This window comes from Haemaphysalis longicornis, unplaced genomic scaffold (assembly GCF_048455015.1).
Source record: "Haemaphysalis longicornis isolate Haplotype H1 unplaced genomic scaffold, Haemaphysalis longicornis Haplotype H1 scaffold_26, whole genome shotgun sequence".
Classification (NCBI taxonomy): domain Eukaryota; kingdom Metazoa; phylum Arthropoda; class Arachnida; order Ixodida; family Ixodidae; genus Haemaphysalis; species Haemaphysalis longicornis.
In genome coordinates, this window is record NW_027526319.1 from 1 (window position 1) to 248,478 (window position 248,478).

Consider the following 248,478-nt stretch of genomic DNA (forward strand, 5'->3'; position numbering starts at 1 on the left):
TGGAAGAGTCACTTTTTCAACAGTTTTCTTGGTTTCACCACAAGTTTCACACAATTACAAATAGGGGTAGCGTTTGCTCTTGCGCACCCGCGAATTTTTTTCTAAGTCCCTCCCCCCCCCCTTCTTCCTTCATTCCGAGCCGCGGGGCTAGCCCGAGGGGCTCTAGCCATTAAATAACGACAGAGCCGTCTCGCGGAAGTGGGCAGAAAAAGAAAAAAAAAAAGTCTGACAGGCCAGACAGCGCCGTCTACCCCCCCATGGGAACCATAGGAACGGGGAACTTAGAAAAAAATTTGCGGTTATGCCAGAGCAAACGCTACCAAAATATGTGCGTCGCTGGTAGTGGCAATTTCCATCAGGTCTTAATCGTAAAGGAGACACTTCTCAAACATCCTGCGGCGATGTCTTGCGATGAACTTGCTTGAGATTTCTTCTGGTTGAATAACCATGCTTTGGTGGACATGGATCAGCAGGAGACCCGCTAGCCGTTCATCTGTCATTGTTGATCGTGTGAAAGTCATAGTGTGGCGCAACGCAGAAAAGCTTCTCTCCGCCTCGACGCTTGTACAGAGTAGGGTCCCGCCAATTCGTAAGAGGGTCTTAATGTTCGGAAATACATCTTCATCAGTGGACTTGATCAAACTGCTGATGTTGTGCTGCCGGTCAGTGCATTCGTCTTGCGTCCAAAAGTGGTGCCATTCCTTCAGCTCCAACTTGAGCGACGATGCTGACGGCAGATCTATTTCCCAAAAGAGCAAGTCCTCTCTCAGCTTCTCTAAGTTGGCTGAACCAACAGCAGAGGGCAAGCGCCGGAGCAGCGCCAACCCCACTCGGTCTAATGATAAATGTTCTTCATTGTTATATGCACTTAAAAAAGATCTTCTTGCATCTGTTCTACAGTGAACCACATACGCATGCTTTTTTTTAAATAAGCAACTGCCTTTCCCCCGTTACCCCTGGCTGTGTATTAATTTCGTTGATTTACTTGCCCATGTTCTGTGAATGCTTCAAATAAAATTGTTTATGTCATTACTTACAGGAAATCCCCTTTCAGCCCTTGGTTCTGGGACCTCCTACAGTGCGAACACGAAATAGTGAACAAGAACACACGAATGGGGCGATTTTTTTTCTGTGCAAGTGAAATTTTCGCGTGGCTTTATTACAGCAAGAAATATTCAAAATGTGTCTTTCCGAATACTATACCACTAGCGAGCTATTATTTTATTCCACTATCTATATTGCCACGAACCATGTTTCGGGTTTGTTTGTTTGTTTTGTTTTTGCCAACCAGCTGCACCGGGCTGTGTTATTTGTGTTATCCGCAGGACAAGTGAAGTGCATGCCGCAAGTGTTATCTCCTTCGATAAGGAGAGTGTACTCGCTACTTGCTTTTCCTTCGATTACGATTCACCGACACTCGCCTGCGCACGTCACTTTGTTGACTGCTGCTTCATCGCCTGTGTATTCTTTGAGTTGTTAGGGGAGCAGAAGTTCGCTCCAATAAACTTGTTTTTTTTTTCAAGACAACAGCGTCGTCTTTGGCTTTGTGACAATATTCGTTACTTTTGCGTGTTCAAGTTAATATTTTCCTCTTCTCATTTCATTTGTCTGTGACTGTACATTTCATCACTGAAGAAAAAAAAAGAATAATGTTCTGATTCTGGTTCACCAAATCTGGGTTGTGCTGAGAACACACCATACGTGTCTGTAGAGAGATGACACGCCACATGTGGGGAACAGGTAGAACAAGCACTAAACGGGGTCGTTTTATTGCGTGGTGGCTGCTGTGCTGTGCTAAACTAGAGAGACGAGTCGGAAGGTCTGCCCCTGGGGCTCTGGTATGACGTGGAAGTACTTCTTGTAGAGCGCCTCCGTGTCTCTTCCTTCGTAGAAGCGCTGCACCCGCGGGTGGGACCAGTCCAGGTTGACCTTCTCGCGGGTCAGCATCACACGACCCTCGACCGTTGCCACCAGCGTCTGCCGGCTGTGACCAAACACCACCTGCGCCCAGATGACCTCACATGACCCCTGACCTCTTGACAGCTTGTCTTGATAAAATAGCGTTGCCCACAGGTAATATAGCAAGAGAGAGGGCAGTGTTACAAGTTTAAAAAGAACACCAGTTGTCGATCAGAGAACTTTGGATTCATTTGGACAACTGCAGGATACTTTGATGTAAAAAAATAAAAAAATGAACTTGTAAACGTGGTCATACTGGAATAATACCTTTAATTGCCTGATCTGTAGCGATTTCACTCAGGAGAGTCATAAGTCATTTTTATGCAGGTTGATTAGACCTGTTTGAACAGTAATTTGATTCGAATAGTTTCGAATGAATATTTTCAAAATGAAACAAATGGTTTGCTATCACCTATGCAAGAACTGAAATTTGCAATTGCTTAAAAATGCATCAATGACTGGCACAAAAACAAAATGGACCGGCTAAAAGTTTCATAAAAACTAAGCAAACAGCGCAACAAACAAATCTTTAGCCCAGCTGATTGTTTGGCGGAAACTTCCACCTCGCAACTACAAGGGCTGACAATTAGCTGAGGCATTACTGTTCTTGTTACTGAGTCATACTGTTTTTGTTATTATCCTTTAGTAATACTGTAACGCTACAGAACTTGTTGAATGTTGTGCACGGTAGATGGCATTACTATGTCACAGGCCAATCCCGCCGGCGGAAACACCAGGGCGACGAAGAGGAGAACGAGGTGCTTTTTGAGTATCCAGGGCTCGGACACCACGCTCAGCGACGGTCCTCACCCAGACTTTCTAAATAAACCCTCAGCTCACCCCACAACGCCTGAACGTCATCGTAACAATACTTTTCTTATATTACCATATTCCATTATTAGTATTACTTTTATTACTATCCTGGCAAGCCAGTCCAACCACACTTCCCTTGAGCTAGTACAAAGAATAAAGAAGTCGGTACCATAAACTTTCATTTAGTTTCCAGGAAGAAAACATTTGTCATGGCAGATGCATGCAAGGCACAGAAAATTTCACCAGGCTTTTAAATCTGCATAGGTTCTCCCTCAAGTCAAACCTACTGGCACTGCAAGAGGACTTTGCCTTTGCATCCCTTTCTGCATCCGTTTTACATTTTGAACATGTCTGGCACAAATACCTGCACGGTGCACAAAAAAGTTTAGGATGGGATGTGCTAAGGCCATGAACCCACGCCGAACATTTTGTTGCTAACCCTTGACATCCAACATTTCCGGCCTAAAATTTTCATGACTGGTCCTGACAAGAGTGAGGCATGCGTACATTTGAACACAGGCTCGAGTAAGAGTGTGCATCACGTAACGACAAATGTTTAAGACCCCTATACGCCTTGAGCTTCGCGATCGCTGCGCTGCCTGCCGCCGCTTCTCCGCGGCGTTGACGGGATTTGCGCTGCGTGACTGATAGGGGCTCGTGCAGTGTTTTGGTTCTATTTTGCTTCTTTTCGCCTTTCCGCGCCCTAAAAAAACTTGTTATGGTGACGACTATAGGCAAAGAGTACGTTTAGGTCACTTAAAAAGCAGCTGCGTCTTCGTAGAGTACGCGATCGCCTGCAAGAGCTACCCGCGCACGCGGTTCTGCGCGCTTCGTCGCCGCTCGTCCGGGCGTCGGCGACGGCAGCAACATATCACCCATGTCACCTCCAAAACTCAGGCACAAATGAATTCTACTGACGCCTCGTTTAGACCTGATACTGGCACAATGAGAGGTTGGCTTCATTTTGCAGCGTGGACAACGAATGCGGCTTCGTTTCGCATATATACGCCGCAGAAAAATGTGTTTCGGGGATGTGATTACCCAATCACGGACAATACCTTATGCCTTTTATAAGAATATAAACGTTGCGAAAATGTAAAGTATATTCCAAGCCTGTGCGTCGTTAAATATGTGCCCACACATGCCATATAGCAAGAACCAAGGCAAGTTAATGAAACCACGGAAAAATAAATTCTGTGCAAGTGCGGAATTAAGAAACATAATAGCTCTAACGAAAATGAACAAAAAACAGTGCAGCTTCTGGCATGCTAAAGACGTTCGTCGAAACTTAAGTCAGGTAGGTTTCACTAGACCTACCACTAGATACGCTAGATGCACTGCTATTTCGTGAGAAATCGGTGTGGGGGGGGGGAGGGGGACGCCGTGTACAAATGCGGAGCGGAATCAAGCAATGGACGTTTCCCACACATGAATCTCGCGTTCACTTTCCTTTTGTTTTTCTACTTCTACGAAGAGCTGATCGTACGGCGGACGCATTTTTGGAAGTATACAGGGTAGGCTGTTCAACAAGCGATGAAATGTGTCGTTGGAAGAGTGTGGTGTGTGATAAGGCCATCTGATTTCAGTTTCTGGTTTATTCTGCAGGCTCCCTGTGCCATATGACGATATTTCGAAGAAGCATTTAGTCGCGGACGCGAATTATATTCTAAGCCCGTCTCCGCGCTGCTCGCAGAGGATATATGTAGCAGATGAAGGTCTGCGGGCGCGCACCTCACGACAAGACGACTCTGTCGTGTGCTGATCCCGGCATTGTCCATCGTACTTTTGTTGAATATTCCCGAAATTAACACAGACTGGCTTGTAAATTGTGGTGATCAAATATTGGCAAACGTAACTGGTGTGCTGTCAGGTATGAGTGCTCCGCTGATTATGTAAGCTCACAAAACCGATTTAAATCGTAGTGTATAGCCGTAGCATGAACATCTGAGGAACCGGTGGTTACGGAGACACGGCTAGTAAATTCAGGTCAGTGTAACTACAATCGGCTCCATCATACGCCGGTTCCGCGACGCTGGCCTGTGACACACATTTGGCGCTTATACAGACCGAAAATACCACACTAAGATCGCGCCGGAAACATTTACACTCTCGTAAACACACCCCATTTGCGAACAGAGTGACTGCTCCACACAAACATGAATTTCAAACGCCCACAAACGGTAAATCTCAGTCGTGAACGTGCCGCAAAAGCAGCGGCGGCACTGGGGAGCGGGGCGCGGACTCCCGCGCCTGCTTTCGAAACGGGCCGCTAGGGGGATTTCAGTGGCGCCCCTACAGGCCGCGCTCGAGGCGTATAACTTGTGCAGCCTTTGTCGTCAGCACATCTGTGTCATGTGCAAAGGTTAAAAGAATGATGAATTGATACGTGGGCACAGTGATGAAAAAAAAATTTTTTTGACAAGTTAGTTGTTCGTAGAAGTGTTTTAAATACAGAAACAAGGAATTATTACTAAGGTGTTGTGAAAATTTTTCATTATATGAAAAAAAAAAAGTGGTTCTGCAGAGCAGTGCATAGACTCTCCAATCTAGAAGGTGTTGACCAAGTCTTCTTGGGCCCAACCACATATCAACAACCGTTGCTGATGGCCCAAAGCCAAGAGATAAGGCTGCCCTAAAGACCCCTTGCAGTCATCAGCTTTGTAAACCGCAGTGAAGCTGCGTGTGTCAGCGCACGCACATTGCAGAGAAGCTTGTCGCCACTGCCAAACGCTGCCTTACATTTTGACGGCAATTGTAGCACCTCAGCTGAGACCTAGTTCCCTGCGAAGGAAGCAGGCTTCTGGAATTCCCATTAGCCTTGGTACAGCTGTTGTGCCACTGTCAACGCCCTGAGCACTGGCGCCTCCATCGGCAAGCGAGCGAAATGTTAAGACCACAGAGTTTCACACTAACATTCACTAGAGGAAAATCTATCGCTGCAATCGCGTGCTGTTGTGGGCGCTACAATGACAGCTAGCAACGTTCCTCTCCCACTCAGCTTGGCTTGCCACGTGGCTTCGTTCGGAAAACCCAAAAAGAAAAGATATCATTTTTCTCTTCTTTGTCCCGCATGATCCTTCTAAATAGTATGCGACAAATGAATCTTCCGTAGCTCCACTTTTCTGTTGATAAAACAGCCCTAGATATATTCCTTTTAGCAATAATACTGTCGCTTTTTTTTGAAGCCACAGGCAACTTTTAAGCCAGTATGTGAGCCATGCCAAGCACCACTGGAACACTTTCCTTAGAAGGGAAAAGGTTTGGGCGTGTTGGTTCATTATCACACAGGAAACAAGCGCTATTTAAAAACAAAGGACAAGGCGTGAACAGGACAAGCGCCTGTCCCATCCACGCCTCGTCCTTTGTTTTTAAATAGCGCTTGTTTTCTGTGTTATCACAAACACTGCCCTACCCGGCACATGACGGCATGTTCGCTGAAGTGTGGCTCGTCTAGACACTAGCACTGTGTTTCCCTCTGAAACTCTATGGCTGAGACTCACGTTGAGGCCCGGGTGAAACTTGAGCTTGTTCTGCTTCACAATGACGTCCCCCTTGTGGGCCACCTTGCCCTCCATAATGCGAACGCCCAGTCTTTGGCCACGGGCTGTTGGACCCTGGCGGCAGGCCCGGTTGCCCTTGGCTGCTCCTCGGACACACTGGTGCTGCACTGCACTGGGGCAGGGCAACCCTGGGTGAGAAGGGAGAACGACGTTTTGCACAATGCATTTAATGGCATCTTGGAAAAAGTTCCACCAGCCACAAATTGGACACTGCAGGAAGAGAGCAGTTGGGAGCTTACTACAAAAAGGGCCTTTGCTTGATATTGATGTGCAAATAGAATGAAGCTGATCTAATTTGTTAGTAAGGTTTCCTGCTAACAATAGTGTGTATTGTTGGAGTTTTTACATAGACGCGGCACAAGTCCATCAATGGACTTATACCAGGTCCACTACGATTGGCTCACGCAACTGGTTGAGCTGTACATGATGTGTCGTGTAACTTGAACCAGGCCTTTAAACTACGAAGGCCGGGTTTTCAAGTCACAAAGTAAGAAATAACCCTTCCAACTGGTGTGTGAAAAATTTTACCAGTAATTAGCTAGCCAGCAATGAAAAGAAAAAAAACTTTTGTTTTAATAAGTGCGGCCATAATTTGCCTAACCCATGACGAACAGCACACAAAAATTACTTGGTTTTGTACGAAAAATTCCTTAAGAAAGAGAAAACTTCTGCAGCTGAAAAAATTAGGCGTTCCATCGGCTGGTGACTTGAATTGGGCGCATGTTCTTTAAAGTAATAGAAAATCTAATCAACATCAAGCAAACTTTCACAGAAACTGCTGCATTTGGCGCCCCTTTTGGTGTCCTATAACTCGTTCACTTACAAACTTTGTGGTCGTCGTATTGTTAAAAAATTATCTCTATTCAGCTAATTAACTAATCAAGATGTAAAATTAGGGTCCCAGGGCACATCTTTCTGCAAAAGATAATTGCTTCGTTTGTGGAGCATTTTGAGTGTGTGTTCCTGATTCGCACCATTTGAGACACACATAATGGTTACCAAGTGAGCCGCAGTTGGAGAACATAGATACATTAACTTTGATTTTGTTGTTTTCCGTACAAGCAGCAGCCAAGTGGGGCGTCAGGTAATTACCGCATGGTGGTGCTCTCACGTTACAGGAGGCCGATCCTTTCCTGCCCACAAGTTACACATTAAACAACAACCCAACAAGAACCGGTAAAAGAACTTAACACATACTGCAATTACGTTTGTGTGAAGCCAGCTGCATGGCAATATTTACACAAGTAAATGTACATGCGCAACATCAACTGCGCTCGTTATATAGAAATGCATGCTTTGGTTCCATTTATGATTGCGAAGAGCTGTATGAGATTTTTTTTTTACATTTTGTGAATGTCCACCACTGCCCACAATCAAGGTTGATAATGGATTGCTCATTTTTATCAGGGGGATGCCTGATTCACACAAGGAATTTATTTAATGCTTTGCTTATTTGTATATTCTTAAGTTTTACAGAAACAATCACAGGTGCTCCAAAATTTACAAGACTGATTAAAAAAACGTAGTGTAGCGTTATGAAATTCTTAGCTACCACACATAAAAAAACCATAGCATTACTGAAAAATGCGCGAGGTACTTGCTGTAAAAGCTCGTTTTTTTTTTTAAAGTAAGAACTAGCTCATGCTTACAGATAGGAACAATAAACCAATAGAGAGAAAGACAAGCTGCAAAAGCTAATTTAAAAGTTTTTAATGGAATTACCAATGCAAACAATTTCAGACAGCCTTGTGAAATGAGGCATGCGTGTTTATACCGCTTTTTGATCAAATTTCTCACAAAGGAAACAGCCAAGTTTGCTACGGATCACAATTACCCGTACAAAGTTGTCAACTCCAGACACTATTTTAAAATGCGCAATTCGCCACCCAAATAGTGCATCACGAATTTCCTCATCTTCATAGCTCCAATAGATCAAACGTACCTAGAGAGGAGAGAATGATGACGGCACTGATTGAAAACACTTGTGGCAATCTCCACTGGAATATCGGGAGCGTTGGGCCTTTTTTATAATTCATGGTTGGTTATCGAAGTTTCAATGATCACCTCAGATCAACTTGCTCTGCTGTGGAATGTTTGCCTTACTCTGATGAGAAATTTGAATACAACCAGAAGTGACTGTGACTGGCCACTCTCTTTGAATTCTCCCGACCTGCATCAGACTTAGCTGATCTTTGGCTGCTTTTAGTCACTGCTATATGAGCTCGCGCCACATGCATGAGGAGAAAGCTGGCTGAAGAGAACACGCACAAAAGAGGGCAAAAATGATGATGATGGTAATGTCACAGACACAGCTGTCCTGTCCTGAGAAGGTACATGAAAACAGCTTTTGCCACGCACAGCCCACATTCGGGGCCGGCCTTCCAGGGTTTAACACACATCTCAGCTTTGGTCTCTGGGCCTGTGGCAAGTGTAAACATGCTGCGATGTTTTTGCGACATTTGCAGAGAAGGTGCAGAATGGCGACGTTCCAAAAGGAAGTATCTTGAGTCTGTGCATTCAGTCATACACGGGGTAGTGTTCCCCCCTCAGCACCCTTGTCAAACCTGCACTCTGGTCGGGCTTTTTCTCCTGTTGGGAACATGAAGCCAACTATCTGCCAAGTGCATCATTATCAACCTAGGCTCGGTGGATGGCGGTCAATCACCAGGGCACCCACTTCTTAACTCTACCAGTTGCATTTTATCGAGGCTAAAATGCAAGAGTTCAAGGACTACCCCTCGGAGAGCAGTGCAACTGACAGCTGCTAGTGCTCAACAGATTGATTGATTGATTGTGGGGTTTAATGTGCCTAACATGCACCTGGGCTATAAGGCGCGCCATAGTGGAGGGCTCCGGATTAATTTTTGAACACCTGGGGACCTTTGACGCGCGCCAAAATATTGAAACACGGACGTTTTCACTTTTTGCCTCCACCACCATCATCATCATCATCATTATTATTATTATTATCAGCAAGGCAGCCACCGGGGGTCGGGTATCAAAACTGAGGTCCTGTGCTTAGCAGAAGCATATGCGTGTGGTTTAGGGGGAAAGGGGGGGGGGGGCACATTTAATTAATTTGTGAATATGGTGTTACGATATGTGCCACCAGATGCATTTACGAATGAGTTTCTGCCTAATGTTCTACTCGATGATGATGCAGCCATAAGAGAGAGAGGAAGAGAGAGATAGGTAATCTAGAGCCTGAAGAATACAACCCGTGCAACTTCTTCAACAATCCCAAGTTGATGAAGATGATAAAAACAATCCCTTTTTGCTCACATGCTCCGCTGGGTTTCACCAAAACGGAATTTAGGCTACAGGTGTGAAATTCCTCGCATTTACTGTAAATGTGAGTGACCTTAATACGAAGCAATCAGTTTATATGCCCAGAACACTCAACCAATATTTTTACAACTTTTACACTGAACGTGATTTAAATTGTACCTCTCCGTAGTCCATGAACATGGAAGTATCCAACAATGCCACTACTTCAACTCCAGCTTTGGAAGGGATTTAAATATGTTCACAGCATTCCCACACACACAAGCCATCTCTGTTTCAATAGACTTTACATTAAACTATCAACCTCATCAGTGGTCCCCTACATTTGGCCTGTGCAAACAATTACAAAAACACTGCCAATCACAGGTTTTGGGATATTGGGGCTGACTTTGCTCTCGGAAGAAAGGCGGGCAAGCCTGAAAATAGCCTTCCAACTCTTAAAAAAAAAAACTGACATGAAATTTTCGATTTATGTTAGTCTTTTTTGTGACTATGGGTGCCTCCCGTCCCACTAACCATAGAAAGGCACATTCAATGGTGTACCACTGAGTGAATAATTATTTAGAGGCTCGTTTAATCGTGTCAGTTTAGCTTTCGATGACACAAACACCGAGGCAGCCGCCACGACAAGACGGCGCTCTTGATGTCACTGTTCTCATCGCATGCAACCGGGCAGCATGACGTCAGTCCTAAAACTAAGACGTGATACACAAGATAGAGCCACCACGCGCCACCTTGGCTATGTCACGAGAGCCCTGACGTCACTGTGTTTGGTGAGGCACATGACGAGGCACTCCACGCATCACGCTGATGTTGATGGGGTATCCGTTCTGAGCTTTCTCGTGCGTGCCAAGAGTAAAATTGGTTTAAATTACGTTATACCAAATGGTTGTTGCTGAAACTTCGCGGGCGATATCCCCATATACAAAGGAGGCCTTTCAAATAGCTACATCAGCTTTGAAATTTCGTGTCAGCATTGTTTGAATTGTTTGGTTACTCTGCCCCTTGCTTTTAGAATTACTTAACATTTCATTACTTGTTTCTGGTTTTTGCTAGAATTTCAAATCACGGTTTTGCACACTAGAGCTACACGTTAACTATAGAGGCGGCCATGGTGGAAGGTTGTAGAGTATTTCATTTCACTCCATTAAGCCGCGGCCAAAATTTCTCACTCAAAACAAAGCCTTTGATTTTATGGTTTAAAGCATCAAAGAGCTGCAAAAATGAGCATACCATGAAAACGTCAAGACGTGTGGAGCAAAATACGGCAAAAACTTTATTTAAAATTCCAACGAGGCACCACGTTTGTACAAAAACAAACAAAATGTCACTCAAAAAAGAAGGCGACAGCTTAAAAGCTGACTCCCAGAACTGAACTAAATTGTGCAATGGATGACGTGATGTTTCGCTATTTGTTTTCATAGCTGAATCAACCCCAGCTTAGTTTTTCTGCATCGTGAAACACATTTCCTCTGATCAGCTAACTGCTCTCGAACAGGTCACCCTTCCAAAACTAACAAGCACAGGCTCAGGTAGGATATTGCACAGGGACGCAATGCGGTTCTCAACAAAAATACGTCGAAGGGATACCAGTGCACAGCAGGATCTTATAACACAACTAATGTGTCACTGGAGCACGCATTGCGCGCATGGCTTGTGCCCGGCAGAGCTATGTAAAAAATCCAATGTAAAGACATATGTGCTGCACAAAAGTGTTTGACTTGCAACAACACGAACTCTCTACAGAGTTACTGTAATTTAACAGAGTACCTACATTTGTCGATGCATGCCGAGTGATTCGGCTTCCCGAGACTTAATTCGCAAAATTTTTCGAGGTCTATCGCGGCACAAAGCATGCATTCCAAGTGAAGCTAACTTTTGTCCGATCTAAAATATTAGTGGTACCGTCGACAGCTGAAGTCATGAGCGTCAACATGCTTGTCCCGGCAAATAAAAAAAGAAAGCCCAGTGCTTCCCAGATATTACAAAATGATCAGTGTTGAGCAAATACCCTCATTCGCAAATTGAACAAGCGCTGCTTTGAGCTAGCGTTGGAATTTGTTCTGTTGACTAGTTTCCTTGCATCCATAAGGTATGATGGATGAGAAAAGTTTCCATTTCACAAAGCAAAGCTCTTCAACATATCTGTGCATTACATCGTGGCTGTCAACATGGTTTAAGCACTACACTCAGTGAGAAGTTAAAAATTACAGCAGCCGTACAACTGAATATGTTTCTATCGCTCCATAAACAAATTGCTGAAGAAGGAGCAAATTTCGAGCCATGGTTCATCACTGTATAATTAACACCTAGAGCTTCAAATGTTTCATCGTATCACCTTACACTGTTTTGCAATGTCCACCATAAACGCATGAGCAAAAGAGGGCAAAAGACCTGTTTGCACCTCATTCGTGATCGCAAATTGAGCCCACATTGATAGCCCTATTCTGCTATTTTTTGTCCCGTAGTACCAGTTTTAGCACACCGTTCTCGTCGAAAACTCACCGGGCATCGCAATGTTTGGGAGAGACAGTGACAGTGATAGCAATCGGCCATGCTAAAAAGGCTGCCTGCGGTGTTGAATGGAGGATACAAATGTAAAGTTCAAATTATTTCTAATATGTAAAGAAATACTGTTCAAAGCAATGACAAAGTTTAAAAACCCAAATCTGGAATACCTGGCATCCCATTATGCCAGTCACTTCATCTTTGCTCGTAATAAGTCTACTACTACAAGCCTGCTTGACTGCACATCCTTCAAGCAGAGCACCAACCAGCTCAGTTACAAATCGTTATCACAGACTGTGACCTGGCTGCACCAAACATCTGGTGAACAAAACCAAATCCTGTCGCCAGAACTAAACCTACAACCCACTGTAGTGGTGGACACGTTACAAGGCTATCAAAAGAAGCACTGAAGTCCTTGTTAAGGTGTTGCGCTATCATGCACGACTTTGCAGGTTCAACCCCTGCCTATAGATGCACCATTCCCAAAGCCTTTCACTTTGCCCCCCCCCCCCCCCAATCATTATCATTAGCAGTGTCCTCTGCATCACAAGTAGGCCATTGCCTCAAGGATGTGATGCATAGGTATATCCTGATGGATGTAGCCTCACTGACATGGGGAACATCGAAATAGCAACCATTGGAAAGACATTCATGTACAGCCTGAAGTCAGAAAGCTATTCCTCTTTCTTTCTTGATGAAGAATAAAATAAACATTCGACTCGTTGATTGGCTGATAACTGGGGTTTCATGAAGACAGTGAACACACATCCGCAATAGTGCAAGTGTGCCGAGTAACATGAGGACCTGTGCTTCTGTTCTAAAGAAAAGTGTGGGGAGAGCGTAGATAATGTGCACCTGCAGATATTTACGTGCATTTGCATGTGTGTGTGTAAGTGCGTGCCCATTGCAAGCCCCATTCTCAAGTCCAACGTCATCCTGATTAATTGATTGTAGGGTTTAACGCGCCAACGCAACGCAGGCGATGAGGCGCGCCGTAGTGGAGGGCTCCGGATTAATTTTGACCACCTGGGGATTTTTAACGCGTGCCGAAATCTCATACGCATGGGTGGTTTTGCTTTTCGCCTCCATCAGAAAAGCGGCCACCGTGGCTGGGAATCGAACCCGCGTCGTTGCGCTCAGCAGCACAACGCCTTAGCCACTGAGCCACTGCGGCGGGTTCCAACGTCATCCTGTTGCGGCGTTTTTTTTCAGACCACATTTCTACCAATGTGCCTCACTTGGTGACAAGAGGGAGAAAATGACACAAGCCCAAGATGGATGTTGCCCTTCCTAAACAATTTTAGTGCTGCAATTTTGAATGTCTAAAAAATCACAAAAATTGCCACGCCTTGTTAGAAGACCCCTGAAATAAGAACAATGAGACACAGGCAAGAAGTGTATCTAGAAGGATTCTACACAACAGCTTCTCTAACATATGGCATTGCTGCCTTTCTCATTTGCTAGATTTACTCCGCAAAACAAACAAACAAAAAATTATGAAGTTTATTGATTGTGGGGTTCAATGCTCCGAAGCTACTCTTGGGCTATGGGGTGTGCTGTAGTGGAGGGCTCCAGATTTATTTTGACAACCTGGGGATCTTTAACGTGCACCAGAAATCTCAACACACTGGCATTCCCATTTCCATCAGAAGGGCAGCCACCGCAACTGGCATCGAACCTGCATCCTTGCGCTCAGCAGCACAACACCGTAGCCACTGAGCCGCCGTGACGGGTAAATTTTGAAGTCACCTAAGCACTCTTTATGATGCAGTGAATGTGAAGCATTAGTTTTCAACTGACAAACGGTCTCTTAACGGTCTCTTCACTATCATCAACACCCTCTCCCATCCACCTCTTTCTTTCCTCGCACCTAGACACCATTTTATCCCACCTTCCTTCCTTTCACTTTTGTCATGGGTCATTTTCTTTTTCTGTAAGAAGTCAACCCAATTCAATTTTTCCATGCTTACACTGCTTGCATGTTATCTGGAGTGCCACAGCTCTTTTAGTGCTTCATTTTTGCTTGGAGCTGCTCGAGCAGACATCTGTTGTTTTTTGATGCGAAAGCATTAGTCAACTATGCAGGTCAAAAATTAGCACGCAAACTGGCCTCCAGCTCAAAAGAATAAAACATGTCTTAGTGGATGCTCAGAAAGATGCCAATTTTCCAGCGAAGGGACAATCTGAAAACTGGGTAAATTTGGATTCCAAACAGGCACCTCCAGAAATCCGAGACAATCACAGAACCCCTTGATTGCCACAGTTCGATGATTCTAACCGACCAATGCCTATGCTTCACGGCAGCTTTCGAGTGACAGTTGAACACTCGCTTGCAGGTTTGCCTTATGTATTTTTACAATGGGCCACTCGATAGACAATTGATTCTGGTGGCGAATCAATTCGCTGCCAGATGGCCCTTGAAACAGCTGTGTAGCAGAAGCATAAAATGGACATTGTGAATGAGCTATGGCTTTAAACTTAACCCTTTCGGCCCTGGCGTCGTCATTTGACGACACAACACATAATATCCTCTAGCGCCTAACCAACGATACCAAAAGTGCTGGTTTTCAGGCTGAGGGTTGTTCATGTATGCCTCTTGCGATCGACACCACCATTGTTGAGATTTCGCGAGGCTGGACGGTATGAAAAAGACGAAGCTTCAGTGGACACAGGATATGACGACCGTGCGGGTAAGGAAACGGAAATTCCGGTTCGTCAAAATGTTTATAAATCCGCAACTACTTGGATTACCAGCTTGATATTTTTTCTGTAAGATCAGGGTGTCATGGGGTTTCCGTCAAAAAGAAAAAAAACTTTTTTTACAAAAAAGAAAATTTTTAATTGCCTAATGACCTAATTAATTAACGTGCCTGCAAATTAATAAATACTTGCACTATTGGCGTAATTTTTCATTTCTGTGCTTCTGATGTCCAAAGCTGTAAGAAAAAATGCGTAAAAACAATTTGCGCTTGAAATAAAAAATCCAGGGCTGAAAGGGTTAAAAAGGTGTGCTTGGGACACATCTTGGCGTGGTAATTATGACAGTAGGAATGAGGCGACGGTGAAGGCCTGTATTCGCTAATAGTGATAACAAGGGTGACGGGACAAGCCTCTCAGCTGGAGGAACAGAGTGAGGGAGACAAACATTCCGCAGGAAAAGATGGACGAGTGTAATAAGGGGAGGAGTCGCACCACTGCGCATGTGCAATCCAAGCCGCCTAGAAGAAGGCAGTGCAACTTCAGGCACCCCTGTACATAAAATGACCGCGGCATCTTTTATGAGACAGTAGTTCCGATTTCGCTGCAGTACAGTAAAAGCTGGTTAATTAGAACTCGGTTAATTCGAACTTCCCGTTAATTCAAACTTACGCCCTTGTCCCGGCACAGCCCTGTAAATTTCAATGGGGGGAAAACTCCCGATAATTCGAACGCGTCGGTATCGAGAACGGTTAATTCGAACTATGATCCCCTGGTTTCCATCGCTCCTCACAGAAGTCGGCCCAGAGTGATTACAATGTGTTGCAAATCCAAACCAAACCAAGTTTACTAGAGATGCAAAACAACGAAACAAAAAAACATCATCGTGGCACGCACACTACGCTCCTGCAACACCTTATTTCGCTTCTACAGAGGGCGTTCTTGGGCGCATGCCATTGTTATTTACGAAACATTATTTACGAAATCACCTGCTACAAACGTGCAGTAGTGCCTAATTCGCGATAAGGATTTCAGAGGTGGTTTCTTTGTGTTCTGCCCGCGCAGTGGGGCGCATTTCCATTCATTCTAGCACCCGTCTGCTAATTTGAACTCCGCTTAATTCGAACAATTTTATGGCCCTCTTCGAGTTCGAATTAACGAGCTTCTACTGTAATACGGCGACGGACTCGCATCAACTACAGCTACGAAACGTGCCATCCACGGCAATGCGGTTCTGAAGTGAGAGTTGTGAAACGCACATAAAAAGGCCAACCGAGGGGTCAACCCAGGGACAAGGGACAAGAAACCGCCCACTGCAAAAAAAATTTGCAGCGCAGCGAAGAGAAGGAAGAAGGAGGAGGTGCGACAGCAAAGACGCTGAAGTTACTGGGATGAACCACAAGCCGTCTACCTCGACAGTAGCCACGAACTACTGTGATCCTACAGTGGTGCCCCAACAAATGTCACTCAAGCAGTACCGTGTACAAGGCGAATGGAACATGCCTTCATGTCACCACCAATACAACAGACCCGCACACACAATACCAGCACATCCGTTTGACAATTCAACACTAATGCTTTTGCACTCACTACATTACCTGGGCATGCATGGTCATGCCAGCAAGTTTTAGTAATTTGGAACGGTCTCGTCTATAAATATGCTTTGTGTTTAAACATTCTTTCAGCTGCTTTCTATTCTTTGAGCCATTGGCCATTTGTGTGCCAGAGATGCATGATTTTCTGCCTACTAAGATAACCCTGGTGGTGTCAGTTGATGCCATCACGTAAAAGTTCCTCTAGGGCATACAGAACGAAACCAAAACTGCTAGTTTTCTGGGAAATTGTCCTTCGATGATGACTATTGCGACAGATATCACTGTTGCTTCATTCTAGTGGAGAAGGACGCTATCAAGAAGCAGCAGCTCCAATGAAGACAAAATTGCGAAATTGAGGTTGAAAAAAATGGCAATCCCAGTTCTATTTCCAAGCTTGAAAATCTATACATTTGTGGACTACAAAGCTCATTTTGTGTTCGTAGGTTCATGTAGTCATAAGGTTTAGAAAAATATGCAGAATTGATGTCTCCACTCAACATAACATATTTAATTGCTAGGTGTCCTAATTAATTTCCTCATTAATAAATCTGTTAATATTTGCACTTCCAGCTCTTAATTTTCGTTTGTGGGCTTATGGGACCCTAAAATTTAGGAAAACAAACACAAAACATTCTTTTGCTTGAAATATAGAAAAATCAGAGTTGAAAGGGGTTTACGAAAAATTTCCGCATTGAAAAAAAAATTCTGAATGCCGACGGCGATTTGGCCGCCTTCTGTAGTGAGGCAAATGTTGGTGCAGATGTACAAGGTGTTTCTGCACCATAATAAAAGACCAACTTCCTTTTAGTGTTCTCCTAAGAATGCTGTGGTCCAAACTCCACACGCAAGTGGCACGAGGCCAGTACACGCTGCCCAATTACTTGGCGACCTCTACAAAAACATCATTTTAAACGCTGTGCACATACAAAGCAATACATTTCCATTATACCCGGGCTACACGAGTGTTTCGAAGTCATTTGAGTAGAATGTCATTTGACTCAAACGATACCTTAGCGCTGCTACACGATGTTTTCAAAGGCCTTCGGTTGAAATGCCATTTCAGTTAAAGGAGCACCACCTTTGAGGTTCTCAAAGGCCTTTGATACACGAACAGTCGTACCTGATTATAGGGTTTAATGCACAGAAGTGTCTAGCATTCCGTCCAGACGGAACGCTAAAAACTGCTTAAGTTCCATCCAGACTGAACGCCAAATCAAAACCAGCCGATTAGCCGCCATTTCTCGTCCTGGGATTTGGTGTAGCGGTTCCGCCGCTCTCTACGGACGCTGTAGTCCCTGGTTCGATTCTTGGAACTTTTTTTTTTTTGCCGTCGTGGTTAGCGTTTTGTAATAGATATACTTCACGCCCGCTTTGCAATTCACGCGATGAGAGCAGTCGGTCTTGGTTTTTTACTCAAGCGGCCGAACCGTTCCCGCTTACTGGAGCCAAGGCTGACGTAGCTATCGCCAGTTACGCCCGATCTCCTGTAATTATTACCAGTGATTAATAATTAACAGTGACTCTGGCTAGTCAGTGAGCGGAAGCGGTTTGGCCGGTTGGGTAAAAATCAAGACCGACTGCTCTCACTTAATTATTGTGAAGCGGGCGTCTGGTGGCGGCTTTGAGATCCGTCCGGATCTGTATCATCTGTACTTATTAAAAATTATCAGTGATTCTGGCTAGTCAGTGAGCGGTAGCGGTTTGGCCGGTTAGGTAAAAATCAAGAAAGACTGCTCTCAACGCGAGTTGTGTTTCCTCTGGACGGAACTTTAGTCACAGTTGCTGTTCCGTCTGGACGGAACGCTAGACACAGGCTTAATGCACCGACGCAACGCAAGCGATGAGGCACGCCGTAGTGGAAGGCTCCGGATTGATTTTGACCACTTGGGAATCTTTAACGTGCGTTGAAATATTGAATACACGAGCGTTTTCGCTTTTCGCCTCCATCAGAAAAGCGGCCGCCGCAGCCGGGAATCGAACCCGCGTTCTCGTGCTCAGCAGCCCACAACACTGTAGCCACCGCGGCAGGTGCAAACAGTCGTACTCTCTAGCGCAGTTTTTTGCATGCCGTAATTCTAAAACAATTATTTGAGTAAATCTTACCAATTAAGAGGCACAAGCTTCATTATTTTTCACTTGTTATTGTTCTTTACCCCCCTCTACAATTACAAGCTAACTTGGCACTCTCAACACTGGCAGTGCGAAAAAAAAAAAAAAAAAAAAAAAAACTGGCTGTCTTGTGCACACTTATATATTGTTATCAATTTAATCACTCTCGAACATTTTAACTCTAAAGTTAGATTTCGTCAAGAACGAAACGGGGCAGTCGTGGCGAACGCGGAAACATGGCGGGCGAACATGGCAGGCGAACGCGGAAACTTTCAACTGCCTTTGACAATCATCGTGCAGATCGGAGGAATTCCTTCCAGTTCGAATGGCTTTGAAATTTTGAAGACCATTTGACTGAAATGGCCTTTGAAATGCTCGTGTAAAGTTCCCTTTCGGAGCATACTTTTCAGCGTAAATTATATAGGAGCGCTACCATAAAATCGACGTGGGTTGCTTAGAGAATGGGTGCTTGGTAGTGCAAACCAGTGAACGATTAGAGCCACTCAACTGCGATCTCTGTGAAACCTGCAACCATTGTGCAACACTGTGGCCCCTGTGCAAAACTGAAGAGCCCTTGTCAGCTCAACAATTACGCGGTTTTGCTTAATTACTCAACCCCCCTAGCTCCTAACACAGGCGTGCGGATGTTCCCCATTAAGCAATGCTTGACATCTTCGCGTAGTTAGCGGTATTGCATTGGTTAATGACGACTGAGATCACCCGGCACAAGTACATAGTTCCAAGGCTCTATGACCACTGGGTCAGCTAGTTAAATCTTGTAGCAACCGTAATGTGGTGGCAAGAACCTGTACATAGCCATCACACGTAGTCTTCAAAGATGTACTTAGACAAGTCTGTGCAGTTCAAGTGGCCTCGACAGCCATTGTTACTGCCTTTTATGAGAAATCTCAACAAGTGAACACATCTTAGATGGAGCGACACCAACGTGTGACAAAGGGCGCCGCTGTTTTGAACTTGCCAATAAAACATGAAGTTGACGTAGACTGTTTGAAGCGCTGCAACGTGTCCCTGTGACACCCAGGATACGTCGCCACTGGCTCTATCATTTACACGACGATATCGGACGCCCCCACACACGGATAGCACCAAGTTGACGCTCCAACGCGAGCGAAGCAGCCCCGATGACGACACACTGACCTCGAGAAGTCTAGCCGACCCATTACTGCGACGCAAAACATCCGCACGCGCAAATGGTCTTAAACAGTGTTTTAAGTCGTGACGCTGCTACCGTTCACCGCACGTAGGAGACAAAAAATTACAGCAAAACTTTGAAGTCAGAACCGGGCACAATTCTCCATCGACGCACCGCTCGCTAAACTTAGGCGTCGACCTGTTCAGTCTGCCTTGTCTCTCTTTCGCTTGTGCTTTTTCTTTGATTTCTTTTTCTTTTTGGACTTCCCCGACGAGTGGTCCTTGTCGTTGAAATCCCGGGCGCTCGAAGACGGCTCGTCGGACGGCTTTTCGCGGGTCCTGCTCCGGTGCTTGCGCCGCTTCTTGCGCTTAGAGTGCTCCGAGTCCCGACCCCTCTCGGACGACGTCGACGATGACGAACCACTGCTGCTGCTCGACGACGAGGATGAAGACGAGGACGACGAAGAAGAAGACCTGCGACGCCGCTTCTTCGGTTTGCTTACCGCGTCACCAGACGAGGACGCGGCCCGCTCGGCCATAACGCGCTCGCGGTTTTTGCGCAGTTGTTCCTGAAACTTGCGGTTCATGTGTTCTTCCCAGGCGGCCAGCGTGCTCGATCCCTCCTTCTTTTTTTCGATGATGCGCTTGACTTCCTCCCAGGTCGGCCTGTCCCGGTTGAGGTAGTCCTTGATCGTGGGCCCGCTGGAACCCACGGGTCCCCGCTGCCGCGCCATCGCGATGGGGTTCATGAAAGCGTACCGCGTGTCTCGCTTGCCCATCGTGCAGTCGACCCAGAGCCTGACCCTTCGCGAAGCAACGGCGCAGCTCGGCGCCGAGTCTCCCCAAGTTCACTGGGAGCACAGGCGGGTTAAAAAGTGCAGAAAGAAACAGTGTCAATAGTTACCCGGAACGGACGCCCTCGCAGGCAGCGAGGATAGAATGCGCCGCAGTGCCGCCGCCATCTTGAAGGTCACAGGTACTCAAACGTGAAACAGAAAAACCGATTCGAATAAAACAAGTTGCGAGTTTATGTAAAATATGTAAATAACTATAATTAAAGTAAAAATTGCTTTAAAACTATGTTTTTATTTTTATATTTTTTGTACTTTTTAAAAGTTATCGTTTCTCCTTTTCGCCTTCCGTATGGCTGTCCTCCATGGCGGGCTGCTTAGATCGGTAAACATGAGTAATTTCTGCCGATGATTGGGAGAAATCGTTGCTGATTGCTTGTAACATGGCCAGCGCGTGCATTATTCTGGATTCGGACGATGAAGACGAAGTTCCCCGGGCCTCCCCGAAGGTGGCGATGGCTTCTCCACGGAACAGATCACGATCAAACGACGGCGTGCAGTTCGTGGACCTATGCAGCGACGCCGAAGAGAACGGCGTGTACGATGATTACCTGTTGACCGAGGGTGTACCGCTGCCGGCCAGGTCGCTACAGAAATCTTGGGAAGCGTCCGCACCGCTAGCGACCGGCAGCCAGCTGTTAACGTCGACGCCAGACGGTCGGCGACAAACAAGGTGCTTCTACGATCCTTTCGTCTCAGAGCCGCAGGACACGTCCATGATGGTTATCGTGCAGCGATGCATGTCATGGTTTCTGTTTGGTCACGTGTCTCATCACTGGGCTTTTGCACCGCCGTCTGACGCTAAAATTATTGCAACTTCTATACTTTTTGTTTTCCAGAATTGCATATGTGTGGCATTGCTTGCGACCTATGGGTGTCGGTGTAAAATTATTCGATCCTGTGTAAGGCGAGATCTACCTTTTTTGCGTCTGTTTTGAAATCATTTCATTTTAATTCGTATGAAACTAAAGAAAACTGGTGTTTCTCCCCCGCAATTCATGCATTGCAGGTGAAGTATTTGCGTTGTGAATAGGTGAGCAGTATACCATCGATTTCCCGGAGGTCATACCAATTTCTTGCTGCGATAATTTATCATCGCAGTACCTGCGGAGGTTCCGATGCAAGATGCTTTAAATTTCATCTCCGAAATATCAGTACCTCGTAGGACAGGGAGTAATGAAACCTGGAACAGAAAACAAGTAAGTCATGTCCTGTGCTGCCAGAAAGAGCGCGTGAATGTGAACTTTTTCTTCAGTAATGAGGCTACCAAGTTTTGCAGCAGCGAAAGTGAAGTATTAAGCGTTGAAAAGTGTTTTTCGGTAGTCGCTTAGGTGAGTTAAGTCGTGATGTATGGTTTTCGTTTTTGTAGGGATCTCAGGTCCCAATTGAGATAGGCAGCAGACAAACCACTGCGTTTTGCGTATCCAAATTTGAGGAGCGTTTGTGAGCCAAATCCTGCTGCTAAAGTTCCTAATCTGAATGGAGTTCTAAACTTGCAAACGGCAGGCTTTGTTCTCAAGCAAACTCTGCCTTGCAGAACTGGGAGACAAGGAGCATATTTCTCTTTCTTACCTTTTTCCAGGTAAATAGAAGTTTTCATCGTATTCGTCAAAAAATCGGTCTCATTTTTTGACAGACTGATGTTGCTAAGTGTAGATGTATGGGGAATAGTTTGCTTTCGGTGTGCAAGATGTTTGTTAATTTTAGCGAGATTTAAGTTCGTGCAGCATAACGTTACATTGTTCAGAATAGAAGAGGGCAGTTCGTCTTGTGAAATCCAGCACAACTTGTTGGAAAGAGCTGCAGAGGTTCTTGAATACGTTGGGTGTCAAAAAAAGAGGCAGATAGAATAAAGCAAGCATCTTTTTCATTGGCTTGCAAGGTGTTGCACTTGGCGGGATGGCAAATACACACACATGTAGACACTAAAAGATTGTTTCTGTTTTTGAAACTGGCTCAGCAAAAGGGAAGTGGTTGGAAGTTGGCAAACGGTCGTTGCAGTCAAGCCACAGCCTCAGTGGTTCAAATTTTGTGGAAGTGGAGTAGACCCAGGCTCACACTTTTTTCTTATGGCGAGTTTTTGTACACTTCTCGTCGTAGGTGCAACTGTTTTAATACACGCTGTGGTAATTTGATGATGATTGTTTTTTTATGGTACAAGGCCAACTTCGAGTTAAGAGTGCCGAGAAAAAATTATTTAATGACAGTGTGTAAAGGTCTGTCAGTCAGAACAAAAGTGAAATGAATTAAAAGGCAATGAAGTTAACTGATGTAAAGGGCTAAATTGTGACTGTGCGTGATAAGAAATAAGGTGTACTAATATGATCTCAGTTAAAAACTTAAAAATGTGCTTTAGAGGAGTCATGGAGTCAGCGAATAAAAAGAATGATGGGTGGAGTGGAATATGTTGTCTGCAGAGTTCTGGGAAGCCTTTTGCCGACACAAGACGCAAAACTGAATGCAAAGCACTCAACACAACATGATCATGTTGTGTTGAGTGCTTTGCATTCAGTTAGGGTGTGGATTTTTAGGCTAGGCCCTCCACACCTGCTACATGGGGATCTTGGAGATTCAGTGAGTATGTGTGAGTGTATACGAGGGCTGTTGCTTTTCAGATTATTATGACTCTTAAAGGAGTACTGACACGAAAACTTTTTGTTGCACTTTTATTGCTTTTATCGATGCCTAATGGTCTGGCGAACCTGAAACAGCACTTCAAATACTTCAATGCGCGATAGTTAGTTACACTGAACGGCCTGAAAATCGTTTGTTTCAAATTCCCGCGCTTTCATCCCGAACGGCGCATATGACAGAATCCCGGCCTGACCTCACCGCTTTGTGTGGACATCACCGGCGCCCACTTGAGAGGGTGTTGCTCCCGCTCGCCGCTCGTGGGGCCGCGTGCGTGAAGTGACGTCACGAGTTCTTGACGAGCGCTGGCGCGTCACTTCTTTTGGCTTCACGGGGTGATGTCACGCCGATGTCCATTTGCTGAGTGCTGCTCCGTCGGCGCAATAAATGAGATCCAATTGAAGTATGTTCTTTGCGTCGCAGGCCGCTCATATTTCAGCCAGGGTATTCTGTTGAGTGAAGGAAGCGAACTGTGCAGTAATATTAATGCCGAAAATTGGTGTCAGTGCTCCTTTAATGCAACCAGGCTTGTCACCGTTGTCTATGTTGCATAGATGTGGGGGGGAATGTGTGACTGAATGGCGGGCCCACTATGTCAGGAAGGGCGACTGGTGGGGCGGCAAAGGTTGCAGCGATGAAATATGAACACTGAAGTACTCAGGGCCAAAGCAGCAGTAAAAGCATCAAAGGGCTGACACAATCTCTATGTTTAGAGGGTACCTGGTTCGACGTTTTGATTGTTAATGCCGTGACTTTAAAAAAAAAATGAAGGTGTAAAAAACGCAAAGGAGTAGAGAAACAAGAATGAAAGAGGGTTCCACTTCCTATTGAATTTTATTTTATGAAATGCCTGCATTTATAGCCTAAGGCAGGCTGCTGCTACAATGACAGAAGGCATGAACAGCAAGAGCAATGCTTAGAGGCACACGGTCAAACAAGTGCTGTACAATGTTGGAGCAAACCATGTTCTTCACTTGGCCAGCAGTAAGTTAAAGAAGGGAAATTCGAGAGGCGGATTTTATTGAAAAGGCAGGTGATGAGTACATCAGCAAAGTTCCTGTTGCCCTATTAGACAAAGAAGCTGAGGTTCTCGAAAGGAGTCAGAGCCTGACGGTTTGTAGGCCATACATAAACACGTTTCTTAAAAGTTAAGTTCAGTTGGATTTGTCGGTTCGGTTTGTGTCTTGTTTTATCTGTGCTTTTTTTTTGCACTTTTTTTTTCCATGTACGTGGAACCAACCTGCCCCCACTAATCTTCTGCCAGTGATGTGACCCTTTCTGATTCTGTTCGACAGCGGCAGTTGCAACGGCGGCAGCAACAACACCACCTCCTCTGGGCCCGGTGTTCGTGTCAGTGGCAGCAGCCTGTGGGACAGCGATGAAGAAGAGCTGCCCCCTCTGTCGGCTAGGCTGCAGCTGGTGATGGGGGGAAGCACCAACAACAGGTGTGTGTAGTAGTGCATGGCATGGGCCTGGGCCTACCTGAAAGCCCGGCCCGTGGGTGGTGTTCGAGCCGGGTAACACGCATTTTCTCAGCAATTGTTCGGGCCGTGCTGGCTCGGACAGTGCCTGACGCCGGGCAGTCATGTGCCCCGCAAATCCTCAATTGTTTGCAAGAAAAAGTTTGCCCATTGATCTTTTAACTTTTAAAAAAGCAGTCTGGCGGGCTCGGGCTTGTTTTATTAAATTCTGTTAGGCTCAGGCCAGACTTTCCGCCCCCCGATGCCTACCCCCGTGCCCCACCTAGACATGCACATGCCTCGGGTGAAATGAAACAAACAGCCCCTCGAACGCCACTTTCTTGGTTTGTCCTGACAGCAAAGCTTTGCACTGCTGCAAAGACAGATGGAGAAAGGGAAGCGGATGAGGGGGAGAGTCCTCAGCCATCTGTTAATTCAACATCAAAAGCAGTCCTGGCTGCTTTTAGTGCAGTCGGTGTGTGGTTACTGCGTGTTTGCTTTTTTTTAACGACAGTGGATAGCGCAGGTATGGTGTACTAGAATGTAGAGGTGTGTAGTCCGGGGATAAAACCAATGGAACGCGAGGGTCCTTTTTGCGATGAAAAATTGTAGGTGGCACTGGCTGCAACAGGAGTTCCCAAGCGACGGCCCGCCGGCGCCGTGCTGCTTGGTGTGCCTGCTTGCTCCGCGGGTTGGTAGCAGACGACACACGGACTCCTTTTCACTTTGATTGTTCCGAAGAGTGCTCTTCCCCGTTGTTTGACATGTTTTACAAAACGCGATGCAATAAAATGGAGAAATAAGACTATTTAGTGTTATAAATGAATAAAAATAGTCACAGGCGATGTAACAGACGATACTTGTCGAGCTGAACTGTCACATTTGCTTATTGTCGTCTGCGGCTGCGTATCTGCGTCGTCGTTCTGATGCAAGGAACTTACAGCCGTTTCGCGCATCGTTTTATCGTTGGACATTCAACATAGTGTGTGAAAAAAGTCTCGGGAATGTGATTTGTGCATGCAATGATGGAGAGGCGTCAGGATAAGAGGGACAACTTTTGCTTTGTGCCGTAACAGCGGACTGCGATCATGCAACGAGAAAAGGTCGCTTTTTCGGGTGCCTGTGGAGCCCGATTGCCGTGAATTGTGGTCCAGGAATATGCGATTTTTCGAGCCTTGGCTGGCGCCTTGCAGGTGTCGTGAAATTCCCCCGCCTCCCCCCCCCCTCCCCCTACCCCCTCCCAAGACCAGCAACCAACCGTGCAATGCGCCACAGCTACCGCACATGTGAATTCGTCGTGATATCCATGCCATACTCTTGAAACGCAACAACAAAAATAAGGCGCGCAAAAATTGCCGCGCGCGCTCTCCGGCGCGCGCCCCCCGTCTTGCGCCGCCCCGAACTCTCGCTCTCTCCCTCACGGTTCTAAGTTTCATCAGAGTCCTTCAATGCTTTGAAGGACTCTGGTTTCATCCTGCCACCGCTTCCTGCCTTTGCATATTATTTTCTCTCCCCATTCCACTTTTAACTTTCCTCATGCGTCCTCCTCTAGCTCTTCCCTACTTTTCCGCGCTAATCAAGCACTCCGCCAGCACCCGGTCGACGCGTACGCTATCGGCGCGCGTTGGCGATCGAGTACGGCAATTTCACGACGCCTCACTTCGTTGCCGGGCTCGCGTACTCACAACGCCCGTAGTCGGGCCGCGAGGCGGTTATCCCTACATTGAAACTCAGTCAAAGCAATCTTCCAGGCAAGTCACTCAAGGTAAGTGCATATTTCGCGAAATGCAAAGAAAATGGTTCAGAAAGCACGGCACTGCATTTTAACGGCACCCACCAGAACGCTCGATCAGAGCTCGTGCAGCGAGCAGCGAGCAACCAGCGACCGCTGCCGCCGCCGCTGCCGCCAGGGGCGCTGCTTACAACAGGAGTTCCTCAGCAGGAATTTTCATCGCAAAAGGGACCCCCCTCCCCGGCCCCGAACGACACACCTTTCCCTTCTAGTACACTGTAGCGCAGGCTTGTCCACGGCGGCTGTAGTGCGGGTTTTCCTTCTGCTACGTATTATTCACGCTGCCCATGTGCTTCTGAAGAAGTGCCTCATCGTGGTCCGTGATTATGGTTGTGCCATGTTTTCGCGTCCTATTGTTCATGCCTGCAAAGTGCTCGCTTCTGAGTTATAGTCATTGCCCACGATTACAGTACAGCAACCCCAGTGCAAGATTTTCTTTTTTATTTCTCTCTCTCAAATGCCTATCGCGCCCGGTTCGGATTCCTAAAGTACCACTGATGCAAGTTGAAAAGTGCGTTCATCGGGTTGAAAAAGAACGTCATGTCTCCTGAACACGTGAAGTAGCTTCTGCTTTTGCACAAGAACCTGTGAAAAATTGAGGCCAGTAAAAAAAAAATTGGGCCCATCTCCCCGCGAGGGAGACTCGAGTAAATGCGTCGCATAGGGGGTGGGTGTATTGCGTTAACGTTTAGTGTTTGGGGAGTTGGTGGTAGTGAATGCATTGTATCAGCAGCTTCTTGACGTAGTTTGGATGAGTCAAGTATATAAGGCGCGTTCGTAGCCTCCCATTCTGTGTCGGCTTTGTGGCGCAGTGGGTAGAGCACCATGTACATTGCGTTCCGCCCGCAGGGTCGAGGGATCGAAACCAGGCGCCGGATAGTATTTTTTTTTATATAGTGTAGGGGGAGGGGTGCGGACAACGACGGTGCGGACTACGATGGACGTCAACGCGGGTGACATCGTGAGTTACTGAAATGCTCTGCATTTAAAAAAGATATTCGGTATTCGATTCGATATTCAATTCGAAAGCTACTATTTGGCATTTGCACACCCCTAATTTTCGGTAATGATACTCCCTCTGTAGATAGATGGTCATGCTTCACTGCAGAACTGGCAATGTGGGAAAGCCAGGTTATAAAGACAAAGCTTACTATGATAATTCTACGATAATTCCCAGGGCAGTGCTTTGCTTTTTGAGGCTAGAGCAGGTTGCTTGCGAACTAAGAGCTTTGTGGGGAAGTATTCACAAAATGATGGGGTATGTGTGGTCTGCGGAAAAGAAACAGAAACTATGCGGCACATGGTGTTACAATGTGAGGGTATCCATCCAAATCTACATGAGGGAAATATTCGGCTTCCAGAAGCCCTAGGATTTAAGGGTATCACAGAGGGGGTTAACTTCAAGGCTGTCGAGGGGACGAAAAGAAGATTAGAATGCTGGCGGATGAAAAGCAGAGAAGGGAATATTGCCTAGTACAGTTACCACATGTAACAGGAAAAAAAAAAGGTATTTTGTGCTTGCCCTAAGCACCGCTAGTATTAAACCAAGAGTATAAAACATAGGTATATTAGTCCTTTTTGGTAAGATGACATGTCATCACTCCACTACAAAGGGGAAACCAATAGCAATCGTCATCACCATCATCAGCTTACACTGACCTCCCTAAACTCAACTTCGCCTCTAAACAGAAATGCGTAGCCAGAAAGACATTTTGCCAGGGGCAATATAAGCCGTCTTATATCAAAATATGAAAGGCCTGGGACTTTTGTTTATTTTTTTATGATTTTATTTGGTACTGGGAACCGGATTTTGCAGGTGTAAGAACCTGCTCTGGAGGTAGCGTGACACAATACATGCAGTTATCTCTTTTTGTTTTCTTTTTTTTGTCTCTCTTTGTGAGTGCCTTTTCCATGTGAGTGGAAGTGGTATCAGCTTATTTTTTCTACCAGTCATGTAAACGTACCTCTTTGTTAAGAATAAGCGGTACCATACGGATTAGGTCTTATTTCAGCTCATCCCTATTGTTCTGACTGAAAAACTATCACTTTCTTTTTTGAACCTTTTTGCTGTGTGAGCTACACTGGCCAAGGTTGAGCAGTTTCACGTGGCTCCTGGAGAGCCGTGCTGCGCATGCGTGAGGAGCAGTGACATCACACGGCGCATAGCTGGCGCTCCGACCCCGCGCGCGCCTCACCGGTCTGCGCATTCCAGAGGAGTGACGACGTAGTCGCAGCAGACGCACTGGTGCCGGCGCGTGCCCAGCTGTGCGCCTCCATTGCGCAGTATCCAAGTCTGATGCTGCGTCGGAGCTGCTTGATAGCGCCTCTCATTTTGTGCGCATGCGTCGCTTTCTTTGAAATCACACTGAGCGGATACTGAGCGTTGTCTTTCAACATCTTAGTTGGGGACTTGTCATAAGTATAGCAGAGTCCATCAATGCTTTACTGGTCATGAAACTTCTCCGTAACTCAATGGGAGAGCTTCATATGCTGCGTTTAGCCGCCGCGCGGTGGTGCCACCATCTCACTGAGGTCACTCCTCAGGCGGCGCTGCGCTGGCTCGAGCGGCGGGGACGCGGAGAGTTGTGTTTGTTGTGCGGGAAAAAAATGTAACCTGCATCTCGCGCTGTTGTGATGCGACTTAAGTACTACAAGGACAATTCCGAACACGTGTTGCGTCCCGGGACGTCGTTCCTTCTACAACGATACAACAGAAAATGTTTCCTTGTTCTGTTTACCGAGCGATGGGGAGCTGCGCGAGAAATAGAGGCGCACCATTCCAAGGCAAGAATCGGAAGATTTCAGCTTTGATTATAAGTATGTGACAGTGTGTGGGAATGCACTGTGTGTGAGAATGAAAAAAGCAATGTACCTTTTTGAGAGCATCCTGGACCTAGAATTGTACAAGGCTAACTTATAGCCGGATTTTTCTCAGATTGATCAGGCAGTAGCGGTGCTTCATTACCTGTTTGCAAACTTGTATTACCTTGCGCTGAGGCTCGCATGTAAAAAAAAGCTTTGGGATGTCCTTGTGCTTTTACTTTTCATATTTCCGCGAATTATTCCTTAGGGTTCGTTTTGTTTGTTTTGTAACCGCACGTGGCCGCTTGCAGTTTTCTTATCTGGCGTTTGAACTGGAGCGCCCGTTTGCTCCTTTTGTCGTACATCCCTTCGGGCAATATTGTTTGATATGGAAAGGGTGTCACCTTGTCGCCAACTTGATTTTTTGTTTCTTCGAGAATGCTCTTGATCCTATTTCCATGGATATGAAATTAGCAACGTTGCGAGAGTAATGCATGCATAGCAAACGCCGTGCAATTCACTTTATTGGCGTTCATCTGTGCACGTCACACTGCGGACTGCTTCTTCGACGTTTCTGTTTCATTCTAGTCTTTTGTAGAGCAGGAGGTCGGTTTAATAAACTTCGTTCAGGAAAGCTTTGCGTCGTTCTACCTGGCAATATTCTGTTGCCACCGTTTGCTGCACATCGAAGCGCAAAAAAATTAATTTTTGTACGCTGGACCACGCTCTTTTGTCTCCCTTCGTAATATTGAATTTTTTTTTTGTTGTGTGTGATAAAATCACTTTTATTGTTCTTTTTCGCTTCCTTTTTTTTGCAAGTATTGCAAAGCGTGGAAGCGGAAAGACACACGGTGCAACATACATCTCTTCTTGTTTTGATCCTTCGCATTTCTGCAGCATTTTTATATGTTCTCAAGTATGTACCCACTCATTGAAACGACAATACTATTGGGCTATCTCTTTTAGTGTTTGTGCATTCTAGAGCAATCAACGGATTCATTAAGCGTAGTCGGAACGACGCGAACTTGGTTTCTTTCAGTTTTTTTATTGTAATATCGATAGGCCCGCAGCAGTCTGTGGCTACGGAGCTACCGTATGTGTGGTATTTACAACTTTTGCTTTAAGAAAGAAGCAATAGATATTTCAAAATCTGTAAACATGACGGCGCAGCGCTTGTTCCAGAGGACGCAGAAGCCGTCGCCGCTCGCGGCCGAAGTCTACGGTAATTTACTACGAAAAATAAAACCCCATTGAAGGCAGGTGATGACTTGACTATTCATTGCTAACTACTACGAAAAAAAGCACACTTAATCAGCGCGCAGACACCAAAAGCTGCGAGCGTTTGCATGCCAAGAGCTGGCCAATGTGCCGCGCGCGTGACGGCTGGATGCCCTTTGTGCGGTGGTGGCGCCTATAGTGGCGGCCGCGATCCCTATAGGAAACGAGCGCCGAAGTTTCATGACCAGTACAGCATTGAAGGACTCTGGTATTAGGCATACCGCTATGTCTTGTTACTCCCTTTTGCATACCATCACATGGTTGTCTTTTTAAATAATTGCAAATCATGCAAGAATTGACTGCCCAGTGACTCCTAAGAGTATAACAATATCTTGGCCTGAGAACTCTTCCTTTGGTCTGAAGCCTGAGGAGGAGGAGGAGGAAAAACTTCATTGTGTGCCTGGTGATGGGGGAATGGCTCCTCAGTCCAGGAGACCAAGGGACGACCGTGCTGTCTCAGCCCTGGACACCAGGAGTTGCTGTGCGTCCAAGCTGGCACTGGTCGTCAGGTTCTCCCACAGCTCAGGGGGGGAAAGGGAAGTGGGTAAAGGTGGGAGGGCTGGGTTGTGTGCGCACCCCAAGATCATGTGTATGAGGGTACATGGGTTAGGGTGTCAGGGTATTGGGTGGGGTACATCCGATGTAGCCAAGTTGGGTGAGGAAAGTTGTTTGTTTGAAGCCTCCGGAGTATTACGTCTTCTGTTTTAGTAAGCCGAGGGTGATGAGGGGGAAAATGCTGCCTTGATGTGCGGTAATGTTGGGTGATGTCTTGAAATGTGAGCAGGGGAACCTTTAAAAGAGCCGCACAGACAGATCAGAAGTTAAGTTCATTAAAAAGGCTGCCTCGTCCCAATAACAGTGATAGCACTCTTATCGGGAAATTCAAACAAATATTGTAGATATTAAGGAAAACATATGAAGCAGCGGCGACTCCCCGAGCACTTTCTGGCAAGGTCTTTGATGTCACAGAATCGTGTTTGTGCAATTGGGGGCCGCCATTTTAAGGAACACGACTGAATGATTCTACTAGTGCATCTAGGTTTGTTTGGTCATATCTCTTGAACGCTAGCCTGCAGCTAGCACATTGTGCTTTTCAGTGCTTGCCCATTATACATCACTTGTGCCCGTACGACTGTAGCATGAAATCTAAATGTTTTTTCAATATTTCTTGCAATTTCTTGGTTAAAAAAAACATCTTTCGTGACTTCATCAGAGTTGAGTGAGTTTCCCTCAAATTGTACTACGTCGTATTTTGTCTTCAAGGCCCCTTTAATGCTTGCATGAAGGTGCTGGTGTGGCAGCTTGCTGCTGCCGAGTGCATGTTTTGCAGTTGGAGCGCATTGAGCCAGCCTTGTGTGAATGATGCGGCAGATTGGCAATGTGCTAGTACAATGAAAACAGTCCTGGGGCGGTATTCTCGTAACTATCCCTTTTGAGTCCCTTTCATCGTGACGTACTTCCAGTTAAGCAGTAGGCGTTGGCAGTAGGTTTGTTGCGCTTGCGTTACGTCACTTCCGGTTGTTTGCTTTTAGCCAGTCAGGGCTCGCCAAAAGGGACACTTTTGAAAGGGACGCAAACGCCCCCACCAAGAGCTTCTGCCCGTCTTAACCACAGTCACCCAATCTCTAGAATCAAGTGCCGTACATTATCAATGAATAGTTCTTTCTTTCCTCACGCAATAGCAATTTGGAATTCCCTACCCAATGACATAGCTTCATGCCCTAACCGAAAAATATTTCGCAAAAAACTTAAAACGGCGAACCTTTCAGCCTTCACGCGATACCCCTGCCAAATCGATTGTGAAAATTTGGTTGTTGCGTTCTCTTTTTTTTTTCTCTCTCTCTCTCTTTCTCTCCAGTAATTATGTTTACAAGAGTTTCGCTATTCCTAACTGATGTTGCTTTTTATTTTAGTCTTGTTGTTGTTGTTTTCGCTGTATGTATTCTTATACCTTGGCGCAAGCCCCCCCTTATGTAATGCCTTCGGGCCTTTAAGGATCAAATAAATGAAATGAAAAGGGACAAAACTCGAGAATACCGCCCCTGTTCGCTGAAATTTGCACATGGGTAGCTAGGGACAAGAGTTAAGGAAAACACAACATCGCAAATGTACAGGTGCCATCAAACGTAATTGGGACACGGTCTTGTAAATTTGCAGGAATTTATTCTTCTGGAAACTCCCTGGCTGCATTGGTGTGGGTTTAAAGGAGACCTTCCTAACAGAAAAAGCTTCCCGTAAACCGATAATGGCTGTCATAAAGCCAGTAAGACAAATATTTTGTGATATTCACCAATCCTTGTTCCAATTACTTGTGACAGCACCTGTACTTTACCCCTGCAATGTATCAGTATTAGCAATAGGTGAACTCCGGGGCCGCACTTGGTTAGTCTGCGTACCGAAAAAAAAAAAGAGTTCTGTTGTGTACTAGGAGGGCATAAACCGTATCCACTGTGTGAATTAGGCGCCACTTGTTAATAAAGTACCTAAATACCATTTCCGGAGATGGTGCCCTTCCAGGCTGATATTCATTTTCAATCCACCTGAAAAAATTTGTGCAAAGAAGTGAGCACTTTGAGCAAAATATTTGCACTTTTTTTTTTTTTTAAACAATGACATTCAAGCAAACCCTCGGCATTCCTGCCAGTTACCAGGCAGAGCTGCATGTCTCGCGCTCATTGGATGAAAGGGCAGCGTTTCATGAGAGTCTGCGTTAACATTTTCCTGAGCAGTGACATCATTTTTTCCTCTCTAGCCTGGAAAAAGGGACAAAGAGGGTCAAGGAAGACGTGCATAAGATATCGGAGAGCGAAGAAGACAATGACGACGACGACGGCCTTCCAGATATCATGGGCCTTTCCCAGGTTCTACGCAGGCTCTCCCCTCCACCGCCAAGCTCCAGCATCCAGCCTGTTACGGCATCCCGCACGTGCTCTTCGGTAAGTAACTTCTGTACTTGCCATTCTGTGTGGCACGGTAGAAAGCAAACTGTATGGGAACGTGATTCAAAGGGACCTTAAATGTGAACTACAACTGCAGTTGAGAGAGGACACTGGTGTTGAGGACGTTCTTGTTATTTTTTAACCCATGTGCCTGAGATTTGCACATTAAGTGTATTTTAACATCCTGTGTGCAAATATGCAGTCAGTATCTGTTATAAATTCAGAGTTGTGCAACACATTACGTCGTTTCATTTTGGGCAATTTTTTTCATTATCTACCTATAATATACTGAAATACTTTTTATCCCTTTGTGCTCTAGATGGACCAGGGAGTGCAACTATGCCACTGCAGCAATTCTATCAGTGTTTCTACAATTGCTGTAAGCTTATTAAACGCCATGTCATCAATTACCAAAGTTTTCATAAAACAAACTGTATGAAAAATTGTGTGAGCAAAAAAGATATTCTATATATTTGTGGTTTTATTGCACTGCTCAGTTCATAAGCTTTCGAATGCAGCAAAAATGATACAAATCTGACCAGTACAGCCCGAGATACTGTACCCGACAGTCGACCTCGTGGAAAAAAGGTTGGTCCTGAAAAAACAAGGCACGAAGTTTGAAAACATGGGCAAAAATGGCTATTTCGGCGACTTAAAAGGGCGACAGCTTTGTGAATACTTATGGTACAGTATGATATTTTGCAGGTGCATTTTTCCGGACCTGCACACTGCAAATAAAATTGATGCAGAAAATGGATTTTTTGGCAAATTTTCGGTCCTCAAGGCCAGATGCCCCCTTTAGCAGAAAAGCTGAGGATTGAGGGACACTGGGAGGTTCTGGAAGAGCTCCCGTGCCTCTGTTTAGGATCTGCGGTTGAAATGGTGGGAAGCAAGTCATTGGTTGGCAACTTACTATTTGCTGAGTGGCGCCTCCTCCTGAATGCAGGGAGCAGAGGAGCGGGAAGAGGTCTTTCCAGTGGCGATGGAAGAGGAGGAACCAGCGGAGGAGGCCCCGTTCACCCACGTGAAGCCAAAGCGGGCGCGCCTCACCCCCGAGGAGCGAGAGGCTCGGCGACTGGCCAAGGAGCAGGAGAAGCAGCGCAAGGCAGCCGCCACTGAGCTGGGCCGGGCCACCAAGCCGGCTCACTGCCTCAAGGTGAACGAGAGAGTCACTACTCATGCAATGTATATAGCTAGATGTACAGTGAACCCTCATTATACCAAAGTCTTCAAGGTAGAAAACTGACTTCGTTCATAAGCAGGGATGATTTGGACTCACTGCTCTGAAGTTGGGACTGTAAAATACTCTGAACAAAGCGGGGCTTCCTGTGATGTGACTTCATTATACTAACAAGGTTTATTATGTGTGTGTGTGTGCACATGTGCAGTTCAGGCCACTTGTGAGGAACAGGATATTTACATGTACAGTCGTTCATCGTCTTAGCTGGAGCAACACTTTACCCGCTTATCGTCTCCTCCTGCTTTACTGTGAGGTAATTTAGTTACAGCTGCTGCATTTCCTTCAAGTTTAAGGGAGCTCCTAAGTCCTCCATTCATTTGACAGTTTTTCTTGGGAACTTCTGAGATAGTATTCCACACTAAAGTCAAATGTGATGTTCAAACTAAGCCTGTAGGCGACTGTACATCTGTACGTACAGGCGTACCATATTTACTCGAATCTAAGTCAGCCTTCTTGGTTCTAAGCTGAACCCTGAAATTCGGAAGACCAGAAAATGAAACTTTGCCTTAATGCAAGACGGCCAATGTAGGCAGGGACAACAGTGGCCACGAAACCGGGACAGCATTTTCAAGGCCATGGAACAACACACACAATGACTCTGAACAAAGCAGAAGGTGCACGGTGCATTGCGTGGGTTGTACCAAATACCCCAGGTTACAACACTGCTCCGAGGCTGTCCAAGATGGCTGCTATCTCTCCCACAGGCGAAAATCATTCTGATTTTTTTTTCATGAATGAATAGGCAAACGCTGTCTCTGTCGTTGGTGTTCTACAAAATAGGTCACAAAGAAAGCAAAATGTGATTTTCTTGCAAAGTTTGACCACGAAGAGGAGGGATTTACTGAAAAGAAAATTTTAAGGACGCCTATTTATCATCCTAACATCTTGTATACTCAAACTTGTTGGTGTCAAAACTTAGATGCTCCTAAATATTGCTTATATTGAACATTCCAAGCATCCCCTCAAAATTTTTTTCTTTTTGTATACGTTTTATATTTTGTGCGTTTGCTTATCAATTAAAGTGGACTATTTTTTTGAGCACCTTGCAGCTTGATGCACCTTGATCTAACCATTATTTACACATATGGTTCATATCTTGCGAAGTGTAAATACGGCGAGGCGTGACAACTGTTTCTTCCTGTCCTGTGCAAACGCTGCAGTACGTGACAGTGGTGCTGGACTTCCGGTTGCTGGAGGACGCATCATCCATGGAGGTGGTGTCGGACACTCTCCGCCAGGCGGAAATACGCTCGGAGGTGCAGACGCTTCCTGTGGAGCGCGCCGTCTCCTGGAACCGCACAGCTCTTTCCCTAGACCAGGTGGGGGAGTGCTGGAACTTGTCTTTTCGAACAGTCTAGTGCTGTAGTGTGCGATTCCTGGTTTGGAGAGTAGTGCGATACTTCATCTCCTTTTCCATCGCCTCCTAATTTTAAAAGCAACTAATGATTTTTGGCACTGAGTGGGATTTCAGGTTGTGAGTTCAAACCGTGTGCCTCCTCCTCCATCTTACTGAATATCGGGTGTAACGAGGGCTTTGGGGAAACACTTCTTCCTCCTTTCTGGCTTCTATTCAACATCAAATTTGTACCACATGGAGACGTGAATGAATGAAAAGCAGTTGTGGCTGGCCCATTTAGATAACTGCACAAAAAGAAGTTTGAAATGATGAGGTTTAATGCGCCGAAGTTTCGCCTAGGTTATGAGCCATAATGTAGTGGAGGGCTTGGATTAGTTTACAACTCCTGGGGATCTTTAACATGCACCCAAATATCGAAACATCGGTGTTTTTCCTTTTCCCCTCCATCTAAATAGTGGCCACTGAGGCAAGGAACGAACCCATGTCCATGGGTTCAGCAGTACAATGCCTTAGCTGCTGAGCCACCGGACCATGCAAATAGTTGTTGCTTATAAAGCTTTTGCAAGAGTATTACAAGCACTAACCCAGATGACCTATTTGCTCGGCTCTTACAGGTATAGCTAGTGATCAGTACAGGGGGGTTTAAAAGAAGCTGCATTGCCCCAGTTGAAAAGAATCGGAGTCAGTGTGCCTCCTTTGCCTTCGTGCCCCCTGGCAGGAAGACTGCACTCTGGCCAGGGAACAGGTGGAAGAGAGCGACGTGCTGGTGGTGCTGCCCTGGGACCAGTTCCTGTGCCTGGTAGCCTCCCAGAAGCAGGCAGGTCCATTATTAATTGCTGTTTTCCTTATACTTAGGACATTGGCGTTCATAAAGTGCACGATGGGGGCTCTGTGAACGCATTGTGAAGTCGCCTGTGGCCAAGGACAGTACCCAGTCTGCTTCACAGATGGCGCACCTCTTTGACAATGCCATAGGTGCTACATTATTTTTGTGCACACATGGAAGCAAGCACCATCACTTGCTGGAGCTGTGTTCTGGAAGCTTACCACAAAACTGGAGCCAATGTGGACTTTGTGCTGCTTGCTTCAAAGGGAGCATACAGGCAAAATATAAGTTTCTCTGCCAAGGAGGCTGACTTGGACTTTTGATTTTTCACCAATGATATGAGAAACATCTTTAGATGCTCGAGCGGCCAGTCTGCCTGCATACTCCGGCGTCCCAGGCCTTATCGAGCCAGCTGCAAGCATGTAGGGCTGCGGCGAAGCCGCTTTTGAGGCAAGAAGCGCCGTTTCGAATATCAAGTGCAGCGTCCTGGGCTTCCGGCTGGTGCCTTTACATCACCTCTTCTGGCAATGACAGCCATCTCATATCATCTTCTCTTGTGCAGCGCGAACCTAGCGTAAAATAAATCCTCTTCACGGCACCCGTGTCCAGCAGTTGTTGCGAGCGCAGAGCGACGCACTCTTTATGGATTATCAGCGGCAGCTCGAGGGGAATGAGTGGATCGGTCAGCCAACCACTCACAGTAAGTTCATTTCACTGGTGATTTTGTTCAAACCGGGTGCAGTTTACTGATAGCAACATTTTAAATAAAGTGTTCCTCCTCCGCCCACTACTACACCTCCACACGCGGAGAACGAGAGATTGGAAGCTGGGGTGGCTCACTTAATCACCTGCAGTGCATCCTGTTCCTTTTTTCTGATTCTAATCAAGGGACTTTAGCTGCTTCCTACCGGGCTTATTGCTTGCAGAAGCTGGGGCGGGTCACCGTCATAGGTTATTGCCTTCGCTAATTGTGCACCCCTGCTTTTCGAAAACGAAACTGAATGCATGATGGCTGACCATACATGAATAGCGAGGGAAGCAGCCTGCCTCGCAGTGTATAAAAGCTGGAGTCTGTGTTTTTCAGATACGATGGACTCATGGAAAGCTTTGATTTACGTTTATTTCCCATGCTCAGGGGTGAGACAGCAGCGCATATTGCGTATTTTTGGTACAGCGCCATTTTCCTGCACCAAGCGGCTCCAAAAGCATGAAAATTGCGAAAATTGCACCAAACTGCTCCAAAACAACCTGCAAGGCGTGGATTTTGATGCTCATGTCAATTTCGGCTGGGCGGAAAGCCTCCCGCAGCCCGGTCACCACTTTCATCGCCGGTCAATCGCAAACGGCAGAAATGGCACAAATAAAAATACTGAAACGAAGCAAACGATAGCGTCTAAAACGCGATTGGCTTTACGTCCGGGTTCGGTGAAATGGCCTTCCCATTGGGCGTCGCAGTGGCAACAAACATGGCCGCCGCCTGATCCAGCTGCTACTGCGTCTTCAGTGCGCATCGCCGATATTTTCCATGGTTTATTTTACGCTGTCAGCTGGGTTCCAGTCCATTCATTCAATCTGTTGTGGCTCTGAACAGTGACGTTAATGCAGGGACAAGGTTTGAGATTGGTGCCAGATTACGGGAAGTTTCGCAGCTCGAAGACGTTCATTGGAGTGTGGGGCCTACGACTTCAGCGTGGTTTGTCCTTGAGTGTGAAACGCGGTGCGTGCGTGCGTGCGTCTATAATCGGGGTTTGTGAAGTGAACGTTTTGGCTCGTTGCAGGGTTATAAAAACGCAGAGTTGTTGCTGTGTTTCGAAGCGAGATCGGGAGCCTCGGGAATGGAACGGTCAACACGAAAGTTAAAGGGCTGTGCTGCGGCGCCGCGACCTGTTCAGGCAGCGCCCAATAGCCGCAGTACTGCATGGCTACCATAGCACGCGAGTAATTACACTTGATGTATGCAAAGTGAAATTTAATGCCCAAATCTAGGTGGCTAAACACGGTAACACAACTCAAATGACTATGGGGTGAACGTGTGCCTCAGTGATTGAAATGGGTAGGCTGGTGGGGCTACGCAACTGTTAGCTCGAAGTTGCTCGACTGTTGCCGTGACTACACTCGTTCGTACAACGCAGCCTGGGATTATAAAAAATATTAATTTGAGCATTCAAATGGTAAAAAACATGCTAAAATTACAGAGCGCTAAATTTGATAATGGTAGCGGCAGTTTTGTTGTCGATGTGGTGTACAGCCGCAACACAGTATCACCAGTTAGTAAAAAGGTAGTGCAGTTAGTACTTTAATGTGTCTTAAAAAACATTCACGTAAGGCTGTTAAGTGTTCTGTGTACTATTCGAAACTGATTGAAAAGTGTACTTGACCCCCGAAATTGCTGAAAATATGTTTTTTTAAGCTCATAGGATGATCTATTAGATCTCATTAACTGCTCCAAATCTTGATTCTTCTTCTCCAAAATCGACATTTTGCTGCTCCAAAAACTGCTCCCAAATCCGTTTGGGCTGTCTCACTCCTGCATGCTCAATCACTTCGGAACTCGCGATTTCAGGAAAACATCTATAGAGGCTTCTCCAATGAGTTCTAGCTGCTCACCACTTTTGTGACATCGCAAACTGTAGTACCTGGCATTTTCTGTCTTATTAAACAACTGCTAGTTGCGAGAATGGTGTATTTGGATCCTCGGCACCGTAATCCATCGATACAAGCCAACTTGTTTTCACCGTTTAGTGTCCCTTCAAGTGTTGCTGCCACCACTCACCTGACCTTCACTTCTCTCTTTTTTTATGTAACCACCTTCATTCGAACGAGTTGACTCTTTTTCAGAAACAATTGCTCTATTCCTTGATTTGCCAGAGCAAATGACAAGCCAAAACTTTGCTCTAATAGTTCACCTAACAAGGAGGGCATGACAACTCTTTTGCAGGACCCAGGAGTGCGAACGCAGCCCTCCCTTGGCGAGCACCTGCTGAGCATACAGGGTGTCTACCCCGGGAAGCAGCTGTCGTACGTCGTCTACGGTCTGGAGAAGTACTTCAAGTGAGCACGTTAGAGTTTTCTTGCTTGTGGGGTGCACAATGTCGCCCAGGTGCACTGTCACGGTCGCGTCCACACTGATCATTTCTTGCCCTGCAAAGGGCTATGTTAACATTTGTCTGAAATGCAGCCATACAGCTACAAAAGAAAGCTGTGGAGCTTTCGGTGTCCCTATTTTTCTCCCACTCCAAGCTGTTGATCAGCTTACTCTTGCGCTACAAGCGGTTGGCCTCATGGTTTTGGTAGAGAAACTGCCCCTACAGTTGGTAGAGCGTGGTAGAGCAAGTGCCCTAGGTAGGTGTTTATCCCAAGTTCAAATCATAAACCCAGAAAAATGTTTTTTGAATTGCGAAGTTTCTGAGAGAGCTGTTAGGTTTCCTCTGTGTAGTCGTAGGTCTGCATTACAGGTAGATGTCAAAATTTCTCTTCGCAGAAACTTACTCCACCTTGGGGATTTCCCCTAAATTGTTTGTAATTGTCGAATTGTCTAATTTCTTGTCTCTGTGAGAAACAACCTGCCGTGCACTGGAAGCCTCCCTTCGAGGCAAAAAAGTTCCATTGCACATTTCTGTTTCAGAGCCTTTTTCCATGATCTCGCTGCTCTCTAAGGCTGCGTTTATTTTGATGCCATGTGTTGGTTACATGCCGTAAAGGCGGCGTATAACATTTGCTGCATTACCTTCAGCCATTCTGTTGTTGTTAATTCATGAGCTAAAATCTGGGCCTGATTGAGTATGGAAAAAATAAAAGTGGGTGGGTTTTCAATCAGTTGCAAAATTGACTGCCTGACTGTCTGCCTGCAGGTCTTGTGTACGAAAAGCATCCTAGTTGATAACTGATCTATTCTTACTTGACCAGGGGGTAGTAAAAATGACCTCATAATCAAGGAGCCTATAAATATTGAGTCCGAAAGAAAAATAAAAGGCACCCGTATGTGTCTGACAGTCTTAGCGAAAACCTCTGAATGGCCGAACGATCTGAAATATTGAGGTGTGAATAATAGGCGTGTGACTGTAACTGTAGAATGCTTTTGCTGCAACAAAATTTTTCTGCTTTTTAGAACGGATAGTTCTGTATCCTGGAACTCTACACTAGGAGTGGGTTGGGGTTCTTCTCTTGCGACTAGCCAAGCAAGACAAAGCAGAACTTTGCCGGAGGCATGGTCGAATAAGGTCAATTTGTTTGGTTATTAGAACAGCAGCAAAGAATGACCCCTGGCCATATTTCACTGCAATAGAGTGGTTCATGTCACACCTCTTTGTAGTGGTTTGCCTTGTGCAGGAAAAAGCTCTTTCTATTAGCAAGTTTGATTTACGTAACCAGGCAATGCTGTAGCCTAGAAGTTTGACAACAACATTTATGTGGTAATGGATCAATTTTTGTGGCTTCTGGCATTTTTTTTTTCTACTTTTTTGCAATTCCCACTTTTGACATAGGCATTCACATACCTACTTTGGGCCTGGTATGTTCAGACGCCGTTTTGCGCACCGTAAAGAGGAGTTGGGGGTGTTTTTAATATATGTACCAAAAAGCTTTTAGGTAAAAAATTAAAGCAGAAAAAATTGGCGCATCTTGCAGTAATGGTGCAAGGCTGCAGAAACAGCAGAGGCGGCGGCCCCTCTTCCTTCGTCGGAGACCCGGCTGTTGCACCTCTCATGAATTTCTGAATTCTTGCCGCTCTCCATGACTGGCCGGCCCGGTTCTCCATGACTGGCCGGCCCGGAGCGTTCCGTCCACAGCCTTCCACATCTCTCCCGAAGTGGAGCGCGTCAGCACGCAGTAGACCATGAGGCAACCGGCTTTGCGAACTCGACGTCTGTGCTCCCCACTTCAGGCGTGGACACGCATGAACTGGCGGGGAGAAGAGCACGCGAAATATCACGCCATGAACACAGGGCAGAGTGTTCTCAAAGGGCAAGCTGGCCGACACCAGGCGCTCCTCACGAGGCGCACACTCACGTGCACTCGGTTTTTTTTTTTCCTTCTGGGAACGCTCAACAGCAGAACTAAAAGCCTTAAACCGTAAAAACCCGCGTATAGTTCGGACCCGCATATAGTCCGAGGTGTAATTCAGGGATAGCAAACGCGAGAAAAAACGTTTTCACGCGAATATAGTTCGAGGAAAACAGAAAACTGCATTTATTTACACACTTGATTATTATTCGTCGTCCTCGTCTGACGCACTCTCTTCCGAAGCTCCCTTGTCGGAAATGTCCTCCCACAGCACCTCATCCTCCGTGCCATCAAGCGCGTTTGAGATGGAGGCCACAAAAAGGCCTGAAAGGCCACAAGCAGCTCTTCGTAGCTTTCTGGCAGCTTATGACGTAGGGAGAACCCAGCACGGCGCATGAAGCGAGACACCCAATGCTTGCTTGCCTCGAAGTCCGCCCGCTGAATGCCTTTGTCTCGAGCAATCTCCCTTGCCTTTGCTTGCAGCAGCTCTATGTTCACAGTGAGATGTGCAGTTCGTTGCTCCCGAACAAAGCCCGTCAGTTCTCGTTCCACGTCAGGAAACGCTCCATTTTTTGGTCCTAAGAAACTTTTTCCCTGGCCGCTGCATGCAAAAAGGGCTTCCTTCTGCTTCCTCCAACTGCGAATGCTCCGCTCATTCACGCCGAACTCCTGTTCCGCAGCACGGTTGTTGATGGTTTTGGCAGCAGAAATAACTTTTCTTTTAATAAAGGCAGCCCAGTACTGCCTGCGGGGTCCTCACATGGCGTAAAATCACAGAAGTAAAATCGGGGCCGTCGTGATGTGCGCCAAGTGGTTGCAATGGCCACTGTTGCACGCCGGTACTGGTAGGTCTCTAGGACTAACGCATTAGCGCACAGACACCTGATGATGATGATAGCACCGCCCAATGCGAAAACCGAAACCAAAACTGTGAATTCGGGCCGAAAATTTGGGGCCGAAATTTCGCATCCTAATATTTAGAAAGAAACCCCAGGCTATACGCTGGTTTTTACAATACTGACACAAAATTTTGAACACGAGATAAATTGGGCGATAGATTGATGTGAACACACATACATCATCTGCAAGATATCAGCGGCAAATGCAGCGTAGAACATATTTAAAATCAATTCCAAAGTGTGCGTAACGCAACCAAGCAGCCAGCGGAGGTGCTCACGAGATCAACACCTACTTGGATGTGGAGTAAATAACCAAAATGCAAATACGTCACGAGTTTGTGTTGGCCGCTTCCACACTGCCAGCATTTCTTGCCGGCTTGCCGCTTCGGAGGTAATATCGTCTGCCTTTTCTCACGTAGTTTGTTTGTCATCGCTGGAGTAGTTTATAAGCACATTAATATCCCTGTCACACAGGAACTTTCAGTCTGGATTGAAGTGAAGCGCGACTGACTTTTCGAGCACGCTTGACACATCGCCGCTGCTACACAGCACGTTTCAGTTCCGATGGAGAATTTGCACCGGTTGCACTCGCGTACGCCAGATGGTGCCAAAAATGTGTTCCATGGCTGGCGCCTGGTAATTTTGCATTGTTGTAGTTTTACGTAAATATAGAAATGCTATCACCCGTTTAGTTTAGTCAAGTTATTTTGATACATTTTGTGGCGTTAGTTAAAGTTGTGACCTTCAGTGCCATTACCCACGGGGGACGAGAGAATCACCACTTTCGTCCAATCGCGCTTGGAAGCCTCAATCGCGCTTGGGAAGCCAGGATTGAGTTCGAGTGGGATTGGGCTCAATCGCGATTGATACTGTCCATGTAGCAGCGCTCGATCCAGATTGAGCTCGATCTGGATCGACTCAATCATGATTGAGGTGCCCATGTGACAGGGGTAAAAGTCTGAAACATTACGGTAACAGCTTGTGTCATGTTCAAAATATTCCCAGTAACACACTACTTGCGCCGCGCAGAGTAACATCCGGCTTGGGTCATAAAACGCAGCGGCAACTTCTGTAGCTGTTCTTACGTTGTACGCGAGTATAGTGGTCTGCCATAAGTTTTAACTCCTTTGGCTCATGACTCGAGAATGCAGTGAGGAAGCTCACCCTTTGAGTCATCAGTACAACTTGGACAGCATTTCCTGTGATGCCATGGGGTTTTTTGGAGCAGTGTAGTTGGTCTTTGGTGTAGAGAGTCATGGAAATTACTGGCATTCTGCTGGTTTTTCGTTGGAGCATTTGTGTGATGATTGCAGCCCTTATCACCTAAGACAAATGTAGTTTCTCAGACCCATTTCGTCTGTTTGATCCAGTCCATTGCCCAGCTTTTTTCGGCAATGCCCCCTTCCATCTCCTCCCGCCCTGTGGTGCTGTGCCGTGTGGAAGAGGAAATATCTGTGCGGTTTGTTGGACTTGACCGTCTTTCCCAACGTCTGTGCTGGGGCGTGCAGGAAGGAGAAGTCCAGGGTGAACGCCCAGTACCGTGCCCTTGTCCTGGGCTCGCAGCAGGCCACTGCCCGCAAGACCAAGAAGCCCGGGGGTGCCTACGAAGGACCCTCGCTCACCCGCAAGGACATCCAAGAGGTGTGGACAATGCACCCCTTCTGCCCATTATAAGGAATGAATGAGTGAGCAGGAAAGTGGGAGTGAACGTGATTGAGTGGGAGCGGCTGAGCACATGGTTGAGTGGGCTGGGCAATGCTTAGCAACAGGCCTTGTGAACTGACGTTCCTAATGCTCTCGTTACATCGGGAAATGAAGGGACTTGTAGCACCTGCTCTCATGCAGTTGGAGCTGTAGACATCAGTGGCTCTTAGAAGACAAAACTCAGTTGGCATGCGTTGTAAGTTGCTGAAGTGCAAATAAAAATTATTAAACTATCTTGCAAGGCAAAGATTTGTGCAGTGAAAGAAATTTTCCAGCTCAGCAGGTGTGTGGGATCACATACCCAAGCAAAGATCACATACTCACAATTTGCCAGGCTTTCATGGGGAGGATAAACATGTTCAAGTAACCATGCTTGCAATCCCTAAAAATTCCCTATTAGCCGTGCATTCATGCACACTGATTCACAAGGGAACAACCACGTTAGCAAAATTTGGGGCAATGCAAAATTAGAAAATTGTCCAAAATTACCGGGTAAGTTGTCATTGAAGACGCAGCAGCATTGCACTTTTTTGTAGCTCAGACCTTGCGAGAATTACTGTGTCTTAGGAATAGGCTCCGAGAAGAACACTTTTTATCTGAGGGCGTTCCCTAAATAATTACTTCCGGAGAAGAGCTACTCGTTCATGGTGGCTTCCACCCGCAGTGGTCACAACAAATTCTTGATGTTGGATGGGATGTCATATGATAAGTGGTAGCCTGCTCAGAGGTTTCCTACATTTGTACTTCTTCATGCCATCTGGAAGAAATCTTTAACCTGATCCCGTTCTTAAAAAAGGGCTCTTCACATTTAAAAAGAGGAAGACCATAGACCTCAAGCATTGACATGTTTCTCTCTCTCTCTTGCAAGATGAAGATGTATATGCAGTGTATCTGGTGTGTTCCACTGTACTGATGGCAGTGAACTGTACTGATGGCCCTCATCCGCAGTGCTGTGGGTGAAGCAACGGCTGCAGTTCATGCATTACAGCAATATGTGTTTTTGAGGCTGTTCGAAGGCTATTAAGAATAATAATGGGTGGCTTACGATGGCCACTGTGGTACCCAGTGCAACCACAGTAGCTTTGAAGGAGCCACTGTAGTCTGCATAGAAGAGAGAGAGAGAAAACATCATTCTAGTGAAACAAGTTGGCGCTAGGGCTGCATAATAAACCTACTGATAAGAAAAAAAAACACTGGATGGTGCAGGCATTCACGGAGTAACAGTACCAAAGCTGGTGGTAGTGCGAGTACATTGTGGTGGGATGCCAAGATTCAAGCTGTTATGTTTACATTGCTGTTGTCTTGTTGCCACTGGCATCTTTTCCCAGCTCGCGTAAGCATCCACTTTTTAAAATTGTCGGCTGTGGTGAGCCATCTTGTGGTGTTGCTCGGGGATCTGCTTTCCTAGCCTAATACAGTCTAGCCCACTTACCTAAAACAGCCATAGCTGTAACAAATGCAGCACTACCATCACAGTATGCACTAAGGCAACGGCATTATGTTTCAAATTTAACGAACACATGCAACGGTGCAGCTTGGCCCGACTGTAACAGGCAGTCTCAGTCACCACTGCAATTGGCTTCCGGCGCACATGAAGTATCATGAAGTCCAGGGGTTCTTATGTCTTCTCAACAGAACTGATAGCAACGAGCAAAACAACAACAACAAAAAAAAACTTCCCACCTCCCCTCGCGGGAACCCCTGTGTAGATGCGACACATAGGGGGTTCATGTTGCAGCGTTGGACAGCGGAGGAACGGCGCTGGAACGATGGAGCGGAGCGGCGCAGGCACCGCGTTTTATAGCGCGCATAGCGGTGAGGGGACGCGCCGGCGCCAGTGCGTCTGCCGCGGCTATGACGCAACACAATCCAACCCAATCCACTTTAATCCAATCCATTCCAAATCCAAGCCAAGCCAATCCAATGCCCCTCGCGAGAGAGTGTTCGCTATCGGAGAGGAGAGGGGGTGAGCGGCGGAGAGCGCAGCTGGCGCGGTGAGGAGAATGGGGGAGGGGCGGACGCCGACGACGCCGGATGCAGGGACAAGGCGAGTGAATGAGATGCGCTCGCATCTAAAAAACGTCAGGAGAGCTGGGAGCGCAGGAGAGGGGAGCTGATAGGTGAGGTACGGAAAAATTGCTATTGACACGCTGCCAACAAATTCGGACTGCACAGCTCTCCCCTCCAGACCAAAAGTGTGCATTGAAAGCAGTATAATGATTTCAGGAGAGCACTAAATGACCTACACTTGAGTTTCTGCATTGGAAAGGGGAAAAGAAAGCCGAAACTTACAGCAGGAAGCTGCGTCTTCGCGTCATAGAGAGAAAAAAAAAAGTATCTGTTTCTCTTTAGCAGTGCGCTCCCCTACGGTGTCATTAGCTGTGCTTTGCAGACATCAGTGTGACATTTTAACAGCAGACCTGTTTAATTAAGGGGGGACACTGGTCTTGAGGACATTTTTGTTATTTTTTAACCTATGTGTTTGAGATTTACACATTGAGTGTATTTCAACATCCTGAGCACAAATATGCTGTCAGTTTTCGTCTATGGGGTGTAAGTTTGGAGTTGTGCAACATGTTATGCCCCTCCATTTCGGGCAATTTTTTCATTATGTACCTATGAAATACCGGAATAATTTTTATCCCTTTGTACTCTAGAAGGACCAGGGAGTGCAACTATACCACTGCACTAATTTTAGCATGGTTTCTGCGATCGCTGTAAAATTTGTAAATGTCGGTTCATCAATAGCCAATGTTTTTGTAAAACTAACCGCATAAAATCTTGTGCCAGGAAAAAAACATTCTATATTATTGTGGTTTTAATGCACTGTTCAGTTCATAAGCTTTCGAATGCAGCAAAAATGATGTAAATCGAACCAGTACATCCCAAGATATTGCACCCGACAGCTGACCATGTGGGAAAAAAATTGGTTCTGAGAAAACAGGGCACGAAGTTTGCAAACATAGGCAAAAACGGTCATTTAGGCGACTTCAAAGGGCGACAGCTTTGTGAATACTTATGGTACAGCTATGATATTTTGCAGGTACATTCTTTGGGTCCTGTAGACTGGAAATAAAATTAATACAGAAAATTGATTTTTTGGCACATTTTCGGTCCTCAAGACCAGTGTCCCCCCTTAAGTTTTTAATTCCACCGTATAGCATTACCATAAAACTCCGCCCAGCTGAGCACGCATGAGCCTTGTGAAAAGGACGCAGCATCGGCCAGCTCGACCTCCAAGAGAACACTGTGCCCATCGTTCATGGTGTGATCTCTCGCGCACGGTTCTCCTCGCCAGTTCACGTGCATTCGTGCCTCAAGTGGGGTGCACAGACGCTGAATTCGCACTACAGATGCGAGTTCGCAAAGCCTATTGCTGCTGGCTCTAGCACCTGCTATTGCGGTCCAGTTTGGGAGAGGTGTGAAAGGCTGCGAACAGAACGACCCGGGCCTGCCAGTCATGGAGAACTCTCGACGACAAGTTTGGAAATCCATGTGAAATGCGAACGCTGGGTTTCTGACGAAGAGAGAAGAGCCAGCAGCTCTGTATTTCTCCAGCCCTGCACCACTAGCGCAAGCTGGGCCAATTTTTTCACACTTGGCATGGAAAATGTGCTATTATGTGCACGTTTATGCCGAAGTGAGGCATCGGTGACCTTTTGAAGCTTTGACCATGTTGCGGTGCACGCCAGGTTGTTCTGTTTTGAAGAGGAAAGCACTCTACATGGCAACAAGGTTAGCCATTGTCAACGAGCTTTGCCAGGGAGCGAAAAGCTGCTACTTGATTCTGGTGGCAGTGTCCATCTCGAGTAGATTATGACACACAACTCGCACGCTTTGTGAGTGGTTCCTGATTCTGTATGTGGGACCAGACTGCTTGCTGCAGTGATGGTTTTGATGCACATGGAGCAGTGAACTTACCAGTGAAGCTGATATTTCAATATCAATGAAGCTGATATTTCATGGCTGCTTTTACTAGCAGCATGGATGAGAATGGCTAACAGATTTTTCACCCACATTATGCGCCATTTTACAGCATGTGCAACTAGGTATTTTTGGGCCAGGAATTTCATTCTGCCAGGCAAGAGGTAAACTCGCCTGCGTAGCTTAGGTAAGCGATGTGGAAAAGAAGGGTGGAAAAGAATAGCAAACCCCCTCACTCCTTACCTCTCACCTACCTGTCATGCGCTTTATGTCTCTCTCGCCCGGTCCTCCACAAAGCCTCCGTACCACAACGTCTGCAGGTGCTCCGTTGTAGCGGTGTTTCTATTGTTGGGATGGAGGGTGCAGTCACACTTTGCATCGCCAACGTGTAGTGAAAACAGTTGTGTGTGCCCTGCTGTCTGTGCAGGCAGTGGTGCCATTGCAGTTGGACCACGGGGTGACCGTTGCAACAAAGGAGACCCCTCAGGAACTGGCTGAGTACCTGGTCAAGTTCACACGCGCACTGGCCGAACGACCACACAGGTCTCTCTCCTCCCCCTCTCTCTCACCCTGGAATGGATTGTTAGAAGTAAAAAGGGACTGCAGTGTGTTGCCTTCAACGTATCAATGTCACAGTTCTTTTTTTTACAGCAAAGCTCTCCTGCACTGCGTTGTGACCAGAATTGAGCGCATGTTAAGGGTCGTGCCAACAAAGAATTGCGTGCGCTCACTCCGTAGCTGGGGTAAAATGTTCTGCGACTGTCCATCTAATGTAGGCACCTTATAAAAAATCACACTAGAATTGGCCGCCAAGATGATTTTATTAGTACGCGGAGTTTTATTTACTTACCTCGAGGGTCGAAGCAAGTAAAACGACTTTTTTTTTTATTCATGGACCCAGTTGAATCAAATTAGGAGCATTTATGTAACTAACCATTGTAATAACAAAACTGAAATCGGTTTAAGGATACCTTCTATACTTGTTAAGTTAGAAGGCTAATTAATTACCGGACAGTTGCATTCAGCTTATTTTACTAATTAGGCAGGAAGTCAACAAGATTTTTACGTCAGTGTGATCAGGAATGTTTGTTCTGTGTGGGGAAGCGATTAGATTATTGCATTACACATACCTTTTAGGCATAAAGAAAGAAGAAGAAAAGTTTCATCTTCCTGTCGAAATCAGAAATAGTAAGTCAAAAAGAAAGTTAAGCTTGTGCCTTTTTTTTGCAGTGCCTAAGAGCAATGGAGCAATAATATGACAGCTTCCTTGCACAGAATAGACCTTCCTGATCATGCTGACTTAAAAATCTTGTTGAGACCTTGCCTAATTAGTTAGTTATTCTTGAGGTGACATTGAAGTTGCTCGGGTAACTCAATGTGTCTGGTAACTCAATAAGCATAGAACATATTTTTAAACGGATTTAAGTTTTGTTATTAGGTTAGTTAACTACATAAATTCTCCTAATTTGATTGAATTTGGTCCATAAATAACAAAATAGTTTTACTCGCCACATCCCCCCTTAATGGCTATTCCACAGTGAAGTCGTAAACGCTCCAGAATCCCCATCTGCTGTCCATACATTGCCGTCTATGGAGGGATTATGGCTACAGGAAATGGCTGTAACTCTTGTTCTATTGAAACCAATTATGAAAAGAAGAATTATGTGAGAATTAATTTTGAAAGAACTACTATAAGGAAGTTTTTTGTGTATGCATCTTCTTTCGATCAATACAATAAGTCACCACACACAACTCAATATAGTTATGCACTAATACAGTTTCCCCAGTCTTCCATCGTTGCAGTAGTGGAAGAGTGCTACTAACTTTCTTTTTTGCCACTTAATTCGATATATGTGGTGTTTGTGCAGACAAGAAATTTATGGTCTAGGTATGCCTGTTTCGAAGCAGTTGGTACGGTTTCAAATCGTGTTCGTAAACGTGTGTGTTTGCGAACATCGTGCACTCATAAGAAACTTGTGTGGCACACAGCGGATAAACCGTTGCTCAGTTTTAAAGGGTTTTCCTTGTCAGGTTGGATATGCCAAATCTATTATTCTGCATAATTTCAGCCTGTTTGTCAGGGAGAGGGCAGTGCTGTGTGCCGGAGAGGCCTTGTGGGTCTTTGGCAAAACTTATTTTTTGATAGGTGAACTTCCGTTGTGAAAACTGATATATGTGCGTTGTAGTATGCTGATCACACAGATGAAATAAATTTTGACTTGGAGGAGACAGGTTTAGGATATGTGAAAGCTTTTAACTCAGTTTCGTCAACAAAAAAATATAAGCTGCAAAATTTGGGGGGAGGGGGAGGGGGGGGGGGGGGTTAAGTTCGTACAATTTTTACACTACAGCTGTTATGAAGAGTAATGACTGTGAGGGTTGTCTTGCACTTCTAGCTCCCTTACTTCAAATTTTAGGCTACTCAAAAGTTCATGGTGTGCAGCAACAGACCTATTTTTTCAACAGCGAACTTTGGGCGTGTGTAACTTCCGGAGCAGTGGAGCTAGAAGTGGGAAGTACTTCTGACGGTCATGATGAAAGCAGTCAGCGAAGCAGCATAAGCTTGCTAGATAGTGTGCGACGGAAAAAATATTCACCAATATTTTTTATTTGTAAGAAGGCTAATGCTCCCCCGCTAACTAATCCTCCCCCACTTTTTTCTCCTCGTCATTCCCACGAACCAAAATTTTTCTCTGGGGGAGGAAGGTAAGGGGAGGGTTGGTGCACATGTTATTGCCACAATGTACTAGTTAAAGCAAGAGAACATAGTAGATTCCATTTACCCACTGTGCTTCTACGGAACAGGTCACTGATTTTGTCCTCTGTAGTGAGCGGTAACATGTTATGCAAGTAGTGGAAAATTGCAGTCGAGTGGGAAGAGGGGTATTTCATTACGCCTTCTTGGAATTGCATAATGCGTTCTCAGGGAATTGACCAGTAGCACAAATTGACCTTTCTGGGGGAGAGTTCAACGGCCGTTAGAGACTCAAAAGACCAGGAAAGCTTGTAAATGCGCTGCCACGGGACTGGCAAGCAAAGCAAAGCACCTGGGCTGGGTTCAAAGCTCTCTGTCTTCGCGAGCCCCTACAGTCTCGCTAATAGCAAAATACTGGGGTGTAACACCACATTCTATTCTGCCACTGATGGAATATGATGGAGCGTTAAGAAGATGGCTCCAAAAAAAATTTGTTTTTTCAATTGTGCGACGACCAACAAAGTGCTAAATTTTGGTGTTCAAGAAATTAGCCTGTGAAAAGCAATGCTTGTGTGAAACTCGAGAAGTGAGTTGTTTGCTCAGCAAATATTTTTTTTAGTTTCTGCAATAATGTCGCAATACCCTCCATCCAAAACACACATTTCCTGTCTTGTGTAGGCTCCAATCCTGGGCTTTTACATTGAGCAGCAGTGCTGTGGTTGTGATGCATCCCTGCCGGTGTCTCGCAGGGAAGCCAAGCAAAGCCGCCCCTTCCACCGGCTGGCTCCTGGATCGCTGTCCAAGCACGACAGCCTCCGGCGGACGTGGCAGGCCCAGTTGGAACAGTTTGCCAGCGTCAGCCGAGACGTAGCCGAAGCCATCGTGAGCCATTACCCAGCACCCAGGCTCCTACTGCAGGTGCCTGCTCTTTTCAGTCTTGGCAGAGAAAGAGGAGGGGAGGGGGGAGACTTAAAAGCTAAATTGAGGAGAGGAAAACTGTGCATAAAATGAAGACACGAGAAGACAACTAGACACAGAGGGTGTCTAGTGTGTCTAGTTGTCTGTGTGTCTAGTCTTCTCTTGTGTCCTCATTTTACCTGCAGTTTTCCTCTTCCTAATGTACCAACAAGCCCAAGTTTGCATTCTACTTAAGCTAAATTGTCAGTGTGTTTATCCTCTTCAGTCCCAAGAATGCGCAAATACAAAAAAATTTTGTAACACACTTTTATTCGGTTCATTATCCATAGAAATAAATGCAAAAAAATTACAGTAGCAAAAAAGCAAACGAAAGTAATAGAATTTGACGGTATAGTTATGCCAGTACCCTCCTCTGTTGAGACTAACTACTACTGCCAAAGATGCATAGGATTCATCAAGACTGCAATCAAGCTTAGTAGGAGGTCTTTACAGTAGGGGCATTTTTTTAACCTGAACTGGTGCAAATTAGTGCAGTGTCGTGCAGAACAGTGCAGAGTGCTACTGAGGATATCAATTAGTAAAAAAAATGAACATATGCAGCACTGCTTGCACCAGTGCAGCCAGTTCAGGTAAAAAAAATGTCTCTAGTATCACCACTAGGACATGAAAACGCGGAGGAATGTACAGAAGGCAGGAGGCTGGAGCTTACAAACTTTGGAAAGGCTCTCAGCCGTTCTAGTTGGCAGTTACAACCTGTCTTTTTCCTAAGCTTGTTCCATGCTTTGCCCCTGACATTTCTTACTCTTTCCTTCCACATAGTTCTTAGCCTTTCCGTACCTTTTGTGTCATGTGCCTCTCACCAGCATACTTTTTTCCTGCCTCACATTATCAGTTACGCTGTTATCCATTGCATTGTTGGTGTTACCTTTTGTCAGTCTTCTAAAATTAAGGGATGCTGGTCACAACTCTATGAGTAGCCTGTGTTTGGAGGTCATGGTGCTGGTTCTTGTGACACACTTGCTTTTGCTGAAAAGTGGTGAAAAAGGGAAGGGAAAACTACACGTATGTTCATCTCGGTGTAGAGCAAGGCAGAATGACGATGGACAAAGAAAAGTTGCACAGGAGGAGTGCTGACTCACAACCGGTATTTTATTCAAAGCAACAGAATATATAACACACACGTGCCCTCGGCCAGAGTGCATTTCTGCTCTGTCCGTTGTCATTCTGCACTGTTCTACATCAAGAAGAATGTTAACCAACTTGCCCAACCTTCCGTTTTGTTACACGCATGTCTCCTGTCCAAACTATTTGCTTCAATCTCACAAACGAGCCTGCTAGCTGAGCAACTTGGCTTGGTTAGCCAGGTATTTTGAAGGGAAAGATAACATTCCTGACAATACGAACTTCACCATCCACCCAGACGAATCCTCATAAAAATGAAGTTTTCCAAGGTTCAAGAATCTGTCCTTACCCTGGGTGTGTGCTCGGACCACTAGCTGTCTAGGAGGGCCACTTTGCCAGTCCGTAAGATTCGTAGAGAAAGGCTGGTGATAGATTACCTTCTCAGTATTTCCATTGTTACACTTAGCCACCTTTGGTTGTGATATAATTGAACATTTCAGCTCCAGGGCTTTCTATGCCATGTACAGTAATTCTGCAATTTAGAATAACACTATGGGCACGTTATAAGTGCCTCTGAAAAGAAATATATTTTGCATTTATGGATTGTAGTGCAATGTTTGACTCAGGACAAACTTGCTTAGGCAAAATTGTGCTAGCCCATAGAGCACTGATTGATATGCCTGATTGCAGAGTAGCCAGCTCAGTGGTGTGTGACTTCTGGCCTAACATGCCCTGCAGAACATTGATGATGATGTTGGTTGTCTTGACACATCGGGAACTGGACATAGAGCACTTAAATCTCAATGTGGCAAAATGTATTCAAACAGAAACAGCCTCTTCAATCCGTCCCCAAATGTGGTAGTGCACCTATATTATCTGGGTAGGCAATACAGTTGTTTCTGTAATGGATCCATTGTGGTCTTGATTTTGAAATAATAAAAATACACTTGTCAGGCCTGCTGGGTGCTCTAACCTGGGAATTTCATGAAAATGCCTTTGAAAAACATTGGACTTGTGAATGTTACTACAAAATTATTTTTGTTCCTTTGGTGTGTTCTGAGATCAGGATCGTTCCCTTGAAGCCTAATAGAAACGCAGTGCTCCCACTCCTGCGCCAAATGCGCCAATTTGCGCAAAATGAGGTATCCTGCGCCATCCTGATAAAAAAAACCACGATTTTGCAAGCAAGTGCGCCAAACGTGTGCCAAAATTTGTGTCGCGCAAATCGCGTGCAGCTTGTTACAAGCACTACTTCACAGTGGTCTCTAGACATGTGTAACTAATTCGGCTTGATAACTCAAACTCCCTAGCACCCACCATCGCGTTTGCCGCGGCGAGTTTTGTTAGTGCCATCGCTGTACCGCCGATACAGTTTTCATGTAGCAAGTCATTGCAGCACTGGCGCACTGCAGTTAAAAACTTTCCTTCTTGCCGTAGTTTCCAATGGTTTCTGCTGTAAACAATAGATAGTTTTAGCTGGCGTTTATTGCTGGCCCTCTCCGCTCCGAGAGCCAGCAGGAGCGCCCTGTCGCGGCATGTGTGACGCGCTCGGCTGCAAGCTCCTGCTTCGCTTGCCGGGCTCACTGAGTGGACCGTCGCAAGTGGAGCAAGCCGTGAAAAGCTGTAACCGCGTGGAGCTTTTTTTGCTTGCGAAAACGCGACGTGCATGCCATAGGCGCGCTGCCGCTGTCGCGGAACCACCCGCACGCTGCGCGCAGTGCGGCAACATGGCGGCCGCTTCGGCCGCGAAGTGGTTTGGGGAGCTTGAGCGACCGCTTTTAAGAGCTCTCTAAAATGCTGCCCAAGGCACACACGAAGTTTCTTGTGCGGTAAAGTGAAAGCGAAAGTGAAAGTCGCTAGTGAAAGCGCCCATAAGCGCCCATGCAGTACCTGCCGGGGTGGTAAGCCTAAACATCTTCGGCGGAGGCAGCCGGCTGTCTCAAGCGCTTCGAAACCACCGCCATGAGGCGCGCGCCTCCCCATTTGTGCAAGTCGCCAGGCTCCTCCCACCTGCGCGTGCGACGCGCATCCAGATCTAGCCAAGGCAGATGCTGCAGAAGGCGCGGAATCGTCGACACGGGCGTGAAAAAATCGCACGCGCAACGCCGACGCGCACAAATTGCGTGCAAAAACGCTCCATGCGCATTTCTCGTGCGATCCAGCTGGCATGGAAATGCGCGCAAGGACTGATTGCAAGTGCCTGCATCAAATAAAATCAAAAAGTAAAACACGAGGGCTTGCCTCTACAATAAACTGGAAAGGAGGCGCGAGAGACGCGTTTTTTTTTTTATACGCAGGTTGGTCGAAGCCTTTCAATATTCATTATCGTGTTGCATTTTGCCTTTTATCTGCACCAGTAAGGAAAAAAATACCTTGCAAATTATGTTTTGTGGCATTTTTTGCTATTGCGTGGATACTTAGGGGATTTAATTGCATCAAACTTCTCGCGACTTCTAGCGACTGTTTCAAAATAAGTGGGAAAAAAATCCCATTGCCCTAGGGATGCCAGGTTGGGGCTATAAATAGCCAAATATGGCTACTTTTTCTTGTGCTTGGCAGAATTTTTTATTGCCTGTTTGTCTATTCTTGGGCTATTGGGTGAGCTGACTGAAAGCTATTTTCAATGCATGTTCGAGCCTGGCAACTGTGAAGCATTTTCAGTGACTCCTTGAAAAAGTCTTCCCCTAGTAAGGACAGGAAGACCATTATTCCTCAGCTGTGCCGTCCATTTGTGATCGCATGTGTGAAAAGCACCTTGAAGCACATTCCATGGCGACCTCCACATCAATTACCGTATTTACTCGCATAATCCTCGCACTTTTTTTTCGGAAAAGTCAATGCAAAGTTAAGGGTGCGATAATTATGCGGGAAAAAAAAAATCCGGTGCACAGTGTTGCCAATTTGCCTCATGCCAATCCCGCTAAATGTAGCGGTCGTTTTTTTTATATGTAAGCTCAGTGTTGCCAACAGCAGCTATTTCTTTTTATTTTATTATTTACAACGTAAACAGTCTCCCGTCGATCAGCGATCATGAAATTGCCGCCTTTGCTTCCTGGCGCACGCCTTATCTCGTCGTCGTATGTGCGTGCCCTACTCCAGTAACGCACGCTGAAGTCGGTGACGCCGAAGTGCCTGCCTGCGGCACGGTTGCCGTGTTCGATCGCGTACTCTTTCGCTTTCAATTTGAAAGCGGCAGTGTAGCTGGCGTTCCTCCCCATGGCGAAGCGGCACCAAGCACGAAACAAAGAGATCAAAAAGTTCTCAAAATGGCAGCGAGCTATCCACCACTGACGCGAGTGACTCACTGACTGCTGCCACTCAACGACGGGACCACGACGGCGACACGACAGCGGGCTGCGCGAACACCGTCTAGTTGCGCGCACGCGAAACATGCGCGAAACCGGCTCAAGGACAGTGTGAGTAGCGTGTTAGGGCGCCTGTTAGGGAGTAGCCATGCAGGTTGTTAGGGCGCCTGGATGGCTTTGGATACTCAGCGCTCTCCGCCGAACGGAGAGGCGGCGGGGGAGGGCGCGCGTTGGAGAGCGCGTGCACCATGCGGGTTTCGCGAGCAGGCAACTTTCGCCACTGCAAAGTTGGGGGTGCGAGGATTATGCGAGGAACAAAAAAATCAAAGTTTTGGTGGCTCACATTAGGGGTGCGAGGATTACGCGAGTGCGAGGATTACGCGAGTAAATACGGTACTGGACGATACTGGTCAAGTTTTAGTGTTGAGAGATGCTTTAGACACGTGTAGCAGTTGATGTTTAGTTGCTCCAAAGTGCTCCAAAACTGGCATTTAGGTGCTCCAAATTGCTCCAAAATTAATAATTTTCTGATATGAAAATTGCTCCAAATCACCATTCATCAGTGGCACCACTGGAACCGGCTAACTTCATTAACTTCTTCAGCAACAAACACTACCTTTTAAGGGGCTCCTTTTTGTTGTTTTCCAAGCTCAAAGAAAAGAAAAGATGATAGTCAGTTCTCTGTCATGCACTAGAAACAGAAGTGACTACGAGTCTGGTGAAGGCGGCTTGGACGGCGGCGGCAGCATTTGCAGTGCATTGGGGCGCGAGCTTGCTGGTGTTTGTTGTGTGATATAGCTTTCTAAACTCATCACGAAGGGAAAACTATGTGAACTACCATGCCTCTGACGTGCTGTGTACCTGGTTGCTGCTCTGGCTATCGGAGTACAACGGAAAAGGCTTTGCTATTCTGCCTCCCAAGCGACCGCGAACAACGCGACAGGTGGAAGCGAGCCATTCCACGACAGGAGACGGACGCTTTCAGCTTCGAGTCGAAGGCCGTTCGTGTGTTGGAGAAACATTTCGACCCCACGGACATTATTCGAGCCGATGAGTTCAAAATAAGTGGGCAATCTGTGCTTCTGCAGCGCGAGAAGCTCAAGCTCTCCGTCGCGCCAGACATTCGAAAACCTGCCGGCGTATCTTACGAAGCCCAAGCCACAATCGCGCTCACAACGAGAAAATCCGTCTGCTAAACATTGTCCCGTTTCGTCGCCGCACGAAGATCGGACGGCAGCTACTGTGATTTTGGTTATCCAACCAGATATTTTGAATTTGGAAAGCAGAGCATGGCTATCTTTGCCTGCATATATTTTTTTTCACTTGCCCGCCGCGCTTGCCCAGGGGCTAAGGCGTTGTGCTTTGATAAGCCCAAGGACGCGGGTTCCCAGCCGCTTTTCTGATGGAGGCGAAAAGAGAAAACGCTTGTGTGTTCGAGATTTCGGCGCAAGTTAAAGATACCTGAGTGGTTAAAATTAATCCGGAGCGCTACACTACGGCGCGCGCCCTATTGCCTGTGTAGCGTCGGCACGTTAAACCTCATAATCAATCAATCAATGTTTTTCAACTTGCCGTTTGGGTGGGAGGGGCGTGACAGGCACTGAACGGGCGAGTTTTTATCTGTTGACACCCTATGCCTATGAGAACAGCCGAGAAAGTAGCTCAAGGCTGTATAATTTACTCCTACCCTGGCCCCTCCGCGCGCCCATTATTCTGCTTCCATTTCGTGAGCGTTTTTTCCCCTGCTGTCCACGCTAACTTTCCGAATCTCGATTTTTTTTTTACACTATTAGCGCGCTATAAAATAGCGCAAACACAGCGCTAACCCAACGTGCTGTATGTTTGCACACCTATTTGCTCAGCGCAGCATGTCGCGCCCAGGGCTGAATACAGATTTGATTCTGGCGCTAGTTCACTCAAACCATGCAGGCGGCTGCAAAGGCTAGTCAAAAATTGAAAACGCCAGATGTCCGCCTTCTCAAAGCGAGAACGTAGCGGTGCTTGCCGCAACGAACGAACACTGCAACATATGCGCCTCAGTAACACCCGTGGTCTTGCCTCAATTTCACAGCTGAGCTATGCGACAACAACTGACTTAAAAACAACAACTGACTGACCCAAAAACTGACTCAAAAACTTCTCTCGCATTTTTACTGGTGGAAATGAAGAGCAGGTGAACGTAGGCGCGTTGCCGACGGAGAAACAGCCGGCCAGCAAGCGTCGTCGCCCGCCGGCGAAGCCTTCACGTTAACAGGGGCGATCTAGCGTCACTAAATAAAGGCTTTAGAGTATCGGCACTCTTTTCTCTCATTGTTATGTGCCGCCGGGATCTCCATTGGTCGGTCGGCACCACGTGATGTTTGTTTACATATGGGCGCAGCCATTTTGTTTTTGGGCGCCTCTCCTCTCTCTCTCAGCTGCGCGGGCGCTAGAGCGGCCGGTCGCACTCTGCCCGTCACAACCGGCGGCGGTTTCGTTCGGAGAGATGGCAACACTGCAAGCCAGAAACAAAATGGCCCCCAGATGCCTCCGGGTGCGCGAAGTGGCGGTACTCTTAAGCGTAGCTTATTTAGTGACACTAGGGCGATCCTAGCGGCAGCTTTTGTCCCTGAATGAAACTTCGGCCGGAGTTTCGTGACCAGAAAAGCATTGAAGGACTCTGCTAATATGCTTACTCGTACTGCAAAACTGTGTAATTTGGCAAGCATGGTGTCTAAAGGTACCTATTTTATTTTGCGCAACATTACGGTACATTGCATAGAAAGACAGAATAAATGAACATAGCAGTTTAACGAGGACAGAATGAAGTCTATAAAAAATTGCCATGTAGTAAAATTTCAAGTTTGGCAGTTACTTGTAGTTTGATTTAAAAAAGTGCCTAACATTCTACAAGGTAGCTTCTCTATATGTCGTAGAATGCAAAACGAAATGCTCTCCCAAAATGAGATTTTGTGGTAACTTCCCCGTTTCAGCAGCCATTTTCTCAGTTGGTGGTTGGCCTGACGCCAACCACTGAACGGCTAGGACGAACAACGGTGTCTGTCCAAGCAGCTCAACTGTGTTGCCGTGTTGCCAACTCTCGTACTCACGTGACTCGTGTTCTGCTCAGATATGTCTTAGGCTTTGGTTTGCCTCTACCATGGCTCAAATGTCATTTTGGCTTGTCTCGCAGATGTCAACCGACACTCTTGTTTCTTCTTTCTCTTTACCAGGCCTATCAGGCGTGCGAGCATAAAGCTGCTGGCGAGGCGTTGCTTGCAGATATTCAGGTAAGCACACGCAAACGGGCCATTCCAAAATGATTGCAACGTCAATATAGACACCTTTGATGATTTTTTTTTTTTCGAAGGTACCACACTGCAGTTTGTGCTAAATTTTTACTTGAGGGCCACATTTTATGATATGCCTTATAAACCAATCTAAGGTTGCACTTCTTCATTGTAATTTGAAGGTTAATTTCCTAGGCATGGACCGTATGCAAATTAGAAATAAATTTTATTTGCCGCAAGAAGAAAACGCCCTTTTCGCAGATATTGCAAGTCAAATTCTTCCCGCGTTGAATGCGGATCTGAGCGACTTTGTGCTCATTTTCTATTGGCCACATATGACCTTTGTTACTTTTGTTCCCGGATTGGTTTTGCTCACTCTGAGCAACACCCACAACTGCCGAGTCTTGACAAGGAAACTATGAAAAAAAAAATAATAATAATGCATGGAGATGGTTGTTTTTACCCTCCATGACACTCCACTGCCTTAGCTGCACTTTTGTTTCTGGATTATTGGTCTCCAGCTTCAACTGTGTTGTGCTGGAGGGTATATGGGAGTATTTTTAACGTGAAAGTGTGAAGTGCCCCATTCTACGAAAAAGTGCTGTTGTTTGTCCGGCCGAAAAAATGCAAACCCCGCAAAAAAGCAAAAAAAAAAAAAAAAAAAAAAGAACTCCGATTTTGGGGAAGTTGTGATGTGTGCTAGTCTGCTTGGTGACGTTATTTGCACCTCAAGACGAAGGAACAAAAGTGAGAAAAATGGCTGCGGCTTAGCCCAGCCATCCCTGGATACGTAGAGCAAAACCTTGGCTTAGCCTGGTTATGTCCTGGTTTCACTTGGTTAACCTTTCATCTAGCTGCAAATACTGTACTATTACATCGTCCAAAGCCTGCCTTTGGCTACGGTTGCGGTCTTGCGTCCGGCGTTTTCTGAGCCCAACGGCTTGCTCTTCCTCGGTCTCTGACGCCAGCTTTGCGTGCTTGGCATTCTTCCAGTGAAGCAGCTTGCTCAGCAATATCTGAGGGGTGGTCAGACGCCACTTTCCGCCAATCGCTCCTGCGCAATGCTCAGAAAAGACGGCCCCAGTCACCCTCTCATCCATGGCCAAGCTCGCATCACTCGCATGCACGTGGCGAGTCACGTGGCCAGGCGGCGAAGCAACTGCAGAGAGTCATGCGCCAGGCCTGCACTGGTGGCAGCGCCGGGGCTGAGCCCAAGCACGAGGGTTCGATTCCCGGCTGCAGTGGCCGCTTTTCTGATGGAAGCGAAAAGCAAAAACGGCCGTGTGTACAAGATTTCGGCGCACGTTAAAGATCCCCTGCAGGTGGTCAAAATTAATTCAGAGCCCTCCACTATGGCGCGCCTCATCGCATTGTGTGGGGGCTTTAAACCCTACAATCAATCAATGGCAGTGCCGGGCGGCTCGCGAACACAGTTGATGGCAGACCTCGGCCTGGCGAGTCACGTGTGACACAGTTGTGGTAGAATGAAGGTCAAATCCTCTGCGAAACCGCTTAATGAGATTAGTAAAGCTTTGCTTTTAGACACAAATGTTATGCGGCTGCAAAGCAGTTGTCAATTCGTATCGCCAGGTTTTCACATTCAAACCACCTACCGTAAAGTTCCGAGAAAAATCTCTCCCCCGGAACGTCGCCCACCGCCTTTTGTGGGTGAAATATTCAATTTAGTTGCTAAAAGAACCCAAAGATTGCCCACCCCCTAAAATCGATGGCTTTAGCGGCGATGAGTGAACAAAATAAATGCAGATCATCTATTCATGTGTAAATGTGGTCACTTATTTGCTCTTTCCGCACTTGACCCGGTAGTGCACCCATCTCGTACGTTTTCTTGACATTTCCGCAGCTTTGGTTGGTGGTACGGCCACTTTTTTTGTAATTTTTCGCGCCTGTTTCGAAAGTTTGCCCTTCTCATATTTTGCACTTGATATCTCTGTACTTTGGGTGGGTGTTCTTTCGGAACTTTACTAGGTATAAGCGGACTTGAGTGCCCGGAGGATCTTTTTTTTTAACCCTTCGAAATTCCTCACTCTTATCACACAGTGTTTTTATGCCATCTGGTCACAGCCGTATCGAGGAACCTTGACAGCCCTCACTTCTGGGGTTATTGTGCGAGTACTCATTTTTGGTTTTGAAGCCACTACAAAGCAGATAAAGATGTTATTCAAATACTTGTAAACCGAAAGAAATTTTTTGGAATCAAAGCAAATATTTAACAATTGCCGGTGAGAAAGCTAAAATTTACAATTTCCCAAGCATGCTTCCATAACTAGCTCGTACAAAAGTGGTAGGCTCGCTTAAAAGGATTTGCAAAATTTTTCTGTGGCATGAAGTAAACATACAGAAGCTGTGCTGTTGTTTTCGCCTTTCATCATCATCATCATCATCAACAGCCTCTCTCCACTGCAGGACGAAGGCCTCCCTCATTGACTTCGGTCCTGTGCTGCCCGAGTCTATTCCTTGCCTCCGAATTTTCTTATTTCATCTCTCCATCGAGTTAATGGCCGTCCTCGTCCTCTAGTCCCGTCTCTCAGTGTTGTATGTTCGTCGCACCACATGGCCAGCCCAAGTCCATTTCTTTTTGTTAACCTGGACTATGATATCATCTATCCGTGTTTGTTCCCTAACCCAGGTAGCTCGTTTTATATCCCTAAGCATTACTCCTAACATTACTCTCTCCATGGCACGTTGGGCGGACCTAAGTTTGCTTTCTAATTGTTAGTAAGGCGCCATGTTTTCACTCCATGTGTCATCACCGGCAGGATGCGTTGGGTGAATACCTTTCTTTTTAGGGATAGAGGTCTTGCTTTTCATTATTTGCGAGTGCTTGCCGAATGCACCCCATCCAGTCCTATTCTGGGCCGGATTTATTTCTCCGGATTTGGGTCAGCACTGATCACTTCTCCAAGGTAGTTATATTCTTGTGCCTGTTCCAGTGTTTCGTCCCCTATGCTGAAAAAGGCGTGTTCAGCACGTTTATTTAGCATTACTTAAGTTTTATTCATATTTACCCTTAGCCCCACTGTGAAGCTCCCTGATTGTGGTTCCTCAATCGTTTTTTGGAGTTGTTCTGCAGATTTGCTGTGCAAGACTATGTCGTCTGCAAACCTTAAGTTTGAAAACCTGCCTGGTATTGATAGAATGTTGACTAAAAGCCAATTGAATTTTTGTTTGTGTGTTTACCAGAAATGAAAAATTGGTAGTAACTTATGTATGACTCTAGAAATCTGCTCCCAAACAGGCTTGCACTGCTCCTAAATTTGCCTTCTGGTGCTGCAAAGCTGCTGCAAAACTACACTTTTACTGCTTCAAAACTGCTCCAAAACAGCATCATTCTTGCTCCCTGAGCTGCTCCAAAAGGCTCAAGCCCACTTCCACCCGTGCTATATACTGTATTTACTCGCGTAATGATCACACTTTTTTTCCCCAAAATATGATGCAGATTTAAGGGTGCCTTCATTACGCGGACACGCCGCCAATGGAATCTGAACCTGGCAACGCTTAACGCGCGAACCTTATCTAGCGAAGCAAGTCTCGAGGTGTTGTTCAAGGAACTAGAGGGCATTAAATGGGATGTAATAGGGCTTAGCGAGGTTAGGAGGGCAGGCGAGGCATTTACGGTGCTGAGAAATGGACACGTCCTATGTTACCGGGGTCTAGAGGACAGAAGAGAGCTGGGAGTGAGATTTCTAGTCAATAAAAGCATAGCTGGCAACGTAGACGAATACTATAGCATTAACGAAAGGGCAGCAGGTCTTGTAATTAGGCTCAATAAGAGGTACAAGCTCGAGGTGGTGCAGGGCTACGCGCCCACATCCAGCCACGACAACCAAGTAGTGGAACGCTTCTATGAAGATGTGGAATCGGCAATGGCTAAAGTAAAAATGCAGTATACCGTAGTTATGGGGGACTTCAATGCTAAAGTAGGCAAGAATCAGGCTGGAGACAAGGCAGTTGGGAACTATGGTCTGGGCTGTAGAAATAGCAGTGGGGACCTACTAGTTGAGTTTGCAGAACGGAATAACCTACGCATAATGAATACCTTCTTCTGTAAACGGGAGAGTCGGAAGTGGACCTGGAGGAGCCCGAATGGGGAGCACAAAAATGAAATAGACCTCATATTATGCGATAACCCTGGCATCGTGCAGGATGTGGAAGTGCTCGGAAGGGTAAGGTGTAGTGACCACCGCATGGTAAGATCTCAAATTAGGCTAGATCTGAGGAGGGACCGCAACAAGCTAGTACGAAAGAAGCCGATAAATGAGCTAACAGTAAGACGTAAAGTAGAAGAATTCAGGATCGTGCTGCAGAACCGATATTCCGCCCTTAACGAGGAAGCCGAGCTTACGACACAGGAAGCCAGCGACAACCTTACACGCATTATCACGGAGTGTGCAGTAGAAGTAGGGGGCACTATGGCTAGACAGGATACTGGCAAACTTTCACAGGAGACGAAAGATCTAATCAGGAAACGGCAAACCATGAGAATCTCTACCGCAGCTGACAGAATAGAACTAACGGAGCTTTCGAAGTTAATCAATAGGCGTAAGACAGCTGACATACGGAAGTATAATATGGAGAGGATCGAATACGCTGTAAAGAACGAGGTAGCCTGAAAGCAGTGAAGAGACATCTTGGCGTGGGGAAAAATCAGATGTATGCACTTAACTCTTTCGCTACCGCGCCTATCAAAATCGATCAATTTGATCGATACTTTTGGGAGCGCCTTTTCATAGCGTTCCAGGCGTTTCTCGAACAAGTAAAGCTGTTCGGAGTTAGATCAGAAAATGGCCTTTCAAAATCAGTTTTGTTTTCATTTTTGCAACGGAAACGTGATTTTTGACACGCTTTTGAATGACCTGGTTGTGGAAAAGGGGCGTGGTCATCGCGCCTCAAGGCTACCAACGAAGAATGCGTGCAACTCGTAATTACTCTGCACCAGCGCTTGTTTTTTGCTATCAGGGCGTGAATGGGGAACTAGCAAACAATTTTCAATCGTCAGGTTCACGCTCTGACAGTAATAATCCCAGAAATCGGCTGAAAATGTCAAGCAGTGCCTGGTTGCAAAGCTACTTTATGATTTTAGGCAGTTTTATTGCCTTTGCGCAAGTTGTCCTAAGTACTCTGGTAGTTCTACTTACCCCAGGACCATTCCCATACAGTTTACAACAGTTTCGGTTTTGTTTCTGCATCGCGAAATTCATATTTAGCGCAACTACGCAGTTACCCAACTTCAAGGCTAACTGCCATGGCGCCTGAAGCGTCCGCGACTGATCCTCGAACAAAGCACGCCGCTCCTCATTTCCCCCCACCCTAACCCGATTTCTGCGATAAGAACTTCAGATGCAAGTCAAAAGGTCACACCCAGTCGCCAGATATCTGTTCCGCCGAGGACAGCGCTTCAAACCGGCCTTACACTGCCAGCTGTTCGCCTTCCAGTTTCGTTTTCATGCGAGGGTATATCCGGGTGTCTAATGTTGCTGCTTAGTTGAACTGTCTATTCGGACGGAGTCTCTGATAAGTTTTTGTACTGTTTCATTTGAAAAATGTTAGGTGGCGCTGCAATAGAGGAGGCTCGTTGTGCTGATCTTTTTTAGCGCGCGACTGCTACTCGGCCAAAGATCGCAGGGGACGATTCTAGCTCATCGTACCTCATTTTTGCGAGCAAGGCTACAATTGTGAGTAAGAAGATGATAATAAAGCTCAGCTTTATGTTTTGAGAGATAACTGACCGTGAACGACAACAAACATCAGCCACGGCGTTCCGTTTTCAACTTCATGCATGTTTTTTTCTGCATCGCGTGCTTGTCCCAAATATTGTGCTCGCTGTAAATGCAAAGTCAGCCATTGACAAGATGTTTTTACGTTATGTGGGGGCAAATTGGTGCCTCTGATAACGTCAAACCGCCAGATTTATTCCAAGGAACCACCCAAAATTGCGCAGTTTGAATTAGAGGTTGGGCTTCACCGCATGACACGAGCACCGTGCGTGCTAACATTTTTTTTTTATATCTGAAAAACTGTTCCGCGCAAGTCGACATTCTTTTTAGGGTGTGTTTTTGAAATGTTTCCCTGCAAAATGTATATTCTAATTTTTTTCTACTACCGGTGGTTTGATATACACAACTCCTTTTTTATCATTTTTTTCGACAACTTGACAAAACTTTTGATTTTGATATTTTTTTTTCACAACTATGATATATGAAAACCTTTAAAAAACTGGTGTTATTAGAAAGGCCGTTAAATAATCTGCATTTTGTGCTCCTGCAATTAGTGCCTAAATAATTTTTTAGCAGAAAAAAAAATGTTTTCTTGGACCCCCCAAAATTGGTCAATTTTCTGCGGTAGCGAAAGAGTTAAGGATAAGCAAGGCAATGTTATCACAAATAGGGAGAAAATAGTCACAGTGGCCGAGGAGTTCTATAGGGATCTGTACAGTAGCCGGGACATACAGGATAAGGCCGAACGAGGCAGTAGTTCAGAGGAGATAGACATTCCACCAGTAACGACCGAAGAAGTAAGGAAGGCTTTGAAAGAAATGAAAGGGGGCAAAGCACCTGGTGAGGATCAGATAACAGCAGACCTCTTGAAGGATGGCGGAGAAATTGTACTTGAAAAACTGGCAAACCTGTATACGTAATGCCTAATGACCGCAATGGTACCGGAATCTTGGAAGAACGCAAACATCATCCTAATCCATAAGAAAGGCGACATGAAGGACTTGAAAAATTATAAGCCGATCAGCTTACTGTCAGTCGTCTACAAGGTATTTACCAAGGTAATCGCTAACCGAATCTCTGCAACCTTAGATTTCAGTCAACCTAAAGAACAAGCAGGGTTCCGTAAAGGTTATTCAACAATGGACCATAATCACACGATCAATCAGGTGATAGAAAAGTGCGCTGAGTATACTGAACCCCTATATACAGTCGAACCCCGCTACAACGAACGCCGCTTCAACGAAATTTCCGCTTCAACGAAATATTTCCAATTCCCCGTCAGCCAGCCATAGAAGTCCATGCAACAAAGTCCTCGCCACAACGAACCATTTGTCAGGCTTGCTTTCGCTTCAACGAAATATTCGACGATTTGGGCTGGGTTTGAACAATTATTTTACAATAAAATTAGCATAGCGCCAGCTATCTGTAAATTTTTATACATTCAGGACGCTTAGTTTCACCGAAAACATGCGGTGCGCCCACACCGCCACAAAAAAAAAACTCATAGGCGGACGCCATTGTTTGATGGTGATAACGATGTGGCTGGCCGTCTTTACATGAGGCGCAGGCCCGGTTCGCCAAGCCGGAGCTACAGCCAATCCGTATCCAGTTGAAATTGCATGAATGTGCTCCGCTGCTGGCGCGGCGCCGTCATGTATGCATTGCGAGCAGCTGTCCTTGCCGTTTTCCTTCTACCATTGTTCATAGCCAAGAGCAAAAATCATGTTTGCGTGTTTGGTCTTGAAGCCAAGTCATCCTATCTTAGTCATGAGCGCGCAGTTGTGTTAAATGCAAACGCGCTCGTCTTGCCTGCCAAGGTCAGTAGCTGCCGCGCCGTGTCAGATGATAAGATAACGGCACTGCTCCTGCTACAAGTGAGAGGGGGGCTTCCGACGGCCTAGCAGCTATCTGCAAGTAATCAGCTCGGTGGACACGCCTTGTTGTACAGCAATACGTTTTGCGCCTGCATTTCTTCACCCCACTCCGCAATGCGTTCTTCGCGTGCAGTGAAAGAACAGATAACCATTGGTATGTTTGTTATCCGAATAAACATGACGTTATTGCACGTCACTCCTTTTTCTAAACATTGTATTATGCTGCCAATGATGCGGAAGCATACGGGGCTATTTTTCTGGCCTTTCCGTGGTGTGTTGCGGCAGATTTCGCCTCAACGAATTTTCGCTTCAACGAAATTTTTCGCACGTCCCGTCAATTTCGTTGTAGCGGGATTCGACTGTATAGCCTTCATAGATTATGAGAAAGCATTGGACTCGGTCGAAACCCTAGCAGTCATTCAGGCATTACGGAACCAGGGGGTAGATGAGCATTATGTAAGAATACTAGAGGATATCTACAATGGGTCTACAGCTACCATCATCCTCCATAGGGAGAGCAGTAAAATACCTATAAGGAAGGGTGTCCGACAAGGAGACACAATCTCTCCAATGTTATTCACAGCATGCTTACAAGAAGTATTCAGAACGTTGGATTGAGAACAGGTGGGAGTAAGGGTTAATGGAGAATACCTCAGTAACCTCAGATTTGCTGATGACGTTGCCTTGCTAAGTAACTCGGGGGACGAATTGCAAAGCATGCTTTCGTCACTGGGCGAACAGAGTAGAACCGTGCATGGGCGTCCGGAAGGGGGGGCAAGGGGGGGCAACTGCCCCCCCTTGGAAATTCGGATATTTTTATGCACTACAAAAAAGCTGCACAGCTTGGCTGGCCCATATTTAAAATAACTTTGCCCTGAAGGACGGAAGAGAGGAGAGAACGACACCAACGTTCTCTCCTTTGTCCCGTCCTTTAGCGAAAAGTTTTTTTAATTATGTACGTGAACCAACTAGCGCAACAATCCACGCTACTAAAATGATTAGCACACTCAGGTCCTGTGTATCCGTATGAAACGCCCTTCAGGACTGCGGTAAACATTTCACTTTAGACACTGACTAACATTGCCGGTCATGTGATGGCAGTGAAACAGACTGCCTGTGCTGGCTATTGAAGATAGCGAACAATTCTGAAAGGTTTGACTTTTTTTTTTTTTTTTCTAAACTCTAGATTTATGCAGTCTTACCGCAAGAACTTCAGTTTTCGGACAAAGTTGCAGCTATATCTAGCAAAAAATCTTCACCGCTACACCTAGTAGGGAGAGTGTAACATACTCCCGTGCCGTCCAATCACCTTGTACACCCTTTCCTTCGAAATTGCGAAATGTCGGCACCACCCAAGCCCCGAAACAAAACCTATAAATCAGCCCCTCAAAACGCTTGTACGCCTGTACTGCATTGAAAGCCAGGGAGGCGAGTAGTATCTTTATTGCGTGAACCATTTCAACAGACTTCATCACTCATGTCATCTCGCAATTTGCCCACAAAAACCCGAGGTGTCTGCAGCTGCTATTCAAGGAAGATTGACGGAGTGCAGTTCTATGTATGTGAATGTATTGTACTGTGTGCTGGTGATCAGCTGGCGTGAGTCGAGAACCCTCACGCAGAGAGACTGGCCACTCTTACAAAGTGACAGTAACTCTTCGCATTTTCTTTATTAACTTTACTTCTTTGTTCGGTAATAAAATCCAATGTATATCCCCCAAGTCTGGTTCTAATTCGCTGTTTGTACTTTTTGTAACCACAAATAGCGCCTTTTTGGTGCTTCCAACCGTACCCCCTCCCCCCTCCCCCCGCTAATGGATGCCCCCCCTTGCAAAAAGTTCTGCGGACGCCCTAGGAACCGTGGGCCTGAAAATTAATATGCAGAAAACTAAAGTAATGATCAATAACCTCGGGACAGCACAGGAGTTTGAGATAGGTGGCGAGGCAGTGGAAGTGGTAAGCGAATATATCTACTTAGGCCAAGCTGTGACCCCAGATCCCAACCATGAGGCAGAGATAATTAGAAGAATAAAAATGGGGTGGGGTGCATATGGCAGACATTCTCAGATAATGAATAGCAGCCTACCATTGTCGCTGAAGAAGAAAGTGTATGACAGCTGCATCTTACCGGTACTCACCTACGGGGCAGAAACCTGGAGGCTCACTAAGAGGGTTCAACTTAAATTGAGAACGACTCAGCGGGCAATGGAGCGGAAAATGATAGGTGTAACATTAAGGGACAAGAAGAGAGCGGAGTGGGTCAGGGAGCAAACTGGTGTTAAAGACATATTAGTAGAAATTAAGAAGAAGAAATGGACGTGGGCAGGGCATGTAATGCGAAGGCAAGATAACCGCTGGTCATTAAGGGTAACCGAGTGGATCCCTAGAGAAGGCAAGCGTTGCAGGGGGCGGCGGAAAGTTAGATGGGCAGATGAGATCAAGAAGTTTGCGGGGATAAATTGGTCACAGTTGGCACAGGACCGAGATAATTGGAGAATAATGGGAGAGGCCTTTGCCCTGCAGTGGGCGTAGATAGGCTGGTGATGGTGATGATGATGATGATGATTATGCGAGGTAAATTTTTCGCTAGAAAAGTTTCAGCGCAGAAAACGGAAGCAAGTTGCAGCTCAGAATTTTTGCGATAGGTCTTATGAACATAGTAAATATAATAAATAAAAACATAATTGAAGCCCCACAGACCACCGCCAGCTGCATTGCAAAGTGACGCAAAATGCGATGTTTTAATGAATTACGGAATGCGCTGGAATGAGTTTGCTGCGTGGTGAGTAAAGGTTGACCAATAGCGGCTGCTGCTGTCACAGTGCGGGACATCAAAACAGGGACACGGCTACTGACACAGCAAGTTGAGCGCGTTTTTTTTTTCTTTGTCTGTGAACACATTATGTGCATTTGGTGAGAGCTTCTACCTTATCAATATTGAACGCGCGCTTGCTGATATCACTAATATCGGCAAGTCTGCAGGAATAAGTAGCCACGTCTGCGTTGAAAGAGGAGGAAACATAGGTAAGCACGGCCATCATCAGCTAGAATTGGCACACATACGACATAATGCCGCGGCAAGTTCAGGGTGCGATCATTGCGCGAGAAATAAAAAAAAGTCGTATTTTGACGACGAACTTCAGGGGTGCGATCATTACACAAGTGCGATCATTATGCGAGTAAATACGATGTGACAAAGCGCTAGAAATAGAGTTTCTCAACCAAGCAGAAACGAGCACCGCTTTAAAGGCCCCGGTGTACCCCTTTGATGAATGGGAAAGCGTAGATCACGGTTTGGTGGCCAAAAGTTTGAGGCCATTTTTTGCCCCTCCATTCAGTCAATTGTCATGACCCAGTGTACTGCTCTACATAGTGTAATCCAACGATGCATGCGCAGGTTCGGCGAGGTGCGGGAGTGCTGGAGTCGACGCGCCGCGTGGGGCCAGCCATATCAGGCCGCATCTACCGCTTCTTCGTCGCCTCTGACCAAGAAGCATACTTTGATTGACCCCCACTCGTCATTTCTCTTGTACATTTCGCAGTCACTATGAGGCTTGCGTCTGTTACCACAAAAACCAGTACCTCGCACTAGAACCTCAAGCCATCGTCCGTGATCATCGCAGGCTGGCCTCACATGAATGCATGCTGTATATACTTTTCTACTAAGCACCACGTAGTAAGGGAAGGCTGAACTTTTATAGAAATTTTTGTTTGTGGACTGTCTTGGAATGGGCTTTTATCTGGGACATTTGACAAATGTGCGGCTCTGTAGCTGCGATTTGATGAACCGTTTTGGAAATTTTATTGCTTGATATTGTTACGGTGAGTGGCTTTTTACTTTTGAATGTTTTTTTTAATATTGTTTAGTGCTTTATGCAGATGAGTTTGGGTTTTTTAGTGTGCACAAGCAAAATTAATTGTTGCAAGAAGAGGCAGTGTTGGTTGCTATGTTTTATGTATCGGCGATCGATTCTTTTTACTGTTTTATGATTGTTCCATCTTTGTACAGTGCCTTACTTATTTTTATTTCTATTTTTATTGTGAAGAAATAAAAGGTGGAGATTTGCCCTATTTCAACAGAGAATTTTTGAAGACAAAACTCAGTGTTTAGTATATATGTCAAGTAAATCGAAAGCAAACTAGGGACCACATTTTCTGGGATAGTCACGACAGTTTTATTTAGCTGAGGTGTTAAATTTAATGGCATTTGGATTAAAGATCCTTTACCATAGTTAGCATATTTGATATTCCCAAGTGCTTTTTGCTTTCACACTAACGTGACTTATGTCTTCCAATGTAAATAAACGGTTTATCACACTTCTGTGGCCAAGTACTTTGTCATCAACAGGCTTTTTTTGGTACATGAAAAAATATAACAAAGTCCTGATATTATACAATCAAATGCTGCCTTACAATTATACGTATATGCAAAGTTGTGGTGTGGTAAGAGGCTCTTTTTTCGTCTTTCTTTTAACAGCTCAACATAACATTGTCACTATGTAACTGCTGATTGAGAGAACAGGACACTGCTTTTATTCAGAAAAACTTATGCCTGGCACCTAAGTGCAGTGCAGAAGAAGGTTTACCCAAAGAACATGCTGTAACGAAGGCTGTCCATCATTGTCTTCGTGGCTAGATATTGATGATACTTGTCATCTTGATGACAAGATGTACTTTTACACGAATGATGCATACCAGGACCCTACTCAGAGTGGTTGCTGCCAAACAGACTATTTGGCATTAGCATTGTCTTTGGGCTCCTACACTGATTATACGCGTGACAATGTAATTGTGTATGTGTTGCATTCATTTTGTGTTTTGCATGCCGGGTGTTTCAGAAGAACAAAAAGCGTAATATAACAAACTGCTAGTACAATAGAACGTCGTTACAGGAGACGCTGATACAAGAGGTATTCGGGTATAAGAGACATTTCAAAATGGTTTGGTTGGTTTTCCTATGTTTGCCTCATTGGCAACATTGCATACGAAAGACATGGTTACCAGAAGCACTCTGTTACTAAGGACAACTTTTTCAAGTTCCCTTGAGTAACGCTCATGATTTAGAAGAGGCACGATTTAAGAGGGGCCTAATGTGGAAGATCCTGTGGAAAACTGCCCTGAATATGAAGCTTGCGCCTGCAACCAAGAGACCGCAGAGGTTCCATAGCCTTTTGAGGCGCTTGTGTCTGCAGATGTAGACACAAACTTCTTGATCGCACCTGCCCATCTAAGTTTCTGCGGCCCCCTGCCACGCTTGCCTTCTCTAGGGATCCACTCTGTTACCCGTAATGGCCAACGGTTATCTTGCCTTCGCATTGCGTGCCCTGCCCACGTCCATTTCTTCTTCTTAATTTCAGCAAATATGTCCTTAACACGCGTTTGTTCCCTGACCTTCTCTTCTTGTCCCTTAATGTTACACCTATCATCTTCCGCTCCATTGCCCGCTGACTCGACTTCAATTTAAGTTAAACCCTCTTCGTGAGCCTCTAAGTTTCTGGCCCGTAGGTGAGTACCGGTAAGATGCAGCTGTCATACACTTTCTTCTTCAGGTACAATGATCTTATTTGTAAACGAAGCCAAAACACCCATAAGGTAACCGTTCGGAGTGCTGCTACATATTCAATGCCAAAATTTGGCTCTTGGAGGGAAATTCATCGCAAACGAGGATGCGGATTCCGAGAACCACTCTGAGGCGAAGGGCAGGTGAAATGTTTTTTTTTTTTTAATTTTTTCGCCTGCCGGGAGAGGAGGTCAACACTGTCTGTCTAGTTCGCTCCCTAACACGTTTATGTGAGAAATTCAATGCTAAACCTTTAGCTGTATTAGCAAAAAAGGCAGTATATCATGGTAGCTCACCGTGTCATTGGAGCGTAGGAGGTGCACATCCAGGGATGGCCGCTCTTGCATCCGGAGCGGCGTTCCCGGGCGTGCCTCTGCCAACGCCGTGGTAGCATGGTTGACGAGCGGTAATGTAATAGAGTTCTCCTCGGAGACGACCACCAGAGAGCCGAGCGCAACAAAACGTAACTGATTTACTTCATGGCGAGAAATAAACGACGATACAGGTACAGCAGCCCGTAGGCGTGCTTACAGCATGCAGAGTGACAGCATGATTTGATGTGTAAGAAGACCGAATGAGCGGCGCTTGAAGCGAGCAAGCGTTTATAACCGCAGCCTCAACAGTCAGTCATCTTTCACAGCGCTTTGCACGCGGCACAACACAATATACACTCTCTTCCGATCCCGTGGAAGCAAGCATGCCAAATCTGAGAGAAAGAAGAAGGGGAGATACGAATCACTGCAAACCAGATTTAGCCTGTTCAAGAGCGTCAGGGTCTAGAGCTCGCAATGACCAGTCCGCTGCGCGGAAAGAGTTGGCTTCGCCGCGCAACACAGCTGTTCAACGGTGCAGCCATCTTGCGGTCACGCCCGCACAGGGTACGACCGCGGAGACACGGGCATAGCAGTTGTGAGTGTGACCAGGGATCTTCAACTGAAGTATCCTAGTGTGACGTACTAAGCTCGATCACGTGATTCCACCTTGCTCCACGGAGCCTCGCTCTGACGCGTAGAGTTATTTACTCGAGAGGCTGGGCGGCCAGCCCGTATCCAGCGGCCGTGCCCGTGCATAGGCACTGGGCAGCGCCCAGAGAGCGACATGGAGCGCGCGACACCCAGTCAACCCAGTGGCACTTCCGGCAGATATATGTGCAACACTCCTCCTTGGTACAGTGTACATTCTAGTACACCATATCCTTGGTCTCCGCACGCCAGCGCACGTATAAGCACCTGTCTGGGGCGCGGTCCTTTCTAGCAGCACCGCGGGTGATGCATAGAAGTAGCCCCTTTAAACTGTGCGATTTTACAGTGATTCTGGCACACAGTGCAGGTGAACAACGACAGATTTACTCGGTTGAAGTCGGTGTAGGAAGGCGCATCGAGATAACTTCGCATGACGCCCGTGGAAGAGGATATGTCTTACACGGAGGTCGCTGGAAGGCCAAGGGGGGCGCGAACCACCATTTTTCATAGAGGCGATTCCTTCTTTTTTCCCCGTTCTTCGGGCGCCGGCACTGTTTCCGCCGCGCGTCATCAATCAAAACATTGCCACTGTACGACTGTCGAATGGCACCCACAACCACCGACAGCAATGGGTGAAGAGTTTTAGTGTTCGGTGCGGCATATTTGAATTCGGGCGATCGGCAGTGCGATGTACGTATATCCTTTTCGGTGTGAGCGCAGGTTTCGTCTCATTTTGGCCCCATGTTCTCTCAGTTTTTTTTTCCTTTTCAAAGCCCCCACACTGAAACGGCTTTCAGTGGGGGGAAAGGGGGGGGGGCATGCCCTGTGCGGGCAGTGGACTGCCGCCACCGCCACTGCCCGCACAGTTCCGGGGCCTCTGATGCTATCATGTGTCCGCGACGGCGGTAATCTGCCGCGCAAGGTTTAGTTGCAGACTCATGCGTGCTATTTAACGTTGTTATATATTGCGTATATTTACTGAATTTTGTTATTTCCGAGAGCTTCGCGCCTGACCATCCACTTCTCTAGGACATAATTTTTTAGGAATGCCAACGCAGGCCAGGGTATCCTGGACTAGAGGAAACATTGCACCGGCGGGTGCCCAGACATCGGCACCCAGGGCTCAGTTTACTCCACCTCCTCCTCCTCCCCCCTTTTAGAAATCTTAGGAAAAAAGTTGAGAAAACGCGCTCGCTGGTTGTGGTTCGAATTCCTCTCAACCTTCCCAGTATGCGTACTATGCTCTACTAATTCATACATGAACGCGTCTCATTTCCTCCAGTTACACCTGGAAGGTTTCTCGGCCCTCTTGCGAGCGCTTTCTCAGTTATCCGCCACACCTGTGCGGTACCCCTTGCGACGTTGCTGCAGATACCCATGCAACTTCAACCAGTTGTCGCCTCAGGCGGAGGGAGACATGGAGACATCCTTTGCAGGGTCCCTCGCCGCCTCGACCGGTTTTCGGAGCCACCGACCGCCGTTCCGATCCCCGCTCCTGCGGCGCAACCGCCGAATTGTACAGCGGGCGACGTGCTGTAGCTGTCTGGCCGCGATTAGCGGCTCAAAATGCCTGGTTGCTGCGTGCCTCTGTGCACAAACCACTGCAGGAATGGTTGGCGAATGTTTAAGTTTCCAACAGAGCCGAAAAGGAGACTGCAGTGGACCGTAAACGTGAGACGCGACAAGTGGACGCCTACGAAGGCGTCGTGCGTGTGCAGTGTGAGTATTGCGAGCCGCATTTCGCTCTCTTTTACTTCGTTCGCATGCATGTAGTGACAACTATTGCATTGTAGTAACACGTGTTACACGTTTGCGTTGTACAACAATGGACGAGGCTGGGATGTCTCTGTTTGCCCCGGAGTAGTAAACGCATTATACTCGGTTACAACATAAGAACGGTACCACTTCATGTAGTGTATCACTCCGCCAAAGCGCCGGACTCGTGATGTCAATGCGCGCGCGTTTTGAAAGGGGTTTGCTATGAATGCGTAATATCGTCTGCCTTGTCTCACGCAGTTTGTTGCCGTCACTGGAGTCGTTTATAAGCATATTAAGTCCAAAAAATCACGGGAACGGCTCACACCATGTTCAAAATATTCCCAGTAACGCCCTACTTGCGCCGCTTGGAGGAACATCCGGCTACGGTGACAAGGCACAGCGGCAACTTCTGGGGCGGTATTCTCGAGTTTTGTCCCTTTCAAAAGTGTCCCTTTTGGCGAGCCCTGATTGGCTAAAAGCAAACAACCGGAAGTGACGTAACGCAAGCGCGACAAACCTACTGCCAACGCCCACTGCTTAACCGGAAGTACGTCACGTTGAAAGGGACTCAAAAGGGACGTTTTCAAAAGGGACAGTTACGAGAATACCGCCCCTGGTGCCTCTTAAAAATCCAACTGCGCGCAAATTAACGAGGACGTGAACACACTGAAGACGTCCTCGTTAATTTGCGCGCAGTTGGATTTTTAAGATGCGTCAATACCAACTTGCCCAACTTTCGACCCTTTTACAACTACTTTCTGGTGCCGTTCTTAAGTTGTCATTGTGAGCGAGAAAGCCATGTGCTTGCATTATGGGGCTGTAGAAAGCCATCATTGTGCTTGGGCCATAGCTGAATATTTTAGAATTGAGCTAGGCATGAAAGGAATCATACGTTGAGGTTCGCTTTACGTCTATGTTATAGGCTTCACGCATTTTTTTTTTTTTTTTGTTCTAACATTTCCCACAGGCTCATTTCGAGGAGAATTGTTTCGAACAAAATCGTGCAGACGGCTGGAAGAAGTTAAAGCCAAATGCTGTGCCGACAGTGTTTCCGTTCTGAGGTAAGTCGTTGTAATATTTGGCACTGTAATTACGCAGCTAAACTTGCTGTCCTCAATTCTTATATTTTGTTTTATTCATAAGGCGTTGGTACTTTCGGTCACCATTCTAAGTATTTCGTACTGCGCACGCACTGAAATCGATACAAATATAAAAAGTTCCAAGCAGTGAAAACTGTCTGGTAGACCTCGTTAATAACGCAATGAATGACAAAAAATTAGCAAGCACTCAAAGTGGTTTTTTGAACATTAAACAGTGATTACACCATCACAAACATTTAACAATAGCTATCAAACAAAATTCACTAAATGCATACGAAAAAATATTCAGCAGCAGTGATACAAAGGAAAACGGGATTAAGGAGTTAGTGCAATATTTCGTGTTAAATTCGGGCATATTTTAAATATTTATTTCATGAAGTGAATGAACCGCAGAATTTGACTTCGTTTCACCGGGCATAGAGCTCCACGCCGGCACACCAAGTTATTGTGCAGTCAGTTTGCCATTGCTAGTGCTTGCCTTATCCAGAATTACAAAAGTGAAGCGAGCAGAGAATTAGGTGTGATTGATTGTTAAGATGCTCCCGTGAAGACCCCTTATAGATAGGTTGTTCTGAACAAATCAACACATAAATACACAGATCTTTACACTGAATAGTTTGTTTTCGTAGAGCACACTTAAATTAAAGTACAGGGGCATAAAATTAGATAGAAAGGAGAAAATGTTATGAGCCAGAGTGCCTCATTTTAAAAAAAAAAAGCAGGTTCTCGATGGGTAGCGTATGTATTTACCCATGATGAAACGCAGTAGGCAAGGCGACTATGAATAGTTGCATAGTAGAATAATAGAATAATGCATAGTTGTTAATAAAGACATGCTTTGAATAGGACTTAAATTCATGAACTTTCAGACAATCGAGAAACTTGAACACCTTGTTACTGATTCGACAGGAATTAGCGATAGTTCCTTACATACGAAGCTTATTTTACTCGAATGACATAGTCTAGATTCGGTTGTTTTAGTGTATGTGATTGCATGATAATAGTAATTAATAATGCAGAACAATATCACTGCCATATGTTATTTTCTGTATCTTCGGTATCGTTATCTTATTTATTTTGGTTTACATTGTTTTAGCTTCTCCGAAGCCGAGGAAGCCACCTAAGGGAAGAACAAGACCTGTGCAATCTGTCGCCTGTGAAGGAGCGTTGCCGACTCATGACGAAACATCTACAACTGGTGTCTCATCCCTTACGTGCGGGGAAACGTCAGGATCGCTGACAAGAAGCAGCGGAATGCCTCCATAACAAGTTTGCAGTCCATCAGCATCGAGCCTAAGCAACACACTGGGGGACAATTTAAGCTTTGCGGAAAGTTCGTCCCCTGCCCCGCTGTGCATTGATGTACGCGACGTACAATCGGCTCACAGCTCATGCGCAGAACTTAATAAGCAGCTCGCAGTCGTGACGAGAAAATACGGCCAGAGAACACGGGAAAGCGAATGAAGTTTCTGAACGAGGACCAAGTAGAATCACTTTCTCGAAAAGGCAACCAGGGGAACACTTGGTCGCCGCAAACGTCGTGTGGAACGACTGGTTAAGAAACCCTAAGGAAGCTTGGATACCCCCTTCCATCCAATAGGGCCCTCACAAGGCGCAACCCCGGACTGGAGTTTATGCCAGGAATCCTAACTGATGTAGTAAACCTGCTGAAGTAAAAAGCTGAAACCATGGAAGATGTGGAGAAGGACTGCGCTTTGTTTTTTGGATGAGATGGAGATTGCAGAGGGGTACGAGTTAGATCGATCTGCAGACGTCGTGTTTGGCGGTACAACTTCGAACCCGCACAACATGCGCTGGTGTTGATGGTGGGCGGCCCCACGCAGAGGTGGAAGCAGGTAATTGCGTACCATTTCACTGGGAGCCACGTCGATGGCAACACCCTCAAGAAGTACGTTCTCCAAATTGTTCGTCCTTGTCACGACATTTCACTGAGAATTCGGGTTGTGACCTGCGATATGAGAGCGTCCAACCGCGCGATGTGGCGAGAGTCTGGCTTTTCGAGTCAGAGACTCTCGCGCTGTCTGTTCTATTGCACACCCTTGCCTTGAAGATAACAAACTTTATTTTAGTGCGGACACTGCACATGTACTTAAGAATATCAGGGGCCAACTTCTGAATTCGGAAGTCTTCACTCTGAGTAAATCGGCTGTAAAGGAACATAGTTTGCCCTCCAAAAAAGTAAAAATTAAGCATGTACGCTCTATCATAGAACATGACAGCGACAAAGAACTGAAAGTGGCACCGAAGCTGTCAGAAGTTCATGTTAGTAAGGGCCACTTCTCAAAAATGAAAATGGGAGTAGCTGTGCATTTTTTCCGAGACGCTCCTGCTGCGATCAGATACCTGATAAAGCAGAAAGTTTTGAAACCAAAAGCGGAGACTACGGCATGGTTCTTGGAGCTCGTGTCGAAATGGTACACCATTATGTCCTCACGACATCCGTCTACCGCTCTAAGTCTCTAAAATATGGACAAGTACTACTCGGCTATCGACACTCTGAAACTGTCGATTGAAACCATGCAAGGGATGAAGGCAGGAGGTTCAGCTCAGTGGAAGCCGTCTCAAGCAGGCTTATTGATAGCCACTACAGTCTTCCTTCAGCTTCAGGACATTCTTTTGAAGAGTGAAGGCTACGAGTACTTTTTAACCGGTAGAATACTCCAGGACTGCCTCGAAAACTTGTTCTCGGTCATACGCCTAAGGAAACCAGTGCCGAATGCTTATGACATGAAGTGTGCCGTGAAGCTTGTTTGCGTTAGCCAGTTTCTGTACACGTAACACGCCAACGACAACAAGCTACGATGTCGACGATGGCCAATTTCTGGTTGACTTGCTCTCAAGGGTCTGGAAGAGCACGCCGAAGCTGAAGCAGAAGCCATTGACGACAATGAAATCCTTTTCATCGAGGAGCTGTCGTCAGTGGACTGTGGCATCCTGTTTCACATCGGCGGGTTTCTTCTGAAAGACATCATAAAGGCGGTTAGCGCATGCGAACATTGATGATGATGATGATGATGGCTTGGTGGCTGCCCCTTTGCATCGGGGGGACACTCCTGAGGGCATATAATCCCCCGGCGCCCTAGCCTCAAGAGTTTTGTTCGTCGCCTCCTTTCCTCATGCTAACGGGCGCAACGGGCTCGTCTTCTCCATTCCTCCAGTCGGCGCCTCGTAGTGCTGACCGGATTCGGCACCACGTCACCAGTCACGAGCCCCGGTGGCGCTGCACTCGCATCCGTGGTGTCGCCCGTGCCCAGTGTGTCCCCTGGCGGGGGATGCACAACGAAGCCAAGCGCCTCCGCCATGGTGGTATCACTAAGGTGGTGGGGAGTCAATTGTTCGCACCGCAACACAATGTGTTCTGCAGTCTCCTCTTCCTCACCACACACCGCACACATCACCTCCTCCGCATCGTCCCATTTCCGCCTCCACACCCGCGTCCTTAGCACCCCAGCCCGCGCTTCGAACAGCATCGCACTTCCTGGCAAGTTGTCGTAAAAGTGCTCCTGGGAAATGCTGACTGCAGTGTTGCAAGACTGCAGTGTTGGGGACTTGCATCAGCGAGCATTCCTATCTGACCGTGCTGAAGGAGTACGTTCGCGATGGCAACAACCTCCACTATTCAAGCGATGCTGTTATGCGCTCGCTGAAGTATTGTGAGGAGCTTTTCAGGGGCATCATCACGTGGACGGACAGCGTGCTCACAGTGAAGTCACCACTACAGGCCGTGACCACATATCTCAGCAAAATGTCGCGATGCAATCTGCAAACATGTGAGCAACACAAAGAAACCGTAGAGCTTTGCAAGACTCCGGCTGCGCATACACCTTCGTCAATTTGCCAAAAGAGTAGTGGATGGCAATGCAAGCAAGACGTGCGCAGGAGTGAACTTGCCCTGAACTTTCTAGACTTCTAGCTTGATATTGTAAATAGAAAACTGTAAAGTTGTGTGTTGTACAGTTTTGCGTATATATATGTTCCCTTGAAGTATTTCACAGTCTCTTTGATTTCCTTTTAATTATTGTGTTGGTGTCTTATTTCTTGCATTGACTGCATTCAACAATTCATGCTACAAACCATGGTTCTGCTGTCAGGCTGCGACACAGAGCCCACGCGCTGGTAATAAACGTGTTCACAAGCTCGTTTTGCTTCGTCGGAATGGTTGTTTTGGTTTTGTATATCACATGCTGCACTGCCCACAACTGGGCACTGTATACTTGCCGCTGAATTCATTGTTTAACAAACCCCATGTTTGTGGTGGTATCTTGTGCAATACTTTTATTAGATCAAGTGAAGGTGCTGAACCAGACACCTTTTGGGATTTCATTGCATCATTTTGAGCATTATAACGAGACGTGGCTGTGTGTAGCAAACTGGGAGACTTACTGTCGTAATCAGTTCCCCGTGAATTATATTTCATGACTTCTAGCTTTGTTTGGTTGTGTTTGTTTTTAACCTTTTACCAAATGATCCCCAATTCTTTTACTTTTAATTATGAATCGATTGTGAATCGATTTTCCTTTTTTATGATAGTTTTCTTTCAAGTTCCCCCTCCATTTTTGGAGGTATGTCCACCCCCTCACCCAAAATTAACTTCTGCATGCTGCGCATCTATTTACTGTACCTATTAAATGCCTTCGCCGATTAGGCATTTTTGTTCAGTTACAAAGCGTTGTACATTAATGGGGCTTCTTGGCAGATTTCTCTTTTTTCTTCTTTATGCGTTAACCGCAGTGCTTTAGATAAGCCTCTGCTATTTCGTTCATTCACTTTTAGCTTTTGTTTTCCCCTTGGAGAGACAACTACATACACTATTACAACAACTGAGTGTCCTCGCTTCGCCATTTGCGCATTATCTTTCATATAGAAGGTATTATGCTTTTTCCGTCTGTGATTTTCGGCAAAGAACGCTCATGAATAATATCAGTTAACTGCGAAATCAGACAGACTTATTGAAAGAACAGAGTGATTCATGTAACATGCCTCTCCCGCGAAGTCTTTGCCTGTCGAACGCACTTATAAGACGCAACTTTTTCGCAGATGAGATTTAACACCAAAACTAACGATCAAGAAGCGAGCCTCATTGATGCATTAATATGCGTGTTACATTTAAAAGTGTAGAGACATTTCGCTTACTTAAGTTTACAAAACAAAAAAGTGGGAGACGCACGTACGCGGTAGCGCACGGATGCGCTTCTATAGTGCCGTGTTTCTCCCGCTATTTCGTCTTGTCGACTTAGCTAGCGCAGCGTTTTCGCTGTTAAGACGTACAAACAAGCCCACTAATAAGTTCTCCTTCACTCTGGAAGGGGTTTGTGGCCACGGAATGCGTGTGCATATAAGAATCCGATAGCACATCCCCGTGCTTGCAGCGCGCTGCCCCAGCGGCGGGACTCAACATGGCGGCTTCCGTAGCAGGTCTCCACCCGTCACCCTACCCGCATTAACTTCCATGCCGCCTGACGGCCGCCGTGAATCCAGCCTAAGTTGCTTTGTGTCACCATTCGGCGCTAAACCAGTGCCACTGCCATCTAAACAATAAAAATTCCACGCAGTATCCACTTCTACAACCACCTGCCGGGCACGACGAACTCGGCTGCATGCCATCCGCCCACTGCACAGCATATTCACTCCGGCATATGGGACGGCGTCTGCACAGACGCAGCTTTCATGCTGGCGGATCCGAATGCCTGCTTGTCATTCCGCGGCACCTGCGCTTGTGATAAGGGGTCATTTCCATAGCGAGGCTCGCTAAGCTTACGCCGGCGTGCTTATAACATGTACAGACGTGTCCGTTACTACTCGTGTGGTATGTACAGCTTCGTTCGTTCGCTATTGTCTTCATTGCACGATATATTATACTGTAAAGAGGCAGGAGAGTCCGCACAAGTAGGCAGCTTGAACGGTCGCTCCGTTTATTCATCCAGGTGGTGACTCAACAGAACCCCAGGGCTCACGATGGTGATGGTGTTCAAATGGTGATTATGATCGATGTGTACAGGTGAGGAACTTGTCCCACCAATGATGGTGATTAGCCCACTTCACGAGTGCCTCGTGTGTAGCAATCAGCCGTGCGTTGCACAAATAGGCGCCCACAATATATTGTGTTGGGTAGAAGCAGAAAAGACAGAGAGAGAGAGAGAGAGAGAGCGATCTTTAATGAAGTCTGGCGATGTTAGCTGGGCTAAAATGCCTAACTTGCTACGCCAGTTGATGACGTGATGAAGATGATGGCGATGATGTCCAAGAAGTTGATGCGTACAGATACGGCGAGTTATTCACAGCGACTGGTCTAGACCTGTGTGTTGCAGGTACTCTATCAGAGCTTTGGTAGCCCGTAAAGCACGTTTGGGACAAGCCCAGGGTCCTAAAACGTCCTTTAGCTGCATGTCCACGGAAAGCGGCAGTCCCAAAGTCACTGCGAGGGATACTCTTTGAGCACTGAATCGAGCACATTCACAGAGCAGGTGCTGCAGGGTTTCTCGCACATCACAGTGTGGGCAGAGTGGCGACGTAGCCTGTTTTATCTTGAAGAGGAAGTTGCGCGTGTATGCGACATTCAACCGCATGCGATGTAGGATTGCTTGTACCCGCTTGGAGAGTCCTGGTGGCATTTTAAATTTGCAGTTGGGATCTATGAAATATAACGGCGCGTAATGACGTGATACGTCATCCCAGGCTGCACGCTGCATGTTCCATGCCACGCTGGATGCAAGTATAGATGCATCTTTCCTGGAGAATGGTATAGCTATTGCCGATCCATTATGCTTATGCGCAACGGATGCAGCAATGTCCGCCTTCACATTGCCAGTTATCCCACAATGGGCTGGAATCCACTGAAGTGCAATGTGATGGTGCGCTTGGAGAGCTTGGAGATGTAAAGCGTGTATGTCACACACAAGCTGGTCTTTTGGAAAAGATGCTAGACATTGAAGGGCAGCCCTTGAGTCTGTGAAGATGGCCCACTCTCGAGCGGGTTGCTTGACGATATGAGCGAAAGCCACCCTCAGAGCTGCAAGTTCGGTAGCCGTAGTTGACGTTCTGTGGCTGAGCATGACACTGATGGTAGTACGGGATGACGGTATCCACACCCCGATAGTGGATGATGTTGACGACACCGACCCATCAGTGTACACATGAGTGTGGTCTCTGTATATCCGCGACATGTAGTCCAGGGCGAGGAACTTTAGTGCGGGAGCCGGAATATACTCCTTCCTCGTGATAACGGGCACAGTAGTCGTGACTGGTATGGGCAGGAACATCCAGGGCGGGTGCTCAGGAGGAGAAGGCTCTTGATACTCCTTCGGCAGAAATTCACGCACTTCTTTGGCCCAGCTTGTCGCTAGAGGATGGCCCCGCTGTCTTGCCACAATCCGCAGACGCGCACGAAGCAACTCCTGCGTGCTTAGAGCGAGTGGTGAGAGCTGCCTGCATTCTGTCAGCGTTCCGATGGTAGAGGTTGTCTTTGGAACGCCAATGCAGACCCGCAGGACTTGTGCTTGCATGCTCTCTAGCGCTTTGACAGTTCCTTTTGATAGAGGGACCAAAGCAGGGATGCTGTAACTCAGCAGGCCAACGCAAAGCGCTTTGTATACCCGTAGAAGAGAATTGACTGAACAACCGCCAGTCTTGGTGGAGAGCATGCGGAATATGCGGGCGAAGGAAGTAATCTTGTCCTTGAGGTGGCGAACATGTGGCGACCAGGTGAGATTACTATCAAATGTCACTCCCAAGAACTTGTGGGTCCGGACGTATGGAATTGCGGTCCCTCCAACACTGAGGCCGTAGCGCGTAAGGTCACGCTTTGTGAAGGCCATCGCAGCACACTTATTCCCTGAAATCACTAATCCTCTAGTTGCCAGAAATGCCGCAATAGAGTCAATTGCCCGCTGCAGTCTTGAACGTAACACTCGCCTATTGCGCCCAGAACTCCATATACAGATGTCGTCGGCGTACAGGGAGATTTCTACCGACTTTGGCACGCATTTCTCCAGGCCAACTATAGCAATGTTGAAGAGTGTAGGGCTCAGCACCCCACCCTGTGGAACACCTCGGGTCACCTGATGTAGCGATGAGTCGCCCATGTCGGTAGACATGTACACATACCTATCGGAGAGGTAGTCCGATAGCCATGCGTACATGCGGCCCCTGATGCCTAAAGACTTCAGCGCAGAGCGGATGGCTTCATGCTCGACGCAGTCATACGCTGACTTGATGTCGAGGAACACAGCGACAGCAATGTTCCGCCGACACTTTGCTTCTCTTATGCTATTTACAAGGGCGATGACGTTGTCGAGGCTGCTACGACCCTTGCGGAAACCAGACATCTGTGCCGGGTATATATTTCGGATGGTCAAATCCCAGTCCAAGCGGAGCAGCACCATTTTTTCCATCAGTTTCCCGACACAACTCAGGAGCGCTATGGGTCGGTAAGACTCGATGGCGGTTGGAACTTTACCTGGCTTTAGGACTGGGACAAGGCGAGCGTGTTTCCACCTTGGCTCTAGATGACCAGTTTCCCACGAAAGATTGAAGGCATGCAGGAGGCAACTTCTTCCCTTTTCACCTAGATGCGAGATGGTTGTGTAGGTGATGTCATCCGGGCCTGGGCAGCTGGATTTCTTGACAGAAGCCAGTGAAGCGAGCAACTCTGCCATGGAGAATGGCTCGTCCATTGGGGACACCGGGCCTGAGCATCCCTCGTTGGGGGGAGAGTGTGGCGGAAGAAGAGCTGCTGGCGCTGCAGTAATTCTCCTGCAGAAGGCGTCAGCGACTTGGAGGTCACTGGTGTTCGTGCTCAGTGAGATGGATTTGAACGGGTGCAGTTGAATTTGCGGGGTCCGCAAACTTCGGAGCAAGAGCCATATTCTGGAGAGCGGCTTCCGGGGGTCCAGCTTGGAGCAGAAGGATTCCCATTCACGCTTGGCGAGCTTAATCATATGCCTTCGAATTGCCTTCTGGGCTCGTCTTGACGCACGGATATCTTCAGGCGCTTGTGTCCGGCGCGCTCGTCTTTCTGCTCTTCGACGCACTGCGCGAAGCCTCTCATACTCCGAGTCGGCGGCGGTGTATCCATGCGGAAGCCGCAGTACTTTGCTGCTTGACTTTCGAGCTCTTGACATCGTGTCCACGAAGGCTTCATATGAGCTCACCGAGTCCACGGCTTCCTCCACCACAGTTCTAAATGCCTCCCAGTCAGAGGAGCGAATCACACGCTGTGGACGAGAGCCCGAGAGACCATCTACTGCAATATAAGTCGGCGCATGATCGCTGCCATGCAGTTCAATGTCCACTGCCCAGCTCGTCCTAGGGAGGAGTTGTGACGAAACAAACGTGACGTCGAGGGCGCTGGACATCTTTCCCCGGTAGAAGGTGGGCTCTCCAGAATTGACAACGCACATACCCTGCCGGTGAGCAATGTCCAGAAGGTGCCTCCCTTTAGCCGTCGTTTTCCTACTTCCCCAGATTGGATGATGGGCGTTGAAGTCACCGGTCAAGATGTGCGGGGCTGGTGTAGTATTGATGATGCCTTCTAAGCGATTTAAGTCCAGTGCTACACGAGGTGGAATATAGGCGGCGATTATGATGAAGGACAACCCAGTGCCGCGAACTGTGGCTGCCACGTATTCGTTTCGTGCATCCGGTGATAGACCATGCTCTATTATGGTGAGGTCATTTCTAACGGCCATTAAAACTCTTGACATTTCTACGCCAGCCAGCGACCGCAGAACTGTATATCCCGAAAGGCGTATGTCTTCCATCAGCCGTGATTCAGAAATAGCGATCACGGGAAAACGATGTTTGCGTATGAATTGGCGTAGGTCCGAAAGGCGCTGCTTGAGTCCGCAGGCGTTCCACTGTAAGATTGTAGCTTTATCTCGAATTTCTTGTACTCTGGGAACTGTGATTGCACCAGCAGTTGCAGTTAACGCCATTGCATAAGTAGAGGTGAAACATAGTCCAGGAGTGTCAGGATAGCCACGGCTACCGGTGATGAAAGGGGGGCGAGGAAGAGGCGCACCGCCTCCACTACAGCTGATATCACAGAACGCAAGCCCCCGGAGCTCTGGTGATCCTTTGGCTCACGCTGCTCCCTCAGAGATGTTCGACGAGCAGGCTTCGAAGTTCGTACAGCTGGAGTTGGAGTCTCGTCTGATGGCCGAGCAGGCGCAGCTGTCGATGCAGGCGGGGCGGCATCTTTTGAGGGGGAGTCAACCATTGCTGCGGTAGCTCGTACTGGCAGAGCTGCAGTAGGGGGATGCTTCTGCTGCGATGCGCGATGGAGGACAGAAGAAGCTTTAGGCCTTATTGAAGCTAACGGAAAATTTTACACATGGGCTTAGATATTTTAGAATTGTACCTAGAAAGCTGTTTTACGAACTTAGAAGGCATAGTTCTTAGCGATAGTTAACGCGTTACTCAAGTTACAACGCTGTATCGAATGCACGGCGTCCAGCAGTTTTCGTCGTCCCCGGATAAGAGATGCGGAAGACGTGTGTCAGTGGACGGGAAAAAATTCGGGCTGTGTGACGTGAAGGAACTGTCTTTCGCAGATGCCAAAACAATGGTGATCAGTGTTCACGATAAGGAGCTTTCTTTTGTAATTTTAGTAGTCAATAGGTATCCCGCAAGGACTTGTGTCAAACGAAGAAAAACAGCGCCGAAGACTGGACAAAGTAAGGAACCACAAAACAAAGGCGTGGTTCCTTACTTTGTCCAGTCTTTTGCATTGCTTTTCTTCATAGTACAATGCACCAACTGGCCCTTAAGCAAACCCTCCTGAAACGCATGTCAAAGTTTTTCCTAATGAACCTGATATGTGTCGCACTGAAACTTGACAGACATGATAACGCAATTTCAGTGGGAACCCTAAGTTGATGCAGTTTAACCAGACAAATTTTGCATCCGCCGTCATCTGGGTATGACTTTGACCACAAAATGTTAAGGGTCTCTCAAGACGAATCTTATGAAACCGGATTTTCGCGCCCTTTTTTATAGCGTTAATGTAGGTATTGCAGACACGACTGTGATTTCTTGCATTCACAAGAATGAGAGTCACGGTTGTTGCGGCTCCCTCGAGGTGGCTTAAAAGCTCAAAATGGGGTTCGGTCGGCACCAGAATCCCGGGACGCTCGCCGCCGAGTCTGTACACAAAGCAGCCGCGTCGGCGGATTGCCTGGAAAGCGCGTCATCCTTATTTCATATTTGCCGCGCTTTCGAGGCGCTTTTTCAAAGAAAGTGCTACGAGTTGTGCCGCGCCTCCGCCAGATGGCGCCACGGGTCCCGCGACCGAGAGAAGACGCAGTGAAACATCCCCCTCGCGAGGTCGCGAGGGGCACGATCAAATGCAGAGCATTTCCGGGGGCGGACAACGTTAAGTAGTTTGCGTTACGTTAATGTTGTCGCACTTGTGGCAACTGCTGACGAGAGAGCGCTCGTCAGCAGTAATTTGAATGAGTCAACGATATAAGGCGCGTTCGTAGCGTCCCAGTCTGTGTCGGCTTTGTGGCGCAGTGGGTAGAGCACCATGTACATTGCGTTCCGCCCGCAGGGTCGAGGGATCGAAACCGGGCGCCGGATAGTATTTTTTATTATATAGTAGGGAGGGGTGCGGTGCGGACTACGGACGTCAACGCGGGTGACATCGTGAGTTACTGAAATGCTCTGCATTTAAAATGGTAAATTTGGGTATTGCAGCCCACCTTTGGCAATGAACCTTTGCCACGAACTTTATCTGCGCATACGCATGCAGGCTCCGCCATTACTTTTGGTGGCTTAGAGCTATTGCCGCATTTTACGGATGCCGTGGGGGCGCCGGGGCGAACTTCAAACACATTCTCGTTGGCATTCGGTGGCCACTGCGAAAGCGCTAAGTCATTGCACGGCCAATCATGGGCATTGCCAAACGTGCTAAACTTCGTCGAGAGCGCGCCCAAAGAGCGACAGACATCTGCGCATGAAGCGCTATGTTCGTGCAAAGAGAGCCTCTTAGGTATCACTACGGACGCGCCCCGCGATTAGCAATATAGGACAAGAGCATCACCGGCATTCGTGGCCGAAAGCCACACCACTTGTGATTTCTATATTCGTCGCTACCAGCGCTGTTCTTGGGGTGGAAATGGTCCATTCCTGCAATGAGAGCCGTATTTATATTCGGCATATCCTCTTGAGCATACTGCCCGCGTACCGAGGCGACGGAAAATTTGTGAAAGAACATTCCGTTTTCGCACGGCTACTAGCAGCTGTATTGATGCCCGACCGAGCAATCCGGTTTCCGAGGCGGCGCGGCAAAATATCAGCAGGTTGGATGCGCGCGGGAGCGTTGGACGCGGCTGGTCATCCGGCTGCCAAACCGGTGCTTACGTCAAACCGGTGCCAAACCGGTGCTTACGTCAAACCGGTGCCAAACCGGTGCTCACGTGTGCTCACCGGCTGCCAAACCGGTGCTCACATGTTCGACCCTGGGTCGAAAACGTGAGCGGAAAGGGCGCGAGGGAGCCAGGTCCGATTCCGGCCACGGGAAGCGTTTTTTAGGGGCGAAGCACCAATTATGACTTCGCATTGTCCAGGGCTTGGCGTCCGTGTTGCGGTTGCGCATGCGCGAGGAGCATTTGATTGGATTTGGATTGGATTGGATAGAACATATGCAAGGACATATTAGTAGAAATTAAGAAGAAATGGACGTGGGCAGGGCATGTAATGCGAAGGCAAGATAACCGTTAGTCATTAAGGGTAACAGAGTGGATCCCTAGAGAAGGCAAGCGTTGCAGGGGACTGCTGAAAGTTAGATGGGCAGATGAGATCAAGAAGTTTATGGGGATAAATTGGTCACAGTTAGCACAGGACCGGGGTAATTGGAGAATAATGCGAGAGACCTTTGCCCTGCAGTGGGCGTAGATAGGCTGATGATGATGATGATGATGGATATGACAAACGGCCACAGTTAGACTACTCGCGCCAGACCACTCTTAAAGGGGTCCTGAAATGCCTTCCGCCGATGCATGGATGTACATGTAACCAAATAAAGCAATGTATTAGCAATCTCCTCCTGCAAGAATTTTGTTAAAGCGATGAGTATTAGCTGAGAAATCGTAAATCAAAAACAGCGAATTATCGTCGCGCCGTATTTCCTCCTCCTTTCAACTGTTTCTTCGCTGTTGGCCTCCCCTCCCATGATGCTCCGCTCCTCAGCGGTGACGTACTTCCGCTATTGCGCTCCCACAGACTGCCGTCTGCTACGGGCCAGCTCTTTCGGCTTTTTCTTCTCTGTAGACACCATGGAGACAGGCTGGAAAAGCGAACGAATGACCTGGCCGCATGTGTGCGGCCTGGCCTTGCCCTTTCGCGGTGTACGTAGCTGCAGGGCTGCAGTTGGTATCGGCGGCGAACTCGCAGCCGCGTGGGGAGACTCGTGCGCTCGTTCCGCACCGCGCACTGTTTATCCAAAAAGCGCGGTCTCAAATGTGGCCCCGCTGGTGCCGGGTGTTATTTTGCGGTGGTTGTAATTCCTACTACCGGCGGCATGTGAAAAGACATTTTCAACCGACACAGAACCCGTGCACAAAACGCGCCGGATCGGATCGCTTTATCAGCGGCGATGAACGTGAAGGCGAAGAGCAAACCAACGCTGCACTCGATCAGCGAGAACCCGTGTTCTGACAAGCTGCACCCATGTGTTGCATTCAACACTGACGGGAAAGCGTTTGTTTGCACTTGTTTGGATAGTCGTAAAATGTCCAAACACTCCGGCACTCCGCTAGCAGATCAGCCGGCGAGACATTTCGGAAAACATTTGACAGATGGCGCCGTATGCATTAGTGTGTCGCTACGCAAAACTGATGAGACGCTCTACTAAAACTCCCATCGCGGTGTCACGTAGCGGGACGCAAAAATTTAGCGTTTAGCGTATGCAAAGGCCACAAACGCTGTACTAAAACTCTATTAGCAGCAAAATAGCGTGCGTATGTGAAACCGCTTGCGTTTACAAAGCTGCACGCCGAGCGCGTACGTTTCAAACCTAGTGACATCGTTTAAATACACTGGCAAGCACAGTGTAACGTAGTCAGATATCAACCGTATGCTCAGGCGACAAGCAAGAGCTTGTTTTTATGTGGGGCGGAGATTGCGCATAAATGCCCGTTCGCACTTGCGACGAAAGCGAGTGAGAGCGGCAGGAATTCCGTCGCTTTGTCGCGCGACGATCGTTTTTGTCGAATGGTCGGGACAAATTTTGGTTGCGCGACAGAATTCCCGTCGCTTTCGCTCGCTTTCGTCGCAAGCGGGAATGGAAAGTTCTGCCGCTGCCGTCTGCTACGCAGCTCGGAGGTAACCGCGCGATCTGCTCGGGCCGGATGAACGCGCACACTCCCGCACGGCAGCGCCCCAAGCGGCAGACGGCCGCGTACATCGCTCCCGGCGCCCGCCTGGAGCCCACCCTCGGCACACTAGCCAGTATATTTCAGGCACTATAATGGAGGAAAGATTTTTTGCTTCCGATGAACCTAGTTCTTTGCCCCTGTGTTTTTAAATACGTGAAGTGGTTAGCACGTCGTCCTCACGCAGCTCTGTATCGTCGTAGCATCGCTGATTGTCCGAACGAAGCTTGCAGCTAAGCCAATGCAGCGACCGAAGCTGTGTGTGTGTGTGCATCGCCTCCTGTGTGTTGTGGACGCGTTCGTTTCGCGATGAAATGCGACATTGTACTTCTGCGGGTGGATAGTGCTTCCCATGGTCTGGATTATCTTTCTCGAACGACGTACCACTCAACCTCGCATGGGGTATGTGCAGTGTGCCTGGCTAAAAGCCTTCTCGCTTGCGCGCCAGAGTTGTGACTTGCTGCTCGTCCCCGCAAACCGGGTGTGAGGTGAGTGCCGTATTTACGACGGGCAGGAGGAGGCAACTCATCGTCTGTCAATCGCGGTTCAGACTTGCAACGCATGTTGTGACGTTGCGTTCGTTCGAAACGCATCTCTGGATTGTTTTGAAGTTGAATAAAATGTACGCGTCAAACCCGGGCATTGGGCTCAGGGCGTTCTCTGCGATTGCACCAAAGAAGTGCCACGGGACTTTCTTTATGGTACGTACTCACGTAAGATAAAATCCACGTCGTGTTATGGCCGTGTTGCATTCAATACAAACGGTTAAGCGTTTGTTTACACTTGTTTCGTTTGTCGTAAAATGTCAAAGCACTCCGGCACTCCGCTGGCAGATCAGCCGGCGAGCCGACGCTGAGCAGACGACTCATCTCTTTGCCGGAAGTGCGTGAAAAAGCCGCCCAATAGCAGGATGTCTAGCTCATGACGAACATCTGGGAATAGATGATGTAGACATGTGAAGATGGCGGCGTCCAAAAACACGAAGGAAAGGGTGAGAAAAAAGCGACAAACTTTGCAACGAAAGTGTGAGCTTTCCGCTGCGCGTAAAAGAGTAATACTTGGCACAGGTGACGTTGGCGACCCAATCTAGCGATTGCGCTAGTTCATTTAGTGTGCTCAAAATGCCTTTCAGGGCCGCGAGGTGGGATGTCGCGAGGTGGGACCCCGAGCTGAACCAGGATCATGCAACACTAACTGACTTCTGTAGTGGTTTGTGCCTTGTTGCCAAGGCAACCGATGTTTGAGATTTTCAAAGAAATGGCGCTCAATCTGTGGTGTAGGTCAACGTTTATAGAACCAAGGTCGGTTCTATAAACGTTGGTGTAGGTAGTGGCGCCCTCTAGTGGAGCGCCCGCTCACTGTGTGCGCTTGGTTGTATTAATTGTAACTAGATGTCGTTGCTGTGGACGCACGTGACGGGTCACGTGCGTACAACGTTTTTAGATTAGGTCAGTTTGCAAACTGCGCCTCGAGAGGCGGCACCATTTTGTCGCCATTCCGAGAGGTGGCGCTGGCGTTGCGTTGAGATCTAGTTTGGGGAGCGAGGCTCGCCCCGGCCATGTATTTTCGCTGTGGTGTTGGTGCTCGCCTGTTCGTCACGTCTGTATTAACGTATTAGATCTGTGCTGTCATCGTGCATACATATTTTAGTGGATCTCTGAAGTGCCGGTGCGGTTTGTTGACGTGCTGCGCGCCGGGCTGCCGTTCGGGGTATGCTTCGGAAGCGGCAAAGTCCGTGCAGCGGCATTTCTTCAAAGCGCCGAAGGGTCGTTACGGATTGAAGGCGTGGGAAAGCGCGATTCCGCAGAAAAAATTCAAGGTTACGCCATAAACATACGTTTGTGACATTCATTGTGAGCCCTCAGACATCGTCAACTGTTACGAACACGTCGTGAACGGTCAAACTGTAAGGATACCGTAAGGCAGGTGGACTCGGAGGGACGGTGCGGCACCCCGTATTTTCCCTACATACCTCAGCATCTGTCGGCAACCAAAGACGTCAAATTCATGCCGAAAACAACCCAAATGGATGACAGTGGTTCCCACCTATGTTGCGTCCTGCCAAAATGATGGACCTTTGCGCGATGAAACTGGCGTAAGTGGCGGTATGAGTGGTGTAGAAAGCGCCGAAGTCAGCACGTACGTTGGGAACTGAGCTGTGGTTTGCGGTTATGCAGGAATTCAGCAAATGTCCGACATTTCAATCGTAGAATGTGAAGGCTTCACCTACCCAGGTTATCTTCTACAAGCTCGAAGATTCTGGGTGTGATTGAGAAGGCTGCAGTAGTCGGGCAAAACTTGTCGGTTGAAGTTAATTCAAGAGGTTTGCTTGTCCCGCCGTGTAGCTACAGCGATAAAAATGGGAATACTCAGCCCCAGCTGGCAAGGCGGAAGAATGTAGCATCATCCCTTAAAGATCATCCCATTTGTTCCAAGATCAGCCCTTGGAACAAATGTTACCTGTTTCCAGACGTTTCATCCGCAACAACTGCCGTGAAAGGGCATGCAGTGTGTGTGGCACAACATTCCCGGTGCTGTCAGATGAGATCCCTAGCCGGCGCGGTGGCTAAGGCGCCGTGCTGCTGGACGCAAGGACTCGGGTTCGATTCCCGGCCGCTATTCTGATAGAGGCGGAAAGCGAAAACACCCGTGTGTTCGAGATTTCAGCGCATGTTAAAGATCCCCTACGTGGTCAAAATTAATCCGGAGCCCTCCACTACGGCGCGCCTCATCGCCTGTGAAGTGTCGGTGCGTTAAACCTCTTATAAATCAATCTGACTAGTCAAAACTGAGAAGTGTTGCCTATCTGTAGATTGCAAAAAGAGACGAGCAGGAAAAATCAACGCAGAAGATAGCATAAGCGATGGCTCAACGGAAAAACTACCGGGCTAAACGCTCTAAAAAATCGGCACATCAGGGCTACAATTGAAGATAAATTAAGGCTAAACGCTTTAAAAAATCGGCATATCAGGGCTACAAGAAGGTAAATGAAAGTTTCTGTCCGTCAGATTTACAAACCAACAAAAAAGAATAGCAGTACGACAAACATTCTGATCCGAAAAAAACGTTTATTTCTTTTAAGAAACGACATTTATACCTGTCAAAGAAATAAAAAACATTGGTTTAATAATTGGTTCAATTTTCTTTGTTAACAGCGAAGCTGTTTAACAAATCGTAATTTTTCGTTTCCGCACTTAAAATACCAAGAATTTGCTGAGCTCGCACGTCAGCATTTGGTTTCCAATCGGCTCACTTTATCAGTTTTGTTGGGGTTGTAAATATGTTGTTGTGAAAACGTGCCTACTGTATTTGCTTCCACAGCATAAATAAAAATTTCGAGGCGTCTTTTCTTGATTCCAAGTAGATGGCTGACTATTGTAGGCTTCCCCGCAGTTTCAGTATCGTAAGACGCGTTCGGATATGCTTTAAACATTATTGAGCTATAAGAGATCCCGTACTGGGGGAAAATAAATATACGGAACGGGAAGCAGCCGAAGACAAGCGGACTGTGCAGTGTTTGCCTTTCCTTTTTTTTTTCTTAAGTACAGCTTGTTTCTCGTCATCCTGTATCGCCTCTCTTGTCGTCTGCATCTGCCAGCGCCGAGCCGGCGGAAATCAGCTGATAGGCAGGTAGAAGGCCGTTTTGCAGCGCGTGACCGTGAACCTAAATGCGCGGTTACACTGTTACACGTCTTCAGTGTCTTCAGTGTGGCCGCAGCAGGTTTGCGAAGCGGCTCGCTCTAACAATGCCGCAATGCTCGGTGCCAGGCTGCAAGTCGCGATCGGTACCCAAGGAATTGGGCGTCACTTTCCACCGGTTAGTGCATCATTCCGCTGACAAGTATTGCTGTACATCGGTGTGCATTCATCCTTTGTTTGCAATCGCCGCCGTTTATAGGTTCCCAAGCGATGGAGAACGCCGCAAACAGTGGGCGAACGCTGTGCGGCTACCGGACTGGAAAGTGCCCAAGTTTGCGTTGCAGTTTCACTGGCAATCCCAGAGATGACTAGTCAATTAAACGGCCGTTCTATATATATAGGTAAGCAGTACTTCATGCAGATTTCACGCTAAAAAATTGTGGAATGTTTTTACCGTTGTTCGCGTGCCTTCGATAGAATTTTTTGCGAAGGAGGAGGAGGAGGAGGAGGCAAAACGTTTTATTGAGTAAAAAAAAAATGAGAGGGTGGGTGGCGTCAATAAACTTTTTTTCGCCAAGTTTCAACTTGTCTCAGTGTCAATAAATTCAAGGTAATATCAGTTGAAAACGTTCATACACTAACCTCGCAGTATGAAGCGTTGAAAAGCGAAATCCAGAGCGAGACCACAAAAAGATCCAGATTCCAGATCCAGCACTCTTCCAGTCAACAGACGGACACCTACTAAGGTAATAGGACGATGGAATTTATCAACTGGGAATCTACCTTGTAACAGTTGCAAAGGCACTGCCGCGCATTGCCGGCCTAGCAAACTATATATTGCAGCGGCGATAACCAAAAAATTGAGTTGCGAATCGTTCGGTTGCAAGTCGCCTACGTACTGCACACCGTGTATCACTTCCCGAAAATCTACCTGACGGGTGTCCGCGCGTACGACGGGACGGCGCGTTCACGATATCTGCACTTCAATAGGCGCGTCGTGATCGCGCCCGGAGCAAAAGCTTGACGCGGTACAAGGTGCACTTGCAAGTAGAAATTAAATGACATATTCACATCGGCGCAGCTGTCGCAACTCGCAGCATCCTTTTCGAGTTCCGCAAGACCACAGCGCAGCAAAGCGAAGCAGCAATCTTCGCAATCGGACGACAAGGCAGGCGCTGCCTTTCCTCCATGACTGGCGAACGGCGGGCGGGCTGTTGCTAGGACGCCGTTGCTAACGCGACTTCAAATGGCCGCCGAAAACACGTGACTTCGTCCACACTTTTGCCAATGCGCGGGGATAGCTGGGGGCCTCTCCTAAGCTTTTTTTTCCTCCATGCGTCTCGGTGTCGTCTTGTTGAACAATAAACGTTCTCTTTGGGTTTGGTCTTGGTACGAGCAGGCCGCACTCCTTCTTCTTGGGCTTGTGCGTGGGCCCGGCGCGCTGAGCCTTCGCTCCCGTCGCTGCCGAGGCCGCTCGCCGTCGCCCACGACACAACATCTTTTTGGCGACGAGGATGGGATGCTTTTCTTCTGCTGCGACGACATCGTCGACGGGTCCGGCAGAATGAAAACGTGAGTGCGTTTGACCTCGCTCGAGTGTGACTGTCCGGCGCGTCTGGCGTCGCGAGGCCTAGCGTTCTTTGTGCTGACGCTTGTCGAACCGTCGTTTAGGCCTCGCCCTACTTCGTTCTTCTGCTTCTGCTCCTGCGTCTCTCTCCTTCCTGCTTGGCAGCATGGGCCTCTTCGATAACCTGCCCGTTTTCCTCGAATTGCCGGGGCCGCCTCCGATTCCGTGGCATAACTGGAAAAAATTGTTTCAGGCCCATCTCGAGGCGGCTGGCGGCAGCGACTGGAATGACGGACGACGCGCGTCGGCGCTCGTCAGCGTTTTGGGTAGGGAGGGGCAACGAAGGTATTTTGCTGAGGCGGAGCAGGACGAAGCAAGGAGGGACGCCGCCAGTAACGTGACCGACGCTAATGTAACCAGCCCTATCGTGACCGACTCCGCGACCGACTGTAGTGTGACCGCATCCTCGGCTCCGGCCATTTCGAAATTCGACCAACTTTTGGAGCAGCTGGACCGGCTCTTCGCTGCGTCCACAAATACGCTTGTTGAACGACATGAGTTCACAAGCCGTCGTCAATTTCGGGGGGAAAGTTTTTTAGAATACGTGACCGCTCTAAAGGAGAAAGCCGTACGTTGCAAGTTCGGGCTGACGTACGCGGAGCGCGTCCGAGACCAAATCATACATGGAACGTCTAACCCCCAGGTTAGAGAAAAGCTGCTCGCACATGGCGAAAAGTTGTCTTTGGAGAAAGCTGAAGAGATTGGTCGGAGTTTTGAATCTTTGTCGTTGGCGAACCAAGCCTTCGGTTCGCATCATCAAGTACAAGCAGTAGGTCGACGAGGAGAAGGTGGCGTCGCGGAAGATGACAGTCGGGGAAGCCGCCGCGCTCAAGATGGCGGCGTGGAGAATCAAGATGGCATGGGCCGCCGGGGAGGCCGGCGCGCTCAAAATGGCGGCACAGGAATTCAAGATGGCCTGGCCAGCCGGGGAGGCCGTGACGTCATTTCACCGGGTTCGGGAAGGCAAGATGGTGGCCCCCAAGATGGACGTTTCCATTCGCAGTCAGCTGCAGAGTTTCGCGGTACAGTTCAGGCGAAGAAGTTTGCAGGCAAGCTTCAGTTGTGCGAACGATGCGGAAATAAATGGCATAATTCAGCATTTCCAAATTGTCCAGCCAGAAATCGGCGCTGCAACTCTTGTAATAAGTGGGGACATTTCGCATCGATGTGCCGTAAGCCGGCACCAGTGCATCGAGTTTCTTCGGAGGAAGCTACGGGCTTCGCTCCGGCACCGGAACCTGTCCAGCATCCACGGAGATCAACGCAACCGCAAGATCTTCCGTCTTAACAGTCAGCACTTCTTCTAGAAAGGACTTAGTCGTCCAAGCTGAAGTCAGCGTCAACAATCCTCCAAGAAAGGACTTAGTCGTTCAAGCCGAAGTCAGCGGAGTGACCATGCAACTCTTAGTCGATACCGGAGCATCCGTGTCGTTGATGACTGTCGAAGATTTCAAGCGTCACTTCAGTAAACAGCATGCGCTGTCCAATGCTTCCGTCAACTTGTGGAATTTTTCCAAACAACGTATCGGCATCCGCGGCTCATTTCAAGCTCCTGTTCAAGTCTTGCAACGGTCTTGCTCCGTCACATTCTACGTCACCGACAAAGGGACATCTCTTTTGGGGCTCGACGCCATCCAGCAACTGGGCATTCAGATCGACGGTGCGTCTCTTACGTGTCGACTAGCATCGGTGTGTGCAGTGCAGTGTCCCGTGAACGTGCCCCCGGGTTTCGAACATCTCTTCAACGGCGAGTTGGGTCTTGTCAAGGACGTCTCGCATAAGATCCAACGGCGGCCAGGTGCGACTCCAGTTGCATCTAAGCTACGAAGATTGCCTCTTGCTCTCCGTGATCCAGTGTCCAGCGAGCTGCGACGCCTCGAGGACAATGATGTCATTGAGCGTGTCGACGCCTCGGAGTGGGTTTCGCCACTCGTCGTCGTCCGGAAAAAGAACGGGGACATTCGGCTGTGTGTGGGCCTCCGGGAACCGAATAAGGCAATTATCATTGATGGGTATCCTTTACCGCATGTTGAAGAGCTGTTGCAGATGTTTCATGGTGCTGTTTGTTTTTCTAAGCTTGACTTGGCGTCGGCTTATCATCAGTTGTTGCTGGAAGAGGGCAGTAGGGACTTAACTACTTTCGTGACTCATGAAGGTTTATTCAGGTTTAAGAGGGTGTGTTTTGGTCTGGCGTCGGCGCCTGCGGTTTTTCAAAAAATGATGTCTCAGATCTTAAAGAATTGCAAAAATGTCGTTTGCTATCTTGATGATATTCTTGTGTGGGGAAAGACTCAGTCTGAGCATGACGCGAGCTTGGTTGAAGTCTTAACATGTATAGCAAACAGTGGCATGAAGTTGAACGACAAATGTCTGTTTTCGGTCAAAGAACTTGATTTTTTGGGTCACAAGATTTCGGCTGAGGGCATCTCACCTTTGGAGAGCAAAGTAAAAGCTATAGTTCATGCTCCCGCTCCTACGGACATAAAGTCACTACAATCATTTTTAGGTCTTGCAGGATACTATGCCAAGTTCATAAAGAACTATGCAGAGATAGTTGAACCACTGCGCCTCATGCTCAGGAAGGGTCAGACGTTTTGTTGGTCTGATGATGCTCAGCGCAGTTTTGATCAGTTGAAAGCGTACCTCACTTGTTCTCCTGTCGTGAAGGTCTTTAATCCTGACTTGCCTGTAGTAGTTACTACCGACGCATCTGATGTGGGAATTGGCGCGGTACTACAGCAGCGGTATGGTTCTCGGCTTGAAACCATAGCCTTTGCATCTAGAACTTTGTCGGAGACTGAGAGAAAATACTCTGTGGGAGAGCGCGAAGCGCTGGCTTGTTTGTTCGCGTGCGAAAAGTGGCACATTTTTCTTTGGGGCAGACGGTTCACACTTAGAACTGACCATCAGGCTGTAGTTGCTTTGTTAGCCGCAGGAGACTCAGGTCGGAGACCTTTAAGGATTTCACGGTGGTCAGCTCGTCTGCTGTACTACAATTTTGACATCGAGTATTGCAAAGGGTCAGAAAATCTGGTGGCTGACGCTCTATCGAGATTACCCATTCAGACCGGTCAAGAACTTGTTAAGGAGAAAGAGATAGTGTCATTAGTAACATCAGTAGTCGATAAAGAAACCGTGCAGCTGGCAACGAAGGCCGATGTGACGTTGCAGAAGGTAGCAGAGTATGTGTCAAAGGGTTGGCCTGATAAGAAAAAGGTACACAGTGATTTAACTGCTTACTTTCATGTAAGGGATGAACTTTCTGTTGTGGACGGATTACTCATGCGTGATGACCGTGTAGTCATTCCTTGTGTACTGGTACCTACGTTTCTCGAGTTAGCACATGAAAATCATGAAGGAATAGTACGAACGAAGCAACTTCTCCGGGAACGTTACTGGTGGCCTCAAATGGATCGCGATGTTGAAGAACATGTAAAGCATTGTCACGTTTGTCAGCTGGCAGACAAGTCTGCTAAGCCTCATGTAGCTCCGTTGCAGCCAGTGGAATGGCCTGAAGGGCCTTGGCAAAAGTTGGGAATGGACATCGTCGGTCCGTTAGATGTGTCGTACCCCCGATTTCTTGTTACACTAGTCGATTACTACTCTAAGTGGCCTGAGGTTCTGGGCACAAATTCCATTTCAACTGAGGATGTCATTAAGTTGTTGGACTGGTCTTTCAGTCGGGAAGGGCTCCCTGAGGTTTTAGTGACGGATAATGGACCCCAGTTTGTCTCCAAACAAATGCAAGAGTATCTAAAGGAGAAAGGTATCCGCCACGTGTTCTCGTCGAATTATTACCCTCAGGCTAACGGCCAGATTGAACGGTTTAACAGAGTTCTCAAAGAACATTTACAGGTAGCCAGACTTGAAGGCAAGGATGCTTCGAAGAGCATTACACAATTTCTTGGGTCGTATCGGGTCACACCACATTCAGTGACAGGTCTTTCTCCAGCTTTTTTGCTGCATGGACGTCAGCCTCGTTCCAAAGTGGATATTAGCAACTTCAGGATACGTAAAAGGGCAGCAGAATCGGACAATTTCCTGCCTCATGTTCGGAATCAGGTCTTCACGAAGCAGCATAAAGCTAAACAGTACTTTGACAGAAGGAAAGGTGCGCAGCAGACCCGCATAAAGGTGGGAGATGTCGTGAAAGTAAAATTCCGTAAGCAAGGATTTCTGAAGTATAGTAAGCCGTTGACAGTGCAAGCTCAGGTTGCACCTTTCACCTTTAGGCTCAGTGATGGAAAGATCTGGAACGCTTCAAAACTCACAGTCGTTCCGAAGGGAATCGAGGTTGGCTCAGCACCGTATTCCTTTGACAATGTTGAACTCTCGTCGAGGCATAAAGAGTTTTTGTACTCTTTGTCTAACTTGGACATTTGTGACAGTCAGTACCCTAGTCTACAGTTGTCAGAAGGGACAAGCCCCAGGGTTCAGACAGACCCTGATCTGTCGGAGGTTTCTACCAGTGCAAGGTCTGAATCCGTTGCCCCTCGGGAACCATTAGAATGTCAGGAAGAAAATAGTGAACAAATAGATCCAAATAACCATGTAGACAAAACAAGGGAAAATGAGGGGGCGTCTGGATCGTCAAATAATGCAAGTTCAACGTCTACGCGTCCGCGCCGTAAGACTAAGCAGCCTCAGTGGCTTCGCGAATATGTGCAGTAAGGGGTATACGTACGGTTCATGCTTTGCGTCATGTTGAAGGTGTCATGTCTGTGTTGAATCGTATATCATCATTGAAAGTGTTTTGGACGGGTTTTTTTTTGGGACTTACAGAACTGTCGTGAGCGACTGATAGCCTGTTGTGTGAGTCAAGTGAAAGGAAGATGCAGACATTCTTCAAAGCACGGGAGAATGATGTGGAGTGTGCATTTAAGATGCTGTATGTATTTCGCAGAGTGTGCGAACTTCTTTTTGCACGGGGAGATGATGTGGTGTAGTGCATTTAAGATGCTGTAGGTATTTCGCAGAGTGTGCGAACTTCTTTTGCACGGGAAGATGATGTGGTGTAGGTAGTGGCGCCCTCTAGTGGAGCGCCCGCTCACTGTGTGCGCTTGGTTGTATTAATTGTAACTAGATGTCGTTGCTGTGGACGCACGTGACGGGTCACGTGCGTATGCGTCTCGGTGTCGTCTTGTTGAACAATAAACGTTCTCTTTGGGTTTGGTCTTGGTACGAGCAGGCCGCACTCCTTCTTGGGCTTGTGCGTGGGCCCGGCGCGCTGAGCCTTCGCTCCCGTCGCTGCCGAGGCCGCTCGCCGTCGCCCACGACACAACACAATCCAGCGCTAGAAAGCTCAGAGCCGCGGCGGAGCATGTTTTGCCAACCTTGCCGCTCTCCACCACGCGTCGCCCCAGGTTGAACTGGTCACAGGATTGAAGCGTTTTGTGCACGGGTTCTGTATCGGTTTTAAATGTCTTTTTCACACGCCGCCGGCAGGAATTACGACCGCCGCAAAATAAGACCCAGCACCAGTGGGGCCACATCTGATACGGCGCTTTTTGGATAAACATTGCGCGGTGCATCAAAGGGAACGAGCGCACGATCCTCCCCGTGCGGCTGAGAGTTCGCCGCCGATAAAAAGTCACGTGCCGCCGATAGCAACGGCAGCAATGTACACCGCGAAAGGGCAAGGCCAGGCCGCCGCACACATGCGGCCAGATTTTTCGTTCGCTCTTCCAGACTTGAGCGGAGTGCGGGATTCATGGTGTCAACAAAGCTTGCCCGTAGCAGACGGCAGTCTTAGGAGCGCAATAGCGGAAGTACTTTACTGACAACTGTTTTGACCGAACGGGCGCACGAACTCGGCTAGAGCCTGACGCCGTGCCCACGTTGTTTTCTTTCTAGCATAAATCCCTAGCATAAGTTTCTAGCATAAATCCCGTTAGAGCTGCGTCGTCTTCTCTCAAACCAAGACCCAAGTGACATTTTCGTTCTCCTTTGCAATTAAATTCTCCTTCATATTAACGCCCCATATTTCGGTATAGCATAAGTTGTGATCTCAACGCGATGTGTACAGCCAAAATGCAATAAAGTGAGAACAAAATGCCAAAATGCACCAATGGGGACGCTTATCAGCGGGTGAGAAGCGTAGCAGACGCCTGACTTCCGGGACGAGCCGTTGAACTTCCGGTGGCCGTGCGCGCGCCCGGCCGCGACAGCGGGTTGACGTGTCTTTGGCTACTCGCCCCTGTTCTCTGCTTCCCCTTGCGGGTTTTGGCCAAGTTTTTTAGATTTCAGATTGCTTTTTCATTTCGTTTAGAGAGCACTTTCTAACGCTGGAGCATTTCCTAAATTGTAGGTTCGGGAAGCAGGTGAGCTGATGTCGTTCAGCTCTCCCGGCCAGGGGCCATCGCCCTGGTCGGCTTCCCTTTCTGCGCAGGAGCTGCCTCTGAATTTATTCTCCAGTGGTGGCGTGAACAGGGTTCCTGTGGCTCTGGTTCCGGCTAATGGGGCGTCCATTCGTCTCAACCATCCCGGGGCAGTCCAGTCGGCCCTGCAGGGTGCCACGCAGCACTACCAGTCGGTGACCGAGGTCCGGCAATTCGGCAAGGGTGGCCTAGTGTGTAGTCCTCAGATCTGTCCTGCATTTCTGACCTGCTAAACTGTCGCATGTTCGGCTCCATTCCGGTGAGTGCGTTCATCCCTCACCATCTTGCGTGCTCAAAGGGCATCATACGGGGTGTTAGCGCAGAGTTGAGCGCCACGGACGTGCTCCACAAATTTGCAGATGCTGGGGTGATTGCAGTGTATCGCTGCAGCCGAGAGGCCAATAACACCAGGGTCCCCACTGAATCAGTCATCGCCACATTTGCAGGTCTCACTTGCCCCTCTGAAATTAAGGTCTGGCCACTCGTTTTCAGAGTTGATCGTTTAAATCCACGTCCTCTGCAGTGCAAACGGTGCTGGCGATTTGGGCACTCTTTGGGGGGTTGTAAATCGTCCCTTCGTTGCTGCTCGTGTGGGAGCGCGCACTCAGCTTCCGAATGCAACGCAGATGAGGTAAAGTGCTGCCCCTGTCAACAAGGACACCCAGCGGACTACTCCAACTGTCCTGCACGAGCTCAGGAAGTCAGTCTGCTCGAAGTTCTAGAGAAACGTCGATGTTCGCGGGCGGAAGCCGCAGCCATTGTCAGAGAGCGGGCTTTCGGATACGCGGGTGTTGCCTCTCGTCAGGTGGCTACAACGCACCCTTCCTTGCCTTCGCTGGTAGATGCTGCTATCGCAAAAGCCATGCCTGCAGCGGTAGACCGTATGTCAGGTATATTTTCAGAAGGCTTTCAGCAAATGCAAGCGCAAATGCAGATGATGTCGTCGCAGTTCTCTCAACTGCTCCAAGCATTCCAGGGCATACTCGCTTTCATGCAGCAGCTGAACTCCAACTCTACAAATCCATCGTTCAGTCTTCCTGAGGCCGTCACTGCTCCTCCTCAGAGCTCTCCAATAGCCCCACTAATGACAGCTTCCGTGGTAAACCCACTCTGCACCAACACCTTGGCAAGTAATGCAACAGTGCTTGCACCAGCGCAGTCTCAAAGCGCTGCATCTGTACCTGCTGTTTTTCCTTCCTCTACCAGCCAAATCACACTGAACAATCCATGTCATGAGACGCGACCTTCGCCTACAGCTTCCCAGTCCACTTGTCACCCACCTATGGATTGCTCCACAGTCCCGCTACCTCTAGATTCGTGTGAAGAAACATCGCCTGAAGACATGATTGTTACCTTTTCCAACAAGAGAGGCACGTCCCCTCCACCCGGTCCCTCTGCGAAAACAAAAAATAGGAACGCCCAGTTACGCAGCACCACGCCAGAGGATATCCTAACCAAAGCGGTGACTGAGGCTAACATATAACTAGTCATGGCGTCTCTTAAAGTGTTACAATGGAATTGCCGCTCGATTCGATCCTCTTCTTCCGACCTTTACTCTTTAACTGCTAAATTTTCCCCTGAAATTATCTTCTTACAAGAAACTTGGTTGGACTCCGGCACTTGTTTTACGTTTCATAACTATAAAACTTTCCGACTGGACCGTCAAGGTCGCGGTGGGGGTTTACTAATATTAATATCTAATAATTTCTGCCGTAATGCCTTTAAGACTTTTGACTTCTTGTCCTCTCAATGTGAGATTCTCGGTATTGATTTGCTTCTGCCGGGTTGCAAGCCTTTTTCATTGGTAAACGTGTATTTCCCCCACGGAGTTTTCGAAGTCAGACCTTTAGATTCGGCTATCGCGGTGTGCCAGAAAGCTGTGGTAGTGGCGGGAGACTTCAACTCCCATCATGTATCTTGGGGATTTAGGACAGACACCTCAGGGAAACGTCTGTGGGAATGGGCAGGCGATAATGACCTTCACTGTAGAAATATGGGCAATGCCACTTTTATTAGTGGTCAGTCGCGGTCTGTCCTTGACCTCACTTTTGCAACGTCAGGGCTGGTATCCTCGTGGTCAACAGTTGATTGCGAGACGAACAGTGATCATATCCCTATTCTTTTCGAAATAGTTTGCACCGCGAAAATACCTAGCCACAGAGTACATTCATTCATCAATATAACTAAATTTTCCTCGGCGTTGGGCAATGCACTCTCTACTTTTCCACCTATGGAACAAACCTGCAGGGCTGAAAGTGTGATCGCAGCTATTAACGATTCCATACGTAAAGCAAAATTTTCTGTTGCATCAGTCCACAACAACTCGTGTGGTCCTTGGTGGAATGAAGAATGTACCAGAGATTTCCGACGTAGGAAAGCCGCTTGGAAGCAGTTTCTTCACAATCAGAGTCCGGCTAACTGGGTTAATTTTAAATTTTACCGCGCAACTTTCAAGCGAACTGTACTACGTGCAAAGGAGTCCTTTAACATTGGCCGATTTTCAGCCCTATCAGAACCACATCGTAAAAAAGCTTTATTCAAGTTTATGAGGTCTAGGAAATCATGTGCCCCCCCTCTGAACGCACCCTCCCTGGTTCGTACGCCGGAAGAAATCGCAGACTTCCTAGAGAATATTGCTAGTGACCTACAGCTGCGATTTGCGTCGAGGATTCCTCCTACAAGCCGTCGTACTCTAGGCTCAGCTGATTTTGAAGAGGTCACTATAGGCGAACTGGGTAAAGTGATTTCTTCCCTCCCAGAGTCTGCGCCAGGGCCGGATGGTATTACCACCGCAATGATAAAATTGTTGTATAATGAAGCTCCGGCAGATTTGCTAAATGTAGTTAACGTTTCACTTAGAAACGCATGGATTCTACCTGAATGGCGTTTGGCCAAAATTCTGCCTTTCCCCAAGAAGCCGGAGCTCGGTTATTCAATTGATAACATTAGGCCGATAGCTCTAACATCTACTCTAGTTAAAGTGATTGAGCGCGTTTTGCTTCCCCGGATTAACAAGTTTCTGTATGATAAGAATATCCTAAACTGCAGACAAATTGGCTTTAGAGAAGGATGCTCCATTTGGTGGGCACATATAGACTTAGAAAGTCGCATTCAGTGGGCACGACGGAATAAGCAGGTTGCAGCATTGGTCACTCTGGATATTTCAAAAGCTTACGACAGCGTGGAATATGGCATCCTCCTAGATCTCCTGGCTTATTATTCATTCCCGGAGTACATCACTGCGTGGATAGCGGCTTTTCTAGAAAGCAGAGAGTTCTTTTGTTACCAACATGGCTACGCCTCTTCTCGTTATAAGCAGACGCGTGGAGTCCCCCAGGGGTCTGTCATCTCCCCAGTGCTATTTAATGTGCTCTTGAGCTCCATACCTAGTCAGCCAGATGTACAAACATACGTTTATGCAGATGACATTGCCTTTTTCTCTTCTTCGCAGGATATTCATTCCCTGTTTCATTCCCTTCAGTCGTATCTGAATGCTCTAGAATTATGGCTGGACACTCTGAAATTTTCGTTAAATATTAATAAGTGTGCCATTCTCGTGTTCCCCCTTACGGACCCAATATCTATTTCGTTATCCTATCGTCAACAATCCATTCGGCAGGTTGATTCACTGAAATACCTTGGAGTCATATATGACAGTAAATTGAATTGGCGTCTCCACATTGAGCACATTGCAGTGAAAGGCTCCCGCGCTGTCGCTCTTTTGAGGGGCCTTAGCCACAAGCGTTCAGGTCTGAGAGCAGATACACTCTTGATGATCTACCGCATGTATGTTCGCCCAGTCTTAGAATTTGGGTGCGTTTTGTTCTCTGGCTCTGCGGCCTATAAGCTCTTGCCTTTGGTGAAGCTTGAACGTCAAGCATTGCGCTGCTGCTTAGGCCTGCCCGCTTACGTCCCGATTAGAGTGTTGTACTTAGAAGCCGGAGTCCTAACGCTGAACTCCAGGTTCAAATACCTAACCGTTAATGCATTCGCAAAGTTCTTTGAGTCCCCGCTGGCCAGACCACAGGCTGTTTTCCTCCAGCATGCAAGGTCCTTTTTTGGTATATATTGGTCTCGTCTCCGGCGTCCACAGGTCATTTTTGCCAATTCGTTGCTTACTCCATTAAACACCACCCTCCTGTCAGTTCCCGCCTTGCAGATACCATCCACAGTAGTAAGGATTTCGTTTGATAATATTTTCCCTAAAAACGCTAAGCTTCTCCCGCCTAACATACTAAATAACATTCTCCTGGCTCACCAGTCCGAATACCCATCCCACGTAGTCATTGCAACTGACGCTTCAAAAAAAGACGAAAAGGTTGGGGTGGGCATTTTCTCTCCGACGTTGAACTGGTCTTTTTCATTGCGATTACCAGATTTTATCCCCATTTTTCATGCAGAATTTCTTGCTCTACTCCTTGCAATCCTGAAACTTGATCCGGCGAATTCTTCCGTGATGCTACTCACCGACTCCTTGTCCGTGTGCATGGCTCTCTCCTCAGAAATGTTACATCCTATTGCCAAAACTTTTTATTCCTGCGTCCCCACTCATGTGCGGGAGATTCGGCTCGTTTGGCTGCCCGGCCATTGTGGGTTAACCCTCAATGAAACCGCTGATATATTAGCTAAAACAGCTCTGGCTTTGCCGATCGTCGAGGTTCTTCCCCCGTTTCCTTGCGTGTTGTTGGCACGCTATCGCCAATACCTGCTCAATCAAGATGCCTCCGACCATGGTCTGAACACTTCTCCTGAACTTGAACACCTCAGGTACCGCTGGGAGAGAAGTTTATGCCAAACTCGCTTGTGTGAAGTATTGATAACTTCTTTTCGTTGTGGTGTGCCACCACTTAATCGGTATTTATTCAGGGCAAATCTGATAACCACCCCTTTGTGCCACTTTTGCCAAGAAATTGAATCCGAAGAGCATTTCTTTCTTTTTTGCCGCCGATTTTCCAACCATCGGAGAAGGCTGCTGGAGATTCCCCTGCTACGTCTTGGACTGCCTTTAACTGTACCTGTGCTTTTGTCGTTTGGGGGGACTAGTCTGGGCCGATGCCATAGGGACGTGTGCAACGCCATCCACTCCTTCATTTCGGAGACAGCTCGTCTGCAGTGTTAAAAACATTCCGATTAGGCTGATTTTTACTAAAGTTTTCCTATTCTTCTCTCTGTGTTTTTTTTTCTCGTGTTTCCTCTCTCTCTCTTTCATTAACCTAGACCAAATTCTTTCTTCTGCTCCATTATTTTGCCTCGCTTGATTTACTCTAATGAAAACATAACTCTTCTTGGCCAATCCCGCTAAGTGGGTATGCGCCATTTTTCGGGCCACCACCACCACCACCAGTGGAGATTAGTGGGCGCAAATTGTAGTCCGGAGTCCCCAGGCCATGTTTCGACCACTCTGGGCGCGTTTACGCGATTTTATTTAGTAGAAAAATTAATTCGAAAATGCTGTCCTCCTCTCTTTACGCTCGCCCATTCTCTGTGGCGTTTTCGTGTGACGTCGGGAGGAGCCGAGCTCGCAATTGGCTGCGCTACTGCACGGCTCCCCGGCCTTCAGACAGAGTCAGTCGGCCCAGCGTTTCGTCCTCCGGCCGCCGACGGGTCGTCGCAATTCGTTCGCTCAGTTGAAACGAAGCCAGGACACGTTTGTGAATGGAAGAATGTGCCTTTCTTTACTTGGTTAGTTTGTACACTGTATCTAGCTCCAAGTCAGGGTCGCTTCACACAAGCGCTGCACAAGCGCACATGCGACGCTTCTCTGACTGGTACGCCAGTAGGAAAATATAAGGCCTCTTGAAGGCGGGAGAAGAGCCAGCGAAGTCAATATAGGTACTAAGGAAATAAAATCAACTGATATTTTTACCGTACAGCGTAAAACTAGGGCGCGGGAAGCACTTTTTTGCGCTGGGCGAACAAGCACAGCGGCCAGCAGCATGACTACGCATCTGCGAACGCTTTTCCGTCTAAGAAATGCAATTGCTAGACGTGAGATATTGTGGAAACTTGGGGGATGCTTACTGCACGAGCTCAAAACAACGAATAGTAACCGAAGCTGCTTGGAATTGTAAAACTAATTAAAAGTGTAAACTGGTTCTACATTATATACCTTATATTTCCAAGGTCGGCAGCGCTCGCCCATGGCCGAGTGGTTTGGAGCGCCAGGTATGTCAGTGGATGTGTTTTACAAGTCACAAGTGCGAATTTCCGCGGGTACGTGCTTTTTTATATAAGTTAACTTTTTCGTTTTCCGCCGATGTTTTCTATACTGAGTTCACCTTTTTTCGGGCCGAAACATTCATTGCTCCACGAACTAGTTCACAGAACGCGCGCAGGCTGGCACTGGCGCGCTAGCGAGTTCTCGTTGGCGTGCTGTTGCCATAAGCACCGACTGCTTGCGGGCAGTGGGCACAGGCCAGAATCAACAGACCCTTGGCCTGGAGCGAACACGCTTTTTACGATACAGGCATGAATGAGGTAACCTCCAAATATAGGGGAAAAGCGCATGGCATTTGAGCGTCTTCGGGGACGCGGAGGGCGTTCATGCACTGCGTAGGCCTCGGCTAGTTAATGCTACGATTCCAAGCCGTCCTGGGAGGCTTGTCTATGCATTTTACAGCCGACAACATGGCAGAAGCGCGGTACGATGATTACTGAAATATTGAGAATGCCCATCTAACAACGCCATTGGTTGTGTTTTACAGAACCGAAACCGAAACTGAAACTTGTTTGATTGCTAACGTTGGGCATCGTCCAATCACGGTGCCCCCTCCTCCCAACGTCACCGCCTTAGTTGGTGCGGCCGCCGCAAACCGCGCATGGTAGGTTTTCTTCTTTCGCGCTTTGTAAAATAATTACCGATTTGTCAACCGGATAAACGATGAAAAGTGTGCTAATTTGAGCCAGTCATCCCCAGGATTGAGGGACACGCGCCGCGGAAACCTGACTGCGCCCCTCTCCCGGCGCTTCGCCCGTCCGGGGCGTAACTGAATGGGGCAGAAAAAAGAAACGGCCGCCGTTTAATAACGAAGACAGCTAGAAAAATCGACTCCGGGATATCCGTAGCATGGCTCTAGCGGCATGCCGTGGCAAAATATTGGGCTTGTACGACTAACTCACGAGGTTCCCGGGCAGTCTAAAATTTTTCTGCTGCGGCCTATGAGAACAGGCTGGATTTCAGGTCGTTCCGCACTAGTTAACACAAAATTGTGGCGCTCAGAAAACAGATAGAAAAAACGACTCCCGGGTTTGAGTACTTCAGGTTGTGGGCTACAAACCTGTTATTGTAGATTTTTTGCAACGTTGTTTGTGTAGGTTCCCTGCAACACTTTTCATGCCCGGGGTGAGGCGTATCGCCACAAACTTCGAAAAACTGACGCTACGTGGCGCCCCCGTCCCCCTCCTTTTTCCTGGAAGGAGTGGAGAGGAGGACCGTCTCCACCCAACACAACACTCGCCTCTCCTCAGCGGAACCAGGGAGGGTTCCCATCTGTTGTCGCTGAGAGTAACAAAGAGGCAGTCGGTAGTGTGCACGAGGACGAACAAGGCCTGCTCCTCTGGTTTATCCCAAGGAGGTGGGGGAGATAATTGCTGCCACTGAAAAGGTTTGGCTGACTTGACTGTCCCCCCTCCTCATTTTTAGATTGCGCAGAGCAAACAAAGCGTGCTCCCCTGGTTTTTTCGCTCGGGGTGAGGGGGGGGGGGGGGAAGACTTTCCAGCACAAGAACTGTGCCTGAAGGACCTACGACGTGTCCACACGCGCTACTGTGTACAGTTTTTACTTCTTCGTTTTCTTTCTTTTTTCTGAGGTGGCAAATAACGCTATGTTAGTACGGTGTCAAATGTGAAAATAAGTTATCCGCACGGTTTCCTGCAGTGATGCGTTAAATGGTGTAAAACGTATATGTTTGCGCGCAGGTATGCCATTTTGTCTTTTTTTACATACGGATTAGTATGAATGTATTTGTAATCTGTTTAGCGTTTTCTCTTCTTTTGCTGTATTGTGTTTTTCTTATGTATACAGGTAATCATGCCGTCCTTGTTACTGTATATATCTATTCCCACACATGCCTAAGGCCTGGCGCTCAGGCTGGAAGTATGAAATAAATAGTAAATAAATAAAAATAAAGCACTATCTTCAAGTTTCTGAGACTGAAATTATGGCGCAAGGGGGGTTGCCAAGAGCTGAACGAGCGCCGCTTTTTTAACGCTATTATATCGAAGCGGCGTCCGTTTTATCAAAAATCGTTTTCTCGAATGCCGGTTTATAGATTCACCAATGTTCGTTGGTTTTTTTCATTTAAATTGTTATTTTATTCAATTTATGTACCATTCATCCCAATGCTATTTAAACGCTTTTTACCAGAGGGAATATATTAATTAGAGGTGTGTTCAAGTTTAATTAATTGTTTTTCATCCTTTTGAAAAATTCCCAGTATATTGCCGTAGTTTCGCAGTTTTTTTCCCGCAGCTTTTTGTTCAATATTTGTTGCCTTTAAGCTTTGCGAATTTTCTCATTCTTGTGTGCGCTCTAGAGAATGTGTTTGATATTTTGTTAATTGTAAATATTAAAATTGTGGCCGCGCTCCACTGCTTCCAAGGCGCTTCCATCAGAACAGCACCAGTTAAAAACTGATATGCGTTAAAAACGGTTATAAAAAGTATAAACGACGCCGTAAGAAGCATGCATATACGTGAAAAAGTCAATGGCGCTTAACCGAAATGGAAGCAATTATACATTTACAGCACACTGTTACAGTTAAAGTGTCGTGAATTATACGAACGCAATGGTAGTGCTGCACCTGAAATTAACCCCAATGTTGAGCATTGATGTTTGGGATTCCAAGTTACTACTATTTAGACGCCTATGAACGGCCCTAGGACATTTCGATGTACTGGAACATTTCAATGCGGGATGTTACGGTGCAAGCATTCCGGTGCACCGACATTTTCGTACGCCAACTTTTCTGCGAACGGATTTGTGTGCTTATTTGTGTGAAACTTTCGGCAACTTATTATTTGCGTAGGTATTAGGTTATGGATGACTGTCTACGCACTGATTGCATCGTTTGTGTTTATGCTTTGAAAGTTTTCGGTCAGAATTTGAGATTTTTTAGAGCTTTATTTAATAACTCCTTTAGGCAATACCAATTATTATGTATCTTATTTTTTTCTAGGGGCGCGGGCGAGGGTTAAGAAAGTCACAAAAAGAGCAGCTTCTTGCCGCCTTGTGTGGCGCCTTGCATCTGCGCAAAAAGAGATATTTAACGATGTTACGGCACATATAATGTTACACTGACGTCGAAAGGGACAAATTATGCAGCTCTTAAAGCTTTATGCTGTCGTTCATGAAACTTTGTGTAAATGAGCTGAAGAAACGGTTTTCATTAAGACTTGTAACAAATAAAACTTGCTCAAACGTAGGCACTTCCAAAAAAAGACGTCTATTGCTAAGCTTGCGCACCAAGCTTCTGAACTGTGCCTTTTCTGTGCACCCTTCGGTGTCACACACAATAATTGCAGCTCTTTTTCCTAGGTGTAAATTCCGAGGACACCTAAGCACTTTTTTATGATACAGTGATTGAGAAAGCATTAGTGTCCAGTTGCCGAACGTGCACTCTCAATCGTCCTTTTTTCTTTCCTGTCTGTCTATCTGTCCGTCTGTCACTCGATTCAGCCGCTGGGCCAAACATGAAACAATGCTGGAACAAGGAGTATATATAGGCAAAACCGTCCCAAGCTACTGAACCTGGCGGAGTGCATATATTTCTACGTGTCAATATTGTTCAGAAGAAAAACTTGGCCGCGTATCTGCTCGCTTCGCTGCAAATGTCGTCGAAAGGCGATAGTCTTCTGCAGCCCCTGCCGTCTCATACATTCTCCTCCCCCCTCTCTCACTCCTCGCGCGTCTGACGCGATGGAGGGTAGCTAAATTAAATCCACTTTTCCCGCGCTGCAGAGCTCGCACGCCATCTGTTGGAACCTTTGCTACTGTTCGGCTTAGGGTTGCGCTCGAGCTCGAGGCTCGGGCGCCAGCTTCTTTTCGTATTTTTTGGTCAAACCATTGTTTTAACGCCTCTTTTTTAAATTGCTATCGTGAAAACCAAGGCCATGTCTATGCTTATTTAAAAGAACGCGCGTAATCCCGGTTATGTGCTTACATTTTGCCTCAAATGTACCTGGGGTTTCCTTCGCGCCATATTATTGGGACATGTATGACAAATCTTGGCAGTTTTAGAAGTTTGGAACGGTTTTGCGTATATAAGCGTCTTGTTTAATAATATTTATAACTTTTGAACCGGTGGCTGAATCGGTGCCGTCCACCGGGCGGGCGCCCTAACATCTGCGCTTCATGCTCGCCAAATAAAGATATATCAATCAATCAATCGCGTTTAAGTAGCCCAAGAAAGACTATCGTCTTTAAAAAAGCATTAGGCATAATTGAGGCAAAACATTAGTGCATAACTGGCCGCAGCAGCGTTCTTTTATTCAAAAATAGACGTGCGATTGGTTTTAATAAAAATGCGGTAAAAGACGGTGTCAAAAACAGGCCAGATAAAAGTAAATATAATAAAAGAAAGATGTCTCCTCAAGAGTGAGAGAGAGAAACCTTTATTTGGGGCAAGGCTGGCCCTAGGCCTGTTGGGGGAATAGGATCAAAGGAATGGGTAAGGAAGGGGAGCAGACCGGCCGTTCTATACAGCTCGTGCTAGACCGCTTGTGACTGCGAATACAGCAATCTTGTGAAGGATGGGAGTGCCCACGGAGTGAGGGTCTATGGCTATCGCGGGATCGTTGGTGGGGGCAGAGAAATTTCTATAGCGAGTTAATTTGGGGCAAAACCAAATGAGGTGGTGCAGATCAGCTTTGGTTAGGGAGTGGCACTTGTTCACGAATACCTCAGCAGCTCTTGGAAGCGTAGGTAGAGAAGCCAGGAACCCAGGCGGGGTGAGGTTTTTTTTTGAGGCGCTGTTCCAAGAACAATTGAAAGAAAAGGTCCCAACAGGTGGCGCGCGAACCAAGAAAACGAGGGAAAAATGAATCTAATTCGTCAAACTTCAATTGCATTAATTATGGGGCAGGCAGGGGGAGAAGAACAGCGTGAGGGGGAGAGGGGAGGATGTTACGAGGCGGGGGCGGCCGAAGGCTATGGTATACATTTGCAGCAAAGCAACCAGATACGCAGCCAATTTCTTATCTTCTCCTCGTGACTATGACTCGGCACATACCCGGGGAACGTACTGTAAATAAAAATACTACTTACAGTACGGTAGCATACCCCATTTCAGGTAGTATGACGGACAGGGCGTTTCACGTAAGAGCGCTAGTCCAAGAATATTGTTCACTGATCATGTCGCACACTAGCCGGTGGTTGGGGCGGGGAGTATTAAAATATTTTAGTGTACGTCTAAAAGAAAAGAAGAACCTACCCGCAATCAGTAGCACCTTTCTCTTCTTGAGCAAAGCTGCCTCAGGGGCTAGCGCGTGCAAGTCGATCCAGCACGTGCTCTTTTCAGAAGCGTTCTCGTCGGGCCGGCGTGCGTCTTTTTTAGCTTTGGAGGCACCGGAAAGCCCGTTGAGCGGACGCGTCCCACGCAATAGAAAACATTCATAACGTGTTTTTCTTTTACTTGCCGAAGACTTGCATATGCTCATCTGCTTGTTTTGGCACTGTCGCGTTAATTGCGTATTTCTTTGTTTTCCGTTACTCATAATGTTAGTATACTTGCACCTCAACCTTAACGCAAAGTAGGTAAGGGTTGAGGCATTTGATTTTTGGTTTTTTATGAACCCCGAAATAATAGATTATGATCTTGCTCTACCGCTTGTGCTTTGCAACAATAACGCAAAATGTTTTTGTGCTGCAAATTATTTGTCAATGCAGATATTAGCATAGGAAAAATAATTTTCCTGAATTCGGGTGTGAATGTTCGCGCGTAGAAATTAAAAGCGAGCAGAAAAAGAAAAGCTCGTTTCGTTTAATTGCATGCGTCTTCAAAAGACGCCCACATATCAGACACCTGATTAATTCTAATGTACGAATCAATGTACCAACGCAATTTGTGCAAGTTGTTCAACAGCAAAAAAAAAAAAAAGTTGGGGTTGTGCCAAGTGCGAACAAGTATCATGCAAGCGGAAGGAAATAAAAATGCCCTGTGACAAATTGAACAGATGACCCCTTAATGTCGAAAAGGCGACCCATGGGACCTGAAAGGCTTTCGGAACCGACGTCCCCCAACAACACGTTTCATTCCGTGAAATAGCCAGGACACCGGGCTGGTCGAGCGGCGCGGTGAGCAGACGATGCGTCCGTAGCAGACGACAAGACGACACTGGCAAAAGTTAACTCATTAGCGACGCTGCAGTTGACCCGAGCCTGCTCGATACGTACTAACGCACATTGTTTCACAAGTCGAAAGAAAATTGTACCCGGGTCTTTCCTTCGAGTGAGAAATGCGGCACGAGCGCCACGAAAAAAGCAGGCGCCCGAGCGGGGCGAGCCCTCCCCGTCCACACGGGTAGGGTGCCTCGATGCGCGCCCGCAGAGCGGGGGCGCATCGAGGCACCAACCGCAGCCCATGCGGGGTCGTTTTGTGAGGGCTCCCCTCTTGTTTTTTTTTTTTTTCCTTCCTGGTTCGGCGAATTACAAAGGCGAAAAGCTGGCCTGTTTGGGAAACCGTCGCGAGCGGCTAGACCCTGTGTGAAGGCCCTGCTTCTCGCACCGCAGGGGAGAGAACAAGAGAGAAGGAATTGTGTCTTCAGGTCGCGACGCCACGTGGTGTCAGTTTTTCGAAACTCGACGCCGTGTCCCGAAATCCTGGCCATGTCTACGTAGTGCAAGCAAAAACGGGAGCTTGACAAATGCACTTCAGTGTCCCTTTGATTAGAGGCATTTTCAATACGGCCAATCGTGAAACGCGCGTTTGGTGTAAACAAAGCTGACCGCGTGACCGTCGGACGGATATCACAGAGCAGAGATGCCGTAGCACTGTCGAATCCGCGTCGTCGGCAGTTTCTGCGAATGTCCCCACGTACTAATCTCGCGAGCCGCATAATTAAGAGGCGATCGTGGACGTGACACAGGCGCCGCAAGGGGGAATTGCTGCCGCGGCTAGAGAACGACGCGCGACGCTCGAGACAGTGGGTGGGAAGGCGCGCGCTAGGAGCAGCCGCCCGGTCGGCCTACAGGTCCGCCTACAGACGTGTTCGGCTTAGCACTGCAGCGGATATCCGATTGCCGCTCTCGTAAGCGGTGCAGATGACTATTTTTAATGCATCATTATTCATTTCTCATATAAGCTGTTATGTTTGGGGCTTGGATCCAGTTTCGTGCAGCGGTAACAAGCTATCGCTCGAGCTACCTGCGCCGGCCTGCGCCACTTCGCGGCCGCAGCCGCCGCCTGCACAGCGACCGTGTGGCTCGCTCAGTGCACTTTTCGTGTCCCTGGCGCGTTTTAGCGTCCAGTGTAATAAAAAGCAATAAAGATGGAGTGCCTGGAATCGCCGTAGAACTTAGGTCGCGGCCAGCTGCCCGATGAGCCTACGAAATCACGGCGCCTCCGATGCCAACGATGGGGTCGTTCGTTGCTCGAGAGCAGAAGCTCCTACCTCCGATTGGAGCGCCGCGCCGGCGGAAAACAACGGCAGTGCGGGAGCGGCCAACTCACTCGTGACGTGTTTGGATGTTGTTCATTTACAAAATGTCCAAGGGATGTCGATTGCACGAGGTCCTCCGCTGGCTGCTTGGTTGCGTTTCGCGCACTTTAAAATTAATTTAAATATGTTCTAGGCTGCATCTGCCGCTGATATTTTGCAGATGATGTATGTGTGTTCACACCAATCTATCGCCGAAGTTATCTCGCCTTCAAAATTTTCTGTCAGTACCCCTTTAACGCGCGCCGAAATCTCGTACACACGGGCGTTTCTGTTTTTCGCCTCCATCAGAAAAGCGGCCGCCGCGGCCGGGAATCGAACCCACGTCCTCGTGCTCAGCTGCACAACGCCTTAGCCACGGAGCCACCGCGGCCGGTAAGCCACTACAACTTCCCAGTGGCAATGACTGGCAGACGTTTAATTTCGGTTTGCCACTCCACTTTGCTTAAAAGGGACATGCAGACAAAATACAGGTTTCTTTCGTTCGAAAGATTTCGTGTTTTATAGTGCTCCCAGCGCTTGTTTGGCAGCAAACGATGCCGTATTCACTGGTAAACTAATGAATTTTGGTTAAAGTTGTGATTCTGCCGCCAAATCGTGTATTTTCGGGACGTATTTCATGAAGTCATGAAGGCGGGTACTCAAACGAACTTCCAGTGCGTCATTAGGCTCTGCAACGGCCGGGCTAGAGCGGCGGCGCGAGCGCGAGCGCGCGCCCCGCACAAGCCCGGCAGTGGCTCTGCACCTTGCTTACCGCCAGTCCTCCCAGATGGCGCTACCATAGTCAGCCGCGGAGCGTTGTCCGCCATTCCTTTGTTTTTGACGGTATTTGCACCTGGCTTTTTTTGTTACGGTAGAAAGTAATCGTTTCGTGATACACGGGGTTTGCTTGACAAACAGTGTCACGTAAGACAAGGTCGCTTGCGCTAATCGGCCAGTGTCGTGTGAGACAACCTCAAGCGGCGGACTGCTGTGCAGCTAAAAGAAGAATAGTGCGCCTATACTCGGTGACAACTTACGAACGGCACCGGAAAGTCCCGCTGTGCCTTATCACCGCAGCCGGATGTTTCTCCGAGCGGCGCGAGTAGGGCGTTACTTGGAATATTTTGAACATGGCGTGAGCCGTTCCCGCGATTTTTTGGACTTAATATGCTTATAAACGACTCCAGTGACGACAAACAAACTGCGTGAGACAAGGCAGACGATATCACGCGCACTGACGTCAAGGGTCCGGCGGTTTGGCGGAGTGATACACTACATGAGGTGGTGCCGTTCTTGAGTTGTAACCGAGTATAGTACAACAGCAGTGCGCATAGGTGCTTCTATGTTTTCGGGTACTCTCGTAACTTTCATTGTTTACCCCACCATTTTTACTCCCGTAAAATGAATACGCATAATGCATTACATTTAAGCGCAAATAGCTCGTTCGGCAAGCTTATCAGCCCTGCCTAATTTGAGTCTGCTTTTGACGGCCTCAGGCAATCGCACAGCTGGGCATATATGACGCCATGGGTTCTTTTGCGAAAAATGAGCTAGTTGGTCGCACGACCATTTCCTTTTTTTCCTAATCATGTAGCTCATTTGGGCAAAGTTTGCGTTAAAAGTGGTGGCAGTATGATTCTAACGAGGCAATCTTTCGAATTAATCAAACTCGTCTACATGGCCCTTTTAAAGCACTTGGAAACGGCCGACAGGTAGGCGCTAGGGCTGCCACCGAGAAATTTATCTGCCACTAAAACAACCATGCGTGTCACCTGAGGCGGCTTCGTAAACTGCGCCGGGCTGCAGGCGGAAAGGAAAGGGGGCGGGGCGTGTTCCTCCATAATCCTTCAAGTGAGGTTCGTGCGGGCGCCACTAAAGGGCGCCCGCACGAAGGAAAATTGGCTCCAATCCACGCTGTGAAGTTTGTCGGAAAGCAAAGCTTTAAACGAAAGCTACAATTGCCCACAAGACGTCACTTGAATCCACACACGCTCTAGAAAGAGTGAAACCAGAGATTCTGCCAGCTGTTACCTGGAATCCGCGGGGGCGGCGTCCCGAATTCAGGAGCGTCTGCCACGGCCGGGCGAGAGCGGCGGACGACTCCGCCGCTATAGCCCATCCGTGCGTCGGCAGAAAACGAAGAGGAGCGTCTTTCGAAGGGTGAGACAGCCGAACCTAGCCATCCTGATGTGCTAGCTAGGGGCTACACCACCGCACGACACAAGCGCAGACACCGAAAAGATTCGGCATGTGAGCTTAGTGATTCCCATTTATACCGATTTAAACTAGTTACTTTAGTAAGTTTGATAATAGCGAGAAAGCTGAGGGAATTTGTATAATCGCTATTTATCAGATCCAGTTGCTCCTTTAGTCTTTTGTAATACCTGTCAAAACACAACCGAATTGGTATTCACCAGTTTAGAAAACGGAGTGCCATTCGTGGCAAGCAGTGCGCAAAAGGTAGCGCTTGTTGGGCGGCCAGATGTCTCTAGGTGGTCTCTACATTTTCTTTTCCCGCCCTGCAAACCAATCTTTAACGTATCTTTACCGTACGACCACTTAATACCGTCGAGTCCGGGTTGCCCAGGAGGTGCTGTCGAACAAGTTAATCAAGCCGTGCGAAGGAAGCGCTCAATGGATGCGAAGCAAGCCAAAACAGGTCAAAAACAACCGTCGCTAAAGCAGACGACGACGACGCCACCCCTCCAACGCGCCCGCGGGGCGAGCAGGCAGCTGGGCGCGAAGGACGCTGGGTAATAGCGCCCTATCGCCGCGCCACCTACACTGTGCTCCCCCCATCCCCCCATCCGCGTTCGGAGTTTGTCCCGCACGCCACGAAGGAATCGTTGGGTGGTAGAGGTAGAAAGCTTTGCTTTAAGGACGTGTCTACACTAGCCATGCCTGCAGCCATCAGCTAGAGTGCCGTCGGACGGCACTCTAGACACTGGGTTTAAAGCAACCTAGAGTGCCGTCCGACGGCACTCTAGCTGATGGCTGCAGGCATGGCTAGTGTGCCGTCCGACGACATTCTTATATTTAAGACTAAGCTAGCACCGGCCGAAGCGCCTGGCGCGGTATAGAGGATCCGTCTTAGCTTCTTGATCCCAAAGGTGGTGGTTCGAGACCGGCTTTTGCCTTAAAGGAGCAATGAAGAGAAAATGCAAGTTGGTTTTATTCGAAAGATTTCGTGTTTTATAGTGCCCCCAGCGCTTGTCCGGATACAAACGGTGCTTTATTCACTGAGAAATTAAACAATTTAGGTTAAAATTTTGATTTTCCCGCTCAATCGTGCGTTTTCGTGGTCCCAAGTGACATCAATGAAACCGACCGCTCTGCAGCCTAGAGTACCTTCAGTCACGCATCGGCCGTACAGGGTAGAGACACGTATACGCTGGCGCCGCCATTTTTGGTTGCTCGCTCGCCGCCGAAGCAAGTCATTGTGTCAAAACCGCGCTAAAATTATCGCCGCAACGCGGTTTACTGAGGAAGTTTGAATCATATTGTCTGTTTCGCGTTGCTAGGTCTCGTGGGAAACGAAAATAATAACGCGCTGAGCCCGTTGGCCCAATTGCGGCGGCACGGGACCGTTCGAAGGTTGTCTCCACCCTGTACAGCGGTGTTGGTTTGTTCCCGCGTTTCTTTACGTTCCGTAGCCTAGATGGCGCCACCATACCGTGCAAGCGTTTGGTTTGTTTTTGCCCGCATTTAAACCTGGCTTGTTTTTGTTCTGGGAGAAAATATTCGTTCCCTGAAACAGTGCTCGCTCGACAAATGGGGTCACGTAAGACACCGTTGCTTGCGTCAATCGGCCAGTGTCGTCTGAGACAACCCCAAGCCCCGTAGTGCTGTGCAGCGAAACCAGGCATGCTGTGGGCAGTACGAAGAGCAGAACGCATCAGTACTTCTATGTTTACATGTGCTTTCGTAACTTCCACTGTTTGTCCCATCATTCTTATTGCTTTGTAAAGAATGTGCCCTAAATTTAAGCGCAAATCGCTCGTTCGTCTAGTTTGTAAGTTCTACCTAATTTGCGTCTGCTTCTGCCAGCCTCCGCCAATCGCAGAGCTTAGCTCATGTGACGACATAGGTTCTGTTGCGGGAAATGAGCTGGTGGGTCGCATGACCATTCCCGTTTTTCCTAATTATGTAGCTTATTTGAGCGAAGTTTACGTTAAAAGTGGTGTCAGTATGATTCTAACGAGACAATCTTTTGAATGAACCAAACTTGTGTTTTCTCTTCATGGCTCCTTTAATAATTGTTTTTTTTTTCATCTTTACCTAAAGTATAATTTTTATGGCTTGGGGTAGTTTGGGTGTTTTAAATGCTTTCCTTGTGTGCGTTAGGTCATGCTTAGATTAGGTTTGCTTGCTTTGCGTTATCTAGAGCGATGTAGTGCCAGCCGCAGGCTATTTTGTTAGAAAACACTGGTGGACATCGATATAGTGGATTGCTTATAATACCGTCGGACGGCACTCTAGACACGGCCTGCTTTAAAAGGTCCAGTCCATTGTTGTTTCATCTTGGCACGGTACACGGTTAGGGCTGTAGTTTCCACGCTTGGCTGCTGCTTTAGCGACCAGGGTTTAAATTCCATTCGAAGCTAAAAAGTTTGTATGTGTATTTTGTTTGGTTATTTTCTTTTTACAAACACCTAATTTGGTTTTGTTCGTGGAGTAGCCAGCAACTATACGGTCACTTCTTGAGTTTGGTGAGACATCTAAGGCTTTAGCTCTAAGAAGTGTGTCGAGCGTTTTATAGATCGGTGCGGAATCCTCTTTTTTCCATTTTTGATATATTTTCAGAATAAACATGAAAAATATATGTTGTTTTACGCCGCTCAAATTTTTGCGCAACTTACATGTCGACTTCTAACTGTCCCTAGTCGTATCCCCTGGCTGCTACGCGTTAACATCTGTGACAGCATCATCACCACAATAATCATCATCAACAACAGCAGCAACAAATACAACACAATCCTGAAACCACTATCATACTGCATATGCAGCAAACCGGCCGACGTAAATAATGAAGTCTATCCGCTCTCTCTCAAAATATAACGATTGATTTCATTCCACTCAGCTGTGGCGTCTGAAACAGGCTCGGTTGGGGCGTACATGCCAGACATTTTCACGAGTAGAAAACCTATAGCAGAGTCCTTCAATAGTCACACGCCTGGGATTCCGGGGGTGGGGGGGGGGGACGCGCGTTTCCAAACGCTTCGCTGCACAGCGCACCCACGTGACGTATGTCTGTTCGCAAGATGAAGAACGATAATTAAACGTGGTCATTGGCTGCGCCCCAAGCCTAAAGCGATCGAAAACGTACCAAATCATCATTACTAACAAAAACAACGCGTAGATTGGAGGTTAGTAAAAAAATAAATCAGAAAAAATTAGCCAATGAAAAAAAAAAAAACTAAGAAGAAGCCCTGCTGTGGCTCAAACTCAAGCCGTCAGCGCCAATACTCAGTGCTCTACTACGAGGCTACAAAGCCCGAATGGTGGGCTCGTTTTACCAGGCGCTTAAAAGAATAGCGCGCACAATAACATCACACAAGTCACGTGCGTGCTCTGTGGAGCGAAGCGTTTGGAAACACGCTCCGGGATTGCGGCCAATTTTGTATTTTTGCCCTACCTCATCGAGCGCAGGAAATGGCCTCATTGCAACTTGTGGAATTCTCGTATTTTTTTGCGTGCGATTTTTGCGGGACGGCGGCATTTCGGAAGGCGTGGTTCAATGCTTATTTATTTTAACTGCATTTTATCGCCGAAGCGCCATGCCTTTATGTTCCTGTGTCACAGGTGCGCCGGAATAGTTCGCTGCCCTATCTGCCGTGCGGAATGTTCCGCAATGAGTGCGGTCCCCTGAGTCCTGCCGGCATCGTTCCGAGTCACCTGCGACCATGGCGAGCCCTAACATCTCTACTGGTATGAGTGGCCTTTCATATTCTCTAAGCTAGCCATGGACGTTTTTTTTTCTGCTGCTATTTGGAGAATATACTCGTGACGTACCGTATTTTCGCTCGTATAACCCCGACCAAAAAAAGAGAAAATGTATTTTCTTTACTGCAGCTTCACGGCAATGCGCGTTGTGCCGTGAAGGCCATACGCAGTAACACTGACTAAGCCTTCCATGGCAGCGATTGCGCAAAACATACAAGGACAAGGAAGAAAAAATAAGGACGAGCGCTCTCTTACAACTAAATTTTATTAGTGAATTGGGACTTTCGCCTCGCACTCAGTGTATTGTACTTGATAAATACAGTGCGCTTTTTCTGTCTACATAGTACACGATGTGTTGCTTGGGCAGTAGCTTTGGTGCAGCCTTTCCTGTACCAAATGTGTGTGCGAGGATTTTTTAGATGCAGAGCATCTGATTCACTCGCCTTGTCCCTCCGGCGTCGTCGTCGGCGTTGTCCGCCCCTCCCCCATTCTCCTCGCCGCGCCAGCTGCGCTCTCCGCCGCTAACCCCCTCTCCTCTCCGATAGCGAACACTCTCTTGCGAGGGGCATTGGATTGGATTGGCTTGGATTGGATTGGATTGGATTGGATTTGGATTGGATTGGATTAAAGTTGATTGTGTTGGATTGTGTTGCGTGATAGCCGCGGCAGATGCGCTGGGGCCGGCGCATGTGCAGTACTCTCTCTTCCGCGGTTTCCTCTCCTTCGGGCGCGCTGCGCATATAACCGGTGTGCCGTTCTCCGGCGAAGCAACATCCACGCTTGGCTCAAACACCTAGAGTCCACGCCGCTTTACAAGTACGCCAACGTCGTCATCGACTGGGACCGGCTTACGCAGTCCCCTCAACGTTATGCGCGCTATAAAACGCGGTCCCTTCGCCGCTCCGCCTATGCGTCGCATCTACACAGGGGTTCCCGCAAGGGGAGGTGGGAGTGTTTTTTTTATTTTCGACGGGCTGGTAGGGGGGGGGGGGGTGAGGATTATATGCAGGGGTGGGTTATACGCACGAAAATGCGGTATACGTCATTCCCTGCTTTCTCTATTCTTTTTCTCTTCCCCAAAAAGGCAATTCGCGGGACTTGGAAAGGGTAGAAGTTTATTTTTATGAAACACCGGCTTATTTGGCTGTACGAACGCTCATTGTTTTCGCTGTGTATATCGCGGTACTGTCGGAAAAGTGGTAACGGTTTTAAGGCCCTACAGCGAAAGTTCTAAAACCGCTAGCGGGACACTTCATAGTCGCAACCTGGCCGTACACTCTAAATTTTTTTACGCTTAACAAGCATGAGTTTCGACGATTTTCTGCACGCTTCTTACAAGCGTGATGTGCTTTCAAGCTTAAAAAATCATTCTTTCTAAGCATGACTTGCGGGATGCGTAACACTTTTGAAGCGTGAGTACAAGATATTTTTTGCACGCTTGTTTTAGGTGTGATGAATGATTACGCTAAGCGCTCACGCTTGCCATCCGTGACTGGCGACCTTCTTAAGGCTTAGTGAAGGTGAAAAAGAGGACTTGTCCTTACCTGCTGGCTGCTACGGCATTCTGCAGCTGTGTATAAGACGCCTCTCTGACCGTCAGAAATCTATAAGGAAGAAAGCTGAAAGAAGACAATAGTTGCTGCGCCGTAATTACGGTCTGGGTAGATTGCAGCACCCATCATGCACGTAAATACAAAAATTACATTATTTCAGCTCTCCTTTGAAATGATTTCTGACGGTCAGAGAGGCGTCTTATAGACAGCTGGAGAATGCCGCAGCACGTAAGGACAAGTCCTCTTTTTCATCTTCCCTAAGCCTTAAGAAGGTCGCCTGTCACGGATCGACAAGCCTCACGTCGCGATTACGGCGTTAATTCTTCGTTCTACACGGCCCTAAACTTAGTAGTGTTTGCAGGATGAGGGGGTCTAGCATTGCCGCTTAATTTCGGTTGTGATAAACCCAAGCGCCGTTGAAGGCAGTGCAAAACAAACGTTCATGAAGCATCTTGAACAAGTGCACCTTGCGAATCCCATGCAATTAGGCCTGTGATGTGCATTCTTTTGGCACCTATACCCATGCATACGTTTGCGAAGAAAATTAAGTGAGGCAGTCTGGTGAGGATTGCTGCGAAGGTTGAGATTTTGAGTCAAAGTTGAGGAACAACACAGAACAGGAAATTTAAAAAATTTCAAATTTGAGTAAAACGTTTATTCGCAATATCTTACAGAAATGCTTCCAAATAAAGAAACCCGAGAAAGAAAGACATAAATATAAAATAGGCTCCAGATGAAATCTTGATGCACTGATGGTAATGCGGCTCCTCGTTCGAGAATGGCCACCGACGCGAACCGCGAGCGCGGCCGCTATAGGTTTACCGCAAAACGAGCAAAGATGCCGAGCGCCAGAGGCCGAGACCGACGGAAATCGGCTGGCGAACGAGAGAAACGGCTCCTAGCCACAACAACGAGAAACGCAATTATTCCTTCTTAATCACATCTTTCCCGGTTGAATGCGTGATCCGTGTCAAACAGAAGTTACATAGAGTACTAGGCCTGACACTAACTAAAGCGAAGTTCCCAGTAAATACGAAGATCTACGCAATAAACGTCGTCATTCGGAAAATAGTTCTACAATATATAATAAGCAAAGACGTTAGGAAATTATTTGTCACCTGAATATTTCAAGCGACCGTGCCATCCGGCCGGAAAGGTGCAGTTCGTAGTAAACGGTGCCGTGTCGCGCGAGAACTCCCAGCAGTCGACATCCAGTGTTCTCGCACCTACCGCGCGGCACACCACTCCGCCCAGTCAGTCAAATCACTCATCAGGTTGTTCCTTCTTCGTCGCTTTATGCCACAAGAAAGCGAACACTCCGCACAGTACACACTTAAATGGCAGAAATGAACGACACAAAGCGCCTGCCTCACCCGATGCCTCCAACGGCTCTAACTCTGTTTTCCCGCCGAAATCGCTGCAGCGAGCGCCACCTTTCAACCTCATCTCATGACAAAATAAAGAAAAGATGTGGTTGATCCCTCTTTCATAGGAATCGGTAAAACACGAAAGTGAGACGTGCCTTCACAGGATCAGTTGATTGTTTATTCTGCATCGATATGAACTTGCACATCGCCATTTATATTTCGTCGGTATGGTACCGTCAGACTTATGAACATTAGACACTGGATTGCACGCGGCGGAGCACTGCGTAAACCCGAATGAAAGCATACGCGCTCGCAAACCATGCGAACGAAACCGAACGGGTTGCCAGCGAACCGTTTGGTCAACCATGCGAGCGAAACCGAACCGGTTGCCAGCGAACCGTTTGGTCAACCATGCGAGCGAAACCGAACCGGTTGCCAGCAAACCGTTTGGTCCACCATGCGAGCGAAACCGAACCGGTTGCCAGCGAACCGTTTGGTCAACCATGCGAGCGAAACCGAACCGGTTGCCAGCGAACCGTTTGGTCAACTCACGGTCCGCTCCAGCGAAAGAGCATGATTTGCGGGGCTGTCTTGTGGGTGTGCTTTGCGAGCGACAACCTGCTGGCGCGTCGCTTTCGCAAATGTGCGACCACTGCGTGCATTGTCCGTCTTCGCAAGGGCCACTGTCTGCAACCTGTTTTTTCTGGCGAAGTGTGGTTCGTGGGGCAAGCTATTCACTGTTCCCGTGTTCATGTGAATGTATTTTTGCTGTTTTTATTTGGAATTCAACATGGGAACGCACCAAAATGAATGAATGAATTTATTGTAAACAAGGAAAGGAAAGACCACCAGCAGGCGTAGTTTGTCTCACCTAAGGGTGGACACCGGAACGCCTGCTGGTGTGGAGGGTGTGGGGAATGGGGAAAACAGTTGTACAGGGAAGGGAGGATAGAGAGAAGGAGAGGTTACATTTATACAAATATACAGGTCTAACAGGGCATATATGTACAATATATACAAGGTAAACACTAAAACACGAAGACAAAAAAAAAACACAAGAAAAAAAACGAAGCACCCACACACACACCGTTTAGTTTATGTGGGGAGAAAGCGGAGAGCCGGGAGGAGTCCTGAGGCATCCAGGTACGACCCCAGGGCCTCATGGACTCCGTCCCGCTCTCTGGCACTGCCTGGCGGCCACAGAAATTCTTCGAGGGGCCGAGCCCCTCCCCCGAAGGCGGCCAACAGTTCGGTCCTCCCTGCCACAAACTGGGGGCACTCCAGGACCAGATGTGGCAGGGTCTGGACAGCCGCCCGGCAGTGCTGGCACGACGGGTCATTGATGAGTGCTAGGCGGTGTTTTCGCTCGGCTGTCCACACGCACCCCACGCGTAGGCGCAGGACAGCCGAGCGTTGATGTCTCGGCATCCGTGTGGCCCGGACGGGTGGTGGGGCCTCTCCAGCGGCCAACCTCGGGTCCGGGTGCTGGGCCCGTACATGTCGCTGTATCAGCAGGCGGGCGTCATCCGCAGCTGCGTGGGCTGCCGTGGGCGAAGGGGGCAGCTCGTGGGCGTCGGCGGCCAGTTCGTCTGCCCTCTCATTGCCCTCCAGCCCAATGTGGCCTGGCACCCACTGCAGCCGCAGGCGAGTCCCCCGCTGGGCCAGCCGTGCCACCTTGTCCCGCACGGCCCGCACCAGGAGGGAGCGCGGGTCGCCCTCCTGGATCCGGAGTAGGGCCACTCGAGAATCACACAGCAGGGCGCAGCGCTCGGGGGGCGGCTCCAGCTCCAGTAGAAGGTCCAGGCCAAGGCTTACGCCCACCATTTCGGCCGTGGCGGATAATGCGGTGTAGTGCAGCCACGCCTGCCTGGTGGCCTCCCCCAGCACTGCCGCCGCCGTGGCCGAACTCTGCTGCTGCCGCACGGAACCATCCGTGTATACCAGGGTGTGGTCCTCCAGGTCGCCCCACACGACGCCCCGAGCCAGCTGCAGCTGCCCGCAGTGCGACGTCCGCCGCTTGCTACGCAGGCCCGGGATGACCGTGTGCAGTTCGGCCTCCAGGGCAAGGGGGCGGCTGGAGGGAGGGCCTGCTTCCACGGGGGCCACCACCTCCTCGTACAGGGCCAACATGCTCCCCATGCGCGAGTGGCGGTGTGTGCGCAGCCGCTGCAGCAGGGGGCTGCCTCCCTCAGCCCGCCGCAGCCGATCAATTAGGCCCAGGGCGCGCTGGTCCACCGTCATTTGGAGCGTCCATGCCCCCGCTTCAGCCAGCGTCTTCGCACACTGGGAGTCTCGAGGCAGGCCAAGGCAGGTGCGGACGCCCCTGCGGTGGTCGCCCTCCACCTGCTGCCAGCTGGGCTTGCGTAGGGTGACCAATGGTAGCCCGTACATGAGCAGACCCACAGCCACAGCATTGTAGAGTCGCAGGGCCGTTCGCTGCGAGCAGCCGCGGTCCCGGGCAGCCATCTTTCGCACGGCCGTGGTGGCCATCTGTGCCCTGGCTCGGAGCTCCCTGGTGGCCTGCCGGAAGTTGACGCAGAGGTCCAGTGTGAGCCCCAGGTAGCGCACACTGGACTTCCAGCTGAGCTCCTCGCCATCGATGTGCAGGCACCTGGCCCTGCGACGAGACTGGGCATCCGGGTGGACCAGCATCGCCTCTGTCTTGCTTGCTGACAGCTGCAGGCCAACATTGACTAGCTTGGCCCGCACCACATCCAGGGCCGCCTGCAGCTGCAGCACGATGCTTCGGCAGCTCCCCTTGGGGCCCAGCACCCACAGGGCCACGTCGTCGGCATACACAGACATGTACACCCTGTGTGCCCCTCCTCTCGGCAGGCAGTCTGGTAGTGCCGCCATGACCAGGTTGACTAGGAAGGGGCTGACGACTGAGCCCTCCGGGGTGCCCACGTTCACTGGCCGGGGCGCCGACAGGGCGCTGCCCACCTGCACCCGCGCTGTGCGGCCCGTCAAGAACGCCTCGACGAAACCCTGCAGCTTGCCCGCGGTACCTGCCTCCTCCATGGCCAGGGAGATGGCAGGGCGCTGCAGGTTGTCGAAGGCACCCTTGACGTCTAGCAGCACCAGGGCTTCTACCTGCCTGGTGGCCCGGGCATGCTCCAGTGCTGCCACCACGTCGGCAATGGAGTCCGTCGCAGCCCTATGCCTCCGGAAGCCTGTGAGCTGCTCCGGGATGAACTCCTCCTCCGACGTGATGGCCTTCATCCTGCGCAGGGCCACCCGCTCCAGCAGCTTGCAGCCACAGGAGGTGAGGGCAACGGGGCGGTAGGCCGTAACTGCCCCAAAACCACGGCCTGGCTAGGGGAGGGGCCGCAGGATGGCCAGCAGCCAATCGGGAGGCAGCTGCCCTGTCGCCCAGATGCGGTTGTAGGCAGCCAGAAGCCTCACGAACCCGACCTCGTCCAGGTTGCGCAGCATCTGGTAGGTGAGGCCGTCGGCCCCTGGTGCTGACTTCCGCTGCAGGAGCGCAGCGAACCACGGAGTTCGGCCTCCGTGATGGGGGCGTCATTGAGGGGATGTCGTCCCTCTGACTCTTCCGGCGCTGCAACCACCTGCCCAGCCGCTACCTGGTGTGGCGGCAGGAAGTGCTCCGCGAAGAGCTCGGCCAGCTCCTCGTAGCTGGCGTTCCTCCTGATTGCCAGGGCTGCCAGGGGGTTGCGGTTACCACGGGGCTTGAGGACCGACTGGAAAATGCCCCAGAGGCGGCGGCAGCGTGGGTCGGCCTCCGAGCTAACGCATAGCTCGGCCCAACGCTGCCTGCTGAGGCGGTTGGAGTGCCGTCGACAGGCCGCGTCCACACGGCGGTATGCCGTCCAGGCAGTCCTGGCTCCGGTGCGCTGCGCCTTCCTCTCAGCCCGGTTCCGCTCCGCTCGCAGCTGCAGCAGCTCTAGGTCTGGCGTGGTGGCATCCTTGGCAATGGAGCAGCTCCGCGTGGCTCGCTTGGCGCAGCGAACCAGGCCCGCGAACAGCTCCTCTCCCTCCCCTCGGTCCTCCTCAGCAAGGCAGCGCCGGGAGTGGTCCCAGTGGGTGCCGTGTGGGTCGCCTGTCCGGCTTGCCGGTTGGTGCGATGTGCAGCGGGTAGTGGTCTGAGCCCCAGGTGCTGGGCTCCCGCCTCCAGGTGGCCTCGACCCCGGCTGACACCAGGCTGAGGTCAATGACCGTGGCAGTGGTTTTGCCTCGCCTAAAGGTGCACTCACCGATGTTCAGCACAGTCAGGTTGAGGCGCAGCATGGTGTCCCACAGGTGTTCTCCGCGTGTGTCAGTCCGGCCATCTCCCCACATAGTGTGATGTGCGTTGAAGTCACCACAGAGGAGATGCCGGGCTGCGCAGAGGGACATCAGCCGATCCAGGAGGCTCGAGTCCCAGTGTTGGTTGGGGCGCACGTACACACTGCACACAGTCACGTCACCACCCGGCACAAGCCGTAGCGTCACTGCCACACACTCCTGCACAGTCGTTGTCACCGCACTGGTGTCCAGCACCGGGTGCTGCACGTCGCTGCGCACAAACAGTGAAGCCCGCGAGGATCCTGGGGGGTGGGAGGGGTCGGCGCACACCACAGGCGAGCACTGCCTGCTGTCACACGCCGTGGGACTATGGTAACCCGTGTATCCCGGCAGCGTGAACCCCGAGCCATCACCCACACGCACCAGCCGAAGTAATCTTTTTCGAAGAATGAAGCTGGGAGGGCTCGGGCCATCGCATATATACGTAAGGCAGACTGGTAATCGTTTTATGCTCCTCAGGAATTGAAGCGGCCCTTTCTTGCGTAGTTTTTTCCAAGTTGCACCTGCCAATGCTTTACCGAAGTTCATCGTTTCTTCGTGCAACGAGGAATGGCCTACAATTAGAGGATATCTGAAAGAAGTAGTTGACGCATTTCGATTCCTTTCTGTGTGGTTTTCTTTTGAGTATGTCTCGCATGTTTCCAGGATGGGTCTGAAAAAAGATCTGAAGGAAATTCTTTTCCCTGTGCCTCTGTACCGAGCAGTGTACTCTGCAGGCCGAGGACAGGATGCTTTGTCCAGGGTGAAAGCTATGGCAATCCCAGCCTCCGTGAAAACCTTCTTTTTTAAAGTGCACATCAACACACTTGCTGTGAAAACATGGATGGAAGAGCGAGGTCTTTTTGTTGTTTGAAACTACTTGTGCGTCCCCTGTCAAAAACCTGAAACTACAGAACATGTGTTGATAGAGTGTTTGGACGCCATTTTATTTTGGGACGTCCTGATGAGAACCCTAATGAAGGAGTATCCGGTGACACCCCATGGAATCAGGTTCCTCAGTGTAAAAACGAAGACGGTGTGCCGCATGATATGATTATGCTTTAGGATTGTATAGCATCTGGAGCTCCCGAATGGCGGTGCGTCATGCGGATGTCAATGCGCAAACCGCGAGCGCATATTTCAGGGAAAAAGTGAACTATTCCTGTGAATTGTACAAAGTGGAAAAACCCGACGCTCAAATCTTTCCAGTACTTCAAAAAGTGACATCATTTGACGTTTTTAGTAGTTTCCGCCAACCAAAGCATGGTAGGCGCTTTTTATTACATAGTTGACTTGTAAAAATGTAAAAAAAAGGAAATTATCACAAAGAAAAAGCTCGTAGCGGAGTCGGTAAAGCACCTGGCACCTTCCGTTGCGGCGACGGAACACCCGGCTCGAATCTTGGCGCAGCCGCGTTTTTCTGGCGATGTCATTTCCGTGACGGTAATGACGTCAGTCAGATCTTGGTGGATCCTGGCATAAAACACTTTCGTGTTAAAAAAGCGCGAGTCGCAGCAACACGCAGCAGCGCGCCCCACGGCTCCATTGTGGATGTGTATCAGGGTGTGTATATGCGTGATTTTGAAAGGCGCGACCGCTGGCGCGAGATTTTTCTTAGCGTGATTTTTATGGTTTACACGCATGTAATCTTGCATGACGCGTAAAAGAAAGCGACTGTGGGTTTTGCCGACTCGCTTCACACTTGTATGGAAGAAAACCACGCGTATTTTGAGTCACGTGGTGTTCAAAATCAAGTTTACGGCGCCAAGGAGTGTGTTTCACGCTTACTATGCGTGAAAAATTTGAGTGTAGTGAAGGATTCCGCGTACGACGTTTAGAAACTTAAAACGCCCAGAGTTGATCATACCTTCACATGCTAAATTAATATACATATCTCAGTATCAGGTCATACCCGTTTTAAATCTCGCACATTATATGTTCACGAAGCTCAGTTCTGTAACGGTCTGTTTCTGAAGCCGAATACTACTGCTTCTGATGGTATAATTGAGTAGGGCCTGTAGCGACTAGAATTCCTTCAGATAACAGTATGTCCATCTTAAACTAACCCAAGTACGCCCCATACGTCCACTCCTCAAGCAGGCAAAGTGGGATGAGAGCAGGCATCGCTGATTGGTGCATTGAGCAAAGCCGTTTGCGGCCAATCATGGTTTAAGATTCCGCGTCCACCGTGGCATGCCGTTGTGCCCTGGTGGCGTGAGGATGTGTCACTCTTACATGCAGCGTGTACGTATAAAATAGTATGGGATGAACGCGATCGCGTTGGGTTTCGTGGCAACCAATTGAAGCTTGTTCCAAAACTCTGGCAACAAGGGTAAGTTTTAGTTCGTGTCTAATTTTAACCTGAAGCGTGGTTAGGTGAATGATTTTGTGATCACAAATTGTCGATCCGAAGTTTTGTGAAGCACAAGAAAGGAAAATGCGGAGAGGAGGTTAGCAGGTGAAGGAGATGACTGGCCGCTGATTGGCTGATAGGTTGGTTAGGAGGTTAAAACGTGCAGCTGAGGAAGATGGCCTTTTGAACGGCTGAGTTGGATGGAAGGTGGTGGCGAGCAAAGAGGTAGTGACGTTGATTGGTCAACTCGGGTTATAGAAAGTCCTGAAAGAGCAGCGCGGAGAGGGGGTTGACTGATGAGGAAATACTCTATGCTGATTCATCAACAAGGGTTTTCAAAGGTTCTGGAAGAACGCCAAGTTTCTGAACCGATTATGGGTACTAGCGTCAAGAGATGTGATGAGAGTACGTTTCCCTTACGCTGCACAAATGCGCCGAAATTTGCCGCACATTTTATTACTGAGGTAAAAAAGTAGGACTGGAAAGTTAGAAGAGATTCATTCGGTATATTTTCCAAGAATGGGAAGCGTACTTAGTAAGTCCACCACGTAAAACTAGTATCAGTGGTCGCTTGCCTCGTTTGACATAAAGGGGTCTGTATGATACGAATATAGGGCAAGGGTTTTGCCGCAACGCTCAAATTACGTTTGCGAATTTCTACCCTGACAAAAAGTATTAGATGAGCAGGAGATGAGTAGCAGATCGACAAGGAGGATCGACAAGGAGGACGTCGACCATTTTCACAGCAGTGGAAAGGCTCTGAATTTTTTAGATACAGTTTCTCTTAACGTAGCCACGATGCTTATATTCTCGTCAGTTAAATTCCAATCCAGTAACTATTATTCGTCACCGGAACACTACTAATGTTCTGATTATGTAATGTGCTTGTGTTCTATTCAAATATTGTCACAATAAATCATCTGCGGTATACAATGTTGACATGCAAGAAGGGTACATGACACCTCTTCTAGTTGCTGGGAAAGTTCTTACAGGGTACACATCTACTTTGTGGCACAGCTGGGGCAGAAGGGTTGTTTTGCGTAAGGGTAACTTCCACATCAGCAGAAATACAATGGGAAAAAACTACGCCAACAGAATGACAGAAAAACCGGCCTGGGTTTGTCAAGGTATCTTCCAAACACAGAGAAAAATGAAAAATACTCCGTTCTCACAGTAGGCAGAAGTTAGTGTCAGGAAATCACGCTCGGGCATTGTGCTCGACATGACCAGGGTCATATCTCGACCAGGTCATTGAAATCATCAAGTCATATTCGACCAGGGTCATATCGAGACATTAATAGGGGTAACGCATGAACTACATGATGCATCAATTACGATCGTTTGTGAATGGACGCGTATAGGTACGCCGATAGTATAATTGCGCCATAAATGTGTTGGTGGATGTGTAGCCATATACTCACTGCAAAATAAAGAAAGCATGGAGTACTTCTAAAAAGCAAATTGTCATTACAGCTCGTTTTATCACCACTTCGTTTCGAGTGGCGTGTGGTCGCGGGCCATTTGGTGTCCTGCGATTCGTTTCAGAAGTGCTACTACCTACTATACGTTAAAATAATGAGGTTAAACTCTTTTATAGAACTTTCCTTGTTGGCAAACATAGCATAAGACGTTGTAATTTGGAATACTTTACTGGTGACCTCTCCGGGTTTTTTGTGCCAATTTTTTAGTGTAACCGAAATGGGTTCGTGCCCTCTCCTTTGAAGCCAGTTCAGCGCATGTTCCAAAATTACTGTGCCATTACGAACACCGTGAACACGAAATACATATAGGCCACATTTTCCAGACGACCAAGACGGGTGGCATGGTCAATGCATGGCACTACAGTTTTGCGCAAAGGAAACCTTAGACATATTTTTAGCAAAACATATACACGTAACCGAAAGTACCAGCCTTCGTGTAAATAACAGTACTCTTTGGACAGCTTTTACTAGAAAAATAACAAACGGTTTAATGACGACGTCGTTTAATTAGAGATAAAAGCAAAACAGCACACGTGCTCTCAAGCTACCGATCATAAAAATTCAAAATTATAAAAAGAAAAACGACGGCTGGTGGCATTGGCTCGACGTATGCCTGACAACTCAACTCACGCTGTTCAAGCTACGTCACTCTCATCAAGTTTTGTGTGAGGTAGCCTAAACAATGCGGCTCAGGTGTTGTTGCTGGTGGCCATGTTTTACTGCTTGGTGGTTAGTATAACGGTGGCCGTTGCCCCGTTAGAGTTTCCAGACAAAAACCTTAATCGCTTCATTCTGCGAAAAAAAGCGCCGTCGTTGTAATCCGGTCAACAAAATGGCCGCCGCTATTCGGTGAGATTTGAATCTGGGTTCCAACAACAGCATCCTGATGCTCAACCGAATGCGCTATCCCACCGTTTTCCCCCCTTTGTTTTCTTGATTACTTCTGTGCTACCCAGCACGTTGTGAGCGGTAGAAGCGGTGTTGTAGTTCCTTTCTTCGTGAACATGCCCACTTGAGGGATTGTTGACCTGGAATCGGGAGCTTTGAGGTAGTAATTTGCCCGCTTCACACAATTAAAGAAACTGTAAATTGGAAACGCAAAAGTTATAGCATAGTGCGTGCCGCGTGACACCTGAATTGATGGCACGTGAGTAGTGCGGTTGCCCACCAACCACGCGGATCCATGATCCTAGGAGGCTCCGGCGTGTGCCAGTATTCTTTCTTTCGTAATTCGTGCAGTAAGACGTAGAAACGAAAGCGAAGAAAGGGAGTGTAACCGGCATAGCAGAAAAGAACTAAGTTGGTGTAAGTAATTTATGCCAAAAGAAAAAGAAACGAAAGGGAAAAAAGAGACCCGAATACTATGTAGCAGTACAAAAGTTATTAATGGGTACTGCAAGGTTTTCCCCTCCAAACCACGTGAGCGCACTCAGGTGCCCCGAGGAATTTTTTTATTATAGCGTAGTCACAGATGGAGCATTTCGGCGAAAAGCTGCGCTATGGGCCTGTGGATACAGCGTTAAAAGAACAGAGCATGACAGAACACTAGCGGAGAGGGGTGGCGCCAAGTCGAGCCGGCGGCGTCCTGCAGTGACGCTGCGTTTGTTGCCTGTCGCGTTTGTCGTCTTGCTTCCCGTCACCGCTTGTAGGCGGTGTGACATCGAGTGCGAAGGCAGTGCAGCGCAGAGTAGGTGCAAAAAAGTACGAAATAGAAGTGACGGCTACAGAATGTTGATACTCGTGAAAAACGGAAGGGGCGATGTGGCCAATGCCGCTGCTGCAGCGAGGAAACGGGACCACTCTAGCGGTTAGAACGCAGTGCACTGTTGGCACGGTGCACGATTGGTCTGCCGGGAAACTTCGAGTTGAAGAGTTCTAAAGCTGGAGCAAGGCGGGCGCATCGAGCCGAGCCGAGCCGAGCCGAGCCTGAAATGAGGTGCCCACACATTCTTCAAGATTCAGCAATGGATCTGCGAGTTTCCGCAGCCCATGTGTATTCGGCTACTTTTCCGTACCTTTTTCGCAGTGTGTCGAACCGAAAGAAATACGGGTTCAGTTAGAGTTCAAGTTCGGGTAAATTCATTACGTTCCGGTTCAGTTGCGGTTCGGCGTAAATCTCGCAAATCCGCAGTGCATCCTTACCAGTTAATAAAGCAGTAAACAACGGCAGTAGCGAAAGGGAATGAGCAGCGGCGCAACTCGTAGGAGACAGATCGAAGCCATTCGAAGGCGTAAAGGGGGAGCGAATCGCGAAGCAGAGTGTGTCAAGCCAAGAGGTGACGAAGTCCTTCGAGAGCAGGGGCGCAAGTAGAGTGTCTCAGGCGTTCAATGGGCTAATAAACACTTTGCAGTCAGAGCCGTTAAGAATTGCTTCGGTGTCTTCAGGCCATGGTTAGTTGCGATGACACTATCCCTGTGGTCGTAGTGGGTGATTTCAGCGCAGATACGTCGGGACCGAAGAGGGAGTGCTTTACACATTTCGTGTTGGAGACATTTGGCTTGTGATGCCACACTCACCTGGCCTAACCGACCACTCCGCGGCGTACGTGTGTCGGTTGGACATTGGCCAAGAGTGTGTCCACAGTTGCGAGCGGGTCAATCAGTGCAATCATAGCGACAACAAAGCCGTTAGACCATCGCTACTAAGTGGCAATCACTTTAAAGCTCCACAGGACATCCGCATTCGCTGGGCGGAATGGCCTTGAATTTTTGTTCTTGAGCATGTATCCTGATTCGCTTCGACGAAGTATGCCTTGCTGTGAGTTGAAGCCCGCGGAAACAAACTCATTATAGCTGTATATACAGACTTGTCAGGACTGCTGATTCCCGATGGCAGGTGTATTTACGCAACTGATAATGCTTCGTGTACCCTGAGAATAGCTTGATGACGGGGTTCCCACACGTTTGTCTCCTGAACGAGAAGCTGGGCTCCTTTGCTCAGGCGTTGCGCATGCTGACCAGCAGCTCAGGAGGCGGTTCTGTTGGGCCCCTCCTACGACTTTACACAGCACTCTGCGAAGCCCTGCTCCGATACAGCTCCGATACAGCCTCCTTCAAGACCAAGGCTGTTAGAAAGTATGCAGGCCGGATCTCTGCAGTATTGTCTTGGCCTTTATAAGACAACTTCTACGCTGGGGACCATACGACAGTCTAGGCACTTTTCACCCAGCGTGCTGGTCAAGGAGAAACAGTTTCGCACAATTCTACGGCTGGCGACTAGGGTTCCTGTACATCCGTTGAGTACGAGACACTCTACGAGACACTCTACGAGAGGTACGAGACAATCTACACCCTTGTGTCAGAAGTATCCCGCGCCGCTTCATCTCCCGCCCTGGATGTATTCCCCTTGGCGAATTGTCACCACAATACTGGACATCAGCAGTACCAGGTTGCCGATTCCAGCTCCAAAGTTGTTTACTCTAGAGCACATTTGGAATTGCTACCTTAACCACAAGCATATTTAAACCGATGTATCGGTGACGGCCACCTCATCTACGGTCGGAATATGCGTCCCATTGCCGCGGACCACAATTTCGGCCAGGTTAAGCCGCAAAACAACATTGACGACCTCAGAGCTTGCTGATTTGCGCTCTGCTTTGCAGTACATTGTTGGAAAAAGCTTCTGTGTGGGTAATGTTTCAGATTCACGGCAGGCGCTTCACAAATATCATAATTTCCACGGGAAGTGGCCCACGAAATACACACCATACATACACAGGCTCCCCGCTTGCTTCAAGGCGTAATGCTACAACGGGTACCTGGACAGTGGGGTGAATAGGAATGTGGTAGCCGACGAAACAGCTTGCCCGGCCCACAACCAGTCGTGTCATCATCCCGATTCCTATCAGTCGACGTGACGCCGCGACGCTTGCGTACTCTGCAGCGCGGCAGTTACAACTCTCCATATGAACGTGTGGATCAAAAAATTATCAGCCATTCTACAGAGTTGATCCCGCCTGCACTTTCCGAATGCCGCGTGGCCTGGGAAAGTGCGGCGAAGCAATTGTTCACCGCATTCACCTCAGCGTTGCTTTTACCAGCCACTACTTGCACAAGGCGCGCCGAGTTGCCTACACTCGCTGTCACGCTTGCAGTGTTCGTGAGGAAATAGAACATGTACTGTGTGTGTGTTCCAGTTATGACACCCCGCGAAAAACCTTGAAGGCAACTTTGGGACTGCGTGCTGACCCACCACTTAAACTTTGCGACGTCATAGGTCCACAGCACTCAACTGCTGTGGCAACACGGAGTACGAGGGCCTTGGGTGTTATTTCTCTGCGACTCCGGCCTGAACGAAACCCTGTGAACGTTTTCCTTAACTTTACTGCTGTGCGTGTGCTGTGTGCGTGTTCCTGCGTCTGCCAGTTTCTGCGTGCTTATTTGCGTTTGTTAGTGTTTGTATGAATTTTTGTGTCTTCTTGTCCTTTTATTTTCGCACTTCTCATGTTCATGTGGAGTAGCAAGCCAAACTCGGCTGAATTCTCTTCATCACTAAAGCATATCCATCCTCCCTCCCTGCTGGAAGGGATCTCCTAATTTATTTACTACACATATGTTAAAGCAATCATGAAAGTTCATGGTTGTGCGATGCAGTTCACAGGAAACGCGCACTACAATTTCTGAACGTGTTAACCCTGCCACTGGGAACAATGATTGGAAATGCGGAAAGCTCGTCACGCTTACGGAATTGTTTCACCGGTCGAGCAGAATATATTTTGTATCTAGGGAAGATTTTGCCCAGTTTGGGTGGGTAGGGCCAGGGGCGTAGCTAGGGAGGGGGGCACACCGGACCCGTGCCCCCCCCCCCCTCTTCCCCGAAATGTTTCGTGCCAGGCTGGGGTGCGGTTTAAGTAGCCTGAACAACCACCTGAAGTCGCCTCCAGGCGCGGAACCTGCAGTTTTAAGTACATTCTTGTTCATATGAAGCTGAAAAAAGGGGCTACGTCAACGTCTGATCCCTGTACCCGCTCCAGACGCTGTACATATCAGCATATACAACCGGGGGACGTGCCCGTCTCCGAATAGCTCCTAGTGAATTTCGCGTCGGATACACCGAGTTGCGCCGGGAACCTGCCGCGAGACGATCGAGGCATGCAGTCCCGCTGTTTCGCTGGTGGAACAGCACGGCCGGGAAATGGCGAAATAGCAGGATAAGCCTCATATAGGCATACATGTGGTCTATTCCTTGTCTTTACATTCCTTGGTCATTCCTTGTCTTTACACTGGTACAAAGTGTAATAACATGACAGACCGCATGTCACTGCGTTTCATTCCTTGTCTTTACACTGGTACAAAGTGTAATAACATGACAGACCGCATGTCACTGCATTTCGTTCATTCAACTATCAATCCTTGATATGTTTATTTTTCTACCGACATCACATTTCATTGACTATTGCAGTTCCATAATTTCTGCTGTATGAAAAGCATTGCACTGCCCATCTTGTATTTCCTCCACATAAAAAAAACTGTGCAGTGCTCTTTATTGCGGAGCTTTGTCTTTGTGGCACTATTCCATTGTTTCCTTGACCTCCCTCTTGGTTAAAATCAGCATTCTGTATTTTGTTAACCGGAATTTTACTGAAGACACGACTGTTCGATTTAGCGGCTAGAAATAGAATGAGATTTAAAAAACGTGCAACAAGCTGAACATTCAACAAGGCATTTAAAGCTGTGCTGACATTTCTGCGCAGCAGCGGCCTCTCAGAGATATTGTAGTTGAGGCAGTATCGGTATAGGCATCTTCTATACATAGCCATTTATTTATTTCTCCGCCATCTTCATCCCTCTCGTCCTCTATCCACGCTCTTTCATCCCCTTTCCCTTCCCACACACAGAATAGCTGGCCAGATATACTACCATCAGGCCGACCTTTCTGTGTTTTTTCATTTCAATAAAATTCCTCTCTCTCTCTTCAACCGCAGCGCAATAAGGTGTTTCGCTCAGCGTGAGTTTACTATTCACGTTACTAGCACAAAAAATAACAAAAATTTCCCCGCATTTCCCCGAGGGGAAGAATGTGAAAGTGCGAATGCAGGAGTTGAATTTGCGCGGTTCGGTAATGTTCGCGAAAGAGAGATCACACACACACACACAACTACAAAGAAACAAAGATGCATTTATTCACAGACACCTATTTGTGTTGTCGTTGTACTTGATTGCTAGAGCGGATCTCAGCTTTGAAATTTCGTGTCAGTACTCCTTTAAGCAGGTGCATTAGCCCTTCTCACGCCCGATTCTTGGCCAATCGCCCTAAGTGGGTATGTGGTGCAGACGGACGGACGGCGGTGGACGCGTGATTCAGATTACTTGGCCAATCGCCCTAAGTGGGTATGTGCTAAAGAAATTAGGAACTCTTCTTGGCCAATCGCCCTAAGTGGGTATGTGGTGCGGACGGACGGACGGCGGTGGACGCGTGATTCAGGGTCGCTTAAGAAGTGCATTCGCACTTAAAAAAGGCGGTTACTTAGGGACGAAGATGCACGTTTGCTAGCTTCCCCGCCATAATATACCAATGTGCCGCACGTACAGTCCAGTGCGATTCGAAGGTTATCGCGGGAAAGCTACTCTTTCAAATGAAGCAGACAGAACTCCAGCTTTAGGAAATCTTCCTGCCAGTTTCGTTATCGTCGATGTAGACAAAAGGCAACCAAGTCTATGCTTCATAACAACGAATGTAAAGCCTGACGCCCATAGGGTGGAAAGTCAGTCATGCCAGCTATCGTTGTAGTATGGAACAGCCAAGAAGGGAGATAAGAGTGCGAAATCTTGATTTTCATGGTTCCGAAACGAAACCGTAGGACAGTGGCACGCTTGGCCGCTTGATGCTGGCGCGATAACCTTCAAATCGTGCTCGACTGTACTTCATAGCTGATAAAAAAGCTTAGTCCTTTTCCTAAAGGAAAATCTAAAACATGCGAATCTTGATAGTAAACACCCGGTGTTGGCCTCCACCTCCGCCTGACGACCTTCGGGGACTGCGCTCCACTCACGAGCACACTCATGGTTACGCTCACGAGCGCTTGCCCGCATAACCGCCTGATCTAAGGACGAACAAATCACCCGTGGCCTACTTATAGACCGGCGAACGGGAATTCAGGTCACCATCATCACCCTCATCATCATACAAACTCCTTGAGGTGGGCGTTAGCGTTCAGCATACACAAATCGCATGTTGAAGTCAGTTATTTCAAGCTTCGTTTGAAAAACAACGCGCAAGAAGCCTTGCCTACATATTTCCCCCTCCCATATTTTCGTCGACCGCGCCCCTCCCTCCCCCCCGAAAAAAATTCCTGGCTACGCTCCTGGGTAGGGCAGAGGGAAAGAAGCTGCGTGCGCAGCTTGACGGGTCCCCAGTCCTTACAGTGCAAGGCGGCAGCAGGGGCAAGTGACAATACTGGCATAACTGCTGAAGTCCAAAATACAAAAGGGAGACGCATGCACCCCGAGCATTGACATCAATGCAGTAATTACTGCGTGCAACAACAACAACCAAAGACGGTAACGACGAACAACACTGCACAAAAGTATTTTCGTGGAAGGTAAAAAAGAAACACAATAGGAACACAAAATAAAGAAACACAATAGAAAAGCTCCCAAACTGCTTCACAAATTAGACAAGGTGGCTTGTTATTCAGCCCAGATACATCAACGAGCACAGTGGAACTCTAAATGAATGAAGCTTCCTACAACTTGGGTAATAGCTACCTTCAAGGGCCATGCTAATAGAAATGCATGTAGGAAATTTCAAGTCGCGAGAATTTTTCAAAACTATATTCTTCAGGTAATCATGAGTACATGAAACTCGGCTGCGCTGGAGAGTAATTTTCTAAAAGGTCCATGGTCTACAACGCGTAGCGGAATCGCTTTAAAAGAATTAATGCTTTTTAGGCGGCGATAAACGAAGGACAAGTCAGCCGTCAGTGTCGGCGTCGTGCATACAGCGGTCCCTGTAAAATACCCTGTGTACTGGAGGGGCGATACCGAAATGGTTTTGCGGCAAAACCGGTTATCTGGTTATTCGATTCACCGATTACTGGAATTTAAATCCCGGATAACCGGATAAGCGGATCGGATAACCGGATAACAAGGTACGCTAACCGGGTCGGTTAGCGTACCTTGTTGACTGGTCTTGTATCCGGATATTCGGATATCGGGATTTCTGTTTTATACATATCTTCGCTAACCCGAGCAGGCTGCTAGCTGCCGATTTTATGGCGCCACCGTTTTGAAGCCGATTCTTTTCCATGGCTACTCCACTGCAGAATATATTTCACACACAGCCGTCCGAATATTCAAATGTCCGGTTAAGAGGCTATTGAAACCGGCTGTACTGATTATATGTTGGTGAAAATCTGGTTGTCCAAATAACCGCATTTCGAGGCCGGAGTCACTCCGAGGCGGGTTTAACCGGATAACTAAGCACTACTTTGTACAAGAGTTTTACACCGCTTAAGCATACCGAGATGGTTTAGAGAAAAATACTGATTAAATAGTCATGCTTGCTCAAACCTCATTATGCTAAATTATTTCCGAAGTTTTATGTAATGTACCCAACATAGTTTAGGTGGAACGCAAACGGCAGTTTACATCCAATTCAAAATTCTACGTCTCAGATGGGTCATAAAATTTAAGTAACATAGTAATTTTTCCCACGAGTGCACCTGCGACTGCACAATCAACTATTTGCTGATAACAATGATGAGCAGATGATAAGCGCTGCATGCCTTAAAATTTTACACCAACTAGTGGCTACTGTGCCTCGTAACAGCTACTCTACTTTTGGAAACGTCCGCATTTGAAGGGCCGTAAAGGTAAAATAGAAGTTCTTTTAGTTAAAAAGGCTGCTTAACCCCTATCACAATGGCGCGAACTTTAGCGCAATCTTCAAACAAACGGTGGAGGTACTGAGGAAAACGTATGTAGTAGTGGCGACCCCCTTGCCAGTGGTTTTTCTATGACGTCACCGAACCTTACCTGTGTGAATAGCGGCCACCGATCTGAGCCTCCGCCCAGAAATATGACTGGGCTATTCTAGCGGGGCCTCTAGCACCATTTGATAGCATCACTTAAATGCTAACGTGGAGTCAGCACAGCGGTAACTACGTTTTTAATACTTGCACAAAATATGTCACTCCTGTCCACATCACGTCACCGTGGGGCAAAAGTTGAAGCTTTTTTTCTATTTATTGCGTTTTTTTTTCGGTTAAAAGAACTCCTTTTGTGACTGGGATGGAGTTGAGTGCGATAGCAGAGGCTACTTATTTCAAACTGACGATGATGGTGGTTGCATATTTATGGCGCGAGGCCAGCTGGGGCAAAGAGCGCCAAACAGAACTTCTTTCAAAAGTTGTGTTTGGACATTTTCTGCGGCTGTAGAAAGTTGTAGTTTGTTTTATGGCCCCTTTAAAAAAAGAGCCTTTCTCCGTTCAGTGCGGCCCTCATAATTTGCGGAAGGCCAATGGGGCAGGAAAGGAAGTAAGTTGGGAACCAGATAAGGCTAGCCAAAACACGGGAGCCGACATACCCCATAGGGTAAGGCAGCTCCCTGCGGCATCACTTCTGCAGAAGTGATGCCACAGGTTTCCTATTATTAAAAACCAATTCGCTCGCTCGTTTCTTTTTTCTTTTTTTTTTTTCAGAAGAACCGCCCTCGACTGCGCTAACCCTCAACTGCGCCGGTCTTCAGGTTCCTACGAAGGGCAGTATTCACCGCTGCAAGCCTGAACGCGCTGTCCCGCCAGCACCCTTCGATGTGGACAAAGAGTGGGTTCTTGCCGTGGCCATGAGTGGCGCTGTGGTGTTCACGCAGAGCATGTTAGTGACGGCCGGCCTTCTGTACGTCTACTTCATGGAGGACTTCGGCGCCAGCCGCGAAACTGCGGCCTGGCCAACGAATCTCAAGGCTGCCGTGATGGCTATTGCAGGTATCAGCAGTGCGACTCTTGATGACGCCTCCTGGCTGGTGACGTCAGCTTGGGGACTCATTTTCTTTGTTGTCTGCTACACTCCGGCAGAGTAGGGCTGCAGTTGATGCACTTGAACTGTATCATTTGATACTCAACTGCTTCGAAAAGCGCTTTTGCAGGAGCTTTACAGCATTAAGCTGCGGAAGACTGGAAATATAACTCGGGCTATATCTCTTAGACCAGGAATCGGCAACCTTTTGAGGTGGAGGGCGTAGTTGCATGAAGCCGATACGGAGGAGGCGGGACAGCAAATTGGGGGGGGGGGGGGGGCTTTTCAGGCAAAGGGAAGACTTTTGGTGAATTAGCAATATTATTTGCAATAATTGACAATGATCTGGCTAAGTGTGCTCATATGGGGCCATTTCAACAGGGAGCGATCCCTCTTTATTACTGTCTAAAGCCATTTGAGCTCAAAACTGTCATGTCGGCTTTCTGATTGGAACGGACAAGGTGAGGGAAGGGGGTTCTGACGTCGGGCCGGGGGCCGCTTACTACTCCTCCAGGGACCGCATGTTGCCAACCCCTGCCTTAGACTGTTTAATTTTGAACAGGTGAGGTAGAGTTCTCTGTGCTGAGAAAACATTAAAGTCTACAAATCAGTTATAATACCTGAATGTACAATTAACCTGTTAAAGGAGCACTGACACAAAATTTTCGTGTCAAATTTTTTTAACTGTTATGGATACCTACCAGCCGACTAATATCATAGAATGACACATTATATGGTCGACAGCAGCGTAAATAATAATTTACAGCTTCATTTACGCGTGTCATTTATGGTTTCGAATATGCAAACACCGAGGCGGCCGCCATGACAGGAGGGTGCTCGTGACGTCACCGTTCTCGTCGTACCACTGCCGGTGTGGACGCGCGCGAGCGTCCGGACCGCCGTGGTATCCCCACCTCCACGCGCCGGGCACCATGACGTCAGTCCCAAAACCGTGACGTGGTACACACGGAGGAGCATCGCGCGCCAATCACAGGAAGGGCGTTGGCCACGTCACGGAAGCCCTCGTCGGCAGTTTAGGGCCAAGAGGAGCAGATGGCGTCATGCTGATGCAGATTGCGAAAGGGTATCCGTTGGGTGCTTTCTTGTGCGCGAAAATAATAAACAGATATTAAAATGTATTTGAAACATGTTATACTGGACGGTTACTGTTGAAGCTGGCTGGGAGATATCGCCATATACAAAGGAAGCCTTTTACATAGTTATCCCAGGTTTGAAATTTTGTGTCCGCACTCCTTTAAAGAGAAAGCCTTAAGCGGACTTTTCAGAATGAAAGCAGGCGTCCGTCGTACGCGACAAAAATTTCTTTTTAGTTATTATTTATTTCAACATACTGCAGGCCCTTCAGGGCCCATGCAGGAGTGGTTACAATGAATTCAAGTTTTCATGGTAAGGATAATATAGGTATTCAAAAGGCAAGAAACAAGAACAATATAGAGTACACATGGACAGAAGCGTGCTATACAGTGTAAACGTTTAGTTCACAAAAAGAAGTTATATAACACTAAATATGCAATTTTTCCTTTTATCACGAGTTTAAATTCTAGATAATTTAGGGCTCTTAGAAAACACTGTAGATGTGCTGTTGACGGCGTCCGCCGGTAATCTGTTCCACAGTTCGATGGCTGATGGAAATAAAGAGTACTTATTTGTGTTTATGTTGCTATGAGGTTGCCTGATAGTCTTATTTTGATTTGTGCGTGAAGAATGCCTGAAGGGAGCTTGGAGGTAGTTAGTTCGGGGTATTTTATAATGATAGTGGAACAAAAGATAAAGGAAGGTGCTCGTGACGTCACCATTCTCATCGCACCACTGCCGGTGTGGACGCGCGCGAGCGATCGAATAGACAAGCGGATGAATTCAGTACCGTCGTCAGCTATCCCATTTCACGGCGGCGGGAACCGGAAGCTGTGCAAATTCATCCTTCGGAAGTGCTCCAAACCTCGAGGTACGAGGTATTTCATACTATCCAGTAGCAAAGACCCCGCACGGGGCACCTTGAGCAATCTTGGTGACGGTACTGGCGATACCGCGGACCCCGAGCCCCCAAACATACGCTGGATCCAACCGTGGCATTGTGTTTATAGGTGGAGGGTTAGAAACCACGAACGGTGGCCGTCGGAGCCTTGTTCAAGCTCCGGCCGATGGGCTCCCTGCCTGTCTACCAGGCAGGGAGCTCCGGGACCTCTTTGACTACCAGGGTAAGGTCAAAGGAGAAAGTACCCCCGTCTCCCTGCTTTCCAATGTATCGTATGGCATTTTCCAACCCCCCCCCCCCCCAGACGTGATCGGCCCCCGAAAAGGGGCCACACCGAAGCATCTTTTCCTCCGTTGCAATCAATCTCGCTCCAAAAGCCCGATAATTTCTCGCGCTTTCTGATCATGGAGTCTCTTGACAAGACAAAACCAATCACTTCCCAGTCCGTGTTTCTAATCTCCAAGTATCTTGAAAGCCTTGTCGGAAAGTCGTACAAGGCTAAGAAACTGAAAACGGGAGAACTTTTGATTGAGGTAGACAACAAACAGCAGTCCGCAAACCTTCTTTCACAAACGCGCATGGTCAATGTTGACATCAAGATCACACCTCATCGCAGCCTTAATAGCTGCCAAGGCGTGATCTCTGATCCAGATCTTATAAGTGAAACTGAAGCCAATCTGCTCGAGGGCCTCCATGATCAGGGCGTGACGGCAGTGAGGCGAATAACCATACGCAGAAACGATCAAATCATACCTACCAAACACACCATCTTGACGTTTGACCGCTCAACACTTCCTGAGTCGGTCAACGCAGGCTTCATTAGATGTCCGGTACGACCCTACGTGCCGAATCCACGCCGCTGCTATAAGTGTCAGCGGTTTGGCCACGGCACAAACTCTTGTCGTGGGAAACTGACGTGCGCCAAATGTGCAGCACAAGATCATCCAACCGATAATTGTGAATCTGAGCACTTCACATGTCCGAACTGCCAGGGACCGCACGCTGCTTATTCCAGAAGTTGTGAGAAGTTCAAACAGGAGAAACAGATCATTGCCTTGAAAGTAAACGAGAACATCACCTTCCCCGAAGCGCGAAAGAGGTTCGCCTCCTTCCCTCTGGGCAGGTACGCCGACGCAGCTCGCCGGGGGGCGGAGCGGCGTCTGGTTTCGGCGGGGACCCAGTACCGCGAGTCAGACTTGGTCCCGCCCCCGCCCCCCCCCCCTGGGTTGCCTCTGGCAGCCCAACCCGCCTCCGCACCGCTCGCTGAGCCAGCAGTGGTTGTGGTGGCAACCTCTTCCGTCGGGACCGGTGCCGCTCCCGTCCGTGCCTCCCCATCGTCCAGTGCGTTGGAGGGTGCCATGGACACCACGAGCCATGGTGCCTCCGACACCACCGGCGGTGGCGGCTCAAACGAAGGGCCCCCCGAAGGGGGGCCAAGTCCGGGGGGCCCGTTTCGACGGGCACACCCAGGACATCGGACGACGAGATGGACGTCGTGCCGTTCTTGCCTGCAACGCAGCGCAAGGAGCGGCCTCCGACGTCCAAGCCTTCAGATAGGCCGCCCAAAAAGCCCAATCCAAGAGTCACAGCCCCGAAAGACGACACATAAACATACACACTCCAGTAGCTCTCACACTAAATAATGGGAAGAGAAAATATTGTTCAATGGAACTGCAGAGGCCTTCTGAATAATCTTGACGACGTGTATGAGATTCTGCATACCAATCAGCCAAGTGTAATGTGTGTTCAGGAAACACATTTGAATTCTAAACACACAAATTTCTTGAATAGTTACCTGGTATACAGGAAAGACAGGGATGGCTGCACAAACTCTTCTGGCGGTGTGGCCATAATCGTCCGGAAATCTGTTAGCATGCCACCCTGTCACCTTGAACACTATCCTTGAGGCTGTAGCAATACGCTTAATAATATTTAATAGGTTGATAACGGTATGCTCCATATACATTCCTCCTGATGTTTCACTTACGAGCTCCGACTTCGAGGCGCTGGTTGACCAGCTGCCCGAACCATACATCCTTACAGGCGACCTTAATGCTCACAACTCTGTTTGGGGCTCTTCCAGAACGGATGCCCGAGGTCGCCTGATAGAAAAAGTCCTTACATCTTCTGGAGCATGCCTTTTCAACAATAAACAGCCTACATACCATAACATAGGTCACAACACATACTCATGTCTTGACTTGGCTATTGGCTCCGCAGTTCTCTTTCCTCTTGTCGAGTGGGGAGTGGGAACTGACCCATATGGCAGCGACCACTTCCCCACCTCACTCACTACATAGGTAAAGGCCCAAGCAGTCCATCTTCCCATAATAGGTTCAATGAAGCACGAGCTAACTGGAATACATTTACCGAGACATCCAAACTACACCACACATCCATAGGACACCTACACGTTGAAGAAGCTACCCAACTCCTCACGGCGCACATCCTCGACGCCGCCGAAAAGTCCATTCCCCACGCCTCTGGAGCCCCGCGCAACCAGCGGAGGCCGTGGTGGAATGAGGACTGTAGGCGGGCGCGAGAGGCCCAGAACAAGGCGTGGGGTATCCTCCGTCGGTACCCCACGTCGGGAAACCTCCTCTTGTTCAAACGGGCCAAGGCATTCGGAAAACGTTTGCGCCGTGACGCAAAAAGAGATAGTTGGCGCTCATTCATAACATCTATAAACTCGTACACAGACACACGCAAGGTATGGACACGTATACGCAAACTCAAAGGACAACAGACACACAGCCTGCCCCTGGTCAGTACAACAGGGGACACACTGGAAGACCAGGCTGACACACTCGCACAACACTTCCAACACGTGTCCAGTTCAGCGCACTACACGAACACTTTCCTGAAACATAAAGCCTCTTGTGAAAAGAAGTCCCTACACGACAACAACAAATCACAGACTTCTTATAACTCCCTGTTTTCACTACATGAGCTGAGGGCTGCTCTGAGCACGTGTAAACCCTCAGCTCCAGGCCCAGACAACATCACATATACAATGATACAACATCTACACGCAGACACACTTGAAGCACTTCTACATCTATACAATAAAATATGGCTTTCGGGGCACATTCCACACTCTTGGAGGGAGGCCATTGTAGTGGCTTTCTTGAAGGAGGGAAAGGACCCGTCGTCCCCCTCAAGTTACCGTCCAATAGCCCTGACGAGCTGCCTGTGCAAGCTCTTCGAGAAGATGATAAATCGCAGGCTCGTGTACTTCCTCGAGTACAACGGTCTTCTTGAGAGCTGCCAGGCAGGCTTCAGGGTGGGGCGATCCACGAATGATCAACTGGTTGCAATTGACTCATACATCAAGGATGCCTTCGTACATAAGCAGTACTGTTTAACTGTCTTTTTCGACCTCGAGAAGGCCTGCGACACCGCTTGGCGTTATGGGATCCTTAGTGACCTCAGGTCATTCGGCGTTTCGGGTAATATGTTGAACACCCTTGTTAGTTATTTGTCAGAGAGAACGTTCAGAGTAAGAGTTGGTTGTGCACTTTCAAAGGTTCACGTCCAAGAAAATGGCGTGCCGCAAGGTGGCGTGTTGAGTTGCACTCTCGTCATAGTAAAGATGAACTCTCCTGGAAAGGCACTGCCACCAACAATCTCTTATTCTATGTATGTAGACGACGTGCAAATATCTTTCAAATCATGTAATATGTCAATATGCGAACGTCAAGTCCAGCTTGGTGTCAAGAAGCTTGCCGGCTGGGCAGACAAGAATGGGTTTAAATTGAATCCTGCAAAAAGCTCCTGCGTTGTGTTCTCCAGGAAGCGCGGGGTCCATCCGGACCCAGACATTACTCTTAATGGCGTGTCGCTTCCTGTGAATAAGGAGCACAAGTTCTTAGGTGTGGTGTTTGATCACAAACTCACATTCATTCCCCACATCAAGGAACTTAAAAATAAATGTCTCAAAACAATGAATATACTTAAGGTTCTTTCCCACCAATCCTATGGTTCCGACAAAGAACTCTTGCTTCGCTTGTATACTGCTTTGGTTGGGTCTCGTTTGGACTATGGCAGTGTGGTGTATGGGTCGGCGACTAAGACAGCCTTGCGAATTCTTGACCCAGTTCTACACCTGGGCCTTCGTCTTTCGTCGGGTGCTTTCCGCACTAGCCCTGCTGAGAGTCTTTATGTTGAGTGTAATAAGTGGAGCCTTGAGAACCAACGAACATACATGGGCTTGCTTTATGCTTTTAAAATTTCATCGCTGAATAATCATCCTTTTTATCCTGTCTTTAACGACACATCCACATCTCTGCTCTTTGTAAATCGCCCATCCGTTCCTCTGCCCTTTTCACTTAGAGTGAAAGAGCGAGCCTCGGATCTCAGTGCTTCGTTTTTAGATGTGTACAGGTCATCCTTTTGAAACAGTTTACCGCCTTGGCAAGTTCGTCCTGTGTCGCGCGACCTATCTTTTATGAAACTTGACAAAAATCGGGTACCGCGAGCTGCAATACTGTAGCACTTTCTGTCTCTGCAGTTTAAATACCCACTTGCAGAATTTTACAGTGACGCGTCTAAAACCTCCACCATGGTCTCCTGCGCTGCTCATGGTCCGGATTTCAGTGCAGCCAGAACCATGAGCGTCCACACAACAATTTTTTCAGCAGAAGCATATGGAATTTTACTGATTGTACGACACATACTTGAAAATCATATCCCAAAGTCTATCATCTACACACATTCCTTGAGTATTGTTCGCGCACTGTCATCGCATACACCCCCCAAAAACCACATAGCTAATCTTGTATTTAACACTATCATGTCTGTGTATGCGCAGAAGCATCAGCTGCTCCTCTGCTGGGTCCCAGGAAACGCTGGGATCGCTGGAAACGAGTTGGCAGACGAGAGGGCAGCTGCTGCTGCACTCAGGAACACCGTAGACATAACAATCGTACCATATACAGACCTCAAGCCACACATAAGACAACACTTGCGTAGAACATGGCAAACACACTGGAGTGAACAGACAGACAACAAGTTACACGCTATAAAACTACGCTTGGGACCATACACCACTGACACACGCAACAGACACACGGAAGTGGCCTTGGGTAGGCTGCGGATAGGGCACACCCATGCAACGCACTCGTATCTGCTGACGGGATCTTCTAGACCCCAGTGCAGCAGGTGCGGAGAGGCCCTATCCGTAGTGCACATACTAATCACATGCAAGGCACTTCACACAACACGACACAAACACTTAAGAGAACTCTACAGACAACATATTCCCCTACATCCATCGTTTTTCCTAGGTGATGATGCCATTGTTTCCGTGAAACGTGTGTTTGAGTATTTGTCCGACGTCAAGTTTTTAAACCTCATTTCCTATCACGCATCATGAAATCTGGCCCTATACACCAGCCATGCTCATTGTCGTGTTGTGATTTTACTTTTGTTTTCGCTGATTTTACTTAGTGTTTAAGGTTTCACTCCTATTATCGACTATTGTTTTGGCGCTCTTTGCCCCAGTTGGCCTTGCGCCATAAACATCCAACGATCATCATCATCATCATCCAGTAGCAAAGATTAGCCCCTTCGGAAACGTGGATAGTCCGAGACCTTCCACACTGCCACCTTTGCCTCAGCAGTACAGAAAAGGTTTTGACCAGACCAGTAATTGCCCTTTCCACTTTGTGGCCATTCATTAATAAAAGTATTCCACTCCGCTTCGCGCCAGTACACTACAGAGGAAGAAGAGGAAGAACGCAGCCGAACGATCGAATAGAAAAGCGGATGAATTCAGTACCGTCGTCAGCTATCCCATTACGCGGCGGCGGAAACCGGAAGCTGTGCACCACACGAGAAACATATCGAAGCCATTGGAAAGAGTTAAGAAGGATCGCAAAGCATAGTGCCTCCAACCGTATAACACTAGAACTCCCTTGCACAAAGGCAGGCGAAGCAAGGCATGCCAAGCGCTCAACGGGAAATTTATGTTTTCGCATTCACAAGTGCTTTGGTGTCCTTGGGATTTTTTACTGGCAGCCATCTTTGCTTCATTTCCCAGTGCGTCTACTGACCAATGCCGAAAATGAATGGCGTTGGAAGCAATACCTGACATAATAGCTTCAAGATACGTAAAAGTAAGCAATTATATTGGGCGGAAATACATACCAAAAGCGCAAGGTGCGAACAGAAGGGTGCGGTTCAAGGACACGGCGATTCCCCCATCTGCCATTCCCTTCTACACGCTCCCCGTCTTTCCTGCTGTTACTAAGGACAGTTGTGAATTTTAACCAAGTCACCCAACTTTTCATAGTTTTGAAAGCAACACAAATGTCATTCGAATAAAGTGCTTTCATATCACTTGCGGATACAAATTTACATATAATTTTTTATGCAGACTCAACACAGTCGCTTTCGCTTGTGCCTCCCATTCTAACTGTTTCTTAGTTGCCTACTAGCACTGCTGTCCTTAGTTGAACTCAGCACGTTTTTGGCGTCAGGATAAGAGACAAACAGGAGGTTATTCTTCTCTTTCCGGATGCTTTTATCCTTGTTAGGGAAGGCTTCTCCGGACAGTTTTATGATGTACACAAGTTTTTTTTATTTCGCCTGATTTATTATCATACCATAGCGCTTTCCACTGTACAGTGGTGCGCGGCATGTATTTCCGCCTACCAGCTGTTGCACGGCATCGCAATGACCTTACCTGTTGTCTGACCTGCAGTGAGAATGCATGGCAACAAATTTTTACGGCTAGAGACGGAGGTTAACGTTGTGTCTCGTGCAAGAGCAGCTGCCACGACTCGCGGCTATCCGGACTGGGAAGGCCACCCACATGAGCATTTTCCGCTCCAGTGAACGCTTCTTTCCTCCTCCTCTAATCCACGAAATCCTCGGGGAAAAATTCCAGATTTTTCGGTATTGTAAGCACAAAATGACGAATACGACTCAGATGACGAATATGACCGAGACGCCTACCTTCTTGGGAAATTATTTGTTGTATAATCCATTTTTTATATTCTCTGTCCTTTTCCCCTCAGGTCGCGTGCAGTTCCCCGAAACGCTTTATAACACATATACATAAACGCGCAACTTCGGGAGCTTTTATGCGGCCTGTGATTAGACTTCGAAAGAAATTTCTTTACTTGAGCACCGCATATTCTAGCCCACGCCGACCCTTAAAAAGCCACCCGTTTGCACAATGAGACTTTGTCAAATTGAAAGGGTAATATTAAAGCCAGGCAACAATCACTCATCGTGAACAGCCGAGTCACTAATTTTGAGACATTCGTCGCGCGCCTCGAAGTAAAATAATCGACAGAACTAGGGGAAGGAACATACAAGAAACAGGTATTATTTGCAAAATGCGAAGAAATACTACACGTCGATGAATACAGAGTTTCGTTGCAGCGAAAAGAACGCTATATTTTGAGACATCGACGATCTTCTTTAAAGTGTTGCGAAGGCGGTTTTTCTGGTTGTTCACTCCTAATTCACACCACAGTACCTTTGTGTCACCATCGAGGAATTGTGCCTGTATACCGGACGTTTCTTTCCACAGCACATGCACATAAACACCTACGCTTGAGATACGACAGAGTATTGAAAGGTGTTCAACACATGCAGGAAAACAAAGGTGTGCACCGGTCAAAGGACTTACAGTTGTCATCAGTTGATTTAGGTGGCCTTGAAAAATCGAACGCGAATTACAGCTTCAAAATTTACAGAGTGCAAAAACCCTGTGCAGTGAATGTTTCCATTTGCTGTGACAAACTCGACAACAGCCCAGTTTGTTAAATTCCCGTTTTTTTAAATACCGAGAACATCGCGCAAGTTAAAATGATACCGTATTGCGTTGTAAGGGGCAGTGAAGAAGAACAAGACAGTACCGGATAGGCGGGGAGGTTAACCGGAGAAGAGTCCGTTTGGCTACCCTACACATGGGGGGTGGGAGAATCGAAAGCGAAAGGAAGGATACATGAAAACGTGGGGAGTAGAGATTGAGGATATAGAAAAGAACGGAGGTAATAGACATACACACGGCAAAAATGTAATTTGAACATATAAACTAGTGCTTCAGCTTATCCAGTATCCAGCAGAATGCAAATATTTCCAACAACCAAGTACACTCAGACATGTTATCCTAGAATGCAGAAAAAAAAACAAGCAACTACCACCCCTTTCCCGCATATCCCAAACCCTCATAACCAGTGGGAGACACTGCTGTTCAGTCCGTGCTTCTCGAACCAGATCCTGCAAATCGAGAAAGCAGCCGGTGCTAAGGCAGTTCATGAATTCTCGTGAACAGGGAACCACTCCTGCAACACCACAAATTCTCTCGCAATGAGCGTTTCTTTCTTCGTCTCCTCCTCTCTGTCCAGACTCCAAACGCAGATCGCTTTAGTATTTACGATTACATGCTCATCACTAAAATTACAGCGCCGCCTCAAATTATTCCAAAAGATTGGGCAAGTTTAACAGGCGGCTCCAACAATATCAGTAAAAAAAAAAAACACGCGTGAGGTCAACATTAGCAACAGTGAGAGAAACGTTGATGCTATCATCTTTTTTGGAAGGACGTACGTACGTTGTTGTCATGTAACAATGTTTCTTTCTGGTGAGCTTTTACAGTTTCGCAATGCGGGGATACCTGACCAGCTGGTAAGATGCACGGAAATAATTCAATCACCGATCCGAAACACTATATTTAAAACTGTGCGTCTAGAGAAGGTAGAATATTTAAAAACTTTCTGGCTTTGGCGGCTTTGGAACACAATGATTTGAGTAAACTCAACAAAGAAATAAATTCTACCACTGGTAAAAACGTTACTTTTGCTTGTACGGTTGGCTGTTCATATTATTGGGATAGACCTTAACCGCATTGTTGAAGAAAAATATACCGGGGGGATTTTATTTGTTACTTGTATACAGTGTTTCTTGTAGCCAGAAGTATTTCCTCTGGCGTACTAAAATGCGTTTAATTGTTCTAAAGGTGTAATTATTCTATGGTCCACTTGAATGTTACTATACCCAAATGATGCTACTGCTAACCATGCGGCACGCTGCCACTAACCATCAGTGAAGTTTTTCTGGCATCTCAGTTTTCGATTCAATGGTGGTTTATTTAACACAAAGAAACAACATACAATGGGTATATACAGGAGGAAGTCCCGAAGTCAATGACTGCAGGGGGACCTCGTATAAAACAAGCATCAACAAGTAAAAGTTTTAACAAACAGTGGTTACAGTATTATGTTGAAACCGACAAAACATATATTACAAAACTGAGATTGCACAATCAAAGTAAAAAGCAAACAAAACATGTGATAAACGCAAACAAAATGAACTCAAATTGACTGAAGATGAGCACGTAAGCTATTTTTGAAAGAAAAAAATATTTGAAGCACTTTTTGTCAAGTGAGGCAAACAGTTTCATTTGTAAGCAGCAGAAAAATGAACAGCTTGTTTACCATAATTAGTTTGAGCTTTAGGAAGTAAAACATTGTTATGAAGGGCAAAACGGGTGCAGCTCTGAAGTGGAAACTGGTTAGCAGGGATAATTTCGATAGGAAGCCTAGCGCTGAAGTATTTAAAAGTTTTATGTAGACTAATTACTTTCACTGCTTTCACGGCCACACAGACAATTTGTGATAATTGCAGCATTGTGGGACATTGAAATAATATAAATAATAATTGCCCTAATATTCATACTGCGGGACAATTGGATCTCACAACGTTAAGTGTAACAGCTTCTCGTGCTTCAGACACGATTCTGGTACTGCAGCAATTGAAACGTACGTCAAGAAGCAGCAGTCTGACAAACTAGGCAAAACTAATTGGAAAGTTTTTTTTGACTAATTTACCCTTGAAAGTAAAAGCTTAAGGCATCGAACAGAGTCGTTGGAAATTGTTCTACTAGGTTATGGTTCGAAGCACCCAGTGTGAAAAGGGCTGAGAGGCAACACTACATGAAAAATGGTTCAATACTTTGGGTGCTAAGTGCGGTGTTTTCTTATCTCTTGCGGTTGAGAGCACCTCACTTTATTTAAAGCTGAGCCACCCTCCAGGTGTAATGGTGGCATCGGCGGGAAGCGGGGATAAGGGAAGAAAAAAGAACAGACGAAACGCCTCGTGTATGTTTTTGTTTTCTTCGCTTGTCCCCGTGTCAATCCACGCTCCCCGCCGATGCAATGTATTACCAAGTCGGCGAAGCTTTCGCTGTAAGGGTTGGTCTTTGGCGATTACGTCCTGTCCTGCAGGCCTCCAGTGAGGCGACTGTGCGCTCTTATTATTATCGTCGTCGTTCTTTTTTTCTTGCGTCGTTTTGGTCTTGCTTTTATCCTTTACGGTATTGGCGCGTACCCACTAAGGGGGATTGTAATCTTCCGTTTTGTGTTCTTCTTCGCCTTTGTATGCCCTACACATTCGCCGTTAACGTTAAGGTGGTTTGTTGCTTCTGTAATTATAAATGCGCATATTACTCCTGTAGGCCTCCATACATGTCTCCGACACATATTTTCGCATCGTCATTTTCACTTTTTCTTACCGTCATCATGGTTTAGATTATGGGCCTTCTAAATTATATATTACCCCTTTTTATGCTCCTCACCTTCATCAAACCGTTATCTCGCTTATGCCAATTTCAAGTTTTGCGACGTTCGGCTTCGCAGAGACAGAAAGTATCGTGGATTTACCACGCAAGCAAAGGTCGGTTTGGAAGGGAGGCACAAATAACTGAATAAAAAAAAACCCACACATAGGTATTATGACGTGAAGTATGAGTGATATAGTTAGTCATGAAGATAGTAGAGTATGAACAGAGGAAGTAAATAACTGAAAAGCGGTAAAACCGAAAATTGGGTTATTATAGCGGGTGTGGGAAGGTGGGAAAATCGGTAAAAGGTCGAAAACGACCAGCCACAAAAAGTGACCGCCACCGCGCTGGTGATCCCCTTCTAAGTTCCTGAATTTTCGCAGCCGCCCCATAGGGCGATTTCCCATGCAAGCCGGGTGAACTTCCCAAGCGTTGTAGTCCCACACAAGGGCCGAGCGCCAGGCCGGCGAGCCGCTTGTACCTGTTTTACCGGTGGGTGCCCGGCGCCACCAAAGCACACGAATGCACATGGTGCCTTCCACAGCCACGGTGGACGCTGAACTCGCTACCGCCTGTGGCAGGACATGCCGCCAGACTCTTTCAGCCCCGGCAATGCGGCAAGGCGGCATGATGACCGGTGGCCCCGCCAGATGGACAAGGGTCAGGGGCAACTCGCAAGGGTAAAGGCAGCTTTCCAGGCGTGGACTCCCCTTTCAAGGGTCCGCACTCGACCAGGGACGCCTGTAACCATTAAAGAAACCGGTGGGTGCCCGGCGGTACCATGATGAGGGCCCTATACACCCGAATGCGACAATCTTAAAAAAAAAAAAAACCATGAAAGAACCAGGTTTCAGTACCTCACCCAGTTTAATTTCAGCTACGAAAGGCATTTTTTAACCTAAAAAAGCAAGCATGGCAAAGTTTTCAAACTTCGCGTTACAGTGACGAAGTGATCTCATTGTAACGCGACGTCAGGAGTGACGTCATAAGGGCCGGAACTAAAGAAGTAATTATTAGTGTGTTAAGAGCACGTTAGCGTTCAAGTGGTGCGATCAAACGGAACTGCAGGCCCGACTACAGTCGCCCAGTCATGTGTTTTAGCAATGGGGCAGTTTGCGGGCCGGTAACCGCACGAAAAAGATTCTGTGACGTCATAGAAAAGTTGCCTGAAAGGGACTTGGGAGTCCCCACTGTTTCACATGATGTCTTTAATATACATATTCATTATGTTTTCGAAGTTTGCGACAAATTTTGTAATGTTGTTATTGGGACAAATTAGTCTTTACTTGTATTTTGTCTCGATGACACCTTTAAAGGGACACTGAAGTGATTTGTAAAGATTGCGGGATTACTAGCGCAAATTGTAGTCCGGAGTCCACACGCCATGTTTCGACCACTCTGAGTGCGTTTCCGCGAATTTATTTAGTCTAAAAATCAATTCGAAACTTCTGTCCTCCTCTCTGAATCCTCGCCCATTTTCTGTGGCGTTTTCGTGTGGCGTCAGGAGGAGATGACTTGGCTTGACTGCGCTACTGTACGGCTCGCCGACCTTCCGACACAGTCAGTCGGCGGCCGCCGGCGGGTCGTCGCAATTCGTTCGCTCAGTTGAAAGTAAGCCACGATACGTTTGCGAATGGACGAATGTGCCTTTCTTCAGTTTCTTAGTCTATACACTGTATAAAGCTCCAAGTCCGGGTCGCTCCACACAAGCGCCTCACAAGCGCACATACGACGCTTCGCTGACTGGTACGCTAGTAGGAAAATATTAGGCCACATGAAGGCGGGAGAAGTCAGCCAAGTCAATATAGGTATACTGAAGAAATAAAATTAACTGAAAGTTTTACCGTACAGCGTAAAACTAGGGAGCAGGAAGCACTTTTTTGCGCTGGGTGAACAAGCACAGCGGTCAGCAGCATGACTACGCATGTGTACGAACGCTTTTCCGTCTAAGAAATGCAATTGCTGGACGTGAGATATTGTGGAAATTTGGGGGACGCTTACTGCACGGGCGCTACACAACAAATAGTCACCTAAGCTGCTTGAAATGCTAAAAATAAATGAAAGTGTACACTGGTTATACATTATATACCTCATATTTCCAGGGCCGTCAGAGCCGTGGCCGAGTGGTCCGGAGCACTAAGCATGTTATTTTGCAAGTTGAAAGTTCGAATCCCCGAGGATACATTTTTTTTTGTAAGTTGATTTTTTCGTTTCGAACTTTCAACTTGCAAAATAACATGCTTAGTTCTCCGGACCACTCGGCCACGGCTCTGACAGCCCTGGAAATATGAGGTATATAATGTATAACCAGTGTACACTTTCATTTATTTTTAGCATTTCAAGCAGCTTAGGTGACTATTTGTTGTATAGCGCCCGTGCAGTAAGCGTCCCCCAAATTTCCACAATATCTCACGTCCAGCAAATGCATTTCTTAGACGGAAAAGCGTTCGTACACATGCGTAGTCATGCTGCTGACCGCTGTGCTTGTTCACCCAGCGCAGAAAAGTGCTTCCTGCTCCCTAGTTTTACGCTGTACGGTAAAACTTTCAGTTAATTTTATTTCTTCAGTGTACCTATATTGACTTGGCTGACTTCTCCCGCCTTCATGTGGCCTAAGATTTTCCTACGAGCGTACCAGTCAGCGAAGCGTCGTATGTGCGCTTGTGAGGCGCTTGTGTGGAGCGACCCGGACTTGGAGCTTTATACAGTGTATAGACTAAGAAACTGAAGAAAGGCACATTCTTTTGGGCCGTTACGGCCCAAAAATGGTGAACTCAGTTAAGAAAACATCGGCTGAAAACGAAAGTGTACACTGGTTATACATTATATACCTCATATTTCCAGGGCCGTCAGAGCCGTGGCCGAGTGGTCCGGAGCACTAAGCATGTTATTTTGCAAGTTGAAAGTTCGAATCCCCGAGGATACCTTTTTTTTGTAAGTTGATTTTTTCGTTTTCAGCCGATGTTTTCTTAACTGAGTTCACCATTTTTGGGCCGTAATGTTCACTGCTCCACGAACGAGTTCGCAGAACGCGCGCAGACTGACACTGACGTGCTAGCGAGTTCTCGTTGGCGTGATGTTGCCATAAGCACGGACTGCTTGCGGGCAGAGGGCACAGGCTAGAATCAGCAGACCCTTGGCCTGGTGCGAACATGCTTTTTACGATACAGGCATGAGTGAGGCAAGCTCCAAATATGGGGGAAAAGCGCATGGACCTTGAGCGTCTGCGGTGACGCGGAGGGCGTTCATCCATTGCGTAGGCCTCGGCTAGTGAATGCTACGATTCCAAGCCGTCCTGGGAGGCATTTTACATCTTAGGCATTTTACAGCCGACAACATGGCAGAATCGCGGGTGGTATGACGATTACCGAGATATCGAGAATGCCCATCCAACGATAACATCGGATGTCAAGCATGTTGTTTGACAGAACCGAAACCGAAACTTGTTTGAATGGTAATCTTGGACATCGTCCAATCACGGTGCACTTCCTCCTGTCGTCACAGCGTTTAGTTGGTGCGGCCGCCGCAAATCGCGCATGGTAGTTTTTCTTCTTTCGCGCTTTGTAAAATAATTACCGACTTGTCAACCGGGTAAACGATTTAAAGTGTGTTAATTTTGTGCCAGTCTACGCAGTGCAAGCAAAAATGGGAGCTTGACAAATTCACTTCAGTGTCCCTTCAAGACGTGGTCCTCATATCCCAAGCGTCTTAATTGACTAATATCAACATGCAAAGACCACAAATTATTTGCTTTGGCGCTCTTCCACCTCAAATGCCATTGCACAAATAAAATACAGGTATTCCTACAACTAACACACGTTTCTTAGTCGAAAACAACAACACAATCACTAGGTCTAACTTTTGTTTCCTGGTGACAATGCTCCGTGATGGCGCAGGACATGCGTGTTGGACTTGGATTCAAATCTTGGACGGGCACAGAACTTTCTGTACGTTATGTTTACGCATTTGGACATTTTTCGGAGCACATTTAGAGACGCGGATGCCGAACGCCACGTTTGCGTTTATTTTCATTTAAAAATATAGCTAATTTCGGCTTTACGCGGCCACCACTATCAATTTGGGTGGATTTATTTTAAAATACATGCTTCATTTATAACCAAGCGACCACCTTGTCGGCTGATCTTCTAGAAAACTATTTTAAAGGACCTAATTGATACCCGGAGAGTAGGTTGATATAGATAAAACTTTGTTGGGAAACGGCTGGCAGAGAAGCCGATAAGGGTGGCGGGGAGGGGAGGGAGGTGGTCCAATTATGTCCGTCTCACAATATCCACTTCGAATGCAAAATCCCACAGAGAACGCAGGACACGAACGAAATTGGTGTGCTGTGGTGGCGTTATTCAGTACTCGTACGTGGACACTGGGCCACGGCGAGGCGCGCGAGCACCCTCAAGATCGGGACGGACGCTCAAGTCACATGCTCGGCAGGTGACGTCACGATGGGAGGTCTCAACGTCGTCAGATTGCTGGCGTCCACGTAGTAGGTTAAAAGACGCGTACCTGCCTGTACACCCAACTGGCTGGGGCACCCCCGCGGTCATCGGCCGGTGTCGTCCCCTAAGCGGCGAAAAGGGTACCGTTTTCGACATGTACAACGGTTGGGGCACCCATGCGGGCTGAAAACTTGTACTGGACTCAACAAATACAACCGTTTTAAAGACGATAGTCTTTCTTGGGCTACTTAAACGCAAAAATTTTGGTCTGTCTGTATGTCTGTCTCTCTGCATGAAAGGATAAATTTATTATCAAGAAATCCCGGTATCAATGATACAACGTAACAACCAGAAACAAATAAACAAGTACAGCGCCTTTTGCTACAAGACTAATAGAGCCCGAAGGCTGCCAGTCACAGACACTTACAGAAACGCATAAACAGCTTCAAGTTGATTGTAGACAAAATATTAACATACAAACAATTTAGAGTTGTTACAACCAAAAGATTAACATGCGAGGGAAACAAGGATACAAAAACATTCGCTTCAAAAAAGCAGCAATATACAGAACAGGGTTGGTGTTATGTTGCAACGGGTACTGTAGCGCACTAACACACAGTTCTAACACCAAAATTAATTGTTACAACAAAAATACCAAAGGACACAGGTCTGGAAAACTGCCATGCATAATAACCCTCTTGTTTGAAACCTTAATAAACCGGGTAGACCAATGTCGCAGAAACTCTTCCTCACCCAAAAGGGCTGACTAGCCTTCCAGAAAGGTCCTGAGGTGTTGTCTGAAAAATGAAAGCAAGGGCCACTGCATATGTAGCCTGCGATTCTGTGCAACGGCCCTGCAGCGATTACGACATAGTATATAATCGCCAATTACTATGAATAGTTTGCCTAGGGGAGTGCCAGGGCACTGTTCTCTCAGTTGATACCGTGCAAGCCCCAAACTTGGAGCGGCACGGTGTATGATGCGCCAAAAGCAACGCGCAACAGTGCAGCTTGAGAAAGTGTGTGCCGTGGATTCTGGTTGGCCGCAGTTGGGTCAGGAAGAGTTCTGTGTTACTCCCCAGCGAAATAATCTGTTTTTTTTTGGTAAGAATTCGCCACGCTTTTTGCCACTGTGTTTTTGGCGTCCTCTGGCAGCCTACCTGAAGTCAACCGTAACCAGGGGAAATCTGGCCCTACCTCGCTGTAACTATTTTTTCACACAGCCTAGCAGGTTGTTCATTCACAAAATCGAGATCACCATCCAGTGCACGAATTTTCTTAGCTAAAGTAATGACGGCCTTGAGGAGTCTCGACGGGATAGCTGCACTGGGGTGTAGGTTGGTGGCCATAGTTGGGCAAAGAACCCGTCTAGAAAGACCGAGAAAGTAGAGGATCAAAGGTCTGCCCGGAGCTTCTACGTCACTGAGAAGTGAAGAGACGACTCTAAGAGCCGACAACTGGCTCACGAGGTCGATGCAAGGGAGACCATAACCTCCAGAGCGGCGTGGGAGGCGCAGGGCATCTCTCGCTAAACGCTCCGTGCTTCCATCCCAAAAGAAAGAAAAAAATGTCGCGGGACACTTTGCGCGTAACAGAATTGGGAGGCAGCATAATCCTGGAGACAAAAAATAATTTAGAAAGAAAAACGCATTTAATCAGATATGATTTCTCCGAAGAAGAGAAGTTGAAAGACCTAGCCCGGGCAACATTCTTTTGAATATCATCAACTAACACGGGCCACATGTCTGGAGAAACACCTTCTTCGGTAAATTTGACGCCGAGAATCTTTAGGTCTCGAACTATTTTTAAATTATGAATGGGGGCAAGTGTAGCGTTTCCCGGAGGGAGGACAGCACTTTTTGTGACATTTAACTCGGCACCTGAAAGTCGAGCATAAGACTCGAAGTCCCCTAAAACAGCCGTGAGGCTATCAGTGTCCCGGATAAAAATAGTGACGTCATCTGCCTCCGCCGACACTTTAACCGAGCCTTGTCCGGGCAAGGGGAGACCCCTAAATTTGTGGTTGTCAACGAGTTTGCTGTGAAGGGGTCTAGACCTACGACAAAAACAAGCGGCGACAAGGGGCATCCTTGTCTGACACCTCTAAGAATTGCAATTTCACCCTGTACCACGCCATTAATGACCAGGTCACTGGATAAATTATCATGCAATTCTCGGAGAAGCTGAACAAATTCAGAGGGAAACCAATATGCCTGAAATATGGCAAGCAGGTATGAATGGTTGACCCTATCAAATGACTGTTTTTGGTCTAAAGAGACACACAAGGTGGCACTACCAGTTTGGTGCATATGGGCTAGTATGTCTCGAGTTAGGCTAAGTGCCGAAAAAAATATTTCTGTATGTGACCGAGCCAATTTGTTGGAGTGATAGGAGGTCCGGCCAAAGAGCTTTAATTCTTGACACCAAAAGGGAAGTTAAAATCTTGTAGTCCGCATTTAAAACGGTTATTGGTCTGTAAGAACTCGGGAGAGAGGGGTCTTTTCCTTCTTTCAAGAGTAAGATTAGACGGCCTCTCTTAAACGAGTTTGGAAGCCGCTGATCTGCTAGGATTGAATTTATAAGTTGCACTAAGGAAGAGCCTAATTCTGACCAGCAGCGCTTGTAGAATTCGGTTGGCAAACCGTCCGTACCAGGCGCCGATCGGGTTTTCATTTCTCTTAAAATGTCGTATAGCTTGGAACAGGTAACGTATTTCAGTATTTGGGAGTGTATGCTTTCTGGAACCTGAGGTAGAGAATTTGAAGCAGAACATAGTTGTGCTATCATGTGTCTTTCATCTATCTCGAGCGAATCTCTTGCAAAGACCTCAGAAAAGAAATAAACCCTGATTTTATAGCTGATGGGTCTGTGGAGAAGGTGTTATCCGGGCAGCGCACACACTCTATAATGTTTGGAGTTTGACGCGTCGCCAAAAATCTTTGAATTTCTAAACTACCGTTGCAAGGACCATGAATATTCTAAGCAGTGGATGGCTGCATTATTTCATCTAGTTGGCGTTTGTACCGCTCCGTAAGGATGCCAAGATATTCACTCATTAAAGGCGTTAGTTCTTTATCTTATCTAAGTATCCGGATACGCTTGAGCGTGTTGTTAAGCTAAGCTGTGTCAGGAACCTTTTTTTGTTGGCCAGCTGTTTGATCTTGTCGCCTCCATATGGATTTTAAACTGTCCCACTGTTGTATGGTGCCTACGACTGGTGGGGAAGAAGAAATATTCGTTTTTAATGACAATAACGCAACGTCATCTTGCAGTATTCTAGTATCAAGCTTCCAGTGTCGGGCGCCATCAAGTCTACGGTGACCTGTAAATAGGGACAGGAGCACTGGGCAATGGTCGGAAATGTAACCGGCCATACAAGGGAATTGATTTACTTCTATGTTTGACAAAGCGGTGATTTGGTCTGGAGTTAGATAAAACCTGTCTAGTCGGGACACGATTCAGCCACCCGAACAAAGTGAAACACAAGCTGCGTAATAGTTTCATATACCCACAGCCAAATCTAAGTGTGTGAGTCCGGTTGAAACGTTCATACTATTCAACCTTGTAGAACAAGAACTATAAATTGCACAAATATAAGGCAAAAAAGCAATACATGAGTGATATTTGCAGTATTCGTTTATTAAAAAAATTATAGATGCTTTGGTTTTGCTACAGCAAATGAAATTCTACAAAAAAAATCATTGCGTCTCCAGCTGTTGCCCGCGCCACGATAGCTCCTGGCGGCAGTTTAAGAAATTGAACGGCAATGCAGTAGGAAAGGTTCCACTAAATAGCTTCCACGTTCTCTTTGGAACGCACATGGAGTAGCGCAACGTGGTTTATAAACATTTCAGTACGGTGTTTCGATTCACGCGCGTCTCCGCCGTGCGGCAGCGCTGGCATCGAGGCACCCGGACTGGAGCACTGGAACGCGGTAAATTTAAATTGACTTCAGCAAACCTCTTGCATGTTGTCTTGGGAGGAACGAGACGGGAGAGGAACAGCATGAGAGGTGAGCGGAAAGAGAAGGGAGGCATTTACTTGGCAGGGGCACCAGCCGACTATTGTCGTTTTTCGACATTTACAACGAAAGGAGCAGATACACGGCCATTTTTTTGTCCTACGTTTCACCATGTGTAGAGTCTCGGGCACTAAAGGTCATTTCATCCCCGCCTTGTAGAATTGGCCTCCACTGATAGCAGGGAGAGAAAATGAAAATATGGCTGATTGCTGTCTCAAACGAAATACCTAACGCCAAAATGTTTTCGCAGTGCATTCGGTTGCCGATACGCTGTTTCACCCCTTTTCCCCCGCCTCTCGCCTAACAGTTGATAATTTGCTCCTACCATCGTTTCTGCTAGTACTACTGCGTTTCTTTTCTTCTGTTCAACTGATTCGTCCTCTTCGAAACTGTATAAAACGTTTACTTCGATCCCCCAACTCCATCAATGTAATGTTTGCTTTGGCCCATACGGTACAAAGGTAAATGAAGAAATAGAGGAAAAAATGGACTTCCGCAACGCCACGGAAAATCGCGGCCCATAACGAGCCTACTGGAAGCAACAGTTTCAAGAGAGCTTGCACGCCACTTTCAGGTGTCTATACCCGTACGTTTAAGAACAACGTGTAGTCGCATTCATTGTTTAGAGCATTGCAGCGTGGTGCATGTTGATTTCTTCGTCAAACTTTCGGCGAGTCCTTGCTTTAGGAGAATACCCTAGTATAATTTTAGGTTCTGAAATGGCGTCTACTTTTCCAGGGTTGCTGGTACCGCTACTTCAAACGTATCTTAGCCTATTCCAAATCGCCATGGTCGGAAGCTTTCTCGTTTGGATAAGTCCTATGATCTGCGTCTTTGCTACAGACATGACACTTATCATCGTGTTCTTGGGTGCATTCCAGGGTGAGTCTATTAATTATACTAAATTACAGATCTTTGACTAGATATGTATGACTTCCAGTGTAATACTTCATATTGTTTCTGTACTTTGACTGACAGAACCTGTGTAGCATCAGCGACCTGTACAAATAGCTTCTTTGATGGAAACTGCAGTTTTTATTGTGAACATTATCAAAATTGTACTTATTTTAATCAAATACACGAAATGAGCCCCGCGTAAATGGTTGCCATAACTTTTTGCAGCACATGCTCATCATTGTCATTGGTCGCACAAAAGGGGGCAACGTTTAGTACCGTTATCATTGTTGGATGCTGTGGCAAATGTTACCATGCTAGACGGATATTTTTAAACATTTCGGTCGTTTTATAGCTCTAAAGGCATCGGCCAGCATGATTTTTCAGGTCACTAACCTGCCTTCCGGTGGTTGTTTCAGTCCCATTAGGCCCAGGGCAATTATAGTTTTTTTTTACATCGAACACTAATACTGACCTCCGCTGCGACTATAAAGCTGCGTTGAACATAGCAATGCGTTAAAGCCGAGAAGTCACCTGGAAGGCAGAATTCCACATATTTCAAGAAACTAATTTGTGCACTTAAAATGGTGGCTGGCACTTATGTGCCAATAATACGAATTAAGGGTTGCAATCACGTTTACAGCCAGGAAAGGTTTGGTTTTCTCGATGTCGAGGAGCTAATTGTGCCAAGCGGAGCAATACAGAGTAGAGGAAACCTTGGCACGCTGTCATAATTTCTACTTTTCAATAAGCACCAAACACTAATCCAAACTATTCATGAAGTCTTGCAATACAGATACACGTGATTTACTCACTATACACCACGAGTGATGCGTGGAATCTTTACAAAATGATAGGCTGTTATTTACTGTGTTTTCTTGGCGGGAAATAACGTGAGAATGGCTATAGCGAGTTTCTGAATAGGAGCAGGCACAAAAAATCTCTCAAATAAACTGCACCACAGCACTACAACAGTATACTTCCGACGAGCATACGAAAAGCTGTAGGCCCAATGGTTCGGTTGTAAACATGTTAGTGCATTCAGAATTTCCCCCCCAGAAAAACGCAGGCACCAGATACATAAAAATAGTTTTCTTTAAACCCGGTATGATCAACAAAAATTTGAGGTCTAAGATTACACACATCGTCATTTCCCTGTCTTCCTCCTTCCGCACAAGGCGAGACAGCTTTAACTCTTGTCCGTTTTACCTTTCAGGTGCTGGAATGGGCATAGTGGAAACTGTGGTAGCCGTCGCCATCGGCACTTGCTTCCAGAAGTACCGCAGCATCGCCATGGGCTTAAAAGAAGGCGGGCACACGATCTCCGGTCTCATCTTCCCCAAGATTCTTTCCTCCCTTACAGCAGAGTACGGCCTGCGTGGAGCGCTCGGCGTGTGTGGGGCTCTGTGCTTGCACGTCACTGCGTTCATGCTGACACTTCGAAGAGAACCCTTCACCAGTCGAAGGCAATGCCACTTCAAAGAAGCCGATAAAGTTCAGTTAGGGCCGCCAAAGGAAGATGTAAGAACACCCATCACTGACATCGTCTCATCTTCTTCGAAGCAATCAATTTCAAGTTCTGAGAACATAACCATGAGAAGAGTCCTAAACGGGAGTGCAGTTTTTACTAATGTAAGCAACGCCTCAGGTGAAAAAGTTCAGGCAGCCACCTCTAATCAACCTCGAAGTAAACAACAAAGCCGGGACACCGTCGCTGGAACTGGCGGGGGTCTATTCCAGCGCAACCGAAGTCTTGATGATTACAAGGGAGGTATCGGGAAAGACCAGCGGAAAATACTTCTGAGCCCTGGATTTTATACAAAAATACTCATGTTTGCGATCGCCCAGTACGGCGTTGTAGCTATAAAGGCAGTGGTTGTTGACTACGGTTTGGACAAGGGTACCGATCGTTCGAAAGCTGAGCTGATGGTGACGTACTCCGCAGCAAGCGACTTCATTGGCCGCATAGCCATCATGGCGTTTGCAGATCACGGCTGCATGAGCCGCATGCTAGTGACCGTAGTGGCGCTGCTTTTACACTCCGTGACGACACTTGTGCTACCATTGACATCAGGCTTTGAAGCCTATTTAGGTGTGTATCTGTTATCATCAATGATGCAGTCCAGCCTTTCACCGTTGATAACAGTGATTGTAGCGGATTACCATGGAGCTCATCGAATTCCACTTGTGTGGGGACTGAGTGGATTAATGGCGATACCTCTCCAGTTCGCTACGCCATCGATAACAGGTAAGGGCGAAAGATAGCTGCAAGATCCTTGAACTACGGTTCTTTTCTACCTAGCGCGTGTTCAGGAGATTACTGTTTTAGTGAAGTTGGGCTCTAGGGTAACGATAAATAAATCACAAGTGCTTTCGGCAGGGCTTAAGGGTTTGGATGTGCAGTCCAGGATTTTTAACAAAATATTTATATTTCAACCTGCGTTGCAAATGACGGTAACGAAACTCCTGGCAGCTACTTTGGAAACCTATTCACATCAAGAACGCTTCTAGGAAAATGCGAAAGGCAGGCGAATTACAACTTATTTTATCGCAGCTGGGGGGGGGGGGATGGTAAAATAAGGTTGGATACCAGAAATGCCGAAGCGAATTCTCGAAATTAGTTTTAATAAGTTATCACACAATATTTTATTGGCCTAACCTAACGAATTCTGAAACAAATCCTCTAATGTATAGGTATTCCATGGAGTGCCGCAATAAGGTGAATCAAGCTGCCACTGTAATTTTCCCATCTATATTCAGTGAAAACTGAGTGGGAGTAATGTACGTGCTGTAGCGTACAGGAAATGATGTTTCTGGTAGCCGTGGGCTTTAATGAAGGTCCTAAAAAGCAAGAGAAGCGGTGGAGGGGAATAGACCAGAAAGCGCTTGAGCAGCGAGTTCCAGCCACCAGCTCGCGATGAGATGCCGAGGATCCGTTTTGCGCCAAGCGCTCTTCGTCGGCGTCTTTTATTGGAAGCCCCAGCATAAGGCTGTCCTCACTTAAAAAGCACGTGACAATACAATCGCAATATCAATTTTTTCTGACGCCCCTTCCTCACCATCTATTATTTTCCTGGTTGAGTTCCCTCTTATCCCTCAAATATCGCCGGGAATTTTGCTGTGAGCATTGAAGAAATTTTGTGAGCGCTTGATAAAAAAAATTTTCTTCCAGTAACCAATTCAGTAGCTATAAAGTACTTTCGCGTTAATTTAAAGTTTTAAGATTAAGTTTAGGGGGCATTATCTGTAGTTGTTGTGTGTCTAATCATTCATATTTAGGTCAGAAACTCTAAAAAAGCATGGCTGTGTGTCTTGTACTTGGATGCAGTCTCATATGTCCTTTCTTGGACGTGGCGTGACAGTCGCGGCAAATGCGACCTCAAAGTTTGGAAAGTTCTTTTTCTCCACCACGCAAGAGCCCGGAAAAGCTCAAATATTCCCTCCGGCCTACATCCATAGGGGGTCCACTGAAGTTTTCTAGAATATCGAGCTCTCTGATTAGGCAAGTGTGCAGAATGGAGGCTGAGGCTGAAATAACAGGCTCATAGCAATCCAATGCAGTTTGTTTTGGTCCTGTCACCAAGAAACAAGGTCTAAATAGCGGACCCAATAAGAACTACCGATAGGACTTTGTTTTTGGCTAAAATCGTACAGTTCTCAATATTCGCCTGCCTTTAACAAACGACGAGTAGACGACGTGCTTAAAATATATTTTTGCTGCAAATTAAGAAGAACATTTTCTGCCATAACACACACTTTTGCCACGACATAACTTTTCTAGCATGACGATAACAAACTCCAGGCGTAAAAAAAGTCCCAGTTGATCCTGGTAAAGGCTGAAACCGTCGCCTTTTGTGGAGGTTCTCATCGTGAAAAAAATTTGCTTGCTCTGTTGATGACCTACGAACCTTTTTTTGAACTGCGGTTCCGTTGTGCATGGCCTAACAATTGTGGAAACTCCAACAGGAAATTGCTAGACGCCCTCTCGACAGCCTATAGGGAATTTACCTCGGACGTATAGATATAAATAGACGGAGTTAACTGTCGTGGCATACCGTATGTAAGTAGTGCGAAGCACACGGGGAGTTGTGCTAGTGCAACAACTTTATTTGACGCAATTTATAGTTCTTCCGTGTGCCGGCCACTCCGGAAGCGTCTTGAAAAGAAACACCTTGACCAATGAAGTTTGCCCTGTCTAAAATGTGGAGGTGTTGACAAAATCCCGGGCCATCTCCACTAACGTGAAACCTGGGGAGGGGTGAAGCATGCAGTGTACAACTGTATTCTTGGCGCCTTGGTGTTTTTGCCAACGGAGATGAAACCGTTTGGATGGTAGAGCTATACAGCTTTGCTCTAAAAGTATTGTGGTTTTGAAGAACGAAGCGGTCTAGCGCGAGGCGTAGACGAGTGTGCCGGTGTTTATCTTAATAAGTACGCGTTACGAAGCATTCCAACGCGACCCGTACACATGTGCCCGGTGTTTTATTACCGTGACTACATGAGACGACGGTTATGACGACGACATAAAACGCCGACAGCCCGAGCCCCTAAGGGGCCTCACCCTTAAAACATCTTTATTGAGCAACCGAGGGATGTAGTCAGCCTCCTGTGTCCAGAAGGCCGCAAGCCTGCGCCGACTCCAGGGCTCGTTGCACCAGGGCACGTTGATGCTCCGGCACCGAGCTGGTCAGAGCAGACTCCCACTTCTCAAGGGAGGGGCAGTGGATGAGGGGGAGGGGGCACATGAATACACAACCTGGTATGTTATGAGAGGGGTGCTACATTGTGGGCCGTTGTGGGGAAAAAGTATACTATGGTTGTAGAAAGTTTCTCTTTGTACACGCCGATAAAACAAATTAAAAAAATTGTCGAAGGCGTGGTATAAAAACCTGATTTCTCTGCTATTCGCAAATGCAGAATTACACTTTATTTTTTCTCGCGAAATTTAAACCAGCGGAATACCCAAATGAGAAAGCCGGCACGTTAAGCTAACATTTCTGGCTCTTTTCGCAGATGAAAGGATGCACTGCACCCACATTTGAGATGAAAGCCTTGTTTTTTTTATGATGTAACTATACCGCCAATTCAAAACATGTCCCACGAAGCTGGATTTTGAGACGCGGAACAAGACAAAAATTTGATGAGTGTGCAAAAAAAGTTAGCCCAGCTTCACTGATGCACCGTCGCGTACGCTGATGATAACAGCGAAGCTGTTTGGTGTTTTTCCATAATCGCAAAGCTAACCTTCATTGAACGTCAAAGCCAGCAGATCGATTCGCGTTCGTGGTGTTCGCGCGCGCCAACTTTTGCTGGCGCTCTCGGCGGGCGGCTTCATCTTCCGGGGAGCGCGCTACTTTACCCGTTTCTGGAACATTCGAAAAATGGCGCCCAATTGCACTCGTTTATATATGCGCGCTCCTGCGAACCTTCTGTTGGTAGCGCTCTCAAATTGGCCGTGTCCTCTTCTCCACTCCTTGACTGCGCCCACCTGCGCTGGGTGCGCGCTCCCTCAATATGCTGCGCCTGGGCTTGGCCTTTGGTCTCCTTCCCCACACTGCGCTGCACGTGTTCTTAATGCTCGCTCGCCCCCTCGCTAGGCCATGCCCTCTCCACATCTCTGCAGGGGCCGGCGTTACCACGCCTCGTCCCATGAAAGGTTTGACCAAGAACAGCTGCGCTATTAAAACATATTAGTTCTCATAAAAAAGGGGTTCACATCGATGTGAGCACGGTGAACTGACTCAACCACGACGCCGTGTTCACGCCAGTCTGCACGTGCCTTTTTCTGGGTTAGGCTATGGTGAACGCATGAGGTAGCTTTTCTGAAAATATGTTTCATGGCATAGAATGTGCTTCTGAAGGATAGGGTGGCGAAAACGTAAAAGGTGTAGTGTTTTTTGAGCTTGTATGAATGCATACAGCACCTGCTATTCTGCCCGTTGTTCTTGCTATTTTCGAGGATCAAATTTTGGTATTGCGTTTACAGAAGGCTGGAAAAAGAATGCGCTGTCGTGACGGTACGTATTGCCAAAGCAGCATAAAGAGTTTAGTCGTACGAAGTGTCAGCACACCGTCGACACTACATTAAAAGGAACAAAATATTTAGCGTTGTTTGCGATAAAATGAATAAAGGAATTTAAAGGCGCATTAAAACTGAAAAAAAAAAGAAGTGTAAACTGGTAGGTCGAAACAATATAATGCAGGATCGACGCTCAAGTTGCATTAATTTTCAAACTTCACGGAAACGATAATTTGTATCTCACTCGTTCCATAAACATGGAGGTCTAAGGCTTCCGCCCTTGAAAATGCAGTGCCCTTCTACTCTGTGAAGAAGGATGGGGAGAAGAGGTGGGCGCAGTACAAGGGCACGGAACAAACACGTTGTTTGTAATTTGTGGTCGAGTATACTTTGTAGTTAATTAGGTGAAAGAAACTTGGGAAGGATAAAGTTTTGTACTATCAGACAGACATGGGGCGGTCTGTTTTCCTCTCATAGGAGCCCAAGTATTTACAGCAGACGGGAATTTCATTGCATTTACAACATCCATGTGGACTACTTACCCAAGAAAAGTAGGCGAAAGTAAGTTAGAGTCGTCTTAGGGGCTGTTTTTTTGTAATATTTGCTCCGGAACAGTTTGATAAAAATACCGGGCCATCTCCACTAACGTGAAACCTGAGGAGAAGCGAATCATGCAGTGTATATAGGTATATTCTTGGCGCCTTGGTATTTTTGCCTACGGAGATGAAACCATTCGGGTGGTTAGAGGTATAGAGCTTTGGTGTTAACGTCTAGTGTGCTTGGAGCACGAAGCGTTCTAGCGAGAGGCGTTGGGAAAAGAGTGTCCAGATGTGTTCTTTTAGTACGCGTTACGTTCTAACGCGAGGCATTCGAAAACGAGTGTCCCGGTTTTAGTACGCGTTACGTTATAGCGCTATGCGTTGGAAAACGAGTGCCCCGATGTTTTAGTGGCGTGCTTACATGATACTACGACGACATGGGACGCCGAATCCCGAGCCCCTAATGGGCCTCGCCTATAAAATAAAGAGTTACAGCCATTTTGTGTAGCCACACCTCCTCCGTAGACTGCCCCGCATGACAGGAACCGGAACATCTGTGACATTTACATTTCACCGTGAACTACTTCTGACACGAAAATGAAAGTCGGCAGAATGGTGGAGTCGTCCTAGCGGCCAATTTTAGTGGGACGGTCTTCCGGTATCGGCATTATATGAAAAACTACGGGTTATTGACCAGAAAGTTGGCTTTGCCGGAAGATCAAATGCTGCCGACGCGACTTTTTTTGACGCACCCGGTCGACGCACACAGTTTGGATCAGATCTATCCTCTATAAACGCTCCTCTTTAAAAAGACATTTGAGTTCTTACAGTAATCGAACGCGGGTCTGCAGACTTAGAGCAGAGGCTTTTATCCCCGCTCCACCTCAGCAAATTGTCAACGGCGGGAGATGAGTTAACGTTATGCGTGCAGCGGGACAGGTGAACGGACGGCACCAAAGCAGAACAGGCGCGTGTCCGCCGCGGAGAACGGTACTTCCGCGAAAGCCGCGGCGGAAATTGCCCTCAGCTTGTGTATTAAAGTTCTTATCACAGGATGGAAAAATAAAAGCCAAGAGTTGCAACACGATGCGGCAGCAATGATATTTACTAGGAATCGCCGGCGGTATCCATATTGCTTTCGCTTTCAAAGCACGCAAAAAGAGCTATGCGTCCGAGCGGTTTCTTTCTTTAGGTATATTCACGTACCCACGGGGGATTTGGAAGACCTTTGCGATTTGATTGGTTCATTTTGATGTTGGTATTTTTTACCTGGTGGTTTTTATTTTGTTGCGGTGGGCGATGGTTACTACATTGGATTATGAATAATCAAACTTCCGGTTAGGTATATTAGAAGCTGAAATCTGGAAATTTCGGTTTGTTTTCATTGCTTTTAGTTCCTTTTTTGAATTGCTGTTTAAGTTTACATTTTGAATGGTAGCTTCACCAATCATATATATTCTTGCACTATTACAAAGAAATGAGAGCTTTCGGGTTCGTGTATCACGTAAAAATTGCTCAGGCATTAAAACTAAGCCCCAACCAGAGTGATACGCTTTGGGATAACGTATATAATTTAGCGACTACATTTTGCTTTAATAACAATAAGCATGTAATATAAATTATTTCAGTGACCAATGCTCGCTTCCGTTACATTTCTGTGTGAAAAACAAGCACGATATCCAATACTAAAAATGCACTCGGCTGTTCCGCATTTCGGTAGTGTCCCACTGCAACAAACGTTCAGTATGCACACGACATGCTCACCCTACCATCGTCATTTCTTTCAGGTTTCTTCAGGGACACAATGGGATCCTACGACTACATGATGTTTTTAGTTGGAGGCATGTCAGCCTTCGCTGGAGTCTTGGGACTGTGTCTCTGGATTAGCGGGAAAAAGGAAAAGTGATGGTTTCTCAAGTCCTGTGGGGTGAAAGGATAGCTCAGCGTACATGACATTTGAAGATGTCAGTGAACGTTGTCTGCGAAGATGTGAGTGAAGATGTCATTGAGCCATCGCCCACTCACAAACTTGACTCAAGTGCGGTTTCACGGTGCGAGAACCAACAGCCTTCTTGGGAAGTATCTTTTCCCAGCGTGATTTTTGAACTGTGACTTGATTATTCTGCCTGTATTCTGTCACAACGGGGTGATGATGAACTGCCCGCTTTGTGCACCAGCGATCAGCAACTTCTTGAAGAATATGTACAAAAATGTTTCTTGCAATACGTGGTTCTTGAAATGCTTTTGAAGCGCGCCTATACAATGAAGATTTACCGGTTTCTTAATATTTATCGCCAGAAGTCATGTGTTACAGCCAGTCAGGTCCTTGAGGCTTGAACTATGACCAGAACGGATGCCATCACACCAATACGGAAGCGACAGCAGCACCATTTCTTCACCACAGGGTAGAGGTTAGGCCGGGTGTTTCTCTTCCAGGTCCGACGTCCTGAGCCGGTACCAGCAGCTTGAAGTACAATAGATTTGATGTTGCTTGGTACGTCTTAATGCTTAGGGTTAATGCTACCAAACGTTAAGCCTAAACATTCGGACAAACAAGGTGATTGGGTTAGCCTTTAACTAATAGCGCCACATGACGGCCACGATAGGGATGACCCCCACCGTCCATGAAGATGTTACGTGTCGGCACAAGAGATGAGACGAATGATGGTTCAGCATGACGAGTGATCTATTTCGAACATTTGCAAAGCGGCCATGAGAACGTCCGCTCCGGCTGCACGCCAATCCCTCCCTCGTCGTCGTCGATGGCGAGCTATGGCGCAATGGGGAATTGTCGCCTATGTCCCGAGACAACAGTAACGGTGGTAAGGAAAAGGCACAAATTATGTAAAAGCAAAACCGGCCCGCTCAGCAGGAACATAGGCATTACGGTATACGTCCTCGTAGTGATTAATAGCGACAGAAGAAGAGGACACAGGTGGAAATGATGATAATGAGGCTTTTGCTGCCACATTTTAAGCCACACCAGCGGAGAAAGAGAGCGAATAAACTACCTTACAAGCATAGTAATGGGGGGTGTGGTCCTACGTTCGAGGACTCCATTAGGGACTCCTTCTGCAACTGCCCTTTCCATATACTTCATTTTTTAATATATTGTTTGGATAAAGGGAACAGAATCCTCTTTGCACCGCCAGCTTAATAAATGTTGCAGTGCAAGTGTGACCTATTGGAATTGACGAGCTTGTATGGAAGTCGACAACCCTTCTCTAATTGACATCCACCACGGGGTCCAGTAATGAAAGCGATGTTCTGATGCGTGCTCGATTCCCAGCCGCAACGAGTGATTTCTATCGAATGAAATGAAAAGCGTCCAAGTATACAAGATTTAAACGCCGGGTAACGATCCCCAGTTTGTTAGAAATTATTTAGAGATATTCCTTTTGGGCAAACGCAGAGCCAAGATAAATACACTTTTTGAACCGCATGGTAAAGATGCTGCCGCATTGCCCTTATGCAACGCTGTTCCCAAAACTGTGAACTATGATGTAGCATTCTCCCCACGGATGTTTGTTTAAAGTTTTTTTTCTGTTTTTAACTCTTAAGTGCTCTCCAAAATGCATGTAACATACACTGATTAGTGCAAAAATAAAACATTACGCAGCCTTGTACTTGTGGTGCAAGGCTAGAGAAACAGCAGAGGTGGCGATCTTTCATCGCTCTTCACGAGGCGCACGATCACGGGAGTTTGTTATTGGTATTTTCCAGCTCCTCACATGGCGCAAACACACGCGCAAGCCTGGACGCCGCCGCTGTACACCAGCTTTTATATCATGTGTTGTCACGGTTTGACGGGCGCCAGCGGGACTTTGCAAAGCCATGCCTCTATGCACAGCTGCGCCAGGGGTTGCTAGGCAACGCGAGGTGACGTCATCGCTCCACAAGGGTTTTTGTTGCGATGGGGGGATAACGCTGGGCATAAACAGCTCTGCTGGTGAAAGATTCTTTCTACGTTTTAGTGAAAGATGATTTAGGATGTGAGAGTGTGAAATGAGATAGTGTGATACCGCTCATTGTTAGTCTGATAAGTGGTTTTGTCAAGTTCTGCACGCAGTTCTTCTGCGCATTACTCTCCTACCCAAGTTATTGCACTTTAAAGTAAGAAACCAGTTGTTACTAGCGGTTGTCCTTCCAACTTTTATGTGTGCGTCTTTTTTAACGCTTTGACCATGTCACCAAGGGTCCACCAACCCGCCCAGAAACAATTTCTTATCAAGTCTTTAGGTCCGGGTGTTTGGTTTGGTGTTGGTATGTGACGTTTGCAGCCGTTTTAGATTCATCAGGGGGGTTGATGTTGGGAAACGTTTGTTGGGGCAGAAGGTGGTGCCTGGGAGGCGTTGGTAGTCTCTATACCGGCCAGCCTTATTGCGCGGTAGTGGTTAGTTTCAAAAATCCTGCTTTTCCTATTACATGCTTGCAAGAACAAAATTACGGAGGATCCTTAAAAATATTTCAGAATGTAAAGACGAATGTCTAGTGGAATCTTATCGTGATCCACTGTGCCAAATTTTCTTTTCAACTTTGACAGCGCACCCGTCACCATTTGACTAGCCCTCTGCACAGCACTCACCGAAGCTCCTTCTTCTTGTCCGCCATCGCGAGGATCCCCGTCGGTACCTCCACCTTCCAAGTCGGCTTCCAAGTGTACGTGCGGCAGAGGCCTACTGTTCTTTGACACTGCTCGTTCTTTTTTGTAGTGCGCGCTGCGTTGCCCTTTTCCGTCCTCGGGCGCAGCTGTCTTCATTTCCGGTGCGCTATGCTCGGCTGCCGCTCTCTCAGACCACAACTAAAACATTTTTTGTACCACCGATCTTTCGCACAAAATTAAATACAACATTATGCGCGTGCTGACCACAACTGCAACATTTTAACACGAAAGTGTTTTATTCCGGGATTCACGAAGATATCACTTACGTCATATCCATCACGGAAGGGACGCCAGTACAACGAAGCAAGCGGCCTGTAAAGGATGCACCGCTGCACACAGGGTCGTCTTGCGGGGAAGCAACCTTTAGTACTAAATAGTAGGCTGTATTTAGGGTTGTTCGTTTTCAGGATTTATATTTTAACACGAAGCGTATTACGCCGGGATACACCAAGATTTTACTGACGTCATATCCGTCACGGAAATGAGGCCAGTACACATTTGCAGAAATGATCCGCCAACAGGACGTCGCTCACCAAGCACACTCACAAGACATCCGCAGACCCTCAAATCACGCTCAGCTGAAGATTTCGCTACACATTTCACTTTCCTGTTTTACCGAATCCTATTACAGAGGAATCAACCACAGTTTTTTTTTGTACCACCGATGTTTCGTACAACATTATGCGCGTGCTTGAAACAGAGGTCAGAGGCTTTCGCTCTGAAATCCTGACAATTATTTAGGTGCATTCGCATGGGTAACACTTGTATGCCAAAAATGGAGCATCTCTGGAACAGATATCGATGTAAAGGGAACCAGTGGCGAGTGCGTTGAGGAACACGAGACGTAACCAGAAAAATTGAACGTCTCAATTTGCGTGACGAACACGTGGTCAATCACAGTTCTTGATGTGACAAGTGATGAATGGGAAAGGCGGCAGCTAAGAATGTGCACATAGAAGACATCTGTCATAAAGGCTTGTAGCGAACCGTTTGGCGGTTTGAGAACGTAGATGTTGAAGTCTGCTGTTAAAATCAACGGTGCCGTCTTACTGTGGCTTTCTCCGTAACCATGAATCACAACACCTGGGGAGTACTAAACGGATGCAGGGCGAGGAGGTCTCTAACTGGAATTCGCGTAGCTGCCGGACTGATGTAAAGTGCGGCCAAAGCGATGCTCATGGCCACACACTTGACTAGTGCACACCATCAGGGTGAAGAGCCCGTACTGTCTTCAGGCTGACCGCGACAACTCAAACAGGCCGAAGGCGACGTGCGGGGCAGCCGCTTTGAAATGCTTCTGCGTGGCGGCGAGGGGTCGCTAAACGCAGAGGCCAGCGCATGTGGTGGTGGCGTAAAAAGCCTACGCAGGAAAAAGCTTGCTCAGAAACATCAAATTAGCCGCTTATCTCCCGGCATGCAGCGCGGCTGGTGTAAACAGTGACATGTATCTGCAACGTTCCACTTAGCTGCTCATATCCCAGCATGCAGCATGGCCTGAGAACGGCAGCGTCCGTGGGAACGGCGCAGCAGTAAACAGTAACAAGTGTCTGCGGCGGTTTCAAAGCCCAAGCTTCGCCGTTTGAAAAGAATACCGGGCATCTCCACAAACGTGAAACCTGGGGTGGAGCGAAGGGTGCTTTGTATAAGTGTATTCTTGGCGCCTTGGCGTTTTTCCCCGCGCAGATGACGCCGTTGGGTAGAGGTATATAGCTTTGGTGCTAGTCTCGTGTTTTTGAAAAACGAAGCGTTCTAGCGCGAGGCGTTGGAAAACGAATGTCCGTGTTTGTTCTTTTAGTACACGTTACGTTCTAGCGCGATGCCTGGGAAAACGAGTGTGCCGGTGTTTCAGTACCGTGCGTACATGATATTACGACGACATGGGACGCCGACAGCCCGAGCCTCTAAGGGGCTGCGCCCCTAATTAGCCACTCGCATCCCAGCATGCATTGAGGCCTAACAACGGCAGCGTCCGCGACAACGACGCTGCGCTAAACTGTAACGTGTCTGCAACGCCGTCCCGCAACCTTAAATTAGCCGCTCATATCCCATCATATGCCGCGAGGCCTAACAACGGCAGCGTCCGTGGCAACGGCGTAGGAAAATATCACCTCCAATTCTTTCCATAAGGTCACCTCCAACCGTTTGCTCACCTCCAACTCTCTGCCTTCCTCTGTGGTGCAACGGTATGGATGCCAGACCCGCAACCCAAAAGTCCCTGGCTTGATCCTGGCCAAGTGGGGAAGCGATTTTCTTTTCACGGCCTGTGCTCGCGATGAGGAGGCCGCCTACGTCATTGGTGACGTGAACGGGTAAGTAATAAATTAGTTAAGACCACGTTAACCAAAAACTGAACTTCACCGACACCTAGAGAGACGGCGCCACTTCAATCCAAAGGGGGTGCTCCGGTTGTTGAGCATTTCCCACTCGGGTATTGGTGGCGCCATCCGAAATTGATGATGATGATTGGCCACGCCCGGGTTTCAAATTTCCCGCACAGGTCAGGGAGGAGGAGGAGGAAACAACTTTTATTGTCAGACAGAGCGCGTTAAGCGCCCGATGGGGTGGCTCCCTCTTCACGGGTTCCATATGCTTCCAGGGCCGCCTGGCCCCTGTGGATCAGTCGGAGCTGGTCCTCCAGGGCGGGGCTGGATAGCAAGATCTCCCATCGCTCGTCAACGGTGAGGATAGTAGGCGAATTACTTATGGGTATAGGTGGGGGGCGGTCTTTGGAGAAATTGCACTCTCCTATGACGTGCTGGAGAGTGCCTAGTAGATTGCAGTGAGGGCATCTGTTCTTGTAGATTTCAGGGTACATTTTATTCTGGAGGCAGGGGTGAGGAAAGGAGCCTGCCTGTATTTGCCTGTATATTGCTTGTTCTGCTCTAGTCAAGGAGTGGTGGGGGTGTGGGAATGTCTTCCTACCGTCCCTGTAATATTTGACTATATCTGTGTAGCTGGTGATGGGTTGCCATCCCCTTCCCTCCTCCTCGGTGGCCCGGGAGTTCAGCGCTCGGGCCTGTTGATGAGCATATTCGTTGCCCTCAACAGAGGAGCGGGCCGGGACCCAAACTAATTCGATCTTTTGTTTAGGAGGCCTAGCTTTTTCGATGAGTTTTAGAGCCGCAAGGGACACCCAGCCAGATCTGTAGTTCTTGTACGCAGCTTGTGAGTCCGTAACGATCTTGGTGACGTTAGGTTGCAGGAGTGCGAGGGCTATCGCCACTTCTTCTGCTTCGTCTGAAGATGGAGTGTTGATCGATGCGCAGGTGACCAGTTTGTCCAACCGGGTGACCGCGACCGTTGCCCTTGTGGAGTGTTTGGGCAGGGAGGCGTCTGGTCAGGGCATACATCTTGGGAGATCGAGCAAGGTGATTGACAGGAGGGTCGCACCACGTTTTAAAATTTCCTGCGCACGTCCCGGCATGCAGCCTGAGAGGGAGATGATAATGACTGCCGTCACGTAGGAGGGTACGTAGCCACTTGCTGTGATGTAGGAGGTCAGGGGGCGCTTAACCGCGTAGCGCTCATCGCTACTTTCGTTGGCGTGCTTGGCCTGAGCTTGATAGTGGGCCTCCTCGACTATGAATCCCGGATGCCCGCGGGCTGCCCGAGACGCGATCCGGCGCTAGATTTTTCTATGTATTCTAATGGGACTTCCTTTCCTCACGCAGTCCTCGGGCTGCCCGAGAACCATCCAGGACAAGTAAATCGAGGATGCCCAGTGCTGCCCCTGACAGCCTGTTTCGACCATCGTACATGGGTGCATTTGTGTATCGGCGGGAGCCTCCCATTTGTTCTCGTAAGGCTGGGACTGCTCACCTAGAACGGTGGTGTGTGTTGAGGCTGATAATGATAATAAAGAAGCGGCTCGCACCGGCAGTTGCTCGTGATCAGACCAGAGATCGGGCGACCGGCAGCGGGGCTCCCTTTTTACGTCACTTTCCGAAAAAATAGCCTCAGGTGCGTCAGTTGGACAAAATCACGTGGATAGAGCAGCAAATCTTCACATGATGAGGTTCAGACTGTTTTAAAGAGCCGGAAGAAGTTATGAGTAATACAGTGGCTCTTCGCTCGCACCAAAAGACGATACTCCACAATGATGACTTCGTAGCGGAGGTATTTTTGTATACGGGTAGATTGAAAGCGTCGTCTGCAATTGCTTTGAGGACGTGTGCCACCTTTTCATTCTCGCATTGCTCAGTCAACTTTAGCGTAGAAAGCAAGTACGTCCTGAATATAAGCTATGTACGTCAAGGTGGAAGTCTGAATTCGAGAAGCGAGGTCTTCCTCGGCGGCGCATGTTCCTGGTAAAAAGAATTCCCTAACAATTTTTTGACTTTCTGCTCGCATACTTCCTAGCAGGCTAACCCTTTTTCGTTCGAACGGTTCCAGACCCATGCAGTTCCCTATTAGTTAAAAACTTGTTATTCAACATGAGTGTCTGGTCCCATCTATTGGTGGCTCCGTGTTTGTGCTCGCCACCTAGCGGCTGTCGCAAGAATTGCCCTAATCAGGTCCTGTTGCGGATTTCCCTATGGCGCAGCGTGCTTGTTTAGCGTCGTAACTGCGTAGTTGTCGTTATACCGCCGAAAGAAGACCCAAAGGCGATGAAGCGGACGTGTAAGGAGCTTTATTACGTCCCCTTCGGTGTGACAGCGCGATTGAAGTGCAGCAGTGCATACTTTTACTGCTTCCTGCGAGAAGCAGGCGATGCACCTCGAAAGCCGCCGTGGGCACGGAACCTAAGGGTTGGAAAAAAGTGACGCCCACCATGGAACTTTGCCCAAAGCACTTCGCTCAAAACGACAACTACCTTCCAGGTCATCAGGTACTTGCTTTTTCATTGGGATGAAGCCGCATTATGTGCGCGCGGCTAACTTTCTGTAGGCGCGCTTACACCGTGCTCTCTGTTTGAACACGTACCTGCCCTTTTCATATAGCTGCTAGGTGCTAAAGATATCTGTTAGGTGCTAATATTGTCAAGATACGTGTTTAAAATGAATCCTTAATTTAAATAAGCTTGAAACATCGTTTTTTACTTCGAGCTTGAAGCAGCTGCCTCAAATGCGCATCTGCGGGGCCGCCCGCGCGCAACTCGATGCACTTTATGCTCATGTCGGTGAATGGCAGAACTCCTGCGGCTTCGACAGCTCCAAGCAGCGAGCGCACGACGTTATCTTATCGGCACACGCTGTGTCGCCTCTCTGTTTACTCTTATCGCACGTGAGATTCTAGTTTAGTCGTTTTCCGCAAGCAAGTTGTGCATGTTCCAAACGCCCACAGTGATCCGCGTGCCTGTTAACCAACTAGTACGACTTTGTACTTATTATCAATTAGCAACCGTTGCGGGCGGCTGCAGATCAAAATAGTCAAAATTGGGTCTCGAAGCGGAGAATAATGAAATTGCGACAAAAAATGTACCGTAAATTTAACGTGCACCCTGAATGTAGAGCAATTTAACACACATCCAGATTGCATTGAACCTTACTTCACCCGCAGCTATCCAACGCCCTAAACATTACAGCACGGCGTAAGATGTTCGCTTTATAAGTTTATCTAGCACCTGTAAGTTGCATGCTGTCATCGCTGTTATGAGAATCCAAATATTTTCTGCAGGGCGTTTACAGCAATTCGGTACAAACCAAGTTGCTCTCAACAGACCTTGTTTCAGTACTGCTGAAATGGGCAATGGTTTCCATTTAAATTTGCTTGTTGTCGTGGCATGCTAATGATATTCTTGCAATGTGAAATACATCTTTATGATCGTATTCCCTGATTTGTTGTTAGTTATACAACAGATTTCGGTGCTAAAGAGCACAGTTTGGTGCTGAGTTCTTGCGCCCACTTCGTGCACCGCCATGAACCATACGGAATACCTTTACAGTTAAACCTGGATGTAAAGAACCACCGTGTAACCAATTCCTGGATTAAACGAAACTTCTTAATTCCCCATTTCCAGCCACACTGAATTCCTTATGTTTGCGACCTCTATGTCACCAAGGCGTTGTGACGGTTAACTTTGATGTAACGAATTCGCTACGCTGATGAACCATTGCTTTTTGCACTTTTTCTGAAAAATCGGCTAAAGAATGCACTAATTTAGTGAATTTCGCCCGCACCGAACAATACCGCAGCTTTCCAAGTGTGCGTGCGGTGTCGGTTCGAGAGACGTTTTAGGTGCTAGTCCTGTCTGTCAGTGTGTAGTCGCGCCTCAGCACTGCTACTTGTGGTTCCGGTACGTCGGTGGTGAGTTCTACTGCCACAAAACGAAAAGTTTTGTCCTGTCAAGTCAACGTCGCAATTTTATGTGTCGTCTCCGCCGGCGAGAAAGAAGAACATCGCCGCCCAGTACAGTTAACAATTTTCAGTGCGGAAAGAGAATAAAGTTCGCGAAAAGGAGCCCTCTCAGCACAAGTTTGGTTCTTAAAACTCGTTAAAACGCTGAAAAGTGTCAAAACGCAAACGTACTACTTATGCTGCGTTTGTGAATAAGAGGGTTTAGTGACGTCGCTTCTTTGGAGTGATGTATAGTGCCTAAGCTTGTGCGAAAGCAGGAGGGGCAAATCACGCAGTTTTCCACTGTGAAATAAATCCTTCAATCGTGAGTTCGCCTTCGCTGACGGCCAGCATTTTGGTTTTGTTTCTTCTTCATTCATGCGAGCCTTAACTCAAAACCGGCATGTAACGAACAATTGGAAATTTTTGTCAACTTCGTTATATCCAGGGTTAACTGTATTACGCCTTTGAACAGCTGCTTGTTAGTGTCTGCTAGAGTTTGTTTATCAAAACAGCCTCATCTATGACCATCTACATATGTTGGCCGTCCAAGTAAAAAGTACGCTGCGTAGGTTCATGCACACAGCCATTCGTAACAGCTGCTTTAAGTAGTTTCCAGTGGACAAAATAAGGAACCTCTTCCAAATAAGTGACTGTACTCCGGCAAAGGCAGGTTATCCTCGCAGAATCGACATTTTAGCAAGTAAAGAAACCGGACACGAGTACAAAGGTCCTCAATATTTCGACCATGTCTTTGGGCTGTTGTCATTGATGGTTCATCTACTAGAATGGTTAACAATGAGCATGCGAGGAAGGCTACCAGAGCACATTTACCACCTTTTTTTATCATCTACTGTGACCCGGACGCCACAGAGAGTAGAAAGAGAGACAGAGAGAGAGAGAGAGAGAGAGAGAAACATTAGAATGAGCTTGAAAGTGAGTGGCACCCTAGTCCGGGAATCCATGCGTTGCCGTAGCCGTCTTCGACTGTGTCACCAGGAGACTCCTGTAGTCCACATGACAGCTGGTCAGCAGTGTCCTGCACAGCTGGGGAATGGAACGGGTACAGAGGGGTGCTAGGGCTAGGTTATGAGGGTTATGAACGCATTCTAGAATTATATTCATGCTTACTAACAGCGCAAACAACACAAGACAAAAAGTGTTGTTTGCGCTTTTAGTAGGTATAATGTACCAACTAGGCCAATCGTCCATTTTAGAATTATATGTTGAACGGTACGTAGATGTAAACAGTATTTCCACAGAGTGGTGCACTGTGCTAGAAACAATAAATTCATTCCAACTGGGTGTTCGTACATCCCTGTTTATAATTGTCGGAGCGTTATTTCTTAAGTTTTTCTGAGGGATGGGTAAGCGCACGGGAATTTTTGCGTAGTGGTCTGTTAAAATTGAATAATGTGCTGATATGTGAGAAACAGTGTCGGTGACCAGGAGGCAGCAGGGTGGGCCCTGTTCACAGCCACTCAGTATAGGCATCGATCAGCACAACGGCCTTGCCACTACGCCGATGTGGCGGCAGCTTGCGAACAATACTGGTCTGTGGTACTTATGTGGTGTACTCAGCAAATTTATATTTACACTGGCTGCAAACATGGCCACTCCAAGAATACCTTAAATTCAATTAACGTCTGCAAACCAAGCCCACACTGAATAGAGTAGGCGTTTTGTACATTGATTTTTGAAGCTCTCTGTGACGCCTAAGTGTTCATAGCTGAGGGTGACAAACAGGTGATGATGGTTTGTGGCAACTTACCAAGAAGTCTCGATAAGAATCTGAAGCAGTCAGCTTCTTCTACCCAGAAGTGTATATGTGTATGTGGCCATGTATTTGAAAACGTTTCTATTACCTGACTAAAATACATAATATCCTAATCTATAGATAGTACACTATAGATGAGTACATATAGATATGTACATTTTTTGTATGTGTGCATAACTAATTGTGTGCTTACATGTGTATTTGTGTTATCACAAATATTAGGCTGTTAGATTCCATTAGAAGTTTTTCGCGCACTCTTACCATTTCTTCACTCCTGTTTGTCTCTAGCATCTTAGCATTGCCTCGACATTTCATGGCTTAGTATTTTGTTTACCAATCGTATAATCCTTATGAATTTATTTTTGTTCAGCGACTGCACCTATTGTTTATTTTGATATTAATCATCAGGGTTCCCGACTGCAGTGTTCTTCAGTATGGGATCCCTGCCTGTATACTCACGTATGTTATTTACTATGTTTGTCTAATAAAATGAAACTGAAACTGAAGTATGCAACCGAGTGGTTTTGGCGCAAAATGAATGGCGACATAGCTGCTCTTCAACTTCATAATTTCTGCTAATCACTTTGAATATTTCTGTGAACACTACGCATGAATCTGTCTCTTCTTTCCTGTCGGTTCCTTAAGAGTGCACGACATATAAAGTGCATATAAAGTGCACGACAAAAATGACCCGTTTTATTGAAATTTGAGGCTTTATTATCGATGGAATACGTTCAAATAACAAGCTATAGTACAGATGTCTTATCATTTACAACAAAATATGATATGAATGAACCCATCTGCTCATGCTGATTTTATCAAAAAAATCCAAATATTCAATGCGAATTCACGAAGGATAAGAAAGGGGCATAAATTAGTCGTTTATTTTTTAATCAACCGACGCCTGCGTCAATCCTTAGCGCAAAGGAGTCGGTGAGATATAAAACAGCTGACAGCATTAAAGAATTGAAACTCCTATACGCGAGGATAATGACATTATATGTTTCATGTTGACGGTCATACGGCAAATATGTTGAACCGACGGTCAATGGTCCGAGATAGTTTTACGCGCCCGTCACCCCCTTGGCTGCGAGGCGAAGCTTAAAGAATGGTTTTGATCGTTTCCGAGCCCCTTTGAATGATTACAATTTGATAAACTATTTTACATGAGACCGCGTTGTTGCCTTCATCATAACAATGCTCGGCGTGGCTGAAATCAAATGCACGTGAATCGGGGCAGCAGAACAATGCTTTTGTTGGTGGCAACTACGGCGTAAAAATATATGGTGGTCGAAGTATTCAATACAAGTGCACAGATAAAATAGGCAATATTTTTTCTTCAACTCATGTGAAGTTGACGGTGCAGCATCATTGGTACTTTATTTGTACGTTCTATTTAGCAGGAGTAATGCTGAGGAGCATTTAAAATAATATTTTATGCATTCACTTCATAAACTATTTTAGAACTAGTTTATTTCTAACTTGTATTTTTGTATTTCTAACTTGTATTTCTAACTTCTATTTAAAATTTGTATTTTTAAGAATGACGCTGTATTTATTGTTTTTAATAAATTAAGAAACGCAGGAGACGACCACTATGTACATTGGGCAGTTCCTTTGCTCTTTGCTGCGACAGCATACACACAGAATTATCGTGTGACGATATATGTGACGGTCGGGCAGGGGAGCTACGCCGGGATTAGATCTCGTCAACATGGCTGTTGGTTATCGCAGCGTACAACCATCATTGAGCAATGTTTTTAAGTGAAGGTTAGCGTTGAGAAGACTGATATTTCCAACATCCAGATACGTGATTTATCTATTCAGCACGTATGACTTTTTCTTCCTTCCGCTCATCCAGAGGCATAGTCCCAAGAGTCCGGCAAAGGCTGACAGGCCTCCAACTAAAAACATCATGTAGTCGTAGGACCCCATGGTGTCCCTGAAGAAACCTGGAATATATGATTGCAGCGTTAGCATATTGCGTTCATTGTAAACATTTGTTGGAGTGAGCCGCCATGGAAAGCGAAACAGTTTTGTGTATTTTGAGTATCGGAGCATTTACTTCTTTCAAATAAGGAAACGCCAGAGAAGCGTTTATTGCTCACCAAGAGAGCTTTAAATCGACAAATTTGTTAGCCAAGCAAAAGACAGTCATTACAATGATACGCGTTCTCATGAGGCATAAAACTGCGCTTTAAGCCTATTTGTCAAGGTGCAACATTCCTCGAACGGCGCAGTCACTAATGAGCGCCGGATTGAGAGTTTTGAAGTCGCGGCCTTTTGCAAAAACTTTCGTATCACCCGCAGTACTTCCTGGGGAATAATGCTAACAACGCTGTATCGGCATCTTTTCATGTGGGGGTGATGGTAGCGTATTGTTCAACGAAGGCTTGTAGAATATGCACGGATAATTAAACGCACTAGGACAAGTTTCTAAGCTTTCATCTGAGCAAAAAATAAAAAAATAGCACCATCGTTTTTATGTAACCATCCGATTTTTCATAATTTTAGCTCATGAATTATGCCTAACCTTGTAGATGGCATAAAGTATACAAAGCTAACACCTTAATATGACAATTTTGTAAATTGGCCAGTGGCAAAGAACCTCATGCCGTGGTCCGAATGGCATGCGTGCTCATTCCGTGATCTGCATAGATCTGCATAGATCTGCATGTCGCTGCTATGCTGAGCCACGGATACTTGTATTGATGTGTAGGTCAATTAGGGCATGATTTGCGACCGCTAGAATGCTTTGTAGGCGAAAGTTTTTCACTTTCATGGTTTGTAACAATATTACACAGAAATGGCCGAACACTGCAAAGCACCAACGGTAGAGCCAAGTTATTATAACCCGAAACATGGTTTGCTCCAAATTGTAAAGAATCCTAAAGGTGTCACATCAAGGCAAAGCGAGATCGCGGAGTGACACGTGATTAACTCCCTTCCCTCTTAAATTTTCAAGTAATACAAACGGAAATCAATACCCGCAGCACAGCTTATCATGAAGAAGCACAAAGCAGTGAAGTATTTACACCCTGAAAGTGACAAGTTCAAATTAAGATAACAAAAGAAGTGGTAGAACCAGGCAAAATAAAAGGTGGATCCTCAGTAATGCTTTAAAGTTGCATTTCTTAAATTTCATATTGGAGTCTTTGGGAAGTTTGTAACATTTTCTTGTGCCCTTGGGATGATAGTTGTGACTTGTGTAGTTATTATGTTGCAATAAAGAAACGCTCAAACTGTTTACCTGATTTCGGCTCCTTGCTAAGAAAAGTCTCCCATCCGCGGCTGCATTGCGAACTTAACGATCGGCCTGATGCCCGCACCTTTCTCTCGCTTCAGAAGCCGGAATCTCAGTTTGAGAGCCGAATTCACTCCACCCTAACACACTGACGCGTGAAACACCCACTCGAACGCCACTATTGCCCCCTGACGTGGCGTTGTCATTATGCTGTGTCGCCAGTGGCGCGACCGCAGCGCTACCGCTCCACACGTGCTTTTTTGTTCTCTGTCCTTGCGTAGTCCGGCATCTGTGGTTCTACGGAGGTTTACAAGCATGCGCCGGTATTTATTAAACATTAACAGTCAATAATCTGCACCAGGAGACGGTGCAGATTATTGACTCCTGGTACACGTGCTGGGCTTCGGGAACTAGGACTGCAAACAGCCGTCAAGGCGGCGGTTGGCGTAATTACACGGACGGGCTTTGACATCATAGGCAAGGGACGCCTTCTTCAAGCAAATGAGTGAAGGCAAGGGCACAGTGTGTGGACAATCGCGTTATTGACGTTTGGGAAGAGTGCGGATAATTGTCGTGCAAATGGATGCCAGCGCAGGAAATTTAGAACTTACAGCCAAGCACGCACTTCGAGTTAAAATGTAGGTCTGCAAACATTTTGTTTCGGTGCTAACCACTACCAAACCATCAACAAACACTAATGCACTTTAAATGTAAGTGCTATCCATGATCTTCAAGACTTGCTGACAGAAAAGCGGGCATTAATTCTACGAAAGCAAGCGTTGACAGTTGAGAACTCCGCCGAACACGATGTTTTGCGTGGAAGATAGAAGCCTGCGTACGGACACACAGTAACGCTCTTTCGAGCTTTTTGAGTACATATAAGCCCAGTGTTGCCACGCAATTGAAAATGAACAGCTTGGTGACAAATGGCTCTAAACCACCTTTGTTTCTCCATATATGGGATCTTACTTAAATATCCAATTCTACCTTCAACGTAGTTCGACTATTATGCGCGTTTGTGTTGGATTATTAAGCGTGTTTTTGCCCTTACAAGGCATGTAGGGAAGCCAGAGGAACTGCAATGGAATAAGTTGACTTTTTTACAATAGATTACACATATATAAAGGGGATGGCCTAAATTTTCTCGACAAATATAGAATAACCTAATTTACCTGTAGTTGGTCTTTAATTTTTATGGAAGCCGAGATCACTATTTGAGAGTTGGCCACGGAACCATTTAATAAGGGCGTTAGGTTAAACAAGAACCATTATATCAATGCTTCTACAGCTAGCCTTCGAACTTACCTATTATTGATGGTGTAACGAATTGAAGAGGTACCGCTACAATGCCACTCACTCCCCACGCTAGAGGAATTCGATGAGCTCCATGGTAATCAGCTACCACCACGGTTATCAGCGGAGAAAGGGTGGACTGCGTCATCGATGAAAACAGGTACACAGCCAAAAAAGTTCCGAAACCTGATGTCAACGGTAGAGCAAGTGTCGTCACTGCGTGTAGAAACAGGGCCACTACGGTGACTAGTATGCGGCTCATGCAGCCGTGATCTGCAAACGCCATGATGGCCATGCGGCCAATGAAGTCGCTTACAGCGCAGTACGTCACCATGAGTTCAGCTTTTGGTTGTTCCGCACCCTTGTCCATGGCGTAGTCTACAATCACTCCCCTCGCGGCGACAATGCCGTACTGGGCGATCGCAAACATAAGCATTATTGTATAAAATCCGGGACAGAAGAAAATGTTTTGCTGGTCTTTTTCAATGTCTTCTTTGTGACCGTCGATGTTGCGGTTGTGCAGTACACCTCTGTCAGATAAAGGGACGGAGCTTTCACTTTGTGATTTACCTTCGGGCGTAGTAGAGATCACTATATTCCCTCTGGAAGCTGAGGGACTGCTTACATCGATAAAACTTGGCTGCCCTTCAAGGTTATTTGTCAGGGCTGTCGTCTGCAATCTTGAAGCCGATTGTTTAGAAGACGAAGATGAGACGAAATCGCCGCTGGATGTTTGTGTGTCTTCTTTTGGGCGCACAATAGGAAATCTATCGTTATCTTTGAAAGGACGTTGCCTTCGACTGGTGAAGGGCTCTCTTCGAAGTGGCAGCATGAATGCAGTGGCGTGCAAGCACAGAGCCCCGCACACGCCGAGCGCTCCACGCAGACCGTACTCTGCTTCAAGTGAGGACACAATCGTGGGGAAGATGAGTCCGCAGATTGTGTGCCCACCATCTTTCAAGCCCATCGCGATGCTGCGGGACTTCTGGAAGCAAGTTCCGATGGCGACGGCAGCTGCAGTTTCCACAATACCCATGCCTGCACCTGAAAAAATAAGCGCAAAATAAAGGCTTTATCGCATTCTGCAAAAGGAAGGAAAATAGCCTTCTGCCATTGTGCGTATTCTTGGGTGGTAATATTTTTTTCACAAAGGTATTTTAAAAACGGAGTATTTTTTCGGTATCTCATTACTACGATCTTTGTAAACTTTCACAAAGGGTAAATGTGCGGGCGTTTTGGGGCTACCAATGGGCTTAGAAGGTTCCTGTACCCCGGTGGGGAATCTGCAGTTGTAATCTTGATAAAGGAGTTGGAATAGAAATAATGTTAAGACATGTGTTTGTTCAGACAGTTGCTGTAGACATGCGTTCACTTCTTTATTCTATAAAAAAAAGCCCCCAAATCAGGCTCATCGCCGTGTAAGAAATTGCATGTGTCTATTGTTTTGCTTTTGTCGTGCGTTGTTCGCACAATCAACGCCCATCATTCGCAAAACGTTATTATAAATTTAGAATATAGTTTTTGGTCATCATTACCGATGGTCAACGGGCCCCCATAGCTGTGCTCAGCACTGTGTCGCCATTCTTGGCAAAAAGCGAGCAAAGCGAGCAAAGAAATCCTCGTCTGGCCCTAAGGAGGGGAAATCCTTGATACGTGTTTTGAAGAGAGATGGATAAGCGACCTTCTTCGTGATAAATATGGGCTTCTTGAGGGAAACACTATTCTTCCTTCCAGGTGCCTGTTTTTTGCATTACGGTTTTTATATTCGGGATGCTTAGATACCCAAAGCAGAGTTTCATATTCTGTTGGAATTCCAAGTCACTTTAAAAGTGAAGAAAACTTTTATATTCAGGAACGTCCTGATTTGTTCTACCAACATTCTAACTGCTATGAAACGCGGACGATGGTTGCTGAGCAGTACCGTCATGGCGGCAGGTGCTTTTACAGGTTCAAAACGCATTATTTATTTTAAAAAGTTGATTGTGGGGTTTAAAGCGCCGGGGCTTCACCTAAGCTACGAACGCGCTAAAGTGGAGGGCTCCTGAATACGTATAGCGTGCGCCGAAATCTCAAAACAGGGGCATTTTCGCTTTTCTTTATCCGAAAAGCACCCACAGCGGGAGGGACCGAACCTGCGTCCTTGGGATCAGCAGCACACTGCCATAGCCAGTAAGCATCACGGCGGGTATTCATTTTAAAACAGCAACGTCGATTGTGTTTCCATATACTACAGCAACCAATGCTTTAAATGGCACCAAATAATGTAAATAATGTAAATTATTGTGCCCATGAAGCAATCGCATGTTAATAAAATCAGTGTACTTTCCGCGCTGGTAAAACATACATATATGGTGTTCCCAATATCAACTCATAATCGCTTCTACCAACAGGAACTGTCAATTACGATTCGCCTGCACTGCACACGTTTCGCCCATTGATAAATGCATCGTATCAAACGACGTCAAAAATGCCCAGTGGAGCTGGTAAATATTCAATGTACTCACCTTGGAAGGCACCCAAGAATATTATGATGAGTGTCATGTCGGGAGCGAAGGCGCAGATCATAGGACTTATCCAAATGAGAAAGCTTCCGATCATGGCGATCTGGAATAAGCTGAGATACGTATGGAGTAGTGGTAGCAGGAGCCCTGTAAAAGAGTAGGCTATTTAAATATTTGAAACTGCTTCATACGAGGTCTTTGATTTGGGAAACGTGTGGACAATTTTTGCCAAGGAGTCAGCATGAACCCTTTTGTGTGTTTTAAAAATGAATTCTGCTAAACTTCACTGCTCAATGCGCGGACCTAGGGCAAGAATCTCACAACTGTTTCGTTAAGAAGGCTTGTTATCGACCGAGAACTTCCCTGGCGTTGCGGAAATTTCGTATTCATTTATTTCCTCATTTTTTGGCGTATCCTTAGGCCAAAGCGAACATTACAGGGTTCATGGTGGTAAATAACTTTGCTTACTGAGGACAAATAAATTTAATAGACTTGAAAGAATTCACCTGTCGATATTATCGGGATAGCGTTTTATGAATAAACGGATGTACCGCATAGGTTTTGAAATTCTTAGATGCTATGACAAATTTCACAGTCAGCGTAATAACGCTACTACATTATCTCCTGACAATTTGAATTCCCGTCTAAGTGCAGTGTTTCTAGCTTGTGCACAACCTCATACGGTAAAGTGAAACTAACATTGACCAGTCAGCCAAAGTATAAAATACCAGCGGGGTTCAAGCAGCCGAGGCTCAGCCAAAGCCATTTTCCTCAGATGCAACGAAATCTACCATCGCAGAGCCTGCGTATCGCTGACAGCTGCAAAAACCTGTTGATGGATAATACGTAACCCTTGAACAATGCCTGCCGCGCGCTACTTCGCGCATAGGGCTGGGAGTTTTTGCACCCGGTCACGAACACTGTAAAGGACCATAGCCATAGGTAACTTTTTCGCAGTACCTGCATTAGAAGGGGCATAAATTTTATGGCTTGATATGTCCCTGTGCTAGGCAACATGCAATGTCTTTGAACTGCCGTCGCACAGCTGGGGGAACAGTGCGCCGGTAACGGCTGTGGAAAAACAAGTACTGCTGTTTGAAATACCCTTGAAATTGCGATGCTGTGGCATGAAATGCGGGAAAAGAGACGACACAGAAATAAAGTATACACCTGGCTGGATAAGCATAGCACTATAGGGAGGATGGAAGCATCCGGCGAAAGAGGAATAACCGACTACAACTTGTTTTTGCATGCCGTCATGCCTGTGCGCAGTTGAACTAAAGTCAGCAGTGCTGGTTGTTACTGACAGGTATGTACGACGAGTCAATTCACTAAAGGAAATGTGACCAAATGTGGATGGAAAATTTGGCTTTCTATTTTTACTCGGTGCCGGAACATTGGGAGATTTTATGGCTTACTTGAAATGGAATGATGTTCTATACCATGGATGGTTGGGCGGTTGCCTTAAAGAAACTCTTCAACACCCGATAAACGCTTTCACTATTTCCTTCGCGTCTGGAAGAACTGCGAAAGCTATAGTTCTCGCCAGCACCGAGTGGAGGTGCGTGATGCGCTTGTCGCAGCAGATACGCCTTCCGTTTCTGCTTTGCTCTGGTGGCTTTATTGTTGAAGTGGCTGTCAAAGGCGCTCATTGCTGCAACTGAAGGAAATAAGAACAATAGTCGCTACACCGCTGCACAGACGTAATTCCAGCGGTCGAAGAACGCCACGACAGGGAAAGAGAGAAAAATCTTCTGAGTGAGTTTATATGTCAGCTGATGGGCATAGAGGAGTATTTTTCGGCTGGCGTACTTTGCGGCCCCCTATTCTAAGTGCTGGATGTGTTCGTTCAAGCATTGGAGATTAAAAAAAAAGGGTATAAGAGCTTTGCAGCGCCCCTTTCTATTCATATTTTCGAGAAATAAACACCCGCAGAGAAGGATGTGCGAGTAGAACAAAAACATGGGCCAGTCCTCTTTGTTGTTGCGGATTTTTAGGACACGATATAAATGTGACACATAAATTGGGTACAAATCTGGTGTGGCTGAACGCAGTTAAACCAAGTTGGCCGAGCTTTAGCTTGGTTTCGGTGGGGAGAGCGCTCTGTGAACGTATACGGAATTGCACCTCAGGAAAAAAACCCACACACTGCTCGGTGCAGTCGGTGCTGTAAGCGGGAACACACAGCGAACTTGTGGGAAGCCATTATTTTCTGACCTCTATCTCCCTAACCTCACCCCTCCCGTTGGAACAAACTAGCGATTCGATGCTTCCGCTGCCCAATGATGGGTGCTTCCTTGTAACATTTTCTGATGGCCCAAGCCTCTATTCTTTAACCCTACACCCCTCTTCGCGCCTTTGCCTTTGAGTGATTAAGAGCAACAGCAAGGGGTGCTGGCTTGACCTTGGCTAAGCTTGAAGGTGAGAGTAACAGCGCGAAGGTGTCATTTTCTGGGTTTGACCTTGAGCAATACGCTGCGTGGAAAGGGGGCCCATTACATGTCTTGCCCCGTCTTGATTATTCGTCCCCGTGTTAAATCTTGCAAATATGATTTATTGCTCTTAATTTATTAGAAATGATGTTAAACCACGTGTTGTTTTCAATTGTATATCTTAATTAGTGATACTGAGCTTTTCCAACTGCCTAGAAGGGGACGAAGGGCAAGCGCCATAGAAATTCCAATTTCCGTCCTTTCAGAGGTTTGTAGGTTTAAAAAGTTTCCCTGGGGCGTCTAATACCTTTTTTTTTCTAGCTCACATACAGCTTTTCATTCTCCATCAAAACAAATTGCGTTAGATCCTATACCTGCAATGCCAAATACGGCGGCCTTGAGGTTAGTTGGCCAGGCCGCAGCTTCGCGGCTGGCGCCGAAGTCCTCCATGAAGTACACGTAAAGAAGGCCGGCCGTCATTAGCATGCTCTGAGTAAAGACAACAGCTCCGGCCATGGCCACGGCGAGAACCCACTCCTTGTCCACATTGAGAAGTGGGGGAGTTAAGCGGCGTTGAGACTTCTCTGCAGCAATCTTGCGCACTGCGCAGTCGAGAGGTTGCGCGCTCAGTGGCGGAGCTCCTGAAAGAAACGAGTGAGCAGATTGGTTGCTTTGGCAACGGGGCGTCACTTCTGAAACACATCAGTGGTTTTGAACTCGCTTCCTGCAGCACGCTCGCCTTCCCCTAATGGTGATGGCTGCAACGAATCGAGAAGTGGCTCTTCCTTTAAATCAACACGCTTTCAGCAGCGGGACATGTCTGGCGGGGCCAGGCACTGCCCGGTTTTCCTTAAGGGTAGGTTGTGAAAGCCTCTCGCATCTTTTTTGTCGTTGTCATTAAATCGTTGAATTGCAGTATATCTATGCAGTAGAGCCTCATGTGTGAGATAGACTCACGAATCGAGATGCAACTTTGAAGTTTCGGTCTCTTGGCGTTTGAGTTCCGCGTGTAACTATAATGCGCAGAGGGGACATGCTGCTGAAATATTCCAGGACACCTAAGCACTCCTTACGATGCATAGTGCATGAAAGTGCAATAGCCGTAAATTGCGTGACGTATGTGTGTGCATTGTGTGCGGCGCCAAGTTTTGCAGCTGCTGTAAATGTATTATGGGGATCGGACTCCATCCCCGCATGCATCGCACTGATGAGCTTCAAAGTAGTAGGGACACGACAGTTGAAAGCTGAGATATATATGTAAAAGGTTTCCTTTTTATCAGGAGATATCTTCCAAAAAGTTTCAACGGCACCCGTTTTAGGTAACATATTTTAAATACATTTTAATCTTTGCCCGCACGAGCCTACAGTTGGCCAGCATGCCACCATCTGCTCCTTTCCCAAGCTGCCGACGTCAGGACTACCGTTACGTAGCCGACGTGCTGGTTGCGGTTGGCGCACGCTGCTACGCCGTGTGTATCCCGTCATGGTTTTGGGACTGACGTGATGGTGCCCAGACGCATGGGGATGGTGAAAACCTCGGCCGGTCTGGGCGCGCGCGCGCTCACGTCCAAATCGGCAGCGGTGCAACTAGAATGTTGACGTCACGGTCGCCCTCCTGTCTAGGCAGGCGCTCGGCGTTTGTTTTGTCAAAAACGAAGCTGACACAAATAAACGCGCCGTAAATGATTGTTTACGCTCTGATTGACATTCTAATGGGTCATTCTATGATTGGTGGGCAGTTAGGCACCAATAGCAGCGAAAAAAAACAACACGAAAATTTCGTGTAAGTACTCCTTTAAAGCAGCGCGTTCATTTTATGAGCGACAATGCGGTGGCGCCTGGAGTGGCCAGTGTCCAGTTGTACGCATGTGGGCTCTTATTAATACCATCACGCTTTCTATTTGCGCCGTTTAATTAATTTGATAACTGTGGCTGAGAGGCTCATCCAATTGCCTTTATTATAAGCCCTATATGCAGGCGTTTTGGTGCTCACAAAATCGCTACTTGTGTAAACCACGCTGAAATTTTCCCTGTTGTACTTAATACGTGTCTCTAACCGTGGTCCCTGGTTTAGTTCACACACAGAAAGGTGTACCCGGTTTTGTTTTAAACTGTACAAGTTACTTTGTTTATAGGAGCTTCCCTTGATGACGTTATTCCTACTACCCGTTTTGACCCCTTGCGCAATCGGCCATCTCTGGTCCAAGAATACTGGTTTCAGACCAACATTGTAACCTAACTTTTTCCCTTTAATAATTAAACGATTGGGGTTGGGAATACCATTACTAATAAATTAGTATACTTGGTTAACCGACTGAAAGTTCGATGTACCGAAGATCTTGTACACAGGGTGAAGTCTATGTGAAAACCGCAATATTGTGCGAAACTTAGCGAAAATGCCCAGGTCGTAAAAACTGTTGCGCTTTGCTTTTGAAACCACGTACCGAAAGTGAAATTATACCGTATTATACGCTACCACTACTTGGCAACGTAGCCTAAATTTATGAGTTTCTAGTTATGTTTCTTTAAGGCAACGTTTTAGAAATTTTTCAGCGCTTCCAATGTATGCCTGGGCTTCTTTGGCACAGGAATGGGGCTGAAAAGCGCCACACCGCGTGTTTCAACGAAATTGCCTGTACAAATTATATGGCGTTTTGCTGCCACCACATCTTTAAAAAATTGAGTCGTTTTTGCACTGATGTGTAATTGCTCTTAACGGTGACGGATGAACACATAGTAAGCCTATCACACTCCGCATTCTAAACCCGTAGAGGTAAAAAGAGTTCTTGGGTAAAACAGCTACACCTTGCGTTATACTAGGCACAAAAAATATGCTTTCATACCCGGGAAAATTTCTTTAACAGGGACTACGTTTATGCTATTGCAATAAATGATAAGTAAGATCTGTTCTCAAACGAAAAAAAACTTTGCCAAAGGTGCGTACAACCTTTGCAGAAACTGTGTTCAAACGGTCGTCGAACCTGCAAAACCCAAATCGCAAACGAAGAACTAACCCACGCGGCGATTTTTAGCGCGCTAATTAAACGAATCGATGAACGATTTAAATGTACACCGATACCTGGTCTATGAGATAAAGGCGCACTATTGCACTATTCCTTCATGATCGATGCGTGTATTGTCTTATGTTGAGCCATTCATTATTCGCGATTTGAAAGCAACACAACGGAAGTCCGGTTTCCCGCACTCGAATTGTGTCTAGAGATCTTGTCATAGCTTTTCCGTCGACCAACCGGTTTGTGGGAAATTCGTTAGAATTGTGACAGGATGCCATTAGCCCTGTTAACAAAGCTATCGCTTTCAAAGACATAAATTTCTACACAGCTGCGCGGCGCTCCAAACAAGCAGGCAATAAAATGAAGTTTTATGTGAGTTTTTAAATTAAATTGTATCATGACTTTCACTGAAGGTACAGCTGTACACGAAGCAACATTTATGTCGCCTATTAACTGACGCGGGACCGAATAGTGGGCATTTGAAAAAAGAAGCGCCCTTCCACTCTGTGGAGGTGAATGATCGGAGATGCTGTATCACGTCACACGGTGATGTGCAGAGGTAGATGTTTTAAATGCAGAGGACGTTAGCCGCTCGCCTTGTCGTCGTAGCTCGCTTGCTGGACCCAAGTAGAGCAAGAGGTCGTTCCTTGGTAACGCTGTCCTTCGCTGTCCAGAGGATTCAAAAGCCAAGCGGTTTATACAGTCATAAGCGTTCGAAACTCATGAACCGCTTGCGCTTGTCCTACATGTCGAAGTTGTTTGGCGCAAAGAAAACTATAAATACATTTGAGGCAAAATATACGTAATTAACCTGCAGCGCCCGCGTTCATTTAGTTAGGAATGCTCTTTGGGTTGGTTTTTACGATAGTAAGCGGAGAAAGCGGCAGCGCAAGAAAACAAGGGTGCGTTCGAAATGGCGCAGAAAGGCACCGCGCGCAAAAATAAAATGCCGTGTTCGAAATGCCGGAGAAAGGCTCCAGCCACGCAAGAAAAACATGTCGCGTTCGAAATGACGCAGAAAGGCTACAGCCCCACAAGAAAGAAATTCCGCGTTCGAAATGACGCAAAACAGCTCCAGTATGCGAAATTAAAACAAGCACAAAATGAACAGAACTCCCGCTGGCGCAGTTTCAGGCAGGGGGCGGGCGAGCACTGCGAAGGAGGTAAATTTGAAATGCATGGGGTGGTAGCAGTGAGCGGACAACGGCGGTACAGCCTATTATGGCAAATCACTGCTCTGCACTTCCAACAGCTTTCAGATTGAGTGGAACGGCTTTAATTTTTGTTTACTTGATTTGGTAATAGTATTGACGGCTGCTTTGCTATGACATGTGATAAAACACCCATTTCTTTGTTTACATCCATGAAGTACAGACGAGCGTTAGGTGTATACATGGCAATGTTGGGTTGTGGAGTGAGTTTGATAAGAGCGGTAATTTAAATCAATATCTTATACCGGGAACTTAGCGATCAATTTGTTGCCAATTTTGAAAATTTCCACGCATGTTTTCAACGGTGACCACAACTGTTCCATTATCACTGCGAGACCAGACAATATGGGTGGTCATGAACTTCTGGATATCACAAGGGGGTGTGTTTGGAGATGCATCCAGTTCCCTCTTTTGTTCTTGCGGCACGGCTATCTCCGTAGTTGATATCATTGTCTTTTAGCGAGTCAAGGGTATACAATTTCTTTGGGATAATTAGGACTACCCATGAACAAAGTATAGGGGTCGGCTGATGTGGATCTTTACGCCACTGAAGTCGAAGCTCTCTCAACCTAAACAAAGTGAATTAATTTCTTTTCTGGCTTAAGGCAACTGTATAAACCTTCAGACAAATGTTCTCAAAAATGTAATTATATTCATGGGCCATTTTAGAGGTTGATTCATGGGTATGATTACAATGTAATGCAAACTTCCGACATGACCAGGACGAATTAATTGTGTGGCTTGAAGGCATCCACATTCTAGCGTCCACTAATATCGCATGAGCGCATTAAACCAGAGTGTGTTAAGCGTGTTATTCCAGTTTTCCTTTTTGCTTCTATTTTCTTCCACGAAAGACACTTACGTAACAACTCAGAAACATGAACACCCATGAAGTAGTTAGTGCACACTGTTAAGGATTATTAAAATTTTTGGTTGGGCATACTACTGATGTCTCCTGTTGGTTTTAACAGAGCGAAAAAATCGCGTTCTAGGAAGAAAGAAGCCGATGGAACTCGCCCTTCGATTCTGTAAATTGCGCCGACATATTTATTCGGACCACGGCTTCCAAATAAGTGAACGCCGCATAAAATGTTTAGAAATTTATGGCCAAGCTTCTCCATACGTCTTTTGATTTGCCTAAACCGTTAAAGCTTGCTGTGAAACGCGCCAGTACTGGCTGAGGGGCTACGCCGTAGTGCTGCGGAGCCAAGCAAATGGGCTCTATCGCTGTGAAAAACGAAAGCATTCCTGTGTCGATATTTCCGCTCACTGTAAAGGTATCCAGGTATTGAAAGTTATTTAGGAGCCCTCCGCTACGGCGCATCTCGTACACCAGTTGCAGCTTCGGCACGTCAAAATCCCAAAATGTGAAAATTTTGAAAGCTTGCTCTGATAGGGAGAAACCACTGGAGGAGCCAAATCTAAATATTCAAACACGTTGCTCTGAGCATGCTTTAATCAATGCAAAGCGTGTATTTTCGAAATTCAGAAAAATAACCCAAGTGAGATATCGCTTTTCTCTGGTGCTTCAAATAAAGTGTACGCGCTAGTAGTAATGCAAGGAGACTCAATTTCGCGAGTGCCACTTCGGCTGTGTATGAGCATGGAATAATGGGCATTCACGACGTTGGAAGAGCATCATTCTGAAACTGCGAGTAAAGGCATCCCTACCTTGCAAGCATTGTTGTACGGAACGGTGTTCCAAGGAATGACGTTCCGGGAACTGGCCTTTTTTGGGAGGAATGGAGGAACGTCACCACTCCATTAAGGGCCAACATAACTGTAACGGTAACTCATTACGTATATGAAGGAACGGCAAAGGGAACGTCGTTCCTTCTGTAAACGCTACATCGTTAAGATTTGGCTATTTTTGATGGCAATACTTCAGAGCACTGAAGCTCGTACAAAAAGACACAGGTTGCTACTGCGTTGCTCGTCCTATAAGCTGCCAAACTTGCACGCCCTTCCACGGAACGTGCTTCCTCCAAGATCAAAGGCAGAATAATAACCACGCCGCGGGCCGCAACCTGTCGGGCAGGTTGCACCGGGCGCGCATGGCCTTGTTGCTACGGCGGCTGCAGACGCCACTGAAACAAATGTTTCGACACCCCTTTGATTCGTCTTCCACCACGACCACTCCTTTTGTGCAACCATGAACTTCAAGGAAACTTAAACTTCGCATCTAGGAGTGGAACGCGAAAGCCGAGCAGGAGCAGACGTGGATGCGCCATCCGCACTCGTAGAAGACACCAGCTTGGACGATCACCTCACACAGGTGCAAGGTACCACATTCATCGCACACGGGCTCTCCACAGGCAGCCGAACCAGCCGGACGTGCCGTATACGAGACTGCTCTGCTGTCTTCCCATGGACACCCCGCTCGCCGGCGTTGTGCTCACCGTGTGTAAAAACAAGGCGTCAAGTTCCCAGCCTCGGATTATTAAACTATTGCCGCTGCCGCCAAAACCTAGGCGAGAGCTATCTGATCTAATGCGCAACAGCAACAATGTCGGTCAGCTGCAAGTCGCACCTGACCTGCGACGTTCTATCGCCCCAACGCACGGACATGGGGGTCGCCGTAAACCTTCTCACGCACCGAACGGGCCTACGGTTTCATGATGTTTGCCAGGTTTGCTGTGACGATTGGTTTTCGCATTTTGCTGGGAACTATTGCGTCCCCATAACTTCGCATCATAGGAGTGCAGCGACTGAAGTGTATTGTTACGGACCGGCTCCGACTAGTGCTGCAGCCGGGCACCGATGGCGAGCCGAGTTGTAGTAGCGCGGCTGGTGCACGGCTGCCGATGTGTGTAGAGTTCTCCATTCCGACGACGAGAAGCCAGAGGCCAAAAAGTGTTCTATGCGTGGCTAAGTGAACAGCGCAAGTTTCCACAGAGAAGGCTGCTACAAAAAAAGCGAACATGAATTCTCAATCCAGCAGACTAACACTCCGAAGTTCTGTTGTTGACTCGTTGGCTCCGATGCTCGCGCTTGCGAAAATTCACGGAGGAAACCACAATGGTCGAAGTTTTGCGCACGGCACCACAGAGGGTTTTAACGGCCGTCAAACAAAATATACACAAAGCAACCACTGTGTCCGTGGAGAGCTCGGGTTGCTACTGCTCTTCAACATTGCCAACGAAGTGTTGACGAAAAAACAGGGGTCGTCTGTCCGACTCCAATATCGAGAAGAGGCTATTGCTGAGTTCAAGCAAAGGACTCTACTAAGTTGCGAATATGTATTATGGACATTGTTTTTTCCACTAATACTGTAATATTGAATCAAATTCACTAAACGCCTTTGTATTGTTCTTATCGTTGGGGTTTCTTGTGCAAGAAATTTAATTATGCCCGTGCATGTGAGTAACTTTCAATTTGCACATCTGAAACGCAGTGTACCCGTTGCGCATTTGAAGACAGAAGTGGAAAGTGCCGTGTGTGTTGCACTCGTGACAGAGGAGCCCCAAAGTTGCAGTTAGACATGTCTGGAGTATGTCCGGTGCTCCCTGAAAAAAATCGTCTGGGAGCGTTTCTTCGGGTTCTTTTTATTTTCAGATATTCTGCTTCCGGCGGTGTTCATAGTCGTATGATACACGTAGCTCAATGTGTGTTTTAAATTACACACTTGATTTTGCCTTGGCATTATTTCACACACGTTAATGAAAAACAAAAAACAAATGTAACGTTAATGTAATGACACGTTGCAATGTTCGAAGTACAACTGGAACGCGTTCCTTCCTCATTAAGGTAACTTGTAACGGGAATTCGTTCCAAAATTAGAAAGGAACGAGGAACGAGCTTTCGTTCCTGTTTTTTAGAGGAACGTGTACAACACTGCTTGCAAACCCTCATAGAACTTCGCTTTGTAACGCAATGGTGGCACGCTATTTTGGGTGTTTGATAACGGCCGCAATGCAGTTTGTGTAATGACCACTTTCCGACACGACGCTCAATAACACTCGCATTTTTATTGTAGGAAGGTTGCTGTCGATTACAGTCTGATTCTTAGATTCCCGTTAATCCGAAACGATGGTCCCATTATGGCACAGAATAAAATCTCCCCTGGAAATGTAGTCTATACGTGCTTTGAAGATGAAAGCCTAGCTGTTATCGAATACCTATTTACTGCAACATCGCGTTCGGGTCTTTTCTTCTTTTTCGTTTCTTCGCCTATGGATGCGATTTGCACCGACAAGCAGACTGGTCGGCACTCATTCGGCGGTCTTCGCCTCCACGTGTTCTACTCACGTACTCTTACATTTGCCTGTCTCGTGGCACGTACCAGACAATTCTTGTCCCTCGTATTGCTGGGTGTCAAGTGTATGCAGCGGTAACGTTCTTGGGTCCGGCTCTGGACAACCGGGCTCAAATCCCACAAAAACTGTGTTTTGTTATTTATTTTCTATTTACAGGTGCGAAAATGTGGGCACCATTCATGTTGACGCCAACGACGATGGTCACTTTTAGCATTTGATGAATTGTTTGACGAGCTCGCCTTAATTATTACACAGTTTTCTCTACTCCACATTTTGCGCTTTAGTACCACAACATCAGATAAGAAGAATAGGCACATTTTGCTTCTATAAAAAAAAACGAAAGACGTATTTAACAAGCATTCCGTAGTCTGCGTTCTTAAAGGGACGGACAAACGATTATTGTCGCGTATATGTTCTCTAGCTCATATGAAAGCTGGAGTTTTATATAGCCAGGTAACCACAAGGAGTTTATAAAGAAATTTGCGGAAATAGTTTTAATTTGGCAGCAAACTTTCTTAAGTCGGAAGGGTGGTGGTTCGTAGTGTCGAAACTTGACACTACAATATGTGTCCGACCACGTGACTTGCAATACCAGCTGCTACTGTAAGTGTTCGAACGTTTATTCACTTATTAAAAACCTTTTCACACAAGTATTTGTATAAGTTTATATTGTACATGTATTTTTAGACACTATTTTGAAAATTTTTAAGACACACCGCCCGCCGCCGCTGGGTTCTTTTCAGTGTGGCTAACTGAGTCTCCATGCCCAGAATCAGCGGCAGCGTTCAGTAAACAAACCCAGTGAAGGAGCTTTGACGATTCTGTCTGAGTCAGGGGCGTTTGTTCTGCCAAAATATTCGATTTCAGTTCCCAAATTCACCAGCGGCAGCCAAAAAAAAGGACGCGCCCCGGGGAGAATCGAACTTCCTAGTCCCACAACGTGAAGCCAGATTCTACCTATCGTCTATTCCAACAGATGACGCCTTCGTCGTGAATTAAAAAAAAACACATACAGGAAGAAGAAAGCCTTCATTTCACACTTTTTTAGCTGGGGACAACATTTTAAATACCGCTTTTAATTTCGCATACAGGCAAAAGTATGTTTCCGCGCTACTGCATGTCATGGTTGCCAGCATTATTTTTGGGAGGACACGTACGGCTCACAGATCTAAAAAAATCGATTAAAAAAGTTCTAGGGCGTTATCAGCGAAACCGTTTCTCGTTAGGGTGCTTTGAGGGAAGCCCTCTCATTTGGGATAGAGAATATATACAGGTCAAAGATCGGTTGTCTGCCCCTTTAAGGCAAATTTTACATAGGGACAAAAGTTTACGTGGTCGTGTATTAAATTTTCGCGTATGAACGTCGCCAAATACGCTGCTGTTTAGGAATGCATTTGTGGGGGTCTGTGATGCCACTAAAAATATGGAACGGCGAAAACATAGGAGTCAGTATCAGCAGTAGTGGATTGAATTTGTCAGGGGCTACGAAGAATTCGCTCGGGGCCGACGAACGAAAGGAAAAGAAGCACGAACGGAAAGCGGAGAAGACGGCCATGCAGTTTATACGACACCGCCACAGCTTACGCTGCCAACGCCTCCCCGAGACGCCGCCAGTGTTTATACGTACCATCACGCGGCCCCGAGACGGCGCCGGCGTTTATACGTGCTGTGTGCGTGTGGTTCGCACTTCGGACTCTCGCTTGCGAGGGTGAACTGAACTTTGTGCGCGGAGAGTCGCCCCACCGCCGCGCATCGCTACGGACGTTCTCAGTGCTATTTCCCTGATCCTATAACGCAATGTAATCAGTTTTCCTGTCATTAAACAGTTTAATCTCTTTCTAAGACAAGTCCTTACTAAAACCGGCCACTCTGACATGGCGCAGTCGACAGGATGGTGGCAACATTAAAGCAAGTTCTCAGAAAGCTGCTCAATGAGACGCGCGACTGGGATCGTTTGCTTGCAGACGCAGTGTTTGCCATCAACGTTGCAAAGACACAGCAGTCAGGGTACAGCGCATTCTGGCTTATGCACGGATACCAGCCGAGACTACCCGGTGAGCTGAACTTGGCTCCGTCAGAAATGACATTGAAGACTCGGTACGGCTTCACGAGCTTGCGATGGCACGCAAAGAAGCTAAAGAAAACTTACAGAAGAGCGAAGCATACTCTACAAAATGATACGACGCGAGAAGGGATCCTCCGAATTTCAACGTAGGAGACAAGGTTTTGTGTTCTATTGGAGCCCGAAAGTGGACACTCGACCCACGATATGACGGTCCCTACGAAATCACGGACCTTGCTGGCGAAAACCTAGTGCGCATCAAGAGAATCGGAAACCTCGGAGGCCCAAGTGCTAAAACTGTCAACGTGGAACAGTTGCGTCCGTATTAGAGCGCATCAATTACCCCACAGAGCTCGCGGATGGCTCCATCGGGCGCCAACTCAGTGAAGGACCTGGGGACGGATCCTTCTAAAGGGAGGTCGTGTCAGGGGCTACGAAGAATTCGCTGGGGGCCGACGAACGAAAGGAAAAGAAGTACGAACGGAAAGCGGAGAAGACGGCCATGCAGCGTATACGACACCGCCACAGCTTACGCCGCCAACGCCTCCCTGAGACGCCGCCAGTGTTTTTGCGTACCATCACGCGGCCCCGAGACGGCGCCGGCGGTTATACGTGCTGTGTGCGTGTGGTTCGCATTTAGGACTCTCGCTTGCGAGGGTGAACTGAACTTCGTGCGCGGAGAGTCGCCCCACCGCCGCGCATCGCTACGGACGTTCTCAGTGCTATTTCCCCGATCCTATAACGCAATGTAATCAGTTTTCCTGTCATTAAAGAGTTTAATCTCTTTCCAAGACAAGTCCTTACTAAAACCGGCCACTCTGACAAATTAAAGCGCGCGGTCTCGAAAAACTGAGGTTTCAGAGATACGTGATTGTTCATGTGATCGCTAATGGCGATTGCGTAAGTTATCACAACATAGCAGGATGACACTTTAAGGCTTTCCTGTTACCAAAAGTCTTATGCGGAATTCTTTTCATCTGTCAGTTAACAAAAGTGAAGTGCATCAAGAGCAATTTTATAATTTTATGAATTGTCCTCTACGCGGGCAACCGCGATATCTTTTCCTGCAATACGGATTTGAACAGTACAAAGAATGTTATTTCAGCCTCAAGAAAAAACCAATGAAGCTCTTCTAAAGTCATGCAATCACATTTTTCAAAGCGAAGCCTTAGTGGTCTCCCTGATGGCGTCTGTAACGCGAAAACGCCGCAGTGAAAAAAAAAACGCGTTGCGTGCACAGAATTGATACTGGGTCCTCGCTTTATGAAGCCGGCGCCTATCCGATTGCTCTATTTCGACATGGTAGAAGCGGTTTGGAAAACTTTGATGACAACCAAAGAATCTGTCACGAGAAAACTTCGCGTTCGACCAAACATTGTCGTCATTTGACGAAGGGGTGCATAATGTTTAAACAGAGAGAGAAAAGAGATATGCCGAATGCAGCGTAAAATTGCGAGAGTATTCCTCCACATACACGAGGTGGGAAAGTCTTGGTTGGCGATCTTTCAAAATATAAAATGCTAACAGTACCAGATGAGACTTCAGCTGGGCTTGACATGGTCGCAGGTTTGTCGAAAAGATGCCAGACGTACTCAGCGGTCCGTGTTCATTGTCGTATATTCCGCATGGCAGACGTTCGCAAACTACACCGCTGCACCTGAGAACGGAGCAACGAAAATAAAGGACTTTAAAAATAAAACTAATATTAGCCTTGCTTTCCTATGCAAAACTGTCGCATCCGGTAAATATGGCAGGAACAAAAGACTGAACAAAATTTTCCTACCGAGGACGAGGTTCGTTTATGCGTAACAGAAGTCAGCAAAAATAAAAGAAACATCTGCTATAAGGATGCGGCCAGGTTTGCTGTTGGCGTAAAGACCAAAAATGAACTGTTTTTATCAAAATTTTCCAGGTTTCGCCAAAAATAATAAAAAAAAATAAAATCGGCGAAAAACAGCCCGACACACACTGCTGCGGCATTGACGTGCAGTAAATTATTCCCACAGAGAAGGAACAACAATAATTCCAGTACACTGCCGAGGGGTACAACACCAGAGATTACACCACGAGATTTACAGAAACAACCGTTCGTATCAAAACACTGTTTCTGTTTTTAAGTAAGCACGAATATAATTCACAGGACAATTAGGGAGGCCCATAAATTCAAATCTATACATAAGCTTATCATGAAGTACTTTTTCAAACGCCATATTGAAGTCTTGGAGCACCACATTATGATATCCAGACTGATCCAAGATTACCAAAAGATGACAAAGTTTGGGTCGAATTGCGATAACTGTAGAAACACTTTTTCTAAGACGCTGCTGATATGAAGACAAAATGTTTCTTTCAGCCAGAAATTAAATACATTATCATCGAGTAAAGTGTCCACATAGCTTATAGCATGTAATTGAAAATAAATAGTCTGCAATTTGAACAATATTGCCCGTTATGAGTGGTAAAGTTTCAGTAATAAATATTTATCAGAAAGTCCTTTCTGTGACGTCGCGTTGCTTCAATAATTGCTATCATATCTCAGTTTGTCATAGGGCAGCTGCATAAACGTTTTCTTGCCATTGCTTGTTTTCTGGTTGACTGTAAACTAAGGAAACAGGTGATGTTGACGAGATTCGCAACTTTTAATGACGTGGAAAACCGCTTTGCGGGGCGCTTGTGTCTCACGAGGGCGTAGAGCCCATTTAGAATATCTATTGAGTTACTGACACAAATTTTCGCAAGAGGGGATGACAGTTTTTAAATGTTTTCATGCACCAATTTTTACGAATTTATAACATCGTGGAAGCCAGTGCAACGGAAACAGTATTCCTAAAGTCGGATAAAATATAGGATAAATATTTTGCAACTTGCCTTTGCAAAATATTTTTCTTTCAGTACAACCACAAGATTGAAAAATGGTCGAATGTCCTTTTGCTTGTAATCAGCATACACCGCAGGTAATTAGAAAGTATAAAAGTCGATGGAGTATATTCAAATGCTTGCTCCTGTTTACGTTTCCCCAGATGGTTTCTGTGTTTATTTTTAGTAAGTTGGGGGTATTGAATGCGGAATTTCCGATCCCGTAGGTGATCCTTGCTGAGGGTGGTATGGGCAAGACGTCGCAGATATTTTATGAGCGGAAGACGTGTAAGGAATAGCATAGTGACGGCTTGTTGGCCAAAACATAGTGTATATTGCTTTTTGGGGGATCCGAAATGTTCAAATTTCTTTGATTCAGTCAATGCAAAATCGCAGTCTACTTCCAACATGGCGAAGCCGTGTCCCCCCTCTCCCAGCTTAGCAACCTGAATAGATTCCAAAAGGAATTCAGAGAAAGCGAAAGTTTGTATTTGATGCTCCTTTTGTGCGGCTGCTGATCAGTCATAGCACAGTGTTTTTTTTCACTGGAGTAATCCGCAGTACCTAGCTGCGGTGAAGCAAAAAATGACCACCATGACCACAATGAATAGGAGGCCAGAGTCTATACGATACGCCGACCTCATGGTGTTTTTCATCTATTCATTAAAATTTCTCTCTCTGCTAATACTGAAGAGTAGAGTGTCCTTATGACGATGTGCAGGTGTACTAAAATCCGAATATCAAGATTGAGATATGCACATTAAGGTACTCGTGAAGATCTGATATTGAGATACAATTATTAAGGTCAGAGAATAAAACCTGACCTCTAATCGACGTCTTTTTATAGCAAACCATCCTAAGCCAAATCGGTCCCAAGATTTCCTTACACTCTGAAAATGCCACAGATTTTGGAATGTTGATAGCGGGTCTTCTGAGTAGTCAATTGAAAGCTATAAATGTTTTCGTACAAAATTACTCCACACAATTAGTATACTAAGCACGCTTTCAGCTATAATACAGAAGTGCTTCGCGGAAATGAAATCACAAATCTGCAAACAACAGCTCATCACACATAGGTAAACCTTGAGAAAGAGAAAAACAAAATGCCTGCATGGAAAATACGTTACCGGAATATCAGCAGGAATCGTACCGTAATCGGCCTCCGTAGAAATTGCAACCCACCACGGGTACCGACAGAGACTGTACTGCTTGGCGTGGGCGCAGTTTTCCTACACAGAGAGTACACATAGCAGCAGCAATAAGCAGAAGGCACTCACTGTAGCGGACGTTTCGTGGCAGATAAGTAGCACAAAGTTCCTCATCCCCGCTGTGACAGAAGAACGCGGAAGCGTGGATGTCAGATTCCGCGTCAAACATAAAAGCATATAAAATCAAAAGCAATATAAAACATTCTTTTATTCGAAGGTGAGTGAAATGAACAAAAACAACAACAACAAAAAAACATACCAAAGTGTGTGAAAGCTTTTGCCTTGACAAGGAAAAAGTCGAAATTGTCTGCGATCGCAGAATCCTGGATGATGCGGCGATGTTTTTTTCGATGCTGTCATGTATGCTCGCCACGAATAGGCAACTTTCTTTACGCTCCTGCTGAAAGAACCATAGCAAGCGTTTCATTTTTGAAGCGCTCAACTAGAACGCCTGGTTGTTGTTTACTTCTGTTGAAAGCTTTTATGACAAGGGAAGCCTGTGGCCAGCGGCAAAAAAGGGCAGATCGCGCGGGTGGGAGATCAGTCCATTTGGAGGGCAGGGTTGCTTCAAATGCTGAATGAGTGCCGCGAACGCAGCATTGTTCTTTGTCTGCAGTTGCTGCTGTTGGTGACGGTTATGATGGGTCAATCAAGCGGAAGACACAACAGTAAACGGATGAAATAACAAGGCAACAAAAGGAGCTTAGCAGTGACCTAGCGGGTAACAATTATTAGGAGCGATTATAGTATTTTTAGAGAAATGAATGACCCTTACACGGAAAAAGTAGAATTCGTCAATAAAAAAAAATTCCCCCGCGTTAGGGCAGCGGCATGTGCCGCCTCATTCCCTGGAAGGTTCGCGTGGCCTGGTGTCCACACGACGTAGATGGAGGGCAGCTTGTGAATTAACTACGCGGGCATTCCCTGAAGGCAGAGAAGACCCACCGGAATCCCTCAATCACCTCCCAGTGCCGAGTCGTTACACAAACATCTTGTACCACTACCATCGAAATCGCCTCGTCTACCCTCCTCCTCATCCATCTCTCAACACCAACGACGCACGCCTTTGGCGACGTCTACAAACCCAGACATACTACCGCACAACAATTCTACATGGGCTTGCCCCTTGTCACAAACTCGAGCATATATCGTCTAAAAGTATCGTATAAATTTTTCATTTTATTGTACAGCGCCTAACTCTTCTTCAGTCGTCCGATTCATTCAGTCCGGTTCTATTCGGCCCGAGAAAGGGCTGGAACTTTCTCGAACGAAGAGACGGTAACGCGATCACTCGCCAGCTCGCCGGCGAGAAAACAACAAAAATAAAACCTCCGTCGCTCCAGTTTCGTCGAAGCTTCCAGTACTTTCGAGGAGGTGCGCGTGGCCTTGCCAGCTCTAAAGAGCGGCGGTGATTCTAGAAGGGAGAAGAGTGAAGTTATTCGCTGACGGCGGCGGGCGCGTTGTGTGTTGTGCTCTCCCTCTCCGCGCCGGTACGGTTATAAAAGAGAAGCCGCGCCTAAGCAAACCAGCTACGTTTGGACGTCGTGATTGACAACTGCACCTGCCAGTTTGTACATCACACCATCGGCGACCCGCGCCCTGGAGGACTCCAACGTACTCCCGGGCCTCGAAGCACCGTGATCGTCTCGGACGGCCTGGCCTACAGCGAAGCCACGCTTCCCAGGTAGCCGAATCGCCTCCGACAGCGGTGCATCGTCCGGCCCGGTCGGTGAATATGCTGGGACTCTGTCTCTCATAAGCATCGAACTGTTCGTTTTCTTTTGTTAACTGCTCCGATTCGTAATATTCATTTGTTAACGCTCCTGTTTGTATCATTTTGTCGAATTGGACTGTTTCTTGCATTTGAATTCCATCTAAGTTGCCTGTAATTATCGATCCGTTACCTCGTACTTGTGTTTGTAACTTGCCTGTCTGAATATAAGTCTTTGTGCTGTTTTCCGTTCAAGGCTCTTGCTCATTCTTGCCGCTCTGGTCGGCGAAAGCCGCACATCAGACGGCCACCCCCTTTGTCACCTGGGCCCTGTGGATTCGGTGGGGTTTGTTGGCTCTCTTGAGTCGACTCCCCATATCTTCCGACAGTGCACCCTAATTTAAGGAAACGGGTGACACCCCTACCACCCAAATCCCATCCCTTCCCCCTCCCTGGAGCAGTGGGAGTGCGACCTGAGCAGCTAGAGACGCAGGTTAACCTCGTGTATCGGGCAAGACAGCGGCCACGACTCGGGCTTTCCGGACTAGGAAGGCCACCCACAACAGCACTTTCCGCTCCAATAAACGTTTCTCTTCTCCTTCATCCTCCCCGCGTTAGGGTATTCAGGACTGCAGACCCAAATAAAAAGATAATTATGTGAGAAGAGTCAATAACATATTGATTGGTACAAGCGATGTCTTTGGGCTTGTGTATTGGCGAACGTATTCAGCACCATTGTGGTAAAACGAATGCTCCTCGTCCAAAGATGCGCACACAATTCCGCAGTCACAAAGATTGCTGCTACCATCAAAAACACCTCTAAGGTACCACTAGGCATCGTCACTAACGGCCCATGCTCAGAATATTTGGAGATCAAAGCTTCGATGTGCATCGATCATTAGTTTGCGAGCATGCAAAGACCTGCCCACTATCGGATTTACATCCTGTCATTGGTATGGCGTCATGCTTGTGAGCGACTTAGTCTGGGTCACACATGCACGTAGCATCATGGGCCGACATACTTGCCGTGTGCCAAATACCGACAGGAAAACATTGCTGTTTTTTTTCATGCGCAGCGTAAACATGCATGTTTTAAATGTTAGCGCCATGAAGAAGTTCTGCAAAATGAGATAGATAGGGCAGAATGCTTCTGCCTTACCTATCTGATTTGACTGGGCGTATTCTGGGCCCCTGAAATGAAATATAAGGGCTAATACCCACTAGCCCGTATCGACACATTAATTCAGCTCATTGCAGCGGGAAAATGTCATTTGCTTTTCTTCGCTAGAAGTTGCTTCTTCTGCAGCAAAGAAATATCAGCCCTCCACATTGATGCCAGTTGTTGCGTTGACTTACACAAAGGGGAGCACTGAGACGTCTTGTTGGTGTAGTTGTGCAGGACGAACGAGATGTCCTGCAAAACGAGATTGTTCTTCGGTCCCAAAAATGACAGCTCTTGCGTTCGATATGACCTGGTACTTGCTTCTGGCTTTCTCTGGTCTTAGAATTCCTGATCTCTAGACTTTCGGCTGCATTCACAGAAACTGCAGTAGCAGGTCAACCATCAGTATCTCCCTGTGAGGGGCCTGCGCTTTGAACCTCAGCTCCAGTGGCACAAGTATGGTGAGATTGAACAATAATGAAAAGTTGAAACTCCCGTAAAACGACGTCACACTGAAGTGGAAAACTCCTAAGCCCTGACCCCTCATTTGTTATTGAAGAGCGCGTAGTCGTAGAGCTCTGAAAGCCCCACTGCATCGGTGGCAGCGACATTCGAGCAGATTAGAGCGCCACGGGGGTGTTGTGAGAGAACCAGGATGCTTCTTTTTGCCAACTGAGTGGTGAAAGTGAAAGAGTTGGCGGGCACGAGTGGCCCAATCGGACAGGAGAACCGCATTCAGCAGCAGCCCCACGAGAGGCCGCTATAAAGACAAATAAAATTTCGCTTTAAAATAATCAGCCATTGCTGACTGTGAAGGGGCATGATCAGAGAATATTGTATCACATGACCTACGGGCGATACAAAATTTACGTGAAATACACAGTAAACTTTATATCTATGAGTGTTGACGATGGTTGTCCCTAAAAACGCCACATACACGCGCAAACGTTTCTTTTTAGTGTACTGATGTTGAAAAGGTGGCTTTTGACAACTAATCAGGTGGAAGTGCATATCGAAGTGACGAGACGTATAAGCTCGGTGTCCAAGTCAAGCTTGCATCTTCTAAATTGTGCTGATTAATAATTAATATATCAACCCTACATATACAGGTGATGAGAAGTAAAGGTTGAGGTACTAAGCGTGTATTGATGCTTCCAACATTGATAGTAACTTTGTGCGAATAGCACGCCCACCGGGACATTCGTTTTTGAAGGCCTCGCGATTCAGACGTGCAGCCTCGGGATGTTTTGTTCTCGGACATAAAAAATACATGCATACATACATGCATGCAACAATACATGCAAGCAAAGATACATGCAACCTTCACGTGTGTGCTGGTGAGAGCCTTTAAAGGGACACTGAAGTGAATTTGTCAAGCTCCCGTTTTTGCTTGCACTGCGTAGACTGGCTCAAATTAGCACACTTTTCATCGTTTATCCGGTTGACAAATCGGTAATTATTTTACAAAGCGCGAAAGAAGAAAAACTACCATGCGCGGTTTGCGGCGGCCGCACCAACTAAGGTTGTGACGTTGGGAGGAGGGGCGCCGTGATTGGACGATGCCCAAGGTTAGCAATCACACAAGTTTCGGTTTCGGTTCTGTAAAACATAACCAATGGCTTTGTTGGATGGGCATTCTCAATATCTCAGTAATCATCGTACCGCGCTTCTGCCATGTTGTCGGCTGTAAAATGCACAAGATAAGCCTCCCAGGACGGCTTGTAGTCGTAGCATTCACTAGCCGAGACCTACGCAGTGCATGAACGCCCTCCGCGTACCCGCAGACGCCCAAATGTCATGCGCTTTTCCCCATATTTGGAGCTTGCCTCCCTCATGCCTGTATCGTAAAAAGCGTGTTCGCACCAGGCCAAGGGTCTGTTCATTCTGGCCTGTGCCCACTGCCTGCAAGCAGTCGGTGCTTATGGCAACAGCACGCCAACGAGAACTCGCTAGCGCGCCAGTGCCAGCCTGCGCGCGTTTTGTGAACTAGTTCGTGTAGCCATGAACGTTGCGGCCCAAAGAAAGGTGAACTCAATATAGAAAACATCGGCGGAAAACAAAAAAAGGTAACTTACAAAAAAAAAGCACGTACCCGCGGGGATTCGAACTCGTGACTCGCAAAATATTTGCGGTGAAGACCGCTAGGCCACGGAGCGGGACACGAATGCCTTGCTAATATGGGGTATATATTGTACAACCGGTTTACACTTTTATTTAGTTTTGGCATTTCAAGCCGCTTAGGTGACTATTTGTTGTACTGCGATCGTGCAGTAAGCGTCGCCCGAGTTTCCACAGTAGCTCACGTCTAGCAATTGCATTTCGTAGACGGAAAAGCGTTCGCAGATGCGTAGTCGTGCTGCTGACCGCTGTGCTTGTTCGCCCAGCGCAAAAAAGTGCTTCCCGCGCCCTAGTTTTGCGCTGTACGGTAAAAATATCAGTTGATTTTATTTGCTTAGTACCTATATTGACCTCGCTGTCTCTTCTCCCGCCTTCAAGAGGCCTTATATTTTCCTACTGGCGTACCAGTCAGCGAAGCGTCGCATGTGCAGCGCTTGTGTGAAGCGACCTTGACTTGGAGCTAGATACAGTGTACAGACAAACCAAGTAAAGAAAGGCACATTCTTCCATTCACAAACGTGTCCTGGCTTCGTTTCAACTAAGCGAACGAATTGCGACCAAGCAATTTTTTTTTAACCTCCTTGATTGCGACGACCCGCCGGCGGCCGGCGGACGAAACGCTGGGCCGACTGACTCTGTCGGCCGGGGAGCCGTGCAGTAGCGCAGCCGTGGCGCAGCCAATTGCCAGCTCATCCCCTCCTGACGTCACACGAAAACGCCACAGAAAATGGGCGAGCGTAAAGAGAGGAGGACAGCGCCTACAGTGGTCGAAACATGGCCTGGGGACTCCGGACTACAATTTGCGCTAGTAATCCCGCAATGTTTACATATCACTTCAGTGTCCCTTTAACTATGTTTTTTTTCCAGCAAGATTACTTGCTAGTTCAGTGCGGGGGCGTCTAATGCCTGCATTTCGTATTTTAAAGCAAACCTTTCACACTCTACCAGCCAACGGTTTCTTTGTGGCGTGCGCGACAAGAAACTTACAAATCGGCTAGGGACGGGGAGGGTGGTTTCCACGCACAGAGCACAGGGTAGATGGCGCGGCGAATGGTTACCCAGCGTTCCCCGCGCGCAGGTGCCTGCTCGCACAGGCGGGGGCGTCGGCGGGGATGCTTTGTCGTCTTCTTTAGCGACGGTTGTTTTCGGCCTGTTTTGGCGAAGCTTCGCCTCCATGGCGCCCTTCCTTCGCACGGCTTGATAAACGTGTTGGAAAGAACCTCCTGGGTAACCGGGACCCGGTGAAATTACGTGGTCGTACGGCAAAGATACGTTAAGGATTTGTTTGCAGGGCGGAAAAATAAAAATGTGCAGACCACATACAGACATCTGGCCGCTAGAGAAACGCTACCTTTTGCGCAGTGCTTGCCACGAATGGGACTTCGTTTTCTAAATTGGTGAATACCAATTCGGTTGTGTTTTAAGAGGTACTATTTATTTATGTACGAGATTTCGGCGCACGATAAAGATCCCCAGGTGGTCAAAATTAATCCGGAGCCCTCCACTACGGCGCGCCTCATCGCCTGCGTTGCGTCGGCGCGTTAAACCCCATAATCAATCAATCAATTATTTATTCATATTAGCTGCAGCGCCAATAAGGCATTAAAAAGGCGAAAGGAGCAGCTGGTTCTGATAAAGGGCGAGTGTAAAAGTTCCCTCAGCTTTCTCGCAATTCCGGAACTGACTAAACTAACTAGTTTAAATCGGTATAAATGGGAATCACTAAGCTGACACGCCGAATTGTTTCGGTGCCTACGCTTCTGCCGAGCGGTGGTGTAGCCCCGAGCTAGCACATCAGGATGGCTAGGTTCCGCTGTCGCACCCTTCGAATGCGCTCCTCTCTGTTTTCTTGCTGCCGACACACGGCCGGGCTACAGCGGCGCCGTCCGCCGCTCTAGCCGGGCCGTGGTCGACGCTGCTGCTGCGTTCGGGACGCCACCCGCGCAAATTCCACGTAACGGCTGGCAGAATCTCTGTAGAGCCACGGGTGAAAATTCAAGAGATGTGGCATGGATAGTTGTTGTGGGTGTCGTTTAAAGCTTTGCTTTCTAGCCATCTTCACAGCGTGGATTGGAGACAATTTTTTCCTTTCGCGCTACCTATGACGTTCTTCAATCAGTACCAACTCGCCCAAATGTCGGTTTTGTGACGCTCGTAAACAAAATTCTGCCGTTGAAGCTCTTCCAGTACACAACAGGTAATACTGGCTAGCCAACAGGTTCTGCATAGCAGGCGCACAAATACCGCGGAGTTCTTTACCGTACCATCTCATTACTGGGTGTTTCTCCTGCCACCGGTTCCTGCCACATGGAAGCTGACGGTTATGTCCCCGTCGGGAGTTGAATGCAAAACAACAGAAAATGATCTCGGTCGCATGGGTCTATTGCGTACGTGCCTTTGTTGGTTAGAGTGCTCTGTTCAAAAGCGCATCGACGGGACTTCAGCCAATTTTTAAGAAGCAGTCTGCAGATGTAATGAATCAGGCGTCTTTTAACCGCTTGTCGTAGCATTTATCCATCCAAAACAATGTTTTGAAGCTTTTTATAGCTGAACAGAATAGTTTTCTTTCTCTTCGTGTAACATTCTGACTGGGCGCGAGATTGTAATAACAGTTCTTTCACCATAAATGTGATGTGCTCGTAAATGACGCCTCTGTGGTGGGAGAAAAACAGCGCAGCTCATTATCGCCATCCCCGCAGACGAGTTTTGACGCGCACTTCAGTCTGTAGAAGAGACAAAATGCTGATCGCATTCCAGTATTCCTAAGGATTTCTATAGTGGTTTCAATGACACTATCGTAGAGTTAAATTATAAAACAAGTGCTTACGGCTCATTTCCGCCGCATTACAACTCTTCAATCGTAGTTTCAGAACGTCGCTAAAGGTTTCCTTTCTCCCCACTCCTTACTTCCCATCCCTTCTCCGACTCTTGACCGAGGCCTCCGGTCATGTCAAGGGGACTTCGCTCCCTGTTTTTTTGCCAATAAACGCGTGGGTATTCATTTATTCCTTTAGATGTCCCGAGCCGAACCCTCTTTTGCCGAGCGAGCAGCATTGTGCTGCAAGTGCAGAAGTTTAAAGCGGTAAAATGCATTCAATGGCGGACATGATGAAAGCTTTCAAGGAATTAGTGGTTGGGCAAAGCCTCACGACATTGAAAACCATTGTATTCCCTATTTAAGTTTGTCTTTGGAGTTTGGGATAGACGCCATTTCGCGACTGTTGGTGTCAAGAGAAAATTCCCGCGAACAAATAAAAGAATTTAGTGGCACCGCCACGAACAGAACATGGAACGACTAGAGTACCGGAGCGAGAGTCCGTTGTCTTACCGATTGAGCTACGAGCCCACGCGGAGACTGGGAAGATAGACGGTGCACCCACAGAGCACATCTGCGGTTTTACCTCTGCGTTCTGGCTGAATGCCAGATGATATTGTCCCGCGACCTTTCGCACCGCTATGCGCCCCGCCCACGGCACGTATAGAGGCCGTGTGCGCGCTTTGCGCATGCCCTAGGAGTTAAAAAAAATAAAGGTAGCTCGCACCAGCGCATGACATCTCACTTCTGCGTGTCTACCGCCGATCTCGTCGCCTCCATCGGTGGCGGCAGAGATGGAGAAGTGATATAGTCTAACTCCGGGTCCGAGCTTCATTTAATTAAAACAAAAAAACAATTGCCACTCATGTGTTCCACCAATACGACTCAACCAAGCGCCGTTCATGAAACATGTATTGATTTAAACTTAGCAAAGAGCATCTCTTTGAGGGGCGGGGTTACGGCCGTTTCACGTATCTCTGCTTTCAATGTTTGTAGAGCCACGTGAGTGAATTTAAGGGACGTTGCATGGGTAATCGTTGTGCGTGCCATTTACAGCTTTGCTTTCCAACCACATTCACGGGATGAATTGGCTCGTATTTTTCTCTTGTATATATATTTCCTTCCTGGTTATAAACTTCACTTATTACACCAGCACCTTACCTGTGTTTCTTGGCTCCTTCGGCTTTCCATCACGCTGGTTACCGTTTAAAATTTAAACCACTATGAACAGCTTGCCCTTACCACATGAGTGACACGGAGCAAACTCCTCTGCTCTATATAACCAGCGCAACAACCAAGGTCAATTTTGAGCAGACTGAACAGGCCTAGCCCGGCATTTAAAAGCGCGGAAAACATTTTAGACGTCCCCCTAGATGCTCCGAAATTAGTCTGTTGTATATAAGACACGAATGTGCACAGCGGCCCCATTACCCTCCTATGTGGGCCACATGTAGGGAACAGCGAGACGGGACTCGGCACAGTTGCAAGCACAGATGCTCCACTGTATACCAAGAAGTAACTTTGAGTGATCCGCTGGTTCAAATTCAAATTCAAATTTAAATTTCAAATTTATTCAGAAAAGTACAAGAGTGTATTAACAGTGGGGGAACTTACAGGAGGAGGTCCGAAGGTTACAATGCGGATTCTATTGCGGATGCTATTGCAACAAAGAAACATTCAGTAGGAGCGGCCTTGACGGATTGCTTTCTTCTGATGTATTTACAATCGAGTGTTTCCTTCCATGACTTCGTTTTTTTTATGTGCAAAGCAAGAACGTACAATCCAGGCATGTAGGAGTAGGCAATATTTCAGCATCTGTAGATTACTTCAGTTGGCTGGCATAGTCTGGTTCCGGTCTAAGTTAGGATATCATGTCATCTCAGCCCTTGCTTTCACAGTTACCACAACTTTTTTTTTAATTCGAAAGTTTGGCCTGCTGCATAACGGTGCACAATTCAGAGGTACACGAACAAGCTTGCTTCTCTTATATAGTCCAGAAGGTGCCGATGAAATTGTCCATGAACCCAGCGCTGCAGGTCTGGAGGGCGGCCAGGGTGGAGGCCGGTTGCACGAAGGTGCCGTAATCGGATCTGGTGCAGTCCGGGAAGGTCCACACCAGATGCTGCACATTCACATTCTGTACGGCGGAGCCCCAGAATGGGCAGGTAGAGTCGTATGGGCCGCGGTACTGCGATGGCCAAGACGAAGTCACAGACGGCGTAAGGGCCATCCCAACGCGTATCCTCCACAGCGCAACCTCCTCTCGGCGAGTCAAGTCACCAGGGAGGTTTGAACCACACGGGGGTATGAGGGCTCGCGTGGTGCGCCGGAGAATTTCCTTCTGTTGTGCCAGGTTTCCACTTGGACCTTCGGGGAAAAGTGGCAGTGGTCGCATCAAGGTATGCGGGCGACTAGCCGTGTCTGCCTCCCTACTGCTGGGTATACAGCTGAACGGGGTACCCATTCTATGCGGATCTGCAGTAGAGTTCTTCGTGCTAAGTGGTGAATGGCATCTGCGAACGCTGTAGCTTGTGTTACGCGGCGAATGTCGTGGATGGCTTGCGTAGAGTCTGTGCGTATTATTAGTCGACAGTATGGCCCTGCCTGGACAATAGGCAGTATTACGGCCATCCCATCGTGTATCGCTGCTAGTTCAGCAAGATACGCTGGTGGCATCGGGTTAGCTTCATAAGAGCAACATTGCTCCACCTCTGGTAGCTGGGGGAAGATGAGTGCAGTGTGCACCACGCTGTTTTTGACGCTGGCGTCTACATATGCAATTGCCGTTTCCGCATCTGGGCTATGTAGGCGAGAGACTTGGGCCGTGGCCTGGCGAGGTACCGGGTGACGGAGGCGACCGATTGGTTTTTTTGTTAACTGTACTCGCTGCCACGGAGGAATGTTTGAACCTTTCACAGTGGTACTTGGTACAACGTACCCCATGTACCGGGCTAGCGAAGCGGCGGCACCGGTCATCGAGATTTTACAGGCCCGGGCAGAGCGGCGTTGGTGCACCAGCTCATCAATCGTATTGAGTTGGGCCTCCCCCTGCAGAGTCGGTATCGGGGTCATTCGGGGTAGTCCAGTAATGGCCCGCATGGCATCCTGGTTGATGGCTTCGAGGTGATCCCAGTCCCTCATCGTGAGATGGTGGAATTGAGCCTGGTACACGAGTTTGCGTTGCAACACTGACCGCCCATGAGGCGAGCAATGCTGGTGCGCGACCCGCCAGCTTTCGTCGCCATTCGATGTATCAAGAGTATTGTCCGTGCGGCACGATCCTTCGCACTCTTCACCCATGGAGCCGCGGACCCAGACGAGGCAACATCAAGGCCCAGCACACGAATAGTTTGGACCTCCTGTAGAGGTTGTTGATGAAGAAACAACCGGACAGGCCGTTTCTCAACTCGGCGTCACCCATGTTTGTTAGTCACTGACATGTATGACGTTTTTTCTTCCGATAGTTCAAGTCCTACTTGGGCGCACCAGGAATCAGTCATATTTAACGCCGTTTGTAGCGCGTTTTCTTGGACAGAGATGCGAAGATGCACGGACAATACAGTAATGTCGTCAGCATACATGATGTAATACGCGTCAGGTATCTCCGCCAACCGCCAAGCTAGGGGAAGCAAGATGATATTGAACAATACCGGCGCCAACACAGGGTCCTGTGGAACACCACGGTGCGATGTAAAGTGTCTTGTAGCCTTCCCGGCCAAGCGAAGGGTGAAGGTGTGGTGCCGAAGAAAGGCGTTCACAAATGTGCAGACATGGCTGGGCAGTTTAATCCATTCTAGGATCCGAACAGTTGCTTCGCGGCTGACATTGTCGTAGGCCTTCATAATATCCATTGCAAGGACGGTTCGAATCCGGCGAGAGCATCGTCCGATCAGGATCATATCAGAAAAGTGCAGCAGTCCGCTTTCGACGCCCAGCTGTGGTCGGAATCCAATTTGGGCGGGTTGGTAGCAGGAATATCGCTCAAGCCACCAAGTAAGACGTGTAGCTAGCATGCGCTCCATCAGCTTACAAATCGTTGATGTCAGAGCTATTGGCCGAAGGTGAGAAATCCGGGCTGGTGTTTTGCCGGGCTCCGGGATAGCAACGATTTCCGCGTAATGCCATGAATCAGGAATCGCGGCTGAAGTCCACGCTGCATTTATGGCTTCAAGTATGACGTCACGTGTAGTGCCTTCCGTGTTCTTAAATAGTTCATAAGGGATGCCATCAGGTCCCGGTGCAGTGCGCGGCCTGGCATGGTCGATGGCTGCCAAGAATTCCGCCATTGTAAAGGGGGCCTGAATCCCTCAATGTCGTTGCATGCGGGCAAGGAACCGGCGAATGCCGGTAGGCAGTTTGGAATCGTAAAGACAGCTGGTGGAGTGTGAAAGGCGGGGAAGAAGGTACTTGCAGCGAGAGAGGCAAAAGTGGATGGTGTCTGGCCAGATGCTTGAAGGGCACTAGCTGCTGGATCTGGAGGGTGGTGACCACGTTCCATAGGCGGTTAAGGTTCAGACGTACATCAATTGATGTGGGATTCCGCATTGAATATACTTCAGTTTGATCGCGCGGGGCCCACAGACGACAAAGTTGTAGGTCAGGGGCAGGCCGCGATTCCTCTACCCACGTCGTACGAGTCGCTGCTTCCAAAGCAACGCGGAGACTCTGGCACGCATCAGGTAAGGTGCTGCTGGAGGGGATCCTAGCTGCTGTCGATCGAAAGAGGTCCCAGTCTACCACCCGACACTGTCTTCGAAGACGATTCACCCGGCCGGGAGAAAGGTTGAGATAAATCGGACGGTGGTAACTCTCCCAGCAGTCTGGCTCACAAATACAGGACACTGAAGCACTTCCTAACTACCAAGATAAGTCAGGTGAGCTTGGAGAAGCACGTGGATGTTCACGGCGTCGTGTAGACACTGACACGTCATTAGGAGAACAAACTGAGCGTCCGTAAACGTGTCGTACACACATACACACACCACGCTCACTGGAAGTGACGTAGCCCCACGCAGTGTGTGGAGAGTTGAAATCCCCCGCCACCAAAATTGGCCAGCCGGGATGCCGTCGAAATAGATGGGAAAGCCAGCCGAAGCATAGTTTAGCTGTACGGCCGCTGTAGGGGCGAGCATAGTATGACACTATGATGACGTCCGTACGGGGCGGCGAACCAGCACAGCGACGACTTTCTGCTACAGTGTGCACCATCGCACCAAGTCTATGTGGGTTTGAGGAAAAATTTACCGGGCATATACGGCTACCTTTCCTGGAGGGACATCAGGCATTGTGGTTAGACGATCCAGAATGGACGGAGACGAATAAGCCACATATCCAGGAATGGAAGGGAGGCCATTTAATTCCTGGAGTAGTAGTGCCCATACATGTAGCTTCCCATACAGAATGCGTTGTCTACGTTCTCCAACTTTGCCCGATATACCCCGGCAGTTCCATTGCAGAACGCCTTGCGATGAGCCCACAGATACAGGTACCATCACTGGTGGAGGTTAGCCAACAATAGCGACGTGAGAGTCTGGAGTTGTTTCGCCACGAAACACAGCAGTTCTTGTGGTGACATGGTTGTCGACGTGGAACCCTGGATAACTGGAGGCAGTGGCAGGGTCGCGGATTGGGTTTCAGTGGAGCGGTTGTTCACGCGCTGGCGCTGAAGAATTGCACGGCGTTGCATAAGACGCTGAATTTACTTCTGTGACGTAGCCAGTGTGTTATCGATTTCCCATTCTTCTTCCATATCATAAGCAGGTGATTCTTGTACGGTTGATGAACGTCGAACGGGGCGTTTTAATCGCTGCACTATACGTTATCGTCTCTGTCACTGAAGGTTCAGCTGCGGCCGCGTCTTCCTCTAAGGGAGCCAAAACAGCGTATCGATTAGAGGTCGGCACCTGATCTGGCAGTGGAGATTCACGGTGAATTTCGTTTTGCTTTGAACGCCGCTCGCGAACTTTTTTGTTTGCCTCCAACGTCGCAGGGCACTTCCGGGAAGTAATATCATGGTCATCTAACTTACAGAGGCCGCATCGGAAAGCCTGTGGAGCCATGGCTTCCATAGAGTCTTCCTTCGGCGGGTAAGGAAAGGAGGATTTGATGTGCCCTTGTCTACCATGCGTAGTACACAACTGATGGCTTAAACGGCCGAGGGCGGAAGATACACCCATAGTAGATGATACGGTCCGGAAGAGTAGGCGGGCCCCGCAGGGTCACGAGACAGGTGCGGCTTTCCCCCATGTATGAGACCATGACCACTTCGTGAGTACTGCAGTAGAGCTCCTGGCGAAGCGATTCAGGTGCCTCACCAGAGTCTACGCCAGACACCACATGGCGTCTTAAGTCTGTTCCATCTGCCAGGTATGCTTGAACCTGTATGTAGTCAGACTGCGAGACCTGTATGCTGTTTAACGACTGGAGCACAGTGGCTTGATCCAAAGAGGGCACCCATACCGATATGGTATTGGTAGGTTTGTGCACGGCAAAGCAACGAATGCCTGGTTTGTTGAGACAGGTGGCCACTGCCGCTTGAATCAGCCGATTGGGTACTGTGGACATGTCGAAGCTAGTTCGGGGTTTGATGACAACCTTATACGAGGAGGCCTCAGGTGCCACGAAGCTGTTGTTGACATAGCCGACAGCGGGGATTGTTTTGACTCGTCCTGCGTTGCATTTCGTTCCGGGCCTGTAGACTCGGGCGGCCTCTTAAACGTGCTTGACGGCGGTATCGGAGTACTCACTTGTGGTTGAGATGTGTCCATTTTCACGTCGTTGCAATGGCAGGGCTCGCGACGCGGTGTTAAAGGGATGCTCGGCGCGACGATGGAGCTGCCTTGACTGCTCCGCTGGCTCCACGTGCGGGGTTGCAGCGCAGCGGCAACGCGCTGCCGCCGCCGTTCGTGCCGGCGGGCTAGGCCTACTTGCTGGACCGAAGAGGACGATCGGTCGGGCGACGAGGCAGGATGATGCAGGGGACGACGAACCTTATGAGTCGGCGCCAGGGGTAGTTCTTGACTGTTTTCAACAGCGCATTACAGGCCTGTTATAATATAACATACGGCGTCAAGGCAGCGCGATGCAAAACGTGTGCGTTCGCAGCATTGGCTTGGCTTGGCTTCGTTACCACAAGTTCCCCCACAATGCTATCATGATCTTACTGCTCCGCCGACCCTTGGTGAAGTTAAGGAAGTTCTGCAGAGCATGACGCGTGGCTCCACACTTGCGCCTGGTGGCTATTGTGATCTTACTGCTCCGCCGACCCTTGGTGAAGTTAAGGAAGTTCTGCAGAGCATGACGCGTGGCTGCACACTTGGGCCTGGTGGTCTGCCTTCAGAATTCGACCTGGCCTATTGGGAGTTTTTTAAACCACAACTAAAATACACCTCAGCACGGTTTTCCACACGATAACTATTTAGGACGCATCGTCGTAGTTCTAAAGAGGCTATTATGTTCCCTCACCAAGAGGAGTGGCGACCTATTAACACGGATTACGAGTTTTTTGCTGCCGTCATAATCTGGTGCATGCGACCATTCATTGCGTCATCAGTTGCTGGTCACCATGCCTGTTCTATCCCCCAGCCCACCATACACAGCCTGTCGTATGTGATGCGTGATGGTACTGAAAATACGCCACTGCACGTACTTTGGGGATAGTAGTTTCTTTAGACCAAGAAAGAGCGTTTGATCACGTGGGATATTGTCACAAACTCGAACGTACGACGTCTAAACGTACCGTTTAAATTTTTCATTTTTATTGTACAGCGCCTAATTCTTCTTACACTCGTCCGATTCATTCAGTTCGGTTCTATTCGCCCCGAGACAAGGCTGGAACTTCCGCGAACGAAGAGGCGGTAATACGATCACCCGCCGGCTCGCCGGCAAGAAAACAACAAAAATAAAACCTCCGCCGCTCCGGTTTCGTCGAAGCTTCCAGTACTTTCGAGGAGGTGCGCGTGGCCTTGCCAGTTCTAAAGAGCGTCGATGATTCTAGAAGGGAGAAGAGTGAAGTTATTCGCTCACGGCGGATGGCGCGTGGTGTGTTTTTCTCTCTCTCTCCGCGCCGGCACGGTTATAAAAAGAGAAGCCGCGCCTAAACAAACCAGCTACGTTTGGACGTCGTGATTGACAACGGCACCTGCCAGTTTGTACATCACACCATCGGCGACCCGCGCCCTGGAGGAATCCAACGTACTCCCGGGCCTCGAATCACCGTGATCGTCTCGGACGGCCTGGCCTACAGCGAAGCCACGCTTCCCAGGTAGCCGAATCACCTCCGACAGCGGTGCATCGTCCGGCCCGGTCGGTGAATATGCTGGGACTGTCTCTCATATGCATCGAACTGTTCGTTTCTTTTTAGTTAACTGCTCCGATTCGTAATATTCATTTGTTAACGCTCCTGTTTGTATCATTTTGTCTAATTTTGGATTGTTTCTTGTATTTGAATTTCATCTAAGTTGTCTGTCATTATCGATCCGTTACCTCGTGCTTGTGTTGTAACTTGCCTGTCTAAATATAGGTCTTTGTGCTGTGTTTTTCGTTCAAGGCTCTTGCTCATTCTTGCCGCTCTAGTCGGCGAAAGCCGCACATCAGACGGCCACCCCCTTTGTCACCTGTGCCCTGTGGATTCGGTGGGGTTTGTTGGCTCTCTTGAGTTGACTCCCCATATCTTCTGGCAGTGCACCCTAATTTAAGGAAGCGGGTGACAGATATCAATAACTATTTGACAGAGAATGTTTATTGGAGCAAACGGTAAAGGGAAGGGGATAGTGTAGAAGCTGATGGTGATGATACTTAGGGGCCCTCCCTTTGAATGGGCACATCAGTTCTCTGCAATCAACTTGCCTGTTTTATTCCTTTGACTGCTTGTGGTATCCGTTATGTAACAAGCTAATGATGTGTAATCTTACCAAAGAAACTCGTATATTCATGTTTTATGCACTGCTCGATTCTAGCGCTGCTCTTAAGGCCCAACCACATGCACGCATAAAATCTGCGTACTCGGGCAACGACGTACGCCTGCTGCGACATCCGCCGCTAGAACGACGAAGCCGGAGAGGGCGAGTAACCACATAGACGTCACATCATTGCAAAGAGTTTGAACAAAGGATACAGAATGATCAATGAAAAATGCGAGGGCCGAGTGCCCAGCCCGCGATGCTTGAGTTGCCTAAAAGTCACTAAGTACTTGCAAAATCTTGCGGGCACAGCGCAAACTCAGTTGGCCCAACTTTATTTTAGTGTTGTTAGAATGCGAGGTGAGAAACTCCGGCATATTTTATCGGTATCCCCAATAGTAAAAAACGTGCAACAAGTTAGAAGAGGGAAGGCAGAATTTATCGCTGTACTTTGTAGCACAATTAAGGGCGTGCACTGTTCATGCAACGAGTTTACATTTCCAGATAGCCGTCAAGCTTAGCGGGAGATCATTCATCCGGTATAGGGATTCCTGAAGCTTAAAAAGTGGTCACCATAAGCTGGCGCAGCCTTTAAAGGGACCTGAAGTGAATTTGTTTTTGCTTGCACTGTGTAGACTGGCTCAAATTAGCACACTTTTCATCGTTTATCCGGTTGACAAATCGGTAATTATTTTACAAAGCGCGAAAGAAGAAAAACTACCATGCGTGGTTTGCGGCGGCCGCACAAACTAAGCTGTGACGTTGGGAGGAGGGGGCGCCGTGATTGGACGATGCCCAAGGTTAGCAATCAAACAAGTTTTGGTTTCGGTTTCGGTCTGTAAAACAACATGTTTGACATTCGATGGCGTCGTTGGATGGGCATTCTCAATATCCCAGTTATCGTAGTACCGCACTTCTGCCATGTTGTCGGCTGTAAAATGCATAAGATAAGCCTCCCAGGACGGCTTGGAATCGTAGCATTCACTATCTGAGGCCTGAACGCAGTGCATGAACGCCCTCCGCGTCCCCGCAGACGCTCAAATGCATGCGCTTTTCCCCCATATTTGGAGTTCGCCTCGCTCATGCCTGTATCGTAAAAAGCGTGTTCGCACCAGGCCAAGGGTCTGTTGATTCTGGCCTGTGCCCACTGCCCGCAAGCAGTCGGTGCTTATGGCAACAGCACGCCAACGAGAACTCGCTAGCGCGGCAGTGCCAGCCTGCGCGAGTTCTGTGGACTAGTTCGTGGAGCAATGAACGTTGCGGCCCAAAAAAAGGTGAACTAAGTATAGAAAACATCGGCAAAAAACTAAACAGTTAACTCATAAAAAAAACAATGTACCCGCGGCGATTCGAACTTGTGACTGGCAAAACACTTGCGGTGACATACCTTGCACACCAGACGACTAGGCCACAGGGGGCCGCTGGCGGGAATGGAAAATATCAGGTATATAATGTATAACCAGTTTACACTTTTATTTAGTTTTAGTATTTCAAGCAGCTTAGGTGAGTATTTGTTGTATTGCGCTCGTGCAGTAAGCGTCCCCCGAGTTTCCACAATAGCTCACGACTAGCAATTGCATTTCGTAGACGGGAAAGCGTTCGCAGATGCGTAGTCGTGCTCCTGACCACTCTGCTTGTTCGCCCAGCGCAAAAAAGTGCTTCCCGCACCCTAGTTTTACGCTGTAGGGTAAAAATATCAGTTGATTTTATTTCCTTAGTACCTATATTGACTTCGCTCACTCTTCTCCCCCTTCAAGAGGCCTTATGTTTTCCTACTGGCGTACCAGTCAGCGAAGCGTCGCATCTGCGCTTGTGCAGCGCTTGTGTGAAGCGACCTTGACTTGGAGCTAGATACACTGTACAGACTAACGAAGTAAAGAAAGGCGCATTCTTCCATTCCCAAACGTGTTGTGGCTTAGTTTCAACTGATCGAACGAATTGTGACGACCCGTCGGTGGCCGGCGGACTAAACGGTGGGCCGACTGACTCGGTCGCGGAAGGTCGGCGAGCCGTGCAGTAGCGCAGCCAATTGTCAGCTCCTCTCCTGCTGACGTCACACGAAAACGCCACAGAAAATGGGCGAGCGTAAAGAGAGGAGGACAGCATTTTCGAATTGATTTTTCTACTAAATAAATTCGCATAAACGCGCACAGAGTGGTCGAAACAGGGCCCAGGGACTCCGGACTACAGTTTGCGCTCGTAATCCCGCATTGTTTACAAATCACTTCAGTGTCCCTTTAATCACTGCAATATTGCAGGAGTTATTAGTTCCTTTGCTATATTTGAACTTACTTTTCACAGCATAAAATTTTGGCGGTAGAGGGCGTAGTTCTTTCAAGGATAAAAAGACAGATTAAAACAAATTGCTGTTACCGGCTAGCTTAGAAGAACTTTCATGGCTTTCTCTAGTTTGTATTGGTTAGCAGAGAAGGAGAAAAAAATTCTCGGGGGCCTAATTTCTTACAGAATCGGACATGTTATAGCAAACAGAATAAGATGGTTGCATCATAGACATTCTGAATTCAAAACTATTTTGTACTCATTCAAGCTTGAAATAAAGCACATGCATCTTTATTGAGAAGCTCCTACAAAATTGCATAATAACAAAACTGGATGCGAGAATTCGTCCGTTTTCTCACAGTGGTCAATCGATCTTTTAGAGTAGAACGAAGCTCCATCTGCTCTTCACAAGGAGAAGGTTTAATCCTGACATGACCATTTTCGCCGTGGAAACGTTTTGAATAAAGCGAAATTTTATTGACGAGATCAGTGGACCATTCGGGGATTTGGCCGTGATAAATATTTCTGGTTTTGTCTCAAATGCAATTTCTACAACAGACTGCCTGTTTCTTCGCACTTCCTTTGATGAACATGAAAAACCTAATAATGTAAACACTTTCCGTCATTTTTGTCCGCGTCAAATAACTTCTATGTACGTTATGTATGTGGGTACCTGGACGTGAAGGTATCATACGCAGTGAGACTGTAAATGATTTACCTGCTTTAAGTTTACGTGGCCCAGGCATGCATGTTTACCCCTATCTGACATACGTAACGGTAGCCTGCTATTGACGGTATATTCTTCTCTGTGGCCAATTCAACGGTATCCAGAGTGGGCCAGTTTATTGTACACTGAAACCTCGTTAAACCGTACCTGACGGGTACGCGAAGAAAGTACGTTCTAACTGTCACTACGGTTTATCCGAATACCTTAGGTTAAAGGGAAACCGAGTGGGGGATTGTGCTTAACTACGTATAAAAAGAAACTACGGCTTATGTGGGTACGGTTTAACGAGATTCCACTCTATTTTGAAATATAAATGAATTTCATCGCTCTGTCTTTCCCGCCAGTGTGAAGGGTCCTTTGCAGCCCTGAGATGCCGCCTGAATTACTTAAACTTGTATTTAAGCAGGTCTGCATTGCCACCAAAAGACGCTTGCATGACGCGCATTAAAAACGCGGCAATAAATAGAGGGGCGCGGCCTGCCTAGCACTGGAATAAAACATGAACAAGATGCGTAACCTGCAAAAGCATGCGGGTTACGTTACCCCGGTTTCTTGAGGATAATAATAGTAATTCTTATATGTTCTGATGGACAGAATGTAGGTGAGCACTCTCTTCAGTATTACCTTCTACATGTAGCAAAAGCTTTCACTTTCACTGAACCGAGCTGAAATTATATGGCAACTTCAACTCCAGCACTCTGGATGCGTGGATGCGGGACAACATAGAGAATAAGGTGTAAATTGTACGATCAATTTAAGGTCTACGCTTCGTCAATGAACGATATTTGGTCGTCCTCGAGATTGCTCTGGCTCTCCAGTTGGACGGTCCTACAGCATGTTCCGTGAACACCGCCGGGAATCTTACACACTACCATCGGCCTAAAAAAACGAAACGGAAAAGCACTTGGTGTCGTAAAAGGCCACAGGTTTTGGTCTGCAAAGAAAGAAAGATGCTAACGTCATTCGGAGACTTGTTGACCACTTCTGAAATGAATAAATCAGCGCTTTGTGCAGTTGAAAGCACAAACCCGTGGCAGTGCAACTGTAGGAAAGTATATTTTGTATACGAGCAAGCTATATTTTGGGCACGGTGCACATGAAAAACCCGGTATTCAAAAGCTGGGGAAACATTTTATTGCAGAAACGTAGTTGGTACATAAACAAAGCAAGCACATATTTTTAGATATTTCTTCTCCAAATGTGTTCAGCGCTGCTAACTCCAACCAAAATAGAAGCTCGACAGGTTCCCTTTGGTGCCGCTAGATTAAAAACTGTTCTATATAGGCCGCAAGTGTGCACAGCGGCCCATTTACCCTTCTACGTGGCGTACACGTAGCGAGCGACGAGTCGGGTCTCTGCACATCTGCAAATCCACATGTTCAACTCCGTACGATAGAGTAGCGCTGAGAGATCCGCAGGTTACGGATGCTTGTGCGACGAAGAGACATCCGGCCCCAGCGGCTTTGACCATGTGGCTCTTTGGATGCATATGTATGACTGAATGCCTCTTTTGATGGCCGCATTTTTTATGTTTAAAACAAAACACCGTTCCATGAAACGAAAGGTTTTAGAGCGCGTCCGCTCCCCAGATAGACGGTTTGGTGTTTTCGATCAGACATCCGCGAATACGGGGTAGCAAACGGCGTCCAAGCGTGGGGAATCTCCTTGACTTCCTATACGGATTGTAATGACCCTCACCCTCTCATAGTTTCGGTTAACATATTTCTACCGATGAAGTCGAAACGACGTCATTAAATTGATTACAGGTAGCCTTTACAGATTTCATACTTAATTTCTTGCCGTGTCAGTTTGATGGGGATCAGAACACTTCATTCAGTACAAGCAATCTGAAGAGAATTTTCGCTTTATTTAAGTGAAAGCAGGAGCAGTGAGCTGACGCAGCCTGTTGTACGGAAGAACTACGCACAGTAACTAGAATGTGGTCACTACATGCTATTTGGGGAAAGATTCAGCGTATAAATAATCACACACAGAGAATGTAGTAAATGTCGTATGCAAAACGTTGGTCACCACCCTCGCAAGCCTCTTTCTCGAATATGGAGCCTGATCGGAACACTTTACATACAGCCGACACAACGGCGTCCCTTTGAGTCCATAGCCCTCAAGCGCCGTGTTAGTGTTGGGAATGTAGCGGAAGAGTTTTACGCCAAAATCACTTCGGCACCAACAACCGCTTCAACACTTGGTCCACGCTGCATCGACACATCAAAATGTAACGCTGCTAGCACAGACGTTCCCTTCACAATTGCCGAACTGTTAGCTGCGCTTAGGTCGGTTAACCGAGACTCGGCTCCTGGCCCTGCGGCATTACATGCGTAGCATTATGTCACGTGGGCAACAAGGCACCAACATTCCTACTTGCCATTTTCAATCGTTCCTGGGAGTCCGGTTGTTTAGAGGCTAGCTGGAAATTGGGTCTTGTTGTTCCTGTTCTGAAACCCGGAAAGGTACACAAGAACATCAAATCTTGCGACCGATTACTCTACTTAGTTGTGTCGGTAAGCTTATGGAGAAAATAGTGCACCTACGCCTCAATTCGGACTTGACGAACAGACACATATATCCTCAGCAGGTGTCTGGTTTCAGAAGAAAATGCAGGAGCAGCATTGGCAATGTCCTGGCCCTCGTGAGTCATGTCAAGCGAGCCAAAGCCTTGCGTCGCATCACCATTGCAGTGTTTGTCGAAGTTAAAGGGGCCTTGCAAGGCGTTTTGAGCACACTAAATGAACTAGCGCAATCGTTAGATTGGGTCGTCAACGTAAGCTGTGCCAAGTATTACTCTTTTACGCGCAGCGGAAAGCTCACACTTTTGTTTCAAAGTTTGTCGCTTTGTTCTCACCCTTCACTTCGTGTTTTCGGACGCCGCCATATTCACGTGTCTACGTCATCGATTCCCAGATGTCCGTCATAAGCTACACATCCTGCTGTTGCGCGGCTTTTTCACGCACTTCCGGCAAAGAGATGAGTTCTCTGCTGAGCGTCGGCTCGCCGGCTGATCTGCCAGCGGAGTGCCGGAGTGCTTGGACATTTTACGACAAACGAAACAAGTGTAAACAGACGCTTAACCGTTTGTATTGAATGCAACACGGCCATAACACGACATGGATATTTTCTTACGTGAGTACGTACCATAAAGAAAGCGTCGAAGCCCCGTGGCACTTCTTTCGTGCAATCGCAGAGAACATCCTGAGTCGAATGCCCGGGTTTGACGCAGACATTTTATTCAACTTCAAAAGAATCCAGAGATGCGTTTAGAACGAACACAGCGTCACAACATGCGTTGCAAGTCTGAACCGCTATTGACAGACGATCGGTTGCCTCCTCCTGCCCGTAGTAAATTTGGCACTCCTCGCTCACAGTTTTGCGGGGATGAACAACGCGCAAAACGAGAACACTGCACATACCCCATTAAAGGTTGAGTCGTACGTCGCTCGAGGAAGATAATCCAGACCATGGGAGGCACTATTCACCCAGACAAGTACAACGTCGCATTTCATCGCGAAATCAACGCGTTCACAACACACAGGAGGGGATGCACAAACACACACACAGCTTCGGTCGCTGCCTTGGCTTACCTGCAAGCTTCGTTTGGACAGTCAGCAATGTTACGACGATACAGAGCTGCGTGAGGGTGACGTGATAACCACTTGACGTATTTAAAAACACAGGGGCAAAGAACTGGGTTCATCGGAAGCAAAAAATCTTTCCTCCATCTCGCTCTACTTCCCGCCATGTTGGAAACGCAAGCGGCCTCACGCACGCACGCTATTTTGCTGCTAATTTAGTACAGAATTTGTTGCCTTTGCATACGCTAAAACGCTAAATTTTTGCGTCCCGCTACGTAAATACCGCATCCAGAGTTTTAGTAGAGCGTCTCATCAGTTTTGCGTAGCAATACGCTAATGCATACGCACCATCTGTCGAATGTTTTGCGAAATGACTCGCCGGCTGATCTGCTAGCGTAGCGTTGGAGTTCTTGAAAATTTTACGACTACCTAAACAAATGCAAACAAACGCTTTCCCGTCAGTGTTGAATATACCACATAGGTGCAACTTGTCAGAACACGGGTGCTCGCTGCTCGAGTGCGGTGCTGGTTTTCTCTGCGCCTTCCCGTTCATTGCCACTGATAAAGCGATCCCATCCGGCGCGTTTTGTGCACGGGTTCTGCGTCGGTTTAAAATGTCTTTCAGATGCGGAGCATCTTATAGTCTGGGCATGTCCCGCGTCGGCGTCCGCACTAACACTGCGTATGCGCAACTCTCCCCCTTCCCTCTCCCACAGCTGCGCGATACTCCCGCCACTTCTTCTCTCGTATCAGCTGCGTGCACTTCGCTTTCGCTTCTCCCGCGTTCTCGCTTCTGCTTTCGCGGCGCATGCTCGGTGCTTGCGCATCTCTCCTTCTCTTGTCTCCTCTCCTTCAATCTTGAATGTAAATCGGGTAGCGCGCGGCGCGCGTTCAGTTCAGCGCTTGCTGCTTGACTCCACTTCACTCCGTTCTTCCGATGAAGTGTGATGGAAGCAACAGTCCCGTCAACTAGTGGGTCCCCCAAATTGGACTACGAACACAACGGAAACACAAAGGAACCCCGAGGTGCTCCGCATCTACTCAGCGTTCCCTTCTGGAAGATGGGGCTAATTAAGTGCGAAGGCACTTCTTAAGCGAGCCTGAATCGTCCGCCGCCGTCGTCCGCATAGCAACAGCTGCGGGTGCGCGCGCTCCTCGTCTTCCTCCTCGTCTTCCCTAGCAACGGGGGGAGATGGGCGCGTGCTACTCTCCTCCTTCTCTCTCCGCTCAGTGACTGCGGGTGTTGGGCGCCTCCTCTCCACTTCGGGCGGGAGAGCTCTCGCTCGCGTAGCGGGCGCTCCGCATTCCGACGCGTGAGGGCGCTCGTGTAGCCCTCGCCGTAACGGCGGGCGCTACTCTCCTCCTCCTCTCTCCGCTCAGTGACAGCGGGTGTTGGGCGCCTCCTCTCCACTCCAAGATCACGATATCCACCGTAATCGCGCAATCAACAACCGTGCATTCGCACTTACACACTCTCCCCCTCGGGGAAGTGCGAGGGAATTTTTTTTTCACATGCCGCCGGTTGGAATTACCACCGCCGCAAAATAAGACCCGGACCAAGTGGGGACACATCTGAGACGGCGCTTTTTAGATAAACAGTGCGCGGTGCATCAAAGAGAACCAGCGCACGATTCTCCTCGTGCGGCTGCGAGTTCGCCGCCGATAAACAGTCACGTGCCGCCGATCGCAACTGCAGCAACGTACACCGCGAAAGGGCAAGGCCAGGCCGCACACATGCAGCCAGGTCTTTCGTTCTCTTTCCCGCCTTGAGCGGAGTGCGGGATCCATGTCCATGGTGTCAACAAAGATGAAAAAACCGAAAAAGCTTGCCCGTAGCAGACGCCAGTCTGAGGAGCGCAATAGCGGAAGTACGTCACTACTGAGAAGCGCAGCATCATGGGAGGGAAGGCTCGTGCGCCATCAACAGCGAAGAGAAGTTGAAAGGGAGAGCAAATGCGGCGCGACGATAATGCGCGGTTTTTGATTTACGATTTCCCATCTAATACTCATCGCTTTAACAAAACTCTTGCAGGAGGAGATTGCTAATACATTGCTTTATTTGGCTACATGTACATCCATGCATCAGCGGAAGGTATTTTTGGACCCCTTTAAAGCAGCGTTTGACTCTGTGTCGCATCAAGCTATAAAGATAGCCTTGAAGTCCGTCGGAGTTCGAGGCCGCATGTATGTATGGCTCTGCAATTATCTATCCGACAGGTCAGTGTACATGTCCACTACGGATGGTGACACCGCACTTCACCCTGTGCGTGGAGGTGTCCCCCAGGGAAGAATTTTAAGCACGACGTTATTTAAGATTTGAGTAATTGGAATCAAGCCGTGCTTACCGCCATCCGTTCAAATTTCTCTTTATGCTCACAACACATGCATTCGGTGCTCAGGAAGCAACCAGCGGATTTTGAGCGCAAGTCTTCAACGAGCCATTAACTCAAAAGCAACTTTTCTGGCAGCACGTGGCCTTGAAATATCGGCGGAAAAGTCTGCTGCGACAGCCTTCTCCAGGTGTGATCTCTCCCGGTATCTTCTTAAATTCGGAGGCGTTCCTATATCTTACGTTCGCTGCCACGAATTTATAGGAGTGACTTTTGACAAGAATATGACGTGGTCCCCACATATACGGCAACTCAGGCACGAGCTTGAGGCGTACGAATCCATCTTCAGCATGATCTCCAGCAGCGCGGGAGGTTGCTCGGTGGCGTCTCGCACCAAGCTCTACAATGCACTCTACGAGGGATTGCTTCGATACAGCTTGCCTGACCTCGAGCATCTCACAAAACCAACTCACGTCTTCTAGAAGGCTTACAAGCCAGTGCTTCGTGTGTGCCTTGGGGTGCCTAAAAATATTTCAACCCTCTGGACCTTCAGCGAGAGTAGGCGCTTCTCTCCAAACGTTCTCTGCCAGCAAGAACTCCTCCGTGCACGCTTGATGTTTGCGACCAGGACTATCGAACACCCGCTGGCTTGTGACTCGGAAGCCGAGGTACGGAGCATACCAAGCCACCATAGACATTTGCCTCCTGAAAATAACACTAACCGTTTCTGGCATCCGGAGAAAAGCTAAGTTGCCTCTGCCTGCTCTGAATTTCTTTTCATTGGAGCACATTGCTACTACCTACCAAAATTACATTAACATTTTCACGGATGGATCGGTGATGGATACTTAATCTGCCATCGGAATATGGATCCCATCAACCCGCCCAAAAATTACTGCAATACAAGGTCACAAAACTTCGTCGATAGTGACTGAACTTACGGCCCTGCGTGCTGCATTGCAACACATTTTAACTGCTCCAGTTCAGGCATGGGCAATCTTCACCGAGTCTCAAGCAGCCCTTCAGCACCTCATGGTGCGGCCATAAGAGCAGCTTTCTAAATAATCTAATGGCCTGCACACGAAAGCAATTAACAACCACCACGTCGTTGTTCTACAGTGGCTTCCATCTCATTGCGGTGTCGCTGGCAACGACGAAGCCGACAGAGCTGCTGCATCTGCGCATTTCAGTCCAAATATTACTCCAGTGCCTTTCACAAGGCGAGACGGAGCGACTCTGGTGTCAGCGGTTGCGAAGAGCTCTCAGCGAGTGCTCTGGACCGACCCAAATAAAACCCACGTTTCGTTGCACACAATAGACCCAGTGTGCCGATTTCGGATGCGAAATGGTCTGTGCAAGCGAGATGCAGCTTTCCTGCATCGCATCCGACTGAATATGGTTTACACTAAGCATTTCCTTTTTAAACCTCGCCAGGCTTTCTCACCTGTGTGCCCTACCTGTACAGTTCGCGAGAACCTGAAACACGTTCTCTGGACATGCCCTCGCTACAAACTTGAGCGTACCACGGCTAAGCTTTCTCTGGACCTTCCCGTGTCCGCCCAGATCGATTCGAAGCACCTCCTTGGGACCTGCCTCACAACCGGCATGGTAAGTCGTGCAAAAAAAGCGCTCTTAACGTTCTTTCGGAGCACTGGACTTGTGAGTGAGCAATGAACTATCACACAAATGACTGTACTGCCTGATTGTGTGTGTGCTTTTCGTGTGCGTGTGTGTGTTTGAGCATTCATGTGTAATGAGATTTTTCATTTATTTTCATCACATCTTCACCCCCATTTGGTGTAGCAAGTCGGGCGCCCAGCCTGGCTGACCTCACTTGCCAATTAAAGATGTTTCTATCTCTGTCTCTTGCTCTCTCTCTCTATCTATCTGTTGTTAAACGAGCTTATTTTACATTTTTATTACAATCTAAGGCTGTTGTCAAAGAATGAAAAAATAACGCTACAGAGAAAGAGAAAAACATCTTTATTTGCCCTTCTATTTAAAGGTTTCTGCTTTGCTGGGGTGGAGCTCCTGGTACCAGTCGCTTCAATTTGTTGGAGGAGTGCCTCCCAGTGCTCCTCTTCTGTCAGTCTTAATGAGGAGGTGGTCAAGTATCTTACTGAGGGTGGGTACCAGCCAGTGCTTTCCTTGCGCTTTCGGAGAGCGAATTTGAGCTGTTTTTTGGAGTCCTCTTGGGGGTCAAGCCACTCCGCCGACCTGCCAGGAGAAGGGGAAAGGGAGTCTGTGTATATGTTCCTTGTTTGTATAATCTTTATGCAATCCCACATGTAGTGCTGGTTGTTAGGGTACTCGTGACCGCAGCGTGGGCAGCTAGGGTGGCCAGGTTTATTTTCGATATAGTAAATGATATTCGGGTACGTAGGACACCTGCTTGAGCTGGTAGATGCAATTTGTTTTCAATCGCGGCCAAGAGAAGGGGGAACGCAGTGTGTATCTTGATCTGTGCGTGGCGCAAACAACGTTTGTTGCCTGGCTTTTGTTTCTTCGACGCGGCTGGTGTTGCGGTCGTATTTTTCTGGGAGCACAATTGGAGATACCAAGGCGTTGAACTGGGCTAGTTGGTACATGTTTGAATGAAATAAAAACCAGCGGTAAACACAGGACACAGAAAAAAGCACAATTGGAGGCTCAGAAGCACAATTGGAGGTTCAGTCTCGCGAAAGAGAGTTTCGCGTGCGAGTTGGTGAGCTGCCACATTTCCTGGCATTCCTTGGTGACATGGGATCCAGCGAAATTCAACCGAAAGCTCTTGTTGGGAGGTTACATGCACTTCGAGAATGTAGCGTATGTGCTTGGCTATTTTGTTGCGGCAGAAGAGCCGGATCGCATCCTGGCTGTCAGTCTGTATGAGGAGTTTCCGTGAGCCGAGAAAGTTCGTGATGGCATCGGCTATGGCTAACGCTTCGGCATGACCTTTATCACGAATTCCCAGGAAGCGACGAGTACTTTGCCCGTTGCCGTAGCAACTATACCGTCGTCCGATACGGCGGCATCGGTGTAGACCTGAGTTTACTCTGGTCTATCTTCAGCGGCGCTCAATGGCGGGTGACACGTGCTCGGTTGGCTCTGCGCTTGTGGTCATTAAGGTTCATGTGCCACTTACGGCCCCAGGCAAGTATTCGGTTGAGGTCACACTGTAGGGAGGAAGCATCAACGTCATTTTCTATGCCCCTATAAAACACGCAATCATCCGCGTATAGCCTTATTTTGGATGTAATGTTCACGGTGATGTCATTTATGTAGATGAGAAATAAAAGTGGTCCTAAAACAGATACTTGCGGCACCCCCTGAAGTGACAGCCGCGAGATCTGATTCAGAGCTGTTGATAACCACTTTTTGTGAACGACCCGACAGATGATTTCGCACCCAGCCAACCACGGAATCAGGAATGCCAAGGTGGGACATCTTAAGCGGCAAGAGAGAATGAGCGACACTGTCGAAGGCTTTTTTAAAGTCAAATAAAATGCAGTTAACTTGAGCGTCAAATGAAGAAAAAATATCGTGGCATTCAACCAACTGCGTGACACAAAACAAAACCCGCACAGATGCCATGCTGGGCATGTTTAAAAGAATTGTTCCCCTCTAAGTGGTGAAAAATGGTTGAGTACAACACGCACTAGTTAGGGACATGGGTCTGTAATTTTGTGCATCTTTGCGGAGACCCTCTATGAACTGGAGTGACATTCGCAGTTTTCCAGTGCCAAGGAAGGTTATTGGTATCAAGAGACAATATGAACAAAACAACAAGGTATGTAGAAATCATGGAAGCACATGTTTACAGAACATAGCACTGGATATGGTCTGTGTGGTGTCGCGTCGGCGACGGCCCCGAAGGGCGAAGCAGGAGACAAACGCCCGGTGAAAGGGTCAAGATAAAAGAGAGCATAATTTATTCAGTGACGTCATATATATACCCCGGGGTTAGCCCCCTGGTGGTAGAATTCCGAAACTCCCAGATGCGAAAACCCCGGATACTACATTCTCCTTCCCTTAAATTTCTTTTTTTGCAGTTCATCTCCCCCCTTATAAAGAAAAGAATAAAACGAGCAAATGATATTCACATACTCTACCCAAACAACTGACAGTTCACACAGCAGAGGTAATATCATTCACATGTCCCAAACTAACTAAATGTACTTCACGGTAATTGCACTGTCCTTCACCTCATACACTGCATTGTTTCCTTTCCCCCTTTTGTTTTTCTTCCTTTTCTTGCCGGCGGACTCTTCGTCATATTCGACGCCCTCGATCTTGGGCTTATCCTCTTCGTTGTCCTTCTCGACGCCTCCCTCAGGATTGTCGGCTTCGTCGGCCTTCTTGGTGCCTCCTTTGGCCTTATCGGCTTCTTTCAAGATCATGGGCTTTCCCTCTTCGTAGGCTTTCTCGACGCCGCCCTCAGGCTTGTCTGCTTCTTTCTCATGAACCTCCTGAGCCCCACTTGTGCCCTCCTCAAGTTCAGACGAGTTCGCTCGAAATTTCTCTCGAAGATCTGCTAGTTGAGACTTTAGCAAGCGCATTTCTTCGGCCAATTTCGCTTCTCTCCTTCTGCTTTGTGCTAGCTCTGATACGTGACCCTGTAGTTCAAGGCGGAGTTGTTCAACCACTTCGCCCAGTTGATCAATTCCAGACTGGCTTTTGCCAGTATCGAATCTGGTCTTCTTGACGTCAGAGTTGAATCCTTGGCGTGATGAATTTTCGTGTTGACCCAGGTGGTTGACGACTATTGCCTTATCTTCGTTGAGTGGAGTCTCGATGTTTCGAAACGGTGGCCGGGTGTGTCGTTTCACAGGAGGTGACGACGGATGCGTGGTTGCAGAACGCGGCGTACGCCACGCATTCCTGAAGTGGCCGATTTTACCACACTGGAAACACGTTTTCCCCAGAGTGGGGCACTGCTGAAGTGGGTGCCACATCCTACCACAGCGGCCGCACACTGGAGGAGAACGCCGAGAACTGGTCCGGGCTAACCTAATCCCCAGACGTGATGGTGCTGCACTTCTGTTTGTTGAGATTGTGGGGCGGAACTCGCGACGTGGAAATCGAAGCGGACGAGTTCGTTGAGTCCCGTCGATCGCTTGAACTATTTCTTCTCTGGCTGCTCGATATTGTTGCAGCAGATCTTGGACTTCAGTTACGTTTTGAATAACTTGGATGGCTTTGTCAAACGTGAGTGCCGGGCCTTTTGTGAGCAGGCGTTCCCTGTTGCGATCGGACGCAAGTCCCATGATGAGTTGATCCACCAGTGACACGGCTTCGTCGGAGCCGAAGTTGCATTGTCGACCCACGTATTGCACACTGCGCGCGAAGTCGATCGCCGATTCCGTTTCTGCTTGACATAAACTTCGAAACTGTATACGGTTCGTCCGCTGTGATGTCGAAATGTCAAAGTGAGCCGCGAGGCCCTGAACGAGATATTCGTAGTCGTCGCCGGTGCTTGCGCCCGCCGGTCTGGCTGACTCGATCATGTGGGCAATTCGGCTCGCTTCCGTTCCCAAAAAGGTCTTCAAGAACGCTGCTTTGCGTCGCGGAGTGAATTTCTCACAGGCTGCTGCGATTAGGTATGCTTCGAACGAGCGGTGCCACTCGCGCCATGAAATGGCCGGCCTCCCCGGGTCCGGCAAAAATGGTTGCGGCTTCGCGGCTATGTCAGCCATCTTGACACGATAATGAACCAAGTGGTGCCGCTTTACTTTCCTTTATGGAGTTTATATAATCCTGGTACAAGAAATACTTGGTGCCAGTTGACGATATCTTGCAGTATTACCTGAAGGTTACATGTCGCTGGACGTATTTGCTGCGTGTCGCTCGATGCACGTCGATTTCGGCACTATGCCGCTGGCCGCCGTTTCCTCGCCGGTGCGGTCGTCCGCGTAGGCCTAACTCTATCGCTCTCGGCTGACTGTTTCAGCCCTCACTACTTGAAAATAAAACTTGCGGCCTGTTCGGCGGCTTACACGTTACTGAAGGAATGTCGAGCGCTTACATTTCGGACGGTTCTTGAGTCGACTGCGCCATTGTGGTGTCGCGTCGGCGACAGCCCCGAAGGGCGAAGCAGGAGACAAACGCCCGGTGAAAGGGTCAAGCTAAAAGAGAGCATAATTTATTCAGTGACGTCATATATATACCCCGGGGTTAGCCCCCTGGTGGTAGAATCCCGAAACTCCCAGATGCGAAAACCCCGGATACTACAGTCTGGTCCAGTGGCTGAGTTTGACTTTAGCGTAGACAAGAGTTTACACACTTCCTCATAGGACACTGAGATTTCAGGCATTACTTCAATATAGTTGGGATTGGGCAAAGCATGGAAGTCAGTGATAGGGGCGGACAATACTGACATAAAAGAGTGATTGAAACGATTAGCTTTTTTTATGTCATCAGTGATTTCACCCTGGGGACCTGATATTGGTGGTATTGAACCTTCGCCCTTGCCATTAGATTTCGTAAGCTTCCAAATTTCTTTAGGACTTTGAGCTTGTTATCCAAAGAAGAAAAAAAGCATCTTCTGCTACCTTGATCTTAAGCCTAATTTCTATTCCTAAGGCATCAAGAGTGCAAAACAAGTGTTAATTCCTGTCGGCTCTATACCTGCGAAAACGTCGGCGCTTTGTATTTAGTAGAGCTTTAACTTCCCCGGTGAACCAGGGATTAGTTTTTAGGTGTATTAGAAATCGTCTTAGATGATATATAAGAATCAATGAGGTTCATTACCTTCACCTTGAAACATTTACAAAGCTGATCTATGTTAAATGTTATGCTAAATTAGACGAACACATGAAAGTGCTCTTCCAGGGCCTGTATCATTAGTTCGTTGATGCCTCTTTTGTACATGAACACTTTACGCGGACGTCCGATGACAGTTTACGGACGCACACATGCGATGTTTGGTAACACCGCATCATGGTCACTTATACCAGGCACAGGACATATGGATTGCACTCAATCGTCCAACATCGAAAAGAAGAGATCAAGCATTGAAGCGCAATCCCCGTATCGCCTTGTCCGGAAGTCCACATATTAGTACATTCTGTTAGTAGCTATCAGATTGGTAAATTTTAGGAAAATTGCCGAGTTAGAGGATTGTCCGGGGGAGATTTCTCCCCAAGTGATCTGGGGCATATTACAGTCGCCGCCAAGAAAAATTTCGTTCTCAAGTTCTGAACTTCTTGATATAATATTGTTACCCGTCGGTGAAGTGAATGACGACGACGACGACGAGGGACGTTTTTGGGCTCATGAAGGAAGACGAGGATCACGTCATATTCCGGCTTGCCGTGCTGTCTACAGTAAATACTGGAATAGCGTGAATACATTGTGTTCCCTCTTCTATCCTCGTAACATCTTTTGGTGGAGTGTGCGGACTCGTTCCCCACCGGCGCCCCTTCTCTGCATCGTCTCTCCTTGGACCCAAGGGTCCAGTTGGGGTTCCAAGCTCTACCAACCATTACGGAGCTACGCAGTGGGCGCACATATTCTGTAACAACCATGCAGCAAGGCACTCAAACATCCCCGCCCATGGCTCTTCCTCCCATCGTCATCTCCCTGCCGCGGGACCCCGGGAAGTCCTCCGGCACCGGTAACATCGACGTTGACGACTGGCTGAAGATGTATGAACGCGCCAGCCTCCACAACAGGTGGGACCAAACGATCATGTTATCCAATGTGAATTGTTACTTAAAAGAGCCCGCACTTGTCTGGTACGAGACCAACGAGGAGACCATCACCAGCTGGGACCAGTTCAAAGAGGAGCTCAGGAAATTGTTCGGCCAGTCTACGGCTCGCCAGATTGCTGCCAAAAACGAACTTGCTACCCGAGCCCAGTCTTCGACGGAACCCTACGTTTCGTACGTACTAGACGTGCTGGCTTTATGTCAGAAGGTTGATCGCAACATGCCTGAGTCAGAAAAAGTCGGCCACGTGCTTAAGGGCGTTGCCGACGACGCTTTCAATTTGCTTGTCTTCAAGAACTTCACAAGTGTGGAAACAAAGATTGCTGAATGCCGACGCTTCGAGGAGGCAAAAAGCCGCCGGATCGGTCAGCACTTCGCCCGGCTGCCGAATACTGCCGCGAAATCGACGTGTGAGGACCAGCCCCTACGACATCCCGAAGCGCCCCCTTCTCCGGCATTAACACGACTTATCGGCCGGGAGGTCGAAGCCATGTCCCCTGCTACTTTGTCACCGTATCTGGCCGGACCTGACGCTGCTACTGTCTCCCTCATTCAGACGGTCGTCCGTCAAGAAATCGACAACTTGGGCGCCCGGTCTATTTGCGCTTTTCATCATGCCGGCAACTGCAATCGTTGCCCCGCCCAACCAGTTAGGCGCCCGTATTCGTTTCCTCGTGCTCGCAACCCCGCAGAATGGCGCACACCTGACGACCGACCAATCTGCTTCCGCTGCTGCGGCGTCGGACATGTCTCCCGCTACTGTCGCAACCGCTGGTCCTCACCTCCACGCACTGGTTTTCCGACTTATCGCCCTTTGGGAACTCCCTCTCATCGATCTCCGTCCTACCAGGCGCAAGACAACTTCCCCGCGGTTTCCTCCACGTCCCGAACTAGCCGCTCCCCTTCCCCTCGCCGCCGCCAGTCGCCTTCGCCGCAAGCTCGCCGCTCGCCTTCTGCCGCCTATAACAGCCCCCCATCGTCGGAAAACTAAATGGTGCAACGCCGAGAGGTAGCGCTGCATGGACGACCCCGCCCTCAAATCCTCTGTCCACTGAACCTGCCCGGCCCAATCTTATCAATGTGCAAGTCGATGACGTCCCGGTTCAAGCATTAGTTGACACAGGCGCGCACATATCTGTCATGAGTGCAAGACTTCGAAATTAACTTAAAAAAGTTATGACGCCTGCTCCACCTCGCATGGTGCGTTGCGCCGATGGACGAGTCCCTACTATACTCGGAATGTGCACTGCACGCGTAACAATAGACGACCGTCCCATTTCCGTTTTGTTCCATGTGCTGCCGCAATCTCCCCATGACCTCATACTGGGCCTGGACTTTTTGGGGGAACACTCTGCCCTCATTGACTGTGCCTCGGGTTTCGTGCGCCTTGAACTTCCGCAATCAGCTACAACGGTCGACGACATGCCCTCCCGCCTCCGCTTCACGAAATTCGTCAGGTCATCGCCACAAGCTGCCACCTGCGTCCCTTTGTCGCCTTGCCCCCCAGTTGAAGAAGGGGATTACATCATCTCGCCTATCACGGACATTTTGCTCACACGTGACGTGACCCTTCCTCATACCGTTGTGACAATTCAAAACAACCAAATCTGCATCCCTGTTCTCAATTTCGGCCACATTCCCCAAATCCTATCAATTAGAATGCCTCTTGCAACTCTTTCTCCATTGACACGCTCAGATATCTTCAGTTTGTCTGCGTCCGTGTCCCCGTCATCTTCACATGGTCCGTCCACACCCTTCTGTTTCTTCTGACGACCCTTTTGACCAGATGATCGCCGCAGGTCTCCCGTCTGCACAAGCGGAGGACCTTCGCCGCGTGTTGACCCGTTATCGTGACATTTTTGATCTCGGCAAACGACCCTTAGGCCAGACCACTCTAGTGAGGCACCGCATTAACACCGGCGACGCAACCCCTATCCGTCGACGCCCATACCGTGTGTCTGTAAGCGAACGCCGAGTTATTCAACAGGAAGTTGACAAAATGCTCGCTAAAAACATTATGGAGCCCTCGTTTAGTCCATGGGCGTCGCGCGTCGTCTTAGTGAAGAAAAAAGACAACACCTGGAGATTCTGTGTGAATTATCGGCACCTGAATAAGATAACCAAAAAAGACGTATACCCGTTGCCCCGCATCGATGATGCCCTCGATTCCCTTCATGGTGCTCAATATTGCCGCGAACCATGAACGGGTTTATTTATTGTTTGTTTTTAATGCCCGGCCACGCCCGGCTCTATTATCTGTGTCCTATGCGAAGCGCGTGTTCCACTGTTTATTTTTATGCCGCACGGGCTATCTTATTCAGATAAGCAGAGTGTTTCGCCCTAACGCCGCTAGCCCAGAATAATCTTCTGTGATCTACAATGTTCTGGATGTGAATCGACGGTTCCAGAAACTCTCGCGCCGAAAGATAAAAACCTGCACAGCAGACGCCGCGGCATTCTATTCTGCACACGCTCGCCGACGCAAGTCACTTTGTTGACCGCTGCTTCGCCGCCTCTGTATTCTTTTGAGTTGTTAGGGGAGCACAAGTTCGCCCCAATAAACTTGTTTCTCCTTCAAGACAACTGCGTCGTCCTTGTCTTCGGGACAATATTTCTCATCGATCAACCTGCGTTCAGGGTATTGGCAAATTACTCTGGACGAATTGGACCTAGAGAAAACCGCTTTTATCAAGCCAGACGGACTTTACCAGTTTAGAGTCATGCCTTTTGGGTTATGCAATGCGCCAGCAACCTTCGAGCGCATGATGGACTCGCTCCTTCATGGCCTTAAGTGGCATACGTGCCTGTGCTATCTAGTTGATGTTATTGTTTTTTCACCAACGTTCGAAAGCCATCTTCAGCGCCTCTTCGCAGTTCTCGCGATATTTAGTACCGCCGGCCTTCAACTTAACCCATCAAAGTGCCATTTCGGACGGCGACAGCTTACCATCCTTGGTCATCTCGTTGATGGCACTGGCATTCAGCCCGACACTGCTAAAATCCGTGCCGTCAAAGACTTTCCCCAGACTATGTCTGCGACAGATGTCCGCAGCTTCGTGGGGCTCTGTTAGAACTTCATTTAGAACTTCGCCGATGTTGCCCGACCCATAACGGACCTACTGAAACAGAACGTTCCCGTTTCTTGGGGACCTTTGCAAGCAGACGCTTTCTCTACTCCTATTACCCTGCTGACCACACCTGCCATCTTGGTACATTTTGACCCTTCTGCCCCTACGGAGCTCCGCACAGATGCAAGCGGCTACGGTATCGGAGCTGTCCTCGCTAAACAACAGCACGGTCACACCCGAGTGATTTACTATGCCAGCCGCCTTCTCTCTGTCTCGGAGCGCAACTATTCAATAACTGAACGCGAATGCCTGGCTCTTGTGTGGGCCGTAGCTAAATTCCGCCCATACTTATACGGCCGAGATTTTTCTGTGGTCACTGACCACCATGCACTTTGCTGGCTTTCGTCGTTACGAGATCCTACTGGCCGCCTCGGACGTTGGGTTCTGCGTCTCCAGGAGCACACGTTCTCTGTTGTGCACAAATATGGAACATTACACCAAGATGCAGACTGTTTGTCCCGTTATCCCGTCGATCAGCCCGACATCATCTCCCATGACACCGACGCCGTCGTTTTTGCCATCTCCGATTTGCACCATTTGGCCGATGAACAACGCCGCGACGACTCCTTACGGTCCCTAATCGACACTCTCTCCTCTAACCTCTCGGACCCGTCGTGCCGCCTTTATCACCTCCAAGACGGTACTCTATACCGACGAAATCTCTCCTGCGACGTACCTGAGCTGTTACCGGTCGTACCAAAACAACTTCGCCTAGACATACTTCAACAGTTCCTCGATCATCCCACAGTTTTACATCTTGGCGTAGCTCGCACCTACGACCGTATCAAGCGTCGTTTCTTTTGGCCGGGTTTATACCGTGCTGTGAAACGTTACGTTAACGCCTGCGACACCTGCCAACGCCGCAAACACAAACTTCTCTCCCAGCTGGGCCCCTTCAACCATTGGAGGTGCCGTCCCAACCATTCTTCCGAGTAGGTCTCGACCTCTTGGGGCCATTCCCTACGTCGACAGCAGGTAACAAGTGGGTTGCGGTGGCCACGGATTATGCGACCCGGTATGCCATCACCCGTGCTCTTCCTACCAGCTGCGCCACCGACGTGTCAGACTTTCTGCTCAACGACGTCATTCTCGTCCACGGAGCCCCTAAGCAGCTGCTTACTGATCGTGGCCGCTACTTCCTCTCCAAAGTGATCGCTGACATTCTCCGCTCGTGCTCGACTAAACATAAATTGGCAACCGCTTACCATTCTCAAACAAATGGCTTAACGGAGCGACTCAATCAAACCCTGACCAACATGCTATCTATGTACGTCTCCCCCGACCACCGTGATTGGGACGGTGCTCTGCCGTACGTGACCTTCGCGTACAATTCCTTGCCACCACACTGCGGGGTATTCCCCGTTTTACCTACTCTACGGTCGACACCCCAACGTGCCATTGGACACTTTGATTCCCTCGGCGGCAAGCCCCACTGAATATGCCCGCGACGTCATCGCCAAGGCCGACGCGGCTCGTCAAATTGCACGCACCCGTCTTACGACATCCCAGGCCTCCAGCAATCTTCGCTACGATAAGCACCGTTCCACACCCAAATTTCATCCAGGTACCCTTGTGCTTCTGTGGACACCTACGCGTCGTGTGGGCCTCTCCGCTAAACTCTTTCCTCGCTACTGTTGCCCTTATCGAGTCGTGCGCCAAGTCACTGATGTGACTTACGAGATATCTCCACTCCAGTCCTCGCCTGCCCATCCCCCAACAGACATTGTGCATGTTGTCCGGCTCAAGCCATATGTTTTCCCCAGCCTAACAGCTCTGTAAAGTGCGCCGGGACGGCGCCTCGTCCCGGGGGGTTATGTTACCCGTCGGTGAAGTGAATGACGACGACGACGACGAGGGACGTTTTTGGGCTCGTGAAGGAAGACGAGGATCACGTCAGATTCCGGCTTGCCGTGCTGTCTACAGTAAATACTGGAATAGCGTGAATACATTGTGTTCCCTGTTCTATCCTCGTAACAATATGTTAAACGGCATTAAAGAAATGTTGCTGGGGCCAAGGTAGAAGGAACCAAATGCGATATGTTCACCATCAGGAGTGAAACATTGCACCAAACTGATTCGCAACCATTTGCCACGAGCCAGAGGGGTATTGGGCAAACTTTTATCCACTAGAACAAAAGCGCCCCCACTGTGCGCATTGTGATCGCAACGGTGGACATCAAATGAAGGTGAAAAACTTCCGAATAATTGACGGTATCGTCAAGCCAAGACTCGGTGCCGAATATGATATCTGCCTCAACTGCAGCAAGTAATGCTGCCAGTGTATCATTCTTATTTTTAATGCTCGGGCAGTTCACAACTGAAACGTTTAGTTTTGTCTCGTGGTTTCGGGCTTCTCGGCCTGAGGCATGCATGGTGGTATCAGATACGTTTGCGCGATTCTACAGCTATAATTTTGCCTGAACAACCGTGTCACTCTCTGCATCATAAACGTACGTGCGCCCACCTTGGAGTAGCTTCTTAAAACATAGCTGAAATTTACTATCGTGCTACCTGGCAAACTCATGAAGCTTCCGTCGTGCATGCCGGACCGAAGCTGAGAAGTCTTCGCGAACAGCAAAGTCTGCATCCTCTAGTTTAACACTGGATGCTAAGATTAAATCTTTATGTTTAAAGCGGCCGAACTTAGCAACAATGGGTCGATTTTTATTCGGCTGGGAACTACCGATTCTGTGCGCCTTTTCCAGTTGATTTGTGTCAGTCGTTATGTTCAAAGGCGTCGCGCACAAGCCAACGACGGCCTCCTCCGATTCAGCCCATGTCTCTGTTTGGCTATCTGGAATCCCGAAGAGTCAGAGGTTGTTCCTGCGGAATCGGTGCTCGGCTTCAATCGAAGCCCCTTTTAGCAACGCTGTCTTGGGTTAGAATGAAGGCGTTGCCCTGCGAATTTGTTAAAGACGAGGGGTTACATTGGAATTGATTTTTTTCCTGTTCAAGGCACTTCACCCCTTTCTCTATGTTGTTCAGCTTAGATTCAATGCCCTCCTCCCATTTGGACAAGTTTGTTTCGTAGCTGCAGTTTCCTTGCTCACTGCGCTGTATTGCTTCCAAAAGGGCCGAAGTTTCAATTGTTTCTGTTTGCGTGGAACTTGCAGCGACGCTATCAGGCCCTGGGTTGGTCTCGATATCTCCAGATAGCAGCAGAAGCATATTCATGATAATAGTCTGATAAGCACAAAGCAAGCACGTGGAAACATTTTTTAACAGACAGCAAGTGTCAATGGGGCGGAACATCGCTACAATACAGCGGTCAGAGCTGCGAAAGCAGAGGCTGTTTTTTAAGTAACTAACCTGGGTTACAAGCAGCCTGAGTACATGTTCGATGCGGTGTCGAGCCCCACTGGCAGGTAAGTTGAAGGCTGCTTATGTAGTGCCGATGCTGTCCCCGGTTGCCAGCCGAAGTCCGCAACATCGCCGAGATTTGGCGGGGCGAAT

At 47.6% G+C, this 248,478-nt stretch overlaps 5 protein-coding genes and 1 pseudogene across 5 annotated transcripts; 3 read left to right on the plus strand and 3 right to left on the minus strand.

The window, feature by feature from the left end:
• Positions 1-1,734: 1,734 nt before the first annotated feature.
• LOC144172770 (large ribosomal subunit protein bL27-like) lies at positions 1,735-20,679 on the minus strand. Its single transcript, XM_077701374.1, has 3 exons — positions 20,583-20,679; positions 6,273-6,460; positions 1,735-2,001 (listed from the first exon to the last, which is right to left on the minus strand). Exons 1-3 carry the CDS (start codon positions 20,638-20,640, stop codon positions 1,795-1,797), a joined length of 453 nt encoding a protein of 150 aa, XP_077557500.1. The 5' UTR covers positions 20,641-20,679; the 3' UTR covers positions 1,735-1,794.
• On the minus strand, positions 12,637-20,576 carry LOC144172769 (uncharacterized). The gene has a single exon (XM_077701373.1). The coding sequence runs from the start codon at positions 20,455-20,457 to the stop codon at positions 19,882-19,884; it is 576 nt and encodes a 191-aa protein (XP_077557499.1). The 5' UTR covers positions 20,458-20,576; the 3' UTR covers positions 12,637-19,881.
• A 138-nt stretch (positions 20,680-20,817) lies between the features above and the next one.
• On the plus strand, positions 20,818-71,602 carry LOC144172821 (structure-specific endonuclease subunit EME1-like). The gene is made up of 13 exons (XM_077701448.1): positions 20,818-21,202; positions 24,456-24,605; positions 33,245-33,428; positions 33,751-33,810; positions 34,378-34,587; positions 35,832-35,990; positions 36,747-36,914; positions 39,793-39,905; positions 44,263-44,395; positions 48,810-48,925; positions 51,827-51,995; positions 59,635-59,691; positions 70,698-71,602. Exons 1-13 carry the CDS (start codon positions 20,913-20,915, stop codon positions 70,806-70,808), a joined length of 1,920 nt encoding a protein of 639 aa, XP_077557574.1. The 5' UTR covers positions 20,818-20,912; the 3' UTR covers positions 70,809-71,602.
• A 7,304-nt stretch (positions 71,603-78,906) lies between these two features.
• On the plus strand, positions 78,907-80,176 carry LOC144172743 (uncharacterized; annotated as a pseudogene).
• Positions 80,177-82,573: 2,397 nt separating this feature from the next.
• Positions 82,574-174,251, plus strand: LOC144172744 (monocarboxylate transporter 5-like). Its single transcript, XM_077701354.1, has 6 exons — positions 82,574-82,699; positions 122,155-122,280; positions 142,975-143,259; positions 165,073-165,216; positions 166,445-167,476; positions 173,574-174,251. The coding sequence occupies exons 2-6, from the start codon at positions 122,256-122,258 to the stop codon at positions 173,690-173,692; spliced, it is 1,605 nt and encodes a 534-aa protein (XP_077557480.1). The 5' UTR covers positions 82,574-82,699; positions 122,155-122,255; the 3' UTR covers positions 173,693-174,251.
• Positions 174,252-188,090: 13,839 nt separating this feature from the next.
• LOC144172822 (uncharacterized) lies at positions 188,091-208,617 on the minus strand. Its single transcript, XM_077701449.1, has 5 exons — positions 208,499-208,617; positions 206,046-206,172; positions 194,347-194,613; positions 189,991-190,083; positions 188,091-188,098 (listed from the first exon to the last, which is right to left on the minus strand). Exons 2-5 carry the CDS (start codon positions 206,071-206,073, stop codon positions 188,091-188,093), a joined length of 396 nt encoding a protein of 131 aa, XP_077557575.1. The 5' UTR covers positions 206,074-206,172; positions 208,499-208,617.
• Positions 208,618-248,478: the final 39,861 nt, after the last annotated feature.

Coding starts and splice junctions, on each gene's coding strand:
- LOC144172822 (XM_077701449.1), bottom strand. CDS start 206,073: ATGTCAAGCCCAGCTGAAGTCTCATCTG. Junction 194,614..206,045: donor CCCAGCTGAAGTCTCATCTG/GTACTGTTAGCA, acceptor CGTTTCTTTCAG/GAGCTCCGCCACTGAGCGCG. Junction 190,084..194,346: donor CGCCGTATTTGGCATTGCAG/GTATAGGATCTA, acceptor TTATTTTTTCAG/GTGCAGGCATGGGTATTGTG.
- LOC144172744 (XM_077701354.1), top strand. CDS start 122,256: ATGGCGAGCCCTAACATCTCTACTG. Junction 122,281..142,974: donor GAGCCCTAACATCTCTACTG/GTATGAGTGGCC, acceptor TTTTTTTTTCAG/AAGAACCGCCCTCGACTGCG. Junction 167,477..173,573: donor CGCTACGCCATCGATAACAG/GTAAGGGCGAAA, acceptor CATTTCTTTCAG/GTTTCTTCAGGGACACAATG.
- LOC144172769 (XM_077701373.1), bottom strand. CDS start 20,457: ATGGGCAAGCGAGACACGCGGTACGCTTTCATGAACCCCATCGCGATG.
- LOC144172770 (XM_077701374.1), bottom strand. CDS start 20,640: ATGGCGGCGGCACTGCGGCGCATTCTATCCTCGCTGCCTGCGAGGGCG. Junction 6,461..20,582: donor TGCGAGGGCGTCCGTTCCGG/GTAACTATTGAC, acceptor CTTCTCACCCAG/GGTTGCCCTGCCCCAGTGCA. Junction 2,002..6,272: donor AGTTTCACCCGGGCCTCAAC/GTGAGTCTCAGC, acceptor ATCTGGGCGCAG/GTGGTGTTTGGTCACAGCCG.
- LOC144172821 (XM_077701448.1), top strand. CDS start 20,913: ATGGCCAGCGCGTGCATTATTCTGGATTCGGACGATGAAGACGAAGTT. Junction 24,606..33,244: donor GGGGGAAGCACCAACAACAG/GTGTGTGTAGTA, acceptor TTTCCTCTCTAG/CCTGGAAAAAGGGACAAAGA. Junction 39,906..44,262: donor GGTCTGGAGAAGTACTTCAA/GTGAGCACGTTA, acceptor TGGGGCGTGCAG/GAAGGAGAAGTCCAGGGTGA.